The sequence below is a fragment of the Geotrypetes seraphini genome, chromosome 6 (assembly GCF_902459505.1).
Source record: "Geotrypetes seraphini chromosome 6, aGeoSer1.1, whole genome shotgun sequence".
In the NCBI taxonomy this organism is placed as follows: domain Eukaryota; kingdom Metazoa; phylum Chordata; class Amphibia; order Gymnophiona; family Dermophiidae; genus Geotrypetes; species Geotrypetes seraphini.
The window spans coordinates 154,400,800-154,644,592 of NC_047089.1; the positions used below are offsets into that span (position 1 = coordinate 154,400,800).

At 43.8% G+C, this 243,793-nt stretch overlaps 1 protein-coding gene across 3 annotated transcripts; it reads left to right on the plus strand.

Annotated features, from left to right (window-relative positions):
- The first annotated feature begins 126,119 nt into the window (after positions 1-126,119).
- LIMS1 (LIM zinc finger domain containing 1) lies at positions 126,120-237,248 on the plus strand. Of its 3 annotated transcripts, none has more exons than XM_033948867.1 (10): positions 126,120-126,293; positions 183,120-183,279; positions 187,345-187,411; positions 191,428-191,548; positions 197,370-197,519; positions 210,241-210,391; positions 216,953-217,045; positions 218,176-218,224; positions 221,012-221,087; positions 235,477-237,248. In XM_033948867.1, the coding sequence occupies exons 1-10, from the start codon at positions 126,187-126,189 to the stop codon at positions 235,589-235,591; spliced, it is 1,089 nt and encodes a 362-aa protein (XP_033804758.1). In that variant the 5' UTR covers positions 126,120-126,186; the 3' UTR covers positions 235,592-237,248. The 3 variants fall into 3 exon arrangements, with proteins under 3 accessions (XP_033804758.1, XP_033804757.1, XP_033804756.1); XM_033948866.1 differs by lacking the exons at positions 126,120-126,293; positions 235,477-237,248 and adding exons at positions 167,227-167,558; positions 221,296-221,474; XM_033948865.1 differs by lacking the exon at positions 126,120-126,293 and adding an exon at positions 167,231-167,558.
- Positions 237,249-243,793: the final 6,545 nt, after the last annotated feature.

Consider the following 243,793-nt stretch of genomic DNA (forward strand, 5'->3'; position numbering starts at 1 on the left):
ACAAAGCCACGGAAGAGGTTTTTACCACAGGCCAGCGAGGTAAATGCTCTGATACTCATAGAATTCTTATAAGTGTTTTAGTATTTACCTTGCTGGCCCATGGTAGAAACCTCTACTGTGACTTTGTAAAAGGAGCCTAAATTTTTCAGTTAGAAACAAAAATGGCAATGGTATGTTTTAGCGAATTAAATGGTAATTCAGTTTCTTTTTTTAGGTTACCATAGGGTGATCCTGTTCTTTGATTGCCTCGTGTAAACTCAATGTTTAGTCTTTATGCATCGGATTTATCTGAGTGAATCGGGATTTCCTGATGCATCAGTGTGATTCATAAATGATGCACATACTTAAATATATGTTTTCAGGCCACAAGAATTTCTTCAGAAACACAAAATGGAGAAAGCCCTTGAAAAAGTTGAATCATTAAGACCATGCAATTTTTCTGGCAAGAACAGCCACAAATCTCTTTGCTTCATATTGACCATGACTAGTTAATGAATGGGATCATTAAGGATATAAGTTTTATAATTAAGTTATATCTAAAAATATAAAACTTGAGTCACTTTTTTGGCTGCAGCAGACATCTTTGTCTAACTGTGGTACAGTGCTTTATTTTTATGGAGTACATGATTTCTTAAAAAATCATTTAAGATCCCATAATTTCGTATTTGGCCTTTTAGTTTGCACCAGATTTATTTTAGCTTTATGCAAAAAAAATATCTTACTGGAAAACATTACTGCCCTTATGCCACACTTACAAAGCTAAATAGAGAAATCATGAACTTTTCTTAATGTCATAAGTAGCAAAATCACACAAAAAGCTGGTTCCAAGATATGTGTTTCTGGTCTTCTTTCAACCTGCACCATTCAAATATTCTTGTCTCATATAGTTAGCATTACTGCCACAGACCTCAGAAACACCCTTCCTCCGTCCCGTATGGGCTATATCTTTTAATGGGGAGAAACAAGTGTAAACTCCTCATTGGTCAGGGCTCCATTTTCTATTGATTTGCTCCTTTCATTCATATGTTCTATAAATCTCTTAAAAGACTAATGCAATATAGTACTTATCTTCATAAGTGCTTAAATGCTTAAGCGGGTGGATGTTTAGCGGCACGAGTGGATCCCTGAAGCGGCAGCGCAACATGTCGTGTCCACCCGCTTAAGCATTTAAGCACTTATGAAGATAAGTACTATATTGCATTAGTCTTTTAAGAGATTTATAGAACATATGAATGAAAGGAGCAAATCAATAGAAAATGGAGCCCTGACCAATGAGGAGTTTACACTTGTTTCTCCCCGTAGGGGACGGAGGAGGGGTGTTTCTGAGGTCTGTGGCAGTAATGCTAACTATATGAGACAAGAATATTTGAATGGTGCAGGTTGAAAGAAGACCAGAAACACATATCTTGGAACCAGCTTTATTTGTGTGGGTTTGATTTTAGTTCCAAGAAAAAGAAATAGGTGCCCTCATTGATTGTTTTGCACATAAGTAGCAAAATGACATGATTTTGCTCATAGCTAAAAATTATTCTTATGTATTATGGTATTCACAATTGGAGCAGCTGTAGAGATGATTAAGCAATTAATCTAGCAGCATTCTGAGCGGTGTATTTTAGAGTTTTTATTTAAAATTATTTTGTTTACAGATAAATCTCTATAGTAAAATGCTTTATGCAAACTTGATTATTTTTATGTTGGTATCTATATCTATATATACTGTATATATATATATATATATATATATATATATATACCGTATTTGCAGGCGTATAAGACGACTGGGCGTATAAGACGACCCCCCAACTTTTACAGTTAAAATATAGAGTTTGTTATATACTCGCCATATAAGACTACCCCTTCTTCCGCACACCTTCTGCACAACAAATAAAACTTAAAAGAACATCAGAATTTATTTCAATAATTTTAATTAATTCACTAAAGCTGAATAGAACAATAAACCCATGGGAGCTGCCATGCTATTTGTTTTCTAAACTGTTAACCAAACTGAAACTGTCAATGATAGAAGGAAGATAACACATAGAGGGAGAAAGCAAGTGCCGGGCAAGTCCCTAGCAAGTTTGCTGGCATGACAGTTTCCCTTTAAAAGCCTTCAAAAGCCTCCTGTTCTCCCCCGCAACTTCCTTAAGGGCTAGACTCCACACACGGCCGCATGTGCGAGAGACGTAGTAAAGAGAAAAGGGGTGGGGCCAGAGCGCCGCTGCTTCCCGCTGCGCAGGATGAAGGAGCTGGCACCCTTGTCACACTGATGTTCCGCCATGGCCCCGCTGATGTCCCGGCAGGTTTACTAGTACCGTAAGCACCGTAAGGAGGTAAGGAAGGAGATGTTAGGGCGTGTAAAGTAAGGGCATGTAAACAGTACCCGGCGTATAAGACGACCCCCGACTTTGGGGAGGATTTTAAGGTACTGAAAAGTCGTCTTATACACCGGAAAATACGGTATATATATGCAGGGAAACTAACCCCCTCTTTTACTAAGGTGCGCTAACTGATTAGCGCGTCCTAATTGCTAACGCGTCCATAGACTAACATGCACGTGTTAGCATTTAGCGCGCGCTAAATTGATTAGCGCATCTTAGTAAAAGAGGGCCTATATATTATGAGTTTTCAGAGTAATGGACTCCTTTTTACTTACTGGTTGAGTAATTAACTTGATTTTTTTGCTATTGGAAAATGTCAAAAACACTAATCCCCCCCTTTTATAAAGCCGTGCTTGTGACTGCCATAGGGCTTCAGGGCTTTTGCCGCGTGGCAGGAAAATGTGCATGCATTATGGTATTTTGGCAACATTACTTGATGCTGTGACTTGAGACCCTAGTGTAACAGCAACATCTGGACTGATCACTTGTCTCCTGTCTGCCAGTCACTGCAGAAGACATCTGTAATGTCATCCACCAAGGGATCCTTTCAACCTTACCCCTTGGCATAAAGGTGAACCCTACAACACAGATGACAGAGAAAGAAAAGAAACGTGGGGGGGAGGGGGGAGTGTAAGAACATATAACCCCTGTCACCTTTCATATAGTTGAGGCTTGATGTAGAAATATTTGTTCAGTTTATGAAGAGTATGGCTGAAATGGGTTTTTTTTCCTCTCAAAGACTTAACCATACTTTGAAAGCTGTCACGTATTTATGTTTAAATAATGCAATGCACGTTTTGCTATGTCTGGATTGGAGGTAGCCAACTGGAGATTATTATGTATTTTGCGTTACTCTAACAAATGCTATAAAACATTCCAACATTTTTTTCATTGGAAGTGTGCTTCTCGTGGAGCAAAGAAAATATACTTCTAATGTTGCATTGTGTTCATAGAATTGTTCTGTGCTTAGTTCATTTATATGCTGTTGTCCCGTTGCCAGCATTTCCTTAGCTCTGACCTTATTTGAGCAATAAGGTTTGTTGAGATAGGTTAAAAGAACAAAATGTTGTGTTAAAAAAGATGTGAACTTTGATCTTTCAGTGGGACTACTGCTTGCTTCACATGGTATTGGAACATCATCTTTTGTTTGAAAAAGTACCATAGAGAATAATTCTTAGGAGTTATTTCACATTATAGCAAGCAGGCACCGATCGCGTTTAAAGTTTTGTTCTGGCTTATAATTTTGGTTACATTTTTTTTCCATTTCTGTGTTACTGTATGCACTTTAGATTTGACTGCAGAGATGAACACAAGACTGCATTCAGGTGTCACACTGGAGAGGTGGGAGCAAAGCATTTACGTTCTGTGTATTCACGCCATGGACTTGAAACACCTTTTCCCAAACTCCAGTTTAGTGCTTACCAATAAGGATTTGTGCTATGGAGGCTATAAGCAATGGAACAGGCACTGATCTGCTAATAGTCTATAAACACTTGGGAAGTTTGGTTATTAAACCTTTTTTTCTTCAAAGAGTACTTCTGCTGGCATAATGTGGAACTGATGTGACTGTTCTGGTGTGGTTTAATTGATTTGTAAAGAATATGGGAAGGTAATGTTACTTGGAAGAATACGGTATAATTATTTGTACTTTAGTCTAAAAATGACCCCAAATGAAGCAAGCTTTGTATTTTCTTTACCTAAAAACTGTGAATAAAGCATACTATTGCAGTCACCCTGCGTCTTTATCTCGCTTTCATTTTTGTTTTACTTCATTTTATTTTTTAGTATTACATTAAGACAGATGTCTCAAAAAGCAAAAACGTTTACCAAAAGAGGTGAATACAAAAAAAGGAAGGGAATGTAATTTATGAAAAGAATAGTTTAGAAGGCCAGATGCATTTAACAGAATTGGGAAAATAAGCATCCAATAACCAAGTCTCCATAACAAAAAATCATATCTGACCCATATATCATTATAGACATTCCCCCCTCCCCCCCACACACACATTATGATCCACTCACAGAGAAGTGCAAACTTATATGTCATTTATAAATCCCAAGAATACTAATAGGTCAGAAAATAAAATTATTAACAAACCCCAGACATATTCCAGGGAAGAATGTATATACACAAAGTATTCAAAACTGCCTCATCTGCAAAGAATCTAGAAAAGGAGTCTTTATTCATCCCTCTCCTCTCCCCGGACTGACATTTGTTCCATATGGAGGAGATGATGCATTGGTTCCTCCACAGCATCATCTTTTATCCACTGTTTCGCCAGCAAACAAGCTTTCCTGATAAATAGACTGTTTATTGCACTGTAATTCCAAATCATCTTCCAAATCTTAAAGGGAAAAAGAGTTTTACTAAAAATCAGTGCATATTATCTGCATCAGGGCCCAAAGGGATAAAATAGGTCCTAGATAATGTGTACCAATTTTTTGTAAGAGACTCCAAAAGTTCTTTAATTTTTGGTATAGTTGTACCTAAAAGACATTCCAAATATTCCCATATTTGGTCCCTAAAAAAAGCTAATTTGAGGGCAGGAATATATATTTTTTTAAATTGTTCTTCATGCTACATTTAGGCCCTCTTTTACTAAGGTGCGCTAACCGATTAGCACGCGCTAAACGCTAACGCGTGCATGTTAGTCTATGGACGCTTCAGCATTTAGCACACGCTAATCGGTTAGTGCACGTTAGTAAAAGAGGGGATAAATGTTCAGCAACTCCACTGACTGTAGAAAATAATATTTTCATGCAGCATATAAATAAGCTGTAGCATTTATTGCCAGAGGATGTAGTCAAAGGGTACAATATTTAAAAAAAAAAAAAAAAAAAAAAGGATGACCTCCAAAATTTATGCTCCTAAATTAGCCTCCTAAAGTTGAGCCCCAGTTTCAGGCAAACAGGAAACTTTTCAGTTGAAAATTCATCTTAATTTAGTTAGGTCTGCCATTCATTTACGTAGATTTGAACCTAATACTGAAAATCAGAACTAAATTTGTAACTCCTCTTCTCCGCCATAAATCTGCTCCTGTTACCACCTACCTTTTCATGAAGTTTTGAGTAAAAATGTATTCACTCGGCGCTCATAAATTTTCAGAGACCAGTTTATGAGCATAAATTCTTTGGGCCTGATTTTTAAAGTGACTAACATGGAGGGGCATTTAAAAAAAAAAAAAATCTATTAAGTCCAAAAACAAAACCTGTCCTATTCATAGGAGCTAATTTTTCAAAATGATTGGGGGTGCTTGACTTGCCACACATTACCAAGCCCATATAAAGGAAATTAAAGCATGGTAGGTTGTGAACACAACTGGCCAGGCTTTCCTTAAATAAAAAGCACAGCAGTTAGTTACCTGTGGGTAAAAGAAATGCTAGGGGTAGCACTGCAAGCCCCGCCTCCCCCCAGTCTCTCTTCCTCCCCAACCCCAATTTATCACCAGTTTACCATCCTTCTCCCAGATCATTCTATGCCTTCCGGTCCACCCTGGCCCATCTATATAATCCATATTCTCCCCCTCCCAGCCAGTCCTCAATAGTCCTTCCCTACAAACCTTTACACACCATACATTTTCTTTTTTTCTCAGACCATCTCTTCTTTCTCAGTTCCTTCCTGCTTTAATGTCTTCTTCCTCCTCTTATTCTGTTTTCCTTCACTTTATTCTCCAATACAGTTTCACTTTTATTTTGGGGTAGGATGCTCTAGGACAAGTTCTGTTATGTCCCTTCTGGATTCCAAACGCTAGGTGTTCAATCCCCACTCATAATCTGGGAGCTGCAGAAATCCAACACTTCTTTATCAACCTTGCCAGACCGGTACAGCTTCAGCTTACTGATGGGTATGACCAGCAGGTGGAGACAGACAAAACTGGAATAGCATATAATAGCTAACCCCCTCTATATTCCTTCAGTCTTCTCGCAGTCTCAGCAGGTGTTGAGTGAGTTGTACCCATCTCCCTTGGTTAGGGCTGTGGAATTTGTTTAGGGCTCCTGCTCCCTTTTTGTTGCCAGACTAAGCTTGGGTGGACCCTTCCTCCACCTCCCCAACTTTTTGTAGAGGTGCCTCAGCTGGCAGCCTGGCCCCTGATTCCAGTAGGCCTCCAGCTTTGAGAGCTGTGGAGTCTGTTCTGACAGAAAAAAAAAATCCTGAGGCTGTGCCGGTCTGAAGAGCTCTTTCCCTTTAAATTTACTATCTTTTAATGTATTTCTCACCTAACCAGCACTTTTATTTGCTAGGTCGGGTGTGGAGCAATGAGCACTTTTGAAAGGGAAAAAGTACTCATTGTAATCCAGCCGCAAAGCCGCTGTTCGTGTGAGGCAGGCCGCTGTGAAGGTGAAGCCTTGTCAGCATCGGGTGCCGGTGGCCAGGGATCCCCTTCGCAAGTGCCTTGCAGCTGGCAGCTGTTTGCGGTTCCCTCATCGCCCAATGGTCAGGCAGAAAGGATAGGCCTTTTAGCCGCTGAAGGTCTCTGGAGCTTATTTTTTGAGCAGTTCAGCTCCATTTTTGGCAGTTCAGCTCCATTTTGGGGATCCTCAGATGTCTTGTCCCTGTTTGGTGACAGGTTGGTTTGCTGGGACTCCTGCTGTGGCAGGGAGTCCCAGGGGTCCGCCAAATATTTTTTTCCCCTATTTTCCATGTTTAGCTTTTTGCTGCGGCCAGAGGTCCTGCTTACACCCCGGGGGTCTTGGAGGGGTGGGGTTTGCCTCCATGTCCAGGGGGCGCGTTCCACGGGCCGAGCTCCATGGGCTGTGTTTGCTGGTCTCCTCTGGGTTGCAATCTGGGGATACCATGTTGGAGCCTCTGCATATGGTGAACCCCTTGCTTCAGGGGATTTGCTCTTTCCTTATGCTTCAGGATTATTGGGATTTTCGGGATTATCGGGATTTTCTGCTTGCTCTGTAGCAGGATCCGGTGGTGCCATTTCGCTTGCAAGTTCCACGGCCCACCTGTATCCCATCCCGGAGGGGGATCAGGTCCCGATGCTGTCAACTGTGGTGGACGTGGTGGCCTCAATCATGGTGAAGTGGCATGCTGTGCCTGTGGAGGGCGGCTTTGCCTTCAGAGGACGAGCGCAAGTTGGAGTCCCTCCTTAAACCGGGCCCTGGCGGTTCAGGTGACGAAATGTGGCGGGCTGGTTGCTCAGGTGTTTTTTCGCTGGTCCGAGCGTGTCCTTGTCAGTGAGTCTGATATTTAGGCTTAGTAGAGCAGGCGATTGTCAACCTTGAGATTGGTGCATCTTGTCTCTTGGGTGCCGTGTATGACCTCTTCCGAGCTTCTGCCATGTCTATGGTTTTGGAGCAGTTGGTTCTGTCCTTATCCGGTCCTGTAGTACTTCGCTTGCCTGGCCTTGGAGCTCGGCCCTGGGACCTGGGTGGCACTGCTCATGGGCACAAGCGTGTTTCCGTCATCTCTGCCCTGGTTGAGGGGCCCCTGCCTTTCAGGCCTCTGGGTTTCCTCGAGGCTGTTTATTTCATCATCGGCAGTCCTGTCGAGGGACCCACCGGGGGGCTAGCAATCCCCTGCTGGTTTCCCCGCTGCCTGTCCTGCCCAGGGACTCCTTGCCGGCACCCCCTCTGGTTCCGGTGGGTGCCTGGCTGCGCAAGTTTTCTCTGAAGTGGGCAGAGATCACATCCGATCAGTGGATCTTGGAGGTGATTCAGGCTGGTTATGCTCTGGAGTTTGCCTGCGCCCTGTCAGGCTGCATGGAAGATGCAGGTTTTTCACCAGCCTCTTCAATGCTTGTTAGATCTCAAAGCAGTAGTTCCAGTTCTCTCTCAAAAGTGTTGCACCATCAGGTACTTGTTTTCTTTGTGGTGCCCCAGACAGAGGGGACCTATCAGCCCATCTTAGATGTATAAGGGGTTAACAGGGCTCTCAAAGTTCTGTCTTTATTTCATGGAGCCACTGCGGTCTGTGATCCTGGCGGTTCAGCTGAGGGAGTTTCTGTACTTTCTCGTTCTGACGGAGGCCTACTTGCATGTTCCAATCCGAGCCTCCCATCAGCGCTTTCTCTGCTTTGCGATCTTGGGTTAGCACTATCAGTGCTGTGTGCTTTCTTTTTGGCTAGGCCACGCCTCTGCGGACGTTCACCAAGGTTATGGTGGTCATTGTGATGGCTTTGCGCAAAGTGGGCATTCTACTGCATCCTTACCTGAATGTCGTTCCAGAAGAGCACTTGAGTCACGGCTCAGATGGTGGAGTTTCTGCAGTCCCTGGGCTGGGTTGTCAACCTTTGAAAGAGTCGGTTTGACCTATCTCAGCGCCTGGAGTACTTTGGGGTCCTATTCGACACCTCCTTGGGGAAGGTTATCCTTCCAGAAGCCCGGGTGAGCAAGTTGCAGTCACAAATTTGCCTTCTTTTGGCGTCCTGGTGTCCTCCAAATCTTGGGGTCGATGGCGGCTTCCCTAGACGTAGTGAGGTAGGCTCGTGCTCATATGCATCCTCTTCAGTATGCTCTTTTTCGGAGGGGCTTGGCTCACTACTATCTTCGTTGGTGGCTTCAGTCCCACATCATCTTCATGGGGCGAGTCTGGATCAACCAGAATGGATGGTGCTTCTCACAGATGCCAGTCTCCTCGATTGGGGAGTTCAGTGTCTAGGTCACTCAGCTCAGGGCACCTAGTCCACGCAGGAGGTGTCCTGGTTGATCAATGTTCTGGGGACCAGAGCCATCTGGCTGGCGCTGTTCGTCTTCCAATCCTTCTTGATGGGCAAGTCAGTCAGGGTTCTGTCAGACAATGCCACAGCGGTGGCCTATGTGAATCGTCAGGATGGCACTAAAAGCACTCTGGTGGCGCAGGACATCTCGGCTTCTCACATAGCAGGAGTGGAGAATGTTCAGGCACGTGCTAGATGCCGGAGAGTGGTGCCTAAGTCACGTGGCTTTTCAGTTGATAGTGCAAGCTTGGGGTCAGTCCCTCATGGACCTAATGGCCACAAGTGTCAACACCAAAACACCCCGCTTCTTCAGTCATCGCAGAGACAGTCTAGCCGAGGGTCTGGATGCTCTGGTCCAACCATGGCAAACGGAGGGTCTGTTGAATGTGTTCCCTCTGTGGCCATTAGTGGGCAGAGTTCTCCTCCGCATTGTTCATCATATGGGCCTTATGATTCTGGTGGCCCAGGTGTCCATGCAGCATCTCGTAGTGGATCCTCTGCAGCTCTCACCCAACCTTCTGATTCAGGGTCCCATTCCAATGTTCAATCTGGGTCCTTTTTGTCTTACGGCTTGGCTCTTGAATGGGAGCGTCTAGGTAAGAAGGGGTATTCACATAAAGTCATTTCTACCCTGTTGGGGTCCTGGAGACTTTCCACTTCTAGGGCTTCTGTGTGGTTTTGGCGTATCTTTGAGAAGTGGTGTGGTGCGTGTGGAATGGTTTCCTTTTGCACTTCTCTGCCTCACATCTTGCAGGATGTTCTTGAAGGAGGGCCTGGACTGGGGCCTGGCTTGGTCTTCTTGCTTGGTCTTCAGCTTGCGGCCTTGTCAGCCTTTCGTGGGTTGTTATGAGGCCAGCACCTGTCTGCCATTCCTGATGTCGCTCGCTTCTTGTGGGCGGCTAAGTTGCTCAGGCCTCCTGTTAGACCGTCTGTTCCATCTTGGGATCTTAATCTGGTCTTGTCTATGCTGGTGCGCCCACCCTTCGAGCTTTTGGGGCCTGCACATTGAAGAACCCTACTCTTAAAGCAGTCTTTTTGGTAGCAATTACATCTGCTAGACGTGTTTCTGAGTTGCAGGCTTTCTCTTGCAGGTCTCCGTTCCTGGAGTTTTCTGTGGAGCAGTTTGTGTTGCAGCCTGTTCCTTCTTTTCTGCCAAAGGTAGTTTCTCCTTTTCCTGTCAATCAGTCAGTGTTCCTCCCGGTATTGGGTAGTTGGGAGAGATCTTTTGAACAGAAAGAGTTGCACAAGTTGGATGTCAGTCTCCAGATCCTTCGCTCTTTTGTGCGGAGGACCCAGAAGATCAGGAAATCAGATCATTTCTTTATCCTTCTAACCAGTCCTCATAAGGGGGATGGCGTTTCCAAGGCTACCATTGTGCGCTGGATCAAGGAGACTGTTGCTTCCGCTTATCTTCTTCAGAAAAAGTCTGTACCTGAATTTCTCTAGGCTCATTCCTCTCGAGGTCAAGTAGATTCTTGGGCTGAGTCTTCTTTAGTGCCTCCAGTGGATATTTGCAAGGCTGCAATTTGGGCTTCTCTGTGTTCCTTTGTCAGACACTACCCATGTGGATGTTCAGGTGCATCGGGACGTGGTATTTTGTGAGCGTGTTCTGGTGTTGTCCTTTGGGGGATCCCACCTATGGTGGGTACTGCTTTGATATGTCCCATCAGTAAGCTAAAGCTGTACCGGTCTGGCAAGGTTGACAAAGAAAGAGAAATTAGGTTCTTACCTGCTAATTTTCTTTATTTTAAACTTTCCAAACCGGTACAGCACCCCACCCTGTCTGTTGTCATGTTCTTGCGGTTGTTGCACGTGCAGATTTAGCTTTTTCTGCGGGTTCTAGTATTTTTCTAGGGCTGGGGAGATTAAAGAACAGCGGCTGTGGCTCGGCTGGCTTAGCTGGCGAGCTGCGGGGCCTCTCCTTTGCATTTTCCAACAGCATTCCTATTTGTTAGTTGTTACTCCTGTTTGGAGTCTTGACTCTGTTTATAGTTTTTAGTTCTGCTTGGCTATTCGGCAGACTGAAGGAATATAGTTAGGGTAAGCTATTACATTCTATTTCAAAGTTTTGTCTCAGTCTCCACCTGCTGGTCATGATGAGATATATACCCATCAGTAAGCTGAAGCTGTACCGTCTGGAAGGTTTAAAAGAAAGAAAATTAGCAGGTAAGAACCTAATTTCTCCTTTTCTGAACACATGCTGCACCCCCTTAGCCTGAGAGCTAGCAAATATCCAGTACAATTTCTATATGCAATCTGCAGAAGTCTTTTGCAGTTGCTCTGCCACAACCCCCCTTGACAGATCGTGGCAGGAGAGATGCCCAATCTCTCTTACCACCAACCCTTCCCCCCCCCGGCAATCGTGCTCTTCACCAGCAGGAGGTTTACCCAATCCCTCCTGCCAGACACCCCTCCCAAACCCCTGCCGGACCACCTGGACCCCAACCCCAGGATCCTCCTAATCCCATCTGAATCCCCCTAACCTTTTTTTTTATGGCTGGCCCGCCTTCATCTGCCCCTTCCCAGTTCATTGCTGGATGCACCAGGGAGGGGCCTAGGGCCTCGCCCATAGGAGGGGGGCCTTTAGGCACATGGGTCAATATAAAATTCTGGTTGGCCCAGGTACCTAAGGTCCCTCCTATGGGTGGGGCCTTAGGCGCCTGGGCCAATCAGGCCCCTCCCCGGTACATTCCACAATGCATAGGGAAGGCCTGCCATTCAGATGAAGGTGGGCTTGCTGATCAGAGGACCTATCCATCTGGTCAAAAAAAAAGGTTAGAGGGTCGGGTGGGGGGCCTGGCGGATGGACTGAGCGGTCTGCAGGGGTTTGCGGAGGTTGTCAGGAGGGATTGGGCATCCCTCCTGGCAGTGAAGAGCACGATCGCACGGGGGGAGGAGGGGTTGTCCAGCAGGAGGGATTGGGCATCCCTCCTGCCAGTAAAGAGCGTGATCATGTGGAGGATTTGGCAGCAGGAGAGACTGAGCACCTCTCCTGCCGTGATGTGCCGGGGGGGGGGGGGGGTTGCAGCGATCGTTTGGGAGGGGGCATTCCACGATTCTCTACCCAGCATTGTTTATGACAGATTCTGGTTAGAGATTCGTGCTGTTAGGTGAAGGACTGGCCCCTCCTTCGCCTAAACGGTCTTGTTTTGGGCATTTGGGATTTGGGCGATTTTTTGGTCGGGAATGTGTTATAAGCATATGCATAGTGGCGGTCTGGGCAATTAAAATGCTGAATGTACAGGTAGGCCATTCTTGAAAAAAAATACTCTTTGGACTTTTTTTTCTCGAATGGACATTTCCCTGCTACCTACTTTGTACACCTAGGGCCTTAGATGTTGTTTTTGATTATGCCCCTCCATGGTGCCAGGAGAGGATTAAAGCAGTACCACCGTTGAAAAGACCCTAAATCCTCTGGATGCAGGCAAAGAAGCACCAAAAGCATTAGGTCAGGATTCAAGTTTTGTTGGAAAATGAGTCAGTTTGAGGGATGCATGAAGAAAGGCATATCTGAATGTCTCCATAGACAGGTTTGTACAGGAGAATTTGACAGCAAGCATGTATTTTTTTTGTCTTGCTGCCTTAGGATTCCTCCTTTGAAAGGAATTTTGGAATGCAGCCTAAATATTCATCTGTATTCCCATAGCTTGCACTGTTCTGCACACTATCACAAAGGAGTTACTTTTCATCAGTGCCAAAAACATAGCTTCTGGACAATAGGACTGTAATATGTGAAGTCAATAAATAGTAGTAGAAGACTCCCAGGTAGTAGAATGAGGAGGGATATATATTGGTTGGAAGACGCCAGGGCACTAAGAATTTAAAAGTTTGTCCAATAGGTGGGGGTTTATCTGCTGAAGATTTGGCCATTGGAATTCAGTGGGTGGGTCAGCATATGTTTATAATTGCTTATTTGTTTGGTGTTCCTAGTATTGTAATATACTGTACTTTTTCAATAAAAGACCTTCTTAAATTAAAAAAGGAGTAACATCAGTGCTCAGAGCCTCATGAGGTAATTGAATGCATGAAATTTATTAGTCTAAGAGGTACAACAATCATTTACTCCTTGTACCATTCAGAGAAGACAAAGGAACTGCAGAAAGGGTAAAATGTTACTAGGAACAACAGAATGAATACTCAAGGCAGTAAAAAAAGGTGCAAAGCAGGCAAACAAGGAAGATTATCATCTATGTATAAAGACACTAATTGTAACAGTTGGTAGGATCAGAATAGTTTATCACTTGGGTTATATGAAAATAAAAAGCAATAATGATGTGAGAGAAAAGAGAAGGGTACAGCAGAAGCTTTAGGTCAATGAACTCTCAAGTAATGCCAGCATGAAGGCAATGTAAAACCCATATTGCATTTTTAAAACTATTATTTACTCACTCTCTACCCCATTTTCCAAATGTAAGACAAAACATAGCTATAACTATTGTCTTTCAAGGTCTGTCCATTACATCCTTTTCAAATTGCATTTAAATATGATTATCAGTCAAAGCTCATTTAATACTTTGCTCTTCTCCTTCCTCTCCTGCCCTCCCCTCTATACCCCAACTACCCTTTTCTTTCTTCCAGTCGCCTAGAGCCTGTTTAGGTTTGTACGACGCACAAATATTAGATTAGATTAAGAATAATGTATCTTTTTGGGGTGACAGAAATAAATATTCTAAAGATTGTCTATTGTATTTATATGGGTACATATTCTTATAGAAGTTATTGGACTAGTCCCTTAAATTAAGTCCAGTCATAGGCAGCGGAACGCTTTTTTGTTTGGGGGCCCAAAAGCTCTGTCCTAGATCCCGCCCCAGACCTGCCCAAGCTCCTCCCTAGACTTCACCCCATAATAATAGTACTAATTGTTATCACCAATTTCTTCCATTAATTTTTCATATGCACACAATATAATCTTATTAATAATATACAATGGTAACCACAAAATTAAACTACACAAAGTGCACTCTTTTCCCCCTCCCCAACACTGCACAGTATTTCTTCCTCTCTCCTCCACCCCCATGTGCAACGTCTTCCTCTCATTCTCTCCCTTGCTGCAAAGGAAGTGGGGAAAGAGAGAGAGGGATCCAGGGTGCCTCTCTCCCACCCCCTCACTGCCACATCCAATATTTCTCCCTTTCTTATCCCCCGGACTGTGTGCAGCATCTTTCACCCCTGTCCACCAGCCCCATGCCCAACATTTCTGCTTCTATCACCTCTCTCCATCTCCATGTCATATCTCTTCATCCATTCCCTCCACCACCATGTCCAACATTCCTCCCTCTTGCATCCATTTCCATCTGTCCCACTATTTCCTCTCCACCACCACATCCAACATGTCTCCCTCTTATCTCTCTCTACCTCACGCCTCTCCCATCACCATGTCCAATAATTCTCCTCTTTCTTCCTTTCCCCATGTACATCATCTCTTTCCCTCTTACTCACACCCATGCTTAACAATTCTCCCTTTCTATTCCCTCCCCCAGCTCAGCATCTCTTTTCCCCATCCTATGTCCCAAGTTCATGCCCCCTCCCAAGAGTGTGTACCTGTGTTCTGGCTGGCTTTAAAACATCCAAGTAGGTCTCCTCCTCATTCTTTCCAGCTGCACTTTTTTTCATAAAGCCACAGGCAGCAGCAGTATCAGAGTATGGCTAGAGGTCCTGGTGTGCTCCCAAGTATGACATCTCTCATGTCTCTCAGTCCCCAGTCCATATTGCCTCTACTTTCCTCAAGTTGTCCATCTCTCCCTCCCCCTTCTGTCCCCTCCCCAAATCTTTCTCTCTCCCCATCTTGCCCCCTCCACATCTATTTCTTCCTCCCCTCTGCCTTCCCTCATGTCCATCTCTCCCTCTCTTACTTCCTGTCCATATCTCTCCCTCTCCCTTCTGTCTCCTCCCCAAATCTCTCTCCCTCTCCCCACTTCACATCCATTTCTCCACCCCCCTGCCTTCCCTCATGTCCATCTCTCCCTCTCTTCCCCGTCCCATATGCTCCTCCCTTCTACACCTAGCTATCTGTAATGTGCCCATGCCGGCATCTACTCCTCCCACCTGCTCACCCGTCCGCCACTTTTAACTTTTTAGAAAAGCGCTGCCGCTGGCCTCGGTGTCTTCTCTCCACTGCAGCCAGCCCTAGCGGAAACAGGAAGTTATCATAGAGAGCGGGCCGCAGCACTTTTATAAAAATTTAAATTCAGCCGGCGGCTGAGCAGGAGGGAGGGAGAAGTAGCTGCCAGCAGGGGCGCGTTAGAGAGGCACGCTGGCCAGTCTCAAGCTCCAAGCCTCTCTAGAAGTGGGTGGTTCTCCCCCCCACTGGATCACCTACAAGAGGGGCAATTTTTGGGGAGGCCATGGCTCCCCCTCCCCTGTTCTGACACCTATGAGTCCAGTGGAAGAATATTAGTTGCTTTTTAGTTTTGCAGCCCCTTTAATTAACTTTTAAGCCCTTAGCTCCCCTCCTCCCCAAATTTGTAGTTTGAATATTAAATGAAATAATCCTAATAAAACACCCTAACAGCACCTCTTCCCTAATGAACATATCAGCCCAGTGAAAATAAGAGGGTCATGACAGCACCGGAGAGCACCAACTAGGGTAGCGTGTATAGGGAAAGGGACCAAAAGTGGGGCAGAACACAACTGGCACTATTAAAAGCTGCTAGAAGAGGATTTTTAAAAATTGTTATTTGAGGTTCTTTTCAATGTTTATCTACCAGAATATCCTACCAGAACCCCCCCCCCCAAAAAAAAAAAAACAAAAAAAACCCCAAAAAACCATGGTGGTATAGCTGATCACACCAAGCAGCGGTTTAGTCGTAGTAGCAAAAACAATTCAATAGAGCAGTGACAGGCCTTGGAACAGACTAGGCAGGCATGCTGCAATTGCACCAGAAAATGAGAAGTGAATCCACTGGGACCCAAAAGACAAGAACAGCAACAAAAGGAGTAACAACTGACAACGTCACAGAGCATAGGCATACCATTGCGTTAGAGAGCAAAGATGGGCAACCATAGTCCTTGAGGGCCACAATCAAGTTGTGTTTTTGAGATTTCCACCATGAATATGCCCGAGATTGATTTGCATGTATTCAAATAGATTTCATGCTTATCCATGGTGGAAATCTTGAACATCTGAGTTTGTAGCCTTTGAGAACTGTGGTTGCCCTCCCCTGCTTTAGAGTAGTGTTTCCCATCACATGTAATGTGTATACCAAGGACTACGGGGCACTTTGTGCATCCTTCAGTGGCAGCAGTTTAATTTGGACATGGGCCAGATGTAGAGAAACTAGCTGTAGAGTGGCAGGAGGAAATTGTACTTCTTGCAAGCAGGTACAGAAGCTACATGAGCACATGCAGAAGAGTGCTATTGTTACAGTGTGCCTCTGTGCAGCAATTTGATTCTGACCCTCAACTGCCAGAAACATGCATCTTTCTCTTACCTCATCCGAACCTTAGGGCCATAGGAGACCCCATTTGATTATGGCAGCAGTCTTGCTCCTTGGCCTGCCATTGCTAGAGCTCTGCTCCATGCAGACCCACCACCACCACTGACAGAGAGCAGCACCTTCTAGCTTCCTCTGAACCCCAGGCCCTGAGAACTGAGTCAGAAGACCCAAGTGCATTGCAGCTGCAGTCTTGCTCTGGTTCCTCAGCCCAGAATTTGCAATGCCAATGTTAGATAAGGAAAAACATCTTCACTGGGAGGTTGGGATGAATGGGTATAGCAAGAGAAAAGCAATGGTGGTGAGGAGAGGGAGGATTTTGGGTTACAGAGGGGAATGGGTATGCATCTGTAAAAAGGGGAGAGAAAACAAAGGGTGTGGTGTAGCGTGGGTGAGAGGTACCCGGAGCGTTAGCGCTCCTTCCCTGCGCCCCAGTTGTGCGCACGCCCCATTCCCCTGTACTTTTTTTTTTACTTTTCCAACACGAGCAGCATCACCCCCAACTTGCTACCGGCATCAGTTCACCCTATGACATCACTTCCTAGGCACGGGACCCAGAAGTGATGTCATAGGGAGAGCCAATGCTGGCGCAAGAAGCAGGTTGTAGTTGCTGCTCATGCCAGTGATGAGCTAGAGGTGCAGTGGGTGGGGAAGTGAAGGTATGCGTAGCGGGGGAGAGTGGGAAGGAGCAGTGGGGCAAAGAGGAGGATGGGTGCCTGTACCCCCACCAAGATGGTGCCTGGGGTGAATCGCCTCAGCCCCTCCCCCTTTACTACGCCAATGGAGTGAAGGAAGTTTGTGTAACAAGAGAACACAACAGAGAAGGCATGATTGGGAAAGAGAGAAGGAAATGGGTAGGCAGGTGTCAGTAAAGAATAAACTTTTTTTTGTTGTCATTTTTTAGGCTGGGGCTTCTGTGTCTTTCCTGGGTCTTGGGGGGAATCCTTCTGCCATCAGAGAAACAGCAAGAACAGTTTGGTCCCAACCTATAAGCTCCCACTGAAAAGTAGTGCTGCCCGATTCAGGGAAAAAAATTTTGATTCAATTCAGCCTATTGAATCAATTTTTTAAATTTGATTTTCCTGCCCAATAGGGTGATTTTTTTCAAATGTCTTGACAGGTTTATTTTGTAGCCTCCAATTATACGTAATTTGTTGAATGGCAACACCAGTCATTATGAGTAATAATTTGTTATTGTTTATAGAAATCTGACTTTTTGCTCTCATTGCCATACCAAATAGCACAGTATCATATGATAATGCCACTGGGTTATCTAATAAACAATTAATTTGGTCCCAAATTGATTTCCAGAAATTCATAATAAATGGACAATAGAATAATAAATGATCTAAAGTCCCAGCTTCGAGATGACAGTGCCAATATCTATTAGACTTAGAGCTATCCAATTTTTGTAACCGAACAGAGGTCCATGACGTTCTATGTAAAAGAAAAAAACAAGTAAATTAAATTATAATTTTTGGTGAAATTCCTTATGTCATATATATATATAAAATGGAGAGATTTCTGGCAAGATGTTTGGGAGCCATTAACAAAGTATTGTACTGATTAGATTAAATTTTCTTTTCCCTTAAATTTACAAGTTCAATTGTGAGGGAGGGGGGGGGGATTTTATAGTTATGTATTGTATAAGTATGGGGGGAAGGGTGGGAGTTAAGTATTTATCACTGTTACCATTGATGATTATTAAGTGATATATATATTGTTAATTTGTTTGGATATTTTATCACACTTATTGTAAGTTTGAAAATGAATAAAGAATTTATTTTGTAGCCTCTTCACCCACCCCACCCCCTTTGCCCTTTTCTACCCATGCTGGCGCTGTGGTTTAAACAAAATAAACAAAAAAGACTTTTCCTATCTGTTAGGTCCTAGCTCACATTTGCTATCTAACACCAGCTCTGGCAGGATAAACATTTCAAATCTGACATATTGTAATCAGAAAATTATTTTTTCAACCTTTTGTTTTCTGATCATTATTCAAATCATGTTAGTTCCAGGCTCTGCTTTCTGTTTGTCTTCTGTTAACTTGCTTGCCAGGGTCTCCTGCCCATTTTACATTTTCTTCTTTCTCCATGTTCACCATTTATCTTCCATCTTTGTCCTCCCCTTCCTTCGCCCAGAGGTCTGGCACCTCTGCTTTTTTTTTTTTGTCTCCATCCCCGAAATCCAGTATTTCTCAAATGACCATTCTTCCATCCAGTATTTCTATCACCCTCCCCCCCCCCCCACACCATCCCTTGGCTTCAACTTCCCTCCCTTTCTTTTCCCTCCTTCCATTCCATTGTCCACCAAATCACTCCCTCTCCTCCTTTTTAAGACCCATTATTTCTTCCCCTTCCCCCCCACCTTCAGTCCGGCATATGCCCCTCTCTTTGGATCGCCTCCCTCCATATACTTCTAATAGCTACACCAAGAGGGCCCCCCTTCTCTCCACTGTCATCCGGCTTCTCCCTGGTCACTTTCAAAACTAATTATAGCCTGCAAAGGATTGCCAATGATATAGCAATTCTAGAAGCCTGCCATTGTCTTCTACTGTGGTCCCGTCCCTCCTCTGATATCACGTCCTGTTTTGGTCTGGGATAGACCACGGCAGAGAGAATGTGTAGCAGAGGCCGACAGCAGCCTGCTAGAATCACTACATCACCAGGCATCCTCTGCAGGCTGTAATTAGTTTTAAAAATAAGACCAGGAAACCAGGGGGGAGCTGGACGATGGTGGGGAGAAGGGGAAAACATGCCGGCCTTTGGGGAACCCCCTAAAGCCATGGAGCTGAGGGTACCCACAGTGATGGCGCCTTTCCGACCGACCCCTTCCCCGTGAGCTCTGACATCGGGCCTCCTAAAGCAGGAGCAGCAGTGGCAGTGGACGGCCAGCAAGAGGCAGCACTTAGGACAGGCTTTTTGCTGCCAGAGAGCTGCTGTTCCTGCTTTAGGAGGCCCGAACTTATGTGGGGAGGAGGGTTGGTCAGTGAATCAAAAAGCCTGATTTTTTTTGAGAAAACAAATCTATTCACTGATGTGAATCTATTTGAATCGGCAAATCGGGCAGCACTACTGAAAATTAATGGGGCTAATTTTCAAAAACTAAAAACATCCTAAAAGTGGCAGATATACGCTTTTCTTGCCAATCCTTCCAATTTGCTATTTTCTAGACCGATTTCTAAGCTGCTCATCCATAAAATTATTTTGTGGACCAGAAAACTACTAAAACTGGAAAAACCCCTGTCCTCCATCACTATGTCCTCCATTTCTCCCCCTTGAATCCCCTTCAATCTGTCCCCTCTCCACCACCATATCCAACATTTCTCCCTTTCATCCTTCTCTTCCCCATGCATTTCTTCCTCACTTCTCTCTGCCCAACAATTTTCCTTTTTCTTCCTTTCCCCATGTGCACCATCTTTTCCTCTAACATACACACTCATCCCCAATTCTCCCTTTTTAGCCACGCCCTTGTGTCCCAATTTCATGCTTCTTCCCTTCCTTCTGGGTCCTGAGTTTGTTTCCCTCCCTGCCGCCTTCCAACCTTTGTCCCAAATTCATGCCCCTCCCATGTCCCAACTTGATCCTCTCCCCCCCTCATTTCTTCCTTACTTGTTCAGAGCTGTCCAGCCTCTGCCGAAGCCAGATCAGTGTCCCCTGCAAGTGCGTGTCCATCTTCCTTCCGGCTTGGCTGCTCCTTATCTTCAGCGCTAGCTGCACTTGTTTGCCGGGACAGTGCACAGTGGCTCTTGCACACGGTATACTGCTGACCCGGTTCTGGGTCAGCCACGTGCAGCGCGCAAGAGCCACTGTGCACTGTCCAAATCACATAACATCCACTTTCAGATGGATGTTACGTAGCACATACCTATAAATGCTTCCTAGTGACTGAGCTTGGATTCTTCTTCCTCTCATTGGCTCAGTCAAAAAAATGCATGGTGTCTTTCATGGGTTTCAATGGAGAATAAACAGCCAACACAAAATTTTGTTAGTGTATTGGTTAAGTCCTTGCTTTTCAATCCCTGTCCTCAAAGCAGCCAACAGGGCAGGTTTTTCGGATATCCCAGAGTGCATACTATAGAGCAGTGGTCTCAAACTCAAAACCTTTGCAGGGCCACATTATGGATTTGTAGGTACTTGGAGGGCCTCAGAAAAAAATAGTTAATGTCTTATTAAAGAAATGACAATTTTGCATGAGGTAAAACTTTATAGTTTATAAATCTTTCCTTTTGGCTAAGTCTTAATAATAATATTGTAATTTATAGCTAAAGAGACATATGATCAAGAAACTGTTTTATTTTACTTTTATGATTACACTAAACATACCGAGGGCCTCAAAATAGTACCTGGCGGGCCACATGTGGTCCCCGGGCCGCGAGTTTGAGACCACTGCTATAGAGGTAGCAGGCATACAAAATATCTTCATGTATATTCATTAGGAACATCCTGAAAACTGGACTTAGTGGCCCTCAACGACTGGAACTCAAGACTAAAGGTTTGAACAAACAACTCAAAATGAAACAATGTATGTCAATGTTTTCATTTTGCTTTCAAAAGGACAGGGCATCCCTAAAACCTAGCTCTCAACTTCAGTGCAGTTTTATTTTTATTTCACCCTTTGTTTCTCATAACTGTCATCTACATTTTCCTTTTATTAAAATGCTAGCCTAATTGAAATCTGTTTCTCTAATTTCAAGTTTGGACAAGAACTATCTCATTTCATGAAAGTACATAACCAGAAGGGATAGGTTTAGTAAAAAGCATGGGCGAGTCATCTAAATAAGTTTACAATCAGATTAGTGTTATGTTCAAGCACATAAATAACCATACCAACAAAGTCTTAATCGTCTAATTTTACTTTCCAAAATGAAATTTTTGTACACTTCCCCTTGAATATTTATGGGTTTGGCATTTGCGACTTTGATTATTCGTATCTTCCCCCCCCCCCCAATCCCAGACTTACATTTTTAAAATGCTTTAACTTACTTAGGGCCAACTTTGACCCTCTCCTGCTGCCCAGACCCCTCCACAACTTACATAGGGCCGACTAACCTAAGCCAGGCTCCCTCCTGGACCCCTCCACAACCTACTTTTTAAAGCCTGATGGTCGAGTGGTGAAGTAGGGCAAGAGTGATCTTGTATGCTCTTATGCCCAACCCCTCAATCACTAAATATGAATACTCTATGAACCTACGGAATATTTCTACTTCTGTGTAAACAACTTGGCACTTCCTGGCCTTGCAACACACAAACTAACATTAACAATACTAATGTTATCAGATGTACATTGCTATACTCTTTTAGTCGTTGTACGAGATATACACTGCTATACTCTCTAATTCGCTGTATGTAAAACTTCTCTTGATTGTATTTACAGTTTCTTTTATTGTAAACCGCCTAGAAGTCGCAAGATTACTGGCGGTATATAAGAATAAAGTTATTATTATTATTATGCTCCTGTCCTGTGCAGAGCCGCAAACAAAAATGGCTGCTGTGAGTTCCTGCTGTAGTCTCACGAAGAGTGAACTTGCAACCTCCTCACAAGACTACAGTGGGAACTCACAGTAGCCATTTTTGTTTGCAGCTCTGCACATATTGTAGCTACCCCCCCCCCCCTCACTGCGCCACACAAGGTTGCTCAAAAAGCGCTAAATTTGTGCAAACTTTGCATGAGTTCACAAGAGGAGACCCTGAGGACTCCATCCCAGCAAGTTTCCTGGCAAAAATTTGCATTTTGAAGAAGCAGGGCGATGAAAAAAAAAAATTATTAAAAATTCAAGATGGCCACTGGCACTGAATTTGCACCATAAACACCCTAAAAAAAACACTTCCTGAAAATGAAAAAAACTGTGATTTCAGGATTTTTCAGGTGGGGAAAGACGGAAACAGGTGAAACCACAGACAACCCTTCGAAATTAACTTTTGAAAATCACTGTGACAGCCTGAAAACTCTGCTTTACTCACTGTTACCAGAGACATTGGGCTGCACCTGCTTTCAGCTCTGTTCAGTAGCCAGTTCAGAATTCTTTGCCACAATGCTGGGATGCTTTCTCAAAGCTGATCTACGGGCTGCCAGTCAGACTCCCCTGTCTGACTATGCCTCCACCCCTGCGAACCACCAGATGTGCACCAGGATGGGCGGAGGCACAAAAATGCAGCCAGCACGCTGTGGGACACCGCTGAGCCACCTAAGCGCACCTGTCTGCGCTCACCCACCACTTAATGGATGATGAGCCAACTTTAGGGATGGCCCTGAGCTCCAAGGAATCCTATGCAGACTGGCTAACGGGTACTCAGAAAGGGATCAATCTGTCAGCTACAGATAGAAGTCTGTGAATTCACAAGCAGGCAGTCTCCAAATTGCCTTGAATGTGAAAATTCCCACAAACGGGGCCAACTACTGAATTAAAACAACAAAAAGGAGAGCAGAACACACACAACTGCCGCTATGCGTGCAGATGGAAAGACTGCTAGAAGGTGCTGTACTGAGCTGTGAATGTGAAGTACACTGGAGGCAGAGTGAAAAAACCTGAAGTGGATTCCTTCTGCAGTCCATGCAAGTATGGGGAAATAACCCTGTTGTCTAGAACACAGTTCTTCAACCGCCGGTCCGCAGGAAATTTTTGCCGGTCCGCGCAGGGCCGGCAAGATTGACTCACTTCAATTTCCTGCCGGACCGCGCAGGGCTGGCAAGATCAACATGTGAAGCGTGCGCTGTGCTGGAGAGATCTTGGGGAGCCTCCGACAGTGGCTTTCTCCCCTCTCTGCAGCTCTCCTTTACTTCCCAGCGCAGCGATTAATGAAGGCAGCCTCGGGGCTTTTGCTGAGTCGCGGCTGCCTCTGATGATGCAACTTCCTCTTTCCTCAGAGGCGGTGTGACCCAACAAAGGACCCGAGGCTGCCTTCGTTAATCGCTGCGTTGGGAAGTAAGAAGAGCTGCTGGGAGGGGAGAAAACCACTATCAGAGTCTGGGAAGCTGCTGGGCAGGGGTAAAAAGGGACAGCTGCTACTGGAGAGGGAGAAGGAGAGATGCTTATGGGAGGGGAGGAGGGAAAGGAATCTGGGAAGCTTCTGGGCAAGGAAAAAAAGGGACAGCTGCTACTGGAGAGGGAGGAGAGATGCTTCTGGGAGGGGAGGAGGGAAAGGAATCTGGGAAGCTGCTGGGCAGGGGAAAAAAGGGACAGCTGCTACTGGAGAGGGAGAAGGAGAGATGCTTCTGGGAGGGGAGGAGGGAAAGGAATCTGGGAAGCTGCTGGGCATGGAAAAAAAGGGACAGCTGCTACTGGAGAGGGAGAAAGAGAGATGCTTCTGGGAGGGGAGGAGGGAAAGAAATCTGGGAAGCTGCTGGGCAAGGAAAAAAAAGGGACAGCTGCTACTGGAGAGGGAGAAAGAGAGATGCTTCTGGGAGGGGAGGGAAGAGAATTACTGCTGGACAGGAGGAGGAGGGAAGGGAGAATGAAAAAAGGAAGGAAACAGCTGGCAGAGAGATTAGAGGAGGGGAAGGGGAGACACAGGCATGAGAAAGTAGAGAGATTGATGATAGGAAGGGGTCAGCAGAAAAATAAGCAGAGAGGGACAACGATGATAGATCTGGTGTAGGAGAGATAAAAATGAAGAGAGCAGTGAAGCTGGAATGAATCATGTAAAAAGGAGAGAGGGGGGCACAAGCTGGATGGAAAGGGGAGAGGGGCATAGAAAGAAGACAGATACCATATGGAAGGGGGAGAGGACAGACAGTGGATTGAAAGGGCAGATGCTAGATTGAAGAGACCGAGAGGGCAGACGCTGGAAGGAAGAGAGTGAAAAGAAGATTGAAAGCAGAAACCAGAGACGACAAAAGGTAGAAAAAAATAATTTTATTTCTATTTTGTGATTAGAATATATCAGATTTGAAATATATATCCTGCTAGAGCTGGTGTTAGACATAACTGGGGACTGCAAAGCCCAGGCAGTGCTTCTTTAGCTTCCAGCTGGCTTAGGGCGCTCTCTGACCATGGGGTAGTTGCCCTAGTTGCACTCCCCTAAAACTATTCCTGTCATGTGTGACTGCAGTATTCTGATATTTCTGTGTAGCATTCTGTAATAATTTGGCTTGTTCCGTTTTCTTGATAGTAGAGGGGATATATGTGAAGGGGAGGGGAGACAGGGGTTTTGTTGATCCTGCTCTGAATTATTTGTATTTATAAAATGACAATTGTACAGAATATTGTTTCTTTTTATACTTTAATAAAATACATTCAATATAAAATCATAACTGAGGCTTGTGTGGATGGGATCAGATGATTTGTGGGGACCGACTCACGGAGATGGGGCGGAAACGGGGTTTTTAAATTTTAGTCCTAGTAGTTTGCCGGTCCACAAAATAATTCTTTTTTTTCTGCCGGTCCACGGGTGTAAAAAGGTTGAAGAACACTGGTCTAGAATGTCTCACCTATTGCACTGGAAATGAAAATGTTATAATGACTTTGCATTGCTCTATGATGCGGCCACACCTCAAATACTGTGTGCAATTCAGGTTGCTGCATCTCAAAGATACAGAAGAATTAGAAAAGGTACAAAGAAAGGAGACAAAAATGATAAAAGGGATGGGACAACTTCCCTATGAGGAAAGGCTAAAGTGGCTAGGGCTCTTCAGCCAGAAGGGGAATATGTCGCTAGGCTAGTTGTTTTTTTTCATGGGGGTGAACCTCAGTTTCGTTTTGGATTTTGGTACCAGTCCTTGTAATGGCAACTCCTAATGATTGGAGGTGGTTCCAAGTTCTGTCAAGAGATTTATGTGCAAATTAGTGCTTCCAGTCTCCTCATTTCAGATATGTTTCTGAATTTATTTCAACAGACCACTGAGGCAGGCATTTCACGCTGAAACAGGGCCCATATTGAGTCCAATATTAAATTTAACTGGATTTTCCTGAATTTGGATGTCCCCTGTTTTTTTCTTGATGTTAGACTTCATGAACACCTACAGGCAAACCTCTTAAAAAGTGGGAAGAGAGGGACCTTGGGGTGATTGTTTCTGAGGATCTAAAGGCAGTGTGATAAGGAAGTGGCTGATGCCAAAAGGATGATAGGCTGTGTAGAAAGAGGAGTAAACTGCAGAAGTGATGTGTTGATGTCCCTGTATTGATCATTGGTGAGGCTGCACTTGGGAGTATTGTGTTCAATTTTGGAGGCCATATCTGGTGAAGGATATAAAAAGACTTGAAGCGGTCCAGAGGAAGGCGATGAAAATGGTAAGAGGTTTGAACCAAAAGAAGTATGAGAAGAGACTGGAAGACCTAAATATGTATACTCTGGAGGAGAGGAAGGCCAGGGGAGATATGATAACAGACGTTTAAATACTTAAAAAGCATTAATATAGAACCAAATCTTTTCCAGAAAAGAAAAAATGGTAAAACTAGAGGGCATAATTTGAGGTTATAGGGAGGAAGACTTAGGAGCAATGTTAGGACAGGATGTTAAGATAACTGGAATGCCCTCCCAAGGGAAGTGGTGGAGAGGAAAACAGTGATGGAATTCAAAAAAGTGTGTGATAAAAATAGAGCATCTCTAATTAGATAATGAAGGATGTAAAGTAAAGAACTAAGGCCAGTATTGGACAGACTGGCATGGTCTATATTCCATATATGATTTGGTGTAGGATGGGCTGGGGTGGGCAATTGGGCATCAATGTGAACTAATATTGAACAGGAGGATGTTACTGGTCAGACTTTATGCTAGATGTCCTGCAAACCACGGGATAGCTGGATAGGCTGGAGTTACCTTGGACGGCAACTTCAGCACTTAGAACCTAAGACAATACCAGACTTTACAGTCTATGGCCCAGAAATATCAAAGAAGAGACAAGTTAATCTAATCATGTATTTTATTTTATTTTTGTAATTGTTTATTTATAACATTGGATGGACCGTTCAGGTCTTTATCTGTCGTCATTTACTATATAACACATGCTCCTGTTAGCATGTGTACTTTACCATATTAAATACATCCACACATTTTTATAAAATGCGATTCACACAGAAAAAATGCTTTTATATTAAGAGTGGTTACGAGGGGAAATCTTTTTACAAATTCGCAACAGTAAAATAATGTTAAAGAGCATAAAAAGTTCTTGCATTTACATATTTCGAGGAAGCAAAGTTTGTCTATGGTAACCTGCGGCTCGGGACGAGAGCTCTCTAGAGATTTCCAAGAACGGGTCCTGGCGCCTTTCCACCAGGCAATTACCGGACAACCCAACGGGACTCAAGAAATAAAAGCCGGTCCAAGGCATCAACATCTCTAGTGGGGTGAAAGGCAACCGGAAGAAGCAGACACGCGACTGACGCCGACTCTAAACCCAATCCAGCAGTTCTCAAATTTCCCCGCCTTCCCCGCCTACTTTACAACAGGCCTTTGAGCTCGTCCGCTGCTTCCTTTCTCTAATGCCCCGCCTCCTGACGCAACTTCCTGTTTCTAACAGGGCGGGCGTGGCCGAGGGAGCGGAGTCGTGTTGAGGGGAGGCGGGGCGTCGGGGAAGGAAAATTGCAGGGATAGTTGTAGGCGATCGTCAGACTGGAGTTTGAAGGTAGGATGGCGGGGAGTTTGAGATTGCGGGAGATGGACGTGGAGGGTTGGGCCGTGGACGGGGTAGGAGAGGGGGAGACACGCTAGACCGGGAAGAGCGGAAGAGAGGGAGAGACGGCAGACCGCGGGAGAAAGGGGAAAGGGGAAGGGGGGGGGGAATGCAAAAGAGGAGGGTAGTCCAATTTGGAAGACTTATGTCTTTGCATCCCTACTTTTAGCTAAACTTAGCTAAGGAGATTAATTTGGGTATAAGCAGTACATCAATTTCTGGATTTTTTTTCTTTTATATGTAATAGATTCGGTTTTAAAAGAAAGCTACATTAATGAATCCCGAAAGGGAGCGCTTGCATTTTTTTCCATCCACGTAATAAACATGCTTGAATCAGCTATATATGAGTCTCTGCAGAGTTAAAAGTAGCTCAATATAGTTTTAGATGACATGTTTCATGGAGTGGCTGGAGGCTACGCTTGTGAGATTCTGCGAAAGTGATGATTTGGAATTCAAATGATAGGAATGTAATAGAAAGAGACGTTCTAGGGATGTATTGAAGAAACGAGGAGAGATGGGTGGATTCCTAGTAAGCAGAGTAGGGAGCTGATTTACCACTTCCAGTCACAGGGGCAGACTTTGATGGCGTTTTGCATTGCTTTTTCTTTATTTATTTTAGGGTGGGCAGCTGATGCAACAGTGAGGGGGTGTGAGATTGCCATATTCACAATTTTCAAGATAGACCTTTTTTTTCCCACCAACCTCTTGGGTGGAGGATTTAAATCTACTTTTAATACGGGATGCATGTAACAGAAAAAAAAGTTACTAACAGAATGTCCTAACAATCAAAACAAAGTTGAATATAATCAGGAGCTAATCATATTTTTGAAAGCATTAATGACTGGGGGTATGATCTACAAACTTAAACAACTTTATAATGAATAAGGCAGAATGTTTAGCCATTAAGAGGCCCTTTAATGCCTTTTCCTATATGCTAAGGCCATAAACATCCTTATTTTATGTTAATTGCATGTATGGCTATGTACCATGTTAGCATTAGCATGCAACAATAAAAAAAAAATTAGTATGAGCATTTACCGCTGCCTCCAGAGTATACAAAACGCATCAATCAGACTTCTAAAAAACCTCCAAGCCTGTCTCCCAGGCTCTATCGTCGACGTACTGGCTGCCTGTAGCCAGACGCTCAGTCTTTAAGGGCCTGATGCTAGCATTCAAATCCTTGCACGACATGGCACTGGGCTACATGATGACCAAGCTTCCTCCGTACGTGCCGAACAGGTCCCTCTGCTTCCAGGATGAAATATGCCTCAAAACCGCCCCCTGGTCGTGTTCTTCAACTGCAAACCGCCAAATGACATTCCTACAACCACATCATACCAACCCACTGGAATCAACTGCCCTCCCTCCCCCGATTAGATCCCTTGAAGGACTCCTCAACTTTAGGAAAGCAAAAAAATATACCTCTTCACCTAACTCCCCCACCCACGACCGATGTATTACAAAGAAATGTATATTGATACAAGATCCACGGTATGTGCCGCGTTAGGATTAAATCTTTGTATTGAAAAATTTGCACTGTAACTATGACAAATTTAACCTGTAAACTGTATATATTATGTATAGTATATTGATAATAGATCCCATTTGTGTCAAGTTAGGATAAAAACAACTACTACTACTAGCCGTTCGGTCGTGTTTGACTCTTGGATACTCTGTAGAACAGTCCTCACCGTGCTTCCCTGTTTTCCAAGGCTTCTTTCAGTTGTTTGATGTTCATTCCCATGTCATTCTTGATGGCATCCAGCTGTTGGACCTTTGGTCTCCCCTGCTTCCTTTTACCACTGACCATTCCGAGTAGCACCTCCTTTTCTAGTGAATTTGCCCTCATCACATGTCCAAAATTGGCCAGTTTCTTTCTGGTAATCTTGCCTCCCAGGAACAAGATCATCTTTGTTGGTGATCCTAGCTATTCATGGGATTCGTAGAAGTCTTCTCCAGCACCACAGCTCAACGGCATCAATTTTTCTTCTATCTGCTTTCGTTAGTGTCCATGTCTTGCAGCCTTATATCGTGATTAGGAACACAATGGCAGTGATCAGTCTTTGATGGTGACGTCCTTGCACTTCCATATTTGGTCCATGCTCATCATGGCTGCATGCCATGGATAAAAACTTGTACCGAAAAAAACTTATACTGTAACTATAGCAAATTGTAACCTATGTAACAAATTGTATATTATGTTAACCTGTAACCCGTTCTGAGCTCTTTGGAGAGGATGGAATAGAAAACGAATTAAATAAATAAGGACTCGTGCATTACCTCTGAGCTAACCAGTTAACATACATTGATATAAATGCAGAGTTATACACAAAGTGGTTGGCATAGGACTGCCCAGTTCCCCGCACCCAACACTCCACCGTCGGAGCTCTTTAAAAATTACTTTTTCCCCCGCGCGCTTCTGTCTTGCGCCGAATTGTCGGCGCTGGATTGTCAGCACGCTGGCGTCTTGCGCTCCACTGTCTATGAACCGTTTTATAAAGGCGGCATTCTGGCAAGTCTATTTCTGCTGTCAGGCATAATGAGTTCAATGTGAATGAATCCACAATCAAATCCATCTGGCAAAAAGAGGAAGATATTCATTGGTCTGTTCACGAAGCTGCACCAGAAAGTTCTAAGACATCATCTGTGGTTCATGATAAGTAAATGGAAAAGATGGAGAAGCAGCTAAATGTGTGGATAATGCATTTGGTGAATGAGGAAAAAATAAAGCACAGCAGACAGCATTGTTGTCAGGATGAAAGCTAGAGCCATTTACAAACAGGTCACCCAGGGACAGGAAAATGCGAAACCCTTTACTACGAGTTCAGGTTGGTTAAAAAATGTAAGCCTTTCTGATGAGGCATGTTCAACTGACAGTGAAGCTGCTGAGGAATTTAAAACATACCTGCTAAATGTAATTTAAGAAAAGGGGTAAATGCCAGACATTCAGTGTGGATGAGACTGGCTTGTTTTATACAAGCAGACATGAAAATGGCAGCAAAAGCCCCAGGATTCAAGGCATTTAAAGATTGCACCACCCTGCCACTGTGTGCCAACGCCAAGGATGATTTCAAATGCCAACCTGTTATTGTCGACAGAGCCCAAAATCTTCATGCACTTAAAGGAAAGAACCTGAACTGCATGCCAGGATGGGCATCAATGTTGGAAAAACTGTTCAGTGACATAGAGGAATGTGATCCCATGCTGGAGCACAGTCTAAAATTCAAGCATCTGACAAGTTCTGCGTTTTCCCCTTACACTGAAACACTTAAGGACTTGAGAAGGAAAGCAGGCAGACAAGGCTGGCACAGTTATTTTCACAAGACTCATGCACCAGAGGTTGATGCTTTCCTTGGCTCGTGCGCCAGGGGCTGATTAGGCTAAAGTCAACCTACTAGTGCTGACATCTCCATCTTTTCCAGATACAATACTGTGATTCTGGAGCAGCACGCCTGTACCTCATCTTGTTTGCTAGAAGTTGATCAGGCTGAGTGATACACCTTGAGTCAAGCAGTGTTTTCATAATGGCAGTGTACCATCTCTTTATACAGTATATGCCCGTTTCCCAGTCTGTGCTGTAGCAACCTAAACCATGTTGTCCTAATGGTGAGCACACTAAGGGCCCCTTTTAGAAAGCCCAATGTGTCCCAGCGTGGCTACGTACCGTATTGATTTTTCTGTTGCAAAGACATAGCATTCTGTACAGTAGGTGCTCCTTCTCATTAGTTGTGAACTTTGCAAAAAGGGTGTCACTCAAATCTTCAAACTCCTCCCCTTATGCACGCAAACTCAGAAGGTGTGTTCTGATCTGTTCTGCTTTGTGAATTTTTGCTCTTGTTTTCTATTTTTCTGTGGGACTTCAGTGCTTGGAGGACCCCTCTTGGGCTTATTCCACCAAGAAAAGGACGCAGTCCTGCGTGGACGGACTGCTTGCACGCCAATCTCATACCAAGCACCTCTGCATATCAAGGAAGCATTGCATACAGCAATGTTTCTCAACTCGGTCCTGGAGTACCCCCTTGCCAGTCAGGTTTTCAAGATATCCACAATGAATATGCATGAAAGAAATTTTCATACAATGGAGGCAGTGTATGCAAATCAAGTTTATGCAAATTCAATGTGGATATCCTGAAAACCTGACTGGCAAGGGAGTACTCCAGGACCGAGTTGAGAAACACTGACATACAGGATGAGAGATCTTCAGACTGCTAATTTACACAGGCAAAATGCTTTTTACCCATAGAAATCAACTTTGAAATTGCTCTTTAAAGGGCCAGTGCTCAAACTACCACCGATATTAATGTGGGGTTAACACTGGATTTGTGCACATATTATTGTGTGCCAAATGTTCAAATGGTTTCAGCATGGGCGCTGAAACTGCAGACTGCATTAAAATACATTTAAATACATGCTAATGTGGTCATTACTCACCCTGCAGCCATGTTTAAAAAAAAAGTTTCTCATATGTATTTAGTTCAGGAAGCTAGTTCATTGTAGATGTGTTAGATAGTACCTTCCCAGTGCAAATAAGTTTTGAAGATGATGGTGCTTTGAGGAGTGGGTTGTTCCTGTCTTTGAGGCGTGTGGGGGGAGATAGACCATCAGGGTATTTTATTTGTGACTGGAGAGGGGGAGGTGCCCTGGAGGGAGGCTCCTGGACTACAGGGCACTTTTTTTGTATTTGGGTAGAAGGGATGAGTCAGGAAGGGGTCAGTAATGTGGGGGTAGGGTGGGTGCTGGGGCGGGGGCTGCTGGAGAACGTGTCAGGTTGGGAGTAAGGAGCTAATGCATGCACACTTGTGGTTTTTGTTTGTTGTTGTTTTGGGTTTTTTTTAAGGTCAGCCTTCCTGTCGGTGCCTGAGCCAATCGGGCACTGACAAGATGGTTGACATTTTTCTTTTCTTAAGCTACAATTTTAAAGCAGCAGTAATTTGTATGCTCATTAGTTTCAGTATGCTGTGACAATTTATTGGTGTTGTCATCATGGTAGACCACAAACCTTTAAACATTGAGCCCCTAAATGAGCTTAGGAGCCTTAGCTGGATAGTTCTCTTACCATTCATGTTACATTGCTGGTTAGTAGGGGTGTCAGGTCAAAAGCACGCTGGGACAAAGGCGCGCGCAGACAACTGAGCGCAACGCGGAGCCGTGTGCCGAAGAAAATGACTGTTTTAAAGGGCTCCAACGGGGGGTGTGGGGGGGAACAACCCCCACTTTACTTTAAACAGATCGCGCCGCATTGTGGGGGCTTGGGGGGTTGTAACCCCCCACATTTTACTGAAAACTTCACTTTTTCCCTAAAAAACAGGGAAACAGTTAAGTTTCCAGTATAATGAGGGGGGTTACAACCCCCCAAACCCCCCCACAATGCCACCGCGATCTGTATTAAGTAAAGTGGGGGGGTTCCCCAACACAACCCCCCATCGGAGCCCCTAAAAACACTTTTTCTTCAGCGCGTGCTTCCGTCTTGTGCTCAGTTGTCGGCGTGTGCCTTTGTCTTCGGCGGTTTTGTCTATGAACCGTTAGTAGGTTGTCATTATCAAGTATTATATTTGGGTGTCCAAGTGACAAAAAACTGATGTTTGAAGTATCTTGAACTGCCTTTCAGCTAGTGAAATGGGTACCATTTGCTTTGCTATAGTAACATGTAGCTTGTTAAAAACTTTTGTTGCCACCAATTCTATGTAGCACCAAAGGCCTAAACTGGCATTAAGTGTCTTCAGTCTGACTTCTGAACAGTGATGGTTAATGAGTAGCAGCTTAGAGAAATCAAATGACTTGTTGTGTTAAGGAAAACAATGAGAAAAATATTGAATTTGTAATATTTGCTTGTTGAGTAAGAGACTAATAGAAATTGATCATGCGTTCCTAATATTTAACATTTTTAAAGGTGAAGAATGGCATGACAGTTTTGAGGTCTAGTATTTGGAGTCTTATATAGCTGTACAGTTATGCTAACTTGTGGTCAAAATGAATAACTTTTGAGCATATTGTCATGCTACCCCCCTCCTCCCTGAGCTATTTTGAAGTAATCGAAGAAGGAAAACAGAGTCTCTCAAAATTTGATTTAACTTTTGTTACTTTCTGAACATTGCTGCTGCCAGAGATGCTAAGAACTTGAATGAAGAGAATGCAATGGATATCGCTAAAGAAAAGTTTTCGAATTCTTCAGTGGGGAGTTAAAAAGAAAAAAAAAACAAACAACCTACAAATAAATTAAACAGCATATTTAAATTCAAGCAGCATTCCAGGAAAAAGTATTTTTCTAGTTGCCAAATGCAATACACAAGGCATTTTCGCTGCCTGCCTCTCATTGCCCATATAGAAGAATGTAGTTAGTACTTTTGGAAAATGATTTGCTCAGATGGGGGAAGATGGTCTTAATAATCATGATTTCTTTTAAGTCTCTACAATAATTGTACCATTGCTTTTTAGGACTGTAACTGCTGTTCCATGCAGGCTATTTCCAAGGTGCTTCATATCCATTCTCTTGCCCCAGTGAATCCACTTTGTATGAGGCTTTATTACATATGCTTCATTGTAATCTGCGCAGAATTGTCGGATGCTTCGGGTAATAAGTTTTAAAAATAAAGAAGTAAATGATGAGGGAGGGCTCCCCAGTGAGACAGACAGAAATTCATGTCATTTGTGCAAGCTTCTTTGGGCGAACTGGCTGCTTGTGGTGTGGAGAAGAACCCAAGCTTCGGGAGTGATGTTGCGCTTAGCTCCTCCCCCACACCCTAGCTCTGAACCTCTGTCGGAAGCCTTTGGAGGGCGGAGCCACATAAGCCACTACTTCCTGTGTGTTTGAGTTGGAGGTTTCTTCGGGCCATGTCCCTGCCCAGTTGGCACCTTCAGGCTCAGTTTTGAAGGGAGAGTCTTAGTAACTGCTGCCACCAGTGATTCCAATCACTTACCACCGCTATTGCGACCATATGATATTTCAGTCAACACAATCTTTCAAGCCCTGAAAGCCATTTACAATGTCTTTTTAAAATTTTGCCCGTGGTTGAACAGGAAATGGTACAGATTTAAAAACTTGAAGAGAGTGTTGCAACTTTAAAGGTGGAGGTAGAGGCCTTGGGTTTGCAATTACAATAGGTGAAAACTAATCAATCTACTCTTATGCAGGTTAAAATGGTATATCAGAGAGTTGAAAATTTTGAGAATTACTCGTATATTAAAGTATTGAACTTAGATTGTTAAACTTCCCTTGTGTGATAACAAATACACCTAGGGATTTGTTCTATAAATTTCTGGGAGAGGTTTTCAAATATGAGGAAAAAGCCTTGCCACCTTTGAATAAAGTTTACTTTATTCCTTTACCATCAAAAAATGTAGTAGCTCTCTGGTTCAGCCTGAGCAAGGTGATATTCCATCAGATAGTTTGAATCTAACCATTATCCTGGAAACTTCTGCAGAAGTGGTGGTCTCTAAGAATACTTTGTTGGTTTCTTTTGTATTCCAGCAAGACAGAGGTGGTCTCTCAGAATACTTTGTAATGTAATGTAATTTATTTCTTATATACCGCTACATCCGTTAGGTTCTAAGCGGTTTGAAGAAAATATACATTAAGATTATAAATGAGAAGTAAGAAGGTACTTAAAAAATTCCCTTACTGTCCCGAAGGCTCACAATCTAACTAAAGTACCTGGAAATTAATAAAGAAGAGAAAATAAAGATGGTTGAAAAAAGAAAAATTCTATGTGAACTTATAGGATGGAAATTAAACTGACAGTGAAGAACTGTATGAAAAGTACATATGGAATGCAGTTAGAGAGGGTAGGTTACAATCTATTTATGGTATTTGTTTAATTGGAAGGTGTTAAGGTGGGTAATTTGGGGGAAGGTTATCTGAAGGTAGGTGAATCTTCTGGAGGTAAAAGAGGTGGGGTTAAGATATTTGGATTAATTTTTTGAAAAGCAGGGTTTTGATTTCTTTTCTGAATGTTTTGAAGTTGTCTGATATTGTCATAAGATTGGAGATGGAATGGTTGATTTTTGCTGCTTGTGTTGCCAGAAGGTTGTCAAACATTTTCTTGCGTTGTGTGCCTTTGAGTGGGGGGAAGGCGAAAGGGTTCGAGGTTCTGTGTCTTGAGGTGGAGATTTGGTTTAAGCGGTTATTTAGATAGGAGGGGGAAGAGCCGTGTAATGCTTTGAATATCAGGCAGTAGAATTTGAATTGGATTCGTGCTTGTATGGGTAGCCAGTGAGAGTCTAAGAAGGCAGTTGTTATGTGATCATATTTTTTGAGTGAGTAGATCAATCTGAGAGCGGTGTTTTGTATGGTCTGGAGTAGAGGTCTGCACGGGAACGGGGATCGCGGGGGTCCCGCGGGGATCCCGCGGGTTCCCCCCCTGGCCCACGGGACTCCCACGGGGATGCCCCCTGGCCCACGGGACTCCCACGGGGATGCCCCCCTGACCCACGGGACTCCTACGGGGACGCCCCCTTGCCCACGGGACTCCCACGGGGATGAAAACAACCTACCTAAATTCTGGCGATGCAAGCATGCAGCTTACAAGTCTGGCGTCGCGTTGGGAAATAGCCATGTTGAGCAGTGAGCTCAGCACGTACACAGATGAAAGCCTTGCTTGCTGATTGGTCCGGCGGCCCCGCCCCACCGTGCCGCCGGACCAATCAGCAAGCAAGGCTTTCATCTGTGTACGTGCTGAGCTCACTGCTCAGCATGGCTATTTCCCGACGCGGGCATTAGGCTGTTTTTTGTCATTTCGGGTGGGGGATGGCAGCGGCAGCAGCAGCCTGAAAAAGAAATCATCCTGGCCGGGTTCGGTGTCATGCTCCGGAGCTTCTACAGCCTTCCTATCTCCCTCTCCCTTCTACCTGCGGCTCTCTTCGGCAACTCAGCAGCAACGATCGACACAAGCTTCTGGCGTCGGGGCCTACCCTCTGCGAGTCCCGCTTGTTTCAACTTCCTTTTTCCACAAAGGTGGGACTCGTAGAGGGAAGGCCTCGATGTCGGCAGCTTGTCTTGATCACCGCTGCTGACGAGTTGCTTAAGAGAGCCGCGGAGTAGGGGGGTGTTGCCAGGTGCAGGTAGAAGGGAGAGGGCCAGATGCAGGACTCGTGGGTGAGGGAGGAGAAGAGAGAGGGGAGAGAAACAAAAGGAAATATTTCATACTGGGCTGGGCCGGAGTGGAGAGAGGGTGGAAAGATTCTGGCTACAGGGTGCAGTAACAAAGGAAAAGGGGGGAAAGCTGAAAATGGAGATAGTGACACAAAGAAGAGAAAGGGTAAGCAGGACCTTCTGAATAAGGATAGAGATACAGAGGGGACATGAAGAGGAGGTGAAATAGAGACATAGAAGTAATGCTGAAAAAGTGTGTGTGGGGGGGGGGAGATAAAGACATTGAAAGGGCAAATGGTGAATATGGGGTAAAGACAAGGACAGAGACAAATGAAGATTCTGAAAAAGTGGTGAGATAGGGATATAGGTGAGATGGACACAAAGAAGGGTGATGCTGGAAAATAGGTGGAATGGTAATTCTGACAGACACAGAAGGGAAATGCTGGATCAAGGAGAGATGGGGCTCAGGCTGGATGGAATGAGGAGAAATGCCTTGTTGGCCCGGAACTTCCTCTCCTACGTCAGAATTGACGTCAGGGAGCGGAATGCTGGTCAGCGCGACGCTTCTGCAGGGAAAGCTTGGGACAGCGGTGGCTTGGGGACTATTCCCCGATGGCGGTGGCAGCAAACCGAGTGGCTTGGGGGAGGGCACGGAGAAAGAAAGAAAGGGGGCAGACAGAGAGACAGAAAGAAGGGGGAACAGGGAGACAGAAAGAAAAAGTTGGGGGAGAGAATGAGGTCTGGAGGAGAGGAAACATACAGGAGGCTGAAAGAAAGGAAGAAAGATTGGATGCACAGTCAGAAGAAGAAAGTGCAACCAGAGACTCATGAAATCACCAAACAGCAAAGATAGGAAAAATGATTTTATTTTCAATTTAGTGATCAAAATGTGTCTGTTTTGAGAATTTATATCTGCTGTCTATATTTTGCACTATGGCTCCCTTTTACTAAACCGCAATATTGTTTTTTAGCGCAGGGAGCCTATGAGCATTGAGAGCAGCGCGAGGCATTCAGCGTAACTCCCTGTGCTAAAACCTACTATTGTGGTTTAGTAAAAAGGGAGGGGGTGTATTTGTCTATTTTTGTATTTTGTTACCGAAGTGACATTGCATAGAGTCATCTGCCTTGGGAAATGTATATGGCAGATATCTTTGTTTTGTGTTCAAAAGAAAAGGAAATGCATTTCTGGTTTTATTTCTACAGTGTTGAAGTACTTGTTGGCCCTTGCTGTGACTGGTGGGGATCCCCAAGCACCGCCAGCAGAGGACCTCCTCTAGAGATGGTCAGAACTCCCCTCCACCAAGCGCAGCAGTCGCTGGCAGCATCCATGAGCCACTGAGGTGCCAGCATCTGTGACTCAGGGACGCTACTGCTGCCTGCCAAGCTTGGCAAAAGGGACCCCAGGCCAACTGCAAAGGAAGTCCTCAGCTGACAGTTTGTGGGTTCTCATCAGCTGAGTATTTATATTTTATATTTACATTAGAGGTTCTGGTAGAAACCCATTTACAAAGTATGTATTCTTCCCAATTAATATTTCCAAATTAATAGTCTCTTTGCTTATTTGTAAATGGGTCTCTACCAGAGCCTTTAATTCAGTAGCATAATTAAATAAAATAACTATTTCTGAAGTTTATAGGGAAGGATGGTGACGGAGGGGATTCCTCGCGGGGACGGGTGGGGACGGAGGGGATTCTTCGCGGGGACGGGTGGGGACGGAGGGGATTCCTCGCGGGGACGGGTGGGGACGGAGGGATTCCTCACGGGGACGGGTGGGGACGGAGGGATTCCTCACGGGGACGGGTGGGGATGGGTGGGATTTTGGCGGGGACGGGTGGGGACGGGTGGGATTTCTGTCCCCGCGCAACTCTCTAGTCTGGAGTTGTTTTATCATAGTGGCTGGACAAGGAAGATATAGGGAGTTGGTTTCTTTTGTATTCCAGCAAGACAGAGGCATTGTTAAAACTTTTCTATAAAACTCAAGATTGTAGGGTTGTTTTGTTTTTTTGTTGTTGGGTTTTTTTTTTTTTAGGAGAGAATGTGAATATACATAGTAACATAGTAGATGACGGCAGATAAAGACCCAAATGGTCCATCCAGTCTGCCCAACCTGATGCAATTGAAATTTTTAAGTTTTTTCTTCTTAGCTATTTCTGGGCAAGAATCTAAAGCTCTACTGTGCTTGGATTCCAACTGCCGAAATCTCCGTCAAAACCTACTCCAGCCCATCTACACCCTCCCAGCCATTGAAGCCCTCTCTAGCCCATCCTCCCCCAAACAGCCATATACAGACACAGACCTTGCAAGTCTGCCCAATACTGGCTTTAGTTCAATATTTAATACTGTGGTACCTTGGTTTACGAGAATAATTCGTTCCAGAAGCATGCTCGTAAACCAAAATACTCGTATATCAAAGCGAGTTTCCCCATAGGAAATAATGGAAACTCACTTTGAAACGTTCCCCCCCACCCCGATAACCGGCATCGCTCCCTCCCCCAAGAACCGGCATTGCTCCCCCCGCTCATGAAGGCCCCCCTGCGTGATCCGCCATTCCCCCGCTCGTTTCTCCCCCCTCCCCGCCGCGATCCAGCATCCCCCAGGCATCCACCCATCACATTTCTTACCCCCGTTTGGCACCGGCACCAGCACCAATGTGCAGGACATACCGGTGCCGGTGCCCGAAGATCTGTCTCCTTCGCGCTGGGCCTTCCTAACATCTTCAAACCTCCTGTTGATAGGACATCAAGCAGAAAAAGGATTAGGAATATAAGCTAAGAAATAGGTACATAGTGAAAAAAGGTAAATTCTGCATTGCAAATTTTTATGAAAATCCATCTTTATTAAAGCATATTTCAACGCATCATAATATTGAGCAAATGTTACATCAAAATGACAACCATACACATTGATCACAATAAAAACCTTCTACAAAAGCCTCCCAGACTACCCCCTACCCCTTGACGTTAGCCTTGGGATTTTAATGCATTAAGTGAAGTACTTTGAAATCATGTAGAATGTCTAAAAATGACTCTCGTACTGTTACAAACTTAACTACCTTAACTCCAGCCCTTAATGCAGTCGGTCTGTCTGTTCTTAGCAAATAGTTTATCCACAAAGTAACCGTGGGAGGTACTAGCTGTATCCAAGCTATTAAGATACGTTTCTTTTGCAACACGAAAAACTTTACGAACAGATTTGTTCTTGCTCGGTTCCAAGTCGTCATGGAGATCCGTGCACAATTCCAGCCTTTTAGATAGAGAGGGTGCCATTGTTTGCTCCAGCTATACCTGTAATTTTGTTCTAGTACTGTTAAATCTTTGAACACTCCCGCATGTTACACAGGAGCATGGCTTTTGGGCTACCACATTTCAGACAATTACCTGATATCTTGGGCCATACTTTGCTAAGCTATTTAGGATCCATATATAAATACATAAGTACAGATTTATGGTGCACTTTCCATCAGTGTGTCGCCACTCCTCCTTGAAATTCTGTCTCTGTATCTAGTCACTTGGGCCAACTTCTGTATAGTATGTTGAGACAGGGGTAGCGGTTAGAGGTGCATATATATATCCTAAGTGGTTGTGTTTAGCTATCTGTTGCTCTAATCTAAAGTGCAAGAGATACCTGTCCAATTTGCCCATTCCCTTGCCTTTCTGAGGAGACAGGCCAAACTATAACTTCAGAAATTGCAAATTTTAAAAAATCATGTACCTCATTCCAGCCTGTTTTAAGATGAGCTTGCATTGCCAGCAGTTGGAAGTATGAAGATCTCCTCTTTTTTTAACGTTTTTTAATGGCTTTTAACGTTTTACCCGGGAAAGTTGGTTTAAACCACAGGTAGGTAGTGCTTAGTCAGACAGAACCAGTAATTGTGCTTTGAACTCATTTTCCAGGACCTTTCGTGAACCGTAGCCCACAGTTCTACTAACTAAATCCTTCCACTTCCTCATGATGTGATCTGATGAATTTCCTCAGCTGATTCTTCCTTAATCATTTTGTCTGAAGTTTTGCATTCCGAACACAATTGCCAAATAAGTATAACAAACTGAGGTCACTAGTCTAGAGTAGCAAAAAAAGAAATGAGCTAACAAAAAAAAAAAATCCCTTTCAGGACACTAAAAGTCATGACAAACTATGCAAAAATGCAGCTGTAATATTCTCTGGGGTAAGATTATACAATTTGCTAAGGCTCTTGAGTAAAAAGAGCTTACTTATCCTGGCGTAACTTAGAGATTTGGTGTCGGTAGTAAACATCTGGTGTCTGAGACTGGAAAACTTATGAGATTCATAGGATGAAATGTGTGGTGTCTATTCTGGAAGACCTAGAGCAGTGTGTCTCAAATGTCTTTTTAGCTCCGGCACTTAGTACGGAGCAAATGTTTTTCATAGCACATTATAATTGAAATTATAAAATTGCAAAGCCAACAAAAAAATTAAATTTGAGCTATGTATGGGTAACTGTAACAACGGTGAAACTAAAGTAGATGGAATAGAATTGCTAATCAATGCAACGGATGTGCTTGTTTTTGACTGCAAATTAACTCAAAATGCAGCTCAACAGTCGACAAGCAAATGCGTTTCATCATCCACCATCTGCAGTCGTTCTCTCTTTTTTCGATTTAATTTCTGTCAGAGCTGAAAATCCAAGTTCGCAAAGATAAGAAGACCCAAAACGGTAACACAGTCTTGATGTCTTTGCTGCTAAAGTTAAGATAAGTACTGCATAAAAAATACAACTATAATTACTTGCCATTAGTTTTCAGGGACCAACCGCGTCAAAAAATGCTTGTCTGGGCGATCATATCTTTACGCACACAGACACTCATAACATTGACAGACTCTTGCGTACGCGACTTACATGTCATCTATTCTGGTGTTTACTTAAGAAGGGAATTGTTAAAAATAAAGCAAAATTTTGGAATCTCTTCGGGGCACACCATTGTGCCATGGCACATAGTTTGAGAGCCACTGTTCTTAGTGCATGTACTGGAAGTTGTTTTGTCGGGCAGAGTATTTTGAGAAAGCAAAGCCTAAAGCAGAAGGGCAATTCTCTGTTCCTAAAAGGCTCTACAGTCATATAATATTGATGTGCTTTCAGGCATTACATTTTTCTGTGTGTCAGGGTGAAAGTCAAGAGGCTGGCATTTTGCAAGTCTCTTCATTTTGGAGGAACCAAATAGATACAGCATGAACAAATTTATGAAAAAAAAAAAATAAAAAATGAACAGTATGGTATGTGGTAATGAAGGGAGCCTTTCCTGCAGCATGTGGTTAATGTTCCCTTTAAGCCTGTGTGCCTCCTGAGATTTCAGGTGTGCCGCGGTACACTGGGGAAGAGGAGAGATGCCGACGCCAGCTGATTGTCTACAGGACGTGCCTCTCACGAAGAGAGGCAAGTCCTGTAAGCAATCTCCCGATGCCGGCCCCTCCTCTCTGCCGGCCCTTCTCTCCTAATTTAATCTAATCTAATCCTTAGGTTTCTTTGCGCATATGTCGACATCACGCACGTCACGCCGACACCAGTGCACTTCCGGGTGTCTCAAGCCAGGGGCACTAGGGGCTCCTTTTATCAAGCCGCGCTAGCGGGGTTAACGCGCGTGACTTTTCATCACGCGCTACCCCCAGCACTGGCCTAAAAACTACCGCCTGCTCAAGAGGAGGCGGTAGCGGCTAGCGCTGCCGGTGGTTTAACGCGGCTTGATAAAAGGAGCCCTAGGTTTAGTGTGCCCCGGCTCGAAAAAGTTTGAGACACTCTGCTTTAAGCCATAAACATAGAAAAGCATTTTGTCAGCTATTTAATTACTTTTTTTTTAACTACATGCCATATTTCTATAAAATCAGTGAGCCACAGTATTGTGGCTGCGAAAATGTCGCTTATCATTTGAAACAGAATATGACGTTGAGTAAGGACCATCTAGTTTTCCACTTTTTTTCTTTGACAGTGCTGTAGACCACAGTGGATGTTGAACTTTTTCCCGTTTTGTGAATACTTATAAGAATCTTCCGTGGATTGGAAAACGTTTCAAAGCTAGTAGCAATTGTAAATTCCTGTAACTTAAATCTTATTATTTTTCTTTTGATACAGAGTTTGGTAGAAATGTAGTTTCTATAATAATCTTTATGTTTGGTTAGAAAACCTAGTGGCACTGAGTGAAATCCATGCTTAGTTTGTTGTCAGCAGTTTAAATAATTAAGCATTACCATCGAGGTTAAAGCTTGATTTATCGACTGTGCTACATAGGATGCCTTTTCTTAATGGAAACCAGAAGATTTGAAGTGTGAGCTTTGTCTCTCGCTTTTCATTTTACATCCCAGAACACTTTACTGTTCTGGCATAATTTGTAGTTGCCCTGAAGAAAGAAGAAAAGCAGTTTAGGCATTTGCATAGCACAATACATTATTGTTTGAGGTAAGGGGGTAAGAATGATCGTACTGTGAAGCAGATATGACGCAAGGACTTAGAGGAAGGGTATCACTGTTCGCCGACGACGCCAAACTTTGCAACATAGTAGGCAAAAGCTTATTACCTGATAATATGACACACGACCTACTGTTGCTGGAACAATGGTCAACTACTTGGCAGCTAGGCTTCAATGCTAAAAAATGCAAGATAATGCACCTGGGTAAGAGAAACCCGCGTAGAACTTATGTACTAAATGGAGAGACCTTGGTTAGGACCACGGCGGAACGCGACCTAGGGGTGATCATTAGTGAGGACATGAAGGTTGCCAATCAAGTGGAGAAGGCTTCCTCCAGGGCAAGACAAATGATGGGGTGTATCCGCAGAGGTTTCGTCAGCAGGAGACCTGAAGTTATGATGCCGTTGTACAGAGCCTTGGTGAGGCCTCACTTGGAGTACTGTGTTCAGTTTTGGAGACCACACTACCGAAAGGACGTGCTGAGGATCGAGTCGGTTCAGCGAACGGCCACCAGGATGGTCTTGGGGCTCAAGGATCTCACGTATGAAGAAAGATTTAAAAAATTGCGGCTGTACTCACTTGAGGAAAGAAGAGAATGGGGAGATATGATTGAAACATATAAGTACATCACGGGACGCATCGAGTCAGAAGATGATATCTTCTGGCTCATGGGACTCTCGACCACCAGAGGGCATCCGCTGAAAATCAGGGGAGGGAAGGTTCATGGCAACTCCAGGAAGTACTTCTTCACCGAAAGAGTAGTGGATCATTGGAACAGACGTGACGGATTTTAAGAGAAAATGGGATACTCACGTGGGATCTTTAAGGGAGTAAATTCAGGGGAGGGGATACTTGGAATGGGCAGACTTGGTGGGCTATAGCCCTTTTCTGCTGCTTTTTTCTGTTTCTATGTTTCTAAGGTTGAAAAAGTTTAGAGGTTAATATGAACCTATGATGCGAAATATGTGCAGTCTAGGGATGAAGATTGTATACTGATAGGTTCCCCTTTGTTGCATTGACTTCTGAGGGGAGTTGTCCTTCAGTACAGCAGACCTCCTTATTGACTTTTAGTATGCCAGTTAGTTAGTGAATACACCAAAGTAAATCTAGCTTTGTATTATGTCAGGGACCAGCCGGTCAGTATATGAAAGGTTAACGGTGTGCCAGTATTCCTGTGCATATACAATGCAGACTTATTTCAGAAATGTTTAGTTCCGAGCAGGAAACTGAATACTATATCAAAATTATGTAAACTAGAAGGTATCATTCAGCACTATGTCTGAGCAATTGAGAGGTAAGTCAGACATAAACGCATCAGAGGAAAGGCCCTGCCAGGGCTGGCTGCGAGCAGCCTGTTTTGAGGCTGCTTCCTGCTGACTGGCTGCGCTTTGGGTATGGAAGGGAGAGAGGGAGTTCGTGGCTCAGGACCGCCACCTGCTTCTGCCACTAAGGGCATTGAGGGAGGGAGGGAGGAGGGCTTTGCAGCTTAGGACCGCCTCCATGCTGGTGCTTCTGTGAGGGAGGGGGGGGGGGGTATTGAGACTGTTAGACAAGGTTTCTAACACTCTCAAATTAACCAAAAAAATCAGTTATCTGGTATCCACCAATCCCCGTGGTGCCAGATAGCTGAGATTCTACTGTATAATTTTATTTTATTTTTTGGCTTCCTCGTAATCCAAGAAAAATCTTTGGAACAATTGAAATGATCATAAATTAAAGAGGATATAGGAATCTATCTATATTAAACCTTATTACAAAAAATTACATACGTATACAGGAGAGGCAATTATGTAACAATGTACCTATTTAGGCCTGATTTTTCCTTTTATAGAATAGTAGTGTGACCAGGTACTATATATGCTTATGTGTATGTTAAGTATGAGCATTTAGCCAGCCAGGGCTTATGTAAATGATTGTGTCTAGTTTTAATAGTATTATACAAGTTAGGGGTGTAAGTTTATGCCCTGTCCATGCTCTATTCCAGCCATTCCCAATCCAGTCTAGGGGCATACCCAGTCCCATTGGGTTTTCAGGATATCTGCAGTGAATATGCATATGAGAAATTTTCATGCACTGTCTCAATTGCTTGCAAATCTAACTTAAGAATGTCTAAAAGTAGGAATCTTTCAAGTTGGCTGGGAATCGATCATCTGTGGACTGCAATCGTCCAGTCTGTCTACAGATTATACTTTTAATTCAGGTGTAGATTTTGACTTGGTCACTCGAGTTTATTCTTGCCAACTACTCCAGGGTTGCTTTTGCTCTATACTTAGGACAAATATTCACAACTTGGTCCTCCAGTCATACCTTGCCAGTCAGATGTTCAGGATAATCACAGTGAATATGCATAAGAAATTTGCAGATATCCTCAACACCTGACTGGCAAGATTTACATACAATGGAGGTAGTGCATGCAAATTTGTCATGCATACTCATTGTGGATATCCTGAACACTTGATGGCTAGGTATGTCCTAGGACTGAGTTATAAACTAGAGAATGACACAGTGGCAGTTATCCGCAGCTAGCCGCGGGTAACCCACCGAAACGGTGGGGTGTGAAAAAGTGCTCACTGCTGGCATGAGGACAAGGCCAACCACCGCTCCATGGAGCAGTGAATGGCCTTTTCCCCGCAGTTAAGGGATGGAAGGCGTGTGGTCCCCTCCCTCTGGCCAAATCTATCTCCCTCCCTCCCCCCCTTACCTTTGCGGCCCTTTCGTAAAAAACTTACTGAAGCCTGCCTGCTTGCAGTCGTGTGTGTGTATGGGCGGAAGCTTCTCTGATGCAACCGGAAGTTGTGTCAGAGGAAAAGCTTCCGCCCACACACACGCAACTGCAGGCAGGCTTCACTGGCTTCAGTAAGTTTTTTACGAAAGTGCCATGAAGGTAAGGGGGAGGGAGGGAGATAAATTTGGCCGTAGTTAGGGAGGGAGGGGGCCGCGCGATCAGTGACCGCACACCTTCCCTCCCTTAAGTTTTAATTCTTTACTAACGCGCCATGAAGGTAAGGGGGAGGGAGGGAGATTCTCGGGCGGTGAGGTGGTGAGAGGGAAGGGTGGATGCTGCGGGGATAGGGCGGTGACGGGGTCGGGACGGTGGTCTGGTGACAGTGCAGTTACGGGGACAGATTTTTTTTTCCCCCCATGTCATTCTCTATTATAAACTCCTGGCTTAGGAACTTTATCTTTCTAAAGGTAATTTTTTTTTTTTTCTCCACAGTCCTTAATCTGTGGCAGTTGGGAGTGAATTTTCCATAATCTGCATGTACTTTGCACTATTCATCTTTTATCTTGATCATCACAAGCCTCCACTGCTGCAAATCATTCTTTTTTTTTTTTTTTTGCCATTGTGCAAGACTTGCTTGACCCCATTTGATCGTGATTGGCGTGTGTTTGTTATCTTTTATGCAGTTTGCTTTATACCTTAACCACCATGGACCCCTGAGGAAGGCGTGTTATCCAAAACACGGACCGTGTCGGGTCCCTTGGTTGGCTATAAGGTTGTATATGTTACTGCATTTACTAATAAACAACGCCTACATCTTGTACATTATCTGCAGTCTGTTCGTTGTTTTCTGCTTGCTGTTTACTGCAGACTACGTTGGATTTTCTTTCTCCCTTTTGTGCAAATCATTCTTACAACATAATGTTGCTGCAATTATTTTATTTGGATTTATTAAATACTAATACAATAAATCCACCATCATGCTTTGCTTTAGGGATAGAATTATCAAGGTATTAGGTTTATTTTATGCCACACCTATATTGCTTAGCATTGAGGTCAAAGTTTCATTATAGTCTCATTAAATCACAAAACCACCTCCCACGTATGCAGTGTCTAAGTGAAAGGCTGTATATTACACATGGCTTTTTCTTTAGCTATGACTTCCTGTTTGACAATTTTTATACATGCTACGTTTGTAAAGTAAAATTGTTGAAAGACAGCATTTTTCTCAACCTCAGTCAGAGACCTCCATAGTTATTTTATAGTAATGTTACGCCCCAGTGACCTTCATACCTCAATTTTTTTTAAGCTACAGCTACTAACCTTTTGTGGGACATCTTGATCCGGTTTACAAGTTTCAAATGTTCTTATAGATTTCTCTAGTCTGTACCTTTTTTAAAAATTTGCTTTCTGAGTTAAAATTTTTAATCTTGAGTTAACTTGTCCAGCATCACTGTACTTGCCTTGGTTGCAGGCAGTGTGTGCAATACAATCAGGCTTTTGTAAACTCTTCTGAGTAGGGACCGTCTCTTGCATGTACAACAGGAGTGTGAAATGTCGGTCTTCAAGGGCCGCAATCCAGTCGGGTTTTCAGGATTTCCCCAATGACTATGCATGAGATCCATTAGCATACGATGAAAGTGGTGCATGCAAATAGATCTCATGCATATTCATTGAGGAAATCCTGAAAACCCGACTGGATTGTGGCCCTTGAGGACTGACATTTCACACCCCTGGTGTACAATATGCAGTGCTACAAGCATCTAGTAGCACTATAGAAATAATACATTGTTTTTTTTGTTGTTCCTGAGCTGGCCTATAGAGCTTTCCTGCAGCTGCATTCTGCCTCCTCTGATGCAACTTCCTGTATCCACAATTTCAGGAAGGCCATTATTGGTGATAAGAGTTGTTATCCCAGGACAAGCAGGCAGCCTATTCTCACATGTGGGTGACGTCATCCATGGAGCCCGGATGCGGACAGCCTTGCAAGCAGACTTGCTTGAAGAAACTCAGAAATTTCGAGTCTGCCTTCCCGCCCAGCACAGGGCGCATCTCCTCAGTTCTCAGTTTCCGTGGAGCCGAGAAGTCCATCTTTGACACTCTGCGCTGAACTTAGTTCTCTTCATGCCTTCTCTCACTGTGGCTCGTGTTTTATTTGTTTATTATCGTGTCATCGTGCTTTTATTTCGGTTTTGTAAAAAAAACCAAAAAAAAACACCTTGAATTTTTTCGTCGACTGACTGGCGGGACCTGTCACATGCCCTCAACCTGCGGGCTTCGACTTTGTGGCGGCTATCTTTCCTTCTATGTTCCGGCCGGTCACAGGCTTCAAGAAGTGTAGCTAGTGGCAGCGTGTGATCTCCCTCACTGACCCACACCGCTGGTGCCTTCAGTGTCTGGGGCCTGACCATTGCCCGGAGTCGTGCGTTCGCTGTACTACCCTTCAACCTCGAGCCCTCAAACGTCGTCGAGTTCAAGTGGAGAAGATTTTCAGTATGGAAACCCCTGCTACACCCTCGACCTCGAGCCTTCGATTCAGTCAGGCCTGCTATGTGGTGTCTTCCTGCCTCCACGACTTCGACTCTCATCAGACCTTCCTCATTTGTTATGTCCTCTACCTCGAGTAAATCTGCCAAATCTTCTCCTGAGCTTCCCTCAGGTCAGATACCTAAGCAGACAGTTCCAGTGGTGGTCCTCAAGCTTTTTTAGCTGCAGTACGTTCGGTATGTGATCCATTGTTTAAGCACTGCTTTACGAGTTCTGATTAGCAGCTGCTATAGGGTGTGTGCATCTTCATATATTACATTATCTGATACACCTGCTGAAGACTCTCAAGACTCCTGAGGCAGGCCGGTTAGGCCGAAACATGTACATGTCGAGTCATTGAATCATTGGATGAATGTATGAGACTTTGGATGAAGAAAGGCATTTGAACTATCAGATGAGTTGAAGGACACTTTATTGGTGCACACCATTCTGATTGGGACAATTCCACTCTGTTTTTGTGTATTTGAGTTTGTGGATTTGTTTCCCCTGTTTTATTCTAGGCTACCATCCAGACCATTTTAGAGCGGGAATTTGTTCAGTTACTGACCAAATATAGTCCTGCCTTGACTCTGCTTCCTGCAGTCCAGCCTGGGCACTCAACAGTCTCACAAGAGGTTGAGACCTGCCTGTGCCTTGAGCTGAATCTACACACTATGCAAGGAGTAGAGTCTTTGCGAGTGTCTCATCTGGAATCCTCACACTCCATACAAGGAGCCGAGTCTTTGGGATTGCTTCTAGATACCTCGATCCAGACCACAGAGTCTATGGGACTTCGATCTACAGCTTCCATCCCTATATCCTCACATAAGGCATTACCCATTTCGAGGCATAGGGTCGAGTCTCCTCGACCTTGCACGAGACCTACTTCAGGCAGCACCCTCATCGCCGATCGAGGCCCTCATCGAGGCATTCATCGAAGCGCCGGTCCTCCTCCAGAGAGAAGCCTTCCTCATTCAGGCCTTCTAGCTCTTCGAGGCCTCCAACTCCTCGATCCAGGACACCAATAGCAGAACCTGAGGGCTCCGCTTCTCCCAGTGCCTCGTCCCAGTCTGCTTATTCACTGGGATATCAATACTCCAGGGAGGCTTCGCCTTCATTTTCCACTCGAGGCGCCTTGAGGTCATAGAGGCCTTCTTGAGGCCATCCTCTTGCGGATCGATTGTCCTTTTCCTCCTTCCTCCGTCAGATGGCTGAGGACCTGAATCTTAAATTAGACTCTGGTTTTAAGTACTCTAAGGAGTATGCCTCAGCCTCCTGCGGAGTCTCTCAAACTCCCTCTTAACAGGCTTCTTTCTCAAACTTTCAACCGAAACCTGGAGACTCCTTATGCCATTCCTGCTGTTCCAGTCAAGTTGAAATCGAGGTATAGAACTGTCCATTGCAAGGGCTTTCACATGCAAACCATCCTCCACAACTAACACACCGACACACATCCAGATAAACCACCTTCCCATTCCACCCCAAGATACCAAAAAGTTAGAGGCATGCTGACAAAACCTGGTGTACAAGCAAGACAAATCCAACTGCCCTTTTAAGGAGGCACAAAAGCACTCAGTCGCTGTCTTTCTTTCTCTGTCCCCCTTTCTTTCTTTCTCTGTCCCCCTTTTCTTTCTCTCTCTCTGCCCCCCTTTCTTTCTTTTTCTCTCTCTGCCCCCCCTTTCATCTCTTTCTGCCCCCCTTTCTTTCTTTTTATCTCTCTGCCCCCTTTCTTTCCCTCTCTCTCTCTGCCCCCCCTTTCTTTCTTTCTCTTTCCCTTTCCCCTCTTTCTTTCTCCCCCCCAGCCACCACCGCTGATTTCTCCCTGCTTCTCCGATGCAGCAATAGGCCAGGTGCGTGCAGTGACTGCACAAGCCTTCTCCCACCCCCCACCCCCCGACATCAATTCTGACAGAGAGGAACTTCCTCTTGGGGGGAAAGGCCTTTGTAGTCGCCGCACGCACCTGGCCTGTTGCTGCGTCGGCGTCAGGGAAGCATGGAAAAATCATGGGCTCTGCGATCAACTCGCATAGTAGATCGCGATTGACCTTTTGAGCACCCCTGTCCTAGAGGGTGAATGCCATGCAAGATGTCTAAAAACTTGGTTTCAAAAATCAGCACTTGAACATTTTGATGATTAAAATGTACCAAATGCCCGTTTATGCCGTTTTTTAAACATCTTTGTTTTTTGAAAATGAGCTCTATAGTGTATTTAGTGGAGTAGTAGCCTAATGGTTAGTGCAGTGAGCTTTGATCCTGGGAACTGGGTACAATTCCCGCTGCAGCTCCTTGTGACTCTGGCCAAGTCACCTAACACAGTGTTTTTCAACCTTTTTACAACTATGGACCGGCAGAAATAAAATAATTATTCTGTGGACCGGCATCGGTCCATGGACTGGCGGTTGAAGAACACTGGGCTAAGTCGTGGACCTGACCCCGCCCATCTCTACCCAATCTCCACCCCAGACCCCGCCCCCATAATAGTACTAATTGCACCTTGCACGTCCCATGCCTCATCTGGAAGCCTTCCCTCTGACATTGCAACGTCAGAGAGAAGGTTTCTGGTTCAGGCATAAGATGCCCATAGGAGCAACTGCCCGTGGCTTTGTGCATTGAATCAGTTAGGAAGATGGAGCTGGCTCGAATATAACGCTGCATTGATCGCACCATGGACCGGCGGTTGAAGAACACTGTTGTGGGCCTGATGCATGTGCTGGCCCTGTGGACCGGCACTGGTCCATGGACCAGTGGTTGAAGAACACTGACCTAACACACTGTGGCCCTAGTACAAAAAAACAGATTGTGTTCCTACTAGGGGCATAGAAAGTATCTGGATAGAATGTGTACAGCGTTGCTTAAGTCTGGTAGTGTTATAGAAGTAATTAGTAGTAGCATGGTGTTGAGATACGAGTAGTTGGTTTTGTACAAAACTTAGCGAATGTAGTTATATAATAATAATAACTTTATTTTTGTATACCGCCACACCAATAAGTTCTAGGCGGTTCACAGCAAAAGGATACTGCACAATCAGTGAATCTTGTACATACACATTACATAAAACAATCATAATACAAAGCAGATAATCAGGATAAGTATTTATCAAACAAATGGGTTTTCAGTACTTTTCTAAAAGAATAATAAGATTGAGCTTGAGGGATTAAGGTACGCCACCAGGTGTTCATTTTACTGGCCTGGAAAGCAAATGTTTGATCCAGAAATCTTTTATAGCGACAGGATTTTGGTGATGGAAATGCAAACCAGTAGGCTTTGTGTGTGTTCTTATTCAGCTTATGCAATTCAAACTGTGATGTGAGGTAAACTGGAGCTAACCCAGACAATACCTTGTAACAAATACAACCAAATTTGAACAAAACTCTCGCCTCAAAAGGAAGCCAATGAAGCTGTCGATAGTAGGGACTGACAGTTGAATTAAGATACAAAAGATACAGGGGAATAGGACAAAGATCTTAGTATAGTACATTAGTGGTACATTATTTCTCAAAGAAATTTAAAATATAAATATAATTCTTGAAAAATGGTGACATGAAAAATAAACTGAACTGATAACAATAAAGATGGTATTTTAAAAAAATTTTTTTTTGTAAAACAGTATAATTGGAAGCAAATAAGCAGAGCAAATTGAAAAGCTATTTGTAGGAAAGACTGGTTCCTGAATTCACTCTCTTATAGAGGTCTTTTTATGTGTTAACTCAGCTCAGGAAGTGAGTGCATTCTTTAGGCTCGTCATACCTCCGCCTAATAGATGTACAGTAGAAAACATCTGGAGACACTTTTTTTTTTTTTTTTAAGGGAGTCATTTACTGATGGATGAGCTTTTCACATCTGTAAGTCAATTGGATTTTTTGGAATACTATTTGTATGTCTTGCTGTTTAAAAGTATTAATGGGTAGAAAATTGCTTCTACACTTGTATTTGTTTGAGCTGTAGATATCACTTAGTGAATCTGAAAGGGAGACTTGGTTAAATTTTTTCCAGATTCATACACTGTTCTAGCTTTTGTCTTTGTCTTTCAAGTTTCAAGTTTATTAAAACATTATTTATACCGCTTATTCCAATTTCTAGGCGGTGTACAGCAATAATAAAAAGATATCTTTAAAAAGAAACAAGACAAATTAGAGTTAAAATATTATACAAACCAATGTTGGATTAGTAGACATTAACAAAAACATGTATACTAACTGCACACAATTGGGGGAAAAAGGACTGAACTACAATATTTGAAGAAAGCACACTTAAGGGTAAAACAATAGGTAAGGGTAGGGACAATAGTTGATTTAGTCCTGAGAAGGACAGTTTTATCCAAAAGCATCCTCAAATAAAAATGTTTTGAGTTTTGCTTTAAATTGCTTTATAGATGATTCCATTTGGAAGTGATTAGGTAGCGAATTCCAAAGGGAAGGTGCAGTGATGGCAAAATTATTGGATCTCAATGTATTAATTAGTTTCAAAGATGGTACAACTAGGAGATTTTGTGATATAGAACGAAGGGATTTAGCGGGATAATAAGGAACAAGGAGACTATCAATAAACTCTGGTTGATTGTATAAATGAGTTGTAAAGGTTAATAGTAGAATTTTATAACTGATTCGATGTTCAATTGTGATATAATAGAAGTGCTAGTGGTCTGAGAAAAGTGTACGACTATTAAAATAGTGCAGAGAGGTCAACTGGGAGCTGCATTGCAGGACTGATATTAAAGCATATAGTAGAACTCAAGGCAGAACATAAGGAATGGATCGTCTCCCTTCTGCCTAACTTTCCCTTTCCAAACTGGATCTCTTAATTCCTTCCCAAGGAAAGAGGTTTTGGTCCCCTTTCAATTTTGGGCCAGTAGTGAGCTGCAAAATGCAATATCAGAAACATCTCCAGAAAACGTTGAGGTCAACTTTGTGAAACGTCTAGGGCAGGAGTTTTCAACCCAGTCCTTGGGACAACTAGCCAGACATGTTTTCAGGATACCCACAATGAATATGCATAAGATAAATCTGGGTACAGTGGAGGTTATGGCATGCAAATTTATCATGCGTGTTTATTGTGGATAGCCTGAAAACATGACTGCCTAGGTGTCTGGGGAGGTAGGGGGAGTGGCTAGGAGCAATGCCCCATTGCTCCTGGCTGCTGACAAAATAGCACCCCTATGCCTCGCAGTGTGCAGGATCTCTCTCCCCTACCCCCTCCCAAGCCAGAATCTCTCTCTACCCTACCCTTCTATACTTCCTGAGCCAGCATCTTTTGATCCTGCCCAACCCCCAAGCCAGCATTCGCATTGCATCTAATTGAATCGCCCACTCTCTCCCCCTTTCGTGGGTCTAGCGGTTTCTCCTACCTCCTAGTCCACCTGTCAAAATCCAGTCCTATAAATGACATGTGATTTTTCACTTGTGATTTATGCAAGCTGCCATCAACCAGCACTGAAGCTTTCCCTTCCCCAGTCCCACCTAAATGGTAACAGAATGTTGCTATCTGAGGAGGCGGGAGATGGCTGAGGAAGGCCTGCTGGGCTGTCCATTGTCAGCCTGCATTAATCACTGGCAAAAGACGCATGTTTACAGGACCTGGGGGAGTGGGGTTTAGGGAAATTGCTGGACCCACAGAGAGTCAATCGCTGGCAAAGATGCACGTTTAAGAAACCAGGTTTAGGGGGGAGGGAGTAGGAGAAATTGCCAGATCATAGAGAATTGGGGAAAATGATGGCAGGGGTAGGGGAGCAGGCAGACGCTGCTCATAGTCCTATGATGGTGCCAATCATAGGTCAAAGGAGATGTTGGTCACAGGGGCAGCAGAGCAGGACAGTCAGGTGTTAATGCCTCGAAGGTTCAGGAGGTCTTCTGGACCTTCAAGGTGCCTAATGCCTGAGGCTTGGGTATTTTTTAATCCAATCCCCCCCTCATATTGAAAGGGGGAATTTTTGGAAATGCAGGGAAGCACGGACCTTTAACAAGAACGTAGTACCTCATGTGCCATGGCAGATGGTTTCTTTCCACCATTCTTAATTTTGATTCCTCTCAGACTGCACCTGCACCTGTGCTATAACTTTTTTTTTTTTTTTTTTTTTTTAATAGGCAGAGCAAAGGAGGGACCTGACCTGCAACGTCTCAGGGAAACCAAGATAGTCCTCACCCACTGAAACCCAAATTCTTCGGACAAAAAGGTGAATTCTGTGTGGTTGGGGAATTTTGCACAAATTCTACATTGTGCCAATGTGCAGAATTCCGTCAGGAGTAATAGTAAGCACTATGATTAATATGTGGAAGCACCAGATATCTGCACTTCTGTATATAGGTTATGCCAGTCAATCTGTATATAGGTTATGCTTCTCAATCTAGTAGGCACATTTAGTCCCATCAGATTTTCAGGATATTCACGAGAGAGAGAGATTTGCATGCACTGCCTCCTTGGTATGTAACTCTCTCTCCTATGCTTATTCATTGTGGATAGCCTGAAGCACTGGCTTGTACTAGAGCAGCGGTTCTCAACCTGTGGGTCGCGACCCCTTTGGGGGTTGAACGACCCTTTCACAGGGGTCACCTAAGACCATCGGAAAACACATATTTCCAATGGTCTTAAGCAGTGTTCGTCAACCGCCGATCTGTGTACCAGTCCACAGAAATTTTCTGCCGGTCCATAGGGCTGGCACGTCCATTGGGCCCAAGACAGCGTTCTTCAGTCGCCGGTCCACGGTGCGATCAACGTGGCGTCTTCGGGTCGGCTCCCTGAGTGCTGCAGTGCACAAAGCCATAGGAAAAGGCTGCGCCTGAACCGGAAGCCGCCTCTCTGACATCGCAACATCAGAGGGAAGGCTTCCAGATGAGGCATGGGACGCGCTGCTGCCTGCAGCACTCAGGGAGCCAGCCCGAAGACGCTGCGTTGATCGCACAGTGGACCGACCCAAATATAACACCGGTGGGTAGGCCAGAAGGCAAGGCACATGGAGGGAGAGAGACAACAACGGTAGGGGAAATGCTTTTATTTTTTAATTTAGTGATTGATTTGTCTGTTTTTTTTATTTAGTGATTGATTTGTCTGTTCAGGAAGAAATGCATTTGTTTCTTTTCCTCTGGGGTTGTACTACTTGCAGAGTCTTGCATCTTAGAGTTTGTTTGTAAATATTAGTACTTTTAGTTTTTGGTCCTACATTTGCATGGGGTTATCTGTTTTCTGGTAGGAATGAATGTTAAAAAGCATACAGTGTGCTTTGTGTATTTTAATTTTGTGGTTAACCATTATGTGTTAATACAATTATATAGTGTGTATATATGAAAAATGAATGGAAAAAATGGTGTTACAATTAGTACTATTATGGGGGCAGAGATTGAGTGGAGATGGGCACGACTTAGCCCAGTGTTCTTCAACTGCCAGTCTGCGGACCGGTGCCGATCCACAAAATAATTATTTTATTTCCGCAGGTCCATAGGTGTCAAAAGGTTGAAGAACACTGGTCTTAGGAACCGAGACACCGCTCCTCTATCCGTCTCCAGGTGGAACCGCCCACATGCATTTATTTGTAATTAGAAATTAATTTTTCACAATATATAATTACATATTTTTGTGATTAATCACTACGCTTTAATTATGTTCAAAATACATCCTGCATATCAGATATTTACATTATGATTCATAACAGTAGCAAAATTACAGTTATGAAGTAGCAATGAAAATAATTTTATGGTTGGGGGTCACCACAACATGAGGAACTGTATTAAAGGGTCGTGACATTAGGAAGGTTGAGAACCACTGTACTAGAGAATGATACGGGGACAAATTTTATCCCCGTCCCAGCAGGAAGTCAGTTTCCCTCTCCCGTCCCCGAGAGTTGTGTCGCTATCCCTGTCCCATTCCTGCAAGCTCTGCCTTAACCACACAAATCTCGAACACTTATGATTTTAAAGTGTTTGAGGCTTGTGCAGTTGAGGACAGAGCTTGTAGGAATGGCCCAGGAGAAGAACTCTTGGGAACGGGACTGGAAAATGAGTTCCCGCGGGGATGAGGAAAAATTTGTACATCTCACTAAGCAACTCAATTTGTACAAATTTGTTTTGTGGCTGAATGAGATGTGTAACCTATGCATATAGTGGCTGATTATGTGCATCAGGCCTGTTAATACTGTAAATAGAAGCAAAACTTTTAAGAGCAAGTGGAATTATTTATGCTTCTTTACTTTTTCCTCTCATCTATATGAGGAGCAGTTTTAGTGCCTGCTGTGTGCCATGAGTTTGAACTGAATAATTTTCAAGTGCAGTACAGAAAATTATTTGGAATTTGAGCACTCCCCTGATGAAGCTACCTGAGTGAAACAGTCAGGCCACCATCAGGAGTATGCTAAGTGCTCTTTAACGTTTTGAACTGGCTGTACATAGTTTGTTTTTTTTTTTGTTATTTATCAATAATGTACCAAATTTAAAAATCATTTAATTTCAAAAATATCGTTGGACATAGAAACAATTTTATTTTATTTTTTACCCATGATGATAAACGCAGCCCCATTTAAAGTGTTGAAAACTTCGACACTAGGACGTTTGACATTTGAGGTCTTATTTTTCTCGTTTTCTGTGTTTTTTTTTAATTTTACCATTTATGATAGCATTTATAGTAGTTTTTTAATTTCATGTCCTCCACTTCCTATTTTGCACTTGCCTTTTCTTCAGCTCATCTCCCCTTTCCCCCTCTACCCACACACACATACACTTCTTTTCCAGTCTTTTTATTTCTTGTGGCCCAGTGGGCAGTCCAAGGCTTTGGCATTTCCATTGGGTCCTGTAAAAGCCACATCTCCCAAATTCTCTGGTGTTCTCTGCAGCCATATGTCTTGCCAGGCCAAGCTAGTACCAGGTCCCTTGTGACACACAAGGTCCCTGGTAATTGCCCCATTTCCAACCCTAATTGTATGCCACCATGACTATATCTGTATATTTCATCTTTGTAAATAGTTTTACTACTGTCAGGAGCTTTAATGCAGATATTTTGTAAGTAATCTAAGTTTGTGCATGCTGGAAGGTATTTTATTAAAACTGGCACCATTTCATCTTTGCAGGCAGGCAAAATATGTAAAATCTCTTTAAAATGTATCAGTCACTATTAGTTTGTAATAGGGTTCTATGGTTTGTTTTGCTTTTTTGTTAATCTGGAAAGTACATAGCTGCCATCCTAGGAGCTATTCAACTCAAGAAGACTTATTGTCTAAAGCAGGGGTGCCCACACCTTTTGGGCTTGCAAGCTACTTTTAAAATGACCAAGTCAAAATGATCTACCAACAATAAAATTTAAAAAAACACAAAGCACACTGTACACTGAGAAAAAGTTAATCATCATTCCTATTCTGAGAGTTTTTCAAAGAGGTCAAGGCAGATGACTCTATGCACTGTCACCTCAGTAACAACCATACAAAAATAGACAAATATACCCCCCTCCCTCTTTACTAAACCACAATAGCAGTTTTTAGCGCAGGGAGCTGCACTGAATGCTCAGCGCTGCTGTTGATGCTCATAGTTTCCCTGCGCTAAAAAACGCTATTGCAGTTAAGTAAAAGGGGGCCATAGTGCAAAATATAGACAGCAGATATAAATTCAGACACACTTTGATCACTAAATTGAAAATAAAATCATTTTTCCTACCTTTGTTGTCTGGTGATTTCATGAGTCTCTAGTTGCACTTTCTTCTTCTGACTGTGCATCCAATCTTTCTTCCCTTCTTTCAGCCTGTATGCTTCCTCTCCTCCAGACCTCATTCCCTCCCCCAACTTTTTCTTCCTCTCTCCCTGCCATTTCTTTCTCCCTGCCTCCCTTTCTTTTTTCTCTCTTCATGCCCCCCTTTTTTTCTATTTCTTTTCTTTCCTTCTGTCTCCCTGCCTGCCCCCTTTCTTTCTTTCTCCCTACCCTCCCCCAAGCCACTGCCGCAACCATCGGGGAACAGGACCCCAAGCCGCCGCCGCTTTCGGGTAACAGGCCCCAAAGCTGCCGCCGCCCCAAGCTCTCCCTGCTTCCCTGCGTCGGGCCGACCAGCATTCCTCTCCTCGACGTCAATTCTGCCGTCGGAGAGAAAGTTCCGGCCCAGCCAGGCAGCGATTGGCTGGCCCCAACTTCCTCTCCGACGGCAGAATTAACGTCGGGGAGAGGAAGGCTGATCGGCCCGGTATATCGCCAAGGCAAAGTGAGTCTATCAAGGAGCCCGGAATGGGCTCTGCGATCGACTCACTTTGCCTTGGCAATTTACCAGTCAATCGCGATCAACCTATTGGGCACCCCTGGTCTAAACAGTAACAATTTGAAAAGTGAAATAAATTGAAGGTTATCCTACGTTTGTATAGATTTATTTTCTTCATTAGTCTAAATGTAGTTATACCTTTTGAGTATGCAGACTGTGTTATTTTTAGTAATTCGTATTGATTTTGGATGGTGGAATACTTACCATGTACTTAAAAAGGGAATTGATTACATTTAAGTAGAGACTTGCTTGAACAGTCAATAACTAACTTTCAAATACATTAAAAACAAAGAGCTTATAAAGGAGGTTGATTTACAAAACATAAGAATAGCCTTACTGGGTTAGACCAATGGTCCATCAAGCCCAGTAGCCCGTTCTCACGGTGGCCAAAACCCAAGGAGTAGCAATATTCCATGCTATCGATCCAGGGGAAGCAGTGGCTTCCCCTGTGTCTTTTCTCAATAACAAGACTATGGATTTTTCCTCTAGGAAATTGTCCATACTTTTCTTAAAACCAGCTACGCTATCTTCTCTTACCACAACCTCTGACAATGCGTTCCACAGTTTAACTATTCTGTGAGTGAAAAAAAATTTCCTCCTATTGATTGTAAAGTATTTCCCTGTAACTTCATTGAGTGTCCCCTAGTCTTTGTAATTTTTGACGGAGTGAAAAATCGATCTACTTGTACCCCGTTCAGCTCCATTCATTATTTTGTAAACTTCAATCATATCTCCCCTCAGCCATCTCTTTTCCAAGATATAGAGCCCTAACCTTTTTAGTCTTTCCTCATACAAGAGGAGTTCCATCCCCTTTATCATCTTGGTCGCTCTTCTTTGAACTTTTTCTAGTCCTACTATATCTTTCTTGAGATAAGGAGACCAGAATTGAGCGCAATACTTCAGGTCTTACCACGACATGACCTAGGCAGTCACAAAGGGCAGTGCTATTCAACCCTGTCCCTGAGCACACCTAGCCAGTCAGGTTTTCAGGATATCCACAATTTTGCATACCAAGGAGGCAGTACATACAGATTTCTCTTATATGTTCACTGTAGATATCCTGAAAACTTGACTGTCTGGCTGTTCTTGAGGACTGGGTGTCAAAGGTGTCAAAATTTGGAGTGGCAAAAGAGCAAGCAGATGAGGACCCTCAAGTGCTGCCAGCCAAAGAGAACCAACTGAGTTGGCTGGTGGAGCAGTGGGAAGCCCTTGTAAATAGCTCCCCACTCCCTCCTCTTTAAGACCACCGAGTTCATTCAAAATATATGACTATAGGGCTAGCTTTTCTTGATCTTGTGGTGAAACTAAAACACATCTATGTGAATCTGGAAGAGGTGCTAGATCAAACATGGAAAAGGTTTGAGTAGGTAAAAAGGTTTAAAGCAGGAAGAACAAGTGTAACTGATGAAGGTTGTTCTGGTCGCTCATCCAACATCACACACCCAAGAGCACATTGATAGGGCAGATGACTTGATTAGAGAAGACCAACAGATAACGATGTTTCAATTGGCTGCAAATTTGGATATCAGCTATGGATCTGTATTTGCCTTAATGCATGATAAATCAGGATCTAGCAAACTCTGCACACGATGAGTTCCCAAACAGCGTACTGATCTGTACAAGCAACAGCGTGTGGAGGTTGCAACCCAGTTCCTGAGACGGTATGAAGAAGAACTGAGTATTCTGGAGAGAATTGCCACTGGCAACAAGACAGGGGTGCATCACTGTGACCAGGAGAGCAAAAGACAAAGCCTGATGAAGCTTATTGTGAGCCCACCGGGTCAGACAGGGAAAAATGTTGAGTACCTGAATAAATTCTTGTAAACCGTTCTGAGCTCCCTGGGGAGAACGGTATAGAAAATTGAATAAATACATAAGTAAAGGAAGCGGTGCTCACCTGGTTTCGGGAGCAGCCGAAAAACTTCTCTGCAGAAATGCAGAAGCTAGTTGGACGATGCAACAAATGTGTTGTCTTGCATGTGGACTATGGAAAAGTGATATGTTCAGTTGCTCGCAGTTACTTCTACTAAAGCTGTTAAATGCATATTGCCTTTACTTTTTGATTTACCCTTGTAACTACATACAGGGGAGCCTGAGTTTGGTGCCTAGTAAAATGGTGGCAGCTGTTATTAAGAACAAAATTACTTGTGCTAGCCATACTGAAATAAAGCTTAGAAGAGAACTACTAATGTGAATCTAGCAAAGGGAGGCCATACATTCCTAATCTATTTGTATTCTGCCCAACACCAAATTTACCATTACAGATTCAGTATGGCGCATGACCAGAAGCAAGGAATATAAAAGGCTGAAGATATTAAGAGAGTCTGTCTTTCCATAACATGTGGAGATAAAATCTAATATGATATTTTTACTCTCAAGCAAAATTGGATTTTGGGGTACTGGGTCACTTATCAAGGCTGAAGAGTATTTTCTGGGAGAACATAAGAACATAAGAACTGCCATCTCCGGATCAGACCTTCGGTCCATCAAGTCCGGCGATCCGCACACGCGGAGGCCCTGCCAGGTGTACACCTGGCGTAATTTATAGTCCTAAATATAACAGGGAATTCAATTAAATAAATCAGAATGTATACCAAATAAATTGAATAAAGGTTTTAGTAGCTGGACAACGTTCACACCTCATATATCAAAAACTCTCAGGCTACACACTTACAATAACGCAACATATGAAAAATAATATAGACAAAGAACAACGGAGAAAAATGAACCTCAATTGTGAGGGGCCAGGACTACACAAGTACCTGGACCCATTCACATCATCACGGGTTCATAAAAAAACTCCGTGTACATTTAAATAATTCTCATTCATACGTTTTATCAAAAACTCTTTTCTCTATTTTTCAAACTTTTTTATGTGTGTGAACCTAGTCAGTAGTATTACTTATCAATTTTTCAGTGTAAACCAGAACCAAGCTAACTAAAAAATTATTAATGAGGGCAACAGCTCAACTTCACAGGTGTAAATAATTGTAGAAGGTTCACACACATAAAAAAGTTTGAAAAATAGAGAAAAGAGTTTTTGATAAAACGTATGAATGAGAATTATTTAAATGTACACGGAGTTTTTTTATGAACCCGTGATGATGTGAATGGGTCCAGGTACTTGTGTAGTCCTGGCCCCTCACAATTGAGGTTCATTTTTCTCCGTTGTTCTTTGTCTATATTATTTTTCATATGTTGCGTTATTGTAAGTGTGTAGCCTGAGAGTTTTTGATATATGAGGTGTGAACGTTGTCCAGCTACTAAAACCTTTATTCAATTTATTTGGTATACATTGTAATTTATAGTCCACCATATCTTTATATGCCTCTCTTAAGGAGATATGCATCTAGTTTGCTCTTGAAGCCTAGGACGAGAAGTTAGCATGGGCTATTGTTAAGACACGTTTTAATGTTAATCCCAGTTATTGACAAGTACAATAGGTCTCATTACATAAAATGGGATCTGAGCTAAAATAACACATCTTAACCAGAGCCACATCCCTTAGTAACTACTGTAATTCTAAGACAGCATACAAGATTATAAATTTTCCAGTCCCACATGTGCTGTTGGTGGAAAGCTATGTAACAGCATCTGAAACTTATGACCCACCAGTTGTCTTAATTGATCGGTTTCACCATGCTTGTATTTTAAGTCCAGCACATCAAAGGTTTAAATTGTGTTTCAGACTGACTATCAGAAGGATATGAAAAAAAAAAAAAGAGTTAAATTGCTAGTTCTTCATACTGTGGGTTTGAAATGTAAAAAGGGCTGTTGCTGGCATCTTTTTTTTCTTGCAGTTTGAAATTATAGCTGCCAGTTGGCAAGATGAATCATCCAGCTAAAGTAATAGAAGCCTTGTGTAGTTATAAATCTGGGCTAAGTGGGATGTGTAAAATTGCTTCATGGCAAGCCCTTGAAATTATTATTCTCAAGTCAATATTGTGTGCTGTTTTAGTATGTACAAGAGTTAGCTAATTGCTGAGTACTATGGCATAGTATGAAAATATATATCATTTATGATAAATGTGAAGCCATCTTTCCATACCATTGAATTAGTAGTTCCTACTTCAGCATTTTCATATACAGTATTGCATGAAAAGATTTTATAAAGGCAACCTATGTGCCATTACAAAATAGCCTCCTGAAAGCTGCCGCCCTACTCCATGTAGAATATAGGGGTGGTGCAGTCCTGTCGAAATGAGAGAGAATTTTCCCTCCATGTCTGATTTGTTATAAGTGATGCCTACATCGTAGGCACTTAGGGGGAAATTCTGTAAATGGTGCTGAAACTTAGGCACCAAAGTTAATTGAGAAATGCTATTTAAAACAGCAAAAAAGAATAAAGCGCCTACTGTCGCCTAAATAAAAGACGCCGGAATCACACCTAGGTAGGCGCTTTAGGCCACCGAATGCCAAAGTATGCATGAGATGCATTGGGAGGGGCCTAAGGCAGCCCTGATTGTCGTAGGGCCTTAGGTATTTATCTATATGGCACAAGTGTGCGTGAAGTAAGTCTCTTTCAATAGAAAGGAAACTCTGGCATGAAGGGACACAGGATGAAAGTGAAATGGGATGGATTCAGAAGTAACCTCAGAAAATACTTTTTCATGAAAAGGGTAGTGAATATTTGGAACGGCCTCTCAGTGGAGGTGGTGGAGATAAAAAAGTATATCTGAATTCAAGAAAGCTTGGGACATTGGATTTCTAAAGGAGGGGAGAGGAGAGGACAGTAGATGGTTTGGTTAGGCAGACTAGATAGGTCTTTATCTGCCTTCATTTTTTATATTTCTGTGATTCTGTAAAGTCTGCCTAAAGTTAGATGCCTAATTGATTAATAGACTTAATTGATGCCAATAATTAATTGAAAGTTAGGCGCCTAAATTCAATTAACTTGAAAAATTTGGTTCTGTAAAAAGTATGCACCTAGTCCAAAGTGCATACCTAAAAGTGGGCATGGTAAGGAGGGAGGGGGGGGGGCAAATCGTGGGTGTGGTTTTTTGGGGGTTTATTTTTTCCCAACAGGTGTCTTTTTAATTTAGGTGCCTGGCATAAATACAGTGTGCCTAACACTGTCTTAGGTGATACTAAGCATAATTCTATACATTGCATCTAACTTTTATAGAATTGCACTTAACATCAAACTAGTCGGTGCAGATTTTTTTTTTTTAGGTGACCTATATAGAATTAGGCCTTTAGCGCATATGCTCAAAGGCTACTAAGGCTCCTTATGATCTTGAGCAAATCGCTTAACCTCTTCATTGTCTCAGATACAAACGTGGAGGAGCATAATAAAAAAAAAAAAATGTCTAGGTCCCCTTTTGGCATAGGCCCTAAACACTGAAAGTAGAAGCAGGGAAAATGTCCATTCTCAAAAAAAAATGTCCAAAAGGGTTTTTAAAAAAAATTTTTTTTTTTTATAATGGCCTGCCTCTACGTTCAGCTGTTTAAACGCCCAGACCACCACTATGTCTACACTAACAACATATAATCAACCATAAAAAAGCCTAAGTTCCAAACGCCCAACACAACAGCTTTTAGGCAAAGGAGGGGCCAGTCCTTCGCCTAAAAGCTGGATTCTGTAACCGGTGTCTGTCAAAAAGAACACCGGTTACAGAATCCACACCCCCCCCCAGCAACGATTGCGTCAGGTGAGATAGCCATTCTCTCCTGCTACGATCCACTCCCCCCCGATCGGATCGGGCAGGGGGAGCCCAGGCCCTCCTGCCTGGCAACTCCCTACCCCTCCCGACATGCCCTGGCAAGCCACGACCCCCCCCCCCCCGACAACATTGGGGCAGGAGAGAGCCCAAGCCCTCCTGCCCCAGCGAGCCGCAACCCCCCTGACAACATCGGGGCAGGAGGGAGCACATGCCCTCCTGCCCTGGCGAGCCGCAACCCCCCCCACCCTGACAACATCGAGGCAGGAGGGAGCCCAAGCCCTTCTTCCCCGGCGAGCCACGACCCCCCCCCCCCCAAACATCCTCAGGGCAGGAGGTAGCCCAAGCCCTCCTGCCCTGGTGAAACCTCCTATCCCCCACCCCCTCAAAGATATGGGCAGGAGTGATTCTAGGCCCTCCTGCCCTCATCTCGCCCCCCGAACCCCCTCTCGGCCCCTCCAAACCCCACGGATTCCCCCCACCTGGCGACCCCCACCCTCTACCCCCGACACCCCCCAGGTATCTTAAGAAAGTTGACCGGACAGAATGGCGAGCCGTAATGCCTAATTGACCCAGTTACCTCAAGTCCCACCCACAGGTGGGGGCCTGAGATGCCTGGGCCAACCGGACTAGGCCCAGTTGCCTTAGGCTTGAGCTCCCTCCTGCCTTGATCATGTCGGGAGGGGTGGGGAGTTACAGGGCATGAGGGCCTGGGCTTATACCTGTTTTGACTTGGTCTACGTCAAAACGTATAAGTGCCGACTAGGCAACCTGTCAAATGGGACAGGAGGGCTTGGGCTCCCTCCTACTATGATGTTGTCGGGAAGGTATCACAGCTCGCCGGGGCAGGAGGGCTTGGGCTCCCTTCTGCCTTGATCATGTCGGGAGGGGTGGGGAGTTGCCGGGCATGAGGGCCTGGGCTCTCTCCTGCCCAATCCAATTGGGGGTGGGGGGGATCACGGTAGGAGAGATGGGCTATCTCTCTTGCCGCAGTAGCAATCCCAAGTGCCGTGGTTGGCGGCATTTCGGGATCGTTATCTTGGCAGGGGAAATGAGCTATCTTTGCTGCCGCAATGGTTGCGGTGGAGGGTGGGGAGGTTGCCGGGGCTGCTGAGCTCATCATGGCATCTGCGATCAGCTCAGCAGCCCCTTTTTTGGCACTTATACCTGTTTTGACTTGGTCTAAATCAAAACGTATAAGTGCCGACTAGGCAACCTGTCAAATGTTTTAGTTATACCTGCTGTACGCCTATGTCTAGGTCGGCCCACCTCCCTCCCTTTCCCCTCCTCTAAAAATGCCTCTTTTTTGCTCTGTGCGTTTAGAGACAGGGGAAAGGCCTAAGCTGGTTTTAGATATGTCTAAAACCAGCTTTGGTTATGGGTACTTGGACGATCAGGCTTTTTGATCGTCCAAGTACCCATTTAGGCCACTTTGTAGTTTTAAAAAAAAATTTTTTTATTATGAGCCCCTTAAATTATTAACCCTCTGGAGTTAGGGAAATTTCTGTTATCTGAATGTATTTTGGCCCAAACTTCTACTGAATAAAGCATGAGCTAAAATTTCTTTAAAAAATAAGAAAAGAAAAAAGCCTCTGTCTCATTTCCACCTAAACTGTACCCCTGGAAACACCCACATATATTCTATAAAAAATTAAGTACTATCCTTTGGCACACCTACTTTTTTATATCTGTATGGTTTATAAGAGCCCTTTATGTGTAAGAAGTATGCTTTACAAACGGAAATTACTTTATTACCCTATCTGTATAGCTAGAGATCAGAATTATAGTCGCACCCACTTGAGATAATACTAACATAAGAATGCAGCAGGTACAACTCCTGTAGGGTCTTGAGACTGTAACATAACATAACAATGTGCTTGTATACCGTGACAACCTCGTAGTTCTGTGTGGTTTACAATAACGTAAAAGAAAACTGCACAAACACAGGGATATTAAATGGGGAGAACAAGATACTGTACTTTTTGTTGGGAGAATGCATATGTAGCATTTATTGAAATAAGGCTAGCCATGAACTGTATTTCATGACATTACACTGGTCCTTTTTAGCATGACTTTAGCATGTCCCCACCGGGACAGATAGGGAAAATGCTTGAGTACCTGATTGTAAAAACCGCTTAGATAACCTTGATAAGTGGTATATCAAATCCTAATAAACTTGAATAAACTTGAAACTTGACTTGTTTTTCTTTCACGTTCTATAGAAACTTTGTTAGCTGAACTCAAGTTATCAGCAATAGAGCTGAAAGAAAAATGTACTTGTGCCCAGGCCCATATGAAACTTACAGGAAGCATGCTGATATTGCATCTGTTAAAGCTCCATTGACAGTTTTGCTTTTCTTGCAAAGTATACTTAATGAGTGCATCAACCTTTTTTCTGAATTTCCCTTTTCCTAGAAATTCTGCTTCCTTTTTTAAAAAGTATTTGTAAATAATTACAGTGCTTTGCAGTAAGTAGAAATCTGATTTAAAATATTTTAATTCCAAATATGTACCTAAACTTTACAAAGTTTGGACAGTTTTTAGTGAACTACACCATATAAAAAAAGCATAATACATTGAATACAGGATCCGAGGCAACATGGCTTTACAAACGGTAAATCGTGCCAAACGAACCTGATGTAATTTTTTGATTGGGTGACCAGAGAGCTGGATCGAAGACATATGCTAGATGTAATTTACTTAGATTTCAGCAAAGCCTTTGATACAGTTCCTCATAGGAGGCTTTTGAACAAACTTGAAACTGGCTGACGGACAGACGCCAGAGGGTGGTGGTTAATGGAAGTCGCTTGGAGGAAGGAAAGGTGAGTAGTGGAGTCCCTCAGGGTTCGGTGCTGGGGCCAATCCTGTTCAATATGTTTGTGAATGACATTGCTGAAGGGTTAGAAGGAAAAGTGTGCCTTTTTGTAGATGATCCCAAGATTTGTAACAGAGTAGACACCAAAGAGGGAGTGGAAAATATGAAAAAGGATCTGCAAAAGTTAGAGGAATGGTCTAATGCCTGGCAACTAAAATTCAATGCAAAGAAATGCAGAGTAATGCATTTGGGGATTAATAATAGGAAGGAACCGTATATGCTGGGAGGAGAGAAGCTGATATGCACGGATGGGGAGAGGTTCCTTGGGGTGATAGTGTCTGAAGATCTAAAGGCGAAAAAACAGTGTGACAAGGCAGTGGCTGCTGCCAGAAGGATGCTGGGCTGTATAAAGAGATGCGTAGCCAGTAGAAGGAAGAAGGTGTTGATGCCCCTGTACAGGTCATTGGTGAGGCCCCACTTGGAGTATTGTGTTCAGTTTTGGAGACCGTATCTGGTGAAGGACGTAAGAAGACTTGAAGTGGTTCAGAGGAGGGCAATGAAAATGATAGGAGGCTTGCGCCAGAAGACGTATGAGGAGAGACTGGAAGCTCTGAATATGTATACTCTAGAGGAAAGGAAAGACAGGGGAGATATGATTCAGACGTTCAAATACTTGAAGGGTATTAACGTAGAACATAATCTTTTCCAGAGAAAGGAAAATGGTAAAACCAGAGGACATAATTTGAGGTTGAGGGGTGGTAGATTCAAAGGCAATGTTAGGAAATTCTACTTTACGGAGAGGGTGGTGGATGCCTGGAATGCGCTCCCGAGAGAGGTGGTGGAGAGTAAAACTGTGACTTGAGTTCAAAGAAGCATGGGATGAACACAGAGGATCTAGAATCATAAAATATTAAAAATTGAACTAAGGCCAGTACTGGACAGACTTGCACGGTCTGTGTCTGTATATGGCCATTTGGTGGAGGATGGGCTGGGGAGGGCTTCAATGGCTGGGAGGGTGTAGATGGGCTGGAGTAGGTTTTAATGGAGATTTCGGCAGTAGGAACCCAAGCACAGTACCGGGTAGAGCTTTGGATTCTTGCCCAGAAATAGCTAAGAAGAAAAAAATTAAAAATTTAAAATTGAATCAGGTTGGGCAGACTGGATGGACCATTCGGGTCTTTATCTGCCGTCATCTACTATGTTACTATGTTGCTATGAATAGTACAGATAAAACAAGTAAAATCCCCTTAGCCAAATTCCCTCAATACATTCAGCCGGTTCAGCTAATTGCAGCAGGGGAATCCCCAATCAGCTGAGCTGGCAGGACACCCTGAAGCTGCAGTTTTGAGGAGACCAGCCGGCTCAGCTGATCGGGGATTAGTCTTCCATGATCAGCTGATGGTAGGTTGTGGACTATTGTCGGGATCCCCAGCCAAGATAGGTGCCAGAAATGTAGGCCAGGGTTTTGCGGGCCTACATTCTTGGTGCCTATCTTTGCGTGAATCACCCCTAAGTGCTTTAGGCTGCCTTCCGGCATTGGCCATGTCTATTTTGGCATTCGGCGTCCTATAGCACCTATGTAGGTGTGATTCTGGCACCTTTTATGTAGGCGCCAATAGGCACTTCAACTCTGCTATTTTTTGCCATTTCTAACAGCATAATTTTCCCCTTTGTTTCTAAAGTTTCAAATCTAGTGATATGTTCGAATTTATCTTCCAAATCTCTATTTTATTTTTCAATATTACTCATTCAGAAAGCATTTCGGTACAGTGGGAAGAGAATGTCTGTCTGTATTTGAGTCCCCAGAGAGACTTGCTGAAAGGAAATAACCTCCCAAATGGTTTCCAAATTCAAAATAGAAGGTCTTTTCAAAAAGAGCATTGCAGGCTGCGATCCCAAATTCACAGTATTCACGGTACCTGGAAGTGTGTTAAAAGCAACATAACCTTGGATCTGCAATCCTTCCCATGTGGGTTATCTCGCCTTGTGGTGAGGAAGCAGGACCTCCTCACTCGCATCTTCTGTCGCATCTAATGACACAACTAGAGGCTGTGGCTGTGCTGGCAAATTTCACATCTTGATAGTGGTGTGGTGTCAGAAGGAAACATCTGTTGTGGGGATGGCACTGTACAGTGGCATAGTGTATGGAATATTGTTCACTTGACATTCAAATCTTCATTCAACGTTCATTCTCACTATTTCAATGTGACGTAAAGAATGTTTTAAATAGTGTTGCCTATACGGCAAATGCTTACAGGGATCCTCAGAACACATCTCATCTCATCTCAAGTAGTATAACTTGAAGCGTATCAATCCTCATCCATCCCTTACATGTAGTTTGTTATACTGCATATTTCTTATTATTGTATCATATATATCTGTTATTACTTAGTTTAATTTTAATTCATCCCCTTGCCGACGCGTTTCATGCTCCTTTTTCAAGGTCGGGGAGATACATAACTGAATGTTAATCAGACTATTCACAACTGCCGCCGCAATAGGGATGAATTAAAATTAAGCTAAGTAATAACAGATAAATATATATGATACAATAATAAGAAATATGCAGTATAACAAACTACATGTAAGGGATGGATGAGGATTGATACCACTTTAAGTTATACTACTTGAGATGTGTTCTGAGGATCCCTGTAAGCATTTGCCGTATAGGCAACACTATTTAAAACATTCTTTACGTCACATTGAAATATTGGGCATGAACGTTGAATGAAGATTTGAATGTCAAGTGAACAATATTCCATACACTATGCCACTGTACAGTGCCATCCCCACGACAGATGTTTCCTTCTGACACCATACCACTATCAAGCGAGTTGAGCTGCATACTGCCCAAACTCTTGAAGTGTCTGGAGTTCTTTCCTACCCCCTCCCCCTTTCCACATTTTCCTTGGTAGTAAATACTAAAGAATCCAGGTTGGAGTGAGGAACACTGGAAATGAGAGGGAGGGGGGGGACTGAGTTATGAGTCAACACACATATGGGCACACGTTGACTGCTTTCCTATCTATTTTTATCGAGACGTTTTGGCAGTCTAGAATATGCTGACTTTCTGCCATTTGGAAAGAGCATGCAAGATAGAATGAGAGTACAAACTTCTTGTCTGGATTTGTGCTGACCTGACTTGGTTTATGATTTTATGCTCTTTACTTTATCGCACTGAATGATATTCCTTTCTTATTTAGATCTTAATACAAGTATATTACTTTGTTAAAATATCAAGAAGGGTGGTACATCAGATGTAATAAACTTAAATCTAATTGAATAGGATAATGTTACAGAGCTTATACCATAGAGAGAAAACAGCATTTTTAATTGTAAACCTTCAAATATACCTAAGAAATATTTGGTACCAAATGGAAATGTGGTTCTGGACAATTTGCAGTTTTTCATTGGCGACCCAGCTCTTTCTGAGCCATTGGTGGCACTGTTTTGTGTTTAACTTTTATTAATGGTCAATGTAACTATCCCAGCTTGCCTGTTTTGAGTTCATGAGCAGATCAAGCAGCAAAGCTTTGACTCTCCCACACCCTTGGCCACGTTGGTCTGGATTCTGAAACCTGTGCTTTTAGGCGGCAGTATTTGCCCTATTGCTGCCTAACTTAATTGGTTCAATAGGCGCAGTAATTGACCAATTAAAAAACTAATGACACCTTTGTCCCTCCTATGGAGGCGCCTTATGACGCTTAATGCTATTGTAGGTGTGGTTAATCCCGGAAGTGGCCTTAGGTGCTGTAGGCACCGGAAATGTAAGCCTTTTAAAACTCTGGCCTACATTTCTGGCGCCTATCTTTTATATAGCCGTGATTCTCAAAACAATGCCGTTGCATGACACACACATTATTAATGCCGCTTTTGAAGGCAGCTGTCAGTAATGGTGCTATTTAAAGAAACCGGCCCATTGTGTTGTGCAGATTTTCAGAAAAATATCAAGAAATGACCATCATACTTTTCCTTTTTAAATGAGGGAAGAGGTGTACATAATGCTGCAAAAAAAATTGTACAGATACTCATCGACTTACGACCTATGCAAGTTACGACTGTTCTACTTTACGACGCGCTTGACAGTTTACCCCGCCAGCTGTTAGTAGCGCCAGTCACCCGCAGCCTCGCCTGATGAAGACGATATCGACAACCTGCAGCCATGCACCAGTGGTGCCAGGAATTAAATGTATTTCTTATTTTTGTGTGTTTTTCCACATATTAAACCAATTGTACTGTAGTATGCTGTGTTTGACTTAGAAAGTAGGAAAATGTTGATGATATTTTAATCATCTTAAAGTAATATTTTATTACCCAGTCTAATATTCTTGCCTTACTTTAACATAGGCCGACTTGCATCCCGATCAACTTACAACCTGTCAGTCAGAACCAATTGCAGTCATAAGTCGACAAGTATCTGAATATCAAAATATTACAACCAATTGATTCTGTGGAGTAACAAGGGTCATTTTCTGTTTGTGTATCAAAACATTACACCTTACTTGCTCCCAAGAAAGAGCCATATTGTGCCCTGCATAACATTTTGTGGATCACTTCTTTTCGTTTTTTTCTGGACCCTAGCTAAAGAGAAGAAATATAGAAATGGAATGTCAGAAATGTTTGCATATTTTAAATTTTTGTCCCAAAGAAAGAATTTTTTTTTGATGATTTTGAGTATGTTTGTTGTAAGCGCCTAGTTTGGTAGGGAGCATGGGATAAAATATTTTTTCAATGATGAAAAAATTCAAAAGGAACACACCATAGATTACTATAAATAAAAATAAAGTGTACTGAAGTCTTATCTTACCTGGGCCAGAAGAGGGTCTGTATTACCATAAATAATTAAACAAACAAGGCTCAACAAGCAGACTCCAGCCCAACAGGCTGTTTTAAACTATGCTATTCTGGAGCACACAATCTTATCGGCCTGTAGCTCTAGGAAAAAAGAAGCATCCCAGCAAAAAACCTACTTGAAAAAACTCCATAGTGGGGAAAAAGCCATCTGCTTCCAAAAAAACAGGCTTATTGAGCCTTTGTGGCTTGTTTAATTATTTATGGTAATTTAGGCCCTCTTCTGGCCCATGTTAGATAAGACTTCAACACACTTTATTTTTGTTTATAATAAAATATTTTTTTTTAAATGTATATCTTTTGGATAGAGGTAGCTCATATAAATAGCCAGTATTTTTTTATTCTGGTCCTGTTGATCATCTGAAACACTTCAGCTTGAACCATCTAAATGCAGGCTAAGGATATCCTCTGGACATAAGAACAGCTGCTGCTGGGTCAGACCAGTGGTCCATTGTGGCCAGCAGTCTGCTCACGTGACGGCCCTTAGGTCAAAGACCAGTGCCCTAACTGAGACTAGCCTTAGCTGTGTACGTTCTGGTTCAGCAGAAACTTGTCTAACTTTGTCTTGAATCCCTGGAGGGTGCTTTCCCCCTATAACAGCCTCTGGGAGAGTGTTTCCAGTTTTCCACCACTCTCTGGGTGAAGAAGAACTTCCTTACGTTTGTACGGAATCTATCCACTTTTAACTTTAAGAGAGTGAAACAACTTGTCTTTATCTACTAAGTCTATTCCCTTCATTATCTTGAATGTTTCGATCATGTCCCCTCTCAGTCTCCTCTTTTCAAGGGAGAAGAGGCCCAGTTTCTCTAATTTCTCATTGTACGGCAACTCCTCCAGCCCCTTAACCATTTTAGTCACTCCATCAGTCTACTTCCACATCCAATATTCATTTACCCTGCCATTCACACTCCTTACCCCCAGCATCTATTGCTGTCCCCTATCTTTCCCTTCCCTGCATATGTGCTTGCTCCATCCCCCTCACTCATCTTGCAGAAGTCAGGTTTATGATGCCAAATTTGGTGTGCTAGAAGTACATAGTCATGATGACCCAGCTTTGTGATAAGTCTCTGAAAACTACAGGAAATTGAACTGGATGCTTCCTGCGAGTGCAGAGAACTGGCCTGCTAATTTAATCAGACTGAAAGGTATGAATGGTTTGTGTCTTGTCCCTGCTTTATAATTAATTGAAATACATTTTTCCTGCAAATTCAATTGATGTTCAGGAAGAGCAGTAAAAAGCATTTGTCATACCATATCGCTTTTCAAAGTAGGAGGAAGGATTGTTGCAAAATTTGAAATATAGTACCATTATAAAAAGTATTCTATGTTGCTGTGCTTTGAGACATGGCACAATAGAATTTATAGTAGAAATATGATACTACTGCTAGTTATTATTTCTATAGCGTTGCTAGACGTAGCAGCACTGTACATTAAACATGTAAGAGACAGTCTCTGCTCAATAGAGCTTACAATTTAATTAAAACAGACAAACGGAACAAATATGGGTTAGGGAATTTCTCACAGAGGGAATGATAAAACAGATATAGGTAACTTATAAATGAGTGGGAGTTGGAAGTTAAAAGCAGCCTTGAAGAAGTGAGCTTTTAGCCTAGATTTGAATACTTCCAGAGATGAAGATTAATGTACTGACTTGGGCATTCTGTTCCAGGTATAACGGCAAGTTGAAGGGATGGAGTCTGGAGTTGGTAGTAGAGGAGAAGGGAACAGATAAGAGAGACTTACCAATGAATGGCGTTCCTGGAGAAGAATATAAGGAGAGATACTGAGGAGCTGCAGAGTGAATGCACTTGTAAGTCAATAAGAGGAGTTTGAACTGTATGCATAAATGGATAGAGAGCCAATGAAGTGACTTTAGGATGGGCAGAATATAAGCCATACAGCAAACATTGAAGGGGAGAAAGACCTGTGAGAATGTAGTATAAAGATAAGTCGTAATCTAGGGCAGAGTGTGGATAAGGGTTTTGGTAGTGTACTCAAAAAGAAAAGGTTGGATTTTAGTGATGATATAGAGGAAGAAACGACAGCTTTTAAATGGCAATGTGTCTGGTGGTCCTGAATGGTAGGGTTTTGCATCTGAACTTGCAAGTTGCTTGCCTAGGAGAAGACACAGACTCACTGTGGAAGTCTGCCGCTATCAGGATCAGCCAGCCTGATTTTGCATTTTTTTATCACGGGGGCTGTCACCAGCATAGCTGTTTGTATCCCTGATTTATCAGGAGCTTCAGCACAGGCTGTTTGGTTCCTTACTGGTTTGGCCGAGATTTGTAGTGGACTGGCTTTGTGGTCCTCTCCCCATTTGTGTCGCAAGGTTTTCCAGGGTTGAGGCTCAGTCTGACCTCGGTCCGACTAGCAGCCCGAAGACCAAGTTCATCCATCAAATCTGTGAGGCAGAGTTCTTCTCCATTCATTCCAGCTGCATGCCTGAATTGAAGCAGACAGGCATATGACACAGTGAGTAAGGCTATTATAGCCTTTGGACAGTGAGTAAGGCTATTGTAGCCTGTGGGGAAAATCGAGGTGGGGAGGGATCTCCAAAAGTGAAATTTGAAGGTTTCTGAATCCAGAGCAAGGGTCCCCCACCTCTAAAAATCCTTTTCCCTGCATTTTTTCCACTTCAGGAAAGTCCCCACAGGCTGTTTTTGGTTCAGTTTTACTGGCAGTGGCCATCCTAGATTTTAAACCAATCTTTTTTTTTCTAAAGCCTCTACCTGCCTCAAAACCCCTTGATTTACTTAAATCAACCCCTGAGGCCTTCCTATCCCTATTTGCACTGTATGGCCAGCCAAGAAACATCCATATCCCACGTGTGGCAGAGCATGTGGGGAGGGGCAGGAGCCTTGAATTTGACCTTGTCTGTGGTCTTGGGTAATTAGGAGGGCTCTTTGAAACAGCGACAGTTGCGCAAATTGGATGTCCGTAAGGTCCTTTGCACTTACATCCAGTGGACCCGGGAGTTCCTTTAGTGAGATTGTCTTTTTGTCCTTCTTGCGGGTCCTTGCAAGAGGGACAGTGCTTCTAAAGCAGGAGATTATCATTTCGGCGGACCTTCTTCAGAATAAACCTGTTCCAGATTTTTTCAAAGCTCATTCCATTTGGGGTCAGGCGGCCTCTTGGGCTGAAAGTTCTCTTGTGCCAGCCAGAAGTTACATTGGAAGGAGGGACTTGGTGGCAAGAAGGTTCCGGAACAGCCCTTTGTGCAGGAAGCTTCTAATAGGCTGGCATGCCCACCCCAGGAGTGTCGCAGATTTGTTGTTTTATTTTTGATTGTGCAATCTGCAATCGTGAGCAAGGAGGGAGGGTGCAAGGGGGAGGAGCTGATTGGCCTGCGATAGGGAGGGATGGGGCTGCTGGACTCACGAAGGGAGGCTGCTGCTGCACATGCAAAGGGAGAGGGAGTTGCTTGGGCTGCTGGACCGGCTGGAGCTGAAGGGAAGGGAGACAGTTGCTGGATCTTGTCTGGGGATTGGGAGGGAAGGGAAACAGGTGCTGGGCCCATGTGGTGAGTAGAGTGGGAGGGAAGGGAGAGGTGCCAGACCTGTGGATAGAGGTGTTGGACCCTTGGGAAGGGGTCTAGAGGAATGAAGAGAGGTGCAAGACCTGCAGGGAGAAAGAGAGAGAAGGAAAGGGAAAGAGAAAAGCTGAACCAATGGAAAGAAGGAAGAGTGAGTGAAATATTGAACATAGTGGAGGGAGGGAAGTGAGAGTGTGAGAGATACATTGGTGTAAGAGAGGGGAGAAGCTGGACACAGGGAGATATACAAAAAGAGGGGAGATGATGGGCATGGATGGGAACATAGGAACATGGACAAAAAGGGGAATGCTGCATCTGCATGGGGTAGTATATGGACAGAGAGGGGTAATGCTAGACATTGGAGGGCATATGGACACAGAGAAAAGATGGCTAGACATGGTGAATACGAATGCAGAAGGAAGATGCGGTAGGATGCAGATGATGTGGTAAGAGCGGATAGCATAGCTGGTTTTAAGGAAGGTTTGGACAAGTTCCTGGAGGAAAGTCTATAGTCTGTTATTGAGAAAGACATGGGGGAAGCCACTGCTTGCCCTGTATTGGTAGCATGGAATATTGCTACTCCTTGGGTTTTGGCCAGGTATTAGTTACCTGGATTGGCCACCGTGAGAACGGGCTACTGGGCTTAATTGACCATTGGTCTGACCTAGTAAGGCTATTCTTATGTTCCTCCGAGTTTCCAGGGCTGGGATCCACTGGAGGTGCATTCCCAAGGGCAGAGACCCTTTCCAGATCCCTGTGAAGGTGCATTGGTCAAGCGCAGATTTGCGGTGGCCACGAATCTCAAGAGGTCCAGCAGGAGGTCCTTACCAGGGATTTCAAGACCTCCCAGTACAAGGTTTCACCCCAGATTTTGTGAGCCTTATCTGGAATGCTAATTTGAACTTCTGAGGGTCCTCAGCAAAACCAGGCTACTTAAGACATCTGTGTGATGCTCTACTAGGATTTTGAATACTAGGTGCTACTGTTCTAGAGATGGGTATGTACTGTTTCATTCAGATTTTTGGGGAGTGGGAGGGGGGTCAGTTACCACTGGGGGGAGTTATGCGGGGTTGTAATTACTTAATCCCTCCAGTGGGTCATCTGGTCAGTTTGGTTATCTTTTATGCACTTAGATGCTTCCAAAAGAGGTCTAGCCAAAAACAAGTACTGTAAGTTCGTCCAGGACATTTTGCAAAAGGTTTGATTATCCCCACAGGAAGTCCAAATCTAGCATGCCCATAACACTACTACTACTATTTATCATTTCTATAGTGCTGAGAAGTGTACGCAGTGCTATACATTCAACATGCAAAAGGCGTTCTCTGCTCCAAAGAGCTTACAATCTAATTTAGATAGACAGGACATAGAGGGGGATTGGGGAGTTTCTTGCAGAGAATGAAAGGATGGACATACACAATTTTATGGTGAGTGGGAGATAGGAGTTGAAAGCAGCATAAAAAAGTGGGCTTTTAGCTTGGACTTGAATACTGCTGGAGATGGCGCCTGACGTAAAAACTCAGACAGTTTGTTCCATGCATACGGTGCAGCAAGATAGAAGGGGCAAAATCTGGAGTAGGCAGTGGAGGAGAAGAGTACAGATAGGATAGGAGGTAATTGCTTGAGTACCTGAATAAGTTAATGTAAACCGTTCTGAGCTCCCTGGGCAGAACAGTATAGAAAATTGAATGAATGAATGAATGAATGAATACTTGTCCAATGAACATGCCCCCTTGAACTCTGGATGCACATCAGGTGAAACGTCTCGCTAGATGTCCAGGAAAACGGTTCTGATTATCGGTACTTGGAAGTCCCGGCAATTAGAACGTCCAGGTGTCAGTTTTTGGGATGTTTTTGTTTTTTGATTATGCCCCTATTAGTAATGTTATTAGCAGAGCCATACTAATTGAACAGAAACCTTCCAAAATTTTGTAAACGAAAAGCAAATTTTAAAATAAATTTATATTCTCTATCATATTTCCCCTCGACTCTAAAGAACTGTAACCTTCTTAGCTTTTCTTGATAGGAGAATCATTCCATCTCCTTTACTTTTTCTAATTCTTTTATATCTTTCTGAGATAAAGTGACCAGAATTGCATATAATACTCAATGCAGCCACTTTAAGGAACAATACAGAGGCATTATGATAAGGTTGTCTCATTTTTTTCCATTTCTTTCCTAATAATTCCTGTTATTGTTTTGGGTTTTTTCCCCATTCACTACTGCACATTGAGATGAGTATTTCAGTGTATTGACCATGGTGAAGCCTAAATCATTTTCTTGGGTGGCGATGCCTATTGTAGAACCTAACTTTGTGTAGCTGTAATTTTAGAATGCTCTCCCTTGTGCATCACTTTTCATTTGTTCCCTTTAAGTTTGATATGCTCTCTGGATGTGTGGAGGGGCATAATTGAAACAAAATTCCAAGTCCAATTTGCCCAAAGTCAGGAGCCTCTAAAGGTCCATTCTAGAGGTCTGCATGGGAACGGGGATCGTGGGAATCCTGCAGGTATCCCGCGGGGACCCCTCCCAGACCTACATGACTCTCAAGGGGCCCCTCCTAGGCTCACGGGACTCCCATGGGGACTCCTCAAAGGCCGAAGGGACTCCCATGGGGATGGAACTGGGGTTCCTATCCCAAGGCCTACTTAATATCCAGTCCAGCGCCACGCTGAGCTTCCAACGAATCTACAGCAACAGTCTCTGTCATGTAGGCAGTAAGCTCAGCACAGGTACACATTGGTTCAGCTGCAGCGCAACAGACCAATCACAAATGACCTTTAGAACTCTGGGCCAATCACAAACGACCTCAGAGTTCTAGGATCGTTTGTGATTGGCCTGTTGTGCTGCAGCTAAACCAATGTGTGCCTATGCTGAGCTTACTGCCTACGTGCTGAGTTCCAGAGGAGGGAGAGCCGTCGGCTGAGTTGCTGCTTCTGGGGAGCTGCGGCGCTTCACTTTTCATTGCCTTTTCGTGCGCGTCTAAGGTGCTGCTTTGTGCAGCCGCCTGAGTGAGGAGCAGGATGGCTCTCTGGCTCCCAGCTGCATTCTACCCATCCCCCACCTGAGTTGGCCAAAGTTGCGTGGGGTAAGTGTGGGCACTGGGCCTAGAGAAGGGAAGGACCTCGGGGAGGGGGGGCTCAACCTTGCGCCTTCCCCTCCACAGCTCCCTGCTGCCGTGGTGAAGGTGGCTGCAGCTCCTGGGCACTGGGGTGGCTGGCTGGGAGAGTGCGTACTCCCCCTGCCAAACCACTTGGCTGGAGCTGGCTGGAGCTGCTGAGATCAGATTAGTGGGGGAGGGGGAAAGGCTTGGCGGGTGCTGGAACTTGGCATGCATGTGATGGGTGGGGGAGGAAAGAGAGGAGAGTCAATTTGGGCCACAGATAGGCAGGGGTGTGCTTAGGGTTGTGGGGGACAGCTAGGGGGAAGGGAGAGGGAAGTGACAGGCAGGCCAGGGTAAGGAGAAGAAAGAGTGAGAGCTAAGCATGAAAAGAGAGAGTAAGGTGACAGGGAGGGGGGGCACAAGATAGCAGAGTCAAGTAAGCAGGAAGTATGGCTAATATGAGAACTAGCAAAAGGGACAGGTGACGACCATCATGAGGGGAAGGGAGAATGAGGCAATGGTGACATGGACAAACAACAAAAGAAATCCAACAGGGTCTGTAGTGCAATTACAGCAAGCAAAAAACAAAAGAAAACCGCAGACTGATATGTACAAGATGCAGGCTATGTTTATTGTACCAAATATTTAATGCGGTTACTGATATCACCTTTATACAAACCAAGAGACCCAACATGGTCCGTGTTTCGGAGAACATGCCTTCTTCAGTTGTCCATGGTTGATAAGGTGTAAAATAAACTGCAATTTAAATTGGTATAAAACAAACGCCTGTGTAGCCAAAATCACGAGCCTACAGTGCAGTGCAAAAAATGGAAGTCAAAGCGAAAAACTTCCATTTTTTGCGTTTCAATCATGTTTCGCTTATTGCATAAGCTGCATCAGAGGATTAAAAATCTTTATCATCCTACTTTAAATGATTTATAAGCAATAAATTGCACAATGATGACATCACAAGAGGATGCTGTTAAATGTTGGTGTTTTCTTCATAGCCATGGCCATTTTAGTAACATAGTAGATGACGGCAGATAAAGACCCGAATGGCCATCCAGTCTGCCCAACCTGATTCAATTTTAAATTTTTTTTTTTCTTCTTAGCTATTTCTGGGCAAGAATCCAAAGCTTTACCCGGTACTGTGCTTGGGTTCCAACTGCCGAAATCTCTGTTAAGACTAACTCCAGCCCATCTACACCCTCCCAGCCATTGAAGCCCTCCCCAGTCCATCCTCCACCAAACGGCCATACACAGACACAGACCGTGCAAGTCTGCCCAGTACTGGCCTAGTTCAATATTTAATATTATTTTCTGATTCTAAATCTTCTGTGTTCATCCCACGCTTCTTTGAACTCAGTCACAGTTTTACTCTCCACCACCTCTCTCGGGAGCACATTCCAGGCATCCACTACCCTCTCCGTAAAGTAGAATTTCCTAACATTGCCCCTGAATCTACCACCCCTCAACCTCAAATTATGTCCTCTGGGTTTACCATTTTCCTTTCTCTGGAAAAGATTATGTTCTACGTTAATACCCTTCAAGTATTTGAACGTCTGAATCATATCTCCCCTGTCTCTCCTTTCCTCTAGGGTATACATATTCAGGGCTTCCAGTCTCTCCTCATACGTCTTCTGGCGCATGCCTCCTATCATTTTCGTTGCCCTCCTCTGGACCGCCTCAAGTCTTCTTACGTCTTTCGCCAGATACGGTCTCCAAAACTAAACACAATACTCCAAGTGGGGCCTCACCAATGACCTGTACATGGGCATCAACACCTTCTTCCTTCTACTGACTACGCCTCTCTTTATACAGCCCAGCATCCTTCTGGCAGTAGCCACTGCCTTGTCACACTGTTTTTTCGCCTTTAGATCTTCGGACACTATAACCCCAAGGTCCCTCTCCCCGTCCGTGCATATCAGCTTCTCTCCTCCCAGCATATACAGTTCCTTCCTATTATTAATCTCCAAATGCATTACTCTGCATTTCTTTGCATTGAATTTTAGTTGCCAGGCATTAGACCATTCCTCTAACTTTTGCAGATCCTTTTTCATATTTTCCACTCCCTCTTCGGTGTCTACTCTGTTACAAATTTTGGTATCATCTGCAAAAAGGCAATGTCACTCACAAACATTGAACAGGATTGGCCCCAGCACCGAACCCTGAGGGACTCCACTAGTCACCTTTCCTTCCTTCGAGCGACTTCCATTAACCACCACCCTCTGGCGTCTGTCCGACAGCCAGTTTCTGACCCAGTTCACCACTTTGGGTCCTAACTTCAGCCCTTCAAATTTGTTGAACAGCCTCCTATGAGGAACTGTATCAAAGGCTTTGCTGAAATCCAAGTAAATTACATCTAGCATATGTCCTCGATCCAGTTCTCTGGTCACCCAATCAAAAAATTCAATCAGGTTCGTTTGGCACGATTTACCTTTTGTAAAGCCATGTTGCCTCGGATCCTGTAACCCATTAGATTCAAGGAAGTACACTATCCTTTCTTTCAGCAACACTTCCATTATTTTTCCAACAACTGAGCAGCAGGATGATAAGAAAAATTTTAATCCCCTGATGCAGTTTATGCAGTAAGGCAAAGCAAAACAAGAGTGCTTCTGTCAGGAAGATAAGAATTTAGGCTTTAGATTAAGATAAGTGATAGTTCTTTTTAAAAACTGACATGTTAAACCTGTTATGACACACTGTGAAAGAATTGATTATTGTGATTTGAAATGAAGTATAATTTTGTGGACAATTTACAAATCAACATTATTAATAACTTGTGCAATTGAGATGAATAATTGTAGCATGTGAGAGTGGAGTGTTTTTGCAAAGACCCATGATGATAAAAGAACCAAAATATTTTTTTAACGTCCAGGGTCTATAATATTGAGATCTGTTTTTTCTCAACTTTATATATGAATGAGATGGCTGTGTGTATGTCCCTAGAATAAGATTATTTCTTGAGCAGCACGTTATTTGATTATATTTTTTTGTATTGCATCCAAATTTATATACTGCTAGAACAGTAACAGTGGATAGAATATCTCGATTTAAAAAAGATTTGGATATGTTCTTGGAGGAAAAGTCCATAGTCTGCTATTGAGATGGACATGGGCGAAGACACTGCTTGCCTTGGAATTGATGGCAAGGAGTGTTGATACTATTTGGGCTTCTGACAGATACTTATTACCTGGCTTGGCCACTGTTGGAAACAAGATACTAGGCTAGATAACCATTGGTCTGACTCAGAATGGCTATTCGTATGTTCATATACAATAAGATGCAGCTCTCACAATGAAAATCAATGCTCTTATTCTTTCAGTAGAAATCCTTGCTGGTATTAGCAGTTATATAAGCATTTCTGTTTCTCTAATCCAGTGTGTCGCAAACTTTTTAAGGTGTGGCACGCTAATCTCACGACCGCGGCTGGAGGGCACCCAGAAATGCGCAGATGTCAATGCGATGACATCACGCGTATGTGTGATGACATCACAGTGCATGCGTGGATGTCCTCCTGCCGCTGCCCCGAGCCTCCTATTACCGCTGGTGGTGGGGTACTTCAGAAGAAGAGGTGAGGAGAAGGAGCAGAGGCACCGTCAAGGAGGAGAGGCACAGGTGCGACTGACTGATTACAGGACATGCCTCTCACCATGAGAGGCATGTCCTGCAAGCACTTAGCCAGCATCTCACAGCACATCTGGAATCTGCGATACACTACACTGAAATAAAACAGCGAGCCCTGGAATTTGCGATACACCACACTGAGCAGCACTAGGAAGATGTCATTTTTGCTTATAATCCCCTTTGAAAGGGAACTACAGTGGTGATTCATATGAAAACAGGAAAGGATTGCACAAACATTATTTTGCAGCATAGATGCTAGGAAGTCTATAAATACACAAATCCTGCATCCACAGAAGAAAGTTTTACAGGTAAGCCAATAACAAGGTACCTGGAAGAGGATGGGTCTTTGGGTAAGGGGGAGAGGGGGGTGCAGTCTTCAGAATATAAAAGCCATGCTAAGTCAGATCTTTTGAACCCTGCACTCTGTCTTCCTAACCCTTTTCTTTTCTTTTTTTTCTTCTTTTCTCAATCCCTTCCTTATGTTTTTCCCATATTTGTTTCTTTCCTATTTCCTATTGTATTTCTTACCTCCCTTTCCCATTGACACTTTAAGTATTGGTATGTTAAATCTAAGTATCATATATTGTACTACCCTGAATGTTTTTAAACTATGTATTTTTTGTACATTACTTAGAAGTAAGATTAAGTGATTTAATGAAATCTTAAAAAAAATAAAAAAAAAAACCCAAAAAAACTTGGACCGGTCCAGGTTCAGCTGGGTAAAGAGGGGTTTTGCAACATCTGATCCTCCCTATCCCTCCAGTTTTGTTTCTGAACCAGAACTGTGCCTTATAAAGTTGGGCTAAGCCCCACCCCCTGACATCACCAGCCTCAGAAACCATCCCTGCAGGAAAGCACCAGGATGATGATGGCTCAGGACAGCTTAACTAATTCCATTGCTAATGGAAGCTCTATCATCTGCTAAGCATCATTACATCTGGGGGTTACTTGCCCTGTTAAAGGTATTGACTATAACTGCCAAATATGAAGGAACCTTCTAACTTAAACTGATCTTATTATTGTTTTATTGTCTCCCTCTTTCCTATCTCCATGGCTCCATTACACAACATCTTCCTGATGGCTAACTCTCCCCAGTCTCTCTCCCTGACTCAAGCCACTGCATTTCTTAAAACCCCACTACCCACCTTCCGAATTCATCGCCTTTTGTTCCCTTTTGTCTCCTATCTCTTCTCAACTCTGATGATCCACCATTTTCTTCCTCACATTCAACCATCCCCATTCTGTCTGAGCACATCTCGTCTCCGGTGCTGTCGTCATGCCTCCCTAAGTTCCTTCAGCACCCTCGGATGTACGCCATCCGGCCCCATCGCTTTGTCTACTATTTTAGCTAGCTCCTCATGAACACAACCCTCTGAAAATTGATATGAAAATTGATCAGGGTCTACTACTCCTCCATCCCTATTCATGTTTGTCTTCTGTGGTCCCGCTCCTGGCGCTTCAGTCGTAAACACAGAACAGAAATATTTGCTAAGCAATTCAGCCTTTTCTTTATCAGCTTCTACATATTTCTCCCCTTCACCTTTGAGTCTCACAATGCCACTTTTGCACTTCTTCCTATCTCTAATATATCTAAAAAATATCTTGTTTCCCCGTTTTACCATGTCAGCTATTTTTTCTTCCATTTGCATCTTTGCTTTCCTGACTACATGACCAGCCTCTCAACTTTTCCAGATAATTTTGCCTGTCTTCCTCTTTCTGTGATATTTTGTAGTTTTTGAAAGCTAACTTCTTATTCCTTACCTTCTTAGGTACTGCTTTCGAGACCCAAAGCGGCCTTCTTTTCCTCTTACTTTTACTTACTTGCCTCACAAAAACGTTTGTCACTCTTACAATTACTCCTTTCAGTTTTGTCCACTGCATTTCCATTCATTTCAGATGTTCAAATCCAGACAATTCCTTGACGTAATCCCCCATATGAACAAAGTTTGTATTTTTTTAAGTCTAGAACCTTTGCTTTTGAATGAGCCCTGCACTCTCTATACCTGTCTTACTATTAAACCTTACCATACTGTGATCACTGGATGCCAGATGATCACCCACTATAACATCAGAAACACTTTCCCCGTTTGTAATCACTAAGGGCTAGATTCACTAAGGCCACTGATTCCATCCAATCTCTGAGGGATCCGATCCATGGCCAGGGGGCTGATTCATGAAGCGCCCTCATGCAAATGAGGGTAATCGTAATCATACCCCCAACTGTCTGCACGGATCGCCTGAGAGCGATCCTGACGCATGTGCAGACCATCTACTTTGCCTGTAGATGGTCTGCGCATGCGTTTGCTGTCCATGGGTTTTTAAAAAAAACTTTTTTACTCGCAAGCCCGTGGGTTTAAAGTGGGTTAAAACCACAGGCTCGCGCGGCAGAGAGCCAGCAAGAGTCGGAGAAGAAAGCAGAGTTTTTGCTCAAGTGACTGGTCCTCACCAGTCGCTTGTTTTTGGATCGACCAGTCCAGTCGGTGTTCCTTAAATTGTTTAGTGAATCGTTGCCTTCCTATATTTGCATGCCATTTCCCTCATTTGCATGCGCTGATTGGATCAGAGGTTGATCGGCACCAAGGTTAGTGAATCGGGTTGGGGAACACTCGGGTCGCAAATTAGTTGGGACACAATCGGTGTCCTTAATGAATCTAGCCCTAAGTCAAGTATGACTCCAACCAGCAAGGGTTCTATTACCAACACCTGGAACAGTTCTCCTTGTAGAGAATCCAGGATCTCCCTACTTCTACCCCAATCAACATCTGGAATGTTAAAATCACCTATTAGTAAAACTTCCCCTTTTTCAGATATATTTGAAGTATTTTCTGATGGATCTTAGCTTTCTAATCACAAGGAAAGATTTGTTTTATAATTGATTGTACATGGATTGTAGGTGGTTATCAATTTCTACTCCTAAGATTCAGGATTGTAGTTCTAATGGAAAGTCTATGTCGTCTACTGTAATCCTTGGAGCATAGGATCACAGGTAGTATGATCAATATTCATGCAAGATCTAGATTGGCTCTCAAGGATTTCATTAGAAGGTTGAACACTGATGGTGAAAGTGGGGGTCCTTAGGGGACCCCGCTGTTGGGGGTGGGAGGTTGCCAGCTATCAGAAAGTTCACCATTCTTATGTATAGCATAGTGCCGAGTGGTTAAGAACCCTTGGAATAAGGAGAGGACTGGGCTGCTGAATCCAAAATCACTTAAGATTTTGGACATTTGATCAAAGTCTATTAGGTCAGATGTGCAGCTTAGTGAGGAGGAGCAGGATACCATAACACCATCTGCCACACAGGCCAGGATGAAGGAAGACGTGGGGAGGAGCCTGGAAAGAAGGAAGAAGAGTATAGGTTGAGGAGGAGGGTAAGAGCTGAGAAGAGAAAACTAGACTAGAGGAAGGGATGGTGGGGGAGAGAGTTGGGAGGGGGAGAGTTGAAGGGTCAGTTCTGATAGGGTGGCTAAGCCTGAGGAAGATAGGTAGACCAAGTTGGACTAAAGGTACGGTCTGTGGGGGGGGGGAGGAAAAGAGGGAGGGTTTGGGCTTTGGGAGTAGTTCAGTAAAGGGAGTGGATCAGGGGAAATAGACTAGGCAGTAATGTATTATAGTACACTTCTCCCTCCGTATTCACTTTGATAGGGGATTAACAGACCCACGAATACAGAAAAACCGTGAATAACTTTTTCATATGTTATTTGCTGTTTTCTATTAAAAACCATCATAAATATGGTGAAACCGCAAATAACATGGTGGGAGACCTGGCCTGTTCCCGAAGGAGAGGCAAAACACAGTGAAGAAAGTGCTGGGAATCGGCGATTTTCTCTGTAAACGCTTGGAATCAACGATTTCTCTATGCAAGCTGATGTAATTGGGGGGGGGGGGGGAAGGAGACAGCAAGCTAAAAACCACAAATAACTGAAAACGCGATTGCTGAAACTGCAAGTATATTCTTATGATATTTTGCCAAATTGTATATTGCAGACCTTCTAGGTCAGTGGTCTTAAACTCAAACCCTTTGCAGGGCCACATTTTGGATTTGTAGGTACTTGGAGGGCCTCAGAAAAAAATAGTTAATGCCGTATTAAAGAAATGACAATTTTGCGTGAGGTAAAACTCTTTATAGTTTATAAATCTTTCCTTTTGTCTAAGTCTTAATAATAATATTGTCAGCTATAGCTAAAGAGACACATGATGAAGAAACTGTTTTATTTTACTGTTATGATTATGCTAAACATACCAAGGGCCTCAAAATATTACCTTGAGGGGCGCGAGTTTGAGACCACTGTTCTAGGATAAGTGATAAAATGCCCACCTTATTTGTTTACATCAAGCATTTGATCTCTGAGTTAGTTCATGGGGAGGGGAGGGCAGGTGGTGGTGGGGGAATTGGAGAAGGAAAACCAGAATATTTGTCAAGTAGTGTGGTGTGTTTACTGATGTAGATTATAGAGCAGGGATCTTAAAGTCCCTCCTTGAGGGCCACAATCCAGTCAGATTTTCAGGATTTCCCCAATTGAAAACAGTGCATGCACATAGATCTCATGCATATTCATTAGGGAAATCCTGAAAACCCGACTGGATTGCAGCCCTCAAGGAGGGACTTTGAGACCCCTGTTATAGAGGGTAGGGCTCAGGTTATATTCCTGTCTTATTCCTTGGTCTTCCTAAAACTAGGTGTTTTTTTTTCAAATTTTTATTCTGAATCTCTTATATTTACCAGTACTATTGATCCAGGACAAAGATATGTATTGTAATTTTTAAATTTTGAAGCTGAAGTTATACCAACTTAAAGTCCTCCTAAAATTGCTTCCAACTCTGACTCCACAGCCCTGTATAAGAGGCATGCCATTTATTTGAGACAATCTTCTATTCAAGCCAGTATAATACATATTTGGACCATCTATTTTGTTTTGCTCTCTGAGCTTCTAACATTCAAATTGAAGCTTTTATTTTAAAATCTGTAGCTAGCAAATTGGCAGATTTCAACTAAGGGCCACAGCTCTGACTAGAAACCAATTATCAATACAGCCTAGTTCTCTCCGATAGACCTTGCCATTTTAACAATGACTTGGGCTCTTGCCCACCCCCTATGGCTTCCGCAGTATCTCCAGCTCTCCCCAGGAACAGATAGTAATTTTAAGTTTTACATCACAAACTATATGGAATTTTCAAAAACTAAAAAAAAAAAAAAAAAAAAAGCAAAGCTGGCCTACATCATCTAGAGAGCCTCAGGAATTAAAATGAGCGGTAACAATCTTATTTGAAGAGAGCCTAGAAACAGCACTGCCTTTTGTGGTTGGAATTTCATATTTCATGAGCCAAGTAAGCATTTTTTTTTTCTGTATAAAGTGGTGCTGGACTGTGGAATAGAAGTAACTTGAAACTTCAGGGGTAGTCAGATTTTTTTCTTTTTAAATTGTGACTGCATTTTTCCCCCTCATGGAATAGTACAGCTATTTTTACTTGCAGAGTAGTACAGAAGTCATCCTCCGTTTGTTGTGATACAGTAACTTGCATTCTTGTTTTCTGTTCCAAGATACTGTAGTTTTATTCTTCTTTCTAGTGAACTTTGGCATGTCTTTTTGTTTGTATATTAAACTTTTTAAGTAGCATCTCCATATTTGAAAAGTTAAGGACACGCCTGACAATGTGTGCACTTAATAGACTCTTGGCCCCATCTGGTGGACAAGATGGTGATTTGTGTGTTGGAACTTAGCTGGCTTTCAAATAATGTACAATGAGCCTCTCCTGAAGATTGAATGCTTAATAAAAAAAAAAATTATATCATTCCTATTAAATATAATATTTATATTGAATACATTTCTTATATTGTTAAGCTACTATCCACATTTTCCCTGAATCTCTGAGAACAGGTATGTAAGGAGTCACACATTGGGTCTACATCAGTTTATATTATCACAGTTGACACTGTAGGGCTGATTCTATAAATGGTAACGTAACATAGTAGATGGCGTGTCTAACTTGTTGGTACTGCTCTGCATGGTTGTCAATCAACTTCTAGGCGTCCTTTCTAGAATCATGCCTAGTGGCACCTAGATGTGCTTAGACATCGCTAGGTGTCCTTGTGGTAGGTGCTGGTATATTAGGCCAAAGTTTTCCTGGTGCCTAACTATGGTGCTTAGCGAGGCCTAAATCAACCGTACCTATTCTTCGCCCCTAACATCGCCTACTTTTCAGGTAGATGTCTGAGGGTGCTTTGACTTAGGCATTGCTAGAAGCCATGCACAATCATAATTGTCAATTAAAAATTGTTTTTTAATCAATTTTTAATGGCGTGGTCAATTACCACTCCATTTAACCAGTTAAAATACAATTGAGTTGCCTGTGAATTTTTATTAGGTGTATATAAAATCAGCCCTTGTATATGATTGTGAGCCTGTTGGATCCCTTCCATGTGGACACCATTCTAAATGTGTCTACTCCCAGGTATTGCTTGAAGTTTCAGGTGAAAAGCTAGTCACTGAGTCATCCAAACACTGTCAATTGTTTCCTCAGCCCCATACCCTGTTCCCAGTGTGTTCAACAGGTGTTTTGGCAATGTGGTAGACCAAAAAGAAAGACAAGGTAGCCTGGTTATTCCATACCTCAGTAATGGACTTCTAGTAGCCTCATTGCTAAATCTGGCCATCTCCCTCAAGGTCTGGCCATCTCCCTCAAGGACAGGTCATTACACATTCTGGCATTCTCAAATTTCAATAAATCAGCTGAAGATATCCTTTATATGAGCATTTCTGACACAGGTCACATGAGTGGTCAAGACTTGGAAGCATTTCTGTTCACAGTTCAGTAGTGCTCCTCATGGGCCACAGCTAGAACCTACTTGGAGAACTTATGCCATATGAACTTTGTTGCGCTTGTAGTTACTTTTGTATGCTTTAGAATGAGAGCCCTAATAGGATCTGCAGCTTCATTGGAATTGAGTCCTAGTCTTTTACTTCTAAAATACACCTGGCTGCTTCACATCAAGCCATGTTAGTGTCTTCTCAGAGGATTTCTCTGCAGTCTCTTGAACATTGTTGCATACTTGTCACAGATGTGTCTATTAATGCTGCCCGGTTCAAGGAAAACATTTTCAATTCGATTTGACCTATTGAATCGATTTTTCAATTTGATTGGTCAGGAAAAGCAAATTGGACATTTCACCCTGGTGGGTTTATTTTCTAGCCTTTTCACCCACCCAATCCCCTTTTCCCTTTCCAACCCTACACTGTGGTGTATACAAATTACAAAACAAAAAAGACTTTTCCTCTCTGTTAGGTCCTAGCTCATGCTCGCTGTCTTAACACCAGCTCTGGCAGGATACACATTTCAAATCTGACATTTTGTAATCGCAAAATAAAAAATAAAATTATTTTTTTCTACCTTCCACTGCCATATCCAACATTTTGTTTCTTTCCCATTGTCTACCATCTCTCTCTGCCTTGTGCCTTGGGTCAAACCTCTTTCCCTTCCTCCCCTCTATTATGATATGCAACATTCATTTTTCTGTCCCTGCCCTCCACCCTTTGTCTAACATTTCTCCCTCTCTCCTTTGTACACGTCTCCCTTTCCTCCACCATATGCAGAATTTCTCCTTCTCACCCCTTTACCTCTTCTCTACCTTCCTCTCCTACACCCCAACAATTCTTCCTCTCTCCCCACATGTACAGCATCTTTCCTCCCCTCCCATCCTCCTGTGCAGTAGTTTTCCACCCCTCCCTCCCATCCCCCCTCTGAGGCCTCCTAAAGCAGCCGCTGTGGCAGATGGTCAGCAGCGGCATTGCTCTGAATGGACTATTCGCCGCCTGCCCCGCTAGGTCTTCCTGACGCAGCAGAAGGAAGACCCCAGCAGGGCAGTCCGCAAGTAGTCCATTAAGAACGATGCCGCTGTTGACAGACCACCGCCATGGCTGCTTTAGAAGGTCTCGGAGGTATGTCAGGTCTTGGCCAGGAAGGGGTTGGTTGCTGAATTGGTGAGTCCAATTTTCTTGGACAATGAATTGATTCAAATCAATTCACTGAAGTGAATCGATGAATCGATATGAATTGGAAAATCAGACAGCACTAGTGTCTATTACAGGCTGGGGAGTATACTTCAGCATTCAACTCATACAGAGCATCTGGTCAGAAGCTGAGAGGAAGCTAATTTTAACCTGCTTGTTATATAATTTTATTTCTTAGTATTTCTTAGTAACTGTTACAAAAGACGAGATCTTAGACTGGCTGTACTGTATGTCAATCAAGTGCCAAATGCCACAGAATTGTATTGTGCCATACATGTTCATGCTGTTACGCAAAGTAAACAATATATATTTTAAATATAGAGTACACTCGGTATATACATAAATAAATATATGTTTAGCATTTTTATTGTTGGTAGATCATTTTGATTTGGCCATTTTAAAAGTAGATCGCAAGCCAAAAAAGTGTGGGCACCCCTGCTCTAAATAGTGCTGATTAAACTCGGTAAAAAAAACACCGTTGAAATGACATTTTTAACTGAGTTTCAAAGTGTCTACTGGTGTCTACAAAAAATCGGTGCCCGAATTGCGCCTCCATAGGCGCTTTAGGTCACCTAACACCACTGTGGGTGTGGTTAACGCCGGAAGTGACATTAGGCAGCCTAAAGCGTCTACAGACTGGTGATTCACATCATAGGTAGGCACCAGAAATGTAGGCCAGGAAAACCCTGGCCTACATTTCCGGTGCCTATCTTTGCCAGAGGCACGATTCTGTACCCAGTGCTGTTGTGTGATTGACATGCAATTGGCGGCCGCTTTTAAGGCAGCCTTCAACAATGGTCTTTTCCATTCCCATTTTTATTTACTCCGTTTGTCTCTCCATATCCTGCTCTCTTCTCGCTTCCTTCTAATGTCACCTCCTTATTTTTCTTACCATCCTTTCATCACCTTCATGTTTTATTTCCTCTTTACCTCAGTCCCTCTTTTCCCAATACCACACAGCTATTCGCCATCTCTTTCTGCTTCTCTTTTTCATCTGCAGTTTGTATCCCATGTGCCTGCTCTTTTCTCCTACAGCTCATTTCTGCCTCTTCCAGCCCTCCATAGTAGAACTCTTTTCTTAGCAGTATACATCTCCCTCCATATTCACAGGGGATATGTTCAAAAGTGGCCGGCGAATAAACACCCCCCCCCCTGTAAATTTCATATCATATTTGTGGGCTTTTACTATAGCCGTAAATCAAATACAAAAATAGGTATGTATGATAAACAGTCAAAGCCAAAACATACCAATAAACTCGCACTTAGTTCAATATTTAATATTATTTTCTGATTCTAGATCCTCTGTGTTTGTCCCACGCTTTTTTGAACTCTGTCACCATTTTCCTCTCCACCACCTCTCTTGGGAGTGCATTCCAGGAATCCACCACCCTCTCCGTAAAGAAGAATTTCCTTACATTGCTCTTGAATCTCCCATCCCTCAACCTCAAATTATGTCCTCTGGTTTTACCATTTTCCTTTCTCTTGAAAAGATTTAGTTCTACGTTAATACCTTTCAAGTACTTGAGCGTCTAACTCATATCTCCCCTGTCCCTCCTTTCCTCTAGGATATACATATTCAGGGCTTCCAGTCTCTCCTCATACGTCTTCTGGCGCAAGCCTCTTATCATTTTCGTCGCCCTCCTCTGGACCGCTTCAAGTCTTCTTATGTCCTTCGCCAGATTCGGTCTCTAAAACTGAACACAATACTCCAAGTGGGGCCTCACCAATGACCTGTACAGGGGCATCAACACCTTCTTCCTTCTACTGGCTACGCCTCTCTTTATACATCCCAGTATCCTTCTGGCAGCAGCTACTGCCTTGTCAGTGGCTGCTGCCAGAATAAAGATGGATTTGGTCCTTAGAAGGCATAACTCTTATTGCAAACAGTTGCACTCCATGGAAATATTGCACACAAGACCTGCAGACCCAAGAGATTTCCTAATTTGTTTCAGAAGCACTCATGGTCCCCACAGCAGTGTGGCTTCTGGGGTTATGGCCCATCTGATCCTTTGGGGATATTAATGGAAAAAAGGCAGAACAGCCAATCGTTTGTTTCATGCTGCTTCTACAATATGAGAAAGTTGAAGGAATTTGGAAAAAATATATGGCCAGTACGTGTATGCATGGAAAAGCATTTGATTTTTTTTTTTACATGTGTTGGCACTTTCTTCAGTTCTTGGTTTGCTTACAGTTTTCCCCTCTTTTTTTTAAATCACAAATTGCTTTATAACATTTTCTAGTCAAATATTTTTATTGATAAACAATAAATACAGCAATGAACAATTTGTTGAATTCCAAATACAATATACTTGAATACACGGACAATATCAAGAACTTTGTTTGATAGTACAGTTCCACAACCTCCCACCCCCTCCCCTTCTGCCACACTTATGAAGCATGTAAAGAATATTATCCTCCATGGATATACTGAGGCCTTTAGAGATACAATACTTTTCTTTGGATATGTGAAGATAGAGTTCCAAAAGGGTTCCCAAATTCTCTGAAACCTTTTGCCTTTCACTGAGCTCAAGTCTCCTACATTCAACTTCTCATATGAGAGTAATGATATCATCAAAGATCTTTGCTGCAAAAGTGAGAGTACCTGTGGTGACATTCACATAATCAGAATACACTTCATAGTCATCAAAGAGGCACATTAAAAAAAAAACCAGGGTGCCCTTAGGTAACGGTCAAGTCACCGCTGGTCAATCAAACAAGAAATTGTTGTGATAAACCCTCCACGAGTTCTTGAAATATGTACATATAAAGAGCTCCAAAAGGCCATAATAGGTGGGCACATCTAGAACATACGAATCAAGCCTGAGAATGAGAACATTTAAGGCAAATATCATTTTCTCTGATTTGTCATTTTGTAGGCCCGGTAAGGTAAAATTTAGGTGTGTAGTAGAAATGTATTTTGTAGTTCCCAATGAATAACATTTTTAGGAAGTAGAGCAGATACTCCTGAAAGTATGGTCACCCAGTATTTCCATTGAAAGGTCTCTACTCCACGTGAGAGCCAGAGTTACAATCCTGAGAGCTTACTTTGTAGATATTTATGGTAACACTGCAACGGCATGCTAAGTTGTGCATTAAGACTCAGCAAAGCAAGCACTAAATCTTGATGCGCAACTGCAAGCAGGATTTTAAGGATTTTACATCTAACTAGTCTTATAGCCCGTTACATTAACGGGTGCTAGAATATATGTGTGTGTGTCTGTCTTTATTTATTTCTCTTTCTCCTTAGCCGCTTTCTGTATTTCTGTCTTTCTTTTTCCTTGGCTGTCCACCCATTCTCTCTTCCTTTTACCTTCCCTGTGTCCACCACCACCCCTTCACTGCTCCCCTTATCCAGCATCAGCCCTTCTCCCTTTTTTTAATTTCCCCCCCTGTCCAGCAGCACCTCTTTCCTGTCCCCCTGTCCAGCAGTAGGCCTCCCTTCCTTTTTCTCCCCCCCGTCTCTTCCCCTGTCCAGCAGCACCTCTTTCCTGCTCCCCCGTCCAGCAGTAGGCCTCCCTTCCTTTTTCTTCCCCCCTAGCACCTCTTTCCTGCTCCCCTGTCCAGCAGTAGGCCTCCCTTCCTTCCCCCGTCTTTTCCCCTGTCCAGCAGCACCCCTTACCTCGCGTCTGCCCTCCACCGACAGCTGCCGTGGCCTGCAGCTGCGGCGGCCTGCAGACATCAAGAGCCGCTGCGGCCGACAGCCTCCGTACCGCCTGAAGCCGACAAAACCCTAAGCCGCGCATGCGCACTCCTTCCTGCTGGGACCTGCAGTGCACGGAAAACAGGAGCACGCAGGTAAGAGTGCGCATACGCGGCTTAGGGTTTTATTATATTAGATGAGCCCACATAGTGCTTAAGTTGTATATTAAAAAAGTATGCGATGATTATAAGTGAAATTCAGCACTTATCTCTGAGAACTCTTAAAAGTGACCATTGCCATCATAAAGCTGAGACAGATATTGTAATCCTTATGCTGCCCACAGCTGAAAGGTGTTAGCAGGGGATCCCGTCCCCCAAAAGTCTCTATTTTTCCTCAAATTGGCAAAAGATAAGATGCCAAATGAGAACACTGATGTAATTTACACAGCCACCCCCGAGTCTGTTTTGTAGATTTATAGCGCACATGGTTTTGGAGACTGGAATCTAATCGTGCACATAAGAGTATGGAGAAAGTAGCTCTGATGATCTGCAGTTGACCCCCTCTCAGTTGGGAGTATAGAGAACTCTAATTTCTCTCTTAATCAGTCATCAATGTGACACATGGAACAAACTATAGAAAACAATTTCACACTTAACAATCCTGGTATCTGATGAGCTGTTTTTCATTCTATCTAGTAAAATATAGAGAAAGCATTTGGAATGTATACAGCTACTTAGGAATCAAGATCACGTTGTACAAATGTGTTCTACCTAAAATAGATTAAGGCTAGGAGTGCCAGATCTGCAATTTTTTTATTAGTGATTCAGTATTCATCTCATAAATATTAGCTAAATTCTGAGGGATAATTACACCCCAAATACTGTAAGGAATTTTTAACCTAACTCAGGGGAAAGGTGGTTGTCTTTGTTTCAAGTTTCTAGTTTTATTAAAATTTTGATGTATCGCAATATCATTAATTCAAAGCAATTTACAATTAAAAACAGGGTCTTAATTATTACTACAACAGAAACACACGAACATGACGTACTGATACATAAGGTAAATAGGGAGAACTACAATAAGCATAGTAGAGGACACATGAAAGGAAAGTACAAAAGGAGGGTAAAAAAAATTTAAAAGTATTGATAGAAATTGAAAAGAAAATTAATAACTTTTTTTATATTCTTTTAAATTAAATTTCTTGGAGCCTAAGACAGAGGGCATGTGCGTTTATGCAGAGAATGGGATCAAAAGAGACTCCGATGATTAGGTCTCAAAAGCATCCATGTACAACCAGCATTTTAACAGTCCTTTAAATTTACTTAGTGATTTTTCTTCCTTAATAAATGATGGTAAGGAGTTCCATAGTCTGGGTGCTGTAACTGCAAAGATCGTATCTTGTCTTGTATTTATTATACTAAGCGATGGAATTACTAGAAGGTTTTTGTCCTCTGATCTCAAACTTCTAGTAGGAATATATGGAATAATGTACCTTTCTAGGAATGACTCCTGAAAGGGGAAAACCCAGGATTTGGACATATTTAACTGGAGTGCTGACAAGCTCTCTAACAGTTATATTCTCTAGTGTCCTGGGTAAAGAATGATTCAGATTAGTGAGAACTAGCAGGATATCATTAGGAAATACCAATACCTTTACTTCTACCTGACCAAATGATACTCCCTGATTTAATAGAGATTCTAAATAAAGCAGAAATAAGAGGCAACGGGGTACCCCCATCGTGTCCCCCATTGTATGTAAAAAGTGTCAGTTATTCCAATCACCAACATTGATGCATGCGGATTAGACCGCAGCAGCCCTGAAGCTTTCCCTCTGCTACTGCTTCTTGTCCCTGCATAGATGGAAAGCAGTAGAAGAGGGAAAACTTCCGGGCCGCTGAAGGCAGTGTGCTTATTTCATTCACGCAGCTGGTGGCCTAAAGAGTGCCAAAGTAACTGCCAGGAAGGAGAGGGGTGAGGAACTACTGGTTCCTGTAGAGGAGGGAACATAGGTGGGAGGGAAGGGGAAGACAGATGTCGGAGCATGGTAGGGAGGAGGAGGGAAGGGAAGGAGAGAAGAGGAGTTGCCAGACCACAAGAAGGGAGAAAGGGAAGGAGAATTGAGATAAATGCCAGACTATTGGAGGGGAGAGGGAAGGAGAGAGAGAAGCCAGACCAGGGAAGGAGGAGAGAGAGATTAAAGACTAAGGTAGTGGAGAGAGGGAAGTGAAGGACATAGAGATGCCAGACCACAAAGTGGGAAGAGGGAAGGAGGGGAGAGAGATGTCAGACTGCGGAAGGAGAGGAAAAATATATCAGACCTCCAGAGGGAGAAGATGCTGCACAGGGATAGAGGGAGAGGGAAGAGATGGGGAAGGGAAGAGAAATAGAAAAATGTTTAAGAAAAGATGGGAATAGGGAGAAGAAAGGAGGAGATGGTACATGTGGATGGAGGGGAGGGAATCTAATCTAGTCTTCAGTTTATATACCGGTTCATACCGGTTCATCTCTCGGAGCTCGACTCGGTTTACAAGAAGTCAAGAGACTAGAATATAAATAAAATAAGGAGAAATAAAAGATAATAAAAATTAGTTTAGTCTATCATAGAAGGAAATCTTGCAATGTTAACAATTAGTAGGTTCTACAGGTAAGCTGATATTGTGAGAGTAGCAGGGTTTTTAAGGTTTTCCAAAATAATTACAATTCGTCTATCATTCTGATAACACCAGGAAGGGCAGAGAGAAGGAAGAGATGGTGCACGTGGATGACAGGGAAGAAAATTGAAGAAGGTTGAATATTAAAAGTTAATGCTAAAGATGGATATAGGGCAGAAAGTGAAGGAGAGAAAAACAACAAATCAATAAGAAGGCCCTGGAAATAAGAGTTAAGGGCACAGACAGAAGGAAGTGCAACCAGAGACTGAGAAAAGATGATTAGAAAAATGAAATCACCAGACAACAAAGGTAGGAACAATTATTTTATTTTCAGTTTAGTGATTGAAATGTTCTCTGTTTTGAGAATTTACATCTGCTGTCTATATTTTGCACTGTTCAGGAAAAAAATGCATTTGTTTTTATCTCTCTGGTTGCCTTTGTCTGGCATCTTAGGGTTTCATTTGTGTATATTAATGTTTGTGGTCCTATATTTGCATAGGGATTATCTGTGTTCTGCATGTGTGTTCTGGTAGGAATGAATGTCAAGAAGTGCTATTGGTGTGATGGCCCAAAGTAGGAACGTATTTGTCGGCTCACCTTCGCCCCTCAGGGACCCAAACGCCCCTCGCTTAAAAATTAGCAAAGACCACCAGCATATTGGATCTCTTTCCTTTGCATTAGGTTCAGTGCGTAATCACAGAATCTGAGATTGCTTTATAACATTTTAACCTCCCAAACCCCAAGAGAGGAAAATGACGGGGAAGGAGACAAAGACCAACTGAACACTCAATCATCTGTGTTAGAAATTAATAAATGCTTAAGCGGGAGAGCCCTCAGTCACACAGCCACCACTGGGAAACCCCAGGGAAAAGCTGACACGAATTTACACCCAGAAGAGTGTTAACTGCGAAACATCCCCGGGCCATCTTTTGCTGACTGCCTACACACGGAGAAGCTAAGTTCTTCTAGTTTGTGTTCAGCTTGGTTAGATTTGGACACTCATTTTCCTTTTGGCCCCATGATTGGGGGATAAAGACAAATCTCAACTTAATTCATTGGTGTGTTTTTTTATTTAATCATATTTTTTCACACATATTGCACTTTATTGTTGCACTTTATTTATTCACTTATTATGCGGAGAGAGCCCGGGGATGTTTCGCAGTTAACACTCTTCTGGGTGTAAATTCGTGTCAGCTTTTCCCTGGGGTTTCCCAGTGGTGGCTGTGTGACTGAGGGCTCTCCCGCTTAAGCATTTATTAATTTCTAACACAGTTGATTGAGTGTTCAGTTGGTCTTTGTCTCCTTCCCCTAGTCATTTTCCTCTCTTGGGGTTTGGGAGGTTTTTTCTAGTTCAGTGATTTTTCTGCCTCCACTTTTGTAGGGTTCATTTTTTGTTCTTTATAACATTTTAAAGCATGAAAATCAGTTGTGGATGAATTAATTTGATTAATGCACATAAAATCGATTTTATTCTATTCTATTCTATTACTATTCTGGTTTTTAGAGTTCTTAAATCAAATGGCACTAATGAATATACATCCCCAGAAACCAATGATTAAATTGCTAACTCTACTTTTGTCCTTTTTTTGCATATTCATCATTCACACCTGCTCTGATTTTCAGATTATTGTAATTTGACAATACAGATTCTGTTATCCTGTTAGGGGTGAGTTGCTTTACCCTTTCGTAAATAGGTTGACAAAAACGCTACAATCTGTTAATTTTTTGTCTATTACCTCCCAACCCATACTAGAGACTAAATAGAAAGTTTTCTTTTGAAAGTATTTTCAGAAATGAGAACTTTTTTTTTTTTTTTAAATCGTGGACATGACAGTTGACAGACTCTTGGAATTCAGAGCCACAAGTATAAATAAAGTGTGAACCTCAAACTGAGAAGCTGATCTACTTAGTAAGCATGAGTCTAACCATAGAGGGAGGACAGAAACCTACTGAAATGAGAAAATGCAGTATAGGAAGCAGATGCCTGGAAGGATTATCTAATTTTGTTCACAGTAGTGTTTTTTTAAATAATTCTAATGGAAATTCTGAACAACACTGAGAAGTCCTCTTACCTGGTGTGAGAGAAACATGAGGAAAGCAATGGAAAAAATAGGAGTTGCTCCATAATTTAGAGTAGTAGATGCAACTGAACACCCCTCCACTTTCTAAAAGTGAGAGACTGATGTTTATGAATATGTTCATATGTAGTTGTGCATTCAAGTACCTTTAAAATTTGAAAAATACTGGCATAGCAAAGAATAATTTAGGCAATCAATTTGCAGAACTGATATGCTCCCTAGAGCATTTTCTGGACAGTTAGATTGTTTTTGTATGTGTGTGTTTAGGGGGTAAATCTGTCTTTTCTGTTCCACCCAGTCTTTCCTGCTTCCCCTTCAAAGACAGTAGTGTTTCTGGTAGGCTATAGGGATCCAACTAGTTGTAACTGTCCAGGAAGGGCCTCGCATCTCCATTTTCCAGACTTCAGTGTACCTATATCCATGATGCTCCATTTGGCATATAGAACTGGTGGTCATGTTGTACTTCTCTTAGCCCTCTTGCCAAACATACTTGATAATTCTTGTCTAATAAACAGTATTAAGCGTACAGTCACTTAACTATACCCTCTGCCATGTGCTGAGAATGGGTGACCAAATATATGCATTGACTACTACCATTGTATTATATTATACTAGCTGATTACCCTTCATTGCCCAGATATTTATTTATCCCAAAATGTCCCACCCCCCCCTACGTCTCACCCTCCATATGTTCCACGTTCCCCACCCCCACATGTCACACAAGAATATGTCCCTCTCTATGGGGATGAACTTGGACTTAGTGACAGATTCACTAAACTCTCCATCCGATCCAGGTCTGGGAGGCTGATTCACAACGTGTCCTCATGTAAATGGGGCCGATCGGAATCACGCCCCCAACCGACTGCATGGATCGCTGAATAGTGATCCCGACGCATGCGCAGATCATCTGTAGATGGTCTGCGCATGCTTACAGAGCAGCAACCTTTTTATAAAAACTTTTTTATACTTCGCAAGCCCGTGGTTTTGGGCTCACACTGCGGGGAAGGCAAGGAGAGTTGGGGCAGAAGCAGGGCGGTGATCGGGGCAGAGAGCAGGAGATGCAGTTGGAAAGGACGTGAGCGACTGGTCCCCAGCAGTCGCTTATTTCTTGATCGGCCAGCCCAGTCAGTGTTCCAGTTTTTTGTTACTGAATCGCTGCCTGCCTACTTTACATGCCATTTCCCCTCATTTGCATGCACGGATCAGATCGGAGGATGATCGGCACAGAGGTTAGTGAATCGGGTCGGAGGAAAATTGGGTCGCAAAATGGTCGGGACACGATCGGTGTCCTTAGTGAATCTAGCCCTTAAACGGCATCGGGAGTGTCAATATTCATCTCGGCAAGCCCGAAAACTATGGGGTAGACATAAATATCTGGTTGTTTTCAAAAAATTTTAAATGTCACCCCTTTCCCACTCCCACAGTATTTTTCCCTAGATCATAAGTAAGTTTGGTTGAAATCTGTCCATATATTTCAGTTATGCCTTATTTTATAACAATACCAATTATTGAACTGAAAAAATATATGATGCATAGTTTCAAGATCTAAAGTTTAGAACTAAGAACAAGGCACTTATTTCTGAATCTTGTACGTCCTCATTTTTCAGATATCATTCTACTTGAGAGCTGCCATACTCCAGATATAAAATTTGTTCCTGTTTTAAAACCAAACATGTTTTGCTTGATGACTTACTCTCATATACCAGTTTAGATTTGTGGATAAGAGGTTGTCAACTACTGTGTTTCTCTGAAAATAAGACCTACCCCGAAAATAAGCCCTAGCAGGATTTTCGGGGTAGGTCTTAATATAAGCTCTAGTCCCGGGATTTGCCAGCAGTTTCCCTTCCCTTCTTCCCATCCCTTGTGCAGCAGGACACTTGAGAGAGCACCCTCCAAGCAGCCGCCACGCAGCCAAATTCCCATCCCTCCCTCCCTCTCTCCCATCGGAACCCGGCCACGAGCCCTAGTTACCTCCCTAAGCAGCTTCGGGCTGGCAGCACTCTAACAGGCTGCATCAGTAACGCGGCAGAGTTCACGGGCTGACAAGACCGAAGCAGCCTGTTAGAGTGCTGCTGGCCCGACGCTGCTTAGGGAGGTAAGTAGGGCTCGCGGCCGGGTTCCGATGGGAGGGAGGGAAGGATGGGGATTCGGCTGTGTGGCGGGTACTCGGGGGGGGAGGTAGTGCTCACTCAAGGGTCCTGCTGCACAACGGATGGTAGGGAGGGAAGGGAAGCTGGGCAAGGGTCTTGCTGCACGAGGGATGGGAGAGAGGGAAGGGAAGCTGGGCAAGGGTCCTGCTGCACGAGGGAGAGGAGGAAAGATACTGCACATGTGGGACAGAGAAAGGAAAGAGGAAGAATTGGGGTGAAGGAGAGGAAGGGAGAGATGATCATGTACATACCCCGAAAATAAGACCTAGTGCCTTTTTTGGGCCTAAAATTAATATAAGACACTGTCTTATTTTTGGGGAAACACGGCAGTACTCTGTTTAAAAAAGTTTCTTTGTTGCAAACCTCCCCCCTTCCGTCCACACCCAAAATGGATATTTTGTGTGTGTGTGGGGAGGGGGGGGTCTTCTCTAAAACTCTCTGAAACTACCCAGAACAATCAAGGCAACCTGATCAATTGTAAAACATTAGAGAAAGCTGCTGCTGCTGACCTTTTCAGTGCCCCAGTTGGCTCATCAGAAATTACTCATATAGCAAGCAGACATTTCACAAAATGCCTTATCCTCAATAGACTGGAGAGCTCAAGGCTTCTGGAACTCTAACCTAATTAATATACTGTAGATTCTTGTAGTCCTCTGTATACCAAAAGAAGCCCAAAGTGGATAACAAAATTTAGTTGATAAAAAATACTAATATGGGAATATGCAATTTTTGTTAGTAATTAACTCTGTAAGGAGAGAAAGGAAGGGAATACTAGATGGCATGGATTGGAAGACTGGGATAGACCATATGGTCTTTTATCTAAACTAAACTAAACTAAGCCTTAGGTTTATATACCGCATCTTCTCCACTGAAGTGGAGCTCGACACGGTTTACAGAGTTTAAAAAATATGGGAAGAGAGAAGAGAAAGAGTATCTGCCTTCATTTTTCTGTTTTTTATTCTATTCAAAATAATTTGAATATTCTTTTCCATTTAATATCCCTAACTTTAGGAAAGTATAAGATAAACTGGCCATTTGAAGAGAGATTTTTTTTTTAAGACTGGGAAAATGAATGAAGTCCATTCCAAGATTTGAAAAATAAAATGCAACAATTTAAAAATAATATTTCAGGCCCAAATTGGCAGCCAGTGAAATTCAAGCAACAAAGAAGAAAATCTATCATATTTAATAGCCCCAAAAATAAGTGGAGCAGATATTCAGCTGGGACTTACATAAGTATCTTATGCACGTCAAGTTGAAATTGGCTGAGACCCACATAAATTCAGGTAGTTAACAGCAGTCTGGTCAGCCCTGATATTCAAAGCTAGTGCCCAGACATGTTGCGCAGTATAGTCTGTGCACATTTGAATGCGTGCATTTGTCTTAGTAACATAGTAGACGACGGCAGATAAAGACCCGAATGGTCCATCCAGTCTGCTGAACCTGATTCAATTTTAATTTTTTCTTCTTAGCTATTTCTGGGCAAGAATCCAAAGCTCTACTCGGTACTGTGCTTGGATTCCAACTGCCGAAATCTCCTTGGCCGCTTTCTATCTGTTTGTCTTTCTTTCTTTCTGTCTCTCTCCTTCCTCGGATGTCCACCACCACCCCTTGCCTGCTCCCCCTGTCCAGCAGTAGCTCTTTTCCCTTTCTTTTACCTCCCCTGTGTCCAGCAGCACCCCTTCACTGCTCCCCCTGTCCAGCAATAGGCCTTCTCCCTTTCTTTTACCTCCCCCACTTTCTAGCAGCACCTCTTTCCAGCTCCCCCTGTCCAGCAGCACCTCTTCTGGCCCATCGGCACGAACCTCATGTCCATATCTCTCCCTCCCCCTTTTGTCCCCTCCCTGAATCTCTCTCCCTCTCCCCATCTTGCCTCCTCCACATCCATTTCTCCCTTCTCCCCGCTTCTCTCACTCTGTAACGCACCCCTACCAGCATCTACTTCACTCTCCTCCCTCCTGCTTGCTCATCCGCCCCCCATGTTTAACTTCAAAGAAAAGTGCTGCACCGTGGTGTTGCTGCATGGGGGGGGGAAGAGAGAGAGAGGGACAGGCAAGTTTAAGTACAGAGAAATGGATTCACCCTCCCCGAGCTGCAGCCTCTGCCTGGGCTCCCAGCACACTGTCTGCCTGCAGCTCGCGCCCAGCCCCGCTGGCTTATAGCTCACAGTCCAGAATCTGGCAAACCTCGCTGGCGCACGCTCACTTCTACTGCTCTGATTTCCTCTGCTGCATCTCTGTCTCTGATGATGTCATCAGGGACGCGGTAGAGGAAATCAGAGCAGTAGAAGGCCGCGAAGCAACGTGTTTAGATTTTAGAGTGCTGCGGGTGCTGCTGGTGCCGGGAGGTTTGTGGTCGTCTCGAGGTGGGAGGGTCAACAGAGGTTCGGGTGCGCTGGAAAGGGGGGGGGGCGACGCCGCCGAACTGCCTTACACAAAACAGAACCCTAAGCGCGCTTGCACACTCCTACCTGCCAGGGACCTACTGATCACGGAACACGCAAGGAGGAGTGCGCATGCACGCTTCGGGTTTTATTATTATAGATAGAAAATGTTTTTTTTACCCAGCAGTTTCCTTCTCTTTTATGTATTCAGCTTGCATATATTAACTTTTCCAGGGTGTTGATAGCTTTTAATTTCAGCCAATCAGATTGCTGGAAACTAACCCCCTCTTCTACGAAACTATGCTAGCAGTTTCTAGTGTGGGGAGTCATGCTGAATGTTCTGCGCTGCTCCTGACGCTTATAAGAACTCAATGAACATCAGGAGCAGCACGGGCCATTCAGTGTGGCTCTCTGCGCTAAAAACCGCTAGCGCAGTTTCGTAGAAGAAGGGGTAAGCATTCAGTTGAGCTGCAGTCTTAATATCTATTGCAAATTGAGTGTTTTTGCTTCTGAAGTGAAGCTCCCTTCTTTTCCAGCATTTGGGTGAACTCGGAATAATCTGCTGTTCCTTTGGGTTCATAGACAACGGCGCAAAAGACAAAAGCACGCGCCGACAATTGAGCGCAGTGCACGCCGCCGCGCCACTGTAAATTACAGTTTTTAGGGGGCTCTGACGGGGAGTTTTGTTGGGGAACCCCCCCAGTTTACTTAATAGACATCGCGCCGGCGGTTTGGGGGGTTGTAACCTTCCACATTTTACTGTAAACTGAACTTTTTCCCTAAAAACAGGGAAAAGTGAAGTTTTCAGTAAAATGTGGGGGGTTACAACCCCCCACATCCCCCACAACGCGGCGCGATGTCTATTAAGTAAAGTGGGGGTTTCCCCCCCACGTCCCCCCATCGGAGCGCTAAAAACAGTAATTTAGAGCGGTGCGGCGGCATGCGCTGTGCTCATTTGTCTGGGCACGCCTTTGTCACGGCGCGCTTTTGACCTGACACCGTTCCTTTGTGGCAGCAGAAAAGAATATAGGACTTAGTGTGTTGCTGGTGTTTTCATTAACCTTGGCATGAACATGCTCAAAGAGAAGTATGTTTGCCTTGTATAGATCCTGCACGTACTATGCAACAAAAATGCAGGAAATGGTTTGCTGACTCCCTTTGTTTTTAGTTACCATACCCATAATAACGTTTGGAGACTCATGTACAATAAACAAGCCCGGAGGACTATAGGATTTTTGAGCAGGACTTGGTGGACAAATATATAAATTGTTAAGTATAAAAGTACTATAGTTCCTTTGTTAACTACAAAGTCTGTTTAGTATATGTTCAACAACTCCATATGTTTAAATGATCCTGGATGCTAAGTTAAGTGAATTGCTACCTTATATGGAGAACTGCACTGAATTCTGCTGTGAAGATGTCTGATAGCTTTTTACTTTAATTGCTAGACAGAAGTTTACTGATTTGTAGAGAAGCAGAGTTGCTTGTGTGCAAAAGTTTAGGCACCCCTCAAACTGTATTTTTAAAAATAAATATGTAAGTAAGCCAACACAACCTTTACATGGTACAAAGTTAAAAACAGCATTCTCTACATTGTAATGCATAATTACTTTGTAGTTGCTATTTCCATCGGATTCCAAAAAAAACAACCCACAGTGAATATGGCAGGTGTAAGAGTTTGAACACCCTTTCAGTCAGCAGTTTGTAATGTCTTCTGTGACAGAAACAGCTTCCAGACGTTTCCTGTAGCTAACTAAGAGGCTTTCTAGCAGTGAATTTGGAATTTTTTTCCCCACTTTTCATCACAGAATTCTAACTGAGAACTTTTTAAAAAATCTCTCTGCAGATTTTCAGCAATTTAAATCTGGGTACTGTGAAAACCATATCAGACTCTTCTGCGCCTTCCTGTAAGTATTTCATGATTTATTTTGAAGAATATTTTGGATATACTGAGATTTATTTGAACCCATTTTTCTTTCCACTTACACAGTATTTCTTAGGCCATTTGGTTCTCCTACAATCCCCATGCCTAACGTGACCATTTATTTTATCCCTCATAACGGGACAGGACCCCCCCCCCCCCGTAACTTCCTCTCTGACATCAGAATTGACGTCGGAGGGGGGGGGAGGCTTGTGCAGTCGCTGCATGAAAATTATCTGTTAGTGCAGCGGTGACTTGGAGAAATAGGCGGTGGCGGCCTGTTTTTAGCTTGCCTGTCCTGCTCTTTCTGAAAACGGGACATTTCGATGTTCCGAAGCTGTGCTTGAGAACAACGGGACAAATGAGCTAAAAATGGGACAGTCCCATTCAAAACAGAACCCATACCCCTACTCTTGAGTTAACAGTTGGCAAGTTCTTCTTGTGTGGTTGTGATCACACAGCTTTGGCCTTAGCAGAGATTTATTTTACATACTTTAAACCAATGGGAAAATCCTGAAAACCTGACTGGAATATGGCTCTCGAGGACCGGAGTTCCCTATCCCTGCTTTTAACAATGGTTTCTATGGTGTGGTCATAAAAAGATTTCCTTCTGACTACTTTCCTGTACAGATTATGTAAGTAATAGTGGAATAGTAGGATCCACAGTACATTATCAGCTAAATTTTTAAGCAGGTTGTTTGCAGCGGATTCTGTTTGCAGATTAGACCAGTTAGGCAATGTTCTTGGAGGTTTTTCTTTATCATCTAGAGATCTTTCATTGACTTAACAGTTCTGTGTACCTTCCATTTTTTACAATGTTTTCTAACAGTTGAAAATTCCAGCTGGAGGTGTTAGACTCTTTTATAGCCTTCTGCTTTGTAAGAGCACTTCCAAATCTGCGGTGAATAAACAAATAGAACATATAGGCAGATAAGAATATAAGAATTGACACTGCTGAGTCAGATCAGTGGTCCATCATGCCCAGCAGTCCGCTCACGCGGAGGCTCTCTGGTCTAAGACCAGCACCCTAACTGAGACTAGCCCTACCAGCGCACGTTCTTGTTCAGCAGAAACTTGTCTAACTTTGTCTTGAATCCTTGGAGGGTGTTTTCCCCTATAACAGCCTCTGGAAGAGCGTTCCAGCTTTCTACCACTCTCTGGCTGAAGAAGAACTTCCTTACGTTTGTACGGAATCTAAAAAGGTGGAGTGGAAGGGCAGATTAGATAGGACATATAATCTGTATCTGCCATCGGCTTCTATGTTTTTCTGGGAGCTATAATGGAGATGTTCAAGTAACTCCAGATAAAATATACAGGTGATAGGCAAGAGTTTAGCTACCCATTGAGCAAACCTGACAAAATGCCCGGGGACAGCTATTGCTGGGGCCACCTGCTTTTGGACCATTACCCCCTTCTCAGGCTCCCTGCCTCTATGATGTGATCTGGCATTTCTCCCTCTTCCTTCCCATAATTCAGTAATGTCTCCCTTTCTTCCTTCCCTGGGTTCTCCGTTCATGCATTAGTTCTCGGCAGTGATGATAGTTAATGGAGCTTTTCTTTTGCCTTAGCCCATCTCATCTAATGCAACTTCCTGTTGGCAGAATACTGCAAAGGGAAGGCTGCAGGACTAATAGGAGGCTGATTTGCCATCACTATTGAGACCTACCATGTCTTTAGAGGACCACAGTGAGAGGGAGGGACAAATGTTGGACCTGTAAATGGGTGGGGAGGAGGAAAAGTCTTGCAAAGGAGGGGAGGGTGAAGAGGAAGAGATACCATACCCATGGAGGAAAGGGGAAGTTACTCTACTCACTGAGGGGAGAAAGACCAGACAGAGGAGTGTTGTTGAGATGCCAGCACAATGGAAGGAGGGAGGGAGAGAAAAATGCCAGTCTCTTTTGTGTGTGTGTGTGGGGTGGGGGGAGGAAGGAGGCAGGGATAGTGGGGGAGAAATGCTGCCTCCACAGTGTGTGGGAAAGGGTAGAGAAGGGAGAAGTTAGATAAGGGGAGGGATAGGAATACAAAAATGATGCTGGGCATGGAGGGAGCATTGGGACAGACAGAGGGTAGATGCTGAATGGGGGGGAGGAATGGAGACAGGGACACAGAAGGGAGATGCTGGACAGGACAGATAACGATGCAAAAGGAAGATGTATAGGGACATGAAGAGAAGGAATGTCAAATGGATAGGAGACCCAGGAAGTGCAGCCAGAGACTGGGAAAAGATGGTTTCAAAACAAAATCACTAGACAACAAAGGTAGGGGAAATAATTTTACTTTCAATTTAGTGATTGAATTGTGTAAATTTTGAGAATTTACATCTGCTTTCTATATTTTGTACTGTTCAGGAAGAAATGCATTTGTTTCTATTTCTCTGGAGTTGTACTGCATGCAGAGTCTTGAATCTTAGGGTTTCGTTTATATCAGTGTTCTCCCCAGGGCCTTATAGCCGGGCGCATCGCCCAGCTAATTTAGATGAGCGCCCGGCGAATCTTTCAGCTGCCGCTGATGCTCCTTTCTGGGCTGACTCCGCCCAAAATTTTGTTTGACTGCTTTTTTTTTCTTTTTTTTTGCCAGCATGCTTTTACTTGCTTCGGGCCTTCCTGTTGCCGGGTCCTGCCTAATTTCTGTTTCCGTGAAGGCAGGACCCGGCAGTGAGGAAGGCCCGAAGCAAGTAAAAGCAGTAAGTTGTAAGCTTCCCTCTGGGGCTCTGTGTGCGTGCCAGCTTCCCTTCTCTTCCCTCCCCCCACGGGACGCAACTTCCGGTTTTGGAGAGAAGGGAAGCTGGCATGCACACAGAGCCCCGGAGGGAAGCTTACAACTTACTGCTTTTACTTGCTTCGGGCCTTCCTCGCTGCCGGGTTCTGCCTTCACGGAAACAGAAATTAGGCAGGACCCGGCAACAGGAAGGCCCGAAGCAAGTAAAAGCAGTAAGTTGTAAGCTTCCCTCCGGGGCTCTGTGTGCATGCCAGCTTCCCTTCTCTTCCCTCCCCCCATGGGACGCAACTTCCGGTTTTGGAGAGAAGGGAAGCCGGCACGCACACAGAGCCCCGTAGGGAAGCTTACAACTTACTGCTTTTACTTGCTTCGGGCCTTCCTCGCTGCCGGGTTCTGCCTTCACGGAAACAGAAAGTAGGCAGGACCCGGCAAAGAGGAAGGCCCGAAGCAAGTAAAAGCAGCAAGTTGTAAGCTTCCCTCCATCGCTGATCTATGAAAGATAGGTCAGCGATGGAGGGAAGCTTACAACTTGCCTAGCAACTACCGGGTTTGTGAGCTGGGAGGGATGGGAAGAGAAATGCTGTTGCACCGAATAGGGGAGGGGAGGGGAGGGGGAAGAAAAATATTCTGCTGCTGCACCCATTTTGGGGGGAAGGGAAGAGAAATGTTGCTGCTGCACCCAATAATTTTTGGGGGGAGAGGGGGAAGAGAAAAGCTGGTGCACCCAATTGGGGGGGGGAAGAGAAAAGCTGCTGCTGCACCCAATTGGGGAGGGGAAGAGAAGTGCTGCTGCTGCACCCAATTGGGGAGGGAAAGAAAAGTGCGGCAGCAGCACCCAATTGGGGAGGGGGAGGGGAAGAGAAGTGCTGCAGCAGCACCCAATTGGGGAGGAGGAGGGAGTGAGAAATGCTGCTGCAGCAGCACCCAATTGTGGAGAGAGAGGGGAGAAGGAAGACTAGGGAAGGGAGAGGAGAGGCAAGAGATGCCAAGACCATGGGAGGGAGGGAAAGGAAAGGAGCTACCAGACCATGGGGGGGAGAGATGTCAGCGCATATGGGGAGGGGGGAGATGCTAGGGCATGGGGGAGAGAAGGGAAGGAGATAGAGATGCCAGACCATGGGGTGGAGTGAGAAGGAAGGAAGGAAAGGAGAAGAGAGAGATGCCAGAGCATAGGGGAAGGGTGAAGCTGAAATGAATCATGTATAAAGGAGAGAAAGGGCACAGGATATACAGTTTATTGAAGGGACATAGAAAGAGGGAACATGCCATATAGAACAGAGAAAGGGCGGACACTGGGTGGAAAGGGCAGAGAGGGTGGACAGAGAATGCAAGGGGCAGAGAGAGGGTGGACAGTAGATGGAAGGGGTAGAGAGAGAGAGGGCAGAGGCTGGGTGGAAGGGGAAAAGAGAGGACAGATGTTGCATGGAAGGGAGCGAGGATAAATGCTGAAGAGAAGATAATTAAAGCAGAAACGACAAAAGGTAGAAATTTTTTATTTTTTTTTGTTGCTTTACGTAGAATCAAGTAGTATTGTAAGTGTATTAATTAAAGTTTATAAATAGGAAATTGAAATAAGGCAGTTTTTTGGGGACTAAACCCCTTTCCTCAGGTCAGGACAGGATACCATAACAGCAGGGGTGCCCAAATTGTCGATCACGATCAACCAGTAGATCACAAAGGCAATGTGAGTCGATTGCGTTGCCTTTGCAATCTTTTTCTTCCTGCCTCCCCGGCTGGCCTGGAACTTCCTCTCCGACGTTAGAATTGACATCAGAGGTAAAGTCTTGTGAGTCCGGCGCTTGTACGTGCCTGGCCTAGCTCAGGGAAGCAGCAGGGAGAAATTGGCGTGGTGGCTTAGGGGGTAGGGAAAGAATGGGGGAAGTGGAGAAATCGGCGTGATGGCTTGGGGAGGACAGGGGGAGAGAGAAAGAAAGACAGGCAGGGGGAGAGAGAGAGAGAAAGAAAGGCAGAAATAAAGAGGGGGAAGGGGGAGAAAGAAACAGGCAGTCAGGGGGGGAGAGAGAAAGAAAGAGAGACAGAAAGAAAAGGGAAGTGGCAGAAAGAAAGAAATACTGTATTTACAGTCAGAAGAAGGAAGTGCAACCAGAGACTCATGAAATCACCAGACAAAAAGTTAGGAAAAATGATTTTATTTTCAATTTAATGATCAAAATGTGTCCATTTTGAGAATTTATATCTGCTGTCTATATTTTGCACTATGGCCCACTTTTACTAAACCACAATAGCGGTTTTTAGCGCAGGGAGCCTATGAGCATCAAGAGCAGTGCAGGGCATTCAGCACATCTCCCTGCACTAAAAACCGCTATTGTGGTTTAGTAAAAAGGGAGGGAGTATATTTATTTATTTTTGTACAGTTGTTCCTGAGGTGACATTGCATAAAGTCATCTGCCTTGACCTCTTTGAACACTCGTGGAATATAAATGATAATTAACATTTTCTCTGCGTACAGTATGCTTTGTGTTTTTTAAAATTATATTGTTGGTAGATCATTTTGACTTGGTTATTTTAAAAGTAGCTCGCAAGCCCAAAAAGTGTGGGCACTCCTGCTGTAGAGCCATTCTTGTATGACTGGATGAGCTATATTTATCTTTTTTTTTAGTTGTTTAAATTCATGCAGAAATAAATGGCTAAATTGAACCTAATGACTTCATTAACGCCTTTCCCTTTTTTAAACCTCTATACCAGGGGTCTCAGAGTCCCTCCTTGAGGGCCGTAATCCAGTCGGGTTTTCAGGATTTCCCCAATGAATATGCATAAGATCTATGTGCATGCACTGCTTTCAATGCATATTCATTGGGGAAATCCTGAAAACCCAACTGGATTGTGGCCCTCAAGGAGGGACTTTGAGATCCCTGCTCTATACCATTTGAAAGAGGGCAAATATCTAATTATTCCCTTCTAGCATTGGATGCTCCTTAAATTAAGTAAAAATATTCTGGCACAAGTGTCAAACCTTAAAAAAGGAAGTCATATTGAGCATTGGAAAATAATAATAATTAACTAATAAAAATAGTACACATTTAGGGCTCCTTTTACTAAGTTGCGAAAATGGTTTTAGTGTATACTTAGCGCGCACAGAATTACCACACGCGCTAGACGCTAATGCCAGCATTGAGCTGGCGTTAGTTTTCCCGTGTAGTGCAGGAGTTTGCGCGTGCTAAAAATATTAGCGCACCTTAGTAAAAGAGGGGGTTAATTTTCCCCACCACCAAATTTCCCCATCGCGCGCAACCCGGCTACTTTTTCATGCCACCCGGCTGGAAAAAATTTCTGGGGAGAACACTAGTTTATATATATTAGTACTTTTAGTTTGTGATCCCATATTTGCATAGGGGTTATCTATATTTTGGTAGGAATACAGTTTAATTTTGTGGTTAACCATCATGTGTTGTTAATGAGATTATATTGTGTGCATATTTGAAAAATGAATGGAAAAATTATATTACAATTATATAATTTAGGGTAGTGGGGGTCTGGAGCAGAGAATGGGCAGGGTCTAGCCCTCGACAACCTGTGTTTTAGATTTCAGCCCCTTAATGTGATTGAGTTTGACACCCTTGATTTTAAATGATTTAAAGCAGTGGTTCCCAACCCTGTCTTGGAGGACCACCAGCCAATCAAGTTTTCAGGATAGACCTAATGAATATGCATCGGGCAGATTTGCATGCCTGTCACCTTCATTATATGCAAATCTCTCTCATGCATATTCATTAGGGTTATCCCCAAAATCCAACTGGCTGGTGGTCCTCTAGGACAGGGCTGGGAACCACTGATTTAAAGAGAATTTTAGCCAACAGTTTGAGGACTGAGGGCTGCATTGGAAGACTTTAGGGGCCACGTGTTAGAGATCATTAGATTATGCATTTAAAGTTAAGTCTGCTATTTAGCCCTTTATTTGGCATTGTTGCTCAGAAGCAACAATTTCTATGGCTGTTATGGGAGATTACATCTCCAAATGCCTGTTACTTGGCACTGTTGCTCTCGCTCAGCATCAAGTTATGTAAAGCAGCCATTTTCACCATCTGCCAATTAAAGGGTTAAATATATAAGCAGTTGCCAGCCACATTCAGTAATATAAGTTACTGTATTTGTATATTCAAATGGTGCTAAACTCTGGCCTCTAAATATTGGGCTTATTATTGCTCAGTGCCAGAAAGTGCACAAATGTCTCCATGCCGGAAGCTAGATGGGGGCCACAGTCCTGATTTATAGCAACTAAAGGCTGGTGGAATTTGGTAAGTAATACACATACTATTTTTAAACATAAGAACAGACTTAATATAGAATTAAATAGCTAGTATGTTGAGAAAAATACAAGGGAAAGTAAAATTCTGTGGTCCTAAATGAAGTGTTTTAAGGTTTGAGCTCATGGATCACATGACACACAAGTTGCCAAAATATAGGAATGATTGAATGCAGCTGGCCAAAGAAGGAAGAGCATGCTGATGGGAGAAATTACAGTATGGTCCAGATGGCCGGAAACATAATTTGCTGATAATGGAATGCTATTAGGAGGGAGAAGCAAAGGTATGGAATTTCCAGGAAATAGAAATGCTTTGGTTCTGCTGCCTGATTAGGCCAAACTTGGACAACCGTTTTCAGTTGAAAGAAATAAAGGCAATAGATTTTCTTCCAAACTAATGGATTAGTTTGGGTGCATTTTTTTCCTCATAAAGGTAAATTTTGGCTGCCGTCATCATGTTTTTACACTATATTTAGTAAATTCCCTTTTCACCGATGTTCTGTTTGCTTCTTTTCCATTCATTGGATTAACAAAAGGCTCTTTTTACAAAGCCACGGTAGCAGTTCCCCAGTGGCAAATGCACCAAAGTCCATTTTTGCGTTTGCCACACAGGAATCACTACTGCAGGCTTTGTAAAATAAGCCCTAAGAAATGTAGTTTTCTTTAAAGTGGTGTGCCTCATCTGTGCCCCTACTGAACCAGTACCATCATATATATGTGCTGGTGCAGCCTGGAATTTTCCAGTTTCTTAATTTACCAGTTTGTGCTGGAGCTCTGAAAAGATTACTAGTTTTCTTTAGCTTGCTTATTTGTACAAAATAGTGCCCCCCCCCCTCTCTGTAAGTGAATTCAGCCTTTCTGTGGCTGTGTGGTTTCATGTTTTTCAGTGCATCCTTTTATTGGATATTTGATAAGTTATCAAAATGCACTTAAAAATCTACTGAACAATTTGGTCACTGGTCTGTTTTTAACAAAATTACAGGGGCTTAAGAGCTGTTTTTTCCGTTTCCTGTCGACAAAGGCCACACATGATTGTAACATTGCCTTCAGACTATTATGCAATCAAAATGCTGCAAACTCAAAGAGAATACTGTTTGGGGTGTCAAACTGCAATTCTAAAAGGCTAGAAACCAATGATATTTTCAAGATATCCCTAATGAATATTCATATGAGAGAACTGCATGCACTGTGTCCATTGTATGCAACTACATCCTTTTTTTATCATCACTAGATTTTTTATTAATATTTTAATGGATAACAAGACAAATCAAAATAGTGTTATACAACCTCTAATAAAAACCAATAACCATACAACCCCCCTCCCACTTCCCCTCTAACACATCATTCTGTCAACAGTGTCCAGTGTTTTTTCAGTGAATGCCGAAATTTCAAATAAACTCCCTTCCCTCAGTAGTTCCTAACCCTCCCCCTCCAGAAAAATTAGTTCAAGGTGCATCCATTATTCATGTTGTTGTGGATTAAAACAACCCTTCAGTTACATCTACTCTAGATTCTGTATGTGAAGTGATTTTATCACTTTCCATGAACTGTCTTGCAAAGAGAAGAATACTTACAGCTTTGAGCACCTCCCCTATAGAGACGGAACCCCAGTTTCTGTAAGCGAATTGCAGAAGGGCTCTGATCTGCTCTGCTTAGCTTCTTATGTTTAAAGTTCATTTTTTCGGAGGCTTCGGTGTTCTGAGATCCCATTCTTAGGGATTCTCTGCTTGGAAAGGACTTGGACCTACTGTGCCAGTCTGCAACTCTGCAGGGCAAACCTTTAGGTGGACCTGGAGGGTCAGCGTAATCTGTGTTCTTCTGGGCTCGGGGTCCATTCCCCTTCGAGCTGGCTTGCTTGCTGAGTTTCTCAGTGGCTAGAGTGTAGGCTGTGGGGGCCCTGAGTTAAGAACTCTTGGGGGTTTACCCACCCACATCATGTTTTGAGGTCCCTGGGGGAGGGTGGAGTTTGGTCCACCTGGCATGCAGCCCAAAGATTCCATGGTCTGGAGGAGTTGCAGAAAGTGTTTGAGGCAGAAAAGTCCTTTCCTCCTTATAGCTGTATTGAAAAAGCTGCAGGCAGGCACCAACAGAAAACTGAATAAACCCCCATTCATTCCTATGGGAGAATTGGAGTAGGTTGGAAAATCACAATTTTGAAGATTCCTGGGGTTAGAGTCCACCTTTTTGATATAGCTTTCAATCCTTAACCCTACTCCTCTGCCCTCCAACCCAGCCCGCTAATTAACCATTCCCCTTAACTGTATCCATGACATCCTGTTTGTCTGTCTTGCCTGCATAGATTGTAAGCTCTTTCAAGCAGGGACTGTTTTCTTATTCTTTGTGACTCTGTGCAGCACTGCGTGCGTCTGGTAGCACTATATAAATAATTAATAGTAGTAATAGGTTCCCCACCTCCAAAACCCCTTTTTCTGTGTTTATGCACTTAAAAAAATCTCCATGGGCCAATTTTGGTGCGATTTTTGCTGGTGGTGGCCATTAGAGAATGACACGGTGAAAAAATTGGTCCCCGTCACCGCCCCGTCCCCGTCTCACCATCCTCTGCACCGCCCCGTCACCGCCATTCCCTTCACCGCCCCGTCACCGCCACTGCCACCCCATTCACCGCCCCGTCACCGCCACTGCAACCCCATTCACCGCCCCGTCACCGTCACCGCTGCATACATAAAAGCCTCAAACGGGTACGATTTTATATACTTTTCTTTATTTACGTATAAAGGAAACATTCTTTAAAAGTTTAAAACTTAGTTAAATATTAGTTAATAACTATACAAAAACAAACACGACATGTACTTTTAATTGTCCTTATTAAAATAGACTGATATAAATTCTCAAAACTGACACATTTTTATCACTAAATTTAAAATATTTATTTTTCATACAATTTTTCAATCACTAATCTTCCACCACCCCTGGGGCTAGCAATGCACAGACATAAAACTACACAGTCTTACATGCAAAGGGGTTGGAAATAAAATAATCTTATTCGCTTTGCACTCTGATTAAAAAAAAAGAACCAGCTCAGTGCTGCAAGAGTAGCCCAGCCAGACTTCAGCACGGAGCTGGTCCTACTAGAAACCTCTAATGTGGCTTAGTAAAAGAGACCCTAAAAGCAAATAATCTCACCTGCATCAGAGCAAATGAAAATTTCAGCATGAGAATGTGTATGCTATTGGAAAGAGTAGCTCAGCCAGACCTCAGCACGGAGCTGGTTTTTTTTTTTTACACAAACATTCCTTTCCTTACCTCAGCTTGTAACCGACGAAGTTTTCAGGTTTTCAAGAAGCTGCGAAATCCAAATCCTCTGCTCGGCTCCGAAATCACAATCGCTACTGCTGCACTACAAGCCATTAAATATCATGTGCGGCAGTAGCGATTGGTCCCCTACTTTGATCTGACAAATGAGGAGCCAGTATATTGGGGGGCGGAGTCAATGCGGCAACGTGCAAGTTGGATCGAGAGTTGGAGGAGACAGACAACATGGCGGAGACATCAAACACCCGGTCACGAACACGGTGAAACACAGGTAAATAGCGGTTCCTAGAAGGGGGTACATTGGCCTGCGGGGACAAATCTTTTCACCGTTTTTGCGGGCGGTGAAAACTTTTGTCCCCGTGTCTGCGGCGATTTGGCTTTGGAGTCACCATAACCCGCAGCCAAACCGCAGCCACGCCGCGGCTCCCTGCTGGGATCGCTCCCCGTGTCATTCTCTAGTGGCCATCTTGGATTTCAAACGATCTTTTTTCAAAAGCCTTTCTGTCTAACCCCCCAACAAGTGGCGAGGACATGAATTTATTTCAGATCTCAGTGGGTGTAATGGCATGTCAGACTTCATGGTTCTGATGTGGTTATTGCCATGCTGCTTTAGGCAAAGAAGCCCTCTCCCCTGTCGGCCTACGTGATGGCCTGGTTTACTTTTCAGCAATGGTGTACTAACAACCAGGTGGAGCCATGTTGGACTTCCATTTTAGTCATTCTGGCTTTTCTTTAGGCCAGGTTGGAGAAAGACCTGGCTGTGGCTTCTCTTAAGGTACGTGTGGCTGGTCTCTCTTGCTTCCTGACTCATAATTGCAGGTCCTCTCTGACAGCTCATCCTGATGTGACCAGATCTGAGGGGGGGGGGGTAGGGGGGCTCTCTGGTTACAGTCTCCTCTGCGACGTTCCTTTCCAATTTAAAACAATATTGTTCTGAAGGGTCTCTAAGGCTCCTTATGAGTCCCTCAAGGATGCTTCCCTTTTGGACCTCATAGTTAAAACTGTATTTCTGGTGGCGATTGTTTCAAAATAGGGAATCTTGGAGTTGCAGGTGCTTTCCTGCAGAGAACCTTTCCTCAGAATCATAGATGAGGGTGTCACTCTCCGTATTGTGCCCTCCTTTCTTCCAAAGGTTGTAACAGATTTCCACATCAACCAGGAGGTTGGTCTGCCTGCTTTTCAAGCCATAGGGTCTGAGAAAACAGACAGAGTTTAGAAGGAACTGGACAGCTGCAGAACTTTGCTCCAGTACTTGGAAAGAACAAATTACATTTGCCTTTCTGACCACCTCTTTGTGCTTACCAGCCACTCCTGGCTTGGCAGACCAGCGTCTAAGGCCTCTATTGCTAGATGGATTTGCATGGCAATCTCTTTGATGTACATCGCCTGTGGGAAGAAGCCACCAGTCTCTCTCTCAAGGGGCACTCGAGCAGGAGCGTTGCCTCTTCCTGGAAGGAGTTTCTGGCAGTTCCTCTCATAGAGATCTGTCAAATAGCTACTTGGTCTATTCTTCATACTTTTCCAGATCGTCCAGAGTGGATGTAGCGGGTCAGGAGGATGCCACTTTTGGGTCCTTGGTCTTAAGGGCAGGCTCTTCTGTCCCTTCCTAGAGGTCAGCCACTGCCTTGGTACGTCATCACACATAACAGAATCCAGATATCCACTCCCTCCAGCTGCCACCCACCTCCCTCTGAAAACCAGACTGACTTGCATTGACATCTCCAGGAATGATAGCAAAGTAGGAAACCTTATTGAGTTGACAGTGTATTCAGTCTTGTATGATTTTTACCTGTCATTTGTAATGATAGATAACAGCATGGAAATATTTTGTTTGTAGTGAGACGTCTTTAGATTAGAAGTTTCTTACATAGGCATCATCAAAAAAATGTTCTATCCTAAAAGAAGGAATATTTTTTCTTAGGGTTACCATATGCCTCCAGAAAAATGAAGACAGATTGAGACATCCTTTTTCTGGAACCATATGGGAACCCTAATTTTTCTACACATCTCGAACCTCAAACCAAGTAAAAGGTGTGATTATTCAATCCCTTCTGTTCCAGCCAGGTTTATTTAGGAGCACCTAAGGGACCTTTTTTTTTTTTTTTTTAATGAAACTGCATTAGGCAGCTAGAAATTGGTTTTACTGCATGGTAGATGAGGCATGAACCTAAGGGTGGAACCGAGGAGGTGGCATGAAGGCCCTAATTCTCTAAATAGGTCCCTTGTTGGCAGCTGTCCTAAAAGTGGCCACCAATTTGTGTGTCAATCACACAAAGGTGCTGTTTAGAGAATTGGGCCTCTGGCAAAGGTGGGCGCAGAAAATGTAGACCAGGGTTTTCAAGGCCTATATTTCTGGCGCCTACATTTGATGTGAATCACACCTACTACATAAGTGCTTTACGGTACCTAATGCCACATCCGGTGTTAACACAGTAGAACATATTTAGAGTCCAAATTAACTTGATAAAGCTTTGTTTAACTTATAGACCTCAGTGGTACCACCTGTATGCCACTAAACTTTTAGATCATACAGCGTTCAGGCACCCATGGTCGTCATCGGTCTCAATAAATATGAGTTATAAATATTTTAAATATTTTACTTTAAATGATTAGAGAAATTGAGATACTCATTTTCATCTACACGGGTGGGGGTTGGCACTCTGACATAGATCTATGTTTCGCCCCAAAGGGCTTTATCAAGGAAATCCCCCTTAAATCAAGCGGCTCATGCTCCCAGCGTTCACAGATTTAGTCCGGTGTTAGCCATGCCTACAGTGGCGCTAGGTGCCATAAAGCACTTCCGGAGGCATGATTCCGGTGTCGTATTTTTAGGCACCAGTAGGCACCTTTAATTTTCATTCAAGTACGCTTTTAAACAGCATTTTGGACTTAACTTAGGTGCCAGTTTATAGAATATGGGCCTAAGTGTATGAGCTACCAGCAGCACGGTAGCATGACCACTTCCCTGAGGAAAGCTAACTTGATCAGACCCCCTCCCTCAACATCCTACTTAGATTTAAATGCAGTCCCCACTCCCCCTAACTTTACCACATTTGTACTGTTTACTTTCTGTGGATAGCATGCGTTGAGTAGCAACAACTTATTTTAACATTGATAATTTAACAGGTGGTAATTTAACAGGTAACATGGATTGACTCCCATTTTCTCCCCCTCTCATCCCACTTCCCTAAAACACATAAAAATTTAAAATACAGACATCCAGAGTTTGCCACCCACCAGTCAAAAGAGCACATTGGTAAGCGGTAGCACTTTTTAGCTGCTGACACAGGCACCATGGGCATTCTGAGCTCTCGTGTGAGAGATGAGCATGCTCATGGTGTCAGCTTTGGCAGCTGAAAATGTTGCTGCTGACTGCTACACCCTTGACTGGGGCGTGGCAAACTCCTGATGTCATCATCTGGCAGGGTTTGGGGATCCCTGCTAGATACACAAATGGTACACCAGCTGCTGTGTGGGCCTGAGACAAAGGGCCAAATTCTATAAACGGCGTCCCGATTGTAGGCGGCGATAGGTGTCCTACCGCTGTCTAATCAGCCAATCAGGCGCACGTTTTTAAAAATAAACACCCTGAGGCAGACGACCTACATTGTAGGTGTTTTTGTAAGCCTAGGAAGGCATATAGGGCTGATTAAGCTCACCCAAGGTTAGGCGTGAACATGGTTTTGCTTGGAAGTGACCTTAGGCATCTGAAATGTAGGCCAGCAAAATGCTGGACTACATTTCAAATAGATGTGGCCGTTGAGCTGATTGTGGCAAGGGAATCTCCCTGCCACAATTAGCTTAGCGACTACAGCAGGGAACCTGTTTCCCCCTCCTCCCCCGCGCAGACTTGCAGGAGGGATGCCTACTCCCTCCTGCTGGAACCCTCGAACCCCCCCCTACTAAATATTCGCGGCAGAAGGAGTACCCAGTTCCTCCTGCTTCCACCTCTCTGAGACATCCCTCAGTAGGAAGGATGCCCACTTCCTCCTGCCAAAAAAACCTGCCACCCCCCAAAGATTACCAACAGGAGGGTTGGGATGTCCAGCCACTCCTGCTGGAACCCCTCCCCCCCACCGAAGACATGCCCAGTCCTTTCCTTAGGAGCTGAAATCTTGTGGGTATTGGTTCTGATGAATGCTCCTCCCTTTTACGGCCTTCCTTAAACTCTTTCTCACATAAAGGACTCATGTTTTCAGTATTGTAATTCTCATCCCATAACTGAATATCTCTTGTATAAGGAAGAGATGACTGACATCATCTTTGCAAGGAAGAGACATATGAGAAATTAAACACAAGGTGGTGCTGTCGCCATAACAGTACAATAGTCTGTCTCATAAAGTCATATTTGCTGCAGAACAGAATGTAATTTGTGACTAATTCTAAGCTAATTTTTTGGGGATTGGTAAACAGTGGGTTAAAAGGCGTGACAGGATGTACTGCTATTTCCTCCGATAGGTACAGTACCTAAAAAGACATTTATTGGCCCAGAAGGAGGGGATGTGAAGCATATTTTAAAAATGTTTACAGATTTTCTTACATTGCTTCACATTACGCTTGTATACTATTGATTGCCATATAAAACAACCTTTGTCATAAAATATTTCTTGAGGTAGCTCAACTTGTTTGCTAATAAGGCATCTATTAATTGGCTTGTCTTGATGCTGCCACCACAGTTGTCTTTCTCTTGCTTATTATATCTTGATTCTGCCTCTGATTCCTAAATTCTGAAGGTGGCTCCTAGATATGAATTCAGTTTGGTCAGGTCATTCTCCAAAGATATTCTTTCAGTGAATAAGAAGGAATGTATAAAGAAATTCTCTCTAACCAAATTAAACAGATTTTTTTCTCCTAATACAGTACAGTGGTACCTTGGATTACGAGCATTATCCGTTCCAGGAGAATGCTCGTAATCCAAAATGCTCATTTATCAAAGCAAAGTTCTCCATAGAAAATAGTGGCAACAGCAACGATTCATTCCAGAACCCGGGATCTGTACCTGTCGGGTGCTGGGTGCTGCAGAGCCATCTCCTCCGTCCATCATCTAAAGAACAACCCCACAGTGCCGCTTCGGGGGGATGCCTCTAATGTCTGCCAGCCGCCGGAGAACCCCGCAGTGCCGCTTCAGAAGGATGCCTCCATCCGCCGGCCAGCCCTCCACTTCGGATGCCCCCTCGTATGTTGGAGAGCCCCCACCCGATCCCACGCAGCCGAGCGCCGCCCCATCCGCACGACACGCACAACGCCGATGATTGACGCTGTACACGTCACACACAACGCACAGGTGGGACGGCACCCGGCTGCGCAGGCCCAGACAGAGGTCCTCCAACCTGCGGAAGGCACCCGACGTGGAAGGCTGGCCGGAAGACGGGAGAGGAATCCCCCAAAGCGGCACTTCCTGGACTGTAAGTGCTCGTTTATCAGGGCAGTGCTCGGTTTACGAGTCAAAAGTTTGCTGAGTGTTTTGCTCGTCTCGCAAACCAAGTTACTCGCAAACCGAGGTTCCACTGTATTAACTTTCTGAACTAAGCCCAATGAGTGTTTTCTTTCAGATTTTTCATTGTCTTGTCAGACTCCAGTCATCATTTCTCCTTTTCTCTTCCAAAATACTCTTTGAATAGTTTGATTTATTTTTTTTTTTTTTAAATCCATCTGCAGCCCCTTTTCTTCATTCCACACTCTCCGCCTATGCTTTGCACTTTGCACTTTCCCCTTTACAAGACTCTTACTTTGCAGCTCTGTGCTCATCCCTATGGCTCTGCACACTCTCCTGTCATTGCCTTACATCTATGTGACAAACCCCAAGTACTAAGATATGATTTTTTAGCCATTCTGTTAATGTATCCAATTCTGGCCTAGTTCGTAGTTCAAGCTTATTTTTAGCTTGATATAGGAGAGAGTCCCATGAAATTCATTATCACATTCCTCAAGCATTTTGCTCATGTGTTCAACATTCCCACTTCCCGCCCCCCACTTAAGAATACAGTGGTGCCTCACACAACGAACTTAATTCGTTCCAGGAGCAAGTTTGTTATGCGAAAAGTTCGTTATGTGAAACGCGTTAAGCGCAGTGACTAACGACTGCCTGCAGTGCCTGCGCGGAAGGATGCAATACATCGGCAGCGATCGTGGAAGCTCGGGCGACTTCGTTGTGTGAAACGAAGTTCGTTGTATGAATCATGACATGAAGTTCGTTGTGTGCAGCGTTCGCTGTGCGAGGCGTTCTTTATGCGAGGCACCACTGTACTTTTAAATGTATTTCCAGTGCAATAGGTGTGTCATTCTGGACAAGCAGGTTATCTGCCCTTCCTGTGGCCGCAAGTCATCTGCAGAAGGGAATCTATGCTGGATTTTTTCTGTATCCCTCCTACTTCACTGAGAGCTCTACTGCCACCCACAATTTTTCTGTTCTTTATTAATTTCATAACTAATACAAGTGCCATGAATTTTACAAACATTAATAATCAAGTTTCAAGTTTATTATAAATTTGATTGATTGCTTATTCAAAATTCTAAGCGATGAACATCTCAGTAAAGTCAAAGCGGTAAAAACAAAGAAGTAAAAACAAAGGGTTAAAAAATATGGTTACTTGATGTCGAACTGTTGAGCAGATGTCGATGAGGTGAGCTCCCACAACTCCTCTCTGAATAAGTGCTTTTCAGCACCACCATTGACAATTTCACCTCTATAATCCTACTGGGCGAAGAGTCCTGATCTAGAGGAGGACTTTGGTGCCAGTTCGGGAACCTGATGACATCCAAATTGCCACAACGAGAGAGAGACCGGGCCCGCAGTGAGGAAACAAAGATGACCGACGTCTAACCATCCCAACCAATATCGGTCAATTCAGCATGGATGATGGAGGTGGTCGGTGAAGTAAAGCTGATATTAGAGGGTTCGCTGACCACCAAACAAGCTGGATATGGTGGACACATGGATGGAAGCCCTTCATGGGGAATTTTCTACATACCGGCAGCGCTTGTCTACTCTAGAGGACCACATGCAGCAGCGTGAGCACACGTTACGTCTCTTGAAGAAAAAATCGTGGACATTGAAAACCAGTCTTGCCAGGGAAATTTGCGGCTGATCGGCCTCCCTGAGAAAATCAAGGATGGTGAGCTCCATACCTTTTTGGAATCCTGGATTTCTCGATCGCTTAACCTCCTGACAACTCACGGCCTGCTCCGAATTGAAAGGGTCCATAGGCAGGGTCTGCTGGGTGTGTCAGATCCCTGGCACCTACAATCAGAACATAAGAATAGCCTTACTGGGTCAGACCAGTGGTCCATCAAGCCCAGTAGCCCTTTCTTATGGTGGCCAATCCAGGTCACTAGTACCTGACCAAAACCCAAGGTGTAGCAATGTTCCATGCTACCGATACAGGGCAAGCAGTGGCTTCCCCTGTGTCTTTCTCAACAACAGTCTATGGACTTTTCCTCCAGGAACTTTCTTAGAACCAGCTACGCTATCCACTTTTACAACATCCTCTGGTAACGCGTTCCAGAACTTAACTATTCTCTGAGTGAAAAAAATTTCCTCCAATTGGTTTTAAAAATATTTCCCTGTAACTTCATCGAATGTCCCCTAGTCTTTGTAATTTTTGATGGAGTGAAAAATCGATCCACTTGTACCCGTTCTACTCCGCTCAGGATTTTGTAGACATCAATCATATCTCCCCTCAGCCGTCTATTTTCCAAGCTGAAGAGCCCTAACTGTTTGTCTTTTCTCATACAAGAGGAGTTCCATCCCTTTTACCATCTTGGTCACTCTTCTTTGAACCTTTTCTAGCGCCACTATATCTTTCTTGAGATAAGGAGATCAGAATTGAACGCAGTCATTTTTAAATTACTCAGCTCAGTGCACAAACAGGCCATATGGACCTCTGGACCATTTACTTATGAGAATTCCAGAATACTTTGTTTCCAGGACTACTCTACTGCTCTTCAACTTAAACGTAAAGAATTTGCTCCCTCATGCTCAATGCTTTTTTGGAAAAAAAATCCAGTTTTCGCTGCTTTATCCTGAATGATTCCGAGTACGACATGAAGGGAGAACACAATTTTATATGACAGCAGTTTGCCCAGTCCCTACAGCACCTGACTCTCCACCTTGATTTAGTGGGGTCTGCTGCCCAGACAGTAAGTTTCAGAATGAGACCAGTCTAGAGCTGTTGGATCTGGCTGATTTCTAGGGGGGGGGATTTCTTTGAGCGCTTCATGGACTTATACTGTGCAGCTGTTAAATGACTGGTGATATTATGGGTTTGTAATATCTTTTTCTTTTCACATTTGGTGGAAGGGATCCTACACATTCGGATTAGTCTCCATTTGAGCGTCCCTATAGGGGATTCCCGTTACACCGCTGGGACTCTTGGAGGCTATTTTCTACGGAGTTCCACATCATGGTACTGCAGTCTGGCATCATGGTCCAGATATGGGAGCCTAATGAATCAAAGTTCTTGGAGGACCGGTGAACACCACGAGTAGCCAGACTGCAGTAGTTGAATAGATTGTATGTGCAGAATATGTTGGTATTTGGTGGCTGCCTAGGAAGTTGAGCAAATATAGCCCCCCCTCCCCCCCATGCATGATATATATTGGGGAGGAGGTTTATACTCTCCCCAGGTAGCCACAACAGCCTTGCAAAATTGCAAGCTCATTCCCTTTCTGTCTGAGATAATTATGATGTCTGTTAGATAAGATAAGATAACATAACTTTATTCTTCTATACCGCCATAATCAAACAATTTCTAGGCGATTTACACAGAAGAAGGCTGGGACAATGGGCGAAATACAGATAATTAAAATACAGCAATTTTCTTAAATACGTTCAATGTAAAAGTTTTGTTAACAGTAATAATCCACATTTAGGAAATAAATTTATCAAACAATGCTGACTTAATTACTTTTTGAAATGCACCATAAGACAGCAGAACTTCACCGATACAGTTACCCCACCAGGATTGCTGCTTACTTGCTTGAAATGCAAGAGTCCTATCCAGAAAAGTCTTGTATGTGAACACAATTTCCAAACTATACTATGGGCTTTGTTACAGCCTCTTTAATTTACTTCAGCAGATGCAGTGGGAGCTAGAATTTGTAGGGGACTACCATCAGTCACTACATAATATAGTGTTGATCCTGTGGATGATGTCTGAAGCATGTATGTTTTGTGATGGAAAGGCCATAGAATGTGGGCTCTGCTAAATGTACAGAACGGTGGCCAAGTTATTTGGAGAGCCTTGCATCCGAGTGAAAAAGATTTCATGCATTTATCTTGGGCTCATGCATCGTTATCTAGAATAGACTACTAGTTGGCCTCCCATTCACTTTTTTCCAAGTTTGACACTGCAGAAATAGGTTCATTTGATGTTTCAGATCAGGGATCTCAAAGTCCCTCCTTGAGGGCCGCAATCCAGTCAGGTTTTCAGGATTTCCCCAATGAATATGCATGAAATCTATTTGCATGCACTGCTTTCATTGTATGCTAATAGATCTCATGCATATTCATTGGGGAAATCCTGAAAACCTGACTGGATTCTGGCCCTCGAGGAGGGACTTTGAGACCCCTGTTTCAGATCATACTATGATTTTGTTCACTTTATAGTTGGATTCTGCCACGTATGCTTCCTATTGTAAGCAATTCCTGCTTCACCTCTATAGAGACCCAAAATTCCACGAGTTTTGACTTACCAAATGGGCCGACTACCAAGTATATAAAGAGGGACCCTGGTCCGATCCCATTCTTTTATGGGAAGCAGCCAGTGTAGTACTCAGAGGGAAGATCTTGTCCTACCCGTGCCAATTATTGGCTTTGATTAAGTCAATTAATTTAGGCACCTACATTGGCTAAGTGCGCTGATATAGGCATCTAACTTAAGGTGAACTTTATAGAATTTGGGGGTTAGTGTTCACTTAAACTGCAGCTTAAAAGGGCTTACTGTTGGATGTGCTCAAGTGTTTTGTGCTAAGTTCTCAATTGGTGTGCATTACCAACGTATTAGAAACTATTTTTGCATGGACGGGGTCTGTCAGGGCAGAGAGTACACACTCCAGCATTAATAAGCGTTTCCACATTACCACACGCTAATTAGTGCAGGATTACCACAGGAGTCCTTACCACTTATCAAACAGGTATTGGTAACTACTCCTGCAATGTGTGGTTTTTTTTTTTAAATTTTTTTCATGGCTGTGTGCTAGGGGCAAATTAATAAATGGCTATTAAATTGAAAATCTGCTATTTTTTGGCTGCAGTAAAAATGGCCTTTGCACACGGAAGAAACCTGTGTAAGGGTGTGCTGAAGCCAGCTTTTACCACAGCTTTGCAAAAAAGACTCCAGAGTATTATCACTTTTAAATATAAATGAAGACTATGATATCTACTTAAGGCTCCTTTTACAAAGCCGCGGTAGAGATTTCTACCACTAGCCAGCGATGTAAATGCTCTGACACTCATAGGAATTCTGTAAGCGTCGGAGCATTTACCTTGCTGGCCCACAGTACTAGAAACTTCTGCTGTGGCTTTGTAAAAGCCAGCATTAGAAAAGAAACTGTTTAAATGTCATTATTTTGAAAAATTCTGCATTTTTTTTCTGCTTTTCTCTCAGCCCCCCCTTCTTTTATCAAGCCACGTTAGGGGTTTTTTTTATCGCTGGTTGCTGCGGTAATAGTTTCGATGCTCATAGAACTATGAGCATCAGAGCTTTTACCACAGCGACCGACAATAAAAAAAAAACACCCCTAATGTGGCTTGATAAAAGGGAGAGTAATTTTTTTGATGAGTATAATTTGTATTTCAAATATTGAGAGCGTTTACTTTTTGTGATTGATTTTACTTCTGTGTAGTTTCAGTGTAAACTTTATGAAATAAATGAATACTGGTATCTAATCCGTTTCTCTATATCCCTGTATTTTGCTATGCTTCCTCTCTTCCCTACTCCACCCCTCCCCCTCCCTATTCAATTTTTTGCTGTTATACGGTTTTGTCCCATCTTTTGTACACACCCCAGACCAGACATGGATGGGCCTACCATTTATTGCTAGTAGGTTTTCCTTGTATGTAAGTAGTGGTAATAGGCAATGGATGATTAGTTTATTATGTCTAGTTATAATCAGAAGAATAAGAATAGTTGATTTGAATATGGGATTTGTGTACCATCTGGGAAGACAAGGCACTTGTGCGTGCTTGTTAGCAAACGTACAGAAAGCTTTTCTAGACTTGTGGCAGGCTTTTCATAGGTGTGTGCCTCTGATAAGGGAAACCTATTGCCCTTCTGAAGGGTGTGAACCTATGAGAAACAGGAAGCTGGTCTGTAGCTGCTTGCATTTAGAGCCTTGTAGTGTTGATTTGGGCAGGTGTGTAGAGGAGGTTGCTCCGCATATTCTCTCCAGGCACCTTGGTAGTTTCAGCGCTCAACTTAAACTTGAACAACAGCAAAAAAAAAAAAAAAAAAAGACATGTCTGCACTACAGCTGAAGGAGTTAACTCAATCAGATCTCTATAGGAGGAGACGTGAAACCTCAGCTAGCTTGGGACTTAATGGGTTATATGAAGAGAAGTTAAGGTGAGTCCGATATAAGTTTATGACCGAGACTAATGTTTATAGCTTATTGGGCAGTTACTGCTGGTCCTGAGTTTCCACTGAAGATGCTGCCAACAGTGGTGTGTTGGCAGACTTTCTGCTTTTGGGCATTGTCACTTCCTTTTTCATTCTGATTTCCAGGTTGCCTTTCTTTTAAAGCATGGTATATTATGTTTAGAACAAAAGCATGCATTTTTTTCATTGCTATTTTTTTTTTTTTTAACTCTTTGCAAAGCGTGTGCTCCAATTGCTTGATTTGCATTGTTTGATTTGATATCTTTGTGGGGGTTAGCACAGCAGTACCTAATTTGCTTTCTTGTGGCGTGCCTGGCGTGACCAGGTATGATGCTTTCAAATAACTTTAAGCACTGAGTTGTCTCAAGATGAAATACAAATGTGAGATGAAGCTTATTGATTGTATTAAACTGGGAACTTAATCTAAGAACTGCTTGTGCAGATGATCTGAGAATACAAATGGTTATAAGAGAAAATGATAGGTAAAGAAGTGTGTGGGGCTGAGCATCAGGAAACAGCTGAAGCTAGGCAGCACCAGTCACGGATTGCACGAGCCAATAATAGGCAACCATGCTTTTGCATGTTTTAGTAAAACAGTTCGTAGTGGAAGCGTTGTGAAATGATTTTTAATTATTACATTACAGCTTTTAAAACAAACCGTGTGAAGTGTTCTACTGCTCTCATTATCTTTGTAGATTTTTTTTCTGCAGGATGGTCTGATGCAGCTTGTTAAATCATGTTTTCTTCCCCCTTGACCCTCGCCACACACACTTCGGAAATTCTTGTTGCTGACTGAAGGACTTAAAGAATGCAGTAGAACCACTTCATGTGACCTTACTGTGACAGTGTCGCACACCAAAAAAAATCTTGCTGTCAGAGTGTTATTTAATGAAAGCATTATAGCTTTCAAGTTTTTAAATATATTTTACTAGTCTTTAAGCCCGTTACATTAACGGGTGCTAGAATAGATGTGTCTTTCTCTCTCTCTCTCTCTCCTTGGCTGCTTTCTGTCTGTCTTTTTTTCTTTCTGTCTCTTTTTCCTCCGCTGTCCTCCACCACCCCTTGCCAGCTCCCCCTGTCCAGCAGTAGCCCTTCTCCCTTCCTTTTATGTCCCCCGTGTCCAGCAGCACCTCTTCTGTGTTCCCCAGTCCATCAGCACCTCTTCTGTGCTCTCCCTGTCCCTCTTCCCTGCTCCCCAGTCCATCAGCACCTCTTTTGTGCTCCCCCTGTCCCTCTTCCCTTCCCCCCGGTCCATCAGCACCTCTTCCGTGCTCCCCCTGTCCCTCTTCCCTGCTCCCCGGCCCATCAGCACCTCTTTCGTGCTCCCCCTGTCCTTCTTTCCTGTTCCCTCGCCCATCAACACCTCTTCCGTGCTCCCCCTGTCCCTCTTCCCTGCTCCCCGGCCCATCAGCGCCCCTTACCTGCTCCCCCTGTCCAGCATGTTCGTTTGCAGCCTGGTGAGGATAGCGGCCAGCTGTAGCGAACCTCCCAGGCCGCTATGCACCTCAGTAGGCCGCTATGCACCTCAGTTTCCTTCTGACGCGATCGTGTACGTCAGAGAAAACATGCTACTGAGGTGCTGAGCGGCCTGTGAAGTTTGTTACAGGCGGCCGCTATTCTCACCAGACTCCTTTGAAGAGCGGCATCGGCAGCGGTACTGGGCGGTGATGATGCGGCTCTGGCGCTGCTGGGAGAGAGCTTGCCTGCAGTTTCCTCCAGCAGCAGCGGTTGGTGAGTGAGGGCGGGAGGAGGGGAGTGGCCAGAGTGTTCCCTGCCGCCGGGTTCTAAAATGGAACACGGCCACGGATCACACACCATGGCGGCAGGGAACACGAAACCCTTAGGGTTTTATTATATAGGATGCACTTGAAAAATATGTGCTATAAAACAAAGCAGACCCTGTACAGCACAGCATTTTAGTGTCTGCATTGCCCAAGACTTTATAGGAGTAGTGTTTGGAGAGATACCCCCACTTGAGCCAAGTATATGTGTGTTTGGGTAGGGAGAGGGGGCATTTGGTTTGTTTCTGCTGCACTTAGAACAGATTCTGCAGGGTTTTGTATGTGCACACCAGACTACCTTCAAATGATTCCTTTATTAATGCTGACATTGCAAAAATGAAGGGAGGAATGTGTCGCCCTCAACTTTACTTCTGGCAATACACTACAGATCTCTTGATTCTAGTAGTTCATTTTTCAGCAGTGCCCCCAAATCTGCCTATCTTACTTTATTTGAATAGTATGGTGTCAATTTGTAAATGTAGATTTCATGGAAAGTTAATTTTCCTTAATGATTATATAGAGAAAATATTTGTTGAGCACTGTGGATGCAGCATGCAGTTTTTAGAAAAGTAAAGGAGAGGATGTTGATAAAATTAAACTTTAACGATACAGATTAACTTTCTGGCAGCAAGTCCTGAGTGCTTCTCCCTAGCCTCAGGTCGTCTCATTATGTTTCAGTGGAGCAAACTGTTATAAAGTGAGGGACTGTTTGATAGTAGATAAAGGCAATCCGCCAAATTCCATTTACTCCAACCTGTGATTGTAGAGTCACAGGAAAATGTAGTCTTAACTTTAAAATACATTGGGCAGGATTTTCAAAAACCCGCGTTAAAAAGCGACGGTCTTCTACTGCAGCCATTTTTGTACTGAATCTAAAAACCTGAGACATCCTTAAAAAATCACGCATGTAGATAAGATCGGCTGCACTATTGGACAAATGGAAGGGAGAGGAGGGAGAAGCAATGGGTCAGGAGCGGAGTTCCACAAGGGTCGGTGCTGGGACCTCTCCTGTTCAATATATTTATTAACGACCTGGAGGCGGGAACAAAATGTGAGGTTATTAAATTTGCGGATGACACCAAACTCTGCAGCAGGGTTAGAACCGCAGAAGACTGCGAAGACCTGCAATGGGACCTAACGAGGCTGGAAGAGTGGGCAAAAAAGTGGCAAATGAGCTTTAACATAGAGAAATGCAAGGTCATGCATGTAGGGAAAAAGAACCCGATGTTCAGCTACAAAATGGGGGGATCATTGCTAGGGGTAAGCAATCTTGAAAGAGACCTGGGGGTAATGGTGAACACAACATTGAAAGCATCAGCACAGTGTGCGACAGCCTCAAAGAAAGCGAGCAGAATGTTGGGTATCATTAAAAAGGGTATCACGACCAGGACGAAGGAAGTCATCATGCCGCTGTATCTTGCAATGGTGCGCCCACATCTGGAGTACTGTGTCCAGTACTGGTAGCCATTTAGGACACTTTTTAGATGTTTTATTATGAACCCCATAGTATTTTATATTAAAGTTTTTGGGTTGTGGAATGAATCGTCTGAGTTTCCATTATTTCCTATGGGGAAATTTGCTTTGATGTACAAGTGCTTTGGATTACAAGCATGCTTCTGGAACAAATTGTGCTTGCAGACCAAGGTTTTACTGTATTTCTATTTTTCATTTGTCGTTACTTATTCTTTACTTGGTGAGGGTCTGTCTGTGTCTGTTTGGGGGAAAAAACCCTGGTATTGTTAGCCTTGAATGTCTGAATAAGATGGATCCATACTAATCTGGATTGTTCATTTTTCTCAAAAGGTGTATGTATGTTCTATTGAAAAGTGTATGGTGCTGCCTTTTAATAAGTAAGCTCTTGTTGTGTGACTCTTGTTAGTACAATTACGATACAGTAGATGTGCTTATAAGGTTTTGTATTACTTCACAGTGTGCCTAAATTAGATTTGGGGTTTGGATTTAGCTCATAGAAATCTCGGTAGTAGCTCAATATGAGTTACATTCAGATATATTAAGCATTTTCCTGTCCCTGGAAGGCTTACAGTTAAATGTTTGTACCTGGAGGGTTTAGTGACCGTCTAAGAACTTAAAGAGTGGCAGTTGGATTTGAATCCTGGCTTCCCTGGTTCTCATCAAGCTGCTCTCTAACCATTAGGTACAGCTAATGCATAATTCAAACATGTTTGGTAACTCAAAAATAAACTTAAGGGCAGCAGATCTGAAACCCGGTGGCCATATAGCAACCTAATAAGACCATGATGGGCAAATGATATTATCACTGCCAGTAACCATTGGTTTCTTTCCAGTGGCCAATAAAAAAAGATGCTGGTTTGGTGGAGCTAGAGCTGATTGGGAGTGTTAAAAGTACCGACATGTATGTCCTGAATGCTGCAAATATTATTTTGTTTAAGTTCTATTTTGGTGTTTTGATTTTTTGGCATATTCTCTGCTGTGTGGTCAGGGTGCTTATTACCATCAGTAACAGGTACTCGGGGGGTGGGGAGGAGGCAGCTGGTACAGCTACATCAGAGCAACATAATGAGGGGGTTCCCCTTAGGCACAGGTTTCACAACTCCAAAGATTTAAATTTGTCCTGCCACACCTCATCTCATTCTGCATTAGCCTGGCTCCTACCCTAGCCCCGCCCCCATTTTAACCTCCTCAAGCTTCTGAGTCATCGATCACCTTTGTGAGGGGGAGGGGATAAGAGAGGGAGAGATGCTGAGAGGAGACACTAAGAGATCATGGGGGAGATGCTGTAGCACAATTAATTTTACTAGCTGTCATTATTTTCTTAATCATGATTGTTAATTACAGCATTAACCACGATTAATGTACAGCCCTAATTTTTGTACATTTTAAACAACGACATACAAGTTACACTTGTGAAAGAAAATGAAGAGACAAAATAAAAATCAGATATCCTTATAAGATAATAAAGAACAAAATTATACTTCATAAAATCCTCTATAGAAGGGAAAGGAGCAGTGACATAGTAAAGGGACCGGAGGAGGGGGGAGGCAGATCGCCCCAGGTGCCATCTTGATGGGGGCATGGGCACCTCTCCTCTCTGCTCCCCCCTCCCAGTCCTTGCCTGCCATTCACCTTCACTTCCCCCTCCCCCCCACCATACCTCTAGCTCTTCACTGGCACGAACAGCATCTTGTACTTGCTAACCATGCCAGCGCTCCCTCTGACGTCACGTCCAGGTCCCGCAACTAGGAAGTGACATCAGATGGAGCGCAGGTGCGGGCAGCAAGTTCAAGATGCTGCTCATGTGGGGGAAGCTAAAGAGGTACGGGGAAAGGGAAGGGGTGCATGCATGCGTCGGGTGAGGATGGGAAAGGAGCAGGGGGCACCTTCCACCCTCGCTATGCAACTGGAAAGAATAATGGAAAAGGCAATACAGTATTTTCAGGAATTATTAAGGAAGACTAGATCCTATTATACTTTCTGGAAGGCTGCATAATTACTGAAATATGTCACCTAGGATTCCGGGCAACTCTAGCAAGGAATTCATTAACTTATCGAACAAGAAAGGTAATTGAATATCCTCAGGAAAAAAAATACAAAAGGAGCTAAAAAATGTATACACACCTCATTAGGGGTGCCAAACATAAGGGGCTGAAATCTAAAACTCAAGCTAAGTTACAGGCTGAATTTTTTATTAAGATACTTAGTCTTAGTAGAAGTATAGAGTTACAATCTCTCCAACCCCACGCCAGCTCTGTGGTATAAACAAAATAAATAAAAAAGATTTTCCCTCTCTTTTAGGTCCTAGTTCACACTTGTTATCTAACACCAGCTCCGACAGGGTACACATTTCAAATCTGACATATTGTAATCACAAATAGAAAATAAAATTCTTTTTTCTACCTTTTGTTGTCTGGTCATTATTCAAATCATGTTGGCCCAAGGCTCTGGTTTCTGTTTGTCTTCTGATAAACTCGCTTGCCAAGGTCTCCTGCCCATTTGTAGTTTTCTTCTTTCTTGGTGCTAACCATCCATCTTCCATCTCTGTCCTCCCCTCCCCCGGAGGTCTGGCATCTTTCCTTTTTGACATCTCCATCCCCGCAGCTGCAACGATAGATCCCACCATCTCTCCTTTTCTCAACTATCCTTTCATCCAGCATCTCTCCCTCCTTCCCTACCACCCCCAAGTCCATCTTTCCCTTTCTCTTCCCAACTACTTTCCTGTCCAGTATCTCTATCCCCCCTCCACACCATCCCTTGTGTCCAACTTCTCTCCTTTTCTGTTCCTTCCCTCCCCATCCCATTGTCTACCATATCTCTCCCTCTCCTCTGTTTTTAGACCCATTATTTCTTCCCTTCTCCCCTACCCTCAGTCCAGCGTATGCACGTCTCTTTGGACCCCCTCTTCCTCCCTCCGTATGCTTCTACACCAGGCCCGCCCCTCCACTCCCCGAAGGCCTGCATGCTATTCCCCCTTCTTTCTAGCATCTGCCAGCTTTCTAGTCTCACCTTCAAAGCAACCTGCAGACGATTGCCGGTGCTGTAGTGATCCTAGCAGACTGCCGTTAGCATCCACAGCACGTTCCCTCTGCTGCGGTCCCGCTCCTCCTCTGACGTATGGGATCGTGGCAGATGGAGAGTGCTGCGGAAGCCGACGGCAATCCTCTGCAGGCTGCTTTGAAGGTGAGACTGGGAAGCCGGGAGAGAGATGGTGGACAATGGGATGGAGGGAGGGAAGGAACAGAAAGGGTATTTTTTCACAGGCCAAATCTAATTACATTGCGGGCCAGATTTTGACATCCCTGCCCTTCAACATGAAAAATATCATCTGCATAAAAACTTTGACTCTTCTGACAGCCACATGGTGGTTTTAGCAATCGTTTGGCTATTGACATCTTTAATGACAACATAAAACTACACATAGCTACCATAATTTAACTCTGGTTTTGAAAATGGGCATAGATAACCACTACTGAAGTATGTGTATATTTTTTGGGCCCCTCTGTAGATACGTACTTCTAACTTTCTACACCAACGGTGTCAAAATCCTTCCTCGAAGGCTACAATCCAGTTGGGTTTTCAGATTTCACCAATGAATATGCATGAGATCTATTTGCATGCACTGCTTTCATTGTAGTCCAAAGCACTTTGCCATATTCCTTAGCAAAAGGAAAACAATCAGCCTTAAATGTTCTGCCCACATAATAATTATTACACTAGGAAATTCCTGTTTCTCTAAATTCATGACTTGACAACTTGGTTTGCTTTTATTGTTTATTTAGAAAGGCAAAAACTTAAAATCATAATCCCAAATACCTTTTGTATATAGTAAAAACTGTGATTGGCCAAGAGGGAAGAGAATAAGGGTGAGAATGGAGTAGCCACATTCACCCTCCCCCTTTACATCTTGAGAGGGGAATAGAAGCAGAAGTGGTAGACAGGGAATAGGGTTAGACAGGTGGCAGGGTTGCTAACTTTCAAGAAACCTAGAAATGCTACCCTCGATCATAATTTTTGGAAATTCTGTCTCCCACTTCCTTCCTACTCCCAGCATTTTAAATCATCAAAAATGCCAGATGTCACCCTCTCCCTCTACTTAGCAAACTCCAAAATGGATTCTGCCCTTTTGGTGATCTGAAGCATTGGACCATGGACTACTGATACAAGCAATCACTCCTAACCAAAATAGTGTTTCTCTACTCCCACTGTCAAGTGTGCTGTGTGATCTGCATAGAAAGTTTGAGGAACCCTTCTGGAATCTAAATCATGTTTTGTCTTCTGAACTATCTCAAACCTAGATGGTAGAATCTTTGCATTTACGTTACGCTAAGTGAGTAAGTAGAGGGGTTAATCTTTGCATAACATAAGAATAATAGCTTTACTGGGTCAGACCAATAGTCCATCTAGCCCAGTAACCTGTACTCACGGTGGCCAATCCAGGTCACTAGTACCTGGCCAAAACCCAAGGAGTAGCAATATTCCATGCTACCAATCCAGGGCAAGCAGTGGCTTCCCCCATGTCTGTCTCAATAACAGGAAATTGTCCAAACCTTTCTTAAAACCAGCTATGCTATCTGTTCATACCACAACCTCTGGCTATGCGTTACTGAGCTTAACTATTCTCTCAGTGAAAAAAAATGTCCTCTTATTAGTTTTAAAAGTATTTCCCTGTAACTTCATTAAGTGTCCCCTAGTCTTTGTAATTTTTCACAGAGTGAAAAATTGATCCACTAGTACTCGTTCTACTCCACTCAGGATTTTGTAGACTTCAATCATATCTTCCCTCAGCCGTCTCTTTTTCAAGCTGAAGAGCCCCTTTATCATCTTGGTCGCTCTTTCTTGAGCCTTTTCTAGTTCTGCTATATCTTTCTTGAGATAAGGAAGGAGACCAGAATTGAATGCAGTACTCCAGGTGAGGTCGCACCATGGAGAGATACAGAGGCTTTATAACATTCTTAGGGCTTCTTTTACTAAGCTGCGATAGTGTTTTTAGCGCATGCAGGATTTTAGCGCATGCAGGATTTTAGCGCATGCTAAACCCGTGCTACGTGGCTAGAACTAACACCAGCTCAATGCTGGTGTTAAGGTCTAGTGTGCATGGCAATTCAGCGAGCGCTAAAACCACTATTGCAGCTTAGTAAAAGGAGCCCTTAGTCTTTTTAAAAAAATAATTCCTAGCATCTTGTTTTCTTTTTTGGCCGCCACTGCACATTGGGTGGAAGGTTCATCGTATTGTCTTCAATGACACCCAGATCTTTTTTTTTTGGGTGCTAACCCCCCCAAGGTGGACCTTAGCATCTGGTAACAGATTTGGGTTATTCTTCCCAATGTGCATCACTTTGCATTTGTTCACATTAAATTTCATCTGCTACTTGGATGCCCAGCCTTCCAATTTCCTTAGGTATGCCTGCAGTCGGTACCATTTGATATTGTCTTTCTATTTCCAGTTAATGAATAAATTTGCATAGTTTGTCAGATGCCTAATATCTACCACAGGAGTGCCCACACTTTTTGAGCTTGCGAGCTACTTTTAAAATGACCAATTCAAAATGATCTACCAATAATAAAATTTTTAAAAACTCAAAGCACACTGTACGCAGAGAAAATGTTAATTATCATTTATATTCCGGATTTTTTTCAAAGAGGTCAAGGCAGATGACTTTATGCAAAGTCACCTCAGTAACAACTGTACAAAAAAGACAAATATACCCCCCTCCCTTTTTACTAAACCACAATAGCAGTTTTTAGTGCAGGGAGCTGCGCTGAATGTCCAGTGCTCTTCTCGATGCTCATACACTCCCTGTGCTAAAAACCGCTATTGCAGTTTAGTAAAAGGGGGCCATAATGCAAAATATAGACAGTAGATATAAATTCTCAAAACAGACACATTTTGATCTCTAAATTGAAAATAAAATCATTTTTTCTACCTTTGTTGTCTGGTGATTTCATGAGTCTCTGGTTGCACTTTCTTCTTCTGACTGTGCATCCAATATTTCTTCCCTTCTTTCAGCCTCCTGTATCCTTGCTCTCCTCTAGACCTCATTTCTTCCCCCAAATTTTCTTCATCTCTCCCTGCCCCCATCCACTTTCTTTCTTTCTCCCTGCCCCCTTATTTTTTTTCTGCCTGTCTTTCTCTCTCTGTGCCCCCTTTCTTTCTTTCTGCCTGTCTTTCTCTCTCCATGTCCCCTTTCTTTCTTTCTGTCCCCCCTTTCTTTCTGTTTCCCTTCTTTCTTTCTCCCTGCCCCCTTTTCTTTGTGTCTCCCTGCCTGCCCCCTTTATTTCTTTGTCTTTCTTTCTCCCTGACCTCCCCCAAGCCACTGCCGCCGCCATTGGGGAATAGGCCCCCAAGCCACTGCCTCTGAGTTCTGAGCTCTCCCTGCTTCCCCACACTGTAAAGAGGACACAGGAGCACCGGGCCAAGCAGCCTTCACCATCCAATGTCAATTCTAATGTCGGAGTGGAAGTTCTGGACCAGCCAGGCAGCGATTGGCTGGCCTGAAACTTCCTCTCGGATGTCAGAATTAACGTCGGGTGGGGAAGGCTGCTTGGCCTGGCGCTTCTGCGTACTCTTTAGGGCGTCGGGAAGCAGGTTGAACGTGAAGGCAACGCGAGTCTATCACGGAGCCAGAGATGGGCTCCATGATCGACTCACGTTGCCTTCACAATCTACTGGTCGATTGCGATCGACATTTTGGGCAACCCTGATCTACCATGTACTTTTCTGAAGCTGTAACTGTTACAGCGTTATGGTGCATACAGGCAATTCCATCTGTTTTTGCCACATATTGTACTTGTGCTGTTTGAATAACTTGCAGAAGTGAGCACTCCCACTCCTTCCCTTCCTGATACTGTTATTCATCTCTGCCATATGCGTACATAGTTATTAAACAAAACCTTTTCACTCCAGGTAATGACTGATGATTTGATTCTTGCTATTCAGGAAATGACTTAATATGACAAATATGAAGTTGTGCATTTCAGTTGACTCACTAAATACCCTTTCTTGTTTTATTTCCTATCTCAGACTTGTGATATATTTTTAGAGGAAATTTTGATTTCTGAGAGTAGTCTATAATAGAAACAGAGAAAACAGACATACAGAAACAGATAAATAAAAGCAGATTAAGACCATATGGCCTATCTCTGCCTATCAATACCATTTACCTTCCCTTCTCTCCCCTAGAGATCTTTTGTATTTGTTCCAAGAATTTTTGAATTCAGATTGTTTTCGTCTCTACTACCTCCACAAATTCACCACGCTTTCAGTGAGGTTTTTTCTTAGCTTACTTCTGAGTCTGTCCCCTTTCACCTTCATCCTATGCCCCCTCATTCCAGAGCTTCCTTTTAATTGAAGAAACTCGCCTTCTGTGCATTTATGCCCCAGAGGTATTTAAACATTTCTACAGCTCCCTTCTCCCACCTTTCTTCCAATGTATGCGTATTGGGAGATCTTTAAGTCTGTCACCATATGTTTCATGTCTTCTGTAGTATTATACACCAGGGGTTGTTTATGGTACAGTTGGGGTTTTTTTTTCTATTTTCCCATCCTTTAAGAACTATAGCCTAATTTAGAAATATTTTTCCTAGGCAACATTCTGTGCAGGATGAAGCATCAATAAGCAAATATATAGTCATTAGCACTTTCACAGACTGTATGTATACAGTTCCCATAGACAAACAGTCGAGAACAATATGTCACATAAAGCTGAAGAGAAGAAAGTTCAAAACGAATGTGAAAATAATGCACACAGGGACAGGCTTCCAGTGGAAGTGATAGTTAGAACTGGTGGATAGATGCAAAGGGACTTCAGTAGTGATGAGAGAGAGAAGCCACAGACAAGTAAGACTGTGGGCAAGTATAAATGGAAAGATAGGGTACACCAAATGGTCCTCTTTTGACAACCTAGTCTATCTGTGCTAATTATCTTGGTAAAATGATTTGATATGATGATGATGTTATACTTGAAACTGTGTATGCAAAACATTAATAGATGGAGGCCTTATTTGAGGGCTCAACGTGTACTATTTTTTTTTATCATGAATGTCTTACATGACCCCATTTTTAGAAGGGCTTTACATGTAGAAAGAAGTCAAATCATTCAGTCTAGTTGCACCTTAACTTGATCAGAAGACCTGGGAGCAGGGGGAGTTGATAGAAGCAGGTTTGGCCTTGGTCAGTATCTAGAAAGAGTTGGCCAGTGGGGAGGGGATGAAGTTGCAGAGGTGTTCTCATCCTTGAAGACAGGAAATTCCCTGGGATTGAAAGCCTCTAAATTAGATGTTTCAAATTATACATTCATCCCTGGCTGTATATTGATCTCAGTATTACTGAGTTTGTGGGTTAGACGGTTCATAGACAAAAGCGCGCGACGACAAAGGCTCGACGACAACCCAGCGCAGACAACTGAGCGCAAGGCGGAAGCAACCGAAGAAAAACAGTATTTTAAGGGGTCCGACGGGGGGTGTTGGTGGTGAACCCCCCCCCACTTTACTTAATAGAGATCGTGCCGACGTTGGGAGTTTGGGGGGTTGTAACCATCCTCATTTACTGGAAACTTAACTTTTTCCCTCTTTTTTAGGGAAAAAGTGAAGTTTGCAGTATAATGTGGGGGTTACAACCCCCCAAACCCCCCACAACGCCAGCACGATCTCTATTAAGTAAAATGGGGGGGTTCCCCACCAACACCTCCCGTCGGAGCCCTTTAAAATACTGTTTTTCTTCGGCGCGCTTCCGCCTTGCGCTCAGTTGTCTGCGCTGGGTTGTCGTCGCGCCTTTGTTGTCGCGCGCTTTTGACCTGTTACCGGGTTAGACAGGGGTAGTCCAAAACAGTTTGCCATATTCCCTAGCAAAAGGAAAACAATCAACTTTAAATATTCTGCCTGCATAATAATTATTACACCAGGAAATTCCTGTTTCTCTAAATTCATGACTTGACAACTTGGTTTGCTTTTAGTGTTTATTTAGAAATATAAACACTTAAAATCATAATCCCAAATACCTTTTTTATATAGCAAAAACTGTGATTGGCCAAGAGGGAAGAGAATAAGGGTGAGAATGGAGTACATTTCTCCCTCCGTATTCGCTGTGATAGGGGATTAACAGAACCACAAATACTGAAAAACCACAAATAACTTTTTTATATGTTATTTGCTGTTTTCTATTAAAAACCATCGTGAATATGGTGAAACGGCAAATAACATGGTGGGAGACCTGGCCTGTTTCTGAAGGAGAGGCAAAACACGGTGAACAAAGTGCTGGGAATCAGCGATTTTCTCTGTAAACACTTGGAATCAGCGATTTCTCTATGCAAGCTGATGTAATTGGGGGGGGGGGGAGGAGCCAGCAAGCTAAAAACTGTGAATAATCGAAACTGTGAATGCTGATACCGTGAATACAGAGGGAGAAGTATAGCCACATTCATCCCTCTCCCCCTTGCATCTCGAAAGGTGAATAGAAGCAGAAGCATGGGATAGGGTTATTGTGGCAGGGTTGCTAACTTTTTAAAATAATCTAGAAACACTACCATAGGTCATAATTTTTGGGAATTCTGTCTCCCACTTCCTTCCTACTCCCAGCATTTTAAATCATCAAAAGCAGTGGTCTTAAACTCGCAGCCCAGGGGCCACATGTGGCCCGCCAGATACTATTTTGAGGCCCTCGGTATGGCTCCCAGGCCGGATGGTAGAGGATTGAAAGTTTCAGCAGTGGACCAGCAGCATCAAACAGAATCTCCCCATCGGCGTGCAGCCTTTCTGCTGCACTACCACTTCGGCAGCCTTTCTTGCTGCCCAGATCACCTCCTGGCCGCGGGCCCAGGAAAGAAAAGGAGAGGAGCGTGGGAGCACTGCACGCCCCCCCTTCACCGGCAAGAATCCTTGGGAACCTTTTAAAAGAACTCCCCAACAGCGTGCAGCGTGCAGCGTCTTGTGAGCACCTTCATGAAGCGCCGGAACGTGAAGCGTTTACAACTTCTGATCCCATGACAGAACAGTCAGACCCTCTAGACGATAAGTAACCTCCTTTGTCAGACTGCTTGTCATTTCAATTGTATCTCTAGCCATCATCCCCCCTTCAGCTGGACTGTTTCTTGTCCTCCTAATCCTACGTTGGTTGGACAGTGCTTTTCTATCCCCAACCGCAACCTCAGCCTTTCTTCCCATTCCTCCTACAGAAAGATCTGTATCATGGCCTGGCCCAACTCCCAACCGTGCCTACCACTATTCCTACTCTATCTGATCTGGTTCAGAATTTGCCTTATCAACTCACTCACCCCAACCCCTATCCCTGTCCTTAACCCCTCATTCCGTGCGGTTAAAACTAACATCCCTACAATCTCTCACCGTACATTATATGATTACTCTGATGCAGGCCCCTTCCCAATACCAGTTCTACCACCACTAAGCAGACCGACCAAACCATACATAAAAAAACAACGATCACTAAAAAAATTAACTTACTCACACATTTGGCCAATTAATCCGGCCAACCACCAGAATCTACATGGCTTTTACTTAAATATAAGATCCATGAGGAACAAGTCCTTACTTATTAAGGACTGACTGAAAGAAACCAGTCCCGACTTCGCTCTATTCACAGAAACATGGCTACTATCCAATAACGATATTATTATCCAAGGCTTCAAAATTTTATCGCTAGCTAGGACTTGGGGCAGGGGGGGAGGCCTAGCCATAATTTTTAAAGACAACCTACACTGCTCTATTCTAAACTCAAAATCCACTCTCAACCTAGAAATTCTTTCACTCTCACTATCCTCCAAATCCCTAGCGGCTGCGTTAACAACAACCCTGTTTTATGTTCCACCAAAAAAATGGAACCTTGCCAAGGATGACTTCTCCGAAGTTTTACTAACTAACTCTCTAACTAGCCCTTACAACCTACTGTGTGGAGATATCAACATTCACCTGGAAAAAATAGACCAACCTGAAACCACGGAACTCTGGTCACTCATCTCTTCACTAGGATACCTCAAACCTCCCCCAGTTAAAACCCACCAAAGAGGCCATCAGTTAGATTTAGTTACTTTCTCCTCTAGCGAGCCACTTAACCCCAAAATATTCTGGAACCAAGAACACTGGACTGACTCACTATGGTCAGATCACAGTCTCTGCAATTTTGAACTCGGTTGCCAACTAAAAACTCCAAGTCCAACAAATAATAACCCAAATACGAGAAATAAAAAATTCCATACTAGCAGAGGTAATATAAATCCCGTAGAATTCTGGTCTCACTATGAGATCATATTAGAACAAAACAAACAAACCGATCAATTTATGAACTCCTGGATTAATGATAGCACCAATATCCTAAATAAAATGGCTCCCATTAAAACACGCAGAAAGAGACTTAAAAACCTAGAGGGCTGGTTTGACACAGAACTGCTAATGCTAAAGAGAGACCTAGGAAAATCAGAATGACTTTGGCTAAAATCAGGATCACAAGAGCACAGAATCGCCTGGAGACAAAAATTAAAAATCTACAAAAATCGGACCAAAGAAAAACGCAAAAACTTCTATGCCCTCAAAATCGGCGACATCTCAACCAACAGTAGCAACCTTTTTAAGCTGGTAAATGATCTATACAATATAGAAACATTTATCGACATACCCGAAAAGCCCACCCTAATTGCAAACAGCATGGCGGATTTCTTCATCTCCAAAATACAAAAACTAAGATCCTCCCTCACCGACCCAACCAAGCCCCACTGGAGTTACCCCATTCTACTAGACTCAGACGACTCCAGAGCCGACCTATTCTGGAATACATTCTCACCCATAGACTGGCAAACTTTTAGTAAACACTACAATAAGTATGCCAATTCCTACTGCAGACTAGATACCTGTCCCCCTAATATCATGAAATCAGCCCCAGTCAATTTTAATGCCAAAATGATGATTTGGATCAACTCTCTACTATCCTCTGGGAAGTTCCCAGTAGAACAAGGGCACATTATAATTACACCAATTAAGAAAAATACTAAAGAGCCATCTAACACTGCATCCAACTTCAGACCTATCGCCAATATCCCCCTGACTACCAAAATAGCAGAAGGAATAGTAAACACCAAACTCAACACATACTTAGAAAAACACAATATCTTACATGACAATCAATCCGGTTTCCGGTCAGGTCACAGCACTGAAACAATTTTAGCTTCTCTGCTTGATTACCTTCATCAACTATTCAGCCAAGGCTCAAGCGCTCTACTATTGCAACTCGATCTAAGTAGCGCATTTGACTTGGTTGACCATGCCACTCTACTAGACTGTCTAACATCTATTGGAATCTCAGGTCATGTTCTATCTACCTCAGCCTAACCAAGAAAAGCCTCCACAGACTTCAGCGGATTCAGAACGCCGCAGCTAAGCTTGTTTTCGCGAAAAGCAAATTTGATCTCGTCTCACCACTCCTGTCTAAGCTCCTTTGGCTCCCAGTAATCCCCAGGATCCACTTCAAATGTGCGTGTCTGGCCTACAAGATCCTACATGGCATCCTTCCTGCCGTTATCCCTCTATCCTGGAACTCCCCAACCCCTATTTCCTCCAGATCCTCTCAAATTTTTAAACTATCCTTCCCTTCCATAAAAGGTATTTCCCATGTAGGCAAACTTGGGTCATCCCTCCCCTTTAGAATCACTGAGATCTGGAATAACCTCCCCTCCCCTCTCCGAACCTCAAGCTCCCTCCAACTCTTCCGCAAACACCTAAAAACCTGGCTATTCTTAAAACTGTAACACTTCCCCCCTCTTAGGCCTCTCACCTTCCCCCTTTACACCTAACTCTTTAATCTCTCCACTGTAGTTCCTCTCTCATCTTTCTTCCTGTAAACCGTGCCGAGCTCCGCATTCGTGGAGATGGTGCGGTATATAAACCCAAGGTTTAGTTTAGTTTAGTTCTCAATTGGTTCCACGAATTCTTGACAACAAGATCCTACAAGGTGTTCAAGGACGACACTATCTCTTACAGCTGGGACAACCCTTGTGGGGTCCCACAAGGCTCCCCCTTATCCCCCCACCCTATTTAACATCTACCTTGCCTCCCTAGGAAACCTCCTGCAGAGTTTAAAGCTCAAATTCTTCATCTACGCAGACGACATCACCGTAATCATTCCGCTCTCTTACCTTACCTCAGAGCTTCTAAACTCACTATCTTTCACCCTAAATCAGATCGAACTTTGGATGACAGCGTTTAGACTAAAGCTAAACCCAGAAAAAACTAAATTCTTCTTAGTATCCCCAAACGACAAAATCAAGGAAACTGCGCTACATGTCAATGGTCTAGACCAGTGTTTTTCAACCTTTTTTGGGCAAAGGCACACTTGTTTCATGAAAAAAATCACGAGGCACACCACCATTAGAAAATGTTAAAAAATTTAACTCTGTGCCTATATTGACTATATATAAAGTAATTCTCTTGAATAGGAATCAAATAAACACAAAGAAAGTATTTTATAATTACTTTATTATGAAATATTAAGTAAACAGAATAGTGAAAAATTATAAAATACTTTATTCAGTGCGAAACCTGGGCCTGTTTGGCTGAACACAAAGCTGATATTCTGGCTGGAATCGAAGAAAGACACACACGTAGCTCTTCGTCAACAGCTCTCAGTCTCTCTCTGTATTTGGTTTTTATAGCAATCATGCTTGAAAAGCTAATCTCACACAGATATGTAGTGGAAAATGGGAGCAATGTCAAAATAGCTTTGTTTGCCAGAAGGGGGAACTCCTTGGCGGTATCCAACCAAAAACTGTCCAAAGGTAGATCAGCAAATCTTAGCTTGAAACCACGATTTTGTCTCAGTTCAGTTAGTTCCTCCTGCTCCTGTAAAGTCATGTCCTTTCCACCAACTGATGCTGAGCTATAAGGGTCTCTAACCCAGTCAAGGCATTCAGTGGAGACTGAAGAGAAATAAAATGACAACTTCTCCTCAAGAGTTTTTAAATGTTTAACTATTATCTCACACAGTGCAGCAGTGTGAACACCTTGCCATTGCTTGGTGAGTGTGAACATTTCAAGATTGCCACTTTCCACGTGTTGATGCCAGAGTTGCACCTTTGAACGGAATCCATTTATTTTATCTGTACTTGTAAGCAGGTTTTCACTTCGGCCTTGCATTCGTGTGTTCAGTTCATTCAGATGATAAAATATATCTGCCAGGTATGCCAGCCTTGCACACCACTCATCACTTGCAAGCTGCTTTGTGTAATCTGACCTCTCATTTGTCAGAAACACTTTAAGTTCCTCCCGCAGCTCATACACACGAACCAAGACCTTGCCACGTGACAACCACTGGACCTCCGTATGAAACAGCAAGGTTTTATGCTTCGCTCCCATCTCCTCACACAAAGCTGCAAATATGCGACTTTTCACGGGTCGTGACTTTACAAAGTTTACCATGCACACAACATCATCCAACACATGAACTAGGACTGCTGGTAAAGTCTTGGCTACGAGGGCCTCGTGGTGTAAAAAACAATGCGTAACAATCACATCTGGATTTCTTTCCTTCACTCTGCTTACAAAGCCTTTGGTGCGCCCGACCATGGCTGCAGCTCCATTGGTGCAGACACTTGTGCAGTTTTCCCACTTAAGTCCTCCTTGTTCAAGGTATTCTGATGTGACCCGAAAAATTTCTTCTCCTGTTGTTTTTTCTGGCAATGCCTTGCAAAAAAAGAAGTTTTCTCTAATTGCATCACCATCAACAAAACGCACATTGGCCAAGAGTTGAGCATGTCCACTGATATCAGTAGACTCGTCAAGTTGCAATGCAAATTTCTCACTGATACGGATCTTTTCCAAAACCACACTTTCGATGTCTGCAGACATGTCATTAATACGTCTGGAAATTGTGTTGTCTGAGAGAGGGACTTTGGCTATTTCCTTAGCTGCTTCAGGTCCGAGCATCTCCTCTACAATAGCTTTGCAGGCAGGAAGTATTAATGTCTCTGCCACAGTGTGCGACTTTTTTGACTTGGCTATAAGTTCAGCAACTTGATAGCTAGCTTTAAGAACTCTTTCATTTACCTTTGTGGTTTTTCTCATGAAAGTTGCCTGTTTCTCCCTGTTGTCACGCAGGCGAACAAAATAGTCCACATTCTTGTTTTGAAGCGAAGGGTGTTTCGTTTGGAGATGGCGTTTAAGTTTGCTTGGGACCATAGCACTGTTAGCTAGCTTTTCACCACACACCACGCACAGTGGAGTTGGTTTGTTTGCATCTCCAGTGAAAGTAAATCCAACTGAAATATAGCTTTCGCTATATTGCCTTGCGCCAGAGAATTTGCTTGCGCTAACCATCTTTGCTTTCTTTTGACCCCCACTCATACTTGGGCTCTCATCTGGCTCCAAATTTTGTTCAGAGTCTAGTTCTTTCCTTTTCAAAAACTTGTCCATCACTGCAGTCTCTCACTGTCACTCAGGACTTACTGCGCTTGTCTCCTCCAGATAGCCGCTGTCCGTCACACTCAGCACTCTTCTGATCGATCCCCGATGAGCCGGCGGATGACAGCTCCAGATGACAGCTCTGTCTCCACACTGTGCTAGGCCTGGAAGGAAGTCGGAAGATGATGTCCTACCTACCACAGTCATACTAACAACCATGTGTAAATTTTATTGTAAAAAATATAGGCTTTTTCAATCTCACCACTAGATGGCGATGTGGCAGCGCTGTACACCTACGAACATAACTCGCCTGTGTCTCAAGCCTGTGTCTCAGTGCAGCACTCCATTGAGCCGTCCGCCGGGACTCCCGCCCGCACTACGTAGCGGCCTGCCGCTGTCCTGTAGGATGTGGAAGTGGAAGGTGTCGCAGAGGGGACCGGGGGAGTCTCATGGGAGCGCGTGCGGGACCCGGCCTGAGGCCTAATCAGTGTCTGCACCGTACGGCACACCAGGCAACATCTCGCGGCACACTAGTGTGCCGCGAACCAGCGGTTGAAAAACACTGGTCTAGACTACTGTATTGAGCAATCCTTAAAAATACTAGGAGTCACCTTAGACAAGCATCTCACACTGGAGAAACACACTGACCTAGTGTTTAAGAAAAGTATCTCGGTGCTCTGGAAGCTCCGCACCATTAAAAAATACTTTGACGACACCTCCTTTCGTCTGCTGGTCCAAGCTTCTATTCTTAGTGTCCTGGACTACTGTAACATCATTTATCTAGGCGCCTTCAAGAAAATCACCAAGAAGCTGAGATTGGTCCAAAATACTGCCATCCGCCTTATCTTTGGTCTGAAGAAATGGGAACACATATCCCCTTTCTACCACAAGTTGCACTGGCTGCCATTCGAATCCAGAGTCCTATTTAAGTTCTCTTGCATCTGTTACAAAACCGTATCTGGTATGTCACCAGACTATCTTTACCCCCACTTCAACCTGAACTATAATAATAAGAGCTCCCGCAGAATAACTATGTTCGCTTTTCCCTCACTGAAATCGTGTCGTCTTAAAAGATTCCTCGAACGAACCTTCTCTTTTCAAGCGGCCAAACTAAATTCATGGCTCGCCCAAATTATACTTGACACCTCTTCATTCCTCCACTTTAGAAAAAAGCTCAAAACTCTACTTTTCAATGGACCAAATCCTTAATGCTCCCCACTTCCGCCTTAACGTTCCCCTTCTCCACACTAGAAAACAGATCAAAATCTCTTCTTTACAACAGATTAAACCCTTAACCCTCCCCTCCCCCTCCTCAACGCTTCTCACCTCTTCCTTCACTTTTTCCCCACCCTTCCAAGATTGTTGCTCCCCACTCTTACCTAACATGCTTTGCTCCCCCTTCTCATAAATCCAATTGTATTCTCTTACAGTACTTAATGTATATGCTCTGTATTAGCCCTTCCCTCACCTAAATTGTCAATGTAAACTAGTTTTGACCTTTCGATTGCCTTGCTATGTTCTTCTTTTCCCAATCGCACTGTATGTAATTCATCTATTTGTTGTGAACCGCCTAGAACTCCCTGGGTATGGCGGTATACAAAAATAAATTATTATTATTATTATTTATCATAATCACAAAAGTAAAATAAAACAGTTTCCTGATCGTATGTCTCTTTAGCTATAAATTACAATATTATTATTAAGACTTAGCCAAAAGGAAAATTTATAAACTATAAACAGTTTGAGACCACTGATCAAAAGGGTCAGATGTTGCCCCCCCCTCTCTCTACTTAGCAAACTCCAAAATGGATTCTGCCCTTTTGGTGATCTGAAGCATTGGACCATTGGATGCAAACCACCACTCCTAACCAAAAAAATGTTTCTGTACTCCCACTGTCAAGGGTGCTGTGTAATCTGAATAAAAAGTTTGAGGATCCCTTCTGGAATCTAAATCATGTTTTGCCTTTTGAACTATCTCAAACCTAGATGGTATAAACTTTGCATTTACCTTACGCTAGGTGAGTAAGCAGAGGGATTAATCTTGCCAGACATATCAGAACTGGGTCAGACCAATGGTCCATCTAGCCCAGAACTGGTTCAGACCAACGGTCCATCTAGCTCAGTGGTTTCAAACTCGCGGCCCAGGGGCCACATGTGGCCCATCAGGTACTATTTTGAGGCCCTCGGTATGTTTATCATAATCACAAAAGTAAAATAAAACAGTTTCTTGATCGTATGTCTCTTAAGCTAGAAATTATAATATTATTATTAAGACTTAGCCAAAAGGAAAGATTTATAAACTATAAAGAGTTTTACCTCATACAGAGTTGTCATTTCTTTAATAAGACATTAACTATTTTTTTCTGAGGCCCTCCAAGTACCTACAAATCCAAAATGTGGCCCTGCAAAGGGTTTGAGTTTGAAACCACTAATCTAGCCCAGTGTTCTTCAACCTTTTTACACCTATGGACCTGCAGAAATAAAAGATTTATTTTGTGGACCGACAAACTAGTAGGACTGAAATTAAAAAAAAACCGTTTCCGCGAGCTTGGTCCCTGCAAACCATCTGATCCCATCCGCACAAGCCTCAGTTATGATTCTATATTGAATGTATTTTATTAAAGTATAAAAAGAAACTATTCTATACAATTGTCATTTTATAAATACAAATAATACAGAGCAAGTATCAACAAAACCCCTGGCGCCCCTCCCCTTCACATATATCCCCTCTACTATCAAGAAAACTGAATAAGCTACCACTTAGGTGACACTGCTGAAACTGAAACAAAACTATTGGGTATGTCAGTTTTATCCGAGTACAAGCAGGCAGTATATTCTCATATAGATAGTCAAAAAGTTTATTGTCACTTTAAATTTTTAAGACTGGCCAAACTGCACACATGCTGGTGCCTTCCTGCCCGATTTTGGCTCACGGGACCATCAGTGATGCGTCAGAGGGAAGGCCCCGGTGGGGAAGGCCGCAAAGCAGCCTGTTCAGTGCGCTGCCACTGCTGCTGTTTTTGGAGGTCTTGGAGGGTACGGTATATCAGTCTCACAGTGGGAGGGGCGGTGGGGTTCTGCTGAGCAAGGGGATGGGAGGGGGGATAGAAAGATGCTGCACAAGGGGATGAGTGAGAGGGGAGGAACATGGGGTGGAGGGGGAGAAAGTGCTACCACCAGCGAATCGGGCAGCACTAGTGTCAGGGAAGGAGTCAGGGTGTGTCGGGGATATTCAGGAGGGGCTTCAGGGGTTGATCTTAAATAGGGCTTATTATTGGGTAGGGCTTATATTAGGAGCACCTTTAAAAATCATGCTAGGGCTTATTTTCTGGATAGGTCTTATTTTCAGGGAAACACGGTATTTGACTAAATAGTTAGTGTATTTGTTTACTTAAAAACACACTTCCCTGTAGAACTAGCATTCTGCTCAGTGAGGTAGTGATACTCCCGCCATTTTTTCCTCTGTCAGCCTAGCTGAAGGTCACCACACTCTGGTATGATATTTCCCGTAGTGCTATAGCTATAAATAAGAATGTAGATCAGAGCCAGAGAGTCTGGTATTGAGTCACTGTATCCTTAAAAGGAACTTCATGGACACAGTAGATGACCTCTATAGCAGGCTGAGTGTTTAGTTTAGTCAAGAGATTAATTATAGCTTCTGTTTGAAACCATTCAGATCTTAGTATTAAACACCTTAGACACTTCATGCTCGTGACTTGCATTTGTATACATTGAAGCTTGGCTGTGTTATGACTAGAGTAAAAAAAAAAAACTAACTTATTTTTTTCTGCTCTACTGACCTGTATCTAGCTGACATCTAGTACTACAGAAAATCTATTTATATTATAAACATTTGCTCCCCCTTTTACAAAACCACACAAGAAGTTTTTGGTGCCGGCTGGCGCACTGAATGCCCTGCGCTGCTCTGACGGTCATTGAGTTCCTATGAGCATTGGAGCAGTGAAGAGCATTCAGTGTGCCCACTGGCGCTAAAAACCTCTTGCATGGTTTTGTATAGGGGGGGTAATTTTATATTTATTAATTTGTGTCTAGGGAAGCTTTGCAACAAAATGCACACGTTGTGTGGGGATCCTGTTGAGGGGAAAAAAAAGACTAATATATAATGTGCTTAAAAGTAGAGAATGACACGGTGACGGTTTACCCGCGGCCACCGCATTTAAGCCGCGGGTCACCGCCGAAAACAGGGAAGAAAACTAGCAGTCGCTGCGGTGACGGGGACAAGGCCTTTCACCGACCGCGGAAACGGTGAACAGGTTTGTCCCTGCGGGCCAATGTACCCCCTTCTAGGAACCGCTATTTACCTGTGTTTCACCGTGCTCCTCATTTGTCAGATCAACCCTTCCTGCCAATCGCAGCAGAAGGGTACCCAACCCCTCCTGCCGGTCCTCCCAATGGCCTCCCCTAAGATCGCCGGCAGGAGGGTACCCAACCCCTCCTGCTGGACCCCCCCCCCAACGAACCCTCCCACCCCGGAACCCCCTTAGTCTTACTTTCCAAGTTGGACCGGACAGCTCCTCGCTCGTCTGGCCAGCAGGCCTGCCTCCGTCCAAATGAGGCGGGCCCGCCCCTCCCCTGCCTTCCAATGGCCTCCCCTAAGATCGCCGGCAGGAGGGTACCCAACCCCTCCTGCTGGACCCCCCCCAACGAACCCTCCCACCCCGGAACCCCCTTAGTCTTACTTTCCAAGTTGGACTGGACAGCTCCTCGCTCGTCTGGCCAGCAGGCCTGCCTCCGTCCAAATGAGGCGGGCCCGCCCCTCCCCTCCCCTGCCTAACCCACAGGATCCTAGGGCCTGATTGGCCCAAGCACCTAAGGCCCCTCCTATAGCGGGAGTGGCTTTAGGTGCCTAGACCAATCAGGCCCTAGGATCCTGTGGGTTGGGCAGGGTAGGGGCGGGCCCGCCTCATTTGGACGGAGGCAAGCCTGCTGGCCATACGTGTGAGGAGCCGTCCGGTCCAACTTGGAAAGTAAGACTAAGGGGGTTCCGGGGTGGGAGGGTTCGTTGGGGGGGGGTCCAGCAGGAGGGGTTGGGTACCCTCCTGCCGGCGATCTTAGGGGAGGCCATTGGGAGGACCGGCAGGAGGGGTTGGGTACCCTTCTGCTGCGATTGTCGGGAGGGCCGTTGGGGGGGTCTACAGGAGGGGTTGGGTGCCCTCCTGCCGTGATCGCTGGGGGGAGGGGAGACTTGCAGCCGTAGCCGCGGTCACTATGCTAATCACGGCAGCATTTAAAGTACATGTCGTGTTTGTTTTTGCATTGCTAGCCCCAGGGGTGGTGGAAGATTAGTGATTGAAAAACTGTATGAAAAATAACTATTTTAAATTTAGTGATCAAAATGTGTCAGTTTTGAGAATTTTTATTAATTAATTTTTTCTCTGCGTGTTTTGTTTTTGTATAGTTATTAACTAATATTTAACTAAGTTTTAAAGTTTTAAAGAATGTTTCCTTTATACGTAAATAAAGAAAAGTGAATGGGATTGCAGTGGCGGTGACGGGGCGGTGAATGGGGTGGCAGTGGCGGTGACGGGGCGGTGAAGAGGATGGTGAGACGGGGACGGGGCGGTGACGGGGATGGTGAGATGGGGATGGGGCGGTGACGGGGATGGTGAGACGGGGACGGGGCGGTGATGGGGACCAATTTTTTCACCATGTCATTCTCTACTTAAAAGAACACTCCTCTGAAAGTTGTATTTAGAAATACAAGTGGTGACTAACTTATGCCATAACTTCACAATATTTTATAAAATTTAGTTAAGCTGCTATCCTTTAACTTCCCTGCACCAGAGGGAAAGCCATATTTACAAGATTCTCCCATATTACACGTCAGATGCTAGATCTGATTGGCCCCCACTATCTTTAACAGCACAAATAGCCCCATACAGACTGCATGAATTAGGGCATGCTCCTTTTTGAGACTTTTAACCAAGTGTGTTAGTAATTAAGTGCAGATTAGAAACATTTTTAAATTGCTTTGATAAAATAACTTTCAAGATTTACTACTTTTCAGTCAATCATTTAAGATATAATTTTCAGCCTCCCCATAATGATTGTAGACTCACAAATACCCACAGGAAAACTTGTGGTTTATTTGTTTGTTTTGAACACCTATTAAAGGTTTAGTTTCCAAAATGGTTTCTTATACTCGTAGGATGCATAAATGAACTGTTTTAGCTGACTAGAAATATTGGTAAGTACAGTATATTTAAAAAGTAGTGACTTGGTTTTATCTTTGGTCCTTAGCTTTTTCAAGATGGTTTCTACCTAAATTCTCAGTGTTTAACTGTTCTAACACATGCTCTCCAAGGAGAAGTAGGTCAGAGTAATCTCACATGTGGGTGACGTCATCCACAGAGCCAGGTCAAAGCTCGACAGATGTTGAGGTTGCTAGGCTACATAGCTTCCACAATGCATATCACTCCTTTGGCACATTTACACATGAGAACAGCCCAGTTGAACCGTAGCTTTCCATTGGTCATCCATATATACCTGTTAAAATCCCTTCTCTGGTGGGCAATTCAGTCCAATCTGACCATGAGACTCTCATTACAATTTCCTCAGCATCACAAAGTGTTAACAGATGCATTCAATTTGGGATGGGGAGTTCATTTGGGTAGGCTTCATACTCAAGATTCATGTTCAGTGCAGGAGAAGGATTTTCATATCAATTTCTTGGAACTCCAGACAATCTGAAACACTCTAAAGCAGGGGTGGGCAAACTTTTTGACTCGTGGGCCACAATGGGTTCTTAAATTTGACAGAGGGGCCGGACCAAGAGCAGATGGATGGAGTGTTTGTGTGAAATGTAAATGTTATAACATAAAAGATTTTGGTCTTTAAAAGGTAGCAAAGCATGAAAACGTAAGTCTTATTGTACAAACGAATTTACATGATCATGTCTTCCTTCCTCTCCTTCACCCCAATTCTTCCTCTTTTCCTTTCCCCCCCACATGTGCAACATCTTTCCTACCTTCTCACCCATCCCCTTGTGCCTTCCCTCTGCAGCATCTTTCTATCCTTCCCATCCCCCTGTGCAACAGAATCCTTGCCCAGCTTCCATCCATCCTTTCATTCCTTCCATCCCTTGTGCAGCAGAACCCTTGAGTACCCGCCCCCGCTTCGCAACCAAACTCCCACTTACTATCCTTCCCTCCCATCCAAACCCTGCCGACTGCGAACCCTACATTCCTCCCTCCGGAGCAGCGTTGGGCTGGTGGCCTTCTCTTGTCAGGGCCTTCCATGTGTTGCGTTACTGATGACATCATCAGTGATGCAGCAGAGTGAATTCCCCAATGAGAGAAGGCCGCGAAGCAGCCTGTTAAGAGTGCTGCTGGAATGATGCTGCTTTGGAGGGAGGTATGTAGGGTTTGCAGTCGGCAGGCCGGATTAAAAAAACTAAACAGGCCGGATATGGCCCGTGGGTCGTAGTCTGCCCATGTCTGCTCTAAAGGCTTTCAGAGACTGGCTACTCAACAAAATTATACAAATTCAGACAGATAACCAGGTTGTGATGTACTACACTAACAAAGCAAAAAAGGAAAAGAGAAGGGGAACTAGTATCTTGTTGCATGATTTATTACAGAATGGTGTAAAAAAACACAATAAAATATACAGTATCCAATGACCTGTGTCGGGTCTATGCCACTATTATACTGTGTATCTCATGTCATTGAACATTGTATATTTTATTGTGTTTTTTGCACCATTCTGTAATAAATCGTGTAACAAGATACTAGTTCCACTTCTCTTTTCCTTTTTTGCTCTGCGGTTTGTTTTTGTGAAACTATTGTGGTGGACTTTTGTGTTTCCCTGTACTACACCAACAAGCAAGGGGGACTAGGACTGTACTCTTTATGTCAGGAAGCCATCAGGATGTGGTCCTGGGCTGTCCAGAATGGAATGGTTCTCAGGGCCACATACTGAGGAAATCCAATAACCTGGCCAACAGACTGAGCAGGGTTCTGTAACCACAAGTGATGTCAGAACCTGGCTTGCATCTGATTGAGTCTGAACTTCCTGTTTTTGAGACCAGAAGTTTGGGTCAAATCAGCTGCTAGCCAGATTTGACATAGCCTTTAGAGAGGGGAAGAAGCAGAGGTATGGTCCTAGAAAATACTTATATTCACATATGCACTTTTAAAACTTTGTTATGAAGTAGGACAGTACTGCTTTTTTGTGACTAGTTACAAGTAAAACGTATGGCAAAAAAATGTAACACATTACAAGTAAAAGTACTGCAAATTGTACTTAAGTACTGTAACGAAGTACAAGTACTTAGTTACTACCCATTAGAGAGCTGCATGGGAATGGAGACGACGGGAATCCCGCGGGTTCCCCCTTTTGGTCGCGGGGATCCTGTGGGGATGCCCCTTGTGGTTTTGGGGATCCTGCGGGGTTCAATGTAACTGGAGCCGCAGGCTCATCTTCTTTTCCTATCTGCCCTGCAGCAGCACACATAGCCGACCGGAAGTCTTCCCCGATGACAGTGCTGATGTTGGAGGGAGGGCTTAAGCAAAGCATACCATAGAAAAACAGACCATATTCATTATTTATATATTGGAAATTATTAACCATCTTTATATATGGCCATCTCTTAGAAAAGATGATTAGAAAAAGAAATCAGATTTTTTTTTTTTTTTTTTAAGTTCAAATATTTTTATTGATTATGGTAAGAAGAAATACAAAATTTTATGAAAAGATGTACAAATAATCACAGTTATCTCTCCAACAACTCAGACATGCACATGAACGCATTTGTGTACAATTTATATCCTGCTCACATTAAATTTTCTAAGTACATATATCCTATGAAATATACATATGGTAAAGACACAAAAAGGTCAATCAGAACAGTAATCAAGTAATGGTTTCCATATATCATAATATTTAGACATTAGATGAGATTTTTCAGCGTAGATTTTTTCATATTTACCAGTGTTACAAAGAGTATTCCACCACATGTGGAACTCAACTTTAGTGAGATCCTTCCAGCAATATAAAATTGTTTGTAAGGCTAGCGCCAACATAATGGTAAGTAAACATTCTGAGGGTTTAGATATGGGGGTGGATAATGACTGACTCATACCAATGAATATGGCAGGTGACCTTGTTTCTTGTATCTGAAGAACTGCACAAACAGTTTCCCAAACTCTATCCCAAAATATTTGGACGTGTGAACAGGAGAAAAGTAAATGTTCCAAGGAGCCCTCATCTGAGTTGCAAGACCAGCAGAGAGGGGATATTTTTTTGTCAATTTTATGGGACAATTGTGGGGTCCATACAGCTCTGTGAATCACAAAGTAAATAGATTGCAATAGGGAAGCTGAGCGAATGGATTTGAAGAAGATCTTCCAGAGCTCTTCCCAATCAATAGCATCGGATGGGAGATTGAGTTTGTAAGTCCATTTCTGTTCTAGTTCCGTAGATCCAGGGAAAGCTGTCATCTGCAGTATTTTATACCATATTGATGCGGTAAGTATCTGTCCGTTGTTCTTATGTAGAAAACTTCGTAGACCAGAGTCAACATTGGAAGTGAGTATCTTAGGTATGGCATTTCGAATGCAATGCAGAAGTTGTAGCCATCTGAAATGTTGAGTAGCAGGAATTCCTTTGTTCTCAACAAGTAGTTGAAACGGGGTCCAATCAGCTGCAGTCATTAAATCTTGCACAGTCCAAATGTCACAACCCTGCCATTCTTTCCAGGATACAATTGAGTTTTGGATTTTAAAGCGATCATTCCTCCAAATAGGAATCAGGGTCGATGTTTCCCATTTATCCTTAAAAGTTAAGTCAAGATTATGGATGGCTGATTTATATGCTTGAAGAATAGGATCAGTGGCATCTGTTTTAGGCAGTAATGCACCCGCCAATAGTTGAAGTCTATGTTCCCCATATAGCTCACGTTCAATCAGTATCCATGTTGGAGGATCAGGATCTCTATTCATAAGGTAATGCCCCAGCGACCATTGTCTCATGATGAATGCATTATGGTAGTGAGTAAATGACGGAAAGTTAACCCCTCCAGATTTACGTGGAGCCTTCAATTTGTTTAACGCAATGCGTGGTTGTTTAGAGTTCCATAAAAACTTCGTGAGTATGGAATCAACTTGTTTGTAAAAATGAGAGGGCAATTGAAATGGAAGCATGTAAAGTATATAGTTGATTTTAGGGGTCAACATCATCTTGATGGTCTCAAGTCTTCCCCACCAGGTCAGCGTCAGGGGAGACCATTTAGTTACTGTCGATTTAAGAATTTCCAGGAGATGAGCACAATTTAGTTGTATAGATTCAGCTATGGTAGGACCAAAGAGCACTCCTAAGTATTTCATAGAGGAAGAAGACCATTTAACCCCATGTGATGTTATGTCAAATTCAGCAGCCGGGCAAGTGATCGACATCACCTCTGTCTTGCCCGTATTCAATTTATAACCTGATACCGCAGCATATTCCTTGATGGTTTCCAGCAGGTGAGGGAATGAAGCAGGGGTCATGTACAGCAGAACATCATCTGCGTACGCCGATAATTTGAGTTCATGACTTTCCATCTTTAGACCGGTAATCCTCGTATCGTGACGTATATTTTGTAACAAGGGCTCGAGTGCCAGATTAAAGAGGAGTGGCGAAAGGGGGCACCCCTGTCTAGTTCCTCTAGTTGGATGAAAAGGTGTTGATAGGCGACCATTGACATATGTTCTGGTGGAAGGCTTGAAATATAAAATCTTAACTTTGGTAATGTAATGCTCAGAGAAACCATACCAGCGCATTGTTTGGAAGAGGAAAGGCCATTCAATACGGTCAAATGCCTTCTCAGCATCTAGCCCTACTGCGAGAATGTCCTGATGCTGGGCATGTGCATGTGTAAGAACGTGAGAGAAGGTACGTGTATTCTCACAGGAGTATCGACCATTAATGAATCCAGTTTGGTCTGCTGATATAAGTTTAGTGATGATTTTTTGCAACCGTGTAGATAATAATTTGGCGTAGATCTTCGCGTCTACATTAATTAATGACAATGGTCTGTAGTTGGATATGATTTTCTTATCCTTATCCGGTTTGGGGAGGACAATAATTGTCGCCTCTGTGAATGATCCAGCAGCTTCACCAGTTTCCATGAGGTGTTCAATAAATTGTAAGAAATATGGAGCCAGAACATCCTGGAACTCTCGGTAGTATTCCACCGTCAGTCCGTCTGGTCCTGGAGTTTTCTTGAGTGCCATAGATTTTATTACTGATGAAATTTCTGCAAGGGTTATTGGTTCATCCAATATGTCATTGTCGTCTGAGGAAAGACAATTGTGCGGAATATGTTCTAAGAATTCCTTAGTTCTGTGTGGTGATTGGATTTCTGATGTATAAAGAGTGCGATAGTATTCCATGAAGGCTTGGGATATGTCTGTTGGATCAGTGATGTCGTCGCCTGTATTCACTTTGATGGCCGCAATAGTGGATTTTTCTCTGCGTCCTTTAAGATATTTGGCCAGTAGTGACCCACATTTATTGTTCCCTGCAAAATATGATGCTGATTGCTGCATTATCTCCTGCGACGCTCTGTGGCTCAATAGAGAATTATAGCGAAATCTCGCTTTATTTAGTTGAATCAATATGGAAACATCAGTAGGTGTGTTCTGATGATTGTTCTCCAAAGTTAATATCTCACGTTCTAGGAGACTGGTCTTCTCTTTCAGTTGTTTATGTTTATGTGCTGTGTAGGTAATGGTAATACCTCTGATATATGCCTTGAAGGCATCCCACCAACATATCCAGGTAGTGTGTTCAGGTTTATTATGTTGAAAGTATTCTTCTATCCTGGATTTCATCAGGGTGCAAAAGTGTGAATCCAGTAGCAACGAGTTGTTAAAGCGCCATTGTTTAGGTAAAGGTGAAGTCAAACAACATTTGAGTGAGATAGTAATGGCTGCATGATCTGAGACACAGATAGGAGAGATATCAGATTTAACAACTGAATTTGTGAGAGAGGCACTGATCAGAAACATATCAATACGTGAGTATGATGAATGTGGGGGGGAGAAAAATGTGTAAGAATTGTCATTAGTATGCATCTGTCTCCAGATGTCAAGGAGTGAGGAATCAGTGATTAGATCTTGTAATGCGTACCAAGCTTTGGTTTTTTTGTAGGCACAGTTAGATTTTCTGTCTCTTAGTGGGTTCAGTACCATATTAAAGTCTCCCGCTAGTATCACACGTGAGTCTATGTCTTCTAGTATTGTTGCTTTCAGTTCATGAAAAAATTCAGGTTTATCAATATTGGGGCCGTAGATGTTCAACAGGCAATAAGTCTCACCTGCTATATTAAATTTAACTTTGACCCATCTTCCATTAAGGTCTGTAGCTGAAGAAATTATTGTGAGGTCTGGTCTGTTGCGGATTAAGGTGATTACCCCTCCCTTACGGTCATAAGCAGGAGAGTAAAAAGGATTCAAAGACCATGAGAAATGGACTTTCGATGAGAGTTCCTTATTAAGATGAGTTTCCTGAAGCATAACTATATCAGGATTAAATGTGTCTATATATGTCTGGATTTTTTTCATTTTCACTTTATTATTGAGACCCTTTGTGTTCAATGAAATGATATTAAAAGACATTGTAATGTTGTGGTATAATAACATATACAAGCAGGCATTCACATATGCATATTAATGATGGAGAAAATGTCACAGAGCTGGTATCAAACCATACCATTATACATGTTCTGAGCAGTTCATGAGAGAGCCATAACAATTCTATCTGTAAGGTGTACATCTGGTAAGCTATGGTGCAGAAGAGTGCACCTCTATAACACAGCGTGAGTACAGCTAAGTTAACAGAGAGGCAGAGAGAGAAAACCAAAACTCCCAATCTTGTCAGTATTTTTAACAAGCAAACGTAACTTATCACATCTCTATATAAGCATGAGCAATGCAAATAGTGGAGTGAGCAGACACCACATAGTCTATGGTGAAAGCAAAATCCATAAACAAATACAAAGCAGCAGCTAAACAGTTAAATGAGATTCTATGAGACACTGAGGCATACCAGAAAAATCATGGGGCCATTCAAACCTGATTAATCGGTGTTGGTGAATGGAGTTCAATGTATGTAGCCAGCTCTTCCGGGACAGTAAAATCTTTAGTTTGGTTGTTTAATGTCACTCTTAGTCGTGCTGGATACATCATGCCGAATCTAGCATTCAAAGCTTTGAGTTGTGGCCTGTAGGAGAGGAGCTGTTTGCGTTTAGAGGCTGTGGCCTTGCTCAGGTCAGGGAAAAACAGTATTGTGGCTCCCTCATGCTGAATCGGAGATTTTATCTTTGCTTTTTGAAGGATATCCAGCACATGTTGGTATCTCAGCAATTTGAGTACAATTGGTCTGGGCCGGCGGTCAGCAGGCATACGGGAAGAGGGTACTCGGTGAGCTCTTTCTATTTCAAAATCACGTTGAAAGGTGATGTCAAGCAGTTTGGGCAGCAATGTTTCAAGGTGCTTTATTAGATCACAGTCACGCACATTTTCTGGAATACCTAATATGCGCAAGTTACAGCGTCTGGAGCGGTTATTACTATCTTCCAGCTCTTGTTCTAGCAGATTTATTCTGTTAGTTTGTCTGCGGAGCTCAGTGATTTGTACAGAGGACGCCTCCATCTTGGATTCGAGTGTGGAGACACGTGTTTGCATGTGGGTAAAATCGGCAGTTAAAGCAGACAGTTTTTCATTTATTTCGTCTGTGCTCGTTTTAGTGTCTGCTGCCAATTCTTTTAATTCTCTTAACTCGTTTAAAATCTCGCGATTTGTGTCCTCCGATGTGGCAGGAAGTGGTGTCTTAGACGGGGACACGGGGTCTGGCTTGTGCCGTTTACCCACCTTTTTATCTGCCATCGCTGATGTTTGGAGCTTGCAATGTTGGTTTTAATTATACCCCACAACTTTATGATCAAGTGCGATCGTTCGATTCTTGAATTGCTCAGATTATTTCGCCGTTTGCTTCGTTTTAAGGCAGGAGATTAAGGGAGCTGTGGTCTTATGCTGCCATCTCGTGTGGGCTCAGCAGCGCCCCCCAGAAATCAGATTTTTAATTCTGTTAGAGCAAACAATTTGTACTGCAACAATCCAAACCCCTTGCTTTCGTGTAAACATTTTTTTTTTTTTTAATTACAGAACTTCAAACATGTAACTCTTGCAGACTGCTTAAATACACATGACATGAAAAATTGGCCATTATCAACATTTTGGATCTACTATATAGTCATCTTTTCCCAGATGTAAAAGATGAGAAAATTGACTTGACTAGTTTGAAAAAATGTGTCAAATTGGGACAGGATATAGTGCTTTAGGAAAGATTTAGTTTATTTAATGTTGATTGTGGTTATGAATATTTGCTATACTAAGTGTTCTGCCCTGACATTTTGTATCCGAACTGCTTTTTGTATTTTCTTGCTTAATGCTCAATAAAAATTATTGAACTAAGGAAATGAGAGAATTGCTTAGCTCTCATTTTAAGACACTTCTGGCTCCTGCTCTCTACGAGATTCTAATGAGATTCTCGGTGTCTCTGAGAATCTCATTAGAATCTCGGAGAGAACGGGAGCCAGAAGACCTTGAGCATGCTGGTTCTCGGGGGTGGGGTAGGAGAAGCGGTTCCCGGGGGTGGGGTGGAAACGCGCCAGTGGCCTCGGTGGTGGGGTCTTTTTAGGATGTGGGGTGGTTTTGGTGGGGTGGGGTGGAAGCGCATTAGTGGCCTCGGTGGAGGGGGGGGGGGGATCGTTTTGGGATGTGGAACGAATCATGCGAGTTTCCCTTACTTTCTATGGGGAAACTCGCTTTGATATACGAGCACTTTGGTTTACGAGCATGCTTCTGGAATGAATTATGCTCACAAAACAAGGTTCCACTTCTAATGGTGAACAGTTAAACATGGTGTTTCTTTGCAATTTATGCAAAATAGCTATTTGCTGATGCTAACAAATTAGAAATATATATATATATATATATTTTTTTTTTTTTTTTTCTTTTTAAATATATAAAAGTGAGTATAGCAGGTATCAAAATTTGAATACCTTTCAGTCAGTACTTGGTAATACCCCTTTGATAGAATTTTTCTTTTAGCTAGCTAATAGTAAATAGAGTTGTGTCCCTTGGCTGTTTGCCAGCCAGTAAACTAATTCCTCTTCTACAGCTTGATTATAAATACATCAGTATTGTAAAGTAACTCACAATGATATAAATGAGCACCATTGATCTTTTGGGAGTAATTGTGACAGCAATGGGGTCATCTGACCAGATTGCAATAAAAAATCATCAGGTACAGCAGCTGTTGCCAAGTACCTTGTTTAGATGGCATATTAGTTTGTGGAATGAAGCGAAACGACTAGAATGACTCACCACGGATGATTTCATTTTCATATGCATACAGTTGCTATAATCTTCGGAGAAGGTGTGGAAAAGATGTTCTAAAAGGGCTTTTTTGTAACTTGTATTACTGTCAAAGGTTTAAGAAAGACATTTTTGACTTTTCAGTGAACTTGTAGATTAACAATTTGATGTTAGTGGAGCTTTGCATAACCATCTACGGTAGTTAATTTATACTTGCATCTGTAGTTCTCCGATAAGGCATATAATAATAATAATAATTTTATTCTTATATAGCGCCATACTGAAAAAGTTCTAGGCGGTTCACAACAAGGTGAGCTAATACATGGGATACAGATAAAATACAAATTAGAATAATGGACTTAAAAACAGATAAAGACAGAAAGCATTTACAATATAATGCAGAAAATACCGGCATGGCAGGGAAAGAAGTAATACATAGAACAGATAAAATACATCAAGTTGAATATAAGGAACATGATTGAAAAAATGAAGCAGAATGCTTTAAGATACCAGATTAAATAATGGGCAAAATCCATTTTGTGCAACGTAAGACAACAAAGTAGAATGTATGTAGTGAGCACTGTAAACATGCAGAGCAAAATGAAAAGGTCTTATCACATGGGACCATATTTGTTGTTGCCTTTTTTTTTTTTTTTTTTTTTTAATATGTTTATTAACAGTGAAGTTACACAAATAGCCAGGAGTCAACAATTCCGGAACAGACAAGCAAATACCGCAAGGTATACAAGAGCAGCTGACAAAGTCTAAGGAAATCAAAATACGAGAACCCCCAGTACAGGCCATCAGCAGGAAATACGAGAAGTGTCCCCACCTAGAGTCAGTGCAAACCCCACCTTTTACATTTTCTCCCAAACGTCCAAAAAAGCCACCCCCCAGACCCCACTCGAAAGCCCACTCACTGAGCAAGCATGAAACTTCTTTAATATAACATATTTGTTGTTGGATTTGTTTGGCATCTTATACAAAGTGCTTTTGTCTTACCACAAATTGTGTAGATTCCATGCTTACTGTGCTTTGCAATGCCAAATACTCTTTTCTGCTTGATGGAACCTGTAAATTTGCAGTCCCAAACCAGAGGCAACTATTGAGCTAAAGGAGCATCCATCCCTTCCTGTGGTTGAACTAGTAGAAGGTACTTAACTGGAGCGGGTATATATTCTTGCAATCCACCCACCTCCCCTAGTTGACTTCTTAGCTTTGTTACTGACTTATAGGTCCCATGAGCCACTGTCAGGCGAGAATGCATCGGCATGCACGCAGTATGTGCTGTACCTTAAAAAACTTAGCTGCAATGCACTTGATAGTATTCATACCAGGTTCCATGGATAATGTCAGCTTCACATGTGAGAATATATGCCTGCTGTCCTTGGAGAACACCTGCTACTTTCTCTGGCTAGCAAAAAGCCAAGGACCTTCCTTTGTTTATTTTGTGGCTCCCAAAAAGGGGGTATATGTATAACACTCATCCTAGATCTCAAGAGAGTTAATGCTGAGTCCAGCATTTCTGCATGGAAACCTTGTGGCCATTAATATCCTTAGTTCATCCAGGCAAGTTTCTGACTTCATAGATTTACCGTAGTCATACGCTGAAATATGGCTCTCTGTCAAATCATTTTACATTTGATTCTTTGAACAAATTTGAGATTGTTGCCTTACCTCTTGGGAACTGTACGGCACTTTTATTGGAAGGCCATTTGCACATCCCTACTTTTTGTGTTTCCTTCTGGTTTTCTACAGGGTGGTCTTGTTTTTTGGTTAGATACTTAACCTCCACCTTGCCATTTGGGAACCCCATAAGTGCATGTCTATGTATTGAACAGACACTTCAGTTCCAGGTCCTCCCTTTTGACTTGGCTGTGGTACCCAACACTTTCCAAAATCATGGTAATGGTCACGGATGTCACAAGATGCAAGTCTTCAGCTCAACTTCCAGTGTTATCATTTCCGATGGTATAACGTCACCTGCTAGCTGTATTCATAATGACCAATTCGTAAAAAGCACACCATTCCACCCTTTTATTGAAGCCCTTGGGTCAAACTTAGTTGGAGAGTGTATTTTGTTACTAATTAATTATTACTTGTGTGACAATTGTCCAGTTACTGTCAGGTAGGTCTCGGGATAGGGCTGGAACATATTTTGGTATCTGTGCTAGTTATGCTGGAGCCTTCATACCTAACCGGGTAGGTTATTAAGATGGACTTGGAAAAATCCACTGCATATTTCTAGGATAAGCAGCATAAAATCTGTTTTGGGGATTTTGCCAGGTACTTGTGACCTGGATTGGACACCGTTAAAAACAGGATATTGATGATCTATCCCAGTATGGCAATTCTTATGTTCTTATATTCTACATAGGACTGCTTTTTATGTGGTCCTATCTTTGTCAATTAGGTATTCACCTGCATAAGTTCAGGTTGACTGAAGATCTACATATTCAATCCCAGTCCTTAGATGTGACCCAGCATTGAGTATCTGGGTCTGATTCAGTCCATGGCTGTTGGTGGCTGAATATTGCCTGCAATAGTACTGCCCGATTTCCAATTTGAATTGATTCATCGATTCGAATCGGGTGAATCGATTCAAATCGATTTGCTTTTTAAAAAAAATTGGCCTCCCAATTCGGTGACTGACACTCCTCCCCGTGCCTTGCTAAAGCAGGAGCGGCAGCGCTGCCTCTTGCTAGCTGTCCACTGCCGCTATCGCTTTAGGGGGGCGATGGGGGAGGATTGGTCAGGAAGGCTTGCATCCTCCTCCTCCAAAGGCCTGCATGTTCTCCCAGCTTCCCCGCTCTTACCTTAACATAATACGGCAGCCTGTAGGATTGTTGGTGCTGTAGTGATCCTTGCAGCTGCCGTCGTCATCAGCAGCACGTTCCCTCTGCCGCGGTCCTGCCCCTCCTCTGACGTCAGGGGCAGGATCGTGGCAGAGGGAATGTGCCGCTGATGATGACAGCAGCTGCAAGGATCGCTACAGCACCGGCGATCCTGTAGGCTGCTGTATTGTTAAGGTAAGAGCAGGGAAGCTGGGAAGAACATACAGGCCTTTGGTGGGGGGGGAGGGGGGAGGCTAGGCCTTCAGAATGTGGTTGATGCAGGCCTTCAGAATGTGGAGTTCTGAAAATGCTGCCAAGGGTCCCAGGTACCTTAAGTCCCTTGCCCTAAAAATGTTGCCTAGCTTCCCTGAGCGAAGTTGTCCCTAGTAGCTAAGCTCATCAAGAACTTGGGGAAGCTGGGGGAACATGCTGGCCTTCAGGGGAAGCTGGGGGGAACATGCAGGCCTTCAGGGGAAGCATGCAGGCCTTCAAGGGGGGGGCAGGCCTTCAGGGGAAGCTGGGGGAACATGCAGGCCTGGTGTAGAAGTACATGGGGGAAGAAATAATGGGTCTAAAAACAGAGGAGAGGGAGAGAGATGGTGGACAATGGGGTTTAGGGAAGGAAGGAACAGAAAGGGAGGGAAGTTGGACAAAAGGGATGGTGTGGAGGGGGTGGGAGATAGAGATACTGGATAAGGAGGGTAGTAGGGAAGAGAAAGGGAGAGCTGGTGTACCTCTGGGGTGGTGGGATGCTGGATGAAGGGTAGTTTGAAAAAAGGAGAGATGGTGGATCAGGGGATGGTGGGGTCCATTGCTGCAGGGATGGAGATGAAAAAAAGGAAAGATGTCAGACCTCCGGGGAAGGGAAGGGAAACGGAAGGGGAGGACAGAGATGGAAGATGGATGGTTAGCACCGAGAAAGAAGAAAGAAGGAGACCTTGATCAGAAGACATCCAGAGCCTGGGACCAGCATGATTTGAATAATGACCAGACAACAAAATGTAGAAAAAATAATTTTATTTTCTGTTTTGTGATTGCAATATATCGGATTTAAAATGAAAAAAGAAGCATTTATCAACTATAAACATTTTGGGAAAAGGGAGGCAAAAGAAGACTATCTGGCCAGATCTAAGGCTGTCAAAAAGGCAGTCAGGGAAGCCAAACTTCAAACAGAGGAAGATCTAGCACGGAACATTAAAAAAGGGGACAAATCCTTCTTTAGGTACATTAGCGACAGGAAGAGAAACAAAAATGGAATAGAACGCCTTAGGCAATCAGATGGAAACTACGCAGAATCTGATATTGCCAAGGCAGAACTGCTAAACGAATACTTTTGCTCAGTATTCACCTGTGAAGCACCGGGAAATGGTCCACAACTGCAAATAAGAGATAGCCAAAATGACCTGTTTCGTGATTACGAGTTTACACCTAGTAGCGTCTACCACGAACTTTCAAGACTCAAAGTAGACAAAGCCATGGGGCCAGACAATCTACACCCCAGGGTACTCAGAGAGCTGAGTGAAGTTCTGGCTGAACCACTATCCGTACTCTTCAATCTTTCCATGCGCACAGGAAAGGTACCTCTAGACTGGAAAACAGCTAACGTAATTCCACTCCACAAAAAGGGCTGCAGAACGGAGACAGGAAATTATAGACCGGTGAGTCTCACATCCATAGTGTGCAAACTCATGGAAACACTGATCAAACAGGAACTTGACAAAATTCTAGACGAAGAAAATTTACGTGATCCTCATCAACACGGATTTACCAGGGGAAGGTCCTGCCAATCTAATCTGATTGACTTCTTCGATTGGGTGACCAATCATCTGGATGCCGGTGAGTCCCTTGACGTGATATATTTGGACTTCAGCAAAGCTTTTGATAGCGTCCCACACCGCAGGCTGTTGAACAAACTAAAATCGATGGGATTAGGAGATACATTCACTACATGGGTAAGGGATTGGCTAGATGGTAGGCTTCAAAGGGTGATGGTAAACGGTACCCCCTCCAAAACGTCAGCAGTGATGAGTGGAGTACCTCAGGGCTCCGTCTTAGGGCCGATTCTATTCAATTTATTCATAGGAGATTTGACCCAAGGACTTAGAGGAAAAGTATCACTGTTTGCCGACGATGCCAAACTATGCAACATAGTTGGCAAAAGCAGTGTGCCTGACTTTATGACGCAGGACCTAAAACAGCTTGAACAGTGGTCATCAACTTGGCAGCTGGGCTTCAATGCTAAAAAATGTAAGGTAATGCACCTAGGCAAAAAAAATCCACACAGAACTTACACACTAAATGGTGAAACCTTGTCCAGGACCACGGTGGAACGTGATTTAGGAGTGATCATTAGCGACGATATGAAGGCTGCCAATCAAGTAGAGAAGGCATCGTCCAAGGCAAGACAAATGATGGGCTGTATCCGTAGGGGTTTTGTCAGCAGAAAACCTGAAGTCATAATGCCGCTGTACAGATCCATGGTGAGACCTCATCTCGAGTATTGTGTTCAATTCTGGAGACCACACTACCGAAAAGATATGTTGAGAATTGAGTCGGTTCAGCGAATGGCTACCAGGATGGTTTTGGGGCTCAGGGAACTCACGTATGAAGAAAGGTTAAAAAAACTGCGGATGTACTCACTGGAGGAGCGAAGAGAGAGAGGGGACATGATTGAGACCTTTAAGTATATTACTGGGCGTATAGAGGTGAAAGATGATATCTTCAGTCTTATAGGGCCCTCAGTAACCAGAGGTCACTCGCTGAAAATCAGGGGAGGGAAATTTCAGGGTGATGCGAGGAAGTACTTCTTCACTGAAAGGGTGGTAGATCATTGGAACGAGCTGCCTCAGAGGGTGATTGAGGCCAGCAGCGTGTTAGATTTCAAGAGAAAATGGGATATTCATGTGGGATCTCTGAGAGAGTAGGAGTCAGGGGGTGGGTCATTGGTATGGGCAGACTCGATGGGCTGTAGCCCTTTTCTGCCGTCAATTTCTATGTTTCTATGTTTCTATGTTTCTATCCTGCCAGAGCTGGTGTTAGATCATGAACGTGAGCTAGGATTTAACAGAGAGGCGAAGCCTTTTTTGTTTATTTTGTTTACACCACCGCAGTGTGGGTAGGATAGGGCAAAGAGGGTGAAGAGGCTATAAAATAAACCTACCAGGATGTTTGGAAAAAAACCCCAAAAACACCCAATTGGGCAGGAAAATCGAATCAAATTGAATCGAAAAATCAATTCAGTAGGCTGAATCGAATCGAATCAAAATTTTTTTTTCTAAATCAGGCAGCACTATTCTAAAACCAGTACAGAGAAAGAGGCAATGGAGGCGTCTTATCAGCCAAAAGGAATATCTTTATTCAAAATTAAAAGTCCCAACTAGGATCCAAGTTTCGGCGTATTAGAACAACACCTTCCTCAGGGAATACTAACACGGAGTGAACTTTGGCGCACTTATAACAAAAACCGCTAAAATGTACTGAGAAATGTTTGTTAAATATAGCATGGCCTCTATTTCAAAAATCATATCCATAGTTGATTAACAGAATGCAGGGCCCGTGTTAATCATGCTAAGGTCCCAGTGCAGAAATTAGGCAGGGGATCCCAAATACAATCTGTAAGCTCGCTCTCATTCAGCTTGGCAGGCTTGGAATAATTGCTCTAATAGTCATCCCTCTTTGGCAACTTGCCCCTTTCCTGCCCTCCATATAGCTAGCCTGGATAGAACGAATAAGTATGTTTAAAAAAAAAAAAATTGTTTTCCTGAATAAAATTTAATTTAAAAGGTTTTTAGATATAAAAGTTACATAACAGAAGGTACTGTAAAGGTCTTATGGACCTCAAACTATAAATTAGTGTGTCACAGCTTATAGTAAGCAATTTCCACTATGCCTGCTTGGAATTCTTTACCTCAGGATATTAAAGTACAGTGTCCAAAGGGACCTCAGTAGAGTGGAATGTGTACAGTTGCTGCTAGTGCACATTGGTTGGTTGAAGCCTGGCAGTTCAGGCATTCAGTAGTTGAACTTAATGAGAAGGAAAAGCAGCAGTGCTATCGGAAAGCTTGTGCAACTGACTTGAAACTCTGGAAGTAAATCACTGAGACCCTGGGTGTTTTTGACGGGGATAATTGCCACGTTTTATGAACAGAGGAATTTGTGAATTCTATTAGAAAGGATGGCATTCCAGAACAGAGGGCAAGCGTACATGATTCCCGAAAATTCAGAAATTCAACATGTTATGGTTGCTCACGACTATCAGAATGAGAGAAATGACATCGAAAGCGAGAAACCTGTATCAAACTTGCAACGTAGACGCAGTGACGTGAAAATGTACAAAGAATTGTGCGATTTTTATGCAAGATTGTAAGTTAAAATTTTGGAGATTGCGGTTCCAAAATTGCATTGCTGATGTTTGGGCTCATATGATAGTGTGTTCTTAGAATTGTTTTATGCCGATATTTTAAAACTGAGGTTCACAGCCTAAAAGCCGGTAGTATAATGGTAACTGTGTCCAACATTTATAGTAATTCTTGAAATGCTATAGATTAATACAGTTCTTGCTGTTTTTATTAATAAAATTGTCAAGATGCACTAGAAATATTTGTGGGAAATGCTTAAAATTCTATGTCACATAAAGTTAAATATATGTACATTTTTTAGCTATCTAGGTTTAGCAGTAAAGGAAGGTACATGCCATTTATATTGACATATTATTACATCATGCAGGAATATAGAAATTATATTACTCTTCAGGGAAAAAAAAGCTATTTTTTTGGTATGAAAAATTACTCTATACCTTAATATCTTACCTCATTTGTATAAAAAATATTAAACATTTTTAAACTGTAGCTCACCTGCCATGATGTATATGAATATTTAAAAACATGACTTGCAACCATTAGATGAAAAAGTCTGAGTGTAATTAAAGTAAAACCTATAAATTTTGTAGGTAATGGTGAAGAAAAATAAGAAAGATTAAACTGTATACTGTAGATGGTATGTTTTTTATGCTTTATATAACCAATTGGATTTCACACCATTAAGGTGGCAGTTTAAACTTTAAAATGGTGACCCTTGCTTACTACTTTTAGTGAAATTTATGCATGTAATATTTATACATTTACTTCTATTCCCTGTGGCTATAGAATGGCATGAATTTGTATGAGACAAAACTGCGGTGGTTAAATAGAAATTGGCAGAAGAAAAGTGGTTAGCTGTGAAGTCAGTATGCCTCTTATTTTTAGTAAGTGTAAATGTATCTGGAAAACTTGTCAGGCATCTAGTCCCCCTGCTCTGTATAAAAAGGGAGTGATGGGAAAAAAAGGGCAAAGCTTTAAGAACAGAATAGACATATAATCTAATCCAGGGGTGGGTAAATTTTTTGACTCGTGGGCCACAATGGGTTCTTAAATTTGACAGAGGGGCCGGACCAAGAGCGATGGAGTGTTTGTGTAAACTAATATAAATTAAATGTAAACGTCATAACATAAAAGGTTTTGGTTTTTAAAAGGTAGCAAAGCGTGAAAATGTAAGGCTTATTGTACAAAACGAATGTACATGATCATATCTCCCTTCCTCTCCTTCACCTCAATTCTTCCTCTTTCCTTTCTCTCCCGCACATGTGCAGCATCTTCCCTCCCCCTCACCCATCCCCTTGTGCCTTCACTCTGCAGCATCTTTCTATCCCTCCATCCTCGTGCAGCAGAACCCTTGCCCAGCTTCTATCCTTCCCTCCCATCCTTTGTGCAGCAGAACCCTTGAGCACCCGCCCCCGCCACGCAGCCAAACTCCCGCTGACCTTCCATCCTTCCCTCCCATCCTAACCCCACTGACCATGCGCCCTACATACCTCCTACCAGAGCAGCATCAGGTCGGCAGCACTCTAAACAGGCTGCTTTGCAGCCTTCTCTTGTCGGGGCCTTCTGTGTGCCGCGTTACTATTGACATCATCAGTGATGCAACAGAGGAAATTCCCCAATGAGAGAAGGCCGCCGGCCCGATGCTGCTCTGGAGGGAGGTATGTAGGGCTCCCGGTAGGTGGGGTTCAGATGGTTGGCGGGCTGGATTAAAACACTAAATGGTTGGCGGGCTGGATTATGGTTGGCGGGCTGGATTAAAACACTAAACGTGAGAAATGTGAACATCCCATCTTGGGGCTCCTATTTCCCCCCCCAATATATAGATAGTTGACTGTGTTGTTTGAAAGCTAGATGGTGTGTGATAAAACAAGTTAAAATGTGATAGAACAAATTAAAATCCTTTGGATGGGCAGTGGGAGCACTGGTGAACACAGCAGGAAAGGTCCCCTTCGTTGTATCTCTGGTGCAAATGTATCGGCTTTCTCATTCTTGTACCTCTGTTAATAATGGTATTATGCACACTGAATATACCGCAGGGCATTATGTGATAAAAAATCAAAATAATGCACACAAAATAATACAATATACCGTGTTTCCCCGAAAATAAGACATTGTCTTATATTAATTTTGGGAGCAAAAAAGGCACTAGGTCTTATTTTTGGGGATGTCTTATTTTTTTCATATACAATGATCATCTCTCCCTTCCTCTCCTCTACCCCAATTCTTCCTATTTCCTTTCTCTCCCCCACATGTGCAGCATCTTTCCTCTCTTCTCACCCATCCCCTTGTGCAGTGTCTTTCTATCTCTCCCTCCCATCCCCCTGTGCAGCAGAACCCTTGCAGCTTCTATCCTTCCCATCCCTTGTAGCTTCTTTCCCTCCCTTCCTCCCATCCCCCCGTGTAGCATCTTTCTATCCTTCCCCCTGCTGCGCACCCCCCTCCCCTCCCTGACCCATCTCTCCCATCTGAACCGCGAGACAGAAATAAATGTACCTTATAACAAAATGGCAGCTTCGGTAGCAATCTAGACAGGCTGCTTCGTGGCCTGGTCTGTTCCTCTGCTGACACTGCCAGTTTATTATAAGGTACATTTATTTCTGTCTCATGGTTCGGATGGGAGGGAGAGATGGGTCGGTGGGGGGGGGGGGGAGAGCGCTGCTGCTTATTTTCTGGGGGCTTATTTTCTGGGGTAGGGCTTATATTAAGACCTACCCCAAAAATCATACTAGGGCTTATTTTCAGGGTAAGTCTTATTTTCAGGGAAACACGGTATTAAACAGAATAGTATTTGCAGTACAGTAGAGTCTCGATTATCAAATGTATTCCAGGTCTTGTTTGTGGATATAAAAAATACTGAGGCATTCTGATGTAGAAGCAACAGGTTGGATAACTAATATTTCGGATACTAGGGAGATTCTACGTGTACTGCATTCCTCCCGCTCCAACACCACATTCAGAACATCCCTCCCACCCATCCCACTGAACAGCATCAGCCCCCCTGGGCCTACCTTGGAAGCCCTGATGATCCAATGGTAAGATCAGGACAGAAGGATCCCCAGTCATTCATGCGTATGCCATCTCTGCTTTTTCAAAATGGCTGCCGCAAACTCCAACAATAATCTTGCAAGACTGCCACCAAAGGTGATTGCAGCAATTTGAAATTTGAGCCAGTATGTGTAAGAGTGACTGGGGAATGCTCCTGCCCATACAGGATCCAGTCTTAAAATGGCTGCCGTGACCTTTGGTGGCAGTATCACAGCAACCATTTTGAAAGTGGAGCCAGTAAGGGCTGGAGTGACTGGGGATCACTCCTATTCCAATTTCACCAGTAGACTACTAGAGACTGTGAGGAAGACCTGAGGGGAGCTTATAGGTTGGCAAGGGAAGAGGCACAGGAAGGGGGATCCAGTATGTGTGGGTGCTTGTGCTTGGGTGAGTGGACAGAAGAGGAGACAATTTGGGGGGTCTTCTGGGAAGTGTAGCTGATGCACTGATGATTGGGAGGGAGGGAGTTGGAAGAGCCCAGATTAATGACCATTGGAAAATCCAACATCAGATAACTGAAAGTTGTTTAATCAGGATTCTACTATATTCTGGAAATTTGCATAAGTACTTTTAGTCAGCCCTAGCTTCCCAGTCTAGTATCTTCCTGCTGGCCATGTGGTGTTAAGCAATACTGTAACAAAAATACTGTGGTTACTGGTAACACAAAATGATTTACCTGTCTTTTTTAAGTAGGTGGTCTTCAAATATGCTGGCCTTTAGTTTACTGTTTGTTTAGTTATCAAATATGTTTGGAACATGCATTTTCTGAATTAACTATCTAACAGAGCAGTGAGCTGAAAACCAGGGAACCCAGAGTCCATATCCCACTGTTGTCATTCCTTGAGATCTTGAGCAAGTCACAACACGTTACCTCATGTACAAACAAACTGTAAGCCTTCCAAGAATAAGAAAATACCTACTGTACATGAATGTAATGTGCCTTGAGCTTCTACTAAAAAAAGCACGAGCTAAATCTGAAATCTAGCACCAGGCATATTGTGAAGCAATACAAAACTCAGAGCAATTCTATTATACAATAGTAGCACTAACATCCAGGAGTCACACAGGAAAAGACAGCATCGTAAACAGTGTAGTGGGCACTAGAATATCAGTACCAAACTTCATACAATGCAACACCACAGAAAGAGAAACAGTGAAGCATACTGGTATGTAAAGATAGCAGGTGTAAATTTCAAAAATTGACATTACAATTGCTACATTAAAAAAATTAACAGAAAATAAGATACTTTTTTATTGGTCTAACTTAATATATGAGTATTTTTGACTAGTTTTCAGAGGCCAAAACCTCTTCCTTGCTATTTAGAGTATAGTGTCCTGGCTTAGTGGTTTTGGCCTCTGAAAACTAGTCATATATATATACTAACTTTATATTATATATATATATATATATAAAATATAAAGTTAGTTCCTGTTTGATTTTTTTTTTTTTAATTTATAAACCTTTAGAGTAGACTGACATGACTACCATACTTTTTTTTTTTTTTTTTTTAGCATGAGGTTATTCACCCGCCTTTCACATTCCTTAACCCAAAAGTCAGTTCTTCTCCCCTTTTCCACTTTCCATAGTCAGTTATCCATAACTCTAATTATCTGGCACCATTTACATCACACATGCGCACAGACATGCTAATTAAGGGGCCTCTAGCGCCCACTTCAGAGCTTAAAATCTAACCTCTTAAATTGCATTTTCTCTTTCCTCAATGTGCACACACATACACACACCTGCATGCGCACAAACATATGTGCCCAAGACAGTCAAGCCCACTTTTAATAAGAACATAAGAATAGCCTTTCTGGGTCAGACCAGTGTCCCATCTTCACAGTGGCAAATCCAGGTCACAAGTACCTGGCAAAATCCCATGTTCTATTTATTACCTCCTCTCCTTCCCTTCCTACTTACTGTCAACAGAACAGGTGGCAACCTTTGCCTGTGAGCAATTCCAACCCCTCCCCCCCCACACACCCATTGATCTTATAGATATGTATGCCATTCACAAGCCCCATGGCTCAAATCATTCTAGACATGCTCATTTAATCTACAAGCAATCTTCTTATACTTCTGCCACCTCCACCCATCAAGCCAGTCCATTTTTGTTTCGTGAAATCCAGTTAACTCCCTCTATTATTTATTTTAGTATTTATATACCATTTATAACCTAAGTGGTTCACTTTCAGGTACTCAAGCATTTTTCCCTATCTGTCCCTGTAGGCTTACATTCTATTTAATGTACATGGGGCAATGGGGGATTATGTGACTTGCCCAGGGTCACAAGGAGCAGCATGGGATTTGAACTCCCAACCTCAGGGTGCTGAGACTGTAATTCTAACCACTGCACCACACATATTAGGATCTCTTTCCATTAGACTATTTCAGAAGCAGAGGCCAGCTATGTTTCCTCTAAGCAGAGTGTGTGAGCAATCGCTCATACAATTCTAGGAGTGTTGTACACAGATTTTACGTGATCACTCACAAAAATACATGCAAATCAAGTTTTTAGAACTTGTTGCTCACACGAAAAAAAAATTTGCACATACCTGTGTCCTTTGATGACTGCACTCTGCTTGCCATTTCCCAACTACATTCTCATCCATGCAAAACTACTTCTGGTTGTCCTCAGCACATCTAATCCACATGTAAGTTCATAGGTGCTATTATTCCAGGTCTTGTTTGTGGATATAAAAAATGCTGAGGCACTCTGATGTAGAAAGGTCCTTCCACTTCTCATCCATCTTCAGACTCGGCTGCTCAGGATACAACTTCTTTAAATGTAGACTTTTCTCCCGTCTCTTTTCAGCATCATAACCATCATCTGAGCATAAAGCCACAGAATCCATTCCTTAGTAGTAAATGTATGTATGCACTGTAGCCAGAAAGGGTAGAGGAGGGTTTTTTCCTTCCCTCTTCTAACCTGAAATGCTAGGGCCCAATCCAATTCAATCTTCTGGTCCTGCTCCCCTGAACTCAGTTCTGTTAGCATTTGTCCTACAAACTTTTAAGGTGGTATTCTTTTCACACCACTCTGAGATCCTAATATTTCAGTGCCGGGATCTATTCTGGGGATAAATCACTTTATTCTATGGCAGTGGTCTCAAACTCGCGGCCCGCCAGGTATTATTTTGAGGCCCTCGGTATGTTTATCATAATCACAAAAGTAAAATAAAACAGTTTCTTGATCGTAGCTATAAATGACAATATTATTATTAAGACTTAGCCAAAAGGAAAGATTTATAAACTATAAAGAGTTTTACCTCATGCAAAATTGTCATTTCTTTAATAAGACATTATCTAATTTTTCTGTGGCACTCCAAGTACCTACAAATCCAAAATGTGGCTCTGCAAAGGCTATAGCTGCAGTAACATCTTTTCTATTCCCAACTCCCCAGTCCTTTGTGACCCTTCTCTCTAATTCCTCTACTCTAAACATGAGTCCATACAATTTGTCTTCTAAGCTATTTTATGCCTGCCTGCAGCCTCTGAATTTCAGCTAGCAATTGCTCCCAATGCTCTCCATCACCATGTGGCCATACACTCTTGTTCTTGCTCTGCAGGCCTTTCCTTGCTGCATGAGCCACACTGCTCTGAGCCCACTGATTTCCTACTAGAAATCTCCACTTCCTCGTCCACTTTCTTGGTTGGGATTGTGAATTGTTTTTTTGGATTAATAATAATAATTTATTTCTTATATACCGACAAAGCCATAGTAGTTCGAGGCGGTTTACAATGAAGAAGGACTGGACAATCAGCGAAATGTTACATTGGTACAATCAGAGAAACTAGGTACCGGAGAAAATGGTACAATTAGAGAGAATTGGAGCAATCAGAAAAATGGTACAATCGGCGAAAGATGGAGCAATCAGAGAAAGGTACAATCAGAGTAAAAAAGTACAGTAAAGAAGGTCAAGACAATCTGCATAAGGTTAAATCTAAGAATGTAGGTATAACAAAGGGGTATAGACAGTGGTATGGGCATTTAGGTAAAAACAGAGAGGGTACAATCAGCAGATGTAGATGCAGTTTAATGGGTGCAGGACATGGTGAGATAGAAGGGGCCATGGGTAGGGCATAGAGGTATTAGGTTATAAATCTGGTAAATAGATTAGTTTTTAGTAGTTTCCTGAAGTTTAGGTAGGATGAGGCGCGTGAGATGATGTGGGCCAGCCAGTTATTGAGCTGACCTGCTTGGAAGGCAAGAGTTCTATTTAGATATCTTTTGTAACGGCAGGCCTTTAGAGTAGGATAGCTAAACAGGTGGGTTCTGCGTGTGTGTTTGGATGGATGGTCTACGATAAAATGGGGTACCAAGTAAAGGGGGGCCGAGCCAAGGATGGATTTGAAACAGAAACAGGCGAACTTGAATTGCACTCTTGCTTCCAAGGGTAGCCAGTGAAGTTTTTGGTAGTAGGGAGTTATGTGTTCCCATTTTTTTTAGTCCAAAGATCAGTCGGATTGCTGTGTTTTGGATGATTCGCAATCTTTGAGTGGTTTTTTTGAAAGATCCCAGGTAGATGATATTGCAGTAATCGAGTAGACTTAAGATGGAGGATTGCACAAGTAATCGAAATGAGGGGGCATCGAAGTACTTTCTGATGGATCTTAGCTTCCATAAGGTGGAGAAGCCTTTTCTGACCTGGAGGTCAGTGTGAGTTTCGAAGGTAAGGTTGCGGTCGAGAGTCACTCCTAGTATTTTTAAGGAGTTTGTTATGGGAAAGTCTTGGCCATTCAGGGAGATTGAAGGGTCTTTGATTTTGTCGTTTGGACTCGCCAGGAAGAATTTGATTTTATCTGAGTTGAGTTTCAGTTTGAAATCGGCCATCCAGAGTTCGATTTGCGTTAGGATTGTTGCTAGGTGATTGTTTATCTTGGGGGTTATGTTGGCTAGGGGAAAGATTAAGGTGATGTCATCGGCGTAGATGTAGAATTTGATCTTCAAGCTTTGCAGTAGGTTACCTAGAGTGACCAGGTAGATGTTGAACAGCGTGGGGGATAGGGGGGAGCCCTGCGGGACTCCGCAGGTGTTGGCCCAACTGGCGGAATGTGAATTGTCACTGTAAACTTGGCAAGAGCGTTTATCCCAGAACAAGCAGGTAGCATATTCTTGACTGATGGGTGACGGCACCGACGGAGCCCCGGTACGGACAATTTTAGAGTGATTGCACTCTAAGAACTTTGAAAGTTCTAGTAGGCCGCACCGCGCACGTGCCTTCCCGCCCGACAGAGGCGCGCGGTCCCCAGTTTCTTAGTTTCCGCGGAGCTAAGAAGATGCGTGTTCCAACTGCTGTTGGAAAATTTTTTCAAATTTTTCTCGCCTTCCCGCTCGCGCGTTATTTTCTTGTCGTGATTTATTCACCTTATCGTTTCTTTCTTTTATTTTTAAAAAAAAAAAAAAGTCCATTTTTTTTTCGACTTTTTTCCAGTCAGCCCCGGCGGGGCCTCTTGGCACCATCGAAGCCTCGGGCTTCGATTTTGCTACGGCCGTTTTTCCCTTCATGCCCCCTTCACCGGGTTTTAAGAAGTGTCAGCGGTGTGCACGTCCTATTTCCCTTTCCGACCCGCACAAGTGGTGCCTTCAGTGTCTGGGTCCGGACCATAGGGCAGAAACGTGCACCCGCTGCAGTTCTCTCCAAAAGAGAACTCTAAAGAATCGCCAAATTCAACAGCGAATTCTTTTCGGTGCCGCCATGGAAGTTCCCCCGGCATCGACACCGTCATCTTCCTCCAAATCGGCACCGGTGACTTCGACACCGCAAGATCCACCCTTGGTGTCGCACCCTGTAGGTAAGCCGGCTAAGAAGCCATCCCCTACTGTCCTTAGCCCGCCAGTCGAACAAGCAGTGAGCCAAGTCCTGCAGACTGTGCGCCGGCCTCGCAAACGCTCCGCTCCTATTGAAGTCACTGCCTCTTCATCGGCATCGACTTCGCCTGAGCGTCGAGCTGCACCGCAGTACCGAGCAAGAAAAAAGCGGTACCGGTGCCATCGGGACCGTCTCTGGATGAGAGAATAGCATCCATCCTTCAGGTCCAGCTTAAGGAGTAGTTACAACACTTGCTCCCGGCTCTGCTGACTCCGAGCCTTCCAGTGTCGGTACCTACTGAGCATTCGGTGCCGATAGTCGAACAGCCTGTTTTGTCGGCATCGATGTTGTCGGCACCGCAAAAATCTGTTTCTATGCCTGTTCTCTCGGCGGAACCGAAGTCTCTTTGACGCACTGCTTACTCGACTTCGGAGCCGGTGCCGTTCTCTGACACCCGTACTGCTGTACAGTCACCCGGTACAGTGTCCATGAGGTCTGGTAAATCGGTACGCAAAACCAAGCATACCGAACCTTCTACCCCACTTTCTCAGGGCCGTCTGTCATCGGTACGGGACCCTGATTTGTGGGATGATTCTGATGACCCCCTCGGTACCGAGGCAGATTATTCCTCGGAGGAGGATGTTACATCGGTGCAGGATCCTGGCTATGCTCCCTCGATCTCAAAGAGGCTTACACACATATTCCTATCCATCTGACGTCCAGGCAATATCTGCGCTTTCTCATCAATCAACATCATTATCAGTACAAAGTGCTAACCTTCGGCCTGGCTTCCTCTCCCAGGGTATTCACCAAATGTCTGATTGTGGTAGCGGCCTATCCCCGCTCTCACAACTTTCAAGTCTTCCCTTATCTGGACGACTGGTTGATCAAAGCTCATTCCCCTCAAGCGGTTCTGCTTGCCACCAATCAGACCATTCACTTCCTTCGACTATTAGGGTTCGAAATCAATCTACCCAAGTCTCACCTCATTCCGACCCAGCGACTTCAATTTATTGGAGCCGTTCTGGACACTGTTCTGATGAGGGCGTTTCTTCCATCCAACCGCCTTCACGTCATCCTCCATCTCTGTCAGCAGGTGTTTCAACAGATTACCATTTCTGCGAATCACATGATGGTGCTATTGGGGCACATGGCTTCGACAGTACATGTCACACCCTTCGCACATCTCCACCTGCATACTCCTCAATGGACCTTAGCGAACCAATGGTCCCAAGCGACGGATCCTTGTTCACAACACATATCTGTGACCTCGTCTCTTCGACAGTCGCTTCTTTGGTGGTTGACATCTTCAAATCTATCCAGAGGTCTGCTGTTCCATCTACCTCCTCATCAACTAATCATCACCACAGATTCCTCCCCCTACGCCTGGGGAGCTCACTTGAACGAATTCCAAACTCAGGGATTTTGGACTGCCCAGGAAAAGAAACACCACATCAATTTCCTGGAACTCCGAGCGATGTTCTATGCCCTCAAGGCGTTTCAACATCTTCTCTTTCCTCAAGTACTACTCATTTGCACAGACAATCAAGTTGCAATGTACTACATCAACAAACAGGGAGGAACGGGCTCTCGCCTGTTGTGTCAGGAAGCCCAACGGATTTGGTCTTGGGCGACAGCTCGTCACTTATTCCTGAAGGCTGTCTACATTCAAGGGGAACAGAATTCCTTAGCGGACTATCTCAGCAGAATTCTCCAACCTCACGAATGGACTCTCGATCCCTCGACTCTTCAGTCCATTTTCGCTCAATGGGGCACTCCTCAAGTGTTCCTTTTTGCAGCTCCCCACAACCATCAGCTGCCCCTGTTTTGCTCCAGACTCTACTCTCCTCACCGTCTGGCGCCCGATGCATTTCTCCTGGATTGGACCAGTCTCTTCCTATATGCTTTTCCCCCTCTACCGCTCATGCTGCGAACACTGTTCAAGCTCAAGAGGGAACAAGCCACCATGATTCTCATTGCTCCACGGTGGCCCAGGCAACATTGGTTCTCCCTTCTACTTCAACTCAGTTCCAGGGAATCCATACCTCTTCCACTGTTTCCTTCTCTGCTTTCTCAGCATCAGCAGACCCTACTGCATCCCAACCTACAGTCTCTGCACCTGACAGCTTGGTATCTCTCGGGCTGACTTCGGCTCACTCACTTCTTTCTCAGCCTGTCCGCTCTATCATTGATGCTTCCAGGAAACCGGCCACGCTCCAATATTATCAACAGAAGTGGTCTCAGTTTTCTTCCTGGTGCCTCTCACATCACCATGATCCCATGTCTCTAGCAGTGGGACTGGTGTTGGACTATCTTCTTTCCTTGTCTGACTCTGGTCTTAAATCTATTTCTATCAGAGTTCACCTTAGTGCCATTGCTGCCTTTCATGAGCCAATTCATGGAAAACCCCTCTCGGCTCATCCTTTGGTTTCTCGGTTCATGAGGGGCCTTTTCAATGTGAAACCACCTCTCAAGCCTCCTCCTGTAGTCTGGGATCTCAATGTGGTTCTTTCCGCTTTAATGAAGCCTCCTTTTGAACCTTTGGCCACAGCGCATTTCAAATTTCTTACCTGGAAAGTGGTCTTCCTTATAGCTCTCACTTCTGCCAGGAGGGTCAGTGAACTGCATGCACTAGTGGCCGATCCACCTTTCACTGTTTTTCACCATGATAAGGTGGTTCTCCGTACACACCCCAAATTTCTTCCTAAGGTTGTGTCTGACTTTCATCTTAACCAGTCCATAGTCCTGCCTGTATTTTTTCCAAAGCCTCATTCTCATCCAGGTGAACAGGCTTTGCATACCTTGGACTGTAAACGTGCTCTGGCTTACTATCTTGAACGTACTAAGCCCCACAGATCATCTCCTCAACTATTTTTATCCTTTGATCCTAACAAGTTGGGTCATCCTGTATCTAAACGCACTCTCTCCAATTGGCTTGCTGCTTGCGTTTCTTTCTGTTATGCTCAGTCGGGCCTGACACTGGAAGGTTCTGTCACGGGCCACAAAGTTAGAGCTATGGCAGCGTCTGTAGCTTTCCTCCGATCTACTTCCATTGAGGAAATCTGCAAGGCTGCTACTTGGTCCTCAGTTCACACTTTTACATCACATTATTGTCTGTATGCATTCTCCAGACGGGATGGACACTTCGGCCAGTCTGTTTTACAAAATTTATTTTCCTAATGGCCAACCTTCCCTCCATCCCTCTTTTTGTTAGCTTGGAGGTCACCCATCAGTCAAGAATATGCTGCCTGCTTGTCCTGGGATAAAGCACAGTTACTTACCGTAACAGGTGTTATCCAGGGACAGCAGGCAGATATTCTTGCATCCCTCCCACCTCTCCAGGTTGGCTTCTTAGCTGGCTTATCCTAACTGGGGACCGCGCTCCTCTGTCGGGCGGGAAGGCACTCGCGCGTGCGCGGTGCGGCCTACTAGAACTTTCAAAGTTCTTAGAGTGCAATCACTCTAAAATTGTCCGTACCGGGGCTCCGTCGGTGCCGTCACCCATCAGTCAAGCCTGCTGTCCCTGGATAACACCTGTTACGGTAAGTAACTGTGCTTTACCTAGGAAACCCTGGAACCATTTTAACACGTTGCCTGAGAGACTGATAGATTCCAAACAGTCCAGGAGGATGGCATGATCGACCAAGTCGAAGGCACTACTGAGATCAAATTGCAGGACTAGTGCGCTTGTGCCTTGACTGAACAGGTTGTGGAGGTAGTCTACCAGAGAGGCGATGACAGTTTCATTGCTGTGACCGGAGCGAAAGCCTGACTGGTTATCGTTTAGAATGTTGAATTTGTCCAGATAGGTTGCTAAATCTTGGTTGACCAGACCTTCCGTCAGCTTTGTAAAGAAGGGTATGTTTGCAATGGGTCTGTAGTTGGATATAAGGGAGAAGGGGTCTTTGGGGGTTTTTACAATTGGAGTGATAAGTATCTGGCCTAGGTCTTCAGGAAATGAGCCTGATTGAAGCTGGGAGGAGAGCCAGGTATATAGCTTGGCTTTGAAGGAGGTTGGGGCAACTTTCATTACATTTGGTGGCAGCAATCTAGTTTGCAGTGGGAATTGGCATATTTTGAGTAGAATTTGCAGAATTGTTGCCAGGTGGGGGTGGTGAAGTTGTTCCAGTACAGATCAGTCCTGGTTTCGTCATCATGGAACTGAGCATCAAGATAGTTCAGATGGCTGGTGGAGATTGTAGGAAGGATAGATCTGAGATTGGAGATTTTGTTATTGAAAAACAGGGCCAGGTCGTTGGCCGGTGGGGGGGAGTCTGAGGAAGGGTGGTTAAGGGACTGAATGTCATAGAGGTGGTTGACTATTTTGAATAGGTTTTTGGTACCGATTTTTTGAACGTAGAAGTTAGTGCGTTTGGTGATTATCAGATGTTTGTAGTCTTTTAGTTTTGTTCTCCAGTTGGCTCTGTCTTTGCTGTTGTTGGATTTCAGCCATAGTCTTTCCAGTTTTCGAAGTTCCCGTTTTACTGATCCAAGTTTGGCATCATACCAGCCGTCCAGAATTTTGTTTCTCATTTTTTTAGTTTTATAGGGGGCCATTGTATTTAGGATCTGTGTGCTCGTGTTTATCCAGGCATCAACCGTAAAGGAGTTGGGGTCTGGGTTGGAAGAGATGTCTTAGTGGACCAGAATTCCACTGATTAAGCCTCTTGTGTATATTACCTTCTTAGGCCTTTTTGTAGTCTTTGGTTTGGGTAGGTGACGTCTTGCTTGCCAGTTGAGATGGAAATTGCATAATTTGTGGTCTGACCATAGGTAATCTGTCCAGGTAGCTAGTTCCCAAAGGATCTTGGGATGGGCTTGTTCTTTGGAGGAGAAGGTGACCTTTATGGTGGATTTTTTCAGGAGTTGGAATGAAAAAGTCAAGAGAGGAGGGATAGTAGATCTTTTCTATCACTCTGCTCAACCTGTTCTAGGTGAATGTTCAGATCCCCGATCAATAGGTTGTAGGGACCTGTAATTGAGTTGGTGAGGAGGAATTCTGAAAAGTTGTCTTTAGCAGCGGGCCATTTCTTGGGAGGGATGTAGAATAGAGTAAGAATTAGGTCATCTTCTAGTTCGTCAGATTGGAGTTTACAAGAGAGAATTTCGAGGTCTGTGGAGGATTTTGAGGCTAGGATGGTGGGCTTGAAAGGATCTCTTACTATGATGGCTAGTCCACCTCCTCTTCCCCAGGTTCTGGGTAGAGTTGTGATTTTAAACCCAGGTAGGAGACACTCGCGAATTATGATATCGGTGTCGGAGATCAACCACGTTTCAGTTAGGAGGACAAAATCGGGGGAAGTCTCTTCTAGCCAATCTTTAATCAGCTGGGTTTTGTTCCTGATAGATCGGATGTTTAGATAGAAACCTAGTACCTTTTTGTGCAAAGGGGTGTCAACTGGGGTAGAGAGGGAGATTTTCTTTAGTAACCGGTGTTTCTTAATGCGAGGTTTCTTTGTTTTGCTTGAGGGGAGAACAACCGGGATTTGGGATGGGGCATGATCTGAACAGCTAAGAATGGAGCATTGAATTGGCCTAAGGGGGACTGGGATGGTGAGGCGAGGTCTTATGAGGATTGGAATCTGGGAAGTAACAAGAGCCTCAGTTAACCAGCATTTGTAATAGGACCAGTAGAACATGAGGAATAAGGTGAGGTAGTTGCGCAGGGAGGCCATCCTGCAGTGAGGGAGACTACGGAGATTAGGATAGTTTTGACTTGAGTAGGTATTAGGGTAACCATGCAAAGAATAACCATGCAAAGTACTTATCAGTTTGTCCGGAGGGTTTGTTCGGCTTGAGTAGGAGAAGTCTTTGGGTTGGAGAAGTCTTTAGGCTGGGTTGGTGTTGGGTGATGTGGCCATCGATGATCGGTGGAAGGGCAGACTGAATGGACCCTCGACCAGCAGCCTGGGTACTGGTATTGGTGGAGAGGCCCCGAGATCACCGGCTGCACTGCGGGTATTGAGAGATTTACCACTCAAATCAGCCAACCAGATGAGAGGACAACCAGCAGAGCTCTAAAATGCAACTACTGCCATCAGTTCTCATTATTTTAGGGGCCTTGATTTTAGTTTTTTTGTGCAGAATCCTGATTTTCTCATTTTTACTTTATTGGTGCTAGTCCTATATAACCCAGTGATTTGACCCACTCTAAGTATTCTCCTCCTCCCCCCCTTTTTTTTTTTATTTATACAAAGCCGCTGCAGTAACTGCCACGAAGCCCATAGAGATTTAAAGGGCTTCGGGTTTTTTGCTATGTGGCAGCTGCTAGCACGGCCTTGTAAAAAGAGAGATTTATTTGTGGCTGTCTTATTTTCACGATTGGTTGCTTCATATTTTTATTTTGGAATTTAAGGTTTTTCCATTTTTTGTGATTTTACGAGGACATTAGTTGGACATTTGAAGGACATTAGTTCTGTGCTTTGTTTTGGTTTTATATTGCTCTGATTAATGTGATTTTTTTTTTTGTATTCTTCATAATGTTTACTTTTATTCAGTTCTAATCCACACAACATTTTATAGAATCAGGGTTAATTAGATCTGAGTGCGTAAATCTTCAGAAGTATCTGTCTCATGGTGAAGTTGGGTAGCATTGTTATTCTGGTCATTTTCATTCCAAGTATTTCTATATTTTTTTTTGTAGCTTTGCTAATTATCTCTTCATTGTAGACAGATGAATCTAAGCTTTTATTTCTTTCGTTTACAGCAACATGGCAAATGCTCTTGCTAATGCCATGTGTGAGCGCTGCCGGGCAGGATTTGCACCTGCTGAGAAGATTGTTAACAGTAATGGTGAGCTATATCATGAACAGTGCTTTGTGTGTGCCCAGTGCTTTCAGCAGTTCCCAGAAGGACTTTTCTATGAGGTGAGTGGATCAGAATTAACGTCTAATACTTCCAAGTTCATAGTCACCCATGCCATGTTCAATAGTGTTTTGTGTGTCTTTTACCCATGAAAGAATGTTTGAAGGACAGATGGCAAAAAGTTAATTAGACATCAAAGAAACTCTGTTTATTGCAATTGCTTGATATACTAGAGATGCACAGTGACATTTTACAGTGGTTTACAATGTTAACTTGACAGACAGAGAAATAAAATTGTAAAAAAGAGGTGTGATTTCCATGTACTGCAATAGAAGCTATAGTCGGTTCTGTCCAGAGATTTTTAACATGAAAATGTAGAATGGAGTGGAGTAGTGGCCTAGTGGTTAGAGCAGTTGCCTCAGCACCCTGAGATTGTGGGTTCAATTCCACTGCAGCTCTTTGTGACTCTGGGGAAGTCACTTAACACTTCATTGCCCCAGTACCTGTCTAAAATATGTACACCGCTTTGATTATAACCACACAGAAAAAGCAGTATATCAAGTCCCATTCCCTTTAAATAATGGATTTTTATAAATATTAAAAACCTGATTTCTGAGCAAGGTCTAGAAAGAGAGTGCTTGTATTCAAGAAGTATTTTTTTTATGAAATACTGGTTTGGGGGAGAAAAGCTTGTTTTGACAGACCTGGTGGCTACCCAGTGGTGATTCCCAGGTGAATGGGGTCCATCTATATAACTCACTCATGATTGGATTGGAGTATGGAATCTTGATGTCATCTTTGGGCACCCTTTGTTACTGTAACATTTTGCAAATACTGGGAGCACATGGCCACAGGAGGGTCATGTTTTACAAAAAGGAAGCATTTTCTCCACTGAATCCCAAAGGGTGAGTGAAGAAACTGATTTTGAATAAATGGAAAATTAAAAACCAAGACTGTATAGTTATCTTCAACACTAGGAGTAGGTGACCTGATGGACAGATGTAGTGGTTGACTCCATAATGGAAGATTTAGCTATTAGCACCATTTGAAGAAGCTTCTTTTAGCTTGACCAGCAGAACTTTTCCACTTCAGCCGTTGCTTGTAACATATTCCTTTCCTAATGTGCGTAGAGGAAGAGAGGGTTCAGCCTCTCCACCTCCTTTTTGCCTAAAGAGATTTTTTTTTCTTGCTCAAATTGTAGTGCCTGAGGAATTTACTTCTTCCTAAGATACCACACTCTTATACACGTGGGTAGTATTTTCACATACAGAGGAATTGCTTAAAAATACTAGGCAAACGGCTTAGTAGCCAACAAAGAAAAGACAGAACTACTTCTCATAAACAAATGGGGAGGAAATGGCCCCAGCTTCCAACTAACACTAAATGGCAATACCATAGAACCAAGAATGGGGTGAGAAACCTAGGTATATGGCTGGACCTGAGCCTAGACATGACAACGCAGATCTAACACATGGTCAAAAATGCTTAAGGCAAACTCTACTGGATTAGAGGACTGAAACCCTACCTCTCCTACCAAGCAATATACAATGTAGTAATGTCCCTGGTACTCACAATCTTGGCGCCTGGGCCAATCAGGCCTTAGGATTAGTGGGGATGGGCGGACCCGCTATGCCTACGGCCTGATTGGTCCAGGCTTCTAGAGCCTGCCGGCTGGATGGCAGCAAGAACCATCCAGCCGGCAGTTAGTTAGTTGGGGGGAGGTTAGTTGGGGAGGAGGTTAGGGGGTGGTAGCGCGGGGGGGTTGTTAGCGTGGGGGGTCCGAAGGGGGTACGTCTTTCCGGCAGGAGGGGTTGGGCACCTTCCTGCCGGCAATCAAGAGTTTTGGAGGGGGTGGCGTTCCGGCAGGAGGGGTTGGGCACCTTCCTGCCGGCGATCGGGAGTGTCGGGGGGGGGGGGGGGCAGCCTTCCGGCAGGAGGAGTTCAGTACCCTCCTGCTGGCGATCAGACAGGCAGCCACTATACTTATTGCGGCAGGGAGATCCCTTGCTGCGATAAGTATAGTGGCTGCGTCTACTCTAACCCGATTCTCTAACCTGCGTCTGTAACATGGATGCCGGTTACAGAATCGGGGTTAGTGTAGGCCTGATTCTGTATAGGAAAGCCTTCCCGGGCATCCTATACAGAATCAGGGCCTAAGTGCCTTTATTCTCCCTTCATTCATATGCTGAGGAGGTATGATCATTACAGACTGCCACATTGTTGTAGTGAACTAATCACATTTTGATAAAAAAAAAGTTTATTCTTAGTGTTTTTCATCACTGTTTGATTTATATGCACACTATGATGGTGTGTGGCTTGAAGTGAGTTACATTTCTATTTCTATCAGCCTTTGTTAAGCGCTGGAGTGGCAACATTGTTGTAGCTCTTTAAGCTTACTCTCCCACACTGAGAGCATGTTACCCTTATTAATATTTAAGTTTTATCATTCATTATTAGATGAATGAGGTGTTATACAGTTATAACATTGTGTTCTGGTCTGTTGACAACAGCTGCTTGTGTAAAGGTAGGTGAAGAGAAGGCTGGCTGGTCTGAAGTCACTTGTGGCATTCCTCAGGGCTCGGCAATGTCTGCTGTTCTATTTAACATTTATTTGTTACCTTTTTTCAAGGAGTTGCATAAATTTGGGGTCAGTTTCCATGTATATGCTGATGACATCCAGTTCCCAATTCCAGTTAACAATTCAATTGACAATGTGTTGCAGGATTTGCAAAATTGTTTTCAGACAAGGGATGGTTACACCTGAATCAGATGATACTGAATGTGGCGAAGACGGAAGTATTCTGTGTGGGTCGTGATAGACAGATGCAGTTGTTTTCCATAGAAATAGTGCTAGATGATGTTGTTATCTCTGTTCTGCATCAAAGTAAATACTTAAGAGTAATTTTGGATTCAGTGTTGTCATTTAAGGTCACAGGCATTTTTCAAACTCCGTCTACTGCGTAGACTACGAGATTATTTGTCGGTTGATAATTTTAATACCATTATTAGTACATTGTTGACCCCAGTGTTTGATTATTTTAATGTACTATATCTTGGTTTACCAAAGTGTGTGGTCCAGGCTTTACAGATTGCTCAGAACGTTGCTACACGTATTCTCATGCGAGCATCAAAATTTTACGGGATCTGCACTGGCTGCCTATTATTGCGTGTATTCAGTTTAAGGTTCAGTGCTTAATTTTTCAGCTTGTGCTTGAGGATGGCCCGGCACAAGAGGTGAAGCCCTTTCAAATTTTCTAACCGAAAAGATTAGTCTAACAGCTATATTTTGAAACAATTGTAATCTTGTAAGAACTTTTTCAGATGCTCCACAGTAAATAGAATTTCAGTAATCCAATTATGACAATAATATCAATTGACAAAGTACTCGAAAACTGGATTGTAACAAAATAGATCTTATAACTCTCAGTTGTCAAAGACGGAAAAAGAGCATTCTTATGTGATGATTTAATTCTAAATCAGAATCCAGGATTACACCTAAGATTTTAGATGCATTATCTTATTCTCAAAAACTTCACCAGATATTAACTTTACTTCATTCATACGGATACTTCCAAAACCAATTCATTCATACGGATAATTTCCAAAACCAATAAGTTTTGACTTGGCTGTATTCAGTTTTTTAAGGTTTTTCCTAGTCCTGTTGCTAATTTTGAATATAACTTAACTAATATATTCAGGAACATTTATAGTCTCTTCCATAAGTGGACAAAGCAGATATGTCATCTGCTTAAGTATATACTGTGTAACCTAAATTTTGAAAAGATTTTTCCTAATTCACTCATATATACCATAAGGGTGAACTTTGAGGCATACCTCATCTAGCTTTCCATATTTCAGATAATTCAGTGCCTCCTACTACTTGATATGTTCTTCCTGGCTATTTAAAAAATGAATTATTAAATTTATTTTTTGTGAATTTCTTTTATAATACTGTATGTAAATGATTCTAGCCTATTATAAACTGTTCTTGAGCCACTAGTATAGATGGTATATAAAATCGCTGTTGTAAATGGATTTTTAAGAAAAAAGTAGAATCTATAAAGCATGATGTTTTGTACTGATGTAGTGTATGCTACATTTCTAATTTTCTGCTTTTACTTCTATAGTTTGAGGGAAGAAAATACTGTGAACATGATTTCCAAATGCTTTTTGCCCCATGTTGCCATCAGTGTGGTAAGTATTAACTGCTTGCTAAAACATCAGTAATAAGGCATTTTTATTTAAACGTTAACGTGCATGCTTGGAAAGTTGGATAAGTCAGAAAGATTGAGAGATGAACTAAACAAGATTTGAATTGTGGAATATGGTTTTGCTGCAAGATCCACCATTAGAATAAACTGCTTTCCAAACTTTCTTTTGTTTAGATTTTTTTGCTTAATATTCTCTATACTGTAATCCTAACTCAAAGCACCATCGCTGCCTATCCCCTCTTCAGTTTCTCCCCCAGACAATGGCAGAGTTCTTCTACAATAAGATTCAGAAGATAAATCTTGAGCTCTCAACCAGACTGATTCTCCCACCCCTCTTTCCATCTGCCCCTTGTACTAACCTCCCCTCAACACCTGCCACCCACTCTTTCTCTGAGATCACAGAGGAGGAAACCACACATCTTTTCTCATCCTCCAAACCCACTACCTGCTCCTCCGATCCGATTCCCACTCACCTACTCGGTGCTATCTCGCCCTCTGTCACATCCTCAACCTATCGTTCTCCACTGCAACTTTCCCTGAGAGCTTCAAACATGCTGTTGTTGCACCCCTCCTCAATAAACCCTCACTGAATCCCAACTATTTCCCCATCTCCCTCCTCTCCTTCTTATCCAGGTTACTTGAATATGCTGTTCATCACCATTGCCTGGACTTCCTCTCATCCCATGCTATTCTGGATCCACTTCAATAAGGCTTTCGCCCGCTGCATTCCATGGAAACTGCCCTTACTAAAATTTCCAATGACCTGTTCTTGGCCAGATCCAAAGGCCTCTACTCTATCCTCATCCTTCTCAATCTTTCTGCCGCCTTTAATACTGTTGATAACTGCCTACTCCTTGATATGCTGTCCTTGTTGGGATTCCAGGGTTCTACCCTCTCCTGGTTTTCTTCCTATCTCTCCCATCACACCTTTAGTGTATGCAATGGTGATTCCTCCTCCACAGCCTTCCCACTATCGATGGGTGTATCTCAAGGCTCTATCCTGGGACCACTCCTTCTCTCAATCTACACTTGCTCACTTGAAGCGCCGATCTCCTCCCAAGGCTTCCAGTATCACCTCTATACTGATGACTCCCAGATCTACCTTTCTGCGCCAAATATCTCTACTGGAAACCCAGTTCAGAGTCTCAGCCTGCCTGTTTGACATTGCCATCTGGATGTTTCACTGCCATCTAAAATTTAATATGGCTAAAACAGAGGTACTCATCTTCCCACCTAAACCTACCTCTCCTTTTACCTCGTTCTCTGTGGATAACACTCTCATCCTTCCTGTTTTGTCTGCTAGTAATCTCGAGGTCATCTTTGACTCCTTTCTCTCCTTCACCACCCAGATACAACATATCGCTAAAACCTGCTGCTTTTTCCTCTATTTTACCAAAATCTGAGCCTTCCTCTCTGACTACACTACCAAAATACTTATCCACACCCTCATCACCTTGTGCTTAGACTACTCTAACTCGCTACTCTCAGGCCTTCCGCTTAGCCATCTTACTCCCCTTCAATCTGTCCAGAATTTGGCTGCACGACTCATGTTCCAGGAGAGCCACTATACTTACGTTACCCCTCTCCTAAAGTCACTTCATTGGCTTTCCATCCATTTTTTAATACAATTCAGACTCCTCTTATTGACCTACAAATACACTCACTCAGCTGCCCCTCACTATTTCTCTTCGCTTATCTCCCCCTGTGTTGCCACTCCTCCCATCCCAGTGAGCTCTGCTCAGCTGGTAAGTCCCTCCTATCTGTGCCCTTTTCTTCAACTGCCAACTCCAAACTCCGTCCCTTCTACCTTGCTGTGCCACATGCTTGGAACAAGCTGTCCGAATCCCTATGGCGAGCTCCATCTCTGACAGTGTTCAAGGCCTAGTTAATAGCCCACCTCTTCGAGAGTGCTTTCGACTCTTAACTCCTCTCATCTTGGATTCTGCATCCCCAACCCTATATGTCATGTCTGTCTATCCAAGTTAGATTGTAAGCTTTTCTGAGCAGGGACCATCTATAAATGTCAAAATGTACAGTGCTGTGTACGCCCTTCAGTGCTATATAAGTGGTAAGTAGTAGTAGTCTTACCCTATCTTTATTCCTTCTTCTTTCAAAATTCTTACCTTCCTTTGTTCCGCCAGCTTTACTCAGAAAGGAATTCTGTGTGTTTAAGAAGTATTGAATAGGTGTGTGTAAAAATTTTGAAAATTCTGTGCAAAATATACAATTCCACGTACCTGTGTATATTCAACTACAAGTCGATCCCACTTAGGGTTACCATATTTAATGATGGACAAGCCCGGACACATAGCTCCGCCTTGTTCTGCCTCCAGCTCCACCCTCAAAAGCCTCATCTCTTTATTACCGACCTCCAGCATGCGTGGAAGTGTATGATGTCATCTGTGCATGCTTTTTGAAGGCCTTCCAGACTCAGCCAGAGCTCGGGGCTTTCCAAAACCTGGACAAACTGCTGGGTTTTGGAAAGTCTTTCTGGGAACCCGGACAGTCCTCTTTAAAAAAGGATGTTTGGGTTCCCCCAGATATCTGGTAACTCTAATCCCATGCATAAGTCGAGGGCAGTTACAGACCTAAAAATGGTCTAAAATACTGTCAGCCATGTATAAGTTGAGGATCCCCTCCATACCTTACTTGGGCCAACACCCTCTCTCCCTTCCACCTCCGGGGTCCAAAATTGCTCTCTATCTCCCTCCATTAGCCTGTGGGATCAACATAGCAATCTCCATTGCCCTCACTGTGTACCTTCAAAAGTAGCTTCTATAGAGCTGCAGCAGTTCAGCAATCCTTCTAGGCTGCTTGAGGCCTGCCCCGGAGCACTCTCTCTAATCTGTCCCTCTGACTCAACTTCTTGTTAGGTGGGATAAAACTGGTGGACCACTTGCTCGCAATCAGCATAGCAACCTCAGGCAAGCCCTGGAATCGTAGATTATGTTGGCGGATGCGGTTTTCTAGATCTTCAAGTTTATCCTGCAGCACCATGTTGCTTTTTCGCAGGTCCAGCAAATGTTTGTCCACTATCTCCATAAGCTTGGCCTGGTCATCTTTGACCCGGGTACCCAAGTCATGAATCTCATCCCACAATTTATTCCCCAAAGAGGTCAATTCTGCCCAGACCACCTTAAGGTCAGTCCATATTTCCCTCTGGAGGGGTTGCTGCTGCGGTGTTGGCGCCTACAAGTTCCGGTGCCTCTGAGGCACATGGAGATGGTATTCAGAGTCACGCCCCGGCAGCCTCTGCCATCGCATCTCAAACAGTAGGCTGTGGGTCATGAGCATATGTAAACCCCAAAAGAGCCACGTTTGGGGCTTTCTTTCTCATAACTTTGAGATGCAAGCTCCTTTAATTTGGAATGATCTTGAAATTTATCATCTTCTACTGTTAATGTTCTATTTGAATATTTATCATTGTGCTATGTTTAACTGGGTTTGTTCCCAGTAATAGAAATATATTGTTATCCTCTATGAACTCGTAAGTCAGAATATAATGCAATGTTTGGAGCATGTGGATATTCAAAGCCAGCTTGACAATAGGATTTCCCATGTTTTTGAACTTTTTCAAAATATGACAACACAAGAGTAATGATGTAAGCCTACATGTAAGAAAGACATGCATGACTATTGATATTCATAGAAAATAAATAGTTGCAAGTGCATCTTTGCTTCCTACTTAACCTGTGCTCCATGAACTTGAACTCCACTTAGTGAGGATTTAACAGGATATAACACAACATACAACACAACACTTAAGCCAATTCAACTGAAAGAAAACCCTCTATTGTAAATTTTGAAATACATCTTGTGCATCTGATTAGATGAGAGATTTAGATTTCTGTTGGGATTTTATTTGGTTTTTTTTAAAAAAATCTTTTAGCATTGAAACTATTAGCTTTTACTCTCCTCCTTTTCTTGTTTCTCTTGTATATCCTTTATTGTACCATGAATTATTTTTTAAACTTAAATTTGCATTTTGTTTTTTCACAGGTGAATTTATCATTGGTCGTGTCATTAAAGCAATGAATAATAGCTGGCATCCAGAATGTTTTTGCTGTGATCTCTGTCAGCAAATTCTAGCAGATATTGGATTTGTCAAGAATGCTGGCAGGTAGGTCTTGTAACCTTTTTGCCCAAAAATGAAGAGTAATATCCTGTGCTAAGTCTTAAATCAGGGGCTCTTTCTTTTTTAAATTATTTATTTATTTATATCCATAACATTAAATATATATATATATATATATGGAAAGAGAGTCTAGACCACATTAAACATAGGGAAATAAAACAAATCTAAAGATCCAAAGATCTAGAGAAATTTAACAATGTAGACTCATACACAGCCCTTATTTAGAAGAGACAATTCACAATATCCGAAAGAGTGATTTTTAAAAGTAACAAAAAAATAAATCAGTGATAGTAATGATTCATCTTCAAAATCACAAGCGCCAAAATATTGGAATCAATTGGTAGATTTTTAAATCTAATTGGTAGTACTCAGCATTACTACTCCTTTTGCATCAAGGAAAAATTGTAACTGAGAGAGCAAAAAAACAGGAATTCTGATCCAAAAAGACCATACATTTACAGGGATATCTTAATTGAAATTTAGCCCCTAACGATATCACATATTGTTTCATCTCTAGACACCTGTTTCTCCTGGTTTGTGTCTATTTTGAGACATAGAGATCCTATTATCCAGAAAAATCACATCTTTCGACCTAAAAAAAAAAGCTGAAGAAGTGCATATTTAGCCTGTTGAAAAACAAATGTCACGAAAAGGGTCGAACAATATAAGACTTTTTCCTCCTTCTTTCCAAGATTTTTGTAATATCTAAAAGACTTGAAGTAACTACCTCAGGTGGAACAGTTGATACCTGCAAAAAGAATATTTTGTGAAGAGGTGGAAGCCTATTCTCCGGATATTTAAATATCTCCCTCAGAAACTTATAAAATAAGGGCTCCTTTTACAAAGGTACGCTAGCGTTTTTAGCGCATTCACCAGATTAGCGCGCACTATAGCTCAAGAGGAGGCGGTAGCGGCTAGCACACGCGGCATTTTAAAGCGCGCTATTCAGCGCTTTAAGGCCCTAACGCACCTTTGTAAAAGAAGCCCTAAGTCTTTGGGAGACATTGTAGCCAATTTAGGAAAGTTCAAAAGTCAAAAGTTTAGTTGTTTTGTGTAATTTTCAAAGTTCTCCAATTACTAGAGAAAATTAATCCATCTTGAACTATGGAGGTTTGAGAAGATTGTAATCCTTGGACCCGCTGGTCCAAGTGATTACATTTTTCAGCGTGGGCTTGTAAATCTTGCTCAAACTTTGTCATTCCTTGTGCCTGCGTATGAACCAGAGAAAAGGTTCCCAGACATACCTTATGCAAGAAGTCCAATGCCGTCCAAATTGATTCGAGCGTGATTTCAGCAGGTCTAATCAGAGGGAGAACTGATGGAATTTCTCCCCCTCTTGCCGAAACATCTGCAACCTTCTCCGACTTCAATGTTCCGGCAGTGGGATCCTGGGCAGTTGGCAAGCCCAACAACTCCGCTGGTGACGTTGCTTCCTGTCCCTGCATCTCTCCCGACATACCCCAGTCTCGCAGCTGCAGAGGAAGCGTTGGTCCCGCAGGGCTAAGCGATGCTTCGCTTTCGAAAGCCAAAGAGTCTCTCCCATTTGGCTCAGCCAGGGGTTCTTAACCTTCTTGTGCCATGAACCCTTATGAGAGAGTCCAGTGAAAATGCATTATTTATTTATTTGGGTTTATATCCCGTCCTCCCAGGAGAGCTCAGAATGGGTTACAAGTATACATGCATAATAAATCCTGTTACAATATAACATGACAAACATAAGAATTGCTGCTGCTGGGTCAGACCAGTGGTCCATCGTGCCCAGCAGTCCGCTCATGCGGCGGCCCTTAGGTCAAAGACCTGTGCCCTAACTTGAGTGCCTGAATGTAAAACGCTTAGGCATTCAAGTTCTTATTAGCTGTCCAAAATTGACTGAAGCAAATTTATTAATTGTGCTTTAGATGTTTTTACTCTTCTCTCACTGTTAGTTGAAAATGATTGACAGAATAAAAGCAAACACTGTTATGATTTAAGTATGTAAAGAAACTTATTTTTTGCCTGTGGCAACATTAAGCATATAAAAGAAGCTTGACCACCATCTGGTGGATGGAACTGGAAAGTCCTTTTTGCAGGAAACAAGGATAATTCCATCTGTCATAATTCCATCTGTCATTTTCTCTTATGAAGCTCCAAGTAATAATCACTCTTTGAGGACAAGTGGGCATAATACTCTCACACATGGGTGACGTCATCCACGGAACACGGTACGGATACTGCCAAGTGCACTGTCATTTTAAATCTTTAGGTAGTGCCCATACCGCATGTGTGCTGGCATCTTCCTGCTGATGTTGGCTTGCACAACCATCAGTTCTGTGTTTTCTGTGGAGATTAGAAGCTATTAGAGGCATTTTCAAAGAAAAACGTCCAAAAATCAGCACTGGGACATTTTTCTTTGCAAGACGTCCAAAGTGTTGATAATCAAAACAAAGAACTTAGACGTTTTGTGGCACATTCACCCTCCAAAACAGCCAACTCAGAAAGGGGTGTGTCAGAGGTGTGTTTTGGATGGGCTGTGGGCCAGGTTAGACTTGGATGTTTTGCAGTAATAATCAAACTTTTTTGCAAGATGTCCTAGATGGAACTTAGACGTTCTGAGCTAGACCTGCTTTAGAAGCGTCTAAGTGCCAAAAAGATACCCAAACTGGCCAGATGACTACTAGAGGGATTAAGTAATGACCCCCCCCACACACATACACACTCTTCCAGTAGTCACTAACCCCCCTCCCACCCTCATAAAACTCTGAATGAAAAAGTACATACCTGTCTCTAGAACAGCACCACGAGGTACAGGAAAGCCTACTAGAGTAGCTCATGGCTATTGAGTGGGCTAGTAAACCTTAGAGGGGAGGAACCAGGCCCATAAGACACTCTAACCCAGACATAGGCAAACTACAGCCCGCGGGCCATATCTGGCCCGTTTAGGTTTTTAATCTGGCCCGCGGCATCAGAAGCGACCATAGTTTGCCCATGTCTGTGCAGCCGAGACAACAGAATCGTCCAGCCCTCTGCTCTCTTGCTGCACTGGTGCCTGGCACCTCCGCAGCAGCAGCTGCGACTTCAGCCAGTTACCTGGAATATCCCCAATGCCGTGTCACACAATTGAAACTGCTTTAAAGTGCAAGGCTAATAAGGCAGAAACCAGAAGACTTGCCCGAAGAGAGAGAGACTAGAAGGCCTTGAGCATGCGCAGATGCTCAAGGCCCAGCAAAAGGAAGACACCAGATCTTCGGGCACTGGCATGTCCTGTGCACTGGTGCTGGTGCCAGATAGGGGTAAGCCAATGTGTTTGGGTGGGTGTGTGTATGCGTGGGGGATGCCAGATCACGGTTGGGGGGGTGGGGAGGCAACGTGAGCGGGGGAATGCCGGATCACGGAGGGATGTGGAGCAGCGCCGGTGGCCTCAGGTGGGGGGCTTAAGGTGGAGCAGTGCTGCTGGCCTCGGGGGGGAGGGAACGTATCAAGCGAGTTTCCCTTAGTTCCTATGGGGAAACTCGCTTTGATATACAAGTACTTTGGTTTACGAGCATGCTTCTGGAACGAATTATGCTCGTATACCAAGGTTCTACTGTACTTGTGAATTTTTATTTTTTTTTTAAACCTGCCTAAGTTCCAGTAAATATTGCAGTTCTTGTCTCGAAGCCTGTACAGATTGGTAAGACTAGCAACTCTGGAGAAAATCTCACAGTACCTGAAGGTATCACTATCTTGGCTACAGCCCCAATTCTATAGGGGACTATCATAATCTTGGAGGAGAGCCCAAATCTGTAGATAAATATGAGTATCCCCAAGATGAGTGCTCAGATCTGAAGGGTCTAAAAAACAAAGTAGCTGAATCAAAGGCCCAGATTTTCAAAACTTTAACGCGGTCTCTAAACTGGTTTCAGCCACCCAGTCCTTCAGGGAGAAAGCCATATATGTTACAGACACTTTGTAAAAATATAAGTCTGCTACTATTTGGGTTTTCTGCCATGTACTTGTGACCTGGATTGTCCCCCCCTCCCATTGTTGCCCCCCCGGTCAAATTTAAGAACCCATAATGGCCCACGAGTCAAAAAGTTTGCCCATCCCTGCTCTAACCACTACATTTATGGTGGAAAGTGTGAGGCTACAGAAACATCCAAGTTAAAAATGTCCAAATAGGCACCATTTAATCGTGGGAGGAGCCAGCTTTGTAATGGACTGGCCATAAGAACATAAGGAAATTTATGGAACGTAGACACAGCTTGAAGTTCAGAAAGGGCACCCCCCCCCCCCCCACGGGAACCCCACCAACCCTTAAACTTGACAAAGGGGAATATGCATGTAATTCTTAGAGAGGCTGGTCAAGACAGAAATCCAGCTTACCAGTTACTGAAGAGGCAACGTGCAAATCGGACAAAATAGATGGGCGGGAGTTCAGCCTCCAGAGGAGATTTACAAGAAGGAAAATTAGCAGAGGTAAGAAACCTAATCTTTCATTCTTGTACAATCCTTCTGGAGGCTGAATTCAAGGAACGTATCAAAGCAGTTCCAAATCTCAGGGGGGGGCCCGATGAGCCCACCGTGAGATCAGAAGTGCCAAAAGCCGTATTACACTTAGCTGTCACATCAAGCCGATAAAACCTGGAAAAGGTATGAAAGGAAGCTCACGTGGCTGCCCGACAAATCTCAGGCAAGACCGCATAAGATTCAGCCCACAAGGAAGCCATTGCTCTGGTAGAGTGAACCTTCACTCCAAAAGGAAAGCTTCTTCCCCACCGCTACATAAGCCATGGAAATGGCCGCCCATATCCAACACAAAATGGTAGCCTTGGAGGCAGACTGACCCCGACGTGCGGGGCCCGCCAGGACAAACAGATGGTCCGACAGACAGAAGTTGTTAGTAGCCTCTAGGTATCTCAAAATGAGACGCCGTATATCCAGAGACCGCAAACATGCTCTTGAGACTTGGAACCCGAAGGAACAAAGGCTGGCAAACAAGCTTCCTGGTTGACATGGAGAGTGGAACCACTTTCGGAAGAAAAGAAGGCACAACCCTCAAAATAATTGCAAACTCCGTGATGTGGAGAAAAGGATCTCTGCATGACAAACCCTGAAGCTCTGACACTCGTCGGGCCTCACCAATCAGGAGCATACAGCGAGTGATTTCCTTCACTTGCCGGTGCTCCGGCTGCTCTCTCCTGCTGCCCTCTCCAGTCTCCCCCACGAAAAACCATATTCGCAGTTTTTCAAGATTCACGGGGGTTCCTGGAATGGAACCCCCATGAATATCGGGGGAATACTGTATATTCAATATTTCACCTCTTCCAGAGACATGATCTAGCTGCTTGGAAATCCTACAGGTGAGAATGTAATGCCTGCTTGTCCTCTGAGAAAGCAAAGATGCTTACCTGTAGCAGGTGTTCTTCGAAGACAGAAGGCATATATTCTCACAACCCACCCGCTTCCCCTAGTTTGCTTCTTAGTTTTGTTACTTAACTAATGGTCCTGTGAGCCGACGTCAGTTGGGAAGGTGCTGAAATATATGTGGTAGGGGCACTGCCTAAAGATTTAAAGTGATAGTGCACTTTGCAGTGTTCTTACTGGGTTCTATGGATGATCTCACCCACACGTGAGAATATATGCCTGCTGTCCTCAGAGAACATCTGCTACAGATAAGTATTTTTGCTTTATTCAAAAATAACAAAACAGAATTTTCACGATTTTTACTGATCCCTGAAAGTATAATATTTATGTATTCATTGCTTTTTTTCCCCTCCATTTGCTGAATGTATGTTTAAAACTGTATCCCATTAGATCTCTCCAAATTGTTTTTGTTTAATATTCATAGGCACCTTTGTCGTCCTTGCCACAACCGAGAAAAAGCCAGGGGTCTGGGCAAATATATTTGTCAGAAGTGCCATGCGATCATTGAAGAGCAACCTCTTATTTTCAAAAATGATCCCTATCATCCAGATCACTTTAACTGTGCCAACTGTGGGTAAGTACATTTTTATGTAGTGGTGTGCAGAGAGGAGCTAGTGGTTAGTGTACTGAGCTACAAGTCAAACCAAAATTCTGGCAAACAAATTGAAGAACATAAGAATTGCTGGGTCAGACCAGTGGTCCATCGTGCCCAGCAGTCCGCTCACGCAGCGGCCCCCGAGTCAAAGACCTGTGCCCTAACCGAGACCAGCCCTACCTGTGTTCGTTCTGTGACAATATCCTGCTTCTGAGATTACCTGGTAATTTTATGATGATGCCAACTGTTTCTTTTTTTACCCCTTTTGAAAGTATACAAGCATTCCAAGTGCTTGTAATCCACGGAGTTATGCACTCAAGTTGTGGGTGGCTAGTTGTCTGTTTCTGCAGTACAAAATTATGATGCAGCTTATAGTGCTGCTTTGACACAATACTGTATAGAAATGTGTGTACTGTATATTTAGAGGAGAAGTTATCAAGGTGTGTTAGGGCTTTAAGCTGCATTATTTGCCCCTTATCATGACTTAAAGGGTCTTGACACAGCTTGACCTATTTTACTGCAGTGATATTTAAATCGCCATAGGTTACATTGCATAGTTTACATCGTATTAGTATGAAAAAACCCTAGTATGACTTGGGGTCTGCAGCAGGTGCACACCACGTGTTGTGGCCCAGAAATCATGGTAAAATAACCTCAACTAAAAAAGTTGAGGTTATTTTACTGTCAAGGAGCACTAACGACTCAGTACTTCTGTGTCTGAAGTGCAAGGGGTCACAGGGCTGCTCTTAACATATCACCACTCTCCCCAAGGCAGCATCCTCCTTCCCAATCTCAGCCCCCCCTAACCCAAAGCTTCCTCCTACTTTTCAAGGCTTCCCCCGCCCCCCACCAGTGAGGGCCCTTATCTGGTATTCCAGTAGTTGCTGGACAAGAGCTTTCCCCCTTTGATTCTGCCTGGCTGTTGTCACATCCAAAATGGTGCTCCTAGCAGTAGTGTTCCACTACTGGAGACTAGTTTAAGATTACCATAAGGGTGGCATTTTGGATGTGGTGCCAGCTGGGCAAGAGCAAAAGGGATCAATCTTGCCCAACAACCACTGGACCACCATGTGAGGGGCCTGATGCTCTTGGTGGGGAAGGGCCCTGAGTAATAGAAGTGAGCTTCAAAGGGGGGAGGGGGGTGTCTGCCATGAAATCATGGTGGAGGACTGATGGGGGAGGGAAGCATTGCGAGCAGTCCTTGGCACATTAGGCCCGGAAGCATCAGACTCTATGCGGCCTGATGATCCTTGGCACATAGAATAACACGGCTTTCAAATAGTTTGCAAACAATGTTTTGTTACCACAGGATTCAGCAGCTTGCAAAACCAAGATACCACAAGTTGCATTCCATGGTATATCAAGGTGTGGTAAAAGATTGCCTTTTATGGATTTTAATAACCTCCCCTTAAGGCTCATTGGAAAGGGTATTTACTGTACTTTTGTGTTTCATGCTTTTAAGGTGCTGAGAAATGCAGGTTTTTAAAATTCTGGGTGGGGAGTGGAGTTTCATTACTGCAGCAATGAATACCGACATGCAGTGGCGTAGTGTCGTAGGCCCCCTTAGGGCGATGGCTCATGGGGCAACCTATGGCAGTATTTAATAGCCTATGAGGTCAATTTAGGCCTCATAGGAATAGCCAGGAAAAGGCTCATAAGCATGAAATAAAGTTCAAGTTCAGTTTATTTAATATACCGCAAATATAAAACCAGAAGGCAAATCTAAGCGGTTTACAATAAAAAATTTAAAAAACAAAAAACAATTTAAATAGGGTAAGAACAGAGAAAATACAAAATGTAAAGGAAAACAATTGAGAACATGGGGAAAGAGGAAATCGGGGATTACAATAAAAATAAAAAGGTTGGGGAAAGGGATGAACAACGTGGTAAGGGAGGGACATAGCTAGCAGGCATAGACTTGAGTATCACAGTAGTAAGGGGGGGGTGCTCTGCCCCAGGCACCGTCTTGGTGAGGGCACAGGCACCCGTCCTCCTCTCCATCCCCAGCTCCTTCCCCACCGCCCACTGCCGCGGGTGTGCGCCGTTTACCTTCCCCATACTTCTATAATGTTCCTGGCGTGAGCAGCAACCCCCAAGCTGCTGTTGCGCCAGTGTCAGCTCTTCCTCTGATGTCACATCCTGAACCCACGCCTAGGAAGTGACATCAGAGGAAGAGCCAACCCTTGCTACGTCACTGCCAACATGTACTGTAATCATGGTTGCCAAATGGGATAAATTATAAAGTCAGTAATTATATTATGACTAATGGGTCTGTGTATCTGCTGCTGAACTCTCAGGTTCTGTGAGGCTGTGCTATTTGGAAGTCAGAGCCTTTGTCTCAATGCATAAATGGTTGAATCTCCACATAGTAAGTCAGGCTGTGCACAGGGAGGGTAATCCTGTAAACATTTCCATGAGTAAAGTTGTATGATATGCAGTTATCCCAGGACAAGCAGGCAGCATATTCTTTACGCATGGGTGACGTCACCGACGGAGCCCTCGGTACGGACCTTTTTACTAGAAAGTTCTAGTTGGCCGCACCGCGCGTGCGCGAGTGCCTTCCCGCCCGACGGAGGAGTGCGTGGTCCCCAGTTTCTTCGTTTCCGCGGAGCGAAGAAGACGTGTGTTTTTCAACGTCGTTGAAATCCTCCTTTTGCCTTCCCGCTCGCGTTATTTTTTCAGTTTATTCACCTTCGGGTGCTTTTTTCTTTCACTTTAAAAAAAAAAAAAAAAAAAAATCTTTTCTTTTTGCTTTATTTTCGTTCCTGCCCCGGCGGGGCCTGTTGTCACGATCCAGGGCCTCGGGGTTTGATTTTGCAGAGGCCGTGTTCCCATTCATGCCCCCGCAGCCCGGTTTTAAGAAGTGCCAGCGGTGTGCACGCCCGATCTCCCTCACTGACCCACACAATTGGTGCTTGCAGTGCTTGGGACCGGAGCATCGGGCGGACTCCTGCACCCGCTGTGCCACTCTTAAAAAATGCACTTTGAAGAATCGTCAAATCCAACAAAATCTACTTTTCGGCACCGGCCCGACTATGGATTCGACCTCTTCATCTGCGGCACCGTCGAAATCGGCACCGACCACTTCGACGACGCCTGAGACGACATCGGCGCCTCCGGCGCCAGGTAAGCCGGCTAAGAAGCCTTCCACCCTTGAGCGCCCTCCCACCTCGGGGACGACACCAGTCCTCTCGGCTCCACGCCGAGCCAAGAAACCTCCACTCCGATATCGTGTGATGCCTCGTCATCGGCCTCCTCATCGCCGGAGTGTAGAGCGGCACCCATGGAACCAAAGAAGAAAAGAAGTGGTTCCGGTTGCCTCCCCTGGATGACCGCATTGGCGGCCAATCCTCCAGGACAAGTTGCAGGAACAACTCCGCCAGCAACTTCAGCAGCATCTTACCCTCTATCTTGGCACCGCTGCTTCTGTACCAGACCGGCCCGAGCCCCACAGCCGTCCAACCGGTATCCACTCCATCGGTACCTATTGGACTCCTCCATGCCCATTCGCTCGGCACCACATCTCCATTCCCATGTCGAGACTGTCGCCTTGACGACGACCGGATCCTCCTCGGGACCGAGCAGGGGCACCGGTCTTCCCGACGACCCTGACCGGCACCGTTCTTCCCGGGACCGAGACAGACACAGGTCTTCATCACCCGGTAACGTCTCGGTACGCTCAGGCAAGTCTTTGTCTAAAACTCACCATACCGAGCCTTCCACTCCGGTCTCTCGACACGCACACACCGATGTCAGAGACCCGGACCTATGGGAAGAATCCCCTCCTGGTACCGAGGAGGATGCATCGTCGTCGGACGAAGAGCCTTCGGCACCCGATACCACATCTAAACCTGAACAATCTTCCTTCTCTAAATTCCTCAGGGAGTTGTCAGGGGCCCTGTCTTTGCCACTGGAATCTGACTCTAAGAAGTCACAAGCTTTCCTGGAGGCATTGGATTTCGATCAACCTCCCAAAGAGTTCCTGAAGTTACCCGTGCACGATATCCTACGGGAAACTTTTTATAAAAATTGGGAGAACCCGCTGACTGTCCCTGGGGCCCCCCGTAGTTGGACAGCCTCTATAGGGTCATACCAATCCCAGGATTTGATAAACCCCAACTGCCCCATGAGTCTCTCCTGGTAGAGTCCACCCTAAAAAAGACTCAGGGCTCCAGTGTTTATGCCTCCACCCCTCCTGGCAGAGAGGGCAAAACTATGGACAAGTTTGGCAAGCGGCTCTACCAGAATGCCATGCTTGCCAACAGGGCAAACAACTACTCCTTTCATTTTTCATTCTACCTGAAACATCTGGTAATGCAACTCTCCACCATGCAAAAGTACATGCCGGAGCACAAGGTTCCACTTTTCCAGCAGCACATCTCCAGCCTGCTTCAACTGAGAAAATTTATGGTGCGCTCTATCTATGACTCTTTTGAGCTCACCTCCCGTGCATCTGCCATCGCTGTGGCTATGCGCCGCCTGGCCTGGCTCAGGGTCTCTGATCTGGACGTCAACCATCAAGACCGACTAGCCAACGCCCCATGTCTGGGAAACGAATTATTCGGAGAGTCCATGGATACCACCACACAGAAACTCTCTGCCCATGAGACCAGATGGGATACTCTCATTAAACCAAAGAAAAAGGCTCCCCCTGCTCGTCCTTACAGACCGCAGACTTCATATCAACGCAGGTTCTCTGCCAGGCCGCTCAACCCACCTTCACAGCAACCTAGGCGGGCAACCGCAACACCAACACACCCAGGCTCGTGCCCAGTCTAATCAACCTGCCAAGCCTCTTCCTCCTGCCAAACCTTCTCAGCCCTTTTGACTCCTCTCTCCAGGGCTTAGCCAGTCTTCCACCCTCATTGCCTCTTCCTCAGCCAATCGGAGGCAGGCTCCACATCTTCCTCAGCCGTTGGGAGGTCATCACATCGGGACCAGTGGGTCCTCAACATCATCCGCCACGGCTACTCTCTCAACTTCCAGACTCTTCCACCAGACAATCCTCCCGTAGAGTCTGCTTCTCATTCAACTCAAATCCCCCTCCTCCTGAGGGAGGTCCAATCCCTCCTTCTTCTCAATGCCATCGAAGAAGTGCCTCCGGAACAAAGAGGCCGGGGATTCTACTCCCGTTACTTCCTAGTTCCAAAGAAGACAGGAGACCTACGTCCCCATTCTCGATCTCAGGGACCTCAACAAGTGTCTAGTCCAAGGAGAAGTTCTCAGAATGCTCTCCCTTGCCACGCTTTACCCTCATCTCTCTCAGAACGACTGGCTATGTTCCCTGGACCTCAAGGAGGCCTACACTCACATACCAATCAATCCAACTTCACGTCGCTACCTACGATTCCAGGTGCACCATCGCCATTATCAGTATAAAGTGCTACCTTTTGGCCTCGCTTCATCACCCAGGGTGTTCACCAAATGCCTCATTGTGGCGGCGGCCTTCCTCAGGTCTCACAACCTCCAGGTGTTTCCCTACTTGGACGATTGGTTGGTGAAAAGCACCTACGTCTCCGCTTGGTGCTACAAGCCACCCATCATACCATCTCTCTCCTCCATCTGCTGGGGTTCGAGATCAACTACCCAAGTCGCATCTGCTTCCCACACAGCGCCTTCAGTTCATTGGAGCAGTTCTCGACACCACACTAATGATGGGCGTTTCTCCCCTCCGACCGACAGCGGACTCTTCTCCGCCTGTGTCGTCAGGTGCTCCTTCATCACTCCATTTTCTGCCAGACAGATGATGGTCCTCCTGGGGACACATGGCCTCGACGGTGCATGTGCTTCCCCTGGCACGACTCCACCTCAGGGACACCTCAATGGGACTCTGGCCAACCAGTGGTCTCACAGACCTCGAATCTTCTTTCTCATCCCATCTCTGTGACATCGTCTCTTCAGCGATCTCTACAATGGTGGTTGAACTCCTCAAATCTTTCCAAGGGGCCTTCTTTTTCATCTGCCCCCGCATTCCATGATCATTCACCACGGATGCCTCCCCTTATGCATGGGGAGCTCACCTGGGAGACCTACGCACCCAAGGTCTTTGGACCCCACAGGAGCGTCGACATCACATCAATTTCCTAGAACTACGAGCCATGTTCCTACGCTCTCAAGGCCTTCCAGCACCTTCTTTGTCCTCAGGTTCTGCTCCTGTGCACGGACAACCAAGTCGCCATATACTACATAAAACTATAACAGGGCGGCACAGGATCTCGCCTCCTTTGTCATGGAGGCTCTTCGCATTTGGACCTGGGCCACGGCCCGCAGTCTCTTCCCTCCAAGGCGGGTCTATATCCAGGGCGAACAGAACTCCCTGGGCCGACAATCTCAGTCGCATCCTACAACCTCACGAGTGGACTTTGGATCCTCCCACGCTCCTCTCCATTATTTGCTCGCTGGGGGCACTCCGCAAGTGGACCTATTTGCAGCCCCTCACAACCATCAGCATGCCCCAGTTCTGCTCCAGACTCTTCTCTCCTCACCGTCTGGCCCCGGATGCATTCCTTCTCGATTGGACGGGATCGGTTCCTCTATGCCTTTCCTCCTCTACCTCTGATGTTGCGGACTTTATCCAAACTCCGCAGGGACGGAATCCACCATGATCCTCATAGCTCCCCGGTAGGCCTCGTCAACACTGGTTCTCCCTCCTGCTTCAGCTCAGCTCCAGGGAGCCCATTCCTCTACCTGTGTTTCCTACTCTACTTACACAGCAGCATCAGTCTCTACTACATCCCAATCTGTCTTCGCTCCACCTGACAGCTTGGTTTCTCTCCGGGCTGACCTCTTCAGGAAATCTATCTCAGCCTGTCCGTCTCGTTTTGGACGCCTCCAGGAAACCGGCCACCCTCCAATGTTACCATCAGAAGTGGGAACCAGGTTCTCCTTTGGTGCCTCCGTCATCATCACAATCCCACCTCTTTAGTGGTGGAACCTGTTCTGGACTACTTGCTCTCCCTCGTCCAACGCAGGCCTCATAGTCTACCTACAATCAGATGTCCATCTCAGTGCCAATCACGGCTTTTCATGAGCCTATCCTGGGATAAACCCCTCACGGCTCACCCTGTGGTTTTCACGATTCATGAGGGGCCTCTTCAACATCAAACCACCCTCTGCAGCCTCCTCCGGTCGTCTGGGACTGAATGTGGTTTTGTCTGCCCTCATGAAACCTCCTTTTGAGCCACTTTGCCACAACTTCGCTCAAATTTCTGACATGGAAAGTGCTTTTCCTCATTGCCATCACCTCTGCCAGGAAGGGTCTAGTGAGCTTCATGCACTGGTGGCCGATCCACCGTTCACTATTTTTCACCATGACAAGGGTGGTTCTGCGCACCACATCCAAAGTTCCTCCCCAAGGTGGTCTCTGCTTTTCACCTCAACCAGTCCATTGTGTTGCCTGTTTTCTTCCCGAAACCCCATTCACATCCCGGGAACAGGCATTGCACCGTCTTGACTGCAAGCGTGCCCTGGCCTTACTATCTTGATCGTACAAGGGCTCACCGCTTGTCCCTCAGCTCTTCCTGACCTTCGACCCGAATCGTTTGGGTGTCGACCGGTCTCCTAAACGAACGCTATCCAACTGGCTTGCAGCTTGCATCGCGTTCTGTTATGCTCGGGCGCGGTCTGTCACTGGACGGTGTGCTGTCACGGCCCACAGGGTGAGAGCTATGGCCGCTTCTGTGCTTTCCTCCGTTCCACACCCATTGAGGAAATCTGCAAGGCGGCCACCTGGTCCTCAGTTCACACATTCACTACTCACTACTGTCTGGATGCTTTCTCCAGACGGGATGGGCACTTCGGCCAATCTGTACTTCATGAATTTATTTTCCTAATGGCCAACCATCCCTCCTCCCTCTTTGTTAGCTTGGAGGTCACCCATGCGTAAAGAATATGCTGCCTGCTTGTCCTGGGATAAAGCACAGTTACTTACCGTAACAGGTGTTATCCAGGGACAGCAGGCAGATATTCTTACGTCCCACCCTCCTCCCCGGGTTGGCTTTCTAGCTGGCTTATACTAACTGGGGACCACGCACTCCTCCGTCGGGCGGGAAGGCACTCGCGCACGCGCGGTGCGGCCAACTAGAACTTTCTAGTAAAAAGGTCCGTACCGAGGGCTCCGTCGGTGACGTCACCCATGCGTAAAGAATATCTGCCTGCTGTCCCTGGATAACACCTGTTACGGTAAGTAACTGTGCTAAATGGCCTGGTAAACAAAACTGGCCACCAGATATGTGGGCAGAATTAAATGCATACAAACTCTATATCTGTATTTGACAGAAGTTTGAGGAGCTCTCAAGAGCAAGGGAGTGCACTTAAGCCCATACATTTATAAAGTGGAACATAGGTGCACGATTTAATACAAAAAATGTGTGCATCCCAAATAGCAGATTCTTGGTATAATCCAGGTTGATATAATTTTGAAATTGGAAATACATGCATATTTTAACATGATCTGCACAGAGAACAATATGCTAGGGCTGCACGTAAATCGCAATTAACGCCACGATTAAGGTGTTAATTATGACTACAGTCCAAATTACTTGCTTATTTTTCCTCTCACTTTCTCCCACCACCTCCCTCTCCAGTTTCAAGGTTTACAGATAGTGAAACTTTTTTTCCAAGTATAATAACTAGAAAACAAGCTTGTAATAAATATATTTTAGAGATACTTCTTTATCATAATTCATCTTTTTTTTTAGTTTTATCTTGTGTTCTTTCATCTTTTTCTTTTTTAGTTTTGTGTTCTTAAACATACTAATTTGTTTCAATATGTGCATATAAGAATTAGAGCAAATCATATCATAAGAACTGCCATCTCCGGATCAGACCTTCGGTCCATCAAGTCTGACAATCTGCACACATGGAGGCCCAGCCAGGTGTACACATGGCGTAATTTTAGTCACACATATCCCTCTATGCCTCTCGCAAGGAGATGTGCATCTAGTTTGCTTTTAAATCCTAGAACGGTGGATTCCGCAATTTACTGTAATATACAATACTAGTGTTTAAGCCCGTTAGATTAACGGGTGCTAGATGTCTCCTGCTTTTGAACCTGGGCAGGGGCAGCGGCAGAGCCGGGGCGGGAGGGAGTGACGGTGGGAGAGCAATTTCAAAGCCTCGGCAGTGGCGGCTCCTTGACCAATCCGCGCTTACAATGTCCCCACACTCGCGGTCTGGCTGGCTCCCCCACCAAAGCCCTTCGCAGCGGCAGCCCCTCCCGCATCCGTCCCCGCATCCCATGCCTCTCCGAAGGCCAGCTCCCACAAAAATGGTGCCCCTCTGTCCAAAGCCGCAGCGGCAGCCTCCCTCAAGACACATTTCAAATCTGACATATTGTAATCACAAAACTGAAAATAAAATTATTTTTCTTACCTTTTGTTGTCTGGTCATTATTCATACCATGTAGGGGTCCCAGGCTATGGTTGGCTTTTGATAACTCACTTGCCAGGGCCCCTTCTTTCTTCTTCCCTCCCTCCAGCTGAAGACAGGCACCTCCCCCCGTGGTCTGAGACAGGAGGGAGCAGTTAGGAGAGGGTCTGAGGGCAAAGAGGGGCTCAACAGCACACAACCACCTTTCCTTCCCTCTCTCCATCAGGTGCAGTGAATCCACCAATGTTAAAAGGAGCCGCGTCGAAATCGGAGGCCTGCCACTGCCGTAGCACTTTCCCCTCTGCCTTGGTCCCGCCCCTTCTCTGACATATGGGACTGCGGCAGAGGGAACGTGTTACGGTGGCGGCAGGGCTCCAATTTCAAAGCAGCTGAACTGTACCTGATGGAGGAAGGGAAGGAACGGTGGGGCAAATTTCGGCAACGGCAGGAATTGTTTGGCGGGCCAAGCATCGTGAAACTTTGTTTCTTTAGGCAGCCCCGGTTGTTTACTTGGATTCAATGTGAGCCGGGTGAGGAAGGCCGCCGCAGCCTCGTGGCTAGGTAGGGGGACAACAATGGCGCTTATGCTCAAGCCCCCGCCGCAGCTCCTCTCTCGATCCTGGTGCGGTTCGAGAGAGGAGTCGTGGTGGCAGCTTGAACATAAGCGCGATTGTTGTCCCCCTACCTAGCCGCGAGGCTGCGGCGGGGTTTCCATGGCAACCCTGATCGCGGATCTCAGTGTAGGGCCGGGTCTGGCGGCGCCGTGTAGGGTGGAAGCGGGAGGCAGGACCTCAGCACAGCACCGCCAGGCGGCTCGCGCCACCCAGGAGCTCGAGGCCGGCTGCAGACATGTCTGGGGTGGCATGGTGCAGGAGGAACAGTGATCGGTGGAGAGCAGGTGATGACAGTGATCGGTGGCGCGAGGTGGAGAGTAGGTGATGACGTAAAATGTGCGCATGCGCACTCGTGTTTTCGTGACGGATCAGGGAACACGATTTTTTTAGTGCGCATGCGCGGCCTAGCATTTTATTATATTAGATACATCTTGCAGCTCTGTAATGTTTAGAAACAATAAAAGGAAATGAGAAGCCCAGTTTGTTCTTTGAACCTGCCAGAGCTATAGATGTATAAAATTACTTAGGGGGTCTTAAGAAGCCTCCTAATGTTGGGCATTGCTAGAAAGTGAAAAGGATATATTTGAGAAGAATTTTCTGAATAAGGAATAGTATTTAATACATCATAGGTGCTCAGTATAAAAGGATTGAGGCCTCCCCAGCCCCAACTGTGACCTTCCCTACCTGATAATTTATTTGGTATCTAGATTATCTAGACGGTTTACAATAAGGTACTCGAGCATTTTTCCTTCCTATTATTCCCTCTTTATCTGCCCCCCCCAAAAAAAATCTGACCTCTGAGCTGTAGCACTTTTCCTTCCCTTACTCCCATTGCCATCTCTGGCGTGCCCGCAATACTATTTATACGGCAAAGCTGTGTGGGACCTCGGGCCTTTGCACACTCAGCTGCTGCTTCTGGACCAACCCCTCTTCTAGTATAACTTCCTCTTTCAGAGGAGGCAGGCTGGCAAAGGAAGCTGCAGCAAGGTAAAGATAGCAACAGGAGGGAGGGAACCTCTGCTTTCAGAGGAGCAGCTGCTGGCTCTGCTGGTCACTTCCCTCTGATAGCAATTTCCTGTTCTGGAGTGCAAAAGACAAGCCCAGTGGCCACCACGCCTATGAAAGCAGAGTTTTCACTTTGGAATTTTTTTATTGCTACTCTTTTGAGGAGAAGCAGCAGTGGTCGGGAGGAGGGGAAGAGAACTCAAATAGTAGAGATGGTGGCTGCAAGGGAGTAAAGAGAGGTGGGAGGGGGTTGGAAAAAGAAGCTGGCTGTAAGGGTGTATAGAGAAGGGAGATGACGACTGAAAATAGGGATGGGGAGAAAGATGAGAGAAACACTGGATGTAAAGGGTGGAGAGAAAAAGGGATATGCTGGGTAGAAAAAAGGAGCTGTGGAGGAGTTGCTGGATGAAACAGGGAAGAGAAATTTTGGCTGGAAATGGGTAAGGAGAGGAGGAGATAACTGCATTGAAATGGGGAGAGATGCTGGAGGGAAGAGAGGAGAAATCCTGTCTGGAAGCAATGGAGAGAAGGGAGATGGAAGGGGGAAAGATAGAGGAAGTGATAGACTGGAGAATAAGAGGAAAGGCAATAAAAAAGCCAAGGTGAGGGAAAATTTTTTTTATTATTATTATTTTTAGAATATATCATTGGCCAATAGACTGGGAAGCTAGATCTGACCAGGAGCCAAGTCTTAAAAGTACCTGCACATAATACTGCAAATGCTATTCTCTTTACTTTACTGTATTTCAATTTTTGGGGGCACATAATTTTCTGGAGGGTAATCAATTCACATGATTCAATCAGTTTCAGAGGTACTAGGGAAAGGCAGCTGGTAGGGATTCATCTGTACTGTGTTTAAAAGTGCCTCTGCTGTGTCCCTTTCCTGATGACATATGTTGTGCTCCCCCCCTAGGTGTGGGATTTTTTTTTTAACCTGAACCCCCACCCTACCTTAGCCTCCACAAACAGTTCAGTCACCAATCACCTATGCCAGACAGCATTCAGTATGCCGGCCCATCTTCAGCATGCCTCCAGCCTTACCCCCTTTTTTTATTTTGATAATTTGTTCACACTTGAACAAACAGGGGGAATGTGTATTTTTTTTTTTTTTAAGGCCAGCTTTATGTAAATAAAAGCTGAACTTTTATTTTCTCCCCTACATAAATCCTTTGGATATTGATTTCTATGTATATTGATAACATCTGATTATTATTGTGACTATGATGCTGTTCTGTATCATTGGTTTATTTATATTTATTATCCAAGTTTCCAAGTTTATTAAAAATTTGATAAAATGCTAATCAAAATTTCTAAGCGTTTTACAGTAATAATTTAAAAAGGAGCCCAGTTAGACTATTAATAACATAACTTTACTTACATGAAACAATAGATAAGTGGAGAGAAATACAATTTGAAAGAAAGAAAGAGCAATTAAGGACAATAACATAGGGAAAGGGAGAAATCAGTTTTAGTATAGAAAATAAGCTTAGAAAGTCCCTTAGATCAATTAACAGTTGTATGCGTCTTTAAATAAGAAGCCTTTAAGGCCACCCTTGAATTTATCTAAATTCTGTTCGGATCTTAAATATAGTGGTAACGAATTCCATATTGTTGGAGCAGTTGTTGCGAAATATGTTATATATTGTATTCATTGGTTTTAACTTAATTCTTATTTCTTTGTGTGTTGTTGCTTTACTTTTTCCTTTGAACAGCAAAGAGCTTACTGCTGATGCCCGTGAACTGAAAGGAGAATTGTACTGCTTGCCTTGCCATGACAAAATGGGTGTCCCCATTTGTGGAGCATGCAGAAGACCAATCGAAGGGCGGGTGGTCAATGCCATGGGAAAACAATGGCATGTGGAGGTAATTTTCAACTTATGCATTATCTATTTAGAAAGGTCCCTAGAGTTCTTCATATTTCATAGACGATATCTGTGATATGGGTTGAAAAGGAGGGCTTGCTTTATTAAAAAATATTTTTCATATATGGCATAGAAACATAGAAGCTATCAAACCCCTGGGACCACTTAGTCCATCCAATCTGCCCATTTTTTTTGCCTACCTGCTGTTTTGTGTGGTCCTTACCCTGTCTCTTTTACTAAGATATCCACCATCATTTTGATGATAAAAGCATTTTCTTGCTTTCCTTTTGAGCATCTCGGTGACCAATGCAGAAGGCTACTACGTACAGCAGTCTGCAGTTCATGAGAGGAATGTGTGCATGTTAGCAGGCAAACATTGATGAAGTGTAGGGTTAATTGCTGGAGCTAGCTCACATAATAAACATTTACACATGAATATAAAAATAAATGGTAACTAGATTATTAGCTATCTTGCCCTGATACAGATTTTAAGGCAAGTACAACATGAAAAGTTTACTGCCAGATCTGAGGAGGGTGTAGAATGGTAATTGTAACAACAGTGAAACTAAAGTAGATAGAATAGAATTGCTAACCAATGCAAAGGATGTGCTTGTTTTTGAGTGCAAATTAACTCAAAACGCAGCTTGATAGTTGACAAGCAAACACACATTTCATCATCTACCATCTGCAGTCGTTTTCTTTTTTCGATTGAATTTCTGTCAGAGCTGAAAATCCAAGTTCACAAAGATAAAAAGATCCAAAGGGTAATAAAGCCTTGATTGCTTTGTTGCTCAAGTTAGGATAACTACTGTACTGCATAAAAAAATAAAACTAAAATTACTTGCAATTAGTTTTCAAGGACCAATCACGCCAAAGAATGATGCTTGTGTGAGCAGTTCTATCCTTACGCACCCAGATGCTCATAACATTGACAGACTCTTGTGTATGCGACTTACATGTAATCTATTCTAGTGTGTACTTATGAAGGGAATTTTTAAAAATAAAGTAAAATTCTGGAATCTCTCGTGGCACACCCAGAATCTCTTCGGGGCACACCACTGTGCTGTGGCACACAGTTTGAGATACACTGCTATAGAAGATAGGCAGTGTAGGAACAGAGTGTAGTTGGCGAGGTTGAATGCATCTGAGAAATCTGATAAAACTGTAAATACAATATACCCACTGTCCAGCTTACTATGAACCTCACTGAGAAGGGTAATGAGTACGTTTTATGTACTGAAACCGGGGGCAAAAATCTGATTGACAAGGATTTTGGCATTTATTGAATTAATATGAGCGAGTAGTTGGGTAAAGATGATAAACTGAGTTTTGAAAGGAACTTTAGATTAGAGGTAGTAGTTTGTCAGAGTAGAAGGATCTAAGGATTACAGCTTCAGTATTAGGCAAACAATAGTAAGTTTCCATGAGGATGGTACCTGTAGAAAGGCTGTTTGATGCAATGTAACATATAAATGGGATTAAACCTAAGTAGGGTAGTTTCAACCAAGTTGATGGGAAGGGATCAAGAGAACAAGTTGTTGGGTTTATTTTAGCAAGAGAACTTAGAGGGAATATTAAATGATATCCAAGTAGAGCTATACAAGGGCGATGGATGCCAGACAAAGTGGGAAGGATGGTATAGAGTTCATGGTAGTAGAATCAAACGTATACTGTAGAACTTAGAACAGAAATATTGGACAAGAGCATTTGTCAAGGAGAGAGATTACTAGGGGTTACACAAAAAGTCATGGTAAGACTAGCAAAGGTAAAGAACAGTTTAGCTGGGTTTTGAGGATTTTTAAATCAGATCAGAGAAAATAGAATTTTTGGCCTTCCTCTCTTTATTGGTTTAGAATAGTTGATTTAGCTTAGCAATTCTGGTAGATTTCAACTGACCTATGCATTCTTCAGACATATTCAGCTCATCGTACCTGACATTCTAAAAATTCCAATCATTGGTGAAAACAAGGCTGTTTCCTAGAAACTGAAGGCTCGAAGTGGGGCCTAAATGTCTGAGATACTACAAAGTAGAGAGTCCCAGCACTGTAGCTGTGCATCTATTAATAATGTTTGAAAAATCGGTAGGAAATAGTGCAAGACAAGGAAGTGTATTCTGTTCTATCAAATGAAGGCATCTTGTCCAGTGACCCGAATGGTTGGTGGAGAAGGAGTGAAGGAGAATTGTTAGATTAAAAATAGTCAATAAAAAAAGATAAAACCAGTCATCGGACCAAGACATTGGTGTGGTAAGAGAGATGGAAGTTGGAGAATGAATAAGCACCAGTGTGGTCTATGGAGTGGATGGGCATGCTAACATGTTGCAAAAGTTGGAGATAAGAAAGGAGAGAAATCGGGCAGTTCTGGGGTGATTGGGATCATCAACATGGATATTAGTCACCTATAATAATTAGGTTTAGGAATCTGGCATCAGCTAAGGTCTGATACGACCAGGTTCCACTCTGCAGCACAGAGAAGGGGTAGGCAATACAGAAACAAAAGGTGAGTGTTTCTAGAAATCTCCCAGGAGTAATTCCGGGTGAGGCAATATGTGGGAAGATGGTTCCCTGATAGCAGGAGCACTTGAAATGATAGCAAGTGCTCTTTCATTCTTTGTTAGACCTGTGGAGTAAAGGGCTGAGTAAACTGGGGAGAGGCATAAACAAAGATAGGCCTCTTCCCTTGGAAGGAACCATGTTTCAGTGAGACAAATAAGATCAGCATGGGACATGATATATACCGTATTTTCGCGGATATAACGCGCGCGTTATACGTGATTTTACGTACCGCGCATACCCCTCGCGCGTTATATGCCTGAGCGCGGTATACAAAAGTTTTTAAACATAGTTCCCACCCCGCCCGACGCCCGATTCACCCCCCCAGCAGGACCGCTCGCACCCCCACCCCGAACGACCGCTCGCACGCGCTCCCACCCGCACCCGCATCCACGATCGGAGCAAGAGGGAGCCCAAGCCCTCTTGCCCGGCCGACTCCCCGACGTCCGATACATCCCCCCCCCGGCAGGACCACTCGAACCCTCACCCCGAAGGACCGCCGACTCCCCAACAATATCGGGCCAGGAGGGAGCCCAAACCCTCCTGGCCACGGCGACCCCCTAACCCCACCCCGCACTACATTACGGGCAGGAGGGATCCCAGGCCCTCCTGCCCTCGACGCAAACCCCCTCCCCCCAACGACCGCCCCCCCCCCAAGAACCTCCGCCCGTCCCCCAGCCGACCCGCGACCCCCCTGGCCGACCCCCACGACACCCCCACCCGCCTTCCCCGTACTTTGTGTAGTTGGGCCAGAAGGGAGCCCAAACCCTCCTGGCCACGGCGACCCCCTAACCCCACCCCGCACTACATTACGGGCAGGAGGGATCCCAGGCCCTCCTGCCCTCGACGCAAATCCCCCTCCCTCCAACGACCGCCCCCCCCCCCAGGAACCTCCGACCGCCCCCCCAGCCGACCCGCGACCCCCCTGGCCGACCCCCACGACCCCCCCACCCCTCTTCCCCGTACCTTTGGAAGTTGGCCGGACAGACGGGAGCCAAACCCGCCTGTCCGGCAGGCAGCCAACGAAGGAATGAGGCCGGATTGGCCCATCCGTCCTAAAGCTCCGCCTACTGGTGGGGCCTAAGGCGCGTGGGCCAATCAGAATAGGCCCTGGAGCCTTAGGTCCCACCTGGGGGCGCGGCCTGAGGCACATGGGCCAAACCCGACCATGTGTCTCAGGCCGCGCCCCCAGGTGGGACCTAAGGCTCCAGGGCCTATTCTGATTGGCCCACGCGCCTTAGGCCCCACCAGTAGGCGGAGCTTTAGGACGGATGGGCCAATCCGGCCTCATTCCTTCGTTGGCTGCCTGCCGGACAGGCGGGTTTGGCTCCCGTCTGTCCGGCCAACTTCCAAAGGTACGGGGAAGGGGGGTGGGGGGGTCGTGGGGGTCGGCCAGGGGGGTCGCGGGTCGGCTGGGGGGGAGGGGGGTTTGCGTCGAGGGCAGGAGGGCCTGGGATCCCTCCTGCCCGTAATGTAGTGCGGGGTGGGGTTAGGGGGTCGCCGTGGCCAGGAGGATTTGGGCTCCCTCCTGGCCCAATATTGTCGGGGAGTCGGCGGTCCTTCGGGGTGGGGGTGCGAGTGGTCCTGCCGAGGGGGGAGAAGAATCGGACGTCGAGGGGGGGCATCAGGCTTTTAGGATGGGGACAGGACTTCAAGGGGGGACAGGCAGATCTTCAAGGGGGACAGGCAGACCTTCAAGGGGGACAGGACTTCAAGGGGGGACAGGCAGACCTTCAAGGGGGGACAGGACTTCAAGGGGGACAGGCACGGAGAGGCGGGGCAGTGCACCGAAAGTCAGGGCGGGTGAACGGTGAGTCGGGGTAACCAGAGGAGAGTCGGGGCAGTGCACCGAAAGTCAGGGTGAGTCGGGGCAACCAGAGGAGAGTCGGGGCAGTGCACCGAAAGTCAGGGTGAGTCGGGGCAACCAGATGAGAGTCGGGGAGGGCGAAAGGAGAGTCGGGGTGGCCAGAGGAGAGTCGGGGAGAGCGAAAGGAAAGTCGGGGTGGCCAGAGGAGAGTCGGGCAGCATGCGCGTTATATGCCTGAGCGCGGTATAGAAAAGTTTTTGTACATATCATCGTGATTTCTGCGCGCTATACCCCTGTGCGCGTTTTACAATGGTGCGCGTTATATCCGCGAAAATACGGTAATCATCAGCTGAGATTTTTTATGCAGTGGATGACAATTAAGCAAAGTAAAGAATATAGTTACAGAAGAGGTAGGTGTCGTAGATAAGATAAGTGAAGCAAGTTACTAACCTGTACTTGATGTGTAGAGGCCTTTAAAGGAAGTTGGTCAATGGCTCCAAAATAGTAGAATATGCTGCAAAGTTGTCATTTGGTAGAAGAGGGAAAGTTATTTTTTTAAAAGTTAAAAATTGCTAAAACAAAAGCATATAAAGCTGGGGCAGCAACAAAAGGCTAAAAAATTAAATAGGGCCATCACATGTACAGTATTTATAATAATGCCCCATCTCGCTCGCCTGAGGAGTACAACCTTTATGTGCACTCCTTCAGCATGGAAAATAAGTGACTCAAAGAAATATTCATTCAGATCAGATTTAATCACATCTAGAGATGCCACTCGGGTTCCAGTAGTGAACATAAGAATAGCCTTACTGTGTCATTCCAATGGTCCATCTAGCCCAGTATGGCATCTTTATGATGGTCAATCCAGATCACAAGTACCTGCCAAAAATCCAAATAGTAGTAACATTCCATGCTATCAATGCATGGCAAGTAGCGGCTTCCTCCACATCTGTCTCAATAGCAGACTATGGCCTTCTCCTCCAGGAACTTTTCCAAACCTTTTTTTTAAACCAGCAAAAACTAGAAAAACCAGGCTGAAACAAGAAAAATACAGGATGTCTGTGCCTAGAACTAAACGGCACTAGCAATGCACTAACAGAGTGAAACAAGTGCAGAACACCGCAAGTGGCCCAAAGAAATATTCACTTGTCTTCCTGGTTTGGTGAGGTCACATTCATTTGACTTAGATCAGAGCCAATCTAGGTCCCCTCAGATGCCTCCCCTCTTCCTCCAACATATCTTCAAGAAGCAGGAGTGACGACTGGCACCACCTTTTCCAAGATGAAGACAGGAGCAAGTGCTCACGAATGAAAGATTTAGAATAGCAAAAATACAGCAGACCAGTTTAAGATGTCTATAGTCCAAATTTATTCACCACAAACAAAGTAAGGAAAGATAAAAACACTCAAAAAGCCTGATGTGGCCGTTTCACCTTCCTAAGGGTTGTGTTAGGGGCTGAATAAAGACAAGCAGGTTTAATCTCAAAGCTTCACCTATCTGGTTAAAAAGCAGCTGTGTATGCAGTCTCTATTTTTGATAGCACAGCATTGATCCCACCTCTTGAAGGTCTGGGAGATCACTAGTTGCCAGGGAATTTTTTTTTAATGGTGGGGCAGGTCATATCAGGGATCAGGAGAGACTACCAGGGATTTGTGGTGTTGGGAGCATGCAGACCCAGCATTTTTTTTTTAAATATTCCTCTCCCTTTCAGTTTTGAGCCAATCGTGGCTCATGCACTGACTGGAAGGGAGACATTTTCACAATGTGCTTCAGATTATAGCCATTATAGCTGCTGTATATATTTGAATTAATTTCATGGTAGTAGCCCCCCCCCCCCCGTATTCAGCCATTGACACATGGCTCTACCATATGGCTTTCTGCATTGACCCCTCAAAAAAACATAATAAATTGGGCTTATAGCTCACCTTGCTTGAGCCAGGCATCCTTGTAGCAAAAGCTGGAATTGTCTTCTGCAGAGTACAAATAGGATGTATTACACTTCCCAATCTGTTTATGTAATCTTGCCACAAGCTTATTGCTTTCAGTCCTGTAGCATCGCTTTTATTTAGGCATAGAACAGTTCATAGGATTTTAGCTCACATTCATCAAATTTTCTACTTCAAGTAAATTCAAGTAAGGAAACTTGCAGTTGCTAGCCGAATGTTCATGTAACCTCTAAACCTAACATCAATTCTTTCTGCAGCATTTTGTGTGTGCAAAGTGTGAAAAACCATTTCTTGGTCATCGTCACTATGAGAGGAAAGGATTGGCTTATTGTGAAACACATTACAATCAGGTGAGATAATCTTTCATTGTGTCACACTAATTCATCTTAACAAGATATATAAGAACTTAAGAATGTTTTTCTTTAGGAAAAATGATCTATTGGAAAACAATACAGTGAAAAAACTAATATGAACTACCTTTATACAAGTTAGTTTTCTTTGTTTCCTTAAGCTTTTTGTTATTTCACTCATTTTTTAAACATAGAAACATAGAAATAGACAGAAGATAAGGGCCACGGCCCATCTAGTCTGCCCACCCCAATGACCCTCCCCTACCTTTCTCTTGTGTGTATATATAATTCATTGAATAACAAATTTGGAAATGTATCTACTAATAAATGTTTATTCATGTATAATGAACCATCTCAATTAAACCCTCCCCAAAATGCTGCGGTTTTCTCTCTCTTTATAACTGACTTCCTCTCTGTTCCTCCTTCACTGGCAGACGTGTGCAGGGCATGTGCTTATGTTCCCCTTGGCAGCTCTACCCACCCTCCAAAACAATGTTAAATTTAATACCTTGGCTGGCGGGGATACACAGCATCGCAATCACCAACCTTAATGTCTCCATTAAGTACAAAGATTGTACCGCGTGCAGGACTGAGCTGGCATGTGCTTATGGTCCCCTTGGCAATTCTACCTCTTTTTCCCATAGTAGATCAAGAGGAAGAAGGGGATAAGGCTGACATAAACATGTTTTCCAGTTCTTGTATTAGAACAGCACCTTGCATCTCTTAGGATTCAAGGATATTGCTTGGTTTGAACTTGCTGGTTTACAAAGGGTATAATATTCAATCAACTCATCCACAAAACACAAGTTCTCCTGTTTTTTGGTGGGAGAAGTGGGGGGGGGGCAGATTGGCTCGGTTAAAGCTGTAATATTTGAAATAACATTAATTCAAATATTTGACTTTTTTTTTAAACACCCCCCCCCCCTTTACAAAACCGTAGCACGATTTTTCACGCCGTAACAGCTCCAACGCTCATAGAATTCCTATAAGCGTTGGAGCTGTTACCCCCGTGCCGGTGCTAAAAACTGCGCTATGGTTTTGTAAAGGGGGGGGGAGGTAAGTGTTTGCATCTGGATTCTATCTAAAGAGCTCTTTCTTAAATTTTGTTTTTTTTAAATTTTCCCTTGCAGTTATTTGGTGATGTTTGTTTCCACTGCAACCATGTAATTGAAGGAGATGGTATGTATATATATATATATATATATTTTATTTTTTTTATAAGAACTACATAGCAGACCGTGAATTGTGAAGAAATTATCACTGCAATAGCTGTTAGAGATTTGAGGAAATCAGCTATAGATCTTACAAAATTGCTGTATAAAATAACTAGAAATGAAGTATTTTGTGTCCCTTCTTTCATATGAAGAATGGAATTATTTATATTTATTAACCATAAAAGCTAGATTTAGTCAAATCTCCTGTTTCAGCTAGATCCCAGAAAGCAAGGTCATGTACCAAACTATTGACAGAAGCAAGTATTAAACTCTGTTTTCTTGATTTCTCCTACAATTATAGTCCATTCCTGTGGAATGACTCGGGTCATAGCCATATGCAGAGGGGTACTTTTCTTCCACTTGTTGATGCTTAACTAGTAAAGGAAAATGAGTTATGCCCATTAACTAACAGGTGGCGATAGAAAGAATTGTGCTTATCTTACCAGTGCACAGCTTCAACAGCAGATGGAAGGGAATGTACTCCGCAGTTCCTGGTCCAGAGTGTCTGCTGGCTCTCAATTCAGCAATGGGGTAGGGATTGTTGGTGTGCAAACCTAGAAGTTCTAGGTCCCTCCACATTCTCCTCCACAGACATTTCTGTAAATCTTCCTTTTAAAAAATGAGCATTTTCCAAAAGAAAATATAATGCTTGACTTGCATTTGCCATGTTGGTTCCACCACATCTTTTTTTTTTTTTGCCTGTCTTTGGAGAGGGAAATTGAAGATAGAATTGCTTCTGTACAATATGACCTGGTCTTCCTGCTAGTAATGAAATCAATTCCACTAAATAACATGGCACCTGGCCATACAAAATATAAAAAAATCATAATACAAAGCTTAAAATAAGCCCTTGCGTTTACTGGCAACCAATTTAATTTAATGAAATATGGTGTAATTCTATCATATTTAGAGATGGAAAAAAATTACCCTCCTCGCAGTATTCTGCACAGTTTGTAATCCTTTCAACAATTCTTTAGCACATCATAAATAAACAATATTACAGTACACTTCTCCCTCCGTATTCGCGGTTTCAGCATTCGCGGTTTCGATTATTCACAGTTTTTAGCTTGCTGGCTTCTCCCCCCCCCCCCCCCAATTACATCAGCTTGCATAGAGAAATCGCTGATTCCCATCGCTTTCTTCACTGTGTTTTGCCTCTCCTTCAGGAACAGGCCAGGTCTCCCGCCATGTTAGTCGTGGTTTCACCATATTCACGATGGTTTTTAATAGAAAGCCGTGAATAACATATGAAAAAGTTATTTGGAGTTTTTTGTATTTGCGGGTCTGTTAATCCCCTATACGGAGGGAGAGGTGTCTTATCTCGGAAAGAGTAAGCGTTTGAACCACAAGTGCAAAAACTAACTTATCAAAATATTTCAGAACTACCCGTAATTTGCTTAAAAGAAAAAAAAAATGATTTTTTTTACTAACCAGATTAACTTGATGCTCCAGGCTCAGTACATTATCTGATTGAATGCTCAAAACTCTAGTTTGCATATCAAAAGTGTAATTACTTTGGCCAAAGTGTGATAAAAGATCTGATCTAGCCAAAGGAACTTAATTTTGTCTATATTTATCTTCAATTTATGGGTTGTAACCCATTTCAGTACGTTATCAAGCACTAATTTCAATGCAGACCAATTAGAATCCTTATTATTAAAAGGCAAGAGAATACTGAAGTCACCTGCATAAATATAATTGAATGCATTAAGGGCTCCTTTTACAAAGGTGTGCTAAGTGTTTTAGCGCGTGCTAACCACACGCTAAATGCTAATGCGTGCATGTTAGTCTAAAGACGCGTTAGCAGTTAGCACGCGCTAAACGCACGCTAAAACGCATAGCGCACCTTAGTAAAACTGGGGGTAAGTTTTTCAACTGTTACAAAAGATTGCATCATAACATTAAACAATATTGGGGACAAGGGGGACCCTTGTGGCACCACTCTGTTCGGGTTACAGGCGATCCCAATTGCCTCAAACAGATTGGTCACATTGTGGTAGAAGCAGAGCCCATCTTGATGAGTGAAGAAGGTGGAAAAAGCTTAGTCCCGCTTCCTCAGATTTGTGACCTGAACACTTTCTTCCAGGGCTGGTTTTAGACATGCTGGGGCCCAGGGCAAAAATTAAAGAGAGGGGCCCCCTCCCCCTGGTCTCCCCAATGTCATTACTACCACACACAAAACAACTTTTACTAACTTCTCCTCACAAAAAACAGGCAGACCTTTTTATTGCGCAGATACTTTAAATTAAGACTATAACTTCCTTATGTGCTCTGTTTATCGTTCCAGTCTTTTTATTGAATTTTTTTAAATATATATTTAAATTTTTTATTATAAATTTTGTGAAAAGAAGTTTACAATCACACAACCACCACTAATATACATCTAGTATACAATATACAGCAAGCACTGAGTATCAAGATATACCAATAATATACAGTACAACAACAAATCTCCCCTACCCCATCCCCCCCACTCAGCTAAAATATTTCCCAGGAGCACAGACCTCCCTATTGTGTTACTCATTTCTCTCCTGTGTTATATTACATATTTTCTGTGAAACAATTTGATGGTCTTTTGAAAGATGGTATAACAAATACAAAGAAAGAAATAAAATGTGAGTTCAGTGTGCAAAAAGATATTATTTTTAATCTCTTTTTGTGAAGATAAAAAGGGCTTCAAGATATTTAGTGGCTTTTTTTTTTTTTTGTTAGTGAAAGCTGTGTGGTAATCATAACTTTGTTTTTTCAACAGTTGTTTCTGCTCTGAACAAGGCCTGGTGTGTTAACTGTTTTGCTTGTTCCACTTGCAACACTAAATTAACGCTCAAGTAAGTATTTTCAAGGATAAAATAATTCAGCATGCTTACAGATCATTGTATAACTAGAGATGCATAATTTTGATGGGCAAATATGAAGGCAGAATTTGGCTTTTGGGTTTCCTTACAGTTTAAATGATTGTTGTTCTCTTCCAGTTGGCATTCCTTCTTAACTCTCTCTGCTCTTCTTTCCTGCATTCCTTGCTGCCACATGCAAAAGGGACAAATTTGTTGAAATTGATCTAAAACCCCGTCTGTAGACACTGCTATGAGCAGATACCTGAAGAGTTTAAGCGTCGACTTGCCAAGCGTGAGAGAGAAGCAAAGGACAAAGATAAGCAGAAAAAGAAAAAGCCGATCTGTTTGTAAACTTTCCTTTCCTTTCTACATTCACCTCTGCTACCACTTGCTTTGGTTAGTCTATAAAGAATGCACTACTTTATTTGCATGTGTGTGTCTAATCGGGGGTTGAATACCAGCAGATTTATGATATACTGTAATGTTGTTTGGAGTTACAAGAAGTTAAAAAAAGAAGAACATTAACCTATCCTAGAAAGTATTTTTAATTTTTATGTAACTGGTGAAGCAAGTATATTGAACAATTTTTTTTTCACTTCAGCTTTTGTGCATTTTAAGCATAAATTGGAGAGATTGAGATTATATCCAGCATGTCCTGCTTTTTTCAGATGCTATCCCATGAGAAACATATTTATTGAAGCTTTTGCTAGTTTGTTTAAAAAATTCTTATCCCACACTCTCTCCAGTTGTGGGCAGTTCACAATAAAAGTATACATAATAAACACAAGTATAAAACAACTAGTCTTTAAGCCCGTTACATTAACGGGTGCTAGAGTAGATGTCTGTCTGTCTGTTATTTTTTTTTTTTCTTTGTCTCTCTCTCCTTGCACACTACTTGTCTGTCATTTTTTCTGTCTATGTCTCTTCCTATGTCCTTAGTGCCCCTAGTGCCGCCTTCCTACGTCCTTACCTTATTGCCCCAATGCCTGCGTACTGTGTCCTTAGTGCCCCAGTGCCAGGGTACTGTGTCCTTAATGCCCCCAGTGCCTCCTTCTTATGCCCTCAGTGCCTCCTTCCCGTGTCCTTAGTGCCCCCAGTGACACTGTGCTGCTTAGTGCCCCCAGTGCCTCCTTCCTTTGTCCTCATCATTATCTTCCAGACTTTGTCCCACCCCCACCCCGATGCCAGCCTGCCTGCCTCCCATCCCCCTGAGCAGCATATATCCATTTAACCCCCCGCCACTGACCCTACCCGGCACACCCGAAACCCCCATTGACCCTCCCAGCCGACCCTCCACCGCTAGATGGCCGACAAACCTCCCAGCTCCAGCAGCGTCCGAGGCACAGTAAACACGCTGATTCGCGGTCTTCTACTGGCCTTATTTCCTCTGCCTCGTCTCTGATGATGTCATCAGGGACATGGCAGAGGAAATTAGGCCAGTAGAAGGATGCGAAGCAGCGTGTTTACTCTGCCTCGGACGCTGCTGGATCCGGGAAGTTTATGGTCGTCTCGCGGTGGGTCAGCTGGAAGGGTCAACGGGGGTTACTGGTGTGCCGGGTAGGGTCAGCGGCTGGGGGGAGTCGCAGCGTGTTACCTTCGCGCGGTCCTTAGACGCGCGCATGCGTACTCTTACCTGCCACAGCCCGACAGATCAGGGATCAGGGAACACGGTGTAAGAGTGCGCATGCGCGCTTAGCATTTTATTATATAGGATATAAAATACCATATCAACACACTAATAAAAATAAGTGGTCTCCTCATCTGAGTTTTAATATCTTCTTCTGTGCTGATATACAATATAAATGCTGAAAAAAAAGGTGACAGTAGCATTTGGAAAACTCATTGGTAGGTCCAATTCTGATACATCTCTAGAATGTTATGGAGATTAGGTAATCCAGAGGTGGCCTGTCACAGTGATGTAGAACAAAGTTTCTCAGCTTCTTCAAACCAAGTACCCCGCTCAAGCTCCGCCCCAGACCCATCAAGCTCCGCCCTTGACACCACCCCTATAGTACTGCTACTAATTGTAATGCAATTTCTTCCATCCATTTTTCATATGCACACAATATAATCTTTTTAATACATAATGGTAACCACAAAATTAAAATAAACACAAAGCACGCTGTATGCACAGAAAATGATAAAAGAGGGCCACAATTAAGTCATAATTACAAATACATAGTTACAAGTTCAAGTAGGTCATCGTTGACTCATCGTTATGTCCCAAACAGTTGCATTAGATCAGGGATGCCCACACTTTTTTGGCTTGCGAGCTACTTTTAAAATGACCAAGTCAAAATGATCTACCAACAATAAAAATTTAAAAAAACATAAAGCACACTGTACGCAGAGAAAATGTTAATTATCATTTATATTTGGGTTTTTTTTTTTTCAAAGAGGTCAAGGCAGATGACTTTAAAATATGCAGTCACCTCAGTAAGGACTATAGAAAAATAGATAAATATATAGTGCAAGTTTCCAAGTTTATTTTAAAATTTGATATTTCACTTATGCACGGTGCTTAGAAACCAGATAAGTATAAAATAAGGGGATACATAGGACAAGATGCACAGACGTACTGCTATCTTACCACCCTGCTGCTGCTGCTACTGCTAAAGCCGACACAAAGTCTTCTTTCCAGCGGACGTTCTGAACCAGCCAGGCAGTGATTGGCTGTCCCAGAACATTCTCTCCAATGTCAGAATTGATGTCGGAAAGAAGACTTCCTGTCAGCTTTAGCAGCAGGGCGTAAAATAGCTGCCGACCCGGGGAAAGGAAAGAGGGAGGATTTTTTTTTTGCGCGACAGGTAGGGACAAGAAATGATCGCCTGTCCCGTTGTCCCCGAGCACAGCTTCGGGACGCTGTCCCTGAAAACGGGACATTTCGGCGTCCCGAAGCTGTTTGTGGGGACAACGGGATAGGAGGTCTGAAAACGGGACCTATGGTCACCTTAATCTTGCCGGCCCTGCGCGGCCAGCAGAAATTTCCTGCAGACCGACACCGGTCTGCGGACCGGCGGTTGAAGAACAGTGATCTAATGGATGGGAGGATGGTGTGCCACATTATCCCAGGACAAGCAGGCAGGTATTCTCACTAGTGGGTGATGTCATCAGACAGAGCCCCGGTACGGACGTCTCACAAGCACGTGTTGCTTGTAGAAACTTAAAGTTTCTAGATGCCCGCACCGCGCATGCGCCGGTGCCTTCCTACCCGGAGATCCGGGCGTGTCTCCTCAGTTCTTTCTTTTCCGCGGAGCTGAGAAGTTCAACTTCTTCATGCGCTAGCTGAATTCAGTTAAATTTGCCTTCCTTGTCCGCGTTTTCGCTTTCTTTTAATTACAGTTAACAGTTCTTTTCTTTTCAGTAAAAAAAAAAAAAAAAAAAGAAGATTATTTCCTCCGGCGGGTCGAACGGGCCGGCCACGTGGCTCAGGCCCACTGGCTTCGACCTCGCGGCGGAGATTTTCCGGCCTATGTCCCGGCCAATCACCGGGTTTTAAAAGTGCAGCAAGTGCCAACGCGCGATTTCACTCACGGACCCTCACTGGCGCTGTTTGCAGTGTTTGGGCCCTGACCACATCCCGAAATCGTGCAGGCCTTGCTCTACCCTTACGGCACGCTCATTCAAGCGGCGTTGCCTATATGTGGGAATCGATGTTCAAGATGGACGCAGCTAAGGATCCCTCAGCCTCCACTTCATCTGATACCTCCCCGGTTCGGGCGAAACCGGCATCGACCCCTCCTGCATCGAGTGTGGTGAAACCGGCATCGCTCACCCCGACACCATCCACGAGCTCGACGTCGGTGCCTGCCCCGGTCTCCTCGGTTCAGGTACCTCTTCCTTCCACAGTGCCACCAATGGTCATCAAAGTGCCGAAAGCTACTAAGCAGAAGCACTCGGCCTCGAAGGAGCGCGATGTCTGTGCGAGGAGGACCCCCCTTTCGGTGCGGATCCCTCCTTATCGGCTTCGCTACGGTCCGTGCTGGAAGCTCAATTCGTTGAGCTCATGCAGACCATCGGACCCGGGCTCATCGCTGCCATACAGGGTGACCTCCCCGTACCGGTCCAAAGGGCGGTCCGCCCCCTCCCCCTCCCCCCACACCGTTCGACCTCGACAACCGACGAGGACGAACGGGGGAGGGCGGCGATGCCCACGCGGCAAGCCTCGCTTACCGATATGCCGCCATTAGAACCCATTACGCCCCCGCGCCAACATGGGACCAGACCTCCGATCGATACTCGAAGCCCTGGGCATAGTCAGGAAGAGTTCTTCCGTACTCCTTACCAGACTTGGGTAGCATCGCAAGAACCCGCATCGCAAACCCAGTTGCGATCCACCGCTTCCAGCCCTATCCACTTGGGGGCCTCGGGAGACCATGCGATGCACAGACGATCCCGATCCCCGTCCCGCCACCGAGACGGGCACCGATCGAGACACTCATCCTGGCACTCCTCACGCCATTCGGAGGTGTCACCGCAGAAAAAACTGCAACGTAGGGGATACTCCTCATCAGAGGTGTCCCCTCCGAGGGGCCCGGAGTACGAGGAGACACCGGTGCCCGATTCTCCTTGTCACTCCCCGATGTCCACGGACCTGGAGGCCTCCTCCTCCTCCAGCCCGTCCCACAGACCGACTCTGGCGGAACAATTGTCCTTCTCATCATTCCTCCGACAAATGGCGGATGATCTGGATGTGACCCTTGACACGGGCTCCCGATACTCCAAAGAGTATCTGGACACCATGCATTTACCTAACCCTCCAACGGAGTCGCTTCGGCTCCCCTTGCATAAATTACTGGACCAGACCTTCATGCAGTGCTTCGAAACACCGTATTCCATACCGGCGATCCCCAGCAAACTCGATGCTCGATACCGCATCGTGCACCATAAAGGGTTCGAGGGCCCTCAACTCTCCCACCAATCCCTACTGGTCGAGTCCTCCCTTAAACGCTCTCATCCCTCCCAGGTCTACGCCTCTGTACCGCCGGGCCGAGAGGGGAGAACGATGGACAAATTTGGTAGAAAATTCTACCAAAACTCCATGATGGCGTCACGGGTGCTAAACTACAACTTCTTTTTCTCTTCCTATCTGGAGTTCTTCTTGCCGGTGCTCCGCAAGTTCACTCCGTTCATAGACAACCAAGCTCGATTCGAGTTCGAGGAAGTGGTAGCCTCCCTCTCCCAATTACGCCTCCAGCTGATGCAATCCTCCTTCGATGCATTCGAACTCTCGGCACGCGCCGCCGCAAGCGCGGTAGCTATGCGTCGCCTGGCATGGCTCCGTACTATCGATATGGATCCCAACCTACAGGACAGGACTCGCCAACGTACCATGTGCTGGAGCTGACCTGTTCGATGAGTCTATCGAAACTGTTACCAAGAAGCTGTCGGATCATGAAAAAATCCTTTCAATCCATCCTGCGGCCCAAACCCAAACCTCAACAGTCTCGACCTTCCAGGCCACCCCTGATTTACCAGCGGCGTTACATGCCCAGACAAACGCCTGCTGCGAGACAGCCTGCGAAGAGACAACCTCCCCAGAAGTCTCAGCAAAAACCTCAGCCACCGGCTGTACCTAAGGCTCCCCAGCCCTTTTGACGCCCCTCCCGGGAGCATAACCTCGGCCTCTCCCATAGGGGGCCGCCTCCATCTTTTTTACCATCGATGGGAGGCCATAACCACGGACCTATGGGTCCTCACCATCATAAGAGAAGGATACTCTCTTCAATTCCACCGGGTCCCCCCGGACCATCCTCCAAGAGAGTATCCTTCAAGCTCGACGCAGACCGCCCTTCTTCTTCAGGAAGTCCAAACCTTACTTCAGCTTCGGGCTGTCGAGCCGGTCCCGTCAGACCATTGAACCGAGGGTTTTACTCCCGGTACTTCCTCGTCCCGAAGAAAACGGGCGACCTGCGACCCATTTTAGACCTTCGGGCCCTCAACAAGTTCCTGGTCAAAGAGAAGTTTCGCATGTTGACTTTGGCTTCTCTATACCCCCTCCTCGAGCAGAACGACTGGTTATGCTCCCTGGATCTCAAGGAGGCCTACACTCACATCCCCATTCACCCGGCCTCCCGAAAGTTCCTCAGATTTCGGGTGGGAAATCTGCACCTACAGTATCGAGTGCTACCATTCGGCCTATCTTCATCCCCCAGAGTCTTCAAAAAGTGCCTGGTGGTAGTGGCCGCAGCACTCCGGGACAGGGGTCTACAGGTGTTCCCATACCTCGACGACTGGCTCATCAAGGCCCCGTCAGCCCCAGAGGTCACTTCGGCGGCCTTGGCTACAACCTACTTCCTCCAGAATTTGGGCTTCGAGATCAACTTCTCCAAGTCTCATCTACAACCCACCCAGTCCCTCCCCTTCATCGGAGCGGTCCTGGACACCACCCGACTCCGAGCATTCCTGCCTCGGCAACGCATGGAGTCTCTTCTTCATCTCTGCCAATCGGTGTCTACTCGCCAAACCCTACCGGCGAGACAACTGATGGTGCTCCTGGGCCATATGGCCTCCACAGTACATGTGACACCCTTTGCCAGACTCCACCTCAGGATCCCCCAGTGGACCCTGGCATCACAGTGGAATCAGACGTCCGATCCACTATCCAAACGCATCTTAGTCACACCTGCTCTTCGGCAGTCTCTACTTTGGTGGATGACCTCTTCGAATCTATCCAGAGGTTTGCTGATGCACTCTCCCCCCCATCAGAAAGTTCTCACAACCGATTCGTCGAATTACGCATGGGGGGCCCACCTGGAGGGTCTCCGCACCCAAGGATTCTGGACCAGTGCGGAAAGACTACACCAAATCAATCTACTGGAACTCAGAGCCATCTTCAATGCGCTCCAAGCTTTCCAACACCTACTCCACGACATGGTAATCCTCATTCGCACAGACAATCAGGCCGCCATGTATTATATCAACAAGCAAGGAGGCACGGGCTCGGCCCTCCTTTGCCAGGAAGCTCTACGAGTCTGGGACTGGGCGGTGCGCCACAACACCCTACTCAGAGCAGTATACATCCAGGGGGAGAACAACGTCCTAGCAGACAAACTAAGCCGTCTGCTACAACCGCACGAATGGACTCTCCATTCCAGCCCCCTTCACCAAATCTTCACGCAATGGGGGACGCCTCAGATAGACCTCTTTGCGGCTCCCCACAACGCCAAACTGCCTCAGTTTTGCTCCAGGATCTACACTCCTCATCGCCTCGAGGCAGATGCTTTTCTACTGAACTGGGGGAAACGATTTCTATATGCGTTCCCACCATTCCCGCTGATCCAGAAGACTCTGGTCAAGCTGAAACTCGAACGGGCCACATGATTCTAATAGCTCCTCGGTGGCCCAGACAACCTTGGTTCTCCCTCCTACTTCAACTCAGCAGCAGGGAACCAGTACCACTTCCAGTGTTTCCTTCACTACTTACTCAACATCAAGGATCACTACTTCATCCCAACCTGCAGTCTCTCCACCTGACAGCTTGGTTCCTCTCAACGTAACCCCTCACCAATTCTCACAAGAAGTGAGGGAGGTCTTGGAAGCTTCCAGGAAGCCCGCCACTCGACAATGCTACTCCCAGAAATGGACCAGATTCTCCTCATGGTGTGTTTCTAAGTCAAAGGAACCTCAGCGAGCTTCCTTATCCTCCGTGCTGGACTATCTCCTACACCTATCTCAATCTGGGCTCAAGTCCACATCCATACGAGTCCACCTGAGCGCTATTGCGGCGTTCCACCAGCCCCTACAAGGGAAACCCCTCTCGGCCCATCCGGTGGTCGCCAGATTTATGAAAGGACTCTTCCATGTTAACCCTCCTCTCAAACCACCCCCAGTAGTTTGGGACCTCAATGTAGTCCTTTCCCATCTCATGAAGCCCCCGTTTGAACCACTCAACAGGGCCCCTCTGAAGTATCTCACCTGGAAAGTACTTTTCCTTGTAGCCCTTACGTCCGCTCGCAGAGTCAGCGAACTCCAGGCATTGATGGCGGATCCACCATTCACAGTATTCCACCATGACAAGGTGGTCCTCCGCACTCACCCGAAATTCCTGCCTAAGGTGGTCTCCGAATTTCATCTCAACCAATCCATTGTACTTCCAGTATTCTTCCCTAAGCCTCATTCTCACCACGGAGAATCGGCCCTTCACACTCTAGACTGTAAACGTGCCTTGGCTTTCTACCTGGATCGCACCAAGCCACACAGAACCACTCCTCAACTTTTTGTCTCCTTCGATCCTAACAAGTTGGGAAGACCCGTATTCAAAGCGCACCATCTCTAATTGGATGGCGGCTTGTATCTCTTTCTGCTATGCCCAGGCTGGATTATCACTTCCTTGTAAGGTCACAGCCCATAAGGTCAGAGCAATGGCAGCCTCAGTAGCATTCCTCAGATCAACACCAATCGAGGAAATTTGCAAGGCTGCCACCTGGTCCTCGGTTCACACATTCACCTCACATTATTGTCTGGATACCCTCTCCAGACGGGATGGACAGTTTGGCCAAACAGTATTGAAAAATTTATTCTCTTAAGTCGCCAACTCCCCCTCCATCCCACTGAGGTTAGCTTGGAGGTCACCCACTAGTGAGAATACCTGCCTGCTTGTCCTGGGATAAAGCAATGTTACTTACCGTAACAGTTGTTATCCAGGGACAGCAGGCAGCTATTCTCACGTCCCACCCACCTCCCCTGGGTTGGCTTCTCAGGCTAGCTACCTGAACTGAGGAGACACGCCCGGATCTCCGGGTAGGAAGGCACCGGCGCATGCGCGGTGCGGGCATCTAGAAACTTTAAGTTTCTACAAGCAACACGTGCTTGTGAGACGTCCGTACCGGGGCTCTGTCTGATGACATCACCCACTAGTGAGAATAGCTGCCTGCTGTCCCTGGATAACAACTGTTACGGTAAGTAACATTGCTTTCTGGGTATGTAATGAGAATTGCCATCAAAGCCTTTTTTTCGAGGCACCTATTGATTTAGTTGCTTTATAGAATCTAGCCAAAAGTGACTTGATTGTTCAGTAGTAAATTCTCTTAAGGCTGGATGGAGTTAACATTTGTAGTGTCTGCTTAATTTCTGGGCCTCAGGGTATGTAATATTGTGTTCATCTTTTGTTCCATAACTTTGCAGTTTTAGGCATTTTTAAAATAACAGTTCAAGCTAGCTAGGTTTTGGAATGTGGAATCAAGATTCAAGCATATATGGTTGATTTTTCTTAGAAGGTGGAAAGGGTTTCACTGTCCAAGCTGGTTTGTAGGTCTTGGTAGCTTCTTTGTGAAGCTTTCACCATGTTTCTCCAATTCATGATGTAACTTCCTTCTTCTTGAATTTTGTAATTCGCTGATTGTCCAGCCTTCTTTCTATGTGAACCGCCTGGAAGTCAGTTTTACTATGGCGGTATAGAAAAATAAAGTTATTATTATCAGCAAGCTTTTTGTCAGTGTAAAGATGTTCCAAATCTGTTTGGGTTTTTTTGTAGAAGTTTGGTATAATAAGGCCTTTCTAGCTTCATAGCTAGCTAATTTGTAATCTTCTAGTAACTTTTTCTAGTGTGTTTTGTCATTTTTGTGTTTGGATTTGCACCACTTTCTTTCCGCTTTTCTTAGTTCTCTTTTTTATTCTGAGGTTGTCTGTAAACCAGGGAGAGGAGAATTTGCAAGTGTTAATTTTTCTTTCCTTGGCTTCGGCTAGATTCTCATAGAGGATCTTGATTCACATGTGCTACTTTGATACGGCTTCTTCGATGGGTGTGGTTAGGCTTATTAATTTCTGTTAAGATTCATTGACCTTCATTGCAGTCTTCTGATGAAGCAGTTTGATTTAATCTGATAGGAATAATTGTAGCAGTTTTCTCCAGTTAAGAGATTTACTGTTTGTTGGATCTAATCTCTCAGAACCAGGTGCTTTTCTCCACCTTGATCTCATCCCTATCTATAATCTACCTAAGAGCAGAAGTTGATAGCTCAATAAGGGAAGTCATCAACATATCTGCCTTCTCTTTCCCCCTCCAATTTTATAAAGATTTCTGCCACAAATGTTAGCACACCCGTTTTCCAGGCCTCTCTGCATAGTTTTTCATGTGTCCTTAACTTTCCCTATGCTTTAGAATTTGTACTTTTTCCTTTATTAAACTAAACTAAACCTTAAGTTTGTATACAGCATCATCTCCATAAAGATAGAGCTCGGCACGGTTTACAGGTAATTCAATAAATGAGGGAAGGACATAATAAGAAATTAGAGGTTATGAAGAGGATAGCTAGCTTTACATTTTAAATAGATAGCTTTACGTTTTAGAGAAAAGCCAGGCTTTCTGATGCTTTCGGAATAATTGGAATGAGCCTAGGTTCCGCAGCAGGGCAGGGAGGTTATTCCAAAGTTCAGTGAATTTGAAGAAAAGGGATTTCCCTAATTTACCTGCATACATGACGAGGGGAAAGATAGTTTGAGTATGTGGGTAGATCTGGTAGTGTCAAGTCTTGAAGAATTCCAGGATAGTGGGATTAGGGGAGGAAGAATGCCATTATTGTTCTATCAGGATAATTTAGTAGTAATCTCAAGGTGCTGAGCGCATGTTGTGTCATAAGAGTTGCTATGTGCCTCTGTCTATATAGTATAAATTATAGTTATATGCCAAGCAAATCAACTTTCTCTTGAAATACAAATTGAAACTTCAGTTAGATTAGTATTTCCTGATATCAAAGAGAATTTTGAAAGATGACCTGCAATTGGCAAGTTATAGTAGTTATGTGCAACTTTATATACCAGAAAAGGAAACCAGGCATTGTGAAATACAAGATTGGGGCCCGAGAAAACAAATTTCCAAGCCGTCTTTTGCAGATCATTTCTTCTAACAAACCTCTCCTTTTATATCAACACTCTGCTTTCTCGGCAGCATATTTTTTTTTTTTTATCAAGCCCTGCTTGTTACATTAATGCAGCAAAACTCCTCATCACCAGTCGGTTTCTAATAGCTCACAGACTTTTAAGGCTTGCCTGATTAACAATTCACAATTCTTGCAAAGTGTGGTGGTAAAAATGTCAAATCTACCCCTTTCCCAGAATCCTGCAGTTGAGTATTTCCTTGCTGCTGTACTGTATTGCTTACAGCCCTAGAATTAGTCCTGGGGGAAATACTGAACAAAAATTTTGAAAATTCTGCACACAATATTTAAAAATACTGCATACTTTGTAGATTTTGTAGTGCCAAATTCCCCCTTCATAAGGTCTTCCATCTCCCCCACCCCTCAACTTTCTCTTGCTCCAGCCATGATTCTTTGTTCCTCTCCTGCTCCCTAGCAAAACCCCAAATCCTGTCAGTGGTTCCCCAAGTGCACATATTCTCCTCCCATATCATCTTGTCCTCAACTCTACTCTGGTTTTCTCCCACCAGCACATACTTCTACCTTTATGCCTTTCTCCTCTCTCCCCCTCAAGCACATATCCCAACCTCTCATTTTTACCCTCTGTCCCTCACATACCCATACTTCTTGTTCTTACCTCAAAATATATCTAACTTGCTCTAGCAACCCCTCAACCCCACCTTTGTGGTACACCCCCCAAGCTTTACACACTTTCTTCAGCGACTCCCCTACCCTGTGATATACTACCCCAGTTTGCCCCTACAAAGCTCTCTCCAACTTACTCCAGCAACCTCCACCCTCTTAGCAGGTCCCTCCCCCCCAGCTTGCACCAGTGACCACCTACTCCAATGACATATTCCTCTAGCTTTGTCCAGCAACCACCCCTTCCTTAGCATGCACACACCCAACCTGGCTTCAGTGATCAACCCGCTTCCTTTTGCTCCAGTGACTCCTAACCCCATGAACATTACAGCCAATTTTCTCCAGCAACACTTTCTCCCTCCCTTTCTGCCTCCTCTCTTCCCCCTGCATATCTCACCAAGCTTGCTCTAACTGCTCCCCATCCCCCAGTCTCTACATTGGTCTGTTGGTCTTTCCTACTCGACCCGATCACGGCACCAAAATTTAAACTTTTTCTCAGCCTCCTTGTGATTCAAATAAACAGTTGGGCCTAGGACACAGAGGAGGAAGACATAGCCCGATGTAAAGCTGCTTACCACCTCCTCTTGTTGCTGCAATATCTGCGAGAGAAGGAGGAAGGATAGAGGAGAACTGCTGACACTTGTGCAGAATTCTATCCAGTAAATGTGGGGAATTCTGTGCTTTGCACAGAATCCCCCCCCGAATTACTGGAAGCAGCATGATAATTTTTAACTCCTTTGAGGACTAGGCTATATTGTGCAGGATGCCTCCACCCTATCACAGCAAGAAACTATTTTTATGTTTCTATTGACAAGTTATCAAGTTGTTTACCAAAACAAATAGCTTGCTATAATTTTTAATAAACATATGTATAATATCCCTTTTATAAATGAAAATAAATAGCATAGTAAGGTGTGCTGGGATTTTACTTGCTTCTGCCATTGACTGTGTTTGCCATTTGGTAAGTCATGCCATGTCCCTATGCCTCCATGACCCAATTAAAGTCAAGGGATTTGATGTTGCTATGATTTTTCTCAACAGAAATAAACTCTTTCTGTAATTTTATATTCTCAAAATGAAACCAATTTGTATTTATTATTTTGTAACTCATAATATTATTCTATTTGAAGACAATGGACCATAGGAGACAAAATAGAATGCCATACATATGCAGTATATGTATGCTGGATGGCTGTAGTCAGTTTTAATAATGAGATAATAGAGGTGGCTTAGTGACAGAGTGGTAGGATTGCATGCTTCCATCTGGGTTCAATGACAACCTGGCATATAGTGAGCGAATGTTCCCTCATTGCTATAACGCAGCATTTATAGGCCATATTGAGCATATTCATATATTGTGGCCTATGCCCCAGACAAGGGTTGTTGTTACAGCTGAGCTAGGTGGGAGTCCAAAATGGTGAGACTGCAAAGTTGAATATGAAGGTACACTTCTCCCTCCGTATCCATGGGGGTTAGGTGCAGAGCCAGACCGTGAAGTGTTAAAAACCGCAAATAACTTTTTGGCCGGCTCTGACCCACTCCCTCCTGCCTTCCTCCTGTGCTTTAAATACAAACTCTCACTCAAACAAACTATCCCAGACCTTACCTGGTGGTCTAGTGGGCTTTCGAAACAGGAGCGATCTTCCTATGCTCCTGTCATGTGCAGATCACTCATAGGAAATGGGTGTGGGGAGTTCCCGTCGTAGTCTCGAGAGACTACGGGAGCTCATGGCAGCCATTTCCTATGAGTGATCTGCACGGGGTAGGAGTGTAGGAAGATCGCTCCTGCCCCGAAAACCCGCTAGACCACCAGGTAAGGCTTAAAACTAGCCCAAAAAATTAAACTTGCCCCCCCCACAAAAAAAAAAAATCAGGAATAACCGAATCCGCGGATGCTGAAACCACGAATTCGGAGGGAGAAGTGTATTTGGTGCTGTAGCCCCAGTGGAGATTGTTTCAAAAGAACTAGAAATACAAAGGAATAGAAGCAAAGTGCTAGATAAATATCTAAGATGCTTCTTCCCACCCCCATCGTCCTCTTAGGAATACTGAAACATCGTATAGTGATCTTTCATTTAAAAAGTGAAAAGTGCTACGTAGCAATGCAAAACTATAAATAAGCTAATGTAATCAGTCATTCAGACTATCGGTTTCTAGTCACTGGCTAATGCTACACAGAATTTATGTAAATTAGGAGTTTCAAATACTAAGCACCGGATTTTATAAGCGGCATCTATGTTGTATGCACTGCTTGGATGGTTGTCAATCAGCTGCTAGGCGTCCTTTATAGAATCCCACCTAGTGACACTTAGGTGTGCTTAGGCATCGCTAGTCATCCTAGAGGTAGGCGCTAGTATATTAGGCCAGATTTTACTTGGCTTAATTTAACAGTGCCTAACTTGGATGTCTAGCAACACGTAGGTTAACCACTTCTATTCTCTACCCCTAGCTACACCTGTTTTTCAGGTAGGTGTTGGAGGACGCCTTGATTTAGGCATCACTAGGCATCCTAAGAGTTTGGCACCAAACTCTTAATTGTTTAAATGTTTTGTCTGAATGGCTGAAAACTGGCGCAGTCAATTACCATACCAATTTTTAAAAAAGGCATATGGATTCCAAAGTTAGGTGTCATTTACAGAATCAGGCCCTAACTGCATTTACATCAGAAAGAGATCTAGTTGTTTACTAAATTTGATGTTTTATATAAAATGAAAATATTTGGTAAGCTAGTATGGTTTCTCCACCTCCTCCCAGATTTTCTTGCTTAAAATAAGATGAAAAATGCACATCTCAAGATGCTTAGGCCATTGTGTGCATGTTCCATAAAACACCTAGGAAAAGTCTTAACTTGAGACCTCATTTGCTTACTATTTGTCATATTGCAGGAACAAGTTTGTGGAATTTGACATGAAACCAGTCTGTAAAAAGTGCTATGAGAAGTTCCCCCTGGAGTTGAAGAAAAGACTGAAAAAACTGGCTGAAACATTAGGAAGAAAATAAACGATAGTCTTATCTCTGAATTGGATAAGACAACAAAATGTTACAACTGTGTGAAGGCAGAAGAGAAGAGCATGAAAGAAAAGAACTTGATGCTAAAATCTGCACTAACATGATAAAACAAAAAAATAATTTCTCTGATGCAGTGGTTAAGTTTCATGCTGGAGGATTTTTCTCCCACATAGTCTGCAGAAAATGCATTTATATTTTATGATTACATCAGGTACTGTAATTAGTTTAAAGAAATACTTATGCTTTAGTAAATTGTTACAAATGTGCATTCTTGGTTCTAGAGCTGTAATCTGCATGTATATCTATATTTGGATATATTATGTGGGTTATATTTAAGCAGCAAAAGATGCAAAGAATGCTAAAACGCTTCTCATAAAATACAGCGAGTTCATAGTTTCACAATTTCCTATTAATCTTATATATTTAACTTTCAGATTACTTATATTTTGAATAGTGTTAGGGTTACAAAGACTGCCCAATGATGGTGTTAACTATGGTCATGCAGGAGATCTGAATGTGATTCTCAGTCCCAGCTTCAACTTCTTGATCCAGCCAGAACTGAGGATGCTGCAGAGACAATATTCATTATCTATGGATATGGGGAGTTGCAGCCATCATTCTGTAGCAGTATCTGTTGGCCAGGTTCAGGGTATATGGAAACCAGCTTCTGGAAAGAGCCATGGGCTAAAGACAGATGCTTTGGTGGCTGTGTTATTTGGGTGCACAATTAAAAACTGGGGAGACTCTGGGTCATTAAGAACAAAGGCCCTTAGTCCCAAAGAGGCAAATCCAACAGGGCAAGAAGAAACTGCCAGGCAGACCAAAAGCAAAACCAAAAATAGTGTTCAGAAAATATTGCACTGCCACTACAAAGCTAGTGCCTTCAGATACTTCACATAAGCAGCAGATACAATTCAGTGTTAAATGGGAAACCTGGAATATATTTTACAGTGGCAAAAAAACAGAAAAAAATAGAAGTACTTGTTATGTCATTTTCTACTGAGCAATTTAGTTATGTCTGTGCATTTTCTCACCTTGCTTTTCTTGTGCCATATACAGTATTTTCATTATTAACATAATAGCTTAAATATTTTATCAAGATAATATGTACTCTTTTATTTCTCATTTTATTACTTTTTAGGCAGAAAGTTTGGATCAGAGACTTCATATTACTTTTCATTTCAACATGAGGGGATTTTTTTTTAATTTCAACATTACACATATGCATTTCTTATAGGAAGAGCATGGGTTCAAGAATTTTATGTGCCTATATTATAGTACAATAGTCTTACGAAGGTTTGCTTATTATAGCCATAAATGTGGATAAAGTCTGATAGTGCAAGGCTTTTTGATGATTTTTGTATATCAGCATCATTTTGTTTCACATTCAAATAGAATCCAGTTTGCATTTCTTACAAAAGTCACTTTTATTTCCACATGGAAATCTTTGACATGAGTACAACAAGAAAAAAGCTGATATTTTTTGTTAAACTATTTTTACTTGAAGATTAATAACTAAAATTTTTTTAATTATATAGGTTAAGCTGAAATCTCAAATGATATCTTCTACTTGCAAAAAATTAACTGCTGTTTGGTTCTCACTTTCTATTTAAAAGTTTTCCAACATCAATAAAGCCTATAGAATGAATAGCTTGGCTGTCTTTTGCTTTTTCAAGATGTGAAATGTTCTATAAATCCCAGTGATACAGTTTCCAAGACTGTTTTGAAATAAATATATGCTAAATTTTACAATCTGATAACAATTAATCAGACTGCCAAGAAGTATGGGTTTAACCTACCAGGAGCATCCAAGGTTTGGCCAGATGTTTGACTACTATAGAGGTTAACCAAATCTCAGTTTTGGATTCTGCACCAAACCAGACCAAAATCCAGGTTCAGGTTTCTGCCAAGCATTTTCAGCAGAAACCAATAACCCTTTTCCCCCACCTGCAGTCACTTTTCACACACACCTTGCCTCCCCAGTGACAAAAGATGCACCATCATTACCACATATTCCCCCTCCCTGGATCTTCCTTAACAAACCCTCTGCAGAGGCAGGAACAAAGTCCACTCATTCCTGCCCAGTGCCACTGCTGAATGGAAATGACTACTGAGATTTGCTGCTGCAGCAGCCTTGCGAGTCTGTCGGGGATGTCCTGGGAGCCATTTTGAGATTGGCACTGGCAAAAGCAATCTTAAAATGGCTGCCAAGACTTCCCATGGCAGTTTCGGTGGCCATTTCACCCCCTATCCAGCATCTTACCCTCTCTCCATTGTTATCAGCGGTGCCGATTCCACTGGCAACTTGGCCGCCAGTTATGCAGGCTTCCCTCAACCATGGTCACTCTCTAAAGGGATAGTCTCAGTCAGGGCACTGGCCTTTGACCAGAGGGCCACCGTGTGAGCGGACTGCTGGGCATGATGGACCACAGGTCTGACCAGCAGCGGCAATTCTTATGTTCTTATGGTCCTGCCTTTTTCTTTTGTCTGTACATTTATATAATTTTACAGCCATCTGGGCAGATTTAATATTAAAGGGTCTGATTTTTTTATTTTATTATTTTATTTATTCAATTTTTTTCTATACCGTTCTCCCAGGGGAGTTCAGAACGGTTTACATTAATTTATTCAGGTACTCAAGCATTTTTTCCTGTCTGTCCTGGCGGGCTCACAATCTACCTAATGTACCTGGGGCAATGGGGGGATTAAGTGACTTGCCCAGGGTCACAAGGAGCAGCGTGGGTTTGAACTCACAACCCCAGGGTGCTGAGGCTGCAGCTTTAACCACTGCGCCACACACTCCCCACTGCCATGTTTCTATAATTAAGGCAATTCTAAGTTCATATTCTACTATCATGTCTCAGAATAGAGTGGTTTTGTTACATACAGACATCACATTCACATAGCAGCAGGGTATTGATAAAGATGATGAGTGATGATCAGATTTGTTATATGTAATGAGTTTTAAAGTTAAGTGTGTTACTGTTGTGATTTCTGTGCCAAGATTTTCTGGTATATGAAGTAATTATTTCTGTGTTGTATGGTGCCGTGTCAGCACAATTTAATAGACTTCTCTGTGATGTGGTTTCTATGTTTGGTCACAGTTTTTTAAGGTCAGATATTATTACTGGGATTGTGTTTTTGAGATCTTGGTCTAAGTGTAATCCTAGCAAGCTTCTGATGGCCATCAGCCATTGACTTTCAAGTAGTAGCCACATCATTGTGAACAATAATTCTAGGATGTAACTTTTGTGACTTCTGTTTTTTTGGTTTCTTTGTTTTTAAAGTCAAGATTGTGACATCAGTGTGAAATTGCTTAGATAGTGAGTGAGTTTTAGAAATTTTTGTAAATTGGACAATTAAAAACTTCCAGTGCAATTTAGTTATTATTTTCCTCAGGGAGGCTTTCAGGGTTGTAGGCTTCTGGGGGTTCTGATTGTGTCTCCATGCTGTTGGTGGAGATTATGGATTATTGGGCTAGAGTTGATTAGGAACATTTTGCATCATTTTTCTTCAATCTTTCACTATTCTTTGGTCCGCATGAAGGGTCCTTTGGCATGGACCTTTGGTGGGGCACGTCAACAGGAGAGTCCTGCCTGAGCATTAGCCCTTTAAAGGGCTAAGGTCACCTCAGGTGGCCCAGATGTTAAGGTGGGCCGGGCTAAACCAGAACATGCAGGAACTCCGGTGGGGTAAGAAGGAATTAGAGGCCGGCTTCCTCTTTACCCTGGAAGTTCAGAGGTGAGAGGAGGTGGTCCAGGCAGCATCAGCTCTTTAAAGGTCAGCTCAGACATAGAGGTGGATGGAGTTAAGCCCAAGCTTGCAGGAACTCTGGTGGGATAAGGAGGGATCAAAGGTCATCTTTATCCTTACCTGCTGGAACTTCGGAGGCAAGAGGAGGCAGTTCAGGCAGTGTCAGCCCTTTAAAGGGCTAAGATCGGCTCAGACTTAGAGGTGGGTAGGGTTAAGCGTGAGCCATGCTCTTCAATCTCTCCCTAAGTAAGGGAGAGTCCCCCTGGACTGGAAAACAGCTAACGTCGTTCCTCTACACAAAAAGGGCTGCAGAGCGGAGGCTGCGAATTACAGACCAGCGAGTCTCACATCAATAGTGTGTAAACTCATGGAAACACTACTTAAATGTAAATTAGACACGATTTTGGATGAGGGGAATCTAAGGGATCCTAGTCAACATGGATTCACTAGGGGTAGGTCATGCCAATCCAATCTTATCAGCTTCTTTGATTGGGTAACAGGAAAGCTAGACTCGGGAGAATCTCTGGACATAGTGTACTTGGATTTCAGTAAGGCTTTCGACAGCGTCCCACACCGTAGACTATTAAACAAGATGAAATCGATGGGGTTAGGTGAGACACTAATTGCATGGGTCAATGATTGGCTGAGTGGAAGACGTCAGAGGGTGGTGGTCAACGGCACCCTCTCTGAGACATCGGAGGTGACCAGCGGAGTACCACAGGGCTCGGTCCTGGGTCCACTCCTTTTTAACATATTCATAAGGGACTTGACCCGAGGGCTTCAGGGTAAAGTAACTCTATTCGTTGATGACGCCAAACTATGTAATATAGTAAGTGAAAGCAATCTGCAGGATATTATGACGCAGGATCTGCTTACGTTGGAAAAATGGTCCTCGACATGGCAGCTGGGCTTCAATGCTAAGAAATGTAAGGTTATGCATCTCGGTAGCAGAAATCCATGCAAACCTTACACCTTAAATGGAGAAACACTAGCTAGGACTTCAGAAGAAAGAGACTTGGGAGTAATCATCAGTGCAGACATGAAGGCCGCCAAACAAGTGGAGAAGGCCTCATCCAAAGCAAGGCAACTTATGGGAAGCTTCGTTAGCTGCAAATCTGAAGTCATAATGCCACTGTACAGAACCATGGTGAGACCTCATCTGGAGTACTGTGTGCAATTCTGGAGGCCACATTACCGTAAAGACGTCCTTAGAGTTGAGTCGGTTCAGCGGATGGCCACTAGGATGATCTCGGGGCTCAAGGGTCTCTCGTATGAAGAAAGACTAAACAAATTGCAGCTCTACACTCTGGAGGAACGCAGGGAGAGGGGGGACATGATTGAGACATTTAAATACATCACGGGACGTGTCGAGGTGGAAGAAGACATCTTCTTTCTCAAAGGACCCTCGGTCACAAGGGGGCATCCGCTCAAACTCAGAGGAGGGAAATTCGATAGTGACGTAAGGAAGTATTTCTTCACAGAAAGGGTTGTAGATCACTGGAACAAGCTTCCAGAGCAGGTGATCAATGCCACCAGCGTGCTTGACTTTAAGAATAAATGGGATGCCCTAGTGGGATCCTTACGAGGGTCGAGTTTAGGAAATAGGTCATTAGTACTCAGACTTAATGGGGTGGGTCAGTACGGCAAATGATAGGCTGTATCAAGAGAAGCTTCGTCAACAGGAAACCTGAAGTCATGATGCCACTGTACAGAGCCATGGTGAGACCGCATCTGGAATACTGTGTTCAATTCTGGAGGCCACATTACCGTAAGGATGTGCTCAGAGTTGAATCGGTTCAGCGGATGGCCACCAGAATGGTCTCGGGGCTAAAGGGTCTCCCGTACGAAGAAAGACTGAGCAAATTGCAGCTCTACACTCTCGAGGAGCGTAGGGAGAGGGGAGACATGATTGAGACATTTAAGTACATCACGGGACGGGTAGAGGTGGAAGATGATATCTTTCTTCTCAGGGGACCCTCGACCACAAGAGGACATCCGCTCAAGCTCAGGGGAGGGAAGTTTCGTGGAGACACCAGGAAATACTTCTTCACGGAGAGAGTGATTGAGCATTGGAACGAGCTTCCAGTGCAGGTGGTCGAGGCACGCAGCATCTCAGACTTCAAGAACAAATGGGATACCTATGTGGGATCCCTACGAGGTCATGCCAAGGGATAGGGTCACTTGGACTGAATGAGCGGGTCAGTAGAGTGACAGTATAATTACAAGGGATAGGGTCACTAGGACTGAATGAGCGGGTCAGTAGAGTGACAGTATAATTACAATTATTCTTTAGGGGGTCAGTAGATTTAAGAGGGTGGGTAAATAGTGTGGGCAGACTTGATGGGCCCTTATCTGCCGTCATCTTTCTATGTTTCTATGTTTCTATGACTTGATGGGCTATAGCCCTTTTCTGCCGTCATCTTTCTATGTTTCTAAGAGGAGGTGGTCCAGGCAGTGTCAGCCCTTTAACAGGCTAAAGTCGGCTCAAATGTTGAGGTGGGTGGGGCCAAGTCAGAGCGTGCAGGAACTCTGGTGGGGTAAGGAAGGATCAGAGGTCAGTTTCCTTCTTACTTTGCTGGAACTTCAGAGGCAGTCCAGGCAGCATCGGCCTTTTTTTTTTTAGTTCAATCGTCTTTATTGACATTTAAAAATATACAACAATCTGGCACAAATGACCAATAATTCAGGTCATCGAGAACAGTGAAAATACATTTTGTCAATCAGTGCCATAAAATCAAAACAGTAGGAAACGTCCTACCGAAAAAAAAACAGAGAACAAAATAGAACTGGTCAGACATGTAAAACAGGATGCAGTAGTTAAACACAGCCAAGTTAGAGTGCACGTATTAGGTTGAGCATAATACAGATAATAATGTGATAGAAGCAAAAAACATCAGAATTAGGACAACATAATCATTGACAGGATCAGTGTCGCAAGGGTCACAGCTGTGCATGTCATATTAAGAAGATTCCATAAATGTGAATAGTGGCAACCATAGTTTTCCAAATCTAATTAGGGATCCCCGACGCTCAGCCGCAATTCTCTCATATTTAGCATATAGACAAACAGTATTCCACCATTCGTTAAGAGAGATATTAGTAAAATCTTTCCAATCTATATATATAAAATCGGAGGTATGTATGTGTGTATGTATGTATGTATGTGTGTGTGTATGTGCCGCGATCACGCAAAAACGGCTTGACCGATTTGAATGAAACTTGGTATGCAGATCCCTCACTACCTGGGGTGATATGTTCTGGGGTTCTCGCTGCCCACCTGCACACGTGGGCGGAGCTACAAACAGAAAATCAGATTTCACCCATTCATGTCAATGGAAAAAATGTAAAAAGCTGCCATTCTCACATTAATTCAAAAACGGCTTGACCGATTTGAACGAAACTTGGTATGCAGATCCCTCACTACCTGTTGTGATATGTTCTGGGGGTCTCGCGGCCCACCTGCACATGTGGGTGGAGCTACAAACAAATTCAGATTTCACCCATTCATGTCAATGGAAAAAATGTAAAAAGCTGCCATTCTCACTGTAATTCAAAAACGGCTTGACCGATTTGAACGAAACTTGGTATGCAGATCCCTCACTACCTGGGGTGATATGTTCTGGGGGTCTCGCGGCCCACCTGCATACGTGGGCGGTGCTACAAACAGAAATTCAGATTTCACCCATTCATGTCAATGGAAAATATGTAAAAAGCTGCCATTCTCACAGTAATTCAAAAACGGCTTGACCGATTTGAACGAAACTTGGTATGCAGATCCCTCACTACCTGGGGTGATATGTTCTGGGGGTCTCGCGGCCCACAACTCTATGTTGCTTGCTCAAGGGTGGGTTCACCCAAGAATTTATATGTTCTTGCTCCAGGAGGTGAAACTAAAATTGTTGTTTATAATCACATTTTGCGTTAGTTGTATTGTATTCATTTTGTCAAATATTTCACATTATAATTTGAATATTATACTTTTTATAAAGCTGTAAAAAAATAATTTCATTCACCACTATAAAGTATCTTTATTTGAATCCATTTACAGTGTTATTGCTATAATTAATTACCCGTGCAACGCCGGGGCATCAGCTAGTTAGTAAATATAATGCGTAAAGCCACCAATAATAAGAATTGTAGCAATGGAACTTTTTCTTGAGGAAGGGACAAATGTGAAGCAGTCAAACTGACAAATAAAAGTTGATAAGATATCTGGTCAGGTAGATCTAATAATAAGCAAATTTGCGTCCACACCTTATGCCAATATAGTTGTAATAAGGGACAGTCAAATATCATGTGTTTTATTGTACCTGTAGATAACTTACAGGACCAGCATAGATCACTTACTCGTTCTTTCTGAATCTTTGACAATTTACTAGGTGTCCAAAAAGCCCTATATACCAAAAAGAAAAAGGTTTGGTAGAGTGCTGCTGAACTAGT

Excerpts from the sequence above, each read along its gene's own strand:
- LIMS1 (XM_033948865.1), top strand. The coding sequence starts at position 167,371 with ATGGCATTCCAGAACAGAGGGCAAGCGTACATGATTCCCGAAAATTCA. Across the intron at positions 197,520-210,240 it reads TTTAACTGTGCCAACTGTGG|CAAAGAGCTTACTGCTGATG; the intron begins GTAAGTACATTT and ends TCCTTTGAACAG. Across the intron at positions 210,392-216,952 it reads GAAAACAATGGCATGTGGAG|CATTTTGTGTGTGCAAAGTG; the intron begins GTAATTTTCAAC and ends TTCTTTCTGCAG.